Raw genomic sequence first — 288358 nt, 5'->3', positions numbered from 1 at the left:
AAATTGTGGCAAGGGAATGTGGAAACTGTTGTCGCTAGCTTTCTACCCTCCACCAAGAAGGTATGCCGAGAGAGGAGTGGAATGAACGCTGAATGAGCCATCCTGCAGCACCTTCCACGGAAGGCAAGCAGGACGGTGTTTCAGGAGGGAGTCAGCAGGTCGACAGTGTCCAGCCACACAGGGAGAGCAAGCACAGTGAAAAGTTCACCCATTCCTTCAACGCAGTGATCATGGGTTACCTAAACAAGACTGAACCAGTGCATTCACAGAACTGGAGCAGTGAAGAGGGAACGTAGAGGAAGGAATTGCAGCCAGCAAGTGTGATCAAGAATTTTGAGAAACTGGGGCACCTGGGTGGCTCAGTCAGTTACGCATCCAACTCTAGGTTTCCGCACAGGCCATGATCTCACGGTTCATGAGTTCGAGCCCCGCATCGGGCTCTGCACTGACTGTGCGGAGCCTGCTCGGGATTCTCTCTCTCTCTCTCTGTCTCTCTCTGCCCCTTTCCTGCTCACACTGTCTCTGTCTCTTTAAAAATTTTTTTTCTTTTTTTGAGAAATTGAGCCCAAAGAGGTGGGAAGAGATAGGGCGGCAGCAATTTCAGGGGCGGGGGGTTGGGAGGAAGGGAGGGGTTCCTTTTTTCCTTGCTGACTTGGATTGTTTTGGTTTGGAAATTGAAGTACCTCCACTAATGAGCCCTTTGGGAAGGAGGATTGAATATAAAAGATAAAAGGGATAATGCAAAGAAGACAGAAGAGTGGCCCAGGGTGGGAGGTCTCTGAGAAGGCAGGAGGCCTTGGGGGGGGGGGGGCAGGGAGGGTGGCAGGCAGCATCCAGAACACAGGAGGGCCAGCACCGTGGCTGGGAGGAAGGCTGGTTTCTTTCTGGAGAAAGATTGGAACAGCAACGTTTAAAGGAGGTTTGCGGAGATGATGGCAGAAAGACAGGGCATCTCCATCTGGCGGCTTCTATTTTCTCTGCACAGTGGGATGCTCAGTCATCTGCTGAACAGGAGGAGGAGGAGTGGGCGTCCAGGACCGAGGAGAGGTGATACTTGAATCGATCATCTGGAGAGTGAGAGAGTGAGCGGCCAGGGAGACAGGAAGGAGCACGGGGCAGCGCCACGGGACATGGTGTTCCCATCGGGGGACCAAGGGGTCTGGTGTGTAATCCCTCCAGAGCAGAGAAAAAGTGTATAAATACTTTCGTCTTACCTCTGATTAGGGTTTTTACCAGATGGGTTCAACAAAAAGTAAAAAGAGAGCTAGGGAGTGTGTTCTGTGAAAGCCCAGCTGGTCAGAGGGCAAGTAAAGCAAGCTGGGCCAAAGACCTGGGAGCAGAGGGGCCACTGTGTGAGGAGGCCAGGGGAGCCCACGCAGCCCTTGCCCTCGTGGTAGGGCAGGTGAGCAAGCAAACTGCCAGAGAAGTCATGCCCAGATGGTTCTGCTGATTTGGTGATGTACAATATTTTTGAACGACTACCATTTTGAATGACTACCATGACTAAGGGTCTGAGAAGGGTCCATGACAATTATTGGTTATTTTGCAATTCTGCATAAGTTTCGGGGCTCACAAAACTTTGATCCACCTCTGGGCCCCTCCCAAGGCCTTGGAAGAGGCCACGCAAATGAGGTACCCCAAAGGTGAAGCGCCCTTCGCATCAGCATAACTCCATCCCTTCATATCAGCCAACTATCATGCAATAAACGAATGTGGCCTAGGGTCAAGAATGCCTTTTAGGTTCAATCAGAGCAAGGTTAGAATTCTGGCATCTGCCTCTTGCTAGTTAGGATATTACCTGAGCTGGCTGAGTTTGAGCTTCTACATCTGTGTGCAGATTGACCTTGAAGTGACTACCATGACCCCTGTGAGTTTCTCCTAACCAACAGAATGCAACAAAGGTGGTGAGATGTCACTCCCACGACTGTTAACGTTACATAAGATTCCGTCTTGTCAGATTTGCTCTAGAGGCTGGCTCTCTGTGAAAGGTTTGAAGAAACAAGCTATCATGAGATCTAGATCCACCAGGAAATGAATCCTTCCAACACCCTACGTGTGCTTGGAAGCAGACCCTTCTCCATTCAAGCCTCCAGATGGGAACCCAGCCCTCGTCAAGACCCTGATCACAGTTTTGCTGAAGACCCAACTAAGCTGTACCGGGACTCCTGACCCACAGAAATGGAGACAATGAATGAGCGCTGCGTTAAGCCACTGAGTTTACGGCAATTTGTTACACAGCATAAAAACAAATACAATGTGTAGACCTAAGGATTATAGCATTTGCTTTGCTGGGTTGATGTAAAGATAACACAAGTTGTATGCGAGTGGCCAACACAATTCCAGGCATGAGTTGACACTTCCCCTGCTGTCTTTCCCAGGAATCTTACAGCCCTTAAGAAGTGACTCATTCCTGGGGTGCCTGGGTGGCTCAGTCAGTTAATCGTCTGACTCTTGATTTCAGCTCAGGTCCTGATCTCACGGCTCGTGGGATCGAGCCCTGCGTCGGGCTTTGCACTGAGTGTCGAGACTGCTTAAAATTCTCTCTCCCCCTCTGCTCTACCACCACACACATGCTCTCTCCCTCTCTCTCTCAAAAATAAGTTTAAAAAAAAAAATGACTCATTCCAACTCAGGGATCAGGAGAGCAAGAGAGTAGTATTTCACGTGGGTCCTGAAGAGTTAGCAAGGTATTGCTTTGTGGAGAATGAAAGGAAAAGGAACACTAGAGAAGAAGGGATAGCAAAGCAAAGCAAAGAGTCATAAAGCGAAAAACACGGGCAGTGACTCCAAGTAAGATCTTGTGGCCTGAGTGCAAATGTGGGACAAAGAGTTTGGGACTTAGTATAGGGCCCTTTGAACATTAAGCTAAGGAAATGTTAACATTTTAAATTAATCACATGCACATTTATTTTTTTTTCCAAATTGAATTTGAAACTAGGAGATTTCATCAGATTTAACTTCCAACTTAGCAATCGCAGAGTACATTATCGTAAAAACAAACCTTATGCTTTCACTCAGTTAAAATTGACATTTAAATGACCATAAGAAATCAAAAGGAAAGCTTTCTTACCTGTCTATCCATCGTGAGCCTGCGTGTGTATGGCAGCTGTAGGAAGCGTGTCTCATCTACCTGGAGTGTAATGAAGGACCCAGGGGCTTGGCTCTGAAATGCATTACTGAGTTTGCACGAAGGCCTTCATTTTGAAGATCTGCTGCCTGCCCATGATGTGGTGCAGCAGGATAATAAGGCAGGCCCTTCCGGGGAGTCTGATGGGAACCTCCTTGAGAACTTCAAAGCAGTCTGGAAGCTCCCATCTAGACTTCCTTCCCTTCTTCCTTCCTTCACTGTGCTGCCATCTGGCTGTTGTCCCCCTGCCCGTCCCCATTTTCTCTTGCAGCCCTGCCCACTAACAAATTTCTTGCACAATGAATCCTGTCAGGCATCTGCTGCTTGGAGGACCCAGAATAACACAAGTGGGGTCAGGAGTGGTCTGAGAAAACAGACAGTTCGACGGGGACATGGAACCAGGCTCCACACCTCCCAGCAGGCGAAGAGCTTGCCCTTCTCGTTGGCAGATGGGGCACTGAGAGCCTCTGGTGTAAGGAATTGGGTCAGTTGCTCAAGATTTCACCAATGGTGACCCGGAGAATGTTCTGGTGGAGGAAATGCTGTAACAGGTGTCTCGATGCAGGCATTTAAAAACACAGGTGGCCTATGTCTGCAGAAACAGCAGCAAGGGCTGGATGCCCCTCAGCTAGCTGCTTTGATGTCCAGCAGAAGAATGAGTGACTGAGGCCCGTTAACATAGGGTCTCTGTGAGAACTTACAAAGGGGCCTTTATCTCCTGTGCAGGAATGACAGACACAACCGAGACGCAGGCTGAAGACCTTATTGTGAGCATCTTGGATCTCACGGAGCATCGCTCATAGAGCGTCCCCATGCTCAGCCAACGCAGCTCTATTATGCAAAGGCCAGGGCCTCGGAGGGGAAAACCCAGGAGTTTGAAAAGTGGGAGAGAGACATCTAGAATGATGGCCTGAGGATGTGGATTCGACGGTGGCCCCAGGACCCTCCCTTTCCTAGTGAGGTCCAGCACTTTTGCTGTGCTGGCACATTCTACAGAGGCCTCTCCCCATAAGACAACAAGTACCCCCCTGAGGGGATGCCCCACCTTATCTCCCAGATTTGGGCAGGATGTGTATTAGCTGATGGAAAAGAAGATGGAGAAATGGGGAATGAAAGCGAGAACTGCCCCTGGGTTCAACAGTACTGGAAGCAAGCAAAAAGATCTTTATACTTGTTCTATGAAATGCTCCTCCTGGAAGAGAAAACTGAACCAATTCGGGTAGCTTGCATATCAAAACTAACAACTTGCTCGTCAAGATTTACCTCAAGACCCCCGCTTCCCATGCTCACCAATTCAAAGCTATGATGTCTTAAACTGCCCAATCTGATTCTGTTCCTTGCCTTGCAAAACACACCTTAAAGTCACTCAGTCCAGACTGTAATACCCAACCTATGCTTTCCCCCAATTTCTCTGTGTCAGGGCACTCTAAAACTGGCAATGTGATATTCTCCCACCCTGCTATAGATCTAATATGATCAGCTTCGCCTGATCAACGAGTGCTTCTGGTAGACCACCATCTACACAAAATAGACATGGCTAATAGTAATACAGAATAAATTCAACACATTCAACTCTTCTCACTTCAGCGCTGGCCTGTTTTCTTCTTTTTCTTTAAACTGTATTCACTTATGAGGTGTCGACCTGCATTAGTTCCAATGCACCCCTCCTCTCAACAGAGAAAACGTAGGGAACATTTAAGAAGCGAATCAGGAAATATATCAATGAGTACACTCCATATTTGGCATTCAAGAGAACACTTGTGGCCTCACCTGAGGGAGGAAAATAACCACTGTTATCAATGACTTTCTTACTCTTGTCAGAGTTCCTTGATGACCCTACCCTCTTTATTTTACTTAGAAAGTTACATACTTTGTCTGTATGTACTCTGTTGAAGAAGATTTATCTTGGTTAGTTAATGGTTAACTTTTGGCTGGCCTTTCCAAGTTCTGAAATAGTTGCCAAGGCTATAATGTGTGCACTGAAGATATGAAGAACAGTATCTAGTACACGTAGGCTATTTGGGCCTTTAGAGGAAAGATCAACTTTTGATAGGAATGGCCCTTTTAATGGATTCAGACTTTGGCCTCTTAAAAGGGGCCTTCATTGTCCAAGTTGGTCATCTGAGGACCACTGTGATTACTTCAGCAAATAAAGGAGGTAAACCTATCAGAAGATTTATGTATTTGTGGTTGCTATTCATGATCATATTTTTAAAATTTTTATGGGTTTAAAAATGTATTCATAATATAATGGGTGTTAAAAGAAACACACGTAACTTTTCACACAGATTGCTTATGGGTCAAATACAAGTTCTGCACAAACTCTATTCCCTGAGCAACAGATCCTCCCTTAAGGTTGAGTACAAATCAAGAGTTCACGAATGTGGTTCTTTTCCCATTGGTTTCCATTATAATTTCCTGTCTCATCATCGTTTCTAATAAGAAACATGTCCTGAGCAGTAACTGTGCACTATTCACTGATGCTTCCCGTGAATTTGTGATCTAGTTACCTGGTCATAGCTCAGCACACAAGGAATGGTAATTACAGTTCCAAACAGTAGGTGATCAATGCCAAATGAGAGGTCCATCGTAAGGTCGTAGCGGTGATTGCTAACCCTCTAGTTTTGAATATCTGCCTCATCCCTGCTGAACCAAGATTTTCTGCCAAGTTAATCTGCAAATAAATTCCTAAATATAATCAGGGTTTTCCTACTCTTAAAGCATTATTTTGATTGTATCACTCCCCTGATCGAAACGTTTCGCTGCCTACTGATAAAAGTGCAGAGTCCTCAGGCTGAAGTTTCAGGTTTTCTAAAATCAGATCCCTTTTAATTCTTCCAGCTTTATGTTCTACTATCCTCTTCCACCACCCAGAATCCTCAGTCAAACTGACCTAGTCACCATTCCCTGCATATCCAACATTTTTCTGCCCTCAGGCCTTTGCTCATTTCTTTCACCATTTCAGGAGCCCAGAAGTTCAGCCAAGGGACAATGTTTAGGAGGAACCAACCGGAAGTGAGGTCATCTTAGGGAAGGGGTGGGATAATTAACATAAAAAGGCATCACACTTGAGACCTCTTTGTCTGTTTGTCTCACCCTTCTACTTTCTTACTCTTTCTGTAAACATCTTTTTTTAACTTTTACTTATTTTATTTTATTTTATTTTATTTTATTTTATTTTATTTATTTCCTTTTGAAGGAGAGAAAGAGACAGAGCATGAGTGGGGGAGGAGCAGACAGAGAGGGAGACACAGAATTCAAAGCAGGCTCCAGGCTCTAAGCTGTCAGCACAGTGCCCGATGCGGGGCTCGAACTCACAAACTTTGAGATCATGACCTGAGCCAAAGTCGAATGGTTAACCAACTGAGCCACCCAGGCGCCCCTACTTTTTTTATTTTAGAGAGAGAGTACGCACACGCACATGAATGGAGGAGAGGAGTAGAGGGAGAGAGAGAGAGAGAAAATCTCTTTTTTTTAAGTGCAGTTTGAAAGAGAGAGAGAGAGTGTGTGTGTACGAATGCACACACGTGAGGGAGGGGCAGAGAGAGAGAATCCCAAGCAGGCTCAGTGCTGTCAGCACAGAGCCTGACTTGGGGCTCAAAGTCACGAATATTTATATGATGATTTTAACAGTAATCATTTCTTTCTTTTTTTTAAATTTTTATTTTAATGTTTATTCACTTATTGAGAGAGACAGAGTGAGAGATAGAGCACAAATGGGGGGAGGGGCAGAGAGAGAGGGAGACACAGAATCTGAAACAGGCTCCAGGCTCCGAGCTGTCAGCATAGAGCCCGACGCGGGGCTCGAACTCACAAACCACGAGATCATGACCTGAGCCGAAGTCGGATACTTAACTGACTGAGCCACCCAGGTGCCCCAACAGTGATCATTTAAACATGCCTTAAAAGCTGTTTAAATGTGCTCAGGGAGAATTGACTGATCCTCATGTTTCCCAACTCCGAACATCGCATGGTTGTTTAGTCTGCTCTATCTCTGTCCATCACTAGCTTCCCTCCTTCAGTCCCAGCTCCTCCCCTCTCACCACTGGATTCCGGTGGGCTTTCTTTGTAACCAGTAATAGGGTAATATAGTCCTTCACACACACACACACACACACACACACACACACACACACAGATTCAATAGGTATTCAGGTTCCTTCCTCATCTACTGTTTGAGCGCTGGAATTCTGCCTCCTAGGACTCTGTGCCCACACCTGCTGACAGAGAGCTTTGCCTATAGTCCATCGCATCGTGAATCAGTCAAAGAAAACTGACAAAAGAGCAAACTCCTTTTGCCATTCGAGGGGCACATTTGTAATGAGAAGCGTCATTCACAGTTGTCTCAGTCTCTGTTGAAGCAGAGCCACACGTGTGCCTCATCACCGTGCACTCCTGTCTGCTCACACCCTCCGTTAATTCTTGCCTGAAGTTGGAAGAAGGCAAGCACCCCCTTTGGTCCCATCTCGTCCGGGTTGTCCCATGACAACATTAAATGGTTTATTTGTTTCCTGCACCTGTTTTCGTTACTTTCCAAGTCCCCGGAGAACCAAAGGCAACCTGTCTGCTGCTCTGAAAAATTATTCTGTCTAGAATATTTGATCACATACCGGAACAGGTGCCAAATGGAAAATAATATGCCAGATGTCCACCCAGGCAGCAGGAAGTTAGCCAGAACAGGGCATCTCCTAATTTAAAAGACCCAAAAGTTCACATTAATCCTGAACTGGTCTTCTCAGCACTCCCAGTGTTCACAGATCCTAGAATCCCAAGGGGGCTGAGCCAACTTAGAAACCCTACAGTTCATGACACTCATTTTTCAGGCTGAGATTCAGACTGCCTGAGACTCAGACAGGTTAAATGATACCCACGTCAATTAATCGCTAACTAGTGGCAGATCCAGTTCTAGAAGGAACCCAGGTGACCCAGGGTCACCTGCAAATTAACAAGCAAAAGCGATCCTTATTCATTTTAATCCTCTGATCATTTCAGAACCTAGGATGAAGACATTTCATCCTGGAAACCGTGACCCACTCCCAACTGATTTCAACAGATAACATGCCGAAGACTTGGACTAGTGAAATCAATCATACAGAAGGATAAACACACGAAAGGTGAGGGTTGGAACACTCATCGAGTCAGACTCCAAATTTTTCACCCCAAGAAGCCGGTTAAGGATAGTCATATTTTGACAGTCCTCCATCCCAGAACTATTAAAGTAACACTTTAAGCCTCCTTGGCTGTTTTTAAGGGGATTAATTATATGAGCAGGTCTCCACGATCCGTTGTTTCTTTGTTTTTTCCCTAGTGCATTTGTAAGCAAGCAACTCGGAGCTCGGTGTGCCTTTTGCCAGAGGAGAAGTATCGACTGCAGAAGGGAGATCTCTGAGCTGGTCATCAAGGCCTGTTTGACTACAAGATCAGAGAACTCTGGTCCTTCCAGGCCTGACCTGAGCCCTGCCAGACACCAGAAGGTCACCACTGCAGGAGTGAGGGAGAGGTCAGTGACCGGAAGGAAAGTGGCATCAGGGAAAGAGCACGGAGCTTTCAATTCCTCCTCTGGCCCTTTGAACAAATTCCTTCCCATCTTTGAACCTTAGTTGCTTTCCATTAAAGTGGTGATAACAACTAACCCACAGGGCTGTTGGGAGGATAAAATGAGCTGAATGTATGAGAAGCTTCCAGATGTGTGGCCCTGAACAGGTACTCAACAAACTATTCTCCCTAACCTCCCCACCGTCTGACATATCGTCACCCCCAAAGGTCTGAACACCACGTCTTTCCCTGGATTAGAGTGTTTCTTCCCCCAAGCCCCCATTTTACTGGTGGTGCCCCAAGCCCTTCACCCCAATTAGCCCTGCTACCCCTGACCCTCAGTAAAATCCATCTCCCCGGGTTCAGCTAGATCTTAGAAAGGAAAAATTATCTGATCGAATGGGTTCACAATCAAAAGCCATCAGCTTCACAATCCTCTGGGCAGTAGGTGTAGTTTTGAAAGCAGCTGCTCAATAACCAAAGTGAATCTCAAATCCACTGAGTATCAGGCATGATATCAAAATCAAAAGAAGTTCTGAGACAATATTCAGAGGAGCCATCAGGACTGGCAGATACAGCCCTGCCTCAGAGCCTACTATAAATTATCGGTGAGGATATTCATGCTTTTCACATCTTTTTTTTCCCTTTTTTTAAATGTTCATTTATTATTGAGAGACACAGAGCATGAGCGGGGGTAAGTGGGGGGGGGGGGGGGCGGGGCAGAGGGAGAGGGAGACACAGAATCCAAAGCAGGCTCCAAGCTCTGAGCTGTCAGCACAGAGCCCAACGCGGGACTCGAACTCACAAACACGAGGTCATGACCTGAGCTGAAGTCGCACGCTTAACCGACTGAGCCACCCAGGCGCCCCCTTTTCACATCTTCTACCGTTCTTGTGAACACGACGTCTTGCTCCCAGTTTTGGTTGCCAGGGCCCAGGAGTACGCTCTGGAAGAGATAGCGAGAAGGTGGTTGGCTACTAAGACCTTATGGTCGGGGTCATTTGTAACTCCTGCATTTGTATGTCAGGTGCTGCCAGAACTGCCCTTCCTCTAGGCGATCCTTCTCCATCTTTTAAGAAAGAGATATTCCAAATGATGCCACCGTTTAAGTGTGGGTGGCCAAAGTCTCAAACCTCACCTTTCCCAGCCTGAGACAAGACGTCTCCTAATTTTGAAGGCAAGCGTACTTAATATGTGCCTACATCCCCCACCAGGGCCTAGCATTGCATTTAGTACAGCCTCATTAGATGAATGAATGAGTGAGTGAATGAGTGAAGGAAATTCTAAAATCTGATAGATATTACTAGTACTCATTTCCAAGTCTCCTCTCCCTCAGGCACATGACAGATCAAACCTCCCTGCCGTCAAATGGGACCGTGTGACTACAAGTACAAGGGATGTATGTCACTTCTGATCTGAACCACACATGTGTGCTCTCCAGGCAGGATCTCTCTCCTACACCACCAGCCACATTATAGATGGCAAAGGCTCTGTGAGACTGAGTTCCTGGGTCGCCATGTGAAGCAGATCACCCCCTGCCCCTGCTGACCTGTGTTGGATATATTACACGAACAAGAGATATACCTTTGTTGAAGGATTTTTGTTCTGCAGCATAACCTAGCCTATCCTGACTAATACAGCCAATGACCACTTAAAGGTGAAGGCAAAGAGGCTGCATATGTTGTCAAGTTCATAAATGCTCCTAAGGAGATTTTCTTACCCCGAGTTTGGCTGCTGTTATGACATCAGTCTGATTTGTCAGGCAGGACCTAAAGGTTAAACGCCACTGGAGGAAAGCTACTCAATCTGCAGTTTCACTGGTTTGAGAGCAGAAAGGCGTGATGCCCTTCAGTTACAGTGAATTGGTTCCCCTGCTGCACTGCAGGTCAGAACAAGGCACATTACCAGGGGGATACGCAAGACACAGCGTGAAAACAATTTCACGCACCAAACTCACATCCTTGGAACCATATTCTCGATTGATCTGTGCATAAATGTTTAAAATGCACTTTATTTCATTTTTAGGTTTTGAGATGAGGAGGTGACATTTGTAAGAATGAGCACCATATGTGCCTTGTCAAGCCTGCGGTATGCTCAGTGGGGCAAACCCAGCCCTGCCGCATGGCATCATCTACTTAGCAACCTCCTGGGATACCTTGTTTTTCATCCACGGACAGCATTTGGCCAGAGACGACAGGCAGTAGGGACAGGGACAGGACACTTTTTGGCAGTGTCTTCAAATTTACCTCACCAAAAATTCCTATTGTTTCTGGTTCCTGTGCTGGCAGTGAATTTCTCTAGGATGGGTACCATATGTTCTAGCATTTCTAAAACCATCTCTCTTCTGAATATTCTCCTTGTCTTCACAATCCATCAAAATGCCCCAGAAATCCCAATATTTTAGTATACAAACTACATGCATCAGACAACTTCCTGGACTAGGACACAATACAAAAATTAATTTCAAGAGCCTGTGCCTCAGTTTGGGGTTGAAACTAATTCACTTACTTCACCTTCATACACCAACAAACTGTAGGAGGATGAGGTTTATTTCTTCCCGGGGGCAGAAATTTGATATATCTCAAATTGCCTTAATCTGGAATGTTCATTTCAGAACGTGACCTCCCTGAGAGAATGGGGATGGGCCAAGGCAGACGGTGTTCTAAGAAGAGTGTAACAGGGGCGCCTGGGTGGCACAGTCGGTTAAGCGTCCGACTTCAGCCAGGTCACGATCTCGCGGTCCGTGAGTTCGAGCCCCGTGTCAGGCTCTGGGCTGATGGCTCGGAGCCTGGAGCCTGTTTCCGATTCTGTGTCTCCCTCTCTCTCTGCCCCTCCCCCGTTCATGCTCTGTCTCTCTCTGTCCCAAAAATAAATTAAAAAAAAAAAAAAAAAACGTTGAGAAAAAAAAAATTAAAAAAAAAAAGAAGAGTGTAACAGAAGGACAGACTTTGCCTGGTGCAGAGGAAGAACCCAACTGAAGAAGGTGTGGCCATGAAATGCAAAGGATTAATGGGGTTGATTTTTGCTGAGCCTTTGTTCTATGCCAGGCACTATACAAAACGTTCTCTGTGTGTTTGATTCCCTCATTGATCCTGAGCAGTAAAGCATATGCTCAGTTCACAGATGGGGAAAACACCAGTCAAGGTGGTTGATGATTTCCCCAGGATCACACAGCTGGGTTGTGACAAAGCCATGACATGAACCTCAGTCTCCTTCTAAAGGACTTACTGTCCCACTCTCTAAATTGGCCCGGGCCTCAAAACCAATTATTTTAAAATAATAGACATTCGTTTTTTATAGTTCCAGAGGCTAAGAAATCCAGGATTAAAGTGCCAGCTGAGTCAGTGTCTGGTGAGGACCCTCTTCCTCGATGAGAGACAAAAGTCAATTCTTTTCTTTTCTTTAAAAAATTTTTTTTTATTTATTTTTGAGAGTGAGAGACCGAGTGCAAGTGCGGGAGGGTCAGAGAGAGAGAGAGAGAGAGGGAGAGAGACAGAATCCGAAGCAGGCTCCAGGCTCTGAGCTGCCAGCACAGAGCCCGATGCAGTCGAACCCACGAACTGTGAGATCATGACCTGAGCTGAAGTCAGATGCTTAACCTACTGAGTCACCCAGGCGCCCCCCAAAATCAATTCTAAGAGCAACCTAAGAACCCGATGACCAAACCTTGTTGGTCCAGGCTCTGAAATGGTAGACTTCAAAATTAGGAGACAGGAAAACAGTCTGGCAATTTCTCAAAAAAGTAAACATAGCATATCTTATGATCCAGTAAGTCTATTTCTAGATATATACCTAAAAGAATTGAAAGCAAAGACTCAGACAGATGTTTGAGTACACCAATGTTCATATCAGGATTATTCACAATGGCCAAAAGTACAAACAAACCCAAGTGCCCTTTAAAGGATGAACGGAAGGGCGCCTGTGTGGCTTGGTCAGTTGAGCGTCCGGCTCTTGATTTCGGTTCAGGTTGTGATCCTAGGGTCGTGGGATCAAGTCCTGTTGCAAGCTCCTCACTGAGCACGGAGCCTGCTTGAGAGTCTCTCTCTCTCTCTCTCTCTCTCTCTCTCTCTCTCTCTCTCCAAAAGAAAGAAAGAAAGAAGGAAAGAAAGAAAGAAAGAACAAAGAAAATTGCTACATCTGTACAATGGAATATCATTCAGCCTTTAAAAAAGGAAATTCTGACACATGGGTGAACCTCAAGGCTCTTATGCTAAGTGAAATAGCCCAGTCAAAAAAGGACAAAAAGGACAAATACCGTATGATTCCACTTACTTGAGGTACTTTGAGTAGTTAAATGCATAGAGGCAGAAAGTAAAATGGTGGCCACCAGGGGCTGTGGGGAGGAGAGAATGGGGAGTTATTTAATGGTTACCAAGTTTCAGTTTGGGATGGTGACAAAGTTCCGTGGATGGAAGGTGGTGATGGTTGCATGGCATTGTGAATATGCTTAATGCCACTGTGCTTTGCGCTTAAAGATGGTTAAAACGGAACCTTCTATGGTATATATATTCTGCCACAATTTTCGAAAACCTCACAAGGACGGCAACGTAGACTTGTACCTTAAATATCCTCTTTGATTCATGAGCTCAAAGCACTTGCCCTACATTCTGCTATGTGGTCACGAATTCACAATGTCAGCTGGTAAAAGAAGCCAGTCCGAAGAAGTAAATATAGTTTCTGATGGTGGAACCAGGCAGTTTTAGCCATTAGGGAAATCAACTGGTCTTACCAACTAGTTTCGCAGAAGGGGAAACTGAATGCTGAAGCAACTTGCCTGAGGCCGCACAACAAGGGAAGTCAGCCTTCCGGTGGCCCAGGGCACCTAAAGCCTTAGCTGTCCCACCGGGCTCTATCCTCTAGAGCAAACTGAAGAAACGGAGAGAAAGAAACAGATGGAATGGCGTGCCCATGTGCACATTCACTGGTCCGAAGGTAAAAGCATGGAAACGGCTGAGACGTGAGATTCTAGTACAACTAAATGCTTTAAACCAGTTTATTTTTCTGAAAGATTCTAGAACCAGACGTTTATTTCTTCCCACAATTACTACACATTGACCTTTTTCATCCCTGTGTGTGCACAAGAAATGAGCCCATGTCCTAGCTGTAAAGCGTCAAAACAAATTCCTGCTAAACAAGGGAAACAAAAATTCAATGGAAATAAAACTCACTCTGTTTTTCATGCAGCAAATATTTGTTGGGCACCTAGTTGATGCCAGAGACTATGTTATCCCAGGGAATACAGCTGAGGACAAGCCATGCTGAGTCCCCACCCTCGTGAAGTGCTGCTCTCAAACAAATACATGGGATGTCACACTAAGGAAAGCTTGAATAGTTAAGTGATTGCTTGGGAAATTACACAAAATTACTGCCGAGCGTCGTAAAGGCTATGATCAGAAGTCTGGATAGCTGAGGAGCTGTTAGGATGGTCTGTCAGGGTTCAGAGAGGCAGAGCCGCTAAGAAACAAAGACACGGGTGGTGTTATGGGCTGAATATCCGTGTCCCCTCTAAATTCATACACTGAAACCTAACCCCCGTGTGATGATATCAGGAGATGGGAGCTTTGCGGTCATGAGATGGAGCCTTCATGAATGGGACTAGTGCCCTTATACAAGAGACCCGAGATCACTCCCTCTCCTATCCGCCCGGTGAGGACACCATGAGAAGATGGTCATCACTGAGGAACAGGGCTCTCAGCAGACACCAAATCTGCCAGAGCCTTGGTCTTGGACTTCCCAGTCTCCAGAACCATGAGAATAAGTTTCTCTGTCCTCATGCAGCTGGAGAGGGACCTGAAGCGGGGGAGATAAAGAAGGCTCGTTGGTGCCCCTGTCCTCGGTGTAGGAGTCAGGCACAAGCCAACCCCCTTTATCATGGACAAAAACATGCATCTGGCCCAGGAGTGGGAGAAGCTGAGAGGGACTCAGGCCAGCCCCTGCCTCCGGTCGAAGAGGTGGAGCTGGCAGGCGTGAGACCATGTGTGTCGGCCCCAGAAGGGCTGTGGTTTCGTCTCCACCCTCCTCACCTCCTACAAGAGCCTCTTCTGTGGCTCATCATGACTGGACACTTACAGGGAAGGGAGTTCCGGGAGACGCAGTGCCTCTTGTCAAGCTGACAGATTTGAAAGCCACGACAGATGGCGACCTCCCTCGGACTGGGGGCTGGGGGAGGCTTCCAGGAGGAAATGACATTGAACAATGAGGCCCTGGGGATGGTGCACGGTGGCCACACGGAGTGAGGAGAAAGTTCCACGAAGTGTCAGAACCACAGGAAGAAACAGACACTGTCTGAGAAAGCTTGCATTTTTAAAAGGAAATGGGAACCAAAGGGCACAAGATGTGTTCCCAAAGGATGAACTTGTTCTAAACCAAGAATGTAGCACTTTATCAAGCGTCTGTAATAGTGAATCGAAGTCAATAAAATGGTGGACAAGCGACTTTCCCAACCTGTGGGGTGATTCACAACTTCCTCCTCATCCCTCCCGGCCATCCTTCCTACTCCCAGTCCTCCTCACTGCCTGGGAAATCGCAGGGTGGGGTCCCAATCACACAGATACCTTCACTTGTCTTTGCAGACCTTACCCAGGAGTGAGGGCAGTCATGGGATAGAAATCCCACAGACTGGAGTCACAGGTTCCCACATCATGTTGGTACGGGTGACCAAAATGCCAGTGGTGTATAAGAGCCTCTGAATCCTCTCTGTATGCAGTCAGAGCCCAGTGTCCCATCCCAGCAAGGCTACACCATGTGGGAGACCCTGGGTCAGCATCTAACTAACTAACTAACTTTCAAACTATGTGTCCTCCAGATTAGTCCATTTCCTTAAGGGAAACCCAATGTCCTGGGGAAAAAAGCAGGCTTCCTGTCTTTCCAACCCAGTACAGCATCTTTCGCAAAGATGATCATTCTTAGGAAAACCACCCTAACAGGGCTGATCTCAAGACTTGCTGCTTCCAGCCTGACCTGGGGACGCTGGTGGTGACCTGGGCCTGGGGTGGGGGATGAGGGGGAGGCTGCAAAAAGGATGCACACGGTTCCAAGCAGAAAGGCAGCATCCCAGGTGCCAGGTCTTCCCCCCCCCCCCCCGCCCATCATGAGATAGCAGGTCCTTGGTTCCCTACTATGTCAGGGGTCCCCAAGACCACCCCTGAGGGTGATTCAATGGAAGGATTCAAAGAAATCAGAAAAGTTCGTCTACTCATGGTTATGTCTTATTATAGTGAAAGGATACAGGTGACAGTCAGCAAAGGAAAAAGCCTCAGTGGCCCAGGAGAGTTCCAGGAGTAAGGTTCTCACTGTCTGTCCCCAGTAGAGCCCTACAGACAGGATTTTATTCTTCCAGGAACAAGATGTAATAATATATACCAAATACTGTCAATCAGGGACATTTACATGAGACTTGGGGTCCAGGGATTTTGTTGGGGTTGGTCATATAGGCATGGGGTACCCTCATGACTGACCTTAGCTATTCAGATTCCAGCCTTTCCAAGCTGATGCAGCATGGCCAAGGCCCCCACCATAAATCACACTGTGGGCACAGACAACCCAGGGGAATAAACCCTGACGCTCGTCAGGCAGGATAGTCCATGGGCTTAGAGTTATCTCTCAGGAACCAGTCAAGGGCTAGACCTTTCTCTGGAACATGCAGAGTTTAGACAACCCAAGGCTACTGGGTCAACCTCGTACTGTTCATCCACGCATTTTGTTCTGAGAGGAAAGTACCATGGTCTGGCGTGGGCAACACTAGTCAGGAGGCTTCATGTCGCTAACTCGTTGGCGACCTCAGGTTAAGACCTATGGAGTCTCAATGCCTTTGTTTCCCCACCTGTGAGGTGATAGTAATGCCCACTCTGAATTTCCTGAAAGGTGCTACCAGAATCAAATGACACAGTGGATAAGATCGTTACTGAGCCTCAGGTACTTGCTAATGTCAGGGTTAACAAGGTGTAGGAGTCAATTAGTACTCTAGGGATTTCCGCCTATTTAACAGCCATTTTATCTTCCCCTAACAACTACAAAATGCTTACCATGTGCCAGGTACAATATCAAGCGCTTATGTGGATTATCAGATTTAATCCTCAAATAATTCTCTGAGGATGGCACTATTATGGTCCTCATCTGGGAGGACTGAGGTTCAGTAAGGTTACCTAAGGTCGCCTCTCTTCTTAAATAGCAGAGACAGCTTTTAAACTGAACAAAGATAACCAGAGCCAGAAAAACAAAGCTAAGTGCGTTGCTTGCCAGACAGGGGAAAGCTGCTTGGCTCACCCAAAGGTGTGTTCAGTGACTCCCTCTAAGTTAAAAGGGAAAGCCTGGACAAGGGTACAAAGAAAAGGCTTTGGCGCTGAGGAGGTGGGATTCTGAAGGGTGTCATTTGATTGTCAGAGGAGAAAATCGTGAAACATTTGGAACTGTTCATCGCTCTGGTTTTGAGAACAAAAGTGCTGTTGTCCAACAGGTCCAAATGGGTTGTGCAATTAAGACTGAGCAGGGTCAGGTCGCGGCCGGTGAGTTTGTAGGCACCTGAGAATTGGGGACATCCTTCTCTACAGAACTGAGGTGTCTGTCTCCAGACATCCCCATATCTGACCACCTTTGTTCAGTATCAGCTGCCTTCCCGCCAGCTCCCAGCCGCTCCCAGCTAAACATGTCAGAGAATTTGGACTGCGTTTAGAATGCACAATTTGGGGGCGCCCGGGTGGCTCAGTCGGTTGAGTGTCCGACTTCGGCTCGGGTCATGATCTCGCGGTCCATGAGTTCGAGCCCCGTGTCGGGCTCTGTGCTGACAGCTCGGAGCCTGGAGCCTGTTTCGGATTCTGTGTCTCCCTCTCTCTCTGGCCCTCCCCCATTCATGCTCTGTCTCTCTCTGTCTCAAAAATAAATAAATGTTAAAAAAAAATTAAAAAAAAAAGAATGCACAATTTGTCAGTTTTTAACAGTATCATTGTTTTTTGTGGGTTCTTTTTTAATGTTTATTTATTTATTTTGAGAGGAGAGACAGAGTGCACGTGAGCAGGGAGGATCAGAGAGGGAGGAGAAAGAGAGAGAATCCCAAGCAGGCTCCAAGCTGTCAGCACAGAGCCTGACGCGGGGCTCGATCGTGACCTGAGCGGAAATAAAGAGTCAGACGCTCAATCGACTCAGCCACCCAGGCTCCCTAACAGTATCATCGTTTTTAAGGAAAACCTCATTTTTATTAAAAAAAAAAAACCACATACACACAGAAGTAAGTACACTTGATCTCTTCTTCTACTCATCTGCTGTTTCCTGTCCTCCAAGATAAATCTAGAAGAGGAGACAACTGTTCGGTTGCTACAAATCATAGGAACACCGTGGTGCAAAATAGCTCCATAAAAGACTTCAGACATGATCTATGTCTTAAGGCAGAATTTAGAGGAAAGGAAAAAAACAATCTTGGCAAGAAGCAGCAGAAGGCTTTTACACAGAGGCACATCTGAAGCTCTGAAAAGAAAGAGTGAGAGGAAAGGATACCCACCATTGGGAGCAAGGCAGGCATCCAGTGTCGCCCTGTGCTGACACGGACAGGGTCCTGCAGACTGGAAGGTCAGGAGCCAGGCCTCTAAAAGGAGCCACGACCACAGAATCCACACACCCAGGAGTATTTGGAAGGCGTCCAGGAGGTGGAGATCGCTATCAGGAAAAGAATCTGCTTTTGAGATGAGAGGGCTTAGAATGGCCCCAAATGTCCAGGGAAAATAAGGATGGTTCAAAACAGTCCATTTGCAATAAGCCACTTTGGGGATTACCTGGAATGTTTAATAGTGGTAGTAGTAGTTTAATTCCAGAAAGAATTAATGTGTCCTCAGAATAAGTAAGGATTGCTTACAAAAAATTGGGATAGGATTCTTTTTTTTTTTTCTTAAGTTTATTTATCTATTTTTGAGAGAGAGAGAGCACAAGCAGGGGAGGGGCAAAGACAAAGGGAGACACAGAATCGAAAGCAGTTTTCAGGTTCTGAGCTGTCAGCACAGAGCCTGACCCGGGGCTCAAACTCATGAACCATGAGATGAACCTGAGCCGAAGTCGGATGCTCTACTGACCGAGACACCCAGGCGCCCCTGGTATAGGATTCTAAATCTATTGTTCCTCACCCCTTCTCTGCCCCCATAGCCCCGCCTCCATTCATGGAAATGTTCACAAAGAGACCCTCTTTCATAGTCCAAAGAAGACGTACGTGCTGAGGAATTTGATTTCTGACTGAACGTAGCCTATTTTTCTTGCCGCCGTGACCTAGAACCTGGCCTTCTGGGAGGCGTTTCATCTTCTGTGACAGACGATGCCTGATCCAAGGGTAACAGCGCGCAGCCCTGCAATTCATTCCTGCCACTAACTGTCCCGAGTTAGCACAGACCCCAAAGGTAAAGGGCACAGTCTCCATCAACGTTGCCCTCACTTCAGACACCAGCTGCTAGTTTGGGGGTCCCAGGCCACTTGCACTTCTGACCAAGTGGCTATGAATTTGGGGTTCCCATGACCTCTAATAATTCACTAGAATGATTCTAGAGCTCAGAAAGTGCTATATTTATGATTATAGTTCTACTGTAAAAGATACAAATCAGGAATGGCCCCATGAAGAGACCCATAGGGGGAGGTTTGGAAGGGTCCTGAACCAGGAGTTCCATGCCCTCTCCCTGGGGAATCAAGACTCATCACCCTCCTAGTATATCAGTAATGCTCATCAACCTTGGGACAGCTTTGGGTATCCGGCGTTTGGGGGGGGGGGGGGGAGCGGATTTTATTACATAGGCAGGATTGAATCATTGCCCAGGTGAGTGAACTCAAACTTTAGTCCCCCACCCCAGAGGTGGGAAGGTCAGGCTGATACCACAACAGGCCCCATCCTGAGTAAGCTCATTAGCATTAACTCAGGTGTGGTCCTTGGGTCCCACCATGAATAACAAAGATGCTCCTAGCATTCAGAAAATTCCAAGTTCAGAACCTGAGACAAAGAGCAGAAAAATGCTTTATTATACAGCACAATGACAACAACTGACATTAAATGAGGGTTTTCTAGGTGCTAGGCTCTGCGCTGAGTACTTTCTATACATCTCCTTTGATCCTTAAAACAATCGTATGTGCTCGATTTATTACTATCCCCATTTTACAGATGACAAACTAAGGCACGGAGATGGGAAGTAACTTGCTTAACTTTGCATAGCTAGTAAGCGGCAGAGCAGGGGTTTGGACTCATACTTGTCATCTGGGCTACTATGTCCCTCGAGAGCTGATTATAAAAAGGGAGAAGCCAAGAGAGTGGCCATCATCACCAGAGAAGAATTTGGATATAATGCAAAGACCCAGACTGACTTTGGATTCTTGGAGGAAAAATAATCTAGGCTTCGCACTTGAAAGAATTCAGTCTTGGGGTACCTGGGTGGCTCGCTTGAGTGTCCGACTCTTAATTTTGGCTCAGGTCATGCTCTCACAGTTTTCAAGATCAAGGTGACGGCACGGAGCCTGCTTGGGATTCTCTTTCCCTCTCTCTCTGCCCCTCCCCCACTGGCGCGTGTGCACTCTCACTGTCTCTCAAAATAAATAAATAAACTTAAAAAAAAAAAAAAGAATGAATTCAGTCTTCAGAGTCAGAAAAGCTGCTTTAAATTCCAGCTCCACCAACTACCAGTTGAGAAAGAAGCATTAAAATCTGATCTGAAACCTTCATCAATTAAATGGAGAGTCTAATAACGTTTACCTTACAAGTTTGGTCCGAGGAATAAAGGAGGCCATTTATTTGAAAGTGAAGACCCGTGGAAGGCTTTCTTTTTTCTTTTCCACTCAGTCTGTTCCTGGTCATTCACCCACAGAATTTATCTTCTCTCCACCCGATCTATTTATTCCTTGTGCCTCACATGATACCCTCCAGCCTCTCTGATTGCCTTGGATTACATTTTTGTTCCCTTAGCTCAATTATTTTTATACTGTTCACATGGACTATTACTTCAGCTGCAGAGAACAGCAGCTTTAAAAACATTTATTAAGCACATAATCATACATGGCGTCGTCCTTGAAACAGTCCAGGCCCGGGTGGCACGGTGGGAAAAGTCAGGGGCACGTAATCAGAAGACTTGGGTCTGGTCCCACTTGCTTCCGAGTAGCTTGTCACCTTAGAAAAAAACACTTAGCCTCTCTGAGTGTCAAACTACTCATTTATAAAGTATCACCAATAGTTGTGCCCTTCTTGCCAACCTCACTGGTGGTGGGGGTAGGGGCTTGTATGAGAAAAGGTATGTGGAGTGTTTTGTTTTTGTTTTGTTTTTTAAATTTTTTTAATGTTTATTTATTTTTGACAGAGAGAGAGACAGAGCATGAGTGGGGGAGGGGCAGAGAGAGAGGGAGACACAGAATATGAAGCAGGCTCTAGGCTCTGAGCCATCAGCCCAGAGCCCGACGCGGGGCTCGAACCCACAGACTGCAAGATCATGACCTGAGCCAAAGTCTGACGCTCAACCGACTGAGCCACCCAGGCGCCCCAGTGTGGAGTCTTTTGAAACCAACAAACCTTTGTATGAATCAAGAGAATAATTATGTAAGACAGCAACTGAAGCAGACATTGAATCCCACATAAAAGGATGTACAAAAATCCTAGGACAATCCCATATAAGGAGCATACAGAAAAACGGCACAAGACATGCACGCAAATAAACACATGTTCAAACCAAAGTCGGGTTCGTTTTTGGAAGGCAGTTGGCAGGGAGGGCTGGAGAAGAGGTAGATGAAAGCCACATACATGGCTTACTTCACCTCCTTAAAATTTCCAAACACCGTTTCCTCACAGGACATAAAAGAGATGAATTGAGTATCTATACATATATGTATATGTATATGTATATGTATATGTATATGTATATGTATATGTATTTAGAGATTTTATTTATATTTTTATTTTTTAGAGAGAGAGAGTATGAGTAGAGGAGAGGGGCAGAGGGAGGGAGAGAGAGAATCTTAAGCAATCTTGCTTGCTCAGTCCGGAGCCCGACTCAGGGCTCAATCCCACGATCCAGGGATCATAACCTGCGCTGAAATCAAGAGTCAGATGCTCAACTAACTGAGCCACCGAGGGGTCCCAAGAGTCTATATTAAAAAAAAAAAAAAAAGAGCTTTCGGTGACTCCTAAGTTGGTGCTAAAGTTGGGGTGAAATACCTCATAAGAAACCTTGCTTTGGGGCGACTGGGTGGCTCAGTCACTTGAGCGTCCGACTTCGGCTCAGGTCATGATCTCGCAGTTCGTGGGTTTGAGCCCCACGTCGGGCTCTGTGCTGACAGCTCGGAGCCTGGAGCCTACTTCGGATTCTGTGTCTCCCCCTCTCTGACCCTTCCCCGCTCATGCTCTGTCTCTCAAAGATGAATAAACATTTAAAAAAAATTTTTTTAAAGGAAATCTTGCTTTGACTACTTTTGCTTATTCATTTAAACAATGTTTATTCAGTGTCCTTGGGTGGCAGGCACTTTTCTATACCATTAAGATATGCCAGCAAATGTAACTGACAAAACTCCCTGCATTCGTAGGGCAGGTGCACTTTCACTGGGGGCTGGGGAAGAGGCAGGGAGACAGACCATATGCAGTAGACCCAGTGGACAAAGAAGCTGTGGAAAAAATGAGGACTTGGTCAATGCCACAGAGAAAAGGAAAGCACAACTTGAAGGGGATTAGAAGGGCAGGGTGGGGCAGCTGCCATGTCCAATCCTAGGGCCATCTAGAGCATGTGACTTAACCTCAACGGGTCCCCCCTGCCTTTTCCGTGACTTAGAACGAACACCTGCCCCACAAGGTCACAGCCATGGTGGAATGCGGTCGTGCTGTTCACATACTCAGGACACAGGAACACCCACAGAGTTGTCATGGGCACCATTGAGAAACCCACCTGCACAGGAAGAGAAAGTTAGTAAACAGGTGATTTATGGAGTTTCTGTTGTCTCTCCCACTGGTACCACTGAGCCTAATCTACTTTAAGTGGGAGCAAAGGACATTTTGATCTACGGTAATAGAAAAGGGTTTGAAAGAAGATCCCCTTGAGATGGAAAACATAGAGACTGACTCCCGTTCTTGGACTCCTATGCTATGGAGGAGAGGAAATGAGGAGGGGAAAAGAGCACAGGAGCCCAGAGGGCAAGAGGCAGAGGAGAATACCCATAGCAGATGGAAGTGTGGAAGGCATTGGCCCAGAGTATTAGCTGGTTTCCCGACTTTCTTTCAAATGCTCTGACCAAAGAGATGCTCAGCAATGGTTTGTTCAATGAAATGCCTCACACAGACCAAGTTTATGCCGCAGAATTGAGACTTCCAGTCACAGGGAAGGACTGAGAGAGCCTCGGTGAAGATCAAGGGCCCTGTTCAGTCTCGTGGACATTATGGGGAGGAGGAGAACCCGCTTACGTTGGAGAAATGAGAGGGGGCTACAGCCTGGGAGAAATAACGCAGAATTAATCATTCGTGTTTGGTCTGCGATGATCGAAAACAGAAACAACCTACCGGGCAGGCCAGTGTATACGTCACAACACCCCATCTGCCGTAGGCTACGTTGGTTTTCATTCCACAGCCTTTTAGGCTTAATGCTAACATGCTGGGTTTCTTTTTTTCAATTCTCTGTTTACTTCTCACAGATATCATGGGGAACTCATCAATTGAACATTGGCACAGAAATACATTTCTATTTATTTGTATAACAAATTTTATACGTGCACTTCAATTGCGTCTCTAAAAACTAGGCTTTTATGGCTTCCCTTGGTAACTTCCAGGCCTGCGAGGGGGATCAGATGTATCAGACGCCCTGGGAGGCACCGATTCCGTGGGTCTGCAGCTGCTAAGGAACTACTGGGTGTAAATGCAAGCTCGTCCTAACTGCAGGTTACTGGTGGCGGTGTGGTGGCTTCCCAGACGGCAATCCACTGGGTCAGGGGAGCCTCTCCAACTCGATCTGTAAGGCAATGGCTCCCCATCTTTTCAAGCATGGGACCCAACCCCGCCAGGCCTTCCTGCCTTTTCCAGAAAATACAAAAGACTTGTCATCACATCAAAAAAACTTTGTGGCTCTCACAAATAGTACTTGCATCATTTATTTTCAAATACCTATGGGCAAGAAGCTATGAGAAATTTGGTAATAGTTTAAAGTTAATACGTGTTTTGTAGATTACAGCAGGAGCCTCTTACACTGTGTATAGTTTAGCCTACAGACAGTGCTTGGTGGGCCTAGTGACCATGTGATGAACTGTACAGATGTTTCAGACACAAGCTTTGTGGAAAACAACATGGGGATTATTTTAAAAGAACTAATGGCGGGGGGAGGTGGGGGTGCCTGGGTGGCTCAGTCAGTTAAGCATCCGACTTCAGCTCAGGTCATGATCTCCCGGTTCGTGGGTTCGAGCCCCGCGTTGGACTCTGTGCTGACAGCTCAGAGCCTGAAGCCTGCTTCGGATTCTGTATCTCTCTCTCTCTGCCCCTCCCCCGCTCGCTCTCTTGCGCTCTCTCTCTCTCTCTCAAAAATAGATAAACATTAAAAAAAAAAATTAAAGAACTAACAGAATACCATTTGCCAATAACCCAAAGCAGGGGAAAACCCTGGGACATATGGAAAACTCTGAAAATATCCAGCTGCAGTCAGATTCTGGCATTAACCCTGTCCTGGTGCCGATCCTGAGCTACAGTTTTCTGGTTGGGCTCTTTCCTTTGTGCCCCCAACCTGACCTGTCTCTCTACTTGGCCTGCAGAGACATTCATGCTGATGTGTTCACTGCAGAGGACACTCAGTTGCCTTGCATTTCTCAGTGTGCAGTTCTGAAAGTGTAGGTTTGCCATCCAACTTAGCAGAACAAGATGATCTCAACCGTCCTCACTCTGGCTTCCTCTCTGTTCCTGCACATCCAGATCCACAAACCCAGGACTCGCAGGCAACGCCCACGGGGACAGGCCCTGGCGGCAAGAGGGAGAGGTTTATAAACCGCAGGGCTTTAGACTTTGCGCTGCCTGGAAGATTCTCCTCCATCTTCAGTGGCCTCAGGGCTCATTTCCTGTTCTCACTACGAATATGGGCTGCGCGTCGAAGCACCTGTCCCTGCTCATGAGCTTAACCCAGCCACGGAGTCAGAGTTTGGTCACCTCCTGCAGGCCGCCCTCCTTATAGGTAGGTGGCTGGCTCAGCCCTGGGGAGAGAGGGTCATTCTTGAGAAATGCGGGTACCATCATCAGGATCCGGGCCGCTGGCCACGTCTGACCGAGTTTCTGAGACGTCTACCGAGGAAAAAAGGAGAATTCCACTGAGAAGGGACCTACAAAGTCAGGGGAAACCTTTCAGGGCCTAATTGGGAAAGCAGCTGGGTGGCAGCAGTGTGGCCACGAGGACCCTTCCACAGGCTTCAGCATCACACGCTGGACGAAGGAAGGGGCTGCCGGTAGAAGGGAAAGAGGAATATATCAAGGGATCTCAGGAGCAAGAAGACCGCTTTCCTCCTCCCTCACTTTCTGTGCTGTCAGTCCTGGGATCCACGCCCGAGCATCATCCCAGATCCAGGGATGGGGATGAAGTGGGGGAGCATTCTTGACTTCTCCGACTAAGTTCATTATTATTATTTGGCCAAACCAGCTTCTGGTAAGTGGTCTAATTAAAAGCAGAAAGAAGTTCAAAGTGGCAACCAGTACAAATCCCAGCTCCATCACCTACTAGCTGTTTGGCCCCGCAAGCCCCTGGACCTTTTCTCTCTTTTCTCACGAATTTAAGACATAGAGTTTTATGAAGCTATCTCTGTTTTTGTTTTGAAGTATAATTAATATACCATGGTATGTCAGTTTCAGGTTTACAACACAGTGATGCAACAGTTCTATTCAACACTCAGTGCTGCCCGTTGGTACGTGTTGCCACCACCGACAGAATGGGACAACCATCCAACGTTATTATAATATTATTGACTGCATTCCTTACGCTATACTTTTCCTCTCCGTGACTTATTTATTGCATAACTAGAAGTCTGTACCTCTTAACCCCCTGTGTCCGTTTTACCCCTCCCCCCACCCCCCTTCTCTCTGGCAACCACCCCCAGGACCTCTTCATTTCCCAATATCTTCACCTATAAAATGATAATCACAGCAGCACCTCCTTATAGGGTCTTGACGGCAAATAGGTTTACAAGGAACTTGAGGTATAATTTTAGTGTAACTTGGGGCTACGGGTTAATAAATTTGATTCCAAATATAGCACATATTAGGCCCCTCAGTAAATATTATTTCAATGAATTAAGATCAATACCAAATTCTTCAGGAGAGAGAGCTGGAAATGAATGTTCACGACTGATAAATTACGTGCGGGGTGAAGTTTTACAAGGGAATGCTGAGTTGAAATGGTACTGTGTCTTAAATAGAGGGAGATCTTCAGAAAAGAAAAAAAATACATGATTCTGTGGGAATGACCTTGGCATCAACATACCTGAATTCTATTCCTGATTCTATTAATTGACTCTATTAAGTGTCAATTCTATTAATTGTCAATTCTATTAATTAATTATAAATCAATTAATTCTATTAATTGACTCTGTGGCATTGAAAAAAAAAAACCTACTTCATACGCACGGTGTTTTTGTAAACCGAAGAAGCTGGACCAGATCATGTCTAAGGTTCATGTCTACTCAGCAGATGATTCAGTCTCTGGTACTTCTGCAAGGAAAGAAATTTGCAAAAATAAATAAGTAAATAAGTAAATTAATTAATTGAAAAATTAAAAATTTAGAAAGAAAGAAAGAAGGAAAGAAAGAAAGAAAGAAAAAGAAAGAAAGAAAGAAAAAGAAAGAAAGAAAGAAAGAAAGAAAGAAAGAAAAGAAAAGAAAAGCTAATTTGCTGAAGTGAAGCAAGTCAAACGTGGTTTTAAGGAGCGGGGGGATAGCTGTGTTTTTATGGAGAAATATGCCAAGTTCTCACCAGGATAAAAGTCATCATCATTGTGGGTCATGATTATCATTATCATCATCATTATCGCTATCACGTAATTTACTGCTGGCCAGATGCTGCACTAGGTACAGGTTATACACATCATTTATTCAACCCTCTCAGTATTTCTTAGCATCTCACCAGATCCATTCAAGAAAGAGAAATTTATGTTCCCTAAAAAAAAGAATGGGATAATCTCCAATTATGTGACTAAAACCTATCATTCATTAGTGGTCTCCCACACGCCAGATGCTTCACATACCTCTTCTCTAATCCCCACAACAACTCTGTAAAGTAGGTGATGCAAGTTCTGGGTTATTGTTCCGCTCCCGGTAACAAGTCACCACAAACTTAGAGGCTTCAATAGACACATTTCCGCAGATAAAGAGTCCAGCGTGGCTTAGCGCGTCCTCTGCCCGGGGCCTCACAAGGCTGCAGTCACGATGTCAGCTGGGCTGTGATCTCATCTCCTCTAAAGTTCCCTCTGGTGGTTACACTAGGTCCCTACCGTTTTGCTGACCTTCCATGAGGGCCGCTCTCTGGTATGCGGTCTGCTCCACAACAAGGCAGTCTGCTTCTTCAAGGCCATGAGGAAAATTCTCCTGACTTCTGTCTCTGACCTCTAGACCCTCTTTTCAAGAGTGTGCCTGATTAAGTCAGGCCCACCCAGGATAATCTCCCTTTTATTAACTCAACATTGACTGACTTGGTACCTTGATTGCTTCAGCAAAATCCCCTCACCTTTGCCATACAATGTAAGCTAATCAGGGGCCGGTATCCCACCATACTGAAAGACCCCACCACACTTGGGGGAGGGGATTATCCGGGATGTGCATCCCAGGGACAGGAATTTGGGGGGCCATCCTGGAACCCTGCAGCAAGTTCTGTCTTAGAAGTCATCAGGTGCATATCTAATGATGCATGAGTAATAAGATGCAAAATTGGTCTCATAGTCAAGTGTAAGAGTCCTGAACCCGAGCCCCTTCTTACACATCACACCCCTGTTCTAACAGCAAACTTCACATCCCCAGAATAAACATGTTATTGAGGTCATCCGGGGTAGCTGCAGTTCATAAAAATACTTTATGACATGTAAAATTCACCATGATCAAATCAAGTTCATGATTCTCGCGGGAGCCCCTCTCAGCACACATGTCAATCAATTCCAGGCTAAGCCATCAAACTCAATTACCCGGAAACCAGCTGACACAAACTATTAGGAAAGCCATGTGAAGCAAGAGAACAGACAGCCTCACTTTGAGGCTCTTCTCCCTCTCTGTCTCTTCTCCTCACCGCCTTTGCTCAGGTGTCACATCATTGCTCATGAAGCTTCTGCACTTGGCCAGACTCCCACCTCGTCTTGTCCTGATCTTCCCTTTTTTGACCCCCTGCCCACACAGATGGAGCCCTCAAGACACGTCCGTTGGACTAAACTCTTCTTCTCGCCTCCTAATAAACATACTTCAGACTCTCTCGATTTTCTCCCCTACAATTTCAAGTGTTTCGGGGCATTGGAATTAACTGATGTTACCTGGGTGTGTCCGTATAGACAAGTGCCTTTCGTGCAATGGCCTTGTCCGCAGCCAAGCACGTGGAATTTGTGGCTCCACGTTGGCTCCACGCTTCCCTCCTTTCCCTTCCTCCTAGAGAGCAGAGGCTGAGGAGCTAACACCTATTGAACACCTACTGAATACCGCATACAGCATTCGTGCAGTTATTTATTACCTTTTAGAGCTGTCGATGCCCAGGCTCAGAAAGGTTGAATAACTTGTCTGAGGTCATGCCGCTGACCATGGTGCAGCTCAGAGCTGAACCCAGGCCGTGTGATGGTGAAGCCATACTCTTTCCATACTTCACTGCTGAGCTGGGGCTTGCCTCCTCAAGCTGAGCATAGTCTCCCAAACTTTGAACGGTGTTTAGACAGGTCTGAATTTTAAAGGGGCCTCCAAGTGTTCAAATAAAACCTCATCTAGGGGCGCCTGGGTGGCTCAGTCGGTTAAGCGTCCGACTTCGGCTCAGGTCATGATCTCACAGTTCGTGGGTTCGAGCCCCACGTCGGGCTCTGTGCTGACAGCTCGGAGCCCGGAGCCCGCTTCAGATTCTGTGTCTCCCTCTCTCTTTGCCTCTCCCCTGCTCGCCCTCCGTCTCTCTGTCTCTCAAAAATGAATAAACATGCTTAAAAATTAAAAACAAAAAACCTCATCTTAACAGATACGCGTTTCTCAAACGCATAGGTGGCAACCTAACCGATTGATGCCGTGTGTGAAGACTCAGTATTTCTATAGAGTTTACCGTACGTTTCTGCTCCTTAGCACCTACGCAGGCCTGAGACCTATTAGTCCATCAGGAAATGTTTGGAGACAAAAGGCAGGAAGGGACGAGGAGATGGGCACTTGGGGTGTTTGGTGGGGTGGTGGATGAATGCTGCAGGCGAGCAGAGCTCGGCCCAGGACCAGCCTGTCAGCGGCCCGGCTAACGCGGGACGCGAACGTTCTCACTGCTTTTGCGTGCTTCTACCGCCCCCTAGCCGCCGTGGGGAGAAAGACCCGTCAAAGGGGAAACTCCGTCATTCCTCCAGCGCAGCCCTGGTGAATTACTCCCAGTCCCCTGAGTTGACGGTCTTCGCTGCAGTGTACTCCTGTGTGTTTTGCTTTTTCATTAGCAGCTTCCTGTAGTAGCTAATATTTAAAAACGGTATCACCAAGGATTGGCATCGCTTGTCTTCTCCGCCCCGAAGAATGCGATTTGTCAGTTCTTTCAAAGCCCTTTGCCAGTGGGAACTGTGCCTTGTTTGTCTCTGAGTCCCCAACTCCACCAGGAAGGCTCCTGGGCGTATGTCCGTACACGCCTTGGCTTTAGGGCCAGGTCAGATGCTGTCTCCCCCACGAAGCTCACACAGCAACAGCTTCTGCTAATTCCCCATTCACTATGTGCCCGAGGCCTTATGAGCATTATTTCATGTATTCTCGTGATGGCCCTATGAGGTAGTAGGATTACCCTTGTCTCACAGTCGGGGAAACGGAGGTAGGATGAGGGCACCCAGTTAGTCCTCAACAGAGCTGAGATTCAAACCCAGGTGGCCTCCTCCCCAGGCCTAGGACGTCCTCTCAACACGTGCCCTTGGAGTCCCCCAGCCAAAGTGGTATCTCCATCCTCTGTCACCACCCCTGCCTGTCTCCTACGTGTCATTTTTACCTCCCCTCCCTGTACGTTGTATTTCTTCTTTCTCTAAACCAGAAACTCAAACCCCACGAGGGACACTGTCCCCCACCCCATGTCATCGTCATGCACACAGACTCTCATGTGTGATACTCAGGAAAGGCGTGTGTTCATCCACATAACTTATGAAAGTGCAGCTCCTTCAGTTACTACCAGGTTGTTAGTTCTAAACTTTATTTATTTATTTTGAGAGAGAGATAGCACAAGCAGAGGAAGGGGCAGAGAGAGAGAGAGAGACAGAGAGAGAGAGAATCCCAAGCAGGCCCTGTACTGTCAGCATGGAGCTCGAACCCCTGAACCACAAAATCATGACCTGAGCCAAAACCAAGAGTTGGGCGCTTAACCGACAGCCTCTCAGGTGCCCCACAGTTGTTAGTTCTGAGTTCAGGTTTCCCAAGGAGAGACCTGAGAATGTGTGGCTTCAGAATAACTCACAGACCTTTAGTCGGTTATCCGAATGCACATAGGCTCTTGGGAGGGAGTGTGACGAATAAGGTGTTGCAAAGCGGGATTTATAATTGAGAGGCAACAGAGGGGAAGGGAGAGCTGCAGACGGTCAGAAAGCAGGTCCATCTGGGAACAGTGAGGCTTGGTTTACATTTTTTAGTAAACTAATCAGCAGAGGGGAGAACAAAGAGGTCAGGCTGGGAGCCCTATGCTTCTAGAAGCATCCAAGAAAGCAATTCTCAAAACTCTTGGGAGTTGGACTGCAGTAAGTGACAGGCTGGCTGTGTGACATGTCCAGAGTCCTCCCCCACCTCCCCCCCTGCTTGCTTCCCTGATCAGATTCCTCTACAGGGAGGTGAGCACTGTCCAATCATCACTTGCCAGGACTGAACCAGATGGAAGGCGGGCCATTCTTCAGCACAGGAAAGCAGCACAGGGTTCTGGAAGAAAGGAGCCTGACCCATAGGTTATTTGAGGGAGTGTAGAATAAGGGGGTTTGGGGGCGCCTGCATGGCTCAATCAGTTAAGTGTCTGACTTTGGCTCAGGTCATGATCTCACAGTCTGTGGGTTCGAGCCCCTCATCGGACTCTGTGCTGACAGCTCAGAGCCTGGAGCCTGCTTCGGATTCTGTGTCTCCCTCATTCGCTGCCCCTCACCCCCTTCTTTCTCTCTCTCTCTCTCTCTCTCTCTCTCTCTTTCTCTCAGAAATAAATAAAACATAAAAAAAAGAGTAAGAGGGTTGGTCGAAAGCAGAATTTGGAGTAATGGGTAGCAAATTAAGAGTCGATGGGAGAAAGAAAAAAAAAAAACAGGTGCACACAGAGGTTGAGTTCACATTGAACAACCATGTGGGGGTGGATACGGGCCAATCTGCAGATGATGCTGCAGTCTCGAAGGCCATGCCATGCCAGGCACGAGCCCTTCACCCCTCGGACTCTGAGGAGGACCAGGGAGCCCTGGAGAGGTACCCGATGGGAAGTGGGCACTTTGGGGCTCGGGCATTGGCTGCTGACCAGTACAAGGAAATGCAGTCTTTTATCAACCACTGCTCTCATCATCTCATTGAATACCTGCACTGAGAATAGGGAAGAGGAAGAGAATTTGAATATCTGGGATCGTTAACGGACCCAGAAGCCAATGAAAAGGGAAATTGGCGGGTGCCTGGTGGAGCTGCCCTTCAGGTCAGATCAGGCTCCCTGTGGCCCCATCATGGTGGGTCTGGCAGCCCCTGTGGTCTTAGCTGTTGACCCTCCCCACCCCAGGGAGGTGGCCCTGGCAGGAGCCCCGGCCAGCTGGCTGAGTGGCAGCCCCATTCGCCAAGGCAGGGAAACCAGCTGGTCAGTTGGGCCAAAGCCCAGAGTGATGCTGATCTTGGCAGTCTCTCGTGCCCTCTCACCGCTGCCCACGGCCCACAGGTGGCTCTTCTCCACGTGCCAGAGTCAAAAACAAAATCCCTGCCAGCTGAGAAGCAACAACAGAGCCATTTGCCTCTGGGCTTCTCGAAATGTGCAATTCAGATCACACCCCCCCTCCCTAGAATTTTTGTTTAGAAGATCCGGAATTTCTGACTTTCCAAGAAGGAGCCCAGCACCCACGCCTTTGTGGAAAATAACGAATAAACGTCCTCAGAGCCAGTCCCTCAATGTCTACAGGTTCCAAGAAGTTGCAAGACCATCATCACCGCCCTCCACGTTTGGCAACTGTTCCCACAGCATCCTGAGTACATTTTCGTGGCTGTTTCTAATTACTCCCTGCACTTGGGGAGTTCATTTGCATCACAGTTTTGCTTTGGGCCATCGAAAGCTATTTCCGTCTTCCCATATGTGTTTGGCTACCACTAATTGGGGAAAGTTATTTTTAGTATTTCCTTGTCTTTCCATCTTTGCAGATCTGCCCTATTTAGGGGGAAAAAAATCTAGAAAAGAGTAATTTTTCCCCCCTAAGGAATACCAGAGATGCTTTTAAAGTTCTACAAGTAACCTTTTCATGTTCAGTGTAGAAGTCAGTAAAGGGGAACAAGAATCCAAAATCCTGGATTTTATCCTCTACTATCTGTGCTGCCATAGAAAGAAAATGAAGGATTCTTTTCCTCCTTCAAGACCCAGGTTGGTGTCACCACCTCTGGTAGGTCCTATAGCTCCCCCATCCCACTCCTGCTTCAGGTCGACCCATGGTCCCCAGAATTCCACAACCCCACTAGAACTATACCTTGCTAGGCTTTTGTGCATTTCAGACACTACTTTGCACCCCCGAAGACTTCTGTCAAATTAACATATCTTTTAAAAAACTAAACATGAAGGATTTAAAACTACTTCTACCTAATCTATACCAAAAGCACCTTCTTTTTATTAACTAGCAATTTGAAAAGCAGCTTCAGAATGATTTTAGCACTTGAATTTAAAACAATCTCAGCACACAAATATTTGTTTATCGATACCAAAATTAAATGGTATTTTCTTATCCTTCGGTTTGGTATTTTGTTTCTAACTGTCATTTATCAAAAATAATAAAAAAAGCAGCTCTTGAAGCAATAGAAACATAAATCTTTGACTTATTTTGGTCAAGGTAGACCTGGTAGTGTTACTCAGAAACCGATTATATTGAAACAGTTTAATTTTTTCTGTTCTTCGTTACTCAGAGACTCATAATTAGGACTTCTTTCAAATTTGTGAGCAGAGAGCTTCATTTAAAAAAAAAAAAAAAACGAATTTGAAAGTAATTAACTTACCACACACCTATTAGAATGGCTCAAGATCCAGGACACTGACAACGCCAGATGCTGGCAGAGATGTGGAGCAACAGGAACTCTCGTTCATTGCTGGTGGGAATGCAAAATGGCACGGCCGCTTTGGAAAACGGTTTGGGATTTCTTACAAAACTAAACAGACTCTTACCATAGGATTCAGCAATAGCACTCCTTGGTGTTTACTCGAGGAGTTGAAAACGTATGTCCACACACAAACCTGCAGATGGATGTTTATAGCAACAGCGTTCATAATTATCAAACTTAGTCACTTTTTGCCCATTATCATGTTGCAAATACCTCTCCCAGTTTGCCTGCAAGTATATAGATACCTTTGTGTGGTGGGCATAGAGATGCAGTGCCTGTAACCCTTTCAAGGGAGGGCTTGTACCAGCTGTCAGAAGAGAATCCCCAGCCTCTTCTTGCCTCAGTTGCCAAGAGCTGACTTGCCCAAGAACATGCTCTTCCTGGCGGACCCATATCTGTTGACCTGTTGTGGTAGGAGACAAAGGTCCAGCTATTTCAGCCCGACATGGGACCACTCTGACAGGCCATTTCTGTTCCAGAGCCCTCCAGAGGATTCCCATTGTTGGCCTGCATTGTAAATTGATCTTTCCCTTGAAGAAACCCCTCTTCCTTCACCGCCTTCCTGCAGATCTTAATCTCCAAAAAATACCATGCACGTCAAACTCCATCTTGGCATCTGTTTCTAGAAAACCCAACCTATGACATCTTGGAAGTTAACTGTGTAATTAACAGCTGACAAGGTCACCTGGGTGGCTCATCAGTTAAGCATCTGACTCTTGATCTCAGCTCAGGTCTTAGTTCTCAGGGTCGTGAATTCAAGCCCCATGTTGGGCTCCACGCTGGATGTGAAGCCTACTTTTTAAAATGTTTTAAAAATTAAAAAAATTAAGAGTTGATATAATATACACCTTTACATATAAATACACTATCCTGGAAAATAGTGTGTTTTTTTAATCATAGAAGAAACTGGTTCTTTTATAGAATGATTGTTGGAATGAAAGATTCAAAAGTTGAGCACCATACCTGAAACGAATATAACACAGTATGTTAACTATACTGGAATTTTTTTTTTAAAGATCTTAATTAGCTGACATGAGAAAACTAGACTGATACAGTTAGGACAGTGATTATATTGCTTTTCAAACATTGGCCCTTGTCAAGAAATCAGAATAGCATTTCATTTTTTAGTTTTAATGATCTCAAATAGGATAATAATATACATTATAACTTGATTTGTAAGCCTACTTTTGGAAGGATATATAAAGTATCTTTGTGGACTTGTGTAGGACCAAAATGTAATAAATGATGTAAGTCAATCTGGAAAACAAAATAGGTTGAGTACCAAAAACAAAACCAAAAAACACTTGAGTATCAAAAAACACAGCATTTTCCTAACAGCCATTATGCAAATCTATTATCAACATTACGTTCCTCCAAATAAAAGCTATCCCTTTATTTGGGGTTATAGTCCTTATTATTCGCTGCCCCCTTTATCTTGCTTTATTTTTCATTATAGCATTTTATTTGAATATCATTAATATCTATATCTATCTCCCCAGCACCTGGAATGGAACATAACATTCAATAAATATTGGCTGGAAAGGTAATTGGACAGATGAATAAATGAATTAGTGACTTAGGGCCAAAAGCAGATGAAACATATCTAGACCAATAATATATTTGGCCTCCCTCTTTAGGAAAATGAAGCATACAGGGTATTATCTTCCTTTATATAAAATTGCCCCAAATATTCATTGCACATGTGCAGATGTTTCCACTCTTGAAACCATTTTTCTTTGCTCCCTTCTTTCTCCCAGCCTCACCCCTTTGATGCAGGCTGCCCGATTGTATAGCTTCAGGGGAGCTCACAAGAAGATTGTATTCAGGGGATCAGGAATGGTAACAGATGGCTGGATGCCCTCATTTTGCAGATGCCTCTGTATCTGTGCTGCTTAAAAGCATTTTAACTAGCATAGGGTGAGACATGTATTATCTTTGGTTGCAGCCCAAGTTTCTAGAATCCCAGATTAGTGCCCAGTGCCCTAAACCTCATAGCTGCTAATCCTCTGTGACAGCTCTTGTGCACCTGTTGACGTCAAAGGCTTTCAGACTTCTGTGAATTCTGCTTCATTATATCTTTTTTTAAATTTTTTAATGTTTATTTATTATTGAGACAGAGAGACACAGAGCATGAGCAGGGAAGGGTCAGAGAAAGAGGGAGACACAGAATCCAAAGCAGGCTCCAGGCTCTGAGTTGTCAGCAGAGAGCCCGATGCAGGGCTCAAACTCACAAACCGTAGGATCATGACCTGAGCCAAAGTCGGACGCTTAACCGACTGAGCCACCCAGGCACCCCCCCCCCCCAAACCATCTGTTTCATTATATCTTGTATGGGATTGGCTTTTCCCCAACATTAGCTCTTTGGCTAATGAGTTGGCTCGTATTTTTGTTAGACTATTTAAAGACAAGTGAATAAACTTGGAGAGGGTAAGGAAAGGTGATACAGGAGACCTGAGATTGAGCCAGGACTTTTGCCATCCACCCTAGTCATCAAAAACACTCATTAGCCTTCTTATTGTTCTGTGACAGGATGATGGAGACACACAGGTGGATTTAGAGATTCGGTCCAGGGGGAACAGTGGACTCTCCAATTCTTTTGAGGAAAGAGCTGACTGAAGAATATAAGAGAAGTGCACAGAACCTTATAAAAGCACAGTCTGTATTCATATTCAAGTTCACCTACAGCATTTTTCTGACTTCTGGCTATGATTAGAAGGACTTTAAGGCCATAATTTTCCGACAGCTTTCCATGAAAGGAATGGATGTTTGTTATGCTAAGTCTGTAAGCAGTAGAATCTTTCTTAGTTTCTGAAAGAACCTTTTCCAGTTTAAGTAATTTTCACAGGAGGAAATGTTGTCTTTTCCTTTTTTTTTTTTTCTCCGAAGGAACTGATCAGAAAGAACAAACAGAGGAGACCCCAGATGTTGAAATCAACAGAACGTTAGGTTGCGTGGAATCAGATTTCTTAAAACATAGTCCTACCTGGGTTGCTAAACATGGGAGCTGGGAAATCCATTAGCTCTTGGCCTTTTTCCTATTTTTGTAATTATTGTTATCTCTTCCTCTATTGTGAAGTGTCTATTATGTAAATCCCATTGGGAGTGGCTTTTCCATCATGATCAGCTCCTGGCTGCTGTCAGTACTGAGTCCCCTGGAGACTTCACTGAGAGTCTACCCAGAAAAGAAAGGAAATGTGAGTTGGAGGTTTGTTAGCATGTGCAGTCTCATTGTAGCTATGCTTTGCCAAAACATTTCGGGATGCTTTTGACCTATGAAATCACCTCAGAGAAAATATGCAAGGTTTGGTGTATATTCCTTCCTTTTTTATGGAAACGTGGCGGTCACGTTTTTATGGCCACAGAGGGAAGAAAGACTTTCTTCTGGTGGCAATTATTTTTGTTGGGTTTGTAATTTTAAGGTCATTGATGGGGGCGTGGGGGGGATATCCATTTGCCCAAAGAAGGCGAGTAGAGAGAAGAACCTGATAGATCTTCTCAAAAAGAAGAATTAGATAGAACGTAAAATTATAATCATGAAAAATGTGACCATTCATCCACTGATAATCTTTTATAAGCTCAGATTTAAAATGTGTCAATTAGGAAACAGGGAAGTAGTACGGTATAAAATAGCGTAAGCTTTGAAATTAAAGGATTGTTACTGGCCATTAAAGGGAACTAGTGAAGAAGGGCCTTCCAGAATTATGATTTTGGTCAATATAATGGACTAAGTGAATGTGGAAGAGATTTACTGACCTCTCCCACCATCTTTCTCTAAAAATATGTAATCTCCTGGAGAATAGACTTAAATGGGTAGCCCACCCTACATGATTTAGGGAACTGGTCCAAAACTGGTCCAATATATAAAGGAAACCAAAGCCAGAGTGGTAATTAAGAGCAGAAGCAGCATGGCCTGGGGGTATCAGACCCACATGAATGTCTTATCAACTGGAAGTTGAGGTTTTAACACATTTACTGGGACAGGAGAGTTTGTTCCAGGACCATGGGGAAAGAACAGTCTTGGATAATGTCAGGAATCTCAAATTTTCATTTCTTTCATGAACTTATGAGTAGAAAAACTCCTCCTACTTGCTTTAAGAAGAAACAAGATTGCCACCTACTCTGGTCCTTGGGCCAAAAGAGCCGCCCACAATGTATGAAAATAGACGTGTGAGGTCTGAATTTATAATCTGGATATGGTAAGACAACCCTCATGCTAAGAAATTAATCTAAAAATTCTGAAGTGGGTGAAACCACTAGAAACACATAGAAGGGCCCTGTAAACCTGTTCTATAGAGACATTTCTTTACCCCTTGTGATGAACTGAAATATGCCCCCCACAATTCATATGCAGAAGCTCTAGCCCCTGGTGCGGTTGAAACTAAAGCCAGGGCCTTTAAAGAGTAATTAAGGTTCATGGGGCGCCTGGGTGGCTCAGTTGGTTAAGCATCTGACTGTTGGCCTTGGCTTAGGTCATGATCTCATGGTTCATGAGTTCGAGCCGTGCATCGGGCTCCATGCCGATGGCACAGACCTTGCTTGGGATTCGCTCTCTCCCTCTCTCTCTGCCCCTCCCCTACTTGCATTCTCTCTCTCTCTCAAAATAAATAAATAAACATTTTTTTAAAAATCTGTAACATTGGATGAAAATAGAAAAGAGAGGCTAAAATACATAAAGGACAAAATGAAAAATCCCAAAATATCTCTGGTAAAAACTACAAAAGAAATCAACAGAAAAAAATAGAGGGGTTGGAGGTATTTGAAAAGTTAAAGGCTGAAAACTCCCTGAATTAAAAAAGGAATCTGTCTTTGGATTAGAGGAACATATCAGGGGTTGCCTATGTGGCTCATTTGGTTGAGCTGCTGACTCTTGACGTCGGCTCAGGTCATGATTGCAGGGTCGTGGAATCAAGCTGCATCGTGGAGCTCCGCATTCAGCATGGAGCCTCCTTAAGATTCTCTCCCTCCCTCTGCCCCTTCCCCTGCTCGCACTTTCTCTCTCTCTTTCAAAAAAAAAAAAAATAGTAATAACAATAATAAAAAATAAATAAAAGAACATATCAGGACACAAACAGGAAAAATAAAAACATAATCCCAACTAAACATATTGTAACGAAATAGCAAATCATCAAAAACAAAGAAAAAAAAGTCTTGGGAACCACCAGATTATTCATCAAAGAATGACAATCATACTGGAGAAGACATAACAACAGAAGTCAAATGACGATAGATCAATATTTCAAAGTTCTGAGGGGGGGAAAAAAAGCGTCTCCCTAGAATTCTATCCCAGTGACGCCATCACTCGAGATGGAGAGCAAAATAAAAATGTTTTCCGACAAGCAGGTTTACTACTTACAGACTTCCCTGAAATAACTGGTTAAAATGCACTATAGGAAGAATGGATTTTAGTGGTGTGCAAGAAGCATATGGCAAATACATTGGTAATTTTAATCAGCATTTACTGTAAATAATAATGAGGCAATAAGACTGACTAATGAGGTAGAGGTCAAGGGGAGGGGAGAGAGCACAGTAAATGGAAAATACAGACAAAGATGATAGAAAAAAATCCAATGTATCAGTACACTACATAAATGTAAATAGATCACATTCGTCTATTAGACTCTGACTCTATTTACAAAATCCAGCTGGATGTTGCTCTGCTCTTTGTGGCTTGCATTTTTACTAATGAGTAGTTATCCTGCTGTCATTCTCGTCTTTGTCACTGTGTAATGTATCCTTTTTCTATGCCTGCTTATAAGATTTTTTTAATTGTTGGTTTTAAGCAATTTGATTACTAAATTATAGGGCACTGATCCCCAAATTGACCTATAGATTCAACACATCATAACAAACTTTCTTTAGGAATTTTTTTGGGTACAGATTGATAAGCTTATTATAAAATGTATATGAATATGAAAAGGACCTAAAACAGCCAAAATAACTTTTTAAAAAAGGTTGGAAGATTTATAGTACCTGATCTACACTGCTTGATTTCAAAGCTTGTTATAAATCGGTAATAATCAAGACAGTATAATCAAGAGAAATGGATCAGTGGAACAGAACAGAATCCAGAGAGAAAGCCACATATATACAACAGGAGATTGATTTTTTTAATATAATTTATTGTCAAATTGGCTTACATACAACACCAGTGTTCATCCCAACAAGGAAATTGATTTTTGACCAAAGCGCAAAGGCAATTCAGTAGAGAAAAACAAGTCTTTTCAACAAATGGTGCTGAAACACCACAGACATGAATTAAATGGATCAGAGACCCAAATGAAAGAACTAAAACTATAAAACCTCTAGGAGGAAATATAGGAAAAAATCATAGTGGCCTTTAGTTTGGCAAAGATTTCTTAAATAAGACACAGCAGCACAAACCATAAAAGCAACCCCTCCCCCCCCCACCCCCCCACTCTACATCCCTCTACCTGTTTCAGACAACCACTGAGCTGCTTTCTGTCTATGGGAGAGTTTGATTGTTTTAGAAATTTCATGTAAGGAGCACCTGGGTGGCTCAGTTAAGCGTCCAACTCTTGGTTTCAGCTTAGGTCATGATCTCACCGTTTGTGAGTACGAGCCCTGCTTCAGGCCCTGTGCTGGCAGCGTGGAGCCCACTTGGGATCCTCTCTCTCCCTCTCTCTCTGACCCTCCCCTGCTTGAGCTCTCTCTCTTTCTCTCAAAATAAATAAACTTAAAAAAAAAACCAGAAATTTCATTTAATGGAAACATACACAGTCTTTTGTGTCTAGCGTCTTTCACTTAGTAGAATGTTTCTGAGCTTCATCCTTGTTGCATGTATAGCGATTTTTGTTTAATTGCTAAGGACTAGTCCATTGTCTAGATGTATCCCACATTCTGTTTAACCATTCCTGAGCTGAGGGGCTTCCGGTTTACTTCCACTGTGGGGCCATTATGAATAATGCTACGATGAAGAGTCCCAAAAGGAGTACAAGTCTTTGTAGGGACATAGGTTTGCATTATTCTTGGAGTTTTTCATTTTCCTAGGAGTGGAATCGCCAGATCGTATGGTAAGCGTATCTGTAATCAATTTCCAAAATGATTTCCAGAGTGACTCCTATTAATTTACATTTGACCCGAATATAATAGGGTCTCAGTTCCTCCATGTCCTCATTACACTTGTTATTGTTTGTTTAAGTGATACTATGTACCCATTTCAGTGGGTACATAGTAGTATCTTACTTTTTTCGTAATTTCATTTCCCTAAGGATGTTGAGTATCTTTTCATGTATTTATTAATCATTCATATATCATTTTTGTTGACTAGTCAAATATTTCATTCTTTTTAAAAAATTTGGTTTCTTGTAGTAGTGTTGACATAAAAGTTCTTTATATATTCTGGACACACTTTCTGCCAGACATATAATCCACAAAAACTATCTCCTAGTCTTTGGCTTGTCTTTGTCATTTTGAAGGTGTCTTTTTTATCTTGGTGAATTTTTGTGTACCAATTTTTTTCTTTAATATATTGTATTTTCGGTATCATACGTAATACCTCTCTATCTTTTCTAAGAAGACTCTGCATAATTTCCCCTATATTTCTTTCTAGAAGTTTCCTAGCTTTAGTTCTTTCATTTAGATCTGGGATACATTTTGAAATATTTTTTGTATTTTATAAAGAGAAAGAGAGGAGAGACTCTTTTTATATACAAGGCAGATTGAATAGTCATATATAAACATAATTATCATCTGGAAGATTTTATACTATCTCAGGACCTTTTGTAAGAAAGGAGAACCTTTTTTTTTTTTTTTTTTTTTGTTCCCAGCTCACGTTGGTCAAAGGTATGCCCTTCAGGCACTGAATCCTCATGCTGTCAGGTTGCAGCATGACACTGAACATTTCTGAGTTCTACACCAAAGGGTCAACAGGGAAGCCCCAGGACAGTAAGCAAGAGACTATACAGCCTGCGTCTGAGACAAGATGCTTGCAGGCGGCACCCACATGAAACTAGTTGGAGCCATGAGAACTGGTCACAGTGGCTGGAACGAGGGTCAGGTAAACCAAGGGACCTTGCAGTGACGCACAAGAAGTGTCCAGTACAATGTCTTATCTCCATCTCCAAAAAGAGGATCTGTGGTTGCAGGAATATTTTTCTGGACCACAAAGTGACAACACAAAGACAGTATCATTGAAATCCGATTACACAACAACACTAGCGTGAAGCAAATTCTCTGTGTCACAGCAAGGGAGACAGCTGCGTTAGCTGTGGGAAGTAGGAGATTAACCTCAGCAAGGGAGACTAGGGGGGGATTAGGGGCAAGACCAAAGGGCAGTATCAGCAGCAGTGACGCTTCTGAGCTCCCTGGCATAATCAATGTCTGACCAAGGCTCCCTGGGGAGTGCTGTGGGAACCAACAACAGTTGTACTGAGTACAGAGCAGGAAGGTCACCGGGAAAGAAGGTGTCAAGATCGCCACTCTCAAGGCCACTGTGGACTAAGGAATGTCTGGGAGCTTCACTACTTAAACACATCAGGCAGGCAGTATCTCTCATCTAAAGTGCTGCAGGGATGAGAATGACCCCCATTTGTAGAAAAGTGCCTTGGGTAGGAGATCACAGTGGAAGCAGGAACAGTGCTTCCTGGCACTGGGAAACTGGGCAGTGTTTCTCTATCAGACCTGGATGAATCAGAGAGATCTGAATTCTCGAAGGGAAGAACCTGAGGTTGTGGGATGATAATGTGTGGGACAATGATCGTCTGATCCAAGCATTATACTCAAAATACTTAACCACAGGGGTGGCATGGGCATTCATTAGTAAGAACTGATGCTAGCTGTAAATAATCAGTGGGTCATACCAGGCACACTGATGAACACTGGCCCTGACCCAGGTCTTGTCTTGCGTCAGCTAATGCGGCTTACAGCAAGGGTAACATTAGGTGACGGATTTCCTGTTGCATGCCAACCTTGATCTATTCATAGCTACCGCCTACAGTGCCCTGTCGAGACAAAGACTAGAGGTTATGTCCCAGGGTAGTGGGAAAGATCATTGTGATCAGTGATCAACTAGTGATGTCTGTTATGGTCACAGAGCTGAGAATGTCAGCTGTGTTACAGACTAACTGACCCTGGGTTAAATGTTTACATTCAATTCGTTTTACAAACATTTATTGGTCTTGTGCTGCGTGTTGGCTCCTTGTTAAATACTAAGTTGATACAAGCATGAAAAGGCACAATTCCTATGCTAAGGAGGATCTCCTTAGTTAGGAAGATAGATATGTAAATAGCTAATTTTAGCACAAATGATAATTACATCAATAGACATATACACAAGGTATAATTATAAAAACATAAAGGAACACAGGGTTAATAGAATTTTCCAGGTATATTAATTTAGACAGGGTCATAAATGATTAAAATCATAGAGTTCATAAAAAGAAAAGAGAAGAATCAGGGCAGAATATAACCACTTTATAAACTTCCCTGCATCAAATACAGAAGGCATGGGCAAATAAGCATCTTTGCGGCACCTGGGTGGCTCAGTCGGTTAAGTGTCCAACTTCAGCTCAGGTCATGATCTCACAGTTCGTAAGTTTGAGCCCCACATTGGGCTCTGTGCTGACAGCCCAGCAGAGCTTGGAGCTTGCTTCGGATTCTGTGTCTCCCTCTCTCTCAGCCCCTCCCCCACTCGCACTCTATCTCTCTCTCAAAAATAAATAAACATTAAAAAAATTTTTTTAAAAAGAAAAGAAACATCTTCTGTCTCTCTTTTTTTTAAGCTTATTTATTTATTTTTTAAGTAGGCTCCATGCCTGATGGGGGGCTTGAACTCATGATCCAGAGATCGAGAGTCACATACTTTACTGGCTGAGCCAGCCAGGCGCCCCTATCACCATCTTCATCATCCAAGCCTGTCTACATTTTTGGGGTATTTGTAAGCTTGGGTCTAGGGCAAACTGGTGGCCAGTTAGTAGGCTTCCAGTTCTCACACAAGTCCATTTTCTGTAAATTGGTGCATACATTTCAAAGGTTTTGTGGATTCTGGGGCAGGTGGTGCTGGCGTCACATTGGTGTGCACACCTCCAGCGTGGGCTGCTTGTCAGGTGGGCAGTGGAGGAGAGAGAGCTGGGGAGCAGAGGAATGGGCTTAAGAGAACTTCTTTAATTCTCGACTCCCTTACAAAGAGAAATACAGAGATGGAAAGAAATCGCTAAATCTACTTACGCCTTAAGCGAATGCCTTGAAAAGTGGCACTTTTTTTTTTGTTTAAGCACATGAGCTTAGACCCAAGCACAGTAAATCGCACCACGTGGATGGAGAAACAATGCATGTTCTTCTCTTCAGTAAGACCAAATGTGACTACGTTCAGTTATCCCTGTTTTCCCACTCTGGGTATGGAGAGGAGCCAGGGGTTCTGACTCTGCTTTCCCTGGTACATCCCAGCTGAACAATGGGCCCCATGAACCAACTACACCAACCTTCACCTTGAGCTGAAGGCAGAAGCGCGAAGAAACTGAAGCCCAGAGAGGTCAAATGACTCGCCCCAAACCATTGATTCATTCATTTCACAGACATTTGTTGAGCACCACTCTGTGCTAGGTTCTGTACAAATCCCTGCAGGACCACACTACAGAGGCAAACTCCAGAGAGGAGTCTACAATCTTAGCTGCCAGATTAGGGTTTTTTCTACCACCCTACTCCACCCTGGCAGTCCTCTCTGTGGGCATTGAAGGCACAGGAGGATTTGATTCCAGGAGACCTGGGCTTCCAGGGTGGCAGGGCAGAGATAAGCAGCAGAGTCTAGGTCCCAGATGAGGGAGAGGCTCTGACATCGCTTGGATACTGAAGAGGACAGAAGTGAGCATAGCTTGGAAGAAGATTCTCCTAGTTTTTGGAAGAAGTGAAGAGTGAGCCCAGGAGGAGAGGGATCTCCTGTATTTCAGAATCCCACATGGGGGCAGAACCTGAGGGGAATGGCTTACCTGACATCAGGAGGGGGTGTGTGCCAGGGGTCCCAGGGTCCCAGCGCCAGCAAGGCTGTCCCGGGCTGGCTGGTCACAGAAGTCATGGCTTCACCCAGCCTTTAAGGGCTGTAAGAGCCCTAGACCTAAGAACAGCAGGTCCTCCCCAATGCTGGTCTGCGTGAGACTGCAGGACCTTTGCAGGACCCTGACAGGGTCGGGGGAAAGAACCACAATGATGACCAAGATTAAATTTTTAACAGTCTCTAGAGAATGGGAGCTTGGGAGTTTACTTTTAAAAAATGAAATAATCCTGGGCACCTGAGTAGCTCAGTAGGTTAAGCATCTGACTTTTGCTCAGGTCATGATCTCACAGTTCGTGGGTTCGAGCCCTACATCGGGCTCTGTGCTGACAGCTAGGAGCCTGGAGCCTGCTTCCGATTCTGTGTCTCCCTCTCTCTCTGCCCCCCCCCCCCCTTCGCACTCTCTCTCTGTCTCTCAGAAATGAATAAACGTTGAAAAAAAAAAAAAACCTCCAAAAATGAAATAATCCATTGTCTCTTGTTCCAAGGGCTAAAAACCCACACACACTGTACATTTTTATAGAACCAAGCTATTCGTTTAGATCAGTATTTTTCAAGCTGTACGGTGAGGCCCACTAATAGATCATGAAATCAATTTAGTGAGTCTTGACCAGCCATTTCTCATTAAGTGTAATAGAAAGGAAAAGAAAATATCCAAGTGCTGGGTCAGGACTTTTTTTTCAGTTACAGATCAGTATACACATAGAGGGTAGCAGTGCAAATGTATTTTATATTCTGGGTCATGGTTGAAAGGATTGAGAGGCATTAAATCAGACCACATCACTATAAATGATGTCAACCAGCCACTAATATTCTCTCTCCTGTTTCTACAGGAGGAAATATATAGGCTAACACTTCTCAGATCCTTATATACTGGGGACATTACGAGCTATTTGCAGTAATCATAAGCACCACTTATTAAGCATATCCGGGATAAGGGGCATCCACAAAACATCATCTCCATTTTCTAATTAAGGTCACTCATACGTATCTATTAAGTTCAAGAGCTGGATTTTAAATCCACATCCTTCTGACTCCAAAACAATGAATGCCTTTTCCAATATACTACTCTGCACTCCCCACCCTTTGAACATTCATAAAGTTTATTGAAAATAATAGCAGAGCTTACAATAAGGCTGCCCAGCCCAAACAGAACAGGTTTGAGAAAATTTTCTAATGTTGGCTGGTTCGTGTAAAAAGTCAAGTAATAAAGGACATGTGTGAAATACTCTATAAATCATATAGCAAAATAAAAAGAGCAGGTGGTATGGAGGTCAGGCAAGACTGTTCTGGTGTCTTTTCCTGAGATCTCTCAGTCATTCCACCACCACAAAAGGCCGCTTAGGATTGGCCTAATCGTGCCTGATCATGGTGGCTTCTTTCTGGAAATTTCCATGGGCACGGGAGCCTCTGTTTTGCCATTTCCTGCTTCTTTCTGTCCTTGCTGCGGCTCCCTCCACTGGCTTTCTCCTCCTGCATCAAAGCCCCTTCTTTTTCCCCTCTTACTCTAGACCCAGGCTTGTCGATTCATCAGGTTTCTTTCTTCTGGCAGGAAAAGAAGAACCAAGAGTCAAATGTATGGCCCATCAGGGTGCATTTTTAAATTAACCTCAGGCTCTGTTTCACATTTTGCCCTTGTTTTTATTTTTATTTTTGCTCTCCTACTTTAGTGTTACGTCTTCTGGCTGTAGTCTTTGTATCTCTGCAAATCACCTTAAGTCCTTTTGGGAACAAGAGAGGGATAGAAATGAAATTTTAAAACCTACAAGCAGGGGTAGTTTCATGTGCCAGTTTTTCCAAGTCAGTACTGACTTTCTTCCTGTGTTTCATATAGGCTCAGTGGAGCAGGTCTCCAGCATGGAAAATTACTGAGTCACCTCGTCTGTCTACAGATCTGCATAGATCCATTAGGAGTCTGTTCTATTTCAACAGCTTTGCATCTTTTTTCCTCTGGACCCAGAACAGTTATGCCCAGAATTGTCCAAAAATTGACCAGACACTCTCAGCTTGAGAGCTAACGTTCTCACCTGGTTGATTTCAAGAACAATCTCATCCTCAGGTTTGGTTCTTGTTTATTTTTTTAGTAATGTACCTTTGAAAGTATACCAGCGAGATTCACCATAGTATTTTTGTCCTCAGCTTCAAGCCAGAGGATGTTTTTTAAAGGAAGAAGGAAATTTACAGCATGATTAAAAAGGAGGAGGCCCCCAGAGTACATACAGCTCCTTAGAGTCTAGGGACTACAGACTCACACTACACTCAGTGGGGGGTGGGGGGTGGGGGGATGGGGGGGGAATCTAGCCTCCTGTATGTGTGTCTTCCACGCAAACTACTCAGAGATACCCCACTGTGTTGCTGTTTTGCTCACACAGCCCTGAGCCATCTAGTAAGAAGCCAATGTTTACTGAGTTCCTGCTACATGCTAGAAAAATGGTATTTACATTTATATTTCTAAGCAGGGGAGTCTTTTTTAAAAATGAAACATTACACTTAATTTCAATATACAAAGTAGAGCTTGTTGGAGTGAAGTGAAGGAGATGATGGGGGTAGATGGTGGGAAAGAGAAAGCATTTCTGGGGGTTATTCCATTCATTCACTCACTCACTCATTCATTGACATTTATTCTCCCACTTGGAGAGTCTCCTTCCAGAATCCTTCAGCAAACCTGTCTTCAGTGTCAACAAATCAATGTTCCTGTGTAATGTGAAAGGACTTTATAAAGGTCTTCCCATGCCAAACAGCTCTTGACCTGGGCCCATGAGGCCAACTCAAGGCCATGAACAATTACACATGTTGTATACTGCACAAGCACTTTTCATGGTTTTATTTATCATGACAGTCTTCTGGCAGGTGGAAACACAGATCCTTCACTAACAAAATTAAACATATCATGACAATTTTCCCAACAAATAGAAACACAATTGCTTGAGGAAGATGTACATTTTCCCATTAGCATAAAGGTACTGCACCAGTCCCAGCTGGTACGCCTCCCCAGATTTGCTTGTTCTGACCCCTGGGCCTCGGCTACTTGCTCTAGGAACAGCCACAGTTGCCTCGCCGTTGCCCAGCATTGCTGTTTGTCTTGCCTCTCCTGGCCAGCGGAGGCTGGGCCCCAGCATGGTCACCATAACATCCACTGTGGGGGAGGCCACAACCCCAGCACTCCAGTGTGAGCCAAACAGACCTCAGAGGCTCTAACTGCCCTGGTGGCTATCCAGAGGGGCTAGGTAACACATTCACAAACACAGGGAATCACTGCCCCAGGGGATGCACTTCGGCAATGAGAGTTGGGAGACAGAAGGAGCTGACAGATAAATTCCTCGCTCATGTTCCCACCCCAATGGCTGTCCCAAGAGCACTGATTCCATACAGCCTCTACAGAATGTCCTGGGTGCAGCTGCTCTCTTCCTTGTGAGGCTGGGGCTGACTCTGAATTACACCACCTTTTATTTGTCTTCCCTCCTTCCCCGCCTCGGGGTCCTTTCCCTGCACACCCAAGCCCTGGGATTGCCCGCCTGCCACCCATACAGTATGGCGACACTGTTGTCTGGGGAACCCGGGCGGAGGCTGGCACCACTGGTCTAGTAGCCTCCCTGGGCCAGTCTGCTCTCAAAAATATACACAGAGGGTCTCCTGGGTGGCTCAGTTGGTTAAGCATCCGACTTTTGATTTCAGCTCAGGTCATGATCTCATGGTTCGTGAGATGGAACCCCACACTGGGCTCTGTGCTGACAACACAGAGCACGCTTGGGATTCTCTAACCCCAACCCCCCCCCCCCATCTCTGTCCCTCCCCCATTCTCTCTCTCTCAAAAATAAATAAGCAAGTCAAGTCCTGATACAGAACCTTATAAAGGAAGGCTTCTCCTTAGGAGGGTAACAGCAGGCTTTGATTGATAAGAATTATAATCCAGGTTTAAATCACTATTACCGCTTTTGTTGTTATTATCCATCCACCCCTTCTTACCCCATTCGACCTTGAGACCAGTGGCATGTGTTGGAAAGAGGGCCGTAAGGTCTAAGGGAGCAGCAGGTGGTGGTGACACAGCGCACACCCAGCTGGCGCGCACAAGGAGCGAATCAAGGCAGACCTAGTGCTCCCGGCCGTCCAGCCCCTGAGCCCAAGGGGTCCTGTTCCCTGGATTTAATGTGGATTTAAAATCCCTCTCAGCCCAGGGCTCATCACCTGCACACAGGGATGTCTGGTCTGCCCCACCCCCACCTCCACGGGTCCCCCAAAGCACAGAGAGGAAGGAAGTGACTGGAGCAACACGTGGATGCGACGCCGTGTCCCCGCCCGGATGACACACGCGGCCAGGAAGCGGCCAGCTCCAGTCACGCTGAGCTGGCTGTGACTCAGCCGGAGGCAGCGCGCCCCTTGCTGAAACTCTTTAAGTCGGCACCTTGGCTGATTTGTGACCCAGCAGAGGATGTGCCCTGCTTGTTATCTGCGGAAAACAGGGCAGTATCCTGCTAGACTGCCCCTTTTAAACAATAAGCAGTCTTCCTCCTCCAAGCGCAGCTTCCTTCTGATGCGAGCAAAGATAGAAGCAAAACAGGCTCTGCTGCCCAGAGGAGGGGGCGCAAAGCTCGGCTCCGTTAAAGGACGAGCCGGGAAGGGAGAAAAAATCTTCCAGCCCACATGCTGCCAGCACAGCAGCGCGGGCCACGAAATGGGCACTCTTGTGTTTTTTCCCAACTGCCTTCTCTCGCAGGTTCCCTCAGAAATGAAACTGAGCCCCTGAGCGGGGCTCACTCCAGCATAGTTTGGACCACGTTGCCTTGGCAGGTGGTCCTCAGTGGAAGTTTCCTCTTCTTGGGTTGATGAGTCAGGGCTGGCTCACACACAGGCACCAAGCAGTGGCCCCAGGACAGGGGGAGCCACCCCTACTCCTTCCCAGCTCTGTGGGGCCCACAATTCCCGAAACCTGGGCCAGTGCACTTGGTTTCCTAGTGAGAGAGAAGGCTTTAAATGCAAACTGTCTAGAAGAGGTGAGCGCACAAGAAAAGACCAAGAGCTGGCTGCCACTTGTCCTAAAACCCATGAGACAAGAGACAGCCATGCCCACGCAGAATAGGGCCCCAGGCTGGGCCAGAACTATCTCTGTCATCACACTGCCTCTGCCGTATCACTAGAAAGACTTAACCAGAGACACACTTCACCTCTTGCTGTATGTGGAATGTATGGCTCACTGCACGTAAGCAGTGAACTCATACCATGCTGACCTGACAGAGTCCATTCAGCCACTTTAGAAGAATTATGCCGTTATCTCCATAAAGTCCCAGAATTTGCAAACACCTAGGTACCTAGCAGGGGATACCTGAAAATCGGCAGGCCCTACCTTTTAAAGAGTTAATTATTGGGGGGGCTTGGGGGGCTCAGTTGGATAAGCGTCTGATTCTTGATTATGGCTCAGGTCATGATCTCATAGTTCTGCTGTCAACACAGAGCCTGCTTGGGATTCTCTCTCCCTCTTTCTGTCTGACCCTCCCCGACTCGTGCTCGCGCTCTCTCTCTCTCCCCCCCGCCCAATAAATAAATAATAAACATTTTAAAGAATAGTTATTATTAATTTTATTTTGGACAGATAATACATTCATGTATTCCAATATCAAATTCACACGAAACAATGCACGTTAAGGTTTCTTCCACGCTGTCTGCATTCCTCACTGCGTCCAGGAGTAACCATGTTTATGACTTTCTTATATATCCGTTCAGTGTTTGTTTATGTGAATACAAACAAAAATAAATATATTCACATGGTGGTCGGATTAATGGCTCCCAAAGATGTCTTGGAACCTCTGGAACCTGTTGACCCTGCACTTTTCATGGCAAAAGGGGCTTTGCAGGTGTGATTAAGTGAAGGATCTTCAGACTCAGGATTATCCAGATGGGCCCAATGTCATCTTGCAGGATTGGAGGCAGAAGGGCCAGAGAGGAGAAAAGGCAGCAGAGAGATTGGAAGGTTGGGAAGTCCTGCACTGAGCTGGCTATGGACCTGGGAACCCAGGATGCCAGCAGCCTCCAGAAGCTAGAAGAGGCAAGGAAATGGATTCTTCCCTGGAGCCTCCAGAAAGAATGCAGCCCTGCCGATCCATCTTAGACTTCCGACCTTCAGAACCAACAGAAAATAGATCTGTGTCGTTTTACAACACTAAGTTTGTGGTGATCTGCTACAGAAACAACAGGAAACGGACACACTTATCTTCACCCTTTTTCTTTTTTTTTTTATGTTTATTTATTATTTTTGAGAGAGAGACAGAGTGTGAGCAGGGGAGGGGCAGAGAGAGAGAGGGAGACCAAATCTGAAGCAGGCTCCAGGCTCTGAGCTGTCAGCACAAAGCCCGATGCGGGGCTTGAACTCACAAACTGTGAGATCATGACCTGAGTCAAAGTCAGACGCTTAACTGACTGAGCCAACCAGGCACCCCATCTTCACCCTTTTTCTAAATTTATTTTTGATATAGAGCGAGCACAGCAGGGGAGGGACAGAGAAAGAGGGAGAGAGAATCCCAAGCAGACTCCACACTGACGCAAGGCTTAGGCTCGTGAAACATGAGTTCATGACCTGAGCCAAAATCAAGAGTCAGACGTTCAACTGACAGAGCCACCAGGCACCCCTTCACCCTCTTCTTAAATTTTTTTTAATGTTTATTGATTTTTGAGAGAGAGCACAAACAGGGGAGGGGCAGAGAGAGGGAGACACGGAATCCGAAGCAAGCTCCAGGCTCTGAGCTGTCAGCACAGAGCCCAACGTGGGACTCGAACTCACGGACTGGGAGATCATGACCTGAGGTGAAGTCAGACGCTCAACCAACTGAGCCACCCAGGCGCCCTTCATCCTCTTCATAAACAAAAGTTAGCATACCCTGGATGGGCCATTCCAAAGTCTGAGTAGTTTTAGGCTTTCGTAACCTCAGAAGTACAAATGCTATAAATTTACAAACAACATCATTTGAAAGTTTTTTTATTTGACTCTCTTTTACACTTGTTTAGCTATGTGAATTTTATATAATACATACCATTTAAATTTTGTTTCAGTACCTCTGAAGAAACAAACACTGACTGAAACAAAAGCATTCACGTTAACATTTATTATTCCAAGTTCACAAGACTAAGTGAATTAGAAATGTATACAATTAAGTTTTCAGGTCATATTTTTTTTTAAGTTTACAGCATTTATACTTCTGACACTATTAAGGTTTAAAACTGCACTAGGATTTTTTGGGACACAGTGTACATTCTTAAGCATTTTGTTTTTGTCACTCAGCAATATATCCTACAGGTCTTTCTGGGTCAAACATAAGAGTTTTCCAATTCCGGGGCACCCGGGGGGGCTCCAGTGGTTAAGCGTCCGTCTTTGGCTCAGGTCATGATCTCACGGTTCATGCCCCATGTTGCACTCTGTGCTGATAGTTCAGAGCCTGGAGTCTGCTTTGGATTCTGTGTCTCCCTGTCTCTCTACTGCTCCCCTGCTCACACTCTGTCTCTCTCTATCTCTCAAAAATAAATAAACATTAAAAAATTAAAAAAAAATGAGTTTCCTAATTCCTCTTAGAGCTGCACAGTGTCTTGTCATGTGGTGTACCAGTCCCTTGTTAACAGATAGTTGGGTTGTTTCCAACCACAAAGGGTGCTAGTGTAAATAATCTTGTACATATATCATGTATATGGGTGGCAGATCTGTAGGGCACATTATCAGAAGTGGGAATATGGGGTAAAACCCTACTTTCTCATAAGAGGAAGGGTTGGCAGACTGTTGGCAAAGATGCTTACAGTAATCCCGCCCATCTCTATGTACACACCCTTTTGCAATGTAACTTTGCTGCTCCTGTCATCAAAAAGTAGAGTTTATTTCCCCACCCCTGAAATCTAAGCTGGCTTGGGACTTGCTTTGGCCAACAGAATGTGGAAAAAGTGATATTGTAAGACTTCCAAGCCTAAGCCTGCAGCTACTTCTCTCTCACTCTCTCTCAGAACTGTGAGTCCTGCATGTGAAGAAACCTGGGCTACCCTCCATGAAGCAGAGATATCAGTGGGAAGAGGCACAGCCAACTTCCAGCAAGTGTGAGAAGAGCCCCCAGTGGTGCCAATGGATTATTGCAGACACATGAAGTGACTCCAGGAGAGAAGGAATGCCAAGCTAAGCCAGCCCAATCACCAGCCCAAAGACCTGCTGTTGTATAAAGCTACTCATTTTTAAGGTGATTGGTTATGCAACAAAGGACAACTGATGCCTCAGGAAAGTAGTTTTTCTTAACAAGGCTTATTTTGAAAGGATGTACAATATGTTAGCCACAGAAGCCAATAACCAAATTTTTAGAGCAATCTGCAGACTCTCAGAAGTTTTCTAAGCAAGTCTTATTCAGCTAGTCTTGTATTTAGTTGCAGACATTGTAACTATTCAAATACACTCCAACCCTGAGCATGCCAAAAAAAACTGGCTGGCCCACCAAACCATCTCACTTCCAGAGATAATAAAAGGTTTAGTGTATGTCAGAGCAGAGGCTAGATTAAGGGAGCCATTACATTTCACAGTTGGGCAATTTCTATTGTTAAAGGAAAACAACTCTACACCAACATCATCCCTTCTGGCACACACTAAGTCTTTTCTCAGTTCGAGAAAGGAAAATGAAGAGCCTGAGAGTTCCCTAGTTAGCTTAATCTGGCGTGAGGGAAATAGTACATTTGATTTCAGTTTATGAACTAGCATACCGGTGTTTTCCAAGGTCAAGAAAATCAATTTAATGTGTTACAACCAGCATTTTTAAAAATTATATCTGAATACCCATGTTCATAGTAGCGTTATTCATAATAACCAAAATGCTGAAGCAACTCAAATGTCCATCAACAGGTGAATAGATATGAACAGATAAACAAGATTCTATGCATACAATGGAATATTGTTGAGTCTTGAAAAGGAAAGAAATGCTACACATGCCACAATATGGATGAATTTTTAGGACATTCTGCCAAGTGACATAAACCAATCACAAAAGAACAAAAGCTGTATGATTCCATTTATATGAAGTACCTAGAGAAATCAAATTCATAGATACAAAGAAGTAGATATGAAAAGTACTTGCCAAAGGCTGGTGGGAGACAGGGAATGGGAGATTATTGTTTAATGGGCACCAAGTTTCATTTTGGGATAGTGAAAAATGTCTAAAGATGGACGGTGGTGATGGGTATACAACAGTGTGAATGGACTTAATGCCACAGAACTGTATGCTTAAAAATTGTGAAAATGGTAAATTGCATATTATGCATATTTTATTATGATAAAAAATGATTATGTGGCGCCTGGGTAGCTCAGTCTGTTAAGTGACCAACTCTCGATTTCAACTTAAGTCATGATCTCACAGTCATGAGACCGAGCCTCACATGTGGCTCCACTCTGGGCAGGGAGCCTGCTTGGGATTCTCTCTCTCCCTCTCCCTCTGCCCCTCCCCTGCTCACATGTGTGTGCTCTCTATCTCTCTCTAAAAAAAAATTATTATTATTATAATAAAATGAAATAGAATAAAAATATAGGTTACTTAGATGTGTTCACCGTGTAAAAATTCATCAAGCTCCTCACTTACCATTATGTACATTTCTATGTATTTGTATTTGTATTGGCTATACAATGAAGGAATTATTAAAAACTAGAATAGAATTAAAAATTCAGAGTACATTGCCCATAATAAGGGTAAGTGTTGTTTTGTGCAACTTTTGTTATAGCTGGGTGTGTGTGTTTACTGAATCATGATGTAAAACGTATTTCTGATTGTGGTTTTTAAAATTTTGGAAAAGCATTGTGCTGGGGGCTATTCTCCATTTCCCATTGTTGAGGTTCCTTCCTTTTTGAACTTGATGTGCTTTTCCCAATAGAAGTGATTTAATTTTATTTACTCAAGCAGAAAAATCCTTTCCCGAGGGTGTTCTCTTCATCATAATCATTTTTCTCCATCTGACTGCTCATGGTAACTAGATTTCATATGCTCGATTAGACCGCAAAGTCATGTAAAGACATTCTATCATCTTGCTCCATGAACTGTTCACAAAAGCATTAGCATACATTGCAGTGGGGGATTTCGACATGGGCTTTATGCTTCAATTCAGAAAAACAAAAGTTTCCTCAAGTCATAGGGTGTTTGAACTTAAAAAGTCATTGGTGGTTATGGCTTCTAAACCCCTTCCACTCATAGGCATCCTTTCTGTAACATCCAAAACAATGAGTTGTTCATCTTATGTCTGAACACTTCCAATTATAGCAAGGCACCTCAGTTCACTGCAGAGTAGCTTCCATTGTAAAAAGTGTGTAAGAGCAGTTTCCAGGCAGAATAGGGTGGCAAATCACTCTGGTGTCTATAGAGACATCTCCAATCGTCTAACAAACAGGTTCTTGGATATATTTAGTACCTACATTTCAAAGGCATCTTTCATGAGGAGGTGTACTGGCTTATGAGTGCACTTTATTACTTTGCTATGGCTGTACAGTTACCCCAACGTCATTTATTGAAAAGACCATCTTTTTCCCCTTATATATTCTTGCCTATCTTTTTATAAGTCAATTTACCACACATGCATGGGTTTGTTTCTGGGCTCTCTATTCTGTTTCATTGATCTCTGTGTCTGTTTTTATGCCAGTTCCAAATTATTTTGATTCACTATAGCTTTGTAATATAATTTGAAATCAGGAAATAGAATGCCTCCAGCCTTGCTCTTCCTTCTCAAGATTCTGCTTCATGCTCCCACTCCTGCCCAAAAATTATGTACAAAGAGCACTAATAATACCCCAACTCTCAAATCTACTGATCATGGTCCAGATATGTAATATCTGACTGCCCAAAATTCTTCTCCTTGAACATTTTTAATCTCTTGATGGGGACCATGTTTTAAGCATATTTCCATATAATTGCCTAGAATAGAGCCCATTATGGTGAATGGATACTACATTGCCAGTTTTGGATGTCTGGGTTAAAATGCCAACTCTAGGGGCGCCTGGGTGGCTCAGTAGGTTAAGTGTCTGACTTTGGCTCAGGTCATGATCTCACAGTCTATGGGTTCGAGCCCCACGTTGGGCTTTGTGCTGACAGCTCAGAGCCTGGAGTCTGCTTCAGATTCTGTGTCTCCCTCTCTCTCTGCCTCTCCCACGCTTGCGCTGTCTCTGTCTCTCAATAATAAACATTAAAAATTAAAAACAAACAAACAACAACAACAACAAAAACACCAGCTCTCAACAAAAAAGTGATGACTGCTGAACCAGTACCAGATTGCTGTTTTTACGAAGTCAACAAACTTAGGAAATTCTGGGAAATTTTCATTTATTTTTCTAATTCTTCAGGAACCAAGGACTGTTCCTTAAGTACTTAGAACTCTGCTAAAGGAGAACTGTGCTAGATCATGGCCATTTCCCATTCTTTAAAAATTAGTACTTTCTGTTTCCTTGTAACATATTAATTTTTAATGAAGTGATTAATGAAATTATTTCTCATGTGGGGCACATAGTAGTCACAGCTATATTAGGTATAATTAAAGGATTAATTTGTCTTGCATAAATGAAAATCCCCATAACTCCCTGTTATAGACACTAGATTTTTTTGTAAGTAGGCTCCATGCCCAACATGGGGCTTGAACTCCCAGTCCTGAGATTAAGAATCACATGCTCTATTGGCTGAGCCAGCCAGGCTCCCCTAGACACTAGATTTTAAAACATATGTCTACTAATCATTCAGCTGTGTGAGTCCTAAGTGCTCTAAGTACACTGAAATACCTTGGAAAAGTGGAGACTTTGGAGCAGTGGACCTACTGTCTTTGTCCCCCATTTTCAGGATAGCAAAAGAGAGCGTCAACCTATGAAACAGGACACAAAGCAAGAGTAGGTATGGATCCTTTAAAAGAGTGTGAAAAGACAATAGTGGAAGCTTTCCTTTGGCCTTCACAAGGGATCACAGGAAATTAGAACTGAAGGAAGCTAGTCTGGCCAGGAGGAGCAGTAGGGAATGATGGGGACCACTTGGCACTTTGGCAGTTGATTCTAATGTACAGGCTGAGAGGCTGATGGTGAGGCTGGACCTGAGAAATGGGTGGAAACAGAAGATGAAAGTGTCATGTTGTACTCCCCATCACTAGAAGAGTCTCGACAAAGATCGGATTACCCAATATGGGCCCCCAGGTGGCCTGGACATTATTTTGGTGCCCCTTGCCCCTATTTCAGTCATAGACAGTTTTCACTGAATTGGAAACCACGTTGCTTGAGCCTGGAGGTGAGTTTCAATAGTAAAATTGGAGACTTTACAACTTGACACAAACATGGACATCTTTGACTTATCTCTGTAGTTGTATCATGAACTCTGAGGGAGATGAGTCTTCATCAAAAAGAAGGCATGATAGAGAGGCATCAGGAATATTTATGTAATCATAATACAGAAAATGAATAAAGAAACCATGAGACAAAATATTGACCTCCAACATATAAAGACAAAATTGATTTTTAGCGATGCTCTATAATATACTTAACAAGATTTGTTAGAAGACAATGCACGCCAACCATAGATACTGCCATTGGCCAGTATTTCACTGGAGTTTAGGTTTACCAAATTCTGAGAAATTGAAACACTTGAACGTGGATGTAGTGAAAGAAATTCAAGACCATTATGAGACAGAAGTTAGGTCAAATTTGGGATTATTCGCCTATCACTGGGAATGTAAAATGTGGACAGGAAGAAAACGTAATGACTGCCATACATCTCAAATGTTCATCCCTATAAGTGAATCCATGGGACTGCTACCACCTGAAATTCCTGTTAGGGAGACAATGTTTAGCATTACTCTTACGGCCCAAATTTCAGTTTGCTGCTCCTACAATTTGCGCAGATAACACACATTTGTTATACATCCAACTTGATGTGCTATTAAGCTGACCTTTGGCAATGTTAATGGCAGAGATACCCTGGCATGGTGTTATCCACCAGAAAGATGACAGCTTCTGCTACAATACTGTGTGTGGTAGCTTTAATTCCATCCTTGTTCTCTACTTCATTGTTTCATAAAGGAAGGAAAATTGAATTGTGAAAAACTTGTTATAGGAAAGATATATGGCCGGGAACAGTCTTTATAGATACAAAGGATTTTACCTCTTCTAACTTAGGCTTCACATCTATGTATCTCAGACACCTGGGGTTAGGAAGTAGACCAAATATTAAAAGTAGAAGAGACAGGTGAAGAGACACAAAGTAGGAAAACACATAGGTCCTAGTGCCTGTTGAAAAAATTTGTCTTCAAATGTACAACATCATTTTAGTTCATCGGTTTACTCACCTCAGTTTTGGTCACTGGAATTCTGGGAGTGAACTCTTGTCTTCATGAAGTGCCACAACCATGTACTATACTTTCTACTTTTCAGTAAAAGGATAAGTCACTGGGCAGCTTTGGTGGATGACTTGAATCTCCAGCTAAACTATCACTTTATCACTTCAGAACAAGACTTTTAAGTTCATGAGCTTCCAAGTGAAAATAATTGCTCAGCACATCTGCCCTATTGGCAAAGTTCAGACTCAAGCTCTCATGCTCCTTCTGTTAGATACACAATTTTCTTTCCATCTTATCGACTTTTTTTTCAAGGAATGTGAAGCTGATCCTAAAAGTCTACATGTTATTTATTTTCCATTTTGGAAAATAGTATTTCCCTGCATTTTCCTGGGGAAAGCCCTGGGAGACACAAGCCCACCATTATTAGACAGAGGACAAAGCACTTCGCATGGGTCCATTCTTCTGATCTCTGTAACCCAACAGAGACAAACCCCAGAATTCTGCTTTTATGTCTCTGGATTTCTTTTTCTATTTTGTAGTCAGTCTGAAAAGATCCCTAGGTTGGGATACAGGTTTTATTTTACTGAACAAATTTATAAAAATTTACATTTGTCTTTGGAACACAGAGGTTATGATGGTGGTTTGAAGCATAAGCTGCTCTGCCTTGAAAATGTGAGGAAATAATAGTGAAAAACTGAAACGTTTTCCTCCATAAGATTAGGAACAAGGTAGGGATACCTGCTTTTACTACTTCTTTTCAACATTCAACATATATTGGAAATGACAGTCAGTGTAATAAGACAAGAAACAGAGATAAAAGGTGTCCAGATTGGTAAGGAAGAAGCAAGCCTATCATACAACCAAGCCTCTTTGCTCTACACAAATATTTGCTGCCATAGATTATAACACATCTTAGCATATTCTATTCTGCTTCAGGTTGTACTGAGTTATAACTTACTCAACTTTATTTTTTAAAATACAATTGTCTTTTTTTTTTAATGTTTATTTTTGAGAGAGACAGCATAAGTGGGGAGGAGTAGAGAGACTGGGGAACAGAGAATCCAAAGCAGGTCTGTGTTGACAGCAGAGAGCTTGACACGGACTCAAACTTATGAACAGTGAGATCATGACCTGAGCTGAAGTCGGACGCTCCACCAACTGAGCCACCAGGTGCCCCAGAAATTTCTCAGCTTTAAAAACATTATTGCTATAGACATTTAATGCAGAATATTCGAGAGCTAATTCTTCAGTCACCTTACTGTTTTTTTTTTTTTTTTTAATTTTTAATTTTTTAAAAAAAAATTTAAGTAGGCTCTATGCCAAACATGGGGCTCAAACTCATAACTCAAGAGTAAGTGTCATCTAACTGAGCCAGCCAGGCACCCCGTTACAGTCAATTTAAAATTGACCTTACCTTCTCAAACAAGCAACAGAAACTGAACATTTTCAGTCCCATCTGTCATCAAGGAAAACCACTTGGAATCATTTTCCTTTTTTAAAAAATTGATGTTGCTGTCAATATCCTCTGCTCTTTAAGCAAGTGTTCTCACAAAAGTATTATAATCCTAAACAAGTTTCTTTTTTCTGTTCTCATTTTGGCTGCTACAATCAAACATGATTTAATTAACTCACCATCAGTCAATGGCTTTCCTTGCTTGGTTAACAAATGAGTCATTCAGAAACTTACTTCGGTTACAGCCTCATTTCCATTTTTATTTTTGTGAAGAAATACATCTGTGACGAGGTGTCCCATTTAAAGTTTTCTCATTCTTCTGACTGTTGTTTTCCTGTCAGTTGGGACTGTTGTGATGAGTGCTTATTTTGGTGATGTTGCTGTATATTGTATTTTTTGAGCAGAGGCTACAGTCTCATTGTATAATAAACGTGAACTTACCTATCATCAGTTCCATGAAATTTTTCCAGAAATAGATTAATATCCTGACTTGCACTACTATAAGCAGTTTGATGATTTAGATGTGGTAAGATTTTATTGCAATTTTTCGAGCTCGGGACTTATACTGATATTTTTCTGAACCAGAAGAACTACTTTCAGCCACTATTATCAAGCAATGAATGGTTTTAGAGATTAGCTTTTGCCGCAGATTTTTCCACATTATGGAAATGTGTCCTCCGTCTTGTTATGTAAGTATCATACAATATACTCAGTTTTTCCTCTTGGCCTGCAACACCTAAAATACTTACTACCTGGCCCTTTACAAAAAATCTCTTGATCCCTGATTTAAGACATTAGAATAAAAAAATTCTGCGCATTTTTACTGAGCATTTATTTCACATTTCACATTTAATTAACAATGTTTTAATGATTTTTTTTTAAAGAGTGCTTCATCTTAAGTAGGAAGTCAGTGGAGTTAGTTTATAATCTTGAATTTCACATTTTTTTGGACCAGATCATTTATTTACTGTGGTGATTTGTAAAAATAAATACATCAACTGAAAACCTTAAAGAAGGCATGTGGGCAGCGAGATTATGTATAGTAAAAATGGTAACAAATAGGTACTTTAAAATGTTCAATGTATCACTTTATAGTGTTTTACTTACCCTACTAGAGTTCCAGGAATTTTTCATATTTCTTTTTAGAAATTTTGCAGTATTTTATATGATAGACTGCCCAAAGTAAATGAGAAGATACAGTTGTCATTAAATTGTAATTATAGACAGTTAAGGGATATAATTATCCCTTTAAAAAAATTGTTTATTTATTTATGTTGAGAGAGAGAGAGAGAGCAAAGGAGGGCCAGAGAGAGAGAATCCCAGGCAGGCTCCGCACTGTCAGCACAGAGCCCATTGTGGGGCTGGAATTCACAAACACCCAACCAACTGAGCCACCCAAGCACCCTTCCCTTTTTAATGTTAGGAAGTGACAAAAATTCATTGCTTTGTAATATGTGGAAGGATTAGCAAATAACTTCATAAATATATTACTGCTTAAAAAGCTAGTCTCCCTGAAAACCTGTATAAAAATTTAATTTTATATAAGCCCGGGTGGCTCAGTCGGTTGGGTGTCTGACTCTTGGTTTCAGCTCAGGTCATGATCTTGAGGGTTGTGGGTTCGAGCCCCACATCGGGCTCCGCGCTGTCAGCAAGGAGCCTGCTTGGGATTCACTCTCTCACCTTCTCTCTCTGCCCCTCCTCCGCTAGCTCTCTCTCAAAATAAATCAACGAACTTAAAAAGATTAATTTGGGGGAGCACCCGGGTGGCTCAGTACGTTAAGCGTCCAGCTTCAGCTCAGGTCATGGTTTCAGGGTTCATGCATTGGGCTGCACTACCAATGCAGAGTCTGTTTTGGATCCTCTGTCTCCTTCTCTCTGCCCCTCCCCCCGCCTCTGTCTCTCTCTAACACACAGGCACACTCTCTCTCCAAAATAAATAAATATTTTTTAAAAATTTAATTTCTGCACCCCCCCAAAAATACTTTGGGTTTAGGTCTTGCTCATGTGCTTTATTTTGGGTTAATGTATAAAATCACACTCCACTTTAGCTTCTTTATCTTACAGAATGGTCTGTTATTTTGTGCTTTAGAGGCCTAGGGACCAAAGTAACACTTCTCACAGATTCTTTAAAAAAATTTTTTTAATGTTTATTTATTTTTGAGAGAGACAGAGACAGAATGGGAGTGGGGTAGGGGCAGAGAGAGAGGGAGACACAGAATCCAAAATAGGCTTCTGGCTCCGAGCTGTCAGCACAGAGCCCAACATGGGGCTCAAACTCATGAGCTGTGAGATCACGATGGGAGCTGAAGTTGGATGCTCAACCCACTGAGCCACCCAGGTGCCCCCTCACAGATTCTTAAAACTGCAATAGAAAGACTTAATTGTCTTTAACTTAACTCTTTTGATAAGAAGTGTCTCTAACAGTCCTGACCTTTATCTGACAAAAGCAATAAGATCTGTTTAATAACTTTAAAATATTGAAAGAGACATTAGAGATTGTGTAGTTCAAATCTATCATTTCACAAATGAGGACATTTCTTCTTTATCCCATAAGTAAATATCATTTTAAATATTTTTTAAATATTTAAAAAATCCCACCTTTTTAATTTTAAGATTGAAGCCCACTTTCCAGAACAAATAGAATGTAGAAACTTCCAGTACATAGTATATAGTCTAACATATATTGCCATGTTCATGGAACAGATTAGTCACTATTATTAAGATGCCAATTCTCCCCTCAATTAGTCTACATATTCAATATAAGTTCAATCAAAATCCCAGCAGTTATGAAATTGATAAGCTGACTCTAGAATTTGTGAGCTGGGCACCTGGGTGGCTCAGTCGGTTAACTATCCAACTTGAGCTCAGGTCATGATCTCATGGTTTATGAGTTCGAGCCCACATCGGGCTCTGTGCTGACAGCAGCCTGGAGCCTGCTTCAGATTCTGTGTTTCTCTCTCTCTCTGCCCCTCCTCCACTCACGCTCCGTCTCTCTCCCTCTCAAAAATAAACATTAAAAAATGTTTTTAATTAAAAAGAATTTATAAGGAAATGCATATTATCTATAATAACCAGAAGATTTAAAAAATAAAATACAAATGTAGAGGACTTACTTTCCCTAGTTTCAAAACTTGAAACTATAGTAATTAAGACAGTGTGGTATTATTATCACAGGACAGAAATAGAAATCAATGAACAGACATTGAGATCAATGGAAGAGAATATACAGTCCAGAAATGGATGCACATATATGTGATCAATCGGTTTTTTAAAAAAGGTATCAAGGCGATCCAAAGGGGCAAAAGATAAATTTTCAACAAATTTTGCTGGATATCCACTTAGAGAAAATTTAACCTTGACCCTCACCTCATACCATACATTAAAGTGGACTCAAAATGGATGATAGACTTAAATCTAAAAGTTAAAACTATAAAACCTCTGGAAAAAAAAAAATATCTTGAGTAGGAAGAGATTTCTTAAGACACCAAAAACATAGGCTATTAAAGAAAAAGGTGATAAATTGGCCTTCACCAAAACTGAAAATTTCTGCTCTTCAAAAAACACAAATAAGAAAACACAAGCAACAGACTAAGAGGAAATATTTACAGAATCTGACAAAGGACTCATACTCAGAATATATAATTTTTACAGCTCAATAATAAGGTAAATAATCCAATTTAAAATGGGTAAGGGACTTAGGGGCACCTGGGTGGCTCAGTCGGTTGAGCATCTGACTCTTGATTTGGCTCAGGTTATGATCTCAGCTCAGGTCATGATCTCAGAGTTTTGTGAGCCTGAGCCCCATGCAGAGCCTGCTTAGGATTCTCTCTCACCCTCTCTCTCTGCACCTCCCCCGCTCATGCTCTGTCTCTCTCAAAATAAATAAACTTTAATAAAACAAAATAAAATAAAATGGGTAAGGGATTTAAATGAACACTTCATCAGAGAAGACACACAGATGTCAAGTGAACACAGGAAGTGGTATTCAACATCTTTAGTCCTCAGGGATGCGAATTGAAACCACAGGGGATATCTCTCCACACCCACAGGTACGTCCTAATTAGAAGCTTGAAAACACTAAGTGTTGGGGAGGGTATGAGGCAGCTAAAACATTGCTGGTGAATATGTAAAATAGTATAATCTTTGGAAAACACCTTGGCAGCTCTTTATACAGTCAAACATACCCTTACCATATCACCCGGCTTTTCCACTTCTAAGCATTTTCTCCAAGAGAAATGAAAACTTATGTCCAAAGACCTGTACCGTAATATTCACACCCACTGTACCAATAATAGCCCCAAACGGAATCCAGATCAAATGTTCACCAACAGCTGAATAGACAAACAAATTGTGTCTATCCGTGCAATAGAATATAAATCAGTAACAAAAAGATCCGAATTCCTGATGCACAAATGAATCTTAAAAATATGCTATGCCAAAGATTCCACCAAAAAAAGTACATGCTGCATAATTCTTTTCACATAAAACCCTAGAAGAGACAAGTCTATTCTTCAGTGCCAGAAGGCAGATAGGGCAGAAGAGGACTTTTTGGAGTGATGGCAATGTTGTATTATCTTGGTCACGTGACAGTTATGTGGCTACATACAATTTTCAAGACACATTGAATGGTACACTTATAGTGGGTGCAGTGTAGTGTATTTAAAGGAGACTTCCAGGGGTACCTGAGTGTCACAGTCAGTTAAGCAACCAACTCTTGATTTCGACTCAGGTCATGATGTCACAGTTGTGAGATCGAGCCCCGAAAGCTCCAAGACCAAGCTCTCTCTCTCTCACTCCGCCCCTTTCCCCTGCTCGCTCACTCTGTGTGTGTGTGTGTGTGTCTCTCTGTCTCTCAAAAAAATACTTCAATAAAGTTTATTTAAAGAAATTAAAGAGACAGAGAAGTCTCTTCTCAAATCAATTTAGTTTTCTCCCTTACTCCTGTCTCCCCTTATATCCCACTCCTTTTTGAGGAATATTATGTTTGTTCCCTTCCAACATGAATTGATTTTGACAGCCCTCAGCAACACCACCTTTTCCAAGCTCCACCCTTTCTCTGATCTGTGCAACCGAAACAGAAGGGCTGAAAACTAGATATTTATAAGTTGGTATTTTTTGTCAGCTACATTCGAATAAGTTGCCCAATGGCAGGGATAAAGTCAAAACTACAACCCAAATTTCCCATATTTACCCAGATGAGTGTCCTTCCACTGCACATATGAACTGCCTCAGTCAAGACAAATCACATGGCTGCCAGAGAAGGAATATGGCAGAACAGAGAAATTGCAAGGGTAAAATAGAAGGGCATTTTCTGGTAGAATAAACATGTTTCTTATGCCAGCTGCAGCTTAGCATGCAAAATCCCCTTCATGTGTTCTAGTTGAACTCACAATGTTCCAATAAACATCAGGTAAATCCCATGTTTTCTCCAGCAGTAGAAGATGGGGAGGTTGGAGGATAGTATTTGTAATCATGGAAGATGTCATGTCACCCAGGCACACTGCTTTGCAGAGAAACATAGGTAATTATCACAGACAGAGGGCACACAAATCAAACAGCATTCGAGCTGAAGTTATCTGACTTAGGAATTTGGTAATGTCGCTTGTTTGTTTGTTGTTTTGATACATAATTTGTTGTTAGCTGACATACAGTGTTTAGAGTGTGCTCTTGACTTCCGGAGCAGCTTCCCGTGATACATCACTTATATACAACACCCAGTGCTCATCCCAGCAAGTACCCTACTCAATGTCCATCACCCAATTTCCCTGCCCCCCTCCGGTGCCCCTCCACCCCCATCAACCCTCAGTTTGTTCTCTATATTTAAGAGTCTCTTATGGTTTGCCTCCCTCTCTGTTTGTTAACTATTTTCTTCCCTTCCCCCATGGTCTTCTGTTAAGTTTCTCAAATTCCACATCCGAGTGAAAACATGATATCTGTCTTTCTCTGACTGACTTATTTCACTTAGCATAATATGCTCCTGTTCCATCCACACTGTTGCAAATTTCATTCTTTTTCATTGACAAGTAGTATTCCATTGTGTGTGTGTGTGTGTGTGTGTGTGTACATACATATCTATCTATCTATATATATATATATATATATATATATATATATATATATATATATATACACCACAGCTTTATCCATTCATCAGTTGATGGAAATTTGGGCTCTTTGCATACTTAGGCTATTGTTGATGGCACTGCTATAAACTTGGGGGCACATGTGCCCCTATGAATCAGCACTCCTGTATCCTTTGGATAAATTCCTAGTAATGTTACTGCTGGGTCATAGGGTAATTTTATTTTTAATTTTTTGAGGAACCTCCATACTGTTTTCCAGAAGGGCTGCACCAGTTTCCATTCCACCAATAGTGAAAGAGGGTTCCCTTTTCTCCACATCCTCACCAACATCTGTTGTTTCTTGAGTTGTTAATTTTAGCCACTCTGACCGGTGTGAGGTGGTACCTCAGTGTGGTTTTGATCTGTATTTCCCTGATGAGGAGTGACGTTGAGCATCTTTTCATGTGCCTGTTGGCCATCTGGATGTCTTCTTTGCAAAAATGTCTATCCATGTCTTCTGCCCATTGCTTCACTGGATTATTTGTTTTTGGGAGTTGAGTTTGGCAAGTTCTTTATAGGTTTTGGATACTAATCCTTTATCTAATATGTCATTTGTAAATATCTTCTCCAATTCTGTTGGTTGCCTTTTAGTTTTGTTGATTGTTTCCTTCTCTGTGCAGAAGATTTTTTATCTTGATGAGGTCCCAATGGTTCATTTTTGCTTTTATTTCCCTTGCCTTCAGAGATATGTCAAGTAAGAAGCTACTGTAGCCAAGGCCAAAGAGGTTGTTGCCTGTTTTCTCCTCAAGAATTTTGATCGTTTCCTGTCTCACATTTATGTCTTTCATCCATTTTGAATTTATTTTTGTGTATGGTGTAAGAAAGTATTCCAGTTTCATTCTTCTGCATGTTGCTGTCCAGTTCTCCCAGCACCATTTGCTAAAGAGACTGTCTTTTTTTCCATTGGATACTCTTTCCTGCTTCATCAAAGATTAGTTGGCCATACATTTGCGGGTCCAATTCTGGGTTCTCTATTCTATTCCATTGGTCTATGTGTCTGTTTTTGTGCCAGTACCACACTGTCTTGATGATTACAGCTTTGTAATACAGCTTAAAATCCGGGATTGTAATGCCTCCAGCTTTTTCAACATTACCTTGTCTATTCGGGGTCTTTTGTGGCTCCATGCAAATTTAATTTGTTTGTTCTAGCTCTGAGAAGAATGCTGGTGCTATTTTGATTGGGATTGCATTGAATGTGTAAATTGCTTTGGGTGGTATCGACATTTTAACAATATTTGTCCTTCCAATCCATGAGCATGGAATGTTTTCCATTTCTTTGTGTCTTCTTCAATCTCTTTCTTAAGCTTTCTATAGTTTTCAGTGTACAGATCTTTTACCTCTTTGGTTGGGTTTATTCCTAGGTATTTTATGGTTCTTGGTGCAATTGTAAATGAGATCAATTCCTTGATATCTGTTTCTGTTGCTTCATTATTGGTGTATAGAACTGCAACCAATTTCTATACTTTGATTTTGTATCCTGTGACTTTGCTGAATTCATGTATCAGTTCTAGCAGTTTTATGGTGGAGTCTTTTGGGTTTTCCGTGTAGAGTATCATGTCATCTGAGAAAAGTGAAAGTTATACTTCTTCTTTGCCAATTTGGATGCCTTTTATTTCCTTTTGTTGTCTGATCGCTGAGGCTAAGACTTCCAACACTATGTTAAACAAGAGTGGTAAGAGTGGACATCCCTGTTGTGTTTCTGATCTCAGGGGGAAAGCTCTCAATTTTTCCCCATTGAGCATGATATTAGCTGTGGGCCTTTCATATATAGCTTTTATGACGTTAAGGTATGTACCTTCTATCCTGACTTTCATGAGGGTTTTTATTAAGAAAGATGCTGTATTTTGTCAAATGCTTTTGCTGCATCTATTGACAGCATCATATGGTTCTTATCGTTTCTTCTATAAATGTGATGTATCACGTTGATTGATTTACAAATATTGAACCAACCCTGCAGCCCAGGAATGAACCCACTTGTTCATGGTGAACAATTCTTTTAATGTACTGTTGAATTTGATTTCCTAGTATCTTGTTGAGAATTTTCACATCCATGTTCATCAGGGATATTGGCCTGTAATTCTCCTTTTTAGTGGCATCTTTGGCTTGGGAATCAAGGTGATGCTGGCTTTAGACAATGAGTCGGAAGCTTTCCTTCTGTTTCTATTTTTTGGAACAGCTTGAGAAGAATAGGTGTTAACTCTGCTTTAAAGGTCTGGTAGAATTCCCCTGGGAAGCCATCTGGCCCAGGACTTCCATCTTTGTTGGGAGATTTTTTATAACGAATTCAATTTCTTTGCAGGTTATGGGTCTGTTCAAATTTTCTATTTCTTCCCATTTGAGTTTTGGTAGTGTGTGGGTATCTAGGAATTCGTCCATGTCTTCCAGATTGTCCAGTTTGTTGGCATATAATTTTTCATAGTATTCTCTAATAATTGTTTGTATTTCTGTGGTGTTGGTTGTGATCTCTCCTTGTTCATTAGTTATTTATCTAGTTGGGTCCTCTCTTTCTTTTTGAGAAGTCTGGCTGGGGAGTTATCAATTTTGTTTATTCTTTTAAAAAAACCAGCTCTTAGATTCATTGATTGGTTTTACTGGTTTTGGGGCGGGGGGATTCTATATTCTTTATTTCTGCTGTAATCTTTATTATTTCTCTTCTTCTGCTGGCTTTGGGGTTTCTTTGCAGCTCTGTTTCTAGTTCCTTTAGGTGTGAGGTTAGACTCTGTATTTAGGATTTTTCTTGCTTCTTGAGATAAGCCTCGATTGCAAAGTATTTTCCTCTTAGGACTGCCTTTGCTGCATCCCAAAGGGTTTTGACTGTCATATTTTCATTTTCATTTGCTTCCATATGTTTTTTAATTTCTTCTTTAATTTCCTGGTTGACCCATTCATCCTTTAGTAGGATGTTCTTTGACCTCCAAGTATTTGGAGGCTTTCCAAATTTTTTCTTGTGGTTGATTTCAAGTTTCATGATATTGTGATCTGAAAATATACATGGTATGATCTCAATCCTTTTATTTTGGTTGAGGGATGTTTTGTGACCCAGTATGTGATCTATTTTGGAGAATGTTCCATGTGCACTAGAGAAGAATGTGTATTTTACTGCTTTTGGATGAAAAATTCTGAATATAGCTGTTAACTCCATCTGGTCCAATGTGTCATTCAGAGCTGTTGTTTCCTTACTGATTTTCTGCTCAGATGATCTGTCCATTGCTATAAGTGGAGTATTAAAATCCCCTATAATCATGGTATTATTACCTATACATTTATTTATGTTAGTGATAAACTGATTGATATATTTCGGTGTTCTATGTTAGGGGCATAAACATTTACACTGTTAGCTCTTTTTGATAGACAAACCCCTTAATTATGATATAATGCCCTTCTTCATCTCTTGTTACGATCTTTGTTTTAAAATCTAGTTTGTCTGATATAAGTATGGCTGCTCTGACTTTCTTTTGACATCCTGTAGCATGATAGATGGTTCTCCATACCCTCACTTTCAATCTACAGGTGTCCTCAGGTCTAAAATGGGTCTCTTGTAAGCAGCATATAGATGGGTCTTATTTTTTTTATACATTCTGATAACCTATGTCTTTTGATTGGGGCATTTAGTTCATTTATATTCCAAGTGATTATTGAAAGATTGTTGAAAGATTGAAAGATTGAAAAGATTGTTGAAAGATTGAAAGATTCTAAGATAATTGAAAGATTATGGATTTAATGCCATTGTGTTATCTGTAGGTTTCATGCTTGTGGTGATGTCTCTGGCCTTTGTAGTCTTTGCTGTTTTCCACTAACAGAGTTCCCCTTAGCATCTCCTGCAGGGCTGGTTTAGTGGTCTTGAACTCCTTCAGTTTTTGTTTGTCTGGGAAAGACTTTATCTCTCCTTCTGTTCCAAATGACAGCCTTGCTGGATAAAGAATTCTTGGCTGCATCTTTTTCCTATTCAGGGCTTTGAATATTTCCTGCCCCTCCCTTCTGGCCTGCCAAGTTTCAGCGGACAGGTCTGCTACTACCCTTATGTGTCTACCCTTGTAGGTTAGGACCCATTTGATGCTAGATGTTTTCAGAATTCTTTTTATCTTTGTGTTTTACCAGTTTCACTATGATATATCATGGTGACGGTCTGGTTTTTTTTGTTTTTTTTTGAAGGGAGTTCCCTGTGCCTCTGGAACTTGGATGCCTCTTTCCTTCCCCAGATTAGGGAAGTTCTCAGCTAAAATTTGTTCAAATAAACCTTCTGTAGCTTTCTGTCTCTCTTCCTCTTCTGGAACTCCTATGATATGAATATTATTTCATTTCACTGAATCACTTAGGTCTCTAATTCTCCCCTTGTCATCTAGTAATTTCCTTTCTCTCCTTTTCTCAGCTTCATCATTTTCCATAATTTTATCTTCTATTTCACCTATTCTCTCTTCTGCTTCTCCTCATCCTTGCTGTTACTGCATCTAGTTTATTTTGCATCTCATTTACAACATTTCTTAATTCAACATGACTATTTCTTAGGTCCTTGGTCTCTACAGCAATAGATTCTCTGCTGTCTTTTATGCTTTATTTCAAGCCCACCTATTAGTCTTACGACTATTATTCTAAATTCTTGATCAGATATATTGTTTATATCTGTTTTGAACAATTCTCTGGCTGTCATTTCTTCCTGGAATTTATTCTGAGGAGAATTCTTCCATTTCATCATTTTGGCTAGGTTTCTATCCTTTATGTGACTTAACAGCTTTTTATGTGTCCTGCACCTGCAAGTACCACTATATTAAAAAGGTGTCATACACTGTCCAGAACCTGGCACTTCAGGAAGTGTATTTGGAGTGTGTTATGTGCACTCTGTTGTGTCTTGGGCTGCTTTATGTCACTACATGTAGTGCTGGATTGGACTGTCCACCTGGCATGCCTTGATTTGCTCAATGAAGTAACCCTGGAAAAGAGGAGAAGAAGGTGGGGGAAAAGAAACCTTATCCCAAACAAAGAGAGAAGTGACAGGGGTGGAAAAAAAGACCAGGCAAAGAATCAAAGAAACTGTAGGGCTTAATCCAGAAAGAGAGGAAAATAAAGAAGGAGATACAGAAAATGTGTAAAAAGAATAGAGTAAAAATGCCTGATTAAACAAACAGAATAAAGAAAAGAGGAGAAGAGAAGAGAAGAGAAAAGAAAAGAAAAAAAGAAAAGAAAAAAAGAAAAGAAAAGAAAAGAAAAGAAAAGAAAAGAAAAGAAAAGAAAAGAAAAGAAAAGAAATATATATAAGCATTGACCAAAAATCAAATCAGAAACTATAGGGCTGATTCCAAAGGGTGAAGAAAAAGAAGAGAGTATAAAGATAAAGGAGGGAAAAGAGAAGAGAAGGCAAGAAAATAAAAATAAAAAAAATAATAGTAATAATAATAATTTAAAAAGAAAAAAGCAGACAAACATACAAAACTGCAGGACAGTTGCCTGTTGGTGCCTTGGAACCGGTGACTGTGCTGGTCTGGAGGAGAGGCCATCTGGTTCAGTCATTGTCAATCACACTCCACTAGATAAGTAGTTACCACGCATGGAGGGATGAGATTTGGTGTAAGTGGGGCCGCCTCCACTGGGGGCTGATGTTGGATTCCCTGAAGCCTCACCATGCTGGTGATGGGGAGGAAAATGGCAACAGCCCAATCTCTCCTCCTTGGTCAGGTGTCTCAAACCACACTGTTCAGGGAGCCCTGAAAGAGCTGCACAGGTGCAGGCCAGCCGGCTTGCCCTACCCCACAGACTCCCTTGCTTCCCAGGTTTTCAAATCAGATTCAAAACCCCATGTCTTAAAGGATCCCACTCTGTGCTGACTAGCTCTGGAATAGCGCCACTCTGCCCAGTCTACAAAGGGCGTTTGGCTGGCTCCTGCAGGGTCTTTTGTCCTTGGGCGGGGGGCAATAAACCCTCTTCCCACAGTACTCCAGGGAGGGGACAGCCTTCTCTCAGTGCACCCCGAGATCCTACCAAGCCTGGGGTTGGCTCTCCTCCCCACCAGGCACACACACCGGCATCGGTTCCAGTCCAGAGATAGGCACACAACCCTGAAATCTCTGATCTTCACTCCTAAGGCTGTTTGCAAAGAAGAAACTGGCTCTCTTCCTATTCTTCGTTTTCTGGACTGTGGTCTGGAGAGGTTTTTCTCTTCTCCAAATACAATCCCACACTTCCACAGCCTCTCTTCCTCTTCATTTTGTTTCTCCACCAAAGGGGTCTCCCCACCTCCTCCAAGCCTACACTGCCCATTTTATCTCTCCCAATTCGAAGACATGGACCTCTGTCCCACCAAGCTCTGTGATGTTGTTTGTTATCACCGCTGCTTTTTTGTTTTGTTAAAAAAATAGCAACCAAATGCACAAATTTAAGATACTTTAATCACAAGTTTTCTGAGGGGGAGTTTACTTCTAGTCTTTCTAGTATTGCAAGCTACGTTCATTCCTCTCTTACATCCTGTCCCCATGGCAACAGTACTCAGGTGCCATTTTTGCAGTTTTTTACTTAGTAAATTTCAGCATTAATATAATTTTTGCATTGTTGCTATTGTTGTTTATACCAAATTAGAAAGGTTAACAACAAAATGTTATAGACAGAAAACAGAGTAGCATACGCTTCAAAGCACTCAGAAGCAAAATTTATATCCATCCAAGTGTTCTTGGCTTTTTGTTCCAAACTACATGGGAAAAACCCCAGTACCAAATTTTGAGTAGGAAAACATTCAGAATAAAATATGTATAATTCCACTCAGGAGCTAAATCTGATAGGACAGCTACTGGTGAGAGTAATAAAACTGGATAGTGCATTTTCATAAATATTTTTCCAATAGGTATTTTTTTCCCTTTTAATCTTAGCAGAATTGAGGACACATTATCCTAAAATATGACATCTTGGCATATTGAATATCTCAAGCTGAAGGGATTTGAGAAACAGCAGGTACAGGAAGGACTTTCTGATTTTCCCCTGAAAATGGTCTAAGGCTCCTAAAATCACCCTCATGGAGAAGTGCCTTTCCTGTTCCCGGAGGAAAGGAGCATTCTTACCTCCAAAGACAGAGGGACTCAGAAGAATATGAAGGAAGACCTTGCTAGGTTTCCCCCAGTTTACTACCTTTAGCTCAGATCCTTTGCCCTATCATATTTTCCAATGACTTCCCCCACTTCATCAAACCTAGCATAAAGACATTCAAGTGTAAACGGTTTCCTTGAAGTCTTCATTTCCTTATGAAGACTTCTGGGTCACATAAACATATAGTAAATAAATCTGCAGGCTTTTCACTTATTAATCTGTCTTTTGTTACAGAGACCCAGCTGAAAACTTAAGCTGGGAAGAGGAAAGATATCTTTCCTCCTCTATGCCACCAACTACGTTAGATTTTGGACTCCGAAGTTTGGATATTGGGTAATTGTTTCACTGACTGGAGGCTTTGTGTTCAGATATTCTGTTTAATTTAAGAATTACTCTAGGGGTGCCTGGGTGGCTCAGTCGGTTAAGTGGCCAACTTCAGCTCAGGTCATGATCTCCTGGTTCACGAATTCAAGCCCCACATCATGCTCTGTGCTGATAGTTCAAAGCCTGGAACCTGCTTCAGATTCTGTGTCTCCGTCTCTCTCTTCCCCTACCCCGCTCACACTCTGTCTCTCTGTCTCTCTCTAAAATAAATAAATAAATAAATAAGAATTATTCTAAAGATCAGGCTTAATGAACAGATTCTAACAACCTCTCCACAGCCCTTCTGAGTTCTTCCAGGTACAAGTTTCAAGAAGAAAACAACTCAGGCTTAATTGTCTCTGAAAATAGGACTAGAGAACTTTTTTTTAATCAAATGCTACTAATCCACAAGAAAAGAAAAGAAAATCAGTGATAAGCCACCTAGTTTTGTTTTTCTGCCTTTTTAAAAGTAATTTTATTTTTAAGAAAGATATAAAATCTCCTACTTATGTGCTTTGTATGTGAATAACAAGAACTATAAAGCTTACGTATGAGCTAAAATACATTTTGTTTTTCTATTAAGCCAGTTGTAGCAGAGAAACAACAGCAGGGGAGAAAAGTAAGACTCACACATCTTTGTCAAGTGACCATGCAGAGAGAAAACAAGACCCAGAACACAACAGGGAGTTTGGATTCTCATGCAGCAATAGTCCTTTTCCCCCCATGGCCGCCCCCCATCTGATATTTCCCCCATGATTTCCAAAATCTTTGTTTTAGTACAGACCTCAACATAAATATCAATTTCACCAGGATCCAAACACACTTGGGTGTGAACATGGGTCTGCTCACTGGAGCTATGAAATTTCAATCTATAAAACTGCTCACTCCATCTGCCCAACTATCTTTAAACCTTGCCTTTTGGGATTTGGTAAATCAGGAAATCCAAAAGCAGCCAAGACTCCAGATCAAGTCCTAGGCAACACTGTAGGCGGGACCAAGTAAGTCTCGGGTCCTTTCCTCTGAGCATTTGACACATGGCTAGGAGCAATGGAGGGCCCAACACTTCTACCGCTAGTTACACAACCAAGAAAAATTAGAATAAATATCTGTTACATGAGTGTTTATGACAGCATTATTCATTATATAACAAGGGCGCCTGGTTGGCTCAGTCAGTGGAGTGTCTGACTCTTGATTTCAGCTCAGGTCATGATCCCAGGGTCATAGGATCAAGCCACCCTCAGCGTGGCGCTGGCTTAAAAATTCTCTCTCTTTCTCTCTCTCTCTCTCTCCCTCCCTCTGCTTCTTTCCCCCGATCACACACACACACACACACACACACACACTCTCTCTCTCTCTCTCTCTCTCTCTCTCAAAATAAATCTTTCAAAAAAAAAAAAGATGCAAACAATCCAAAAAAACCTGAAAGCATGGACTAAACAAAGGTGGTATATGCATACTATTTATATAAAATAAATAAAGTTATAAAAAGGAATGAAGCACTGATATGTGTACAACATGGACAAACCTTGAAAACATCATGCTAACTGAAGGAAGCCAGTCAGAAAAGACCACTTACTATATAATTCCATTGACATGGAATGTCCAGGTCAGGCAAATCTATGGAGACACAAAGTAGATTTATGGTTGCTTCCCAGCTGGGGGTCGATGGGTCAAAAGGAAGGTGAGAGCTAAGCGGTATGAGATTTCTTTTTAAGGTGATAAAAATGCTCAACATTGATGGTGGGGATGGCTGCCGCATCAGTGAATATGCTAAAAATCACTCAATTGTACCCTTTAAGTGGACGCATTGTATAGTGTGTGAATAATAGTTCAATAAAATTGTTAAAAAATTTAAAAAGGCATAAAGAGGGCCTTGAAGATTCAGAGCAAGACACCCAGAGCTCCACCTCAAGATTTGGTTGTATCACCAATGCCTCATGCATTGTGGGTGCTGCATAAATGCTGAATCGCATTAACTTCAAATGAGCATCTGGCATACCTATGTTCAAAGAAAAAGCATTAACATGAATCCTGTGAAACACATTCTTTGTCGTCAAAAATCTGTTGCTTAAAATGTCACACCTCGGTAGGTTACCTCCTCACCAGAGAATCCGAACCAAAACTTGCAGCTTTAATAGCAAAGTAGGTAGGTATTGTATCACATAAACATTTTACATCACCCCAGCAAAGACAGGATATATGCCAGATTTGCATCTATAAAGTGAGGACTTAACACCTATCTCATAAAGTTAACTTGAGAATTAAATAAAATTACATATGAAAGTGCTTAGCGAAGTACGTGAAGCGGAATAAATCCTCAGTAAGCGGCAGTGAGAACTACCGTACAAGAAAACTCTTAAAAACCATCCTTACTTATGAATCTGAGTATCCAAATAAGAACCAGGTATCGAATTGTACTGATTTATAATCATTTCAATTTCTTCCACTTCCTGACTTGAAGTGATTTATTTAAGCAAAGTAGTTAACAAAAAAAGTCACTTACTTAAAACTGGCTCATGATAAAGGGAGACATAAGACATGTACCACTTTAATAAACAAATTACTTTCCTTGAATTGAAGTGCAAAGAGAAATCCAATTCTACAACAGCTAAGGAGCTGTTCAGTATTTGTGACATGGTCATGTCCACCTCATTGTGTGGCCACAGCTGCATAAAACCCTCTTTTTAAAATTCAACACAAATCGCAAGTATTAAAGTGTTGGTTTTATATGTGTAGAAAGGATCCAAGAGAGAAAGAGCTTTGCCTTACTGCACACCAAAGGAAGGTCACCAGCCCTGAATATTTTGCTTCAAAAGCATATTTCAAAATATTGGGGGAAAAAGAAAGAATGAAAGTCAGAGGAGTATTTTTCCCGTGGAGTCTGCAGGAGAGGATTACTATTGCTGTCATAGCAACCAGCTCACTAGATGGTTTTGCAAAGGAAGTGTCTCCCCAGACCAGCTGCCTCTGCGACGGATAGCAAGTGCGCCGTTCCTCTGTTCTCTTTGCATCCTCCCCACTAAAGTTTCTAGAACACTGATTTCAATTTCTTGGAGACTGTGTCAGGACCCCCTCCCTGTTCCTCTCTATCCCACAGCCAACTCCCTTCCTCAACAAAATTCAAAACTTAGCTCAGTTCTCCCCCTCCCCACCCTGCCCTGTAGAAGGTAGTGATTGATCATGTGATAAACCAACGTCTGCCATTGAACATGGAGCCCTTTCTTTAAATTTTATTTATTTATTTATTTATTTATTTATTTATTTATTTATTAAGTTTATTTATTTATTTTGAGTAAGAGAGAGAGAGAGGCAGAGGGAGAGACAGAGAGAGAATCCCAAGCAGGCTCCACACTGTCAGCCCAAAGCCCAAGATGGGGCTCGAACTCACGAACCACAAGATGATGATTCGAGCCGAAATCAAGAGTCAGGCACCTAACTGACTGAACCACGCAGGAGCCCCAAGTTTATGTATTTATTTTGAGAGAGATAGAGAGGTGGGGACAGAGAGAAGGAGAATCCCAAGCAGGCTTCGCACTGTCAGCGTGGAGCCCACAAACCATGAGATCATGGCGTGAGCCAAAACCAAGAGTTGCCATTTGATCATGACCTGAGCAGAAACCAAGAGTCAGACACTTAACCAACTGAGCCACTCAGGCCAGGAGGCAGACCTTTGTACCTTAAAATACAATCCTGGGCTGAGACCCATTCAAGATTGTAGTTTTGAGGCAGTTTTCCCAATTATTGAAACTAAAGCCTGCTCTTGGAGAATGGAAGTAGTGAAGAATATAGTAGTTAGGGGCATAGACACTGCCGTTATTTACACTTGATGCCAAAGGTCAAGTGTCTCCTGCCCCACTTCTCATGCCTACCCTCCAATGAAAAACAGGGGAAGAGATTTTTATGCAGGTTTTTACTGGGAAATACCATGTGTAAGAGGACAGGGGAAGCGGGATGGGACAGAGGGAGAAGTTCAATTGCAATTCATTTGCAATAGAGGCCTCGACTGACCCTGCAGGGAGCAATGGAGCCGTTATGGCCCTTGAAGGCCCACCTCCCTTTGCCTCTCTTTGCCAGAAATTTGAATTGGCAAGAACAGAGACTTGGAGCTCAAAGGAGGTCATTTGGATTGTAGGACCTCGGAGGTCCCCAGGTTTCCTAGCACCTGTAAAACAAACTCTACCTGGTGGATGCAGGTATTGCTGACTTAGGTGAATGTGCAGTAACACTGAAAATCATCAATCTCAGACACTGTCCAAGTGTTCCGTTTCTCAACAAGGACATCTTCTCTCCCTGAAAGTAGCTCCAGAAGTAATTCCAGACTTTTGTCAAACTCTTCAGAGCTTAATGCTAAAGCTGTAAAAAATGACTTAAAGGTATTCTTCCAGAGAATGAACCCCCATAGCCTGGATCTCCCTGTGCCTACTACATGATTGAGAATTTTAATTAATAATCAATAAAGATGTGATTTTTATGTGCTGCTCACATTGGTCTTTTTAATGCTGCTTCCTTGGGTTGGGATTTTATTTTTGCCAAAACGGGTATAATTTTCCCTAAATACAGGTATGCGAAAAGAAAGGATGTTGCTTGCATGCTGACTCAAATTGTTCTCTATACAAATACTGTTGAAAAATACAGCGAAGTTATCCTAGTCTTTTTATTAAATTTTAAGCCAAATCCTTTATGAAGACCATAGCAGTGAAAAACAGTGCACTTTCTAAAAAATGCTGCATTAGGGGCGCCTGGGTGGCTCAGTCGGTTAAGCGGCCGACTTCAGCTCAGGTCATGATCTCGCGGTCCGTGAGTTCAAGCCCCGCGTCGGGCTCTGTGCTGACAGCTCAGAGCCTGGAGCCTGTTTCGGATTCTGTGTCTCCCTCTCTCTGACCCTCCCCCGTTCATGCTCTGTCTCTCTCTGTCTCAAAAATAAATAAACGTTAAAAAAAAAAATTAAAAAATAAAATAAAATAAAATAAAATAAAAAATGCTGCATTAAAAAGGTGCTGCATATAAAATGTTTGAGAAATTTAATTTTATTTCACATGTGCAGACACAAAATTTGGGTGAACACAATAATCAGAGCTGATTTTTGCAGATACCCATTGTACTTCTTTACTCTGTTTTAATGCCAGTGTGTATTCGACAAAAGAAAATGGTTTCACAAATTAATTAACTTAAAAGTAAGTGCCAATGTTTTTATTTCAAGAATTGATTTTAGATAATGAAATATTTTTTTTTAAGTTGCTGGATAGCTTCTAATGCAGCTAGTTGCTCTGGGGCCCCTTGAGAGATGTTGGTTTTGGGTTCATTTTCCACTGCTGTGAAACAAATTACTACCAACTCAGTGGCTTAAAACAACACCCATTCATTAGCTCACCATTCTGTAGATCAGAAGGTTGGGTGAGCTTGGCTAAGTCCTCTGCTTGGTGTCTCACATGGCTGAATTCAAGAGGACAATCAGGCTAGGCTCTTATCTGGAGTTTGTTCACTTGGAGGACAGAGATCCTCATTTCCTGGCTGTTGGCCAGAAGGTCACTCTCAGTCCTAGGAGCCAATCTTCAACCCTCGTACATTGCCCTCTCCATCTTAAAAGCCAACCAATGGCGTCAAATCTTCCCCTGCCTCTTCTCTTTCTAACTCCCTCTTCTGTTATTAACTGACGAAAACTCAGGGCTTTAAAGGGCTCATGGGAGGTTAGATCCACCCAGATAATCTCCCTAGGCTAAGTTCAAGTGGTTATTAACCTTAATTACATCTGCAAAATCTTTGCCAGGTAACATAACATAAGCGTGGGAATAAAACCAGAAGAAGGTCATGGGCCATCTTAGAACTCTGCCTGCCACGGCCATGTAAAGGACCAAACAGACTGTCAAGGTACTGACATGTACTGTCTGCAACACACTGGCCTCCTTTTTTTGGTGAGCAGAACGTTGTTGAGGTTTATCAGACACCCCTGCAGACAGAGGTGTGATAACCCAGAAGTCTGGGTCACTGAGACTGAGACCTCTGACTTGTCACAACAAGATAGCTCTCCTTAGTGAACATCAGAGGGTAGAGGCCCTTGTACTGAATCCTGACTCACTCATTGATGATGGCAGGGAATTTTGCCTCACCAGCACTTCTTCCCCAATGGTTCATCCAGATCAAGAAGGCCCCCTACGGCATTTATGAGATAGGGAAGTACAAGTATATAGCACACCAGTTCCTCCTATATATTCAGATGGACATACAAGAACCACGTGCTGACAAGGTGTGCACCAAAGGCCCCACCCACAAGTTCATGTTAGCCTCTTTTTCCTGGTGAGATCCCTCCCCAGATCCCATCAGCTCAACCCGAGCTTCTCCCTGACGATGTGATGGTCACGTGGCTGCCTGTATTCAACAGAGCCATAAGAGTTTAAGGTCCTCTTCACCCCAACACCGAACTTCTCCAAAATACTTAGATGGCTGCGTTCTCCTTGGGCACAGGGAGACCTAGCCCTGCCTGTAGTCCCTTTTTTCCTTAAAGCACCTGAAAGCCAGGGAGAGGAAGATAAAGAGATGAGAGGATTCAAGGGGAGAGAGCTGCTCTGGCTAGTAAGCAAGGCACCTTTCTTTTCATTTTTCAGTGGCTGCCTGCTCAAGTTCACCTAAACAACTCTTGATTTTTGGCCCACCCAAAATTCTATATCCTCATTGCTGACACCATTTATTTTAGTGCTGGGGATCCTTTGACTCAGCAGCCAAGCCACATTGCCTTTCAGCTGGGATTACAGGATATGATACTCTCCATTCCCCAACCTTACACCTGTTAGGGTGGCTATTACCAAAAGAAAAAAGAGACAATAGGTTTTGGTGAGGATGGAGGGAAACAGAGAGCCTTGTGTGCTGTTGGTGGCAACGCTCCTATGGAAAATAATAGGGAGTTCCTCAATGTAGAAGTGTAGAAATGTAGAAGTACCATCTGATCTAGCGATCCTATTTCTGGATATGTGTTTACAGGAATCAACATCAGGATCCTGAAGAGACATTAACACTCCTATGTTCACTGAAGCACTATTCACAACAGTCAAGATGTATAAACAACTTAAATATCCAACCACAGATGACTGGACACAGAAAATGCAGTATATTCATACAATGGAGCATTATTCAGCCTTAAAAAAAAAAAGAAAGAAATTCTAGGGTGCCTGGGTGGCTCAGTCGGTTAAGCATCTGACTTCGGCTCAGGTCATTATTTCATGGTTCATGGGTTCGAGCCCCACATCGGGCTCTGTGCTGACAGCTCAGAGCCTGGAGACTGTTTCGGATTCTGTGTCTCCCTCTCTCTCTCTGCCCCTCCCCAACTCACACTCTGTCTCTCTTTCTCTCTCTCAAAAATAAATAAACATTTAAAAAAATTTTTTAAATAAAAAAATTCTGTAGTATGTGACAACTCAATGAACCTTGAGGACAGTATGCTAAGTGCAATAAGCCAGTCACAGAAGGACAAATACTGCATGATTCCACTTATATGAGGGACCTAAAATTGTCAAATTCATAGAATCATTCAAAGAGTAAAATGGTGGTTTCCAGGGGCTAGGGGAAAGGAGAAATGGGGAGCTGTTAATCAATGGGCATAAAGGTTTTTTTGTTTGTTTGTTTGTTTGTTTATATTGAGGGAGACAGAGACAGCATGAGTGGGGAAAGGGGCAGAGAGAGAGGGAGAGGGAGAATCCCAAGCAGGCTCTGTACTGCCAGTGCAGAACCCAATCCAGGGCTTGAATTCATGAATTGTGAGGTCATGATCTGAGCCAAAACCGTGTTGGCTGCTTAACCAACTGGGCCACCCAGGCACCCCCACAAAGTTTTAATTAATCAAGATGAGTAAGTTCTAGAGATTTTCCATACAACACTGTACTTATCAATATTGTATCGTACAATTAAAATTTTGTTAAGAGGGTAGGTCTTGTGTTAAGTGTTCTTGCCACAATAAAATAATTTTTTTTAGGCACCAAATTTTTTATTTACCCACCTTCCTGCTCACTTTAACATCATAAACATTAATTAAGCATTATAAGCCAAATTAATCTTTTTGATCCAGGATTGTGGTAGGAACCATCAAGTTACAAAGAGGTGACAGATCTAAGCCCCTCTCAACCTCTGGCTGTCACTTCTCTTGTCCTTTTTTGGTTCTCCCTTAATAGTAGATTTGAAGCTCTGTAAAATGGGAACTGAAAGTACTGACCTAACTATTCTGAGAAACCTCTTAAACAACAAAATGCCCAGCACTAAGCCAGGCTCTCAGGAACAAACTCCCAATAGTTCCTCCCTGCCCCTTGATACAGTTCATACTCATCTGTCACGGCTGAGGAACTAGTGAACCAGTAAACTAAGAACATGGGTATAAAGTCCATAGGCCAAGGGAGGGCCTAGATGGTAAAGTGCATGGGCTTTGTGACCACCATTGCTGACTTCCAACCTAAGTAAGGACTGACTGAGTGAGCGGTTCCAAACCCCCTGAGCTCATGGCTCCCCATGGGTATTTCCTGTGTACCTCTGTCATGACCAGGGCTTGAGGAAGGGCTTCTCAATTCCCCCTGCCACACTTGGAGCAGCATGAGGGATGTAGCAGAGGCTAAAGACTGAGTGACCAGCCCCAGAGAGTCAATGGGGGACATTAACAAGCTTATCTCAAAGTTGGTGCCATTTGGGGCGCCTGGGTGGCTCAGTCGGTTAAGCGTCCGACTTCGGCTCAGGTCATGATCTCACAGTTGGTGGGTTCGAGCCCCGCATCGGGCTCTGTGCTGACAGCTCAGAGCCTGGAGCCTGCTTCAGATTCTGGGTCTCCCTCTCTCTCTGTTCCTCCCCTGCTCATGCTCTGTCTCTCTCTCTCCTTCAAACATAAATAAAAACATTTTTAAAAAATTAAAAAAAAAAAAGTTGGTGCCATTTGCTCTTGGGGAAGTGAAGTGGGACCCCAGTGAGGCCAGCAGCTATAAGGCAAACAACAGGCCTGGTTCTCAGTGGCAGTAATGATCAGCCTTGAAGGGGCCATCACGGGACAAGCCCCGGTACGGGGCCTGCTTATCAGTCAGCTTGGTCAGCTTCACATTCAGCTTATGCAGATGAGCTTCAGACACTGCTTCATTCCACTTCTTGGGCAGGAAGTGGACCCCAACAGGGTGCTTGTCTGGGTGGCTCCACAACTCTATCTGTGCCAGCACCTGGTTGGGGAGTGAGGTGCTCATCACAAAGCTGGGGTTGCCCATGGTGCAGCCCAGGTTGGCCAGCTGGCCCTCAGTCAACAGGATGTTACAGAGCCCATTTTTCAGTCCATTCTCAGTACACCTGGAGGTGGACATTCGCCTTCTCCACAGCATTTTCATCCAGCCACTTGACATCAATCTCTACGTCGAAGTGTCCAGTGTTACACACAATGGCATCGTCTTTCATCTGCTCAAAGTGCTGGCCGAGGATGATGTCAGTACAGCCCGTGGTGGTGACAAGTATGTTGCCTTCCTGATAGGCCTCCATGGCAGCCTGAGGGGCATTAATGGGGTCGATCCCTGTGATGATGATGCAGGCCCCGAAACCCCGCAGGGCCTGGGCACAACGTTTGCCCACATGGCCACAACCTGCTACCGCTGCCACCTTACCTGCAATCATCACATCTGTGGCCCACTTGATGCCATGTATAAGAGGCTCCTGGCAGCCACACGGGTTGTAAAACTTGCCCTTGGTGACAGAGTCATTGACGTTGATGGCAAGCACCTTCAGCTTCCCATTCGTTGTCATCCCATTGTGGTCTGTTCAGAAATGCCTCGGATGCCTGACAGGAGCTACGGGTACCTTGTGTGAATGAGGTTTGCGAGGTCACTTCCATCGTCCAGAATCATGTTGAGGGGCTCATCCTCGAAGTACGGGGTCTGCTCAGTGCCCCAGAGATACTCCTCAGCCATGTCACCCTTCCAGCCATACACTGGAATGCCAGCCTTGGCAGTGACAGCCGCTGCATGGTCCTGGGTAGAGAAGATGTTGCAGCTGGACCATCGCACCTCAGCACCCACGGCTACGAGGGTCTCAATGAGGACGGCAATCTCCATGGTCATGTGTAGGCAGCCACCGATGCGGGTGCCCTTTAGCAGCTTGGAGGCTGAGTACATCTCCCTCGTGGGCATGAGGCCCAGCATCTCATTCTCTGCAACGTCCAGGGCCTTGTGTCCCCAGGAGGCCAGGCTGATACCAGCGACTTTGTAGGGCAGTTTGTCTGACATGCTGGCAGTGCTTCTGCACAGAGTGATGCACATCGGTGAAGGGGGCTGGCCCTAGGGCTACAGACTTGCACAGGGAGGGTGGCACTGGGCAGGCTAAAATAAAACTTTTCTCAAAGAACAGAAGAAAAGGAGGAGGAGGAGGAGGAGAAAGAGAAAGGAGTAAGAGAAGAAGACTCCCTTACAAGACACTTACCCTCTTCTTTTTTATCAGGGTAAATAGAGATGTGGAGTCGCACAGACTCTAGAGACACTTTTTAAATTCTAAGCTTTCCACCTTGTTACCTGCGTGGCCTTGGACGAGTTATTCAACAGCTCTGTAACTCCATTTCTCCAGCTGCAAGATGGGGATGATAGCATCTTGTTGTAGGGGTGCTATGAGTTAAAGGAGTCAATCCATGCAGACATTTAGCAGAGCCCCGGCCCTCAATACACGTTACAACTGAAGGAGTTGCTGAATGAATGATTTAAACAATAATTCCTATGGAATATGGAAATCAATTAAGTATTTGTTCCCAAAGGAACAGAACACTTGCACACGTATAGTTCTGTTATGTATTCTCTTTTACTGACCAAACAACAATAATGGTGGATATAAGTGTATGTTTTCTTAATAGGAAGGAAGAAGGCGTAGGTTAACTGACTACTGGTCAGGAGAGCTATTTCCGCGTATACTGATTGTTTCACCTTATTCTCACAACCGGCCTGCAAACTGGGTATTTTATCATCATTTTTCCTTAGGATGAAACTTGCCCAAAGTTGAGTAACTTATTCCCGATCACAGTGCCGAGCAAGGTCTGGATGTAAATTCAGGTCTGACTACCACACGCAATCTATCGACACAGATGTCCCCAAATCTTTTTTGTATGTAGCCAACTGACTTCATCAATGAATAGGATGAACTGAAATCATTCTTTTTGGAGGCATTCAGCTCCAGTAAGAGTTAAATTACTTACTGACTGTGCCAGACTGTATGGCTTCCTATTTAAGCAGGGTATGGGTCTAGGTATACTACTCTGGATGATCAAATCTTTGGTCTAATTGTCAAGTGACATAACTTACAAGAAAGTAAAGTTATAAAAGAAAAAAAAAATCACTTGGATTCAAAGGATAAATTGATGCCTAAGAAAAGATGGGATGGGGTTAATGGGGCAGTAATTTGGGGAAATATAATAACCAACAAATTGCCGAATTTTATTTTAGTCAGTATTCTCTTGGCACATACAGACATGAACTACCAGCCACCAGTCAAGTATCATGGAGGTTTTCTGGAGGCCGTGTTTTAAATGTTCAGAAATAGAAGCAACCAGAAAAGTGAATCAAGCAAATAAAAGAAAATGTCTTATATTCTTTTTGCCACGGAATTGCCCTTAGCAAATTATCAGTGCTATACTGAAGAGGCTCCAGATATATTTTACTTATTTGCTTATGTAACTTTTACTCACTATTTTCACTTTGTGATGAGTAAAGGAAAATATGGAAGAACAAGATGACCTTTCCATTTTGTCCTACCACAGAAAACAGGAAGAGTGAGCACTGCCATCTTTTGGTTACACAATATAATAATTGAAATCATCACACTTAACAGCCAGAAGAATGCTGTTAGTCATCGCGGAATGAACAGGAACACTTAGTTACCCAGCATGAGTCAGTTCTTTAGACTAGTTCCTCATAACATCTTTCTTCTGGAAAGTAATCACAAAGTTTCCAAAATCTAAATTTTCTTTTAACAGTAGACGCAGAGAGAACATGCTGGTGGGTTGTCTAGATTCCCTGGAAGACGGTGGACAGTGCTAATTATATATGATAGTTCTAAAGCATTCGGAGCAGACAAAGAGAAGTAGAGAACTGTTTTTGCGTAATCGTTAAGGCCAATCTCGCAACTGTCCCAGGGGCCAAGAACTTGAACAAAAGGTTGGACTTCCTTAGATGAGAAAATGCCATGGCAGAGGCCACCAGATACCGCTGCCGGGTCATTGACCCCAAGCAAGAGAAAAGGTATAGGAAGTCTGGACAGGCACGGGCACATTCCAGAAACTTTTTTTAAGAGCTCCAGGAACTTTTTACGTTGTAAGGAAACACTGTGTTCCTACCTGAGGAAAGCTCTGAGGAGTTTACCAGAAGGTGCTATCTGAGGCCAGCCTCTCAGTTCGCTGCCTTGGCAACAGAGAATCCACAAGACACGACTGATGGCGTGACATATGTTTTACTAACAGCAGTCCTGGAGAAAAGACTTGGAGCAGACAAAGGGTGTATATTTTGAAGAGGAAACTTCCGAATTTGAAGAAAGAGAGGAATCTAAAAAGGAAATATAACCCCCTCATACCACGTATGGATCCAGGGAGGAAGATATCAAAATAAGTTTTTTAAAAGGTTCATCAGGGTGGGACACCTAAGTGGCTCAGGTCGTAATCTCATGGTTGGTGGCTTCGAGCCACACACCGGGCTCTGCGCTGACTGCGCTGAGTCTGCTTCGAGTCCTCTGTCTTCCTTTCTCTCTCTGTCCCTTCCATGCATGTTCTCTCTCTCTCTCCCCCCCCTCAAAAATAAATAAACATTAAAGAAAAAAAAGCCTCATCACGGTGCCAGAATATAGAATATAAAATCCAAACGAGGATTTTAGGACTATCTGGGGTAAAAAGGGAAATATGGAAATGTCATACCCGTTGAATGAAAGGAAGAGAACTGAATTTGACCTTTTTTTTTAAGATAGCCTCAAGTCTATCCTGATATACTCTCCTTTTGCTGTAGAGACGTATCACTTTTCCATGTATACTGACACATTTGTGGGAATAATTCACCTCTTCTTGTTAACAAAACAAAACAAAACATTTCCATAGGGTACCAGAGAACAGACTGGGTAGGGGAAGCTAGGTTTCCAGTCTTACGTCTCCACTAAGCACCCTGAAGTCACTTAGTCTCCTGAGCCTTACTTTCCTGAAGCTATAACATAAGTTTCTTCGATTCTATCATTGCTTCTCAAGCTGGGGTCTGCAGTTACAGATTACTTCCAAATTTCCCAAGGTTCTTTAGTTTAAGATATATCAGACTAGATCATTTCTAATGGACTTAGCTCTAAAATTCTAAGAGAAAAAAATTCTTTTCCTTCACTAAATTCCTCAGGACCTAAAGGGGGAAGAAAAGTCAACTTGTTTTTTTTTTTTTTTTCCCCTCTGTGTTCCTTCTCCCTTTCTTACAGTTATTCTATTCTTCTGAGTTTCTAGAGCAGTGCCTTCCAAAAGAAATACATGTAACTTCAAATTTTATGGTGGTCACATCTTTAAAAGTAAAAAGAAACAGGTGATGTTAATGTTAATATTATAGTTTATCTAATCCATTATATCCACAATATTATCACTTTGACATCTCAGCATTGTAAAACTTAATAAGATGGTTCAGTCTTTTTTCACACTATGTCTTCAGAATCTGATGTGTATTTTACATTTATAACACATCTCAATTCAAACTGGCCACGTTGAGAGTGCTCAATAGTCACGTGTGGCTGATTTTGGAAGATCCTATGTTTATGTTCTAGGAGTGGACAGCATGTGAATAGAGCCCTCTTGATGGAAAGCTAATAATCCACTGTCCATGTTTTCTGAAAAATAGCCCTGCTGGCTTACCCAACCCCTGAACCTGGAGAAAGTCTAGAATTCACAGAAAAGGCTCAGAATCTGAAAGAACTCCTTTCTACCCAAAAACGCCCCAGTACAAATGCTTCCTTCCTCAAGGTCATCAGTCCATCCTTCCCAGAACACTTGAAATGCTATGTCTTTCCTTTCTTACCCTAGTGCTGCTTCTGCACAACAAAACTGAAAGTGTTTTTCTTAACAGACCGTTCCCCCGGGAAGCAAGTAATTATCTCTCTGTCTTTGGATTCAAGCAGATAGTGATTACCCACAAAATCCCTGCTGTAGACACAATAAGCATTTGTATTAGTGTTCCTCGTTTTTTTAAATGATGCGGAAACTTCCATTAATTCACCAATTCTATTGCAGGAGACCTGATTCAGAGACTGTTCGCAATTAATGCATTTTTTTTGTTATATGACATGATGGCAAAAGAGAATAGAAATGACTAGAATCTAATCTGGACATCAGCGATCTGGATTTCAGCGTGAGACATAATGCCTGTCCTTTTATATGAAGACCTGGAATACTGAGTAAAGGAAGTAAACAAGAAATTTTGCAAATTGAGATGAAGTAGACTATTTTGCACGGGAGAAGATAAAGGTTTTTTGTTTTTTGTTTTTTTGTTTTTTTTCCATTTAGCCAACACACTAAGTAAAACAAAAGTACCATATGTGTATAAAAGTCAGAGCTTCCTAGGATGCCTAGGTTGCTCAGTTGGTTAAGTGTCTGACTCTTGATTTTGGCTCAGGTCATGATCTCATGGTTCATGAGTTCAAGCCCTGCGTTGGGCTCCGTGCTGACAGTGCAGAGACTGCTTGGGATTCTCTCTCTCTCTCTCTCTCTCTCTCTCTCTTTCTGCCCTTCTCCTACTCATGCACACATATCATTTCTCTCTCTCTCTCAAAATAAATAAATAAACATTAAAAAAAAGAAGTCAGAACTTCTTACCTCTTATCAAAGTGGTTTCTGACATCTCTAAATTCCATCACTTTCCCACATTCTCATCTATTTGGGTTGGCAGCATAGTTCAGAAGGATAAAGACAAGCAATGGATTCAAGCATTTCTTACTTTTTTAGGGCAAAAAAACGTGAGCTCATTAAAAAAAAATGTTTATTTATGTATCCTTTGTCACAGGGTGCCATTCTAATCCTCTCCTTCAACCCTCTAAGCACAGATTTTGGCCAGCCAGAAGGGCTGGAGTGGCTAAAGGGGAATATAGGATAAACCACTGAGGAAATCACTGGTGGGAAAATGAATTTCACTATACCTCAGTCAAACCTACTGTACAATATCGATTCATCTGTGTGTTCTTTGTGTTGATGGCTCCAGACAAGCCCCATTATTATTTCCCTCCCCTTTCATCACTGATATCAACTCTCAAAAGATGACCCCCAGTAGAAGGAAGAGGGATTACATGGCACACAGTATAAAAGTTAGATTTGCAAAAGTCTACATAAAGTCAATACATTACTAAGTTAGTACTGTATATTTCTGAAAGGCTGACACTTACTGAAATTATGCCTCCCTCTGCTACTCCTTTAGACTGTCAGTGACTCTTCTAGATCTTTGTACCTGCCTCCCACCCCTAACCCTAGCACAGCAAGGGCAGTTCCAACAAGGGAGGGAGGTGGTCTTAAGGGCAATGAATGTGAAGATTCAGCACTCCAGGGGCTTAGGCAGTTTGAGTTTCTTAAAAATAAATGCAAATGGATTCTGTTTGTAAAAATAAAGGTGGTGCATTTTTGTGGCCTGACTACCTATCCATCCCTGGGCAAAAGTGGACTGGGATTTCCTTTATTTTCAGCAGCCATGATCTTCTGCCTTTACCCTGAAAATGACCTTTCTACCTGTCTCCATCCTTTACTCAAACCTAAGGAATTGTAGGAAGGATTCCCATTTCCTATGTGGTGAGTAAAACAATATAAACAAATTGAAAATTAACCTATGCCCTTCAGCTCCATGTAATCAGTTTTCTTTATTTTTGCCCCATCAAGTAATTTATCCAGAAGCACAGTCCACAAGAGGAAACAGAGTCCTTCTCTGCTGGGCCTGATCCTCTTTCTATTTTACCCAGACTACCTCTCCACCCAGGCATGAGCTTCAGACAACTCCTTTGAGGAAGATGAGACTGGTCAAGAAATGTAAAGGGTCTGAAATTTTACCCCCCTCACACACTAACAAGTTACTGTGTTCCTGTTTCATGGATGCTGGCAGAAGGCACGGACTCCTGGGTCAGAGACAAAGGACTTGATTACTAACAACAGAGCAAACAACATGAGCACCTTTGCTTCAAAAGTTCCATTGTAACACAGGGATTATGCCATGGTCCCAAATGACACCTGCATACACAGTGGATTGCCATGCAGGAGAGGAACACAGGGTCAAGGCCCCAGCCCTTGAGCAGGCAAGAGACAAGCCATTCTCCCTCTGCTGTGACCTACTTAATGTGACTAACTAGAGAAACTGCTCTGTATCAGGAGATGCACGGACCTAACAATCAGGTGCACTCAGCAAGAGCACACAGGGACATTCAGGGCCCATGGCAGACTGCCTCTCCAAAGAGAGCCCCACACACATTTTAGAATTTCAAACTTCCCTTCAGAATTACCTTAATCCAAAAACCCACAACACTGAGCACTAATAGCCTTGGGCTGGCTGTTGAAGAGTGCCTCAAATGTCATATTCCTTGCTGAAGAACCATGGGTTTGTGGGTATAAATCTGTCTCCTTGTAGGCTTTTTTGTTTGTTTTGCTTTGTGTTAAGTAAACTCTATGCCACACATGGGACTTGAACTCACCACTTCAGGATCAAGAGTTGCATGCTCTTCTGACTGGACTAGCCAGGCACCCCTATCTCCTTATGGTTAAACAAAAACACTCAAGCCTTCCCCTCCCCCCGCCATGGTTTCAGTTCCTGCCAGACTGTTACAAAAACTTTCAGTTCCTGATAGACTGTAATACTGAAAAAGAAACACCACTAACTCTCCAATTTGGATGAAGAATTCAACATTAAAAAAAAAAAAAAAAAAGATGTATCTAATAAGGAACTCAAATTTCATACGTCCAAAACCAAACTCTTGGGCTTCTCTGCACAGGGCACCTGTTCCCCTTATGCACTCGAGAAAGCAACTCCACGCTCCAGTCAGGCAGGCCAAAGGCCTTGGGGTCGTGCTCACCTTCTCTGACTCTCCCATTTCACAACCTGCTCAGTGAATCCAGAGCCTGACCTGCTTACTCCCTCCAAAGTGAAGCCACCACACTTTCTTGCCTGGAGTACTTGCCTGGAGGCACAACAGTGCCGGCTCATTGTCTTTGCTTTCTCATGCTGATTCTCAGTCTGGCAGCCAGAGGGAACCTTTCAACTTGAAAAGCCAGATCATTTATTTCACTCGTCTGCTCAAAATCCCCCACGGACTCCCAACTTCTTACAGTCACTACCAGCTTCTACCCAATCTACAAGCCCTGTTTACCTCTCTGAGGGCTCTTCTGTTCTAACTGTCTCACTCCAATCGTTCTGCACCCCGCCCCCCACTCCCAACCCTCAACCCCCACCCCCACCCCCGGCTCCTGGAACATGCCCAACCCTCCCAGGCACTTGTTCTGCTATTCCCTCTGCCCAGTGCTCCTCCCCAAGATTCAAAGGGCTTGCCCCTGCTCCTCCTTCAGATCTGCGCTCTAAGTCAACAAGTATTTATGATCTGCCTTTTCGGTTTGCCATCCAAGGGGGAGAGAAACAAATCAACAGGTGCTTAAAATACAGTGGGTTTCATGCCACATCTGAAGAATCATGGGGCCCTACAGGGTCTTAAAGGAGGACTAGACTGGGGAGAGCCAGATGGAAATCTTTTAAAAATAAGGACCCTGTGGGGTGCCTGGGTGGCTCAGTCGGTTAAGCGGCCAACTTCGGCTCAGGTCATGGTCTCAAGTTCAAGCCCCGCATCAGGCTCTGTGCTGACAGCTGGGAGCCTGGGGCCTGCTTCAGATTCTGTGTCTCCCTCTCCCTCTGCCTCTCCCCTACTTGTACTCTGTCTCTCTCTGTCTCTCAAAAATGAATAAACGTTAAAAAAAATTGTTTAAATAAATAAATAAGGACCCTGTGACGCATGTCCCATGGTGGTATCCCCAGCGCCCTATCCTATCCAAGGAGTTCTCGTGTTTTTGATTTAATAGTGATAATATAGAGATGTGTCTGACACTGTCTTGAAAGGTCACAGCAAAATGAGGGAGCACTTAGTTATCAAAAGTGATAGCCTAGGAATCAACTGAAACAATGCCAAATTAATCAAAACAACGTTAAAGTAATTTTAAATTATCTTATAGTGCTTCGTTAACTTTTCATACTGAATTTAAGTATCTTTAGAGCTTTACCAGACAATATATTCAAATTATGGCAAATTGTCTTCTAATTATTGTCAACGTGAATATAATGTTTCACAAAATTGTGACTGGGTGTACCTACAAACTTTTTAAAATCTGCCCCTTTTCATGGACTATCCCTTCATGAGCATATCTCTCCATCACATGGACTGTGTGGGTTTCTCACAAGCCTTTATTCACCCTATTTATTTTTTGTTTTTCTCTGCTGAGTTTTCTTTCTTCAAGCAGCATTGGTCCAAATAAGCCATCACATGGAAGCTTTCCCTATAGGCTCAGGGTAGCAAATCAGCATTTCTCATCATTTTCCCTGGGTATCTTCCTCCTCCTCCTTCTTTCTTCTCTTGTCTTCCGTTCCTAGAGGTTTGTGTGTTTTTGTTGTTTGTGGGGGTTTTGTAGCCTTTTTTTTTTTTTTTTTTTTTGACCAGGAATATAAATGACACGAGCAAACTGTAAGTTTCCCAAAGATCGTTGACCTTTGCCTGTGTGCCTCTTGCCCTGGCCTCACTCACTCTTTGATTCACTTCTCTCTCCGGTCAGACCCACAGGAAGCAGGAATCCAAAAACAACCTCCACGCCCCACCCCCACGACCCACTCCCCCCGTCAGATTCATAAAAAACATTAGCTAACAGCGAATACGTATTAAGTCCTGACAATGTGCCAAACATTTTGCATATACTCTGTCACGTGGTCTTCCTAACATCACAGGCACAAGTGGGAAAACACCAGACTCAGGGCGAATAAGCATCATGTGTATGGTGACTTGGGTATTGAGTGGTGGAGCAAATTTTTTTTTCCTTTCAAGGATAAACATTTTATTTTTGAGGAACTTTATAATGCACGTTTTCTTTCTTTCTGTTTTCTTTTTAATGTTTATTTATTTTTGAGAGACAGACAGAGTGTGAGCAGGGGAAGAACAGAGACAGAGGGAGACACAGAATCGGAAGCAGGCTCCAGGTTCTGAGCTGTCAGCACAGAGCCTGATGCGGGGTTCCAACTCATGAACCTTGAGATCATGACCTGAGCTGAAGTCGGACGCTTACCAACTGAGCCACCCAGGTGCCCCGCTCTTTTTTTTAAGTAGGCCTCATGCCCAGTGTGGAACCCAATGCGGGGTGGAACTCACAACCCTGAGATCAGGACCCTAACAGAGATCAAGAATCTGAGGCTCGACTGACTGAGCCACCAATATATTGCACGTTTTCAAAGAAAGTCATGTAAGAAAACAAAAATGCTATCCTATTTCATCCTAGAAATAAACAAGAAGGGCATAAAATTTCCTTTTAAATCCTAACACTTGGAAGTTTAACACCAGCATCCAAAATAACAGAAATGGGGGAGAAAAACTTTTATTATACGTTTCAGATTTCTTTAGTTGGGATTCTCCCCATGTGTTATTGATATTTCTTCTTTCAACTCATATTACCCAAACAGTAAAAAAACAAAACACAAAAGCCTCGTGGCTGCTCAGGGAGGCTGCTCTCTTGTCTCTGTACAGTCATTCTCGGGATCTCGACTTGCTGAAAAAAAAACCTCTGCTGACATTTTCCTTCTCTAGTTGTTTGTTTCCTAAGGAATAATAGTAAACATTCAAATGCCCACATCTTGGTTAGTCTTCCACTTTATCACCTGGATGTTTCTTCGGTGCTGGTAAGGCCATTGCCTGCTGTTTACTTTGTTGCATTTTTTGAATGCTTAATTTTTTAGGTTACCCGTTGATGGTGAAGGTGCCTGGAAGCCTGATGTTAGTTACTAAAACCAAATTCCAACACCCCAACCCAAAACCTCTAGGACGGTCATAAGAGGCAGTCATAAGAGGAAAGTATACAGCAATCCAAGCCTTTCTAAAGAAGGAAGAAAGATCTCAGACACGCAACCTAACCTTATGCCTTAAAGAGCTGGAAAAAGAACAGCAAATAAAACCCAAAACCAGCAGAAGACAGGAAATAAAACCAAATTCCAACCACCATGCAACGCTGGTCAGGGAAGCTGACAGGGGCGTAACAAAGTGGTGAGCAAAATTGCAGCCATCACACACACACACACACACACACACACACACACACACACACAATCATTAGGAATGGTTGATTTGCAGAATACTGGCGATATCTGATCCTTGTCTTTGAGGAAGGGAATAGGGTTGCTTTCAGAATGGCTCCTTTTCCAGTTCCCTTGGTTTTGCTATAGGGTGAGCCCCACCCACTCTGGTTTGAGTAGCACACTGGATGAAGTTCCTTAGAGTTAGGTCTCAGGATGATTCAAGTCACTGATGAGCACTGTAGTGAGATTCTTGGCAACATAAAGGAACTGCCTCCTTCTGCCTGCTCTCTTCCCACCCCCATCATCTCCCTGACTCGGACTGCTTTATTTTGTCTCAGCAGGCACCTGAACATAGCAGATACTACAGGATTCTCCCCTGGTCCTGGGCTTTCTACCTAAGAAAGGCTGTTCTCTATCTGGTCCCAAAAGTTCCTCTCCTCAAAGTCAAGCTAACTTTGTCCTGAATTGCCCGGGATTTATCCTCCTTCCCCTACACCAACCCCACCACTGAAGTTGCTTTGGCTCTGGTTTCTAGAAAACCAGAAGCTGCCCTTGCCTCCTCCTTCTATCCTTTTCAGTTTGTTCAAAATATCCATCACCGAGGCATTCTGGTTGGTTTGCCCTTCATTGAGTCTCAGTGCCTTTTTGCTACATTATGCAGTTGGCATCTGGGTGACCACAATGGCAGGTGCCACTAATGGGGAATCCATCTGTCTCGCATAGGATCTTCCAACAGCAGCTGCTACTTCCTGTTTGAAAGCTCAAACCCCAAGTAGACCCACAAGTAAGTCAGAGTTTCCAGACAGAGGGACTTTTCTAGTGCTCAGCTCATTTGCACAAGGGAGATGACACTAAACCCAGGGGGCACCGGGGCCCCTCCCAGCCCAGGCAACCAGCTCTGCCAATCCCACTCATCTACCCTGGCTTTCTCCGATGATTCAACTGTGGGCTACACTCCTTCCCCGTAAGAGGATTTTCCTCCACTCTAGACTCCACCAGGACATTCTCCTGTATTGAATAGTGTTTTTCACACGTCAGTTGGTTCATATACTGTACTCAGAATTTTTGTCATGGTTTAGTATCACCTATACTATTAGTTTTCTTTGATGAACTCAGCTTTTATCTTTAAATTTAATTTACTTCCCTGTTGTCCTAAATAATATTATTTTCACGATTAGCAGTTTGAAGCACCAATTATATATTATCAAATACACATTAACGAAACACGTAATTATGAGAACTGAGTCCATCTGTGTCAACAGAACACAACCATTTGTTCCAAGAAATCCTTGCCCAGGAAAATAAGACCGTACACCAATAAATACCTTTGCTGTTTGCTTCAGGAAATTTCTGCAAATGACTTTATTCAGGAAAACAGTGTGCCCACCTGAGAAAACATCAGATAGCAGTTTACTCCTGCAGATCCTCACCTTGCTGTGTCCTCCCATCCCAAACCCGGCCCCCGTCCATTCTCTGCCTTGAGAGACCGACCTTCAACCACTTGAGCCCAGACCTCAAAACCTGTAAGTTTTCTTCTTTGAGCTCTGCCTCCTGGAACATAACTAAAACTGTCAGAGGAGTGAGTGCTCTCCTCTTTTGGAATAAGTCTAATAAACAGCTTTGCTTGCTCAGGCTTATTCTGATGATCTTCTCATTAGCAAGAATGAAACTTAAAAAAACGTTCACCTGGGGGCACCTGCATGGCTCAGTTGGTTAAGCGGCTGACTTCAGCTCAGGTCATGATCTCGTGGTCCATGAGTTCAAGCCCCGCATCGGGCTCTGTGCTGGCAGCTCAGAGCCTGGAGCCTGTTTCAGATTCTGTGTCTCCCTCTCTCTCTGACCCTCCCCCGTTCATGCTCTGTCTCTCTCTGTCTCAAAAATAATTAAATGTTTAAAAAAAAAAAAAAAGTTCACCTGTGTACCACCTAAAATCATCTCATTCACTATGAAAGGTGCACATCATATGAATTGACCAAGATTCCATCTAAAAATGATAATAGGGGGCTCAGTTGGTTAAGCCTCTGACTCTTGAATTTGGCTCGGGTCATGATCTCACAGTTTGTGAGTTCAAGCCTCGCATTGGGCTCTGTGCTGACAGGGTGGAACCTGCTTGGGATTCTCTCTCCCTCTCTCTCTCTCTGCCCCTTTCTGCTCATTCTCTCTGTCTCTCTCTCAAAATAAATAAATAAACTTAAAAAAGAAAAACCACCTTAAAAACGATAGTAAGAGAGTGGTTCCTCTAGCAATTTGTGCTCAGCCACTCCCTTCTCTTCTCTTCCCCTCCTTATTTCCACCCCCTTACCTGATCCTCACTACCAAGGCCCTTTTTGTGCCTCAGCTCCCTGTCTTCTATGTCTCTGAAGGCAGGACACAAACGAGGGGCAAAGGCGATAACCCACAGATGAGCAGATCATATAGTAGTGAGAGATACGAAGTAATAACCAGCCTCTGTGGTTTGAAAAGAGTGTTAACTTAAAACACAATAATCTGCCATTCATGGAGTCAGTTATCACATGGGCCTCTCTATACTGTAGCAAAATTTCAAGTAAATTGCAAAGTCTCCAATACAGAGCAGTATCATGCCCAGGTGGTTGCCCACATGGGATGATTTCAGAGTTTCAGGAAGGCTCCTCTGCCCCAAATGTCTTGCCTTTTCCCCCCATTTTCCCCACAACTCATAGATGTTATGAAACTTTAACTTTTAACTTTTTAACTTTAAGGACTACCTTTCTGGTCCATCAAGGACAAAAATATCTGGGGAGATATGACAATAACAACCACTGATATTTATTGATCATTGTCTTAGTCAGTTCCAGCTGCTATAACAAGAGTACCATAGGCTGGGGGCTTCAACAACAACCATTGGTCCTCACAATTCTGGAGACCAGAAGTCCAAGATCAAGGTTCTACAGATCTGTGTCTGGTGGGGACTCTCTTCTTGATTTGCAGATGGCCGCCTTCTCTGGGTGTCCTCACCTGGTGAGGAGAGAGAGAGGGCAATCTCATGTCTCTTCTCGTAAGGGCACTAACCCCATTCATAAGTGCTCCACCATTATGACTTAATCACCTCCCCAAAGCCCCACCTCCCAATTCCATCACACTGGGGATTAGACTTCAGTGTATGAATTTCAGGGAACATAAACATTCAGTCCATAACAATCATTTACTATGGCTAAGATCTTTTCCCATGTGTCTAAGTGCTCTATATGTTCTGATTCTTAAAGAGCCCTGTGGATGGGAGGGACTGTTTTCCACAATTTAGAGATGAGAAAACTGAGGTTTCAAAAGGTTTGACAACTTGACCAAGGCCACTCAGCTGGCAAATGGCAGACCCAGGCACCCTCTGGGTTAATGCTTCACCAACATTACCAAGAATATCCATTCATTCATCATAATGCAAAAACATCTGATGTTGGTATAACCCTCATTGTTCTTACAGCTTGCATATTCATTTTCTTATTTCCTCACCAGGACACCCACTTGAGGAGGCATGATAGGTTCTATTGTTAGCCACAGTTTGTCAATTCCGTTTCCTCTGGGATAAGGAAACTTGCTACAGCAGGTTAGGGAAGAAAGGAAGGAGCAGAAAGAGACTGGGGAGAGACTGAGCTGAAGGGAAAGGGCACAAAATAGAGCTGAATTCATTATCAACAATAGGCAAACTATGGAGAAAGCCCAAATGTCCATCGACTGATGAACGGATAAAGAAGTGGTACATACATACAATGGAATATTACTCAGCCATCAAAAAGAATGAAATCTTGCCATTTGCAATGACATGGTTGGAGTTAGAATGTATTATGCTAAGTGAAATAAATCTATCAGAGAGAGACAAATGCCATATGAATTCACTCATATGTGGAATCTAAGAAACAAAATAGATGAACATATGGGAGGAGCAAGGAAGAGACGAGAGGGAAACAAACCACAAGAGACTCTTAAGGATAGAGAACAAACTGAGGGTTGATTGAGGGAAGTGGGTGGGAGATGGGCTAGACGGGTGATAGATATTAAGGAGAGCACCTGTTGTGATGAGTCCAGGGTGTTGTATGTAAGTGATGAACCACTGAATTCTACTCCTGAAACCAATATTGCACTATATGTTAACTAAAATTTAAATTAAAAAAAAAATTTTTTTAAATAGAGCTGGACTCACAGATACAGAGAACAGATTGGTGGTTGCCAGGGGCAGGAGGGGTAGACAAAATGAGTGAAGGAGTTCAAAAGGTACAAAATCCCAATTATGAAGTAAGTCAGTAAGTCCTAGTGATGTAATGTACAGCATGGTGACTGTGGCTGACAATACTGGATTGTAGGTTTGAAAGTTGCTAAGAGAATAAATCTTAAAAATTCTCATCACAAGGAAAAAATGTAACTATCTATGGGGATGGATATTGACTAGAATTGTTGTGGTGATCACCTTGCAGTATATACAACTATTGAATCATGTTATACACTGAAACTAATATAATGTTATATGTTGATTTCTCAGTAAAAGGAATGGAGCTGGGTCCTCTCTCTTCCTCCAGCACCTGCTCTGCTCACACAAAACACTGTCGTTATGTTTGGGTAACAAGTCCCCAAGGATGGTGTCCCACTTTAAGAAGGAAATCGGTAAAATAAAAAGCCACTGCAGAAACGAGAAATACACTCCCACTGAGATTCACAATGAATTAAACATAATCATAAGCAGAATAAGAGAGTATAGTGTTAAGGCTTTCACTGGACCTCCCTGAAGAGGAAGAAAAAACTCTTACTGGAGTTCCAGCTCGATTGTAGGTTTTAAGTTGATTAAGGGATGGGGCATCTGGATGGCTCCACCAGTTAAGCAGTTAAGCAGCATCCAACTTCGGCTCGGTTCATGATATCACGATTTGTGAGATCAAGCCCCACATTGGGCTCTGCTTCAGATTCTCTGTCTCTGTCTCCATCTCTCTCAAAAATAAATAAACATTTAAAAATAAACAAATACTGGGGCGCCTAGGTGGCTCAGTCAGTTGGGTGTCCAACTTCAGCTCAGGTCGTGATCTCGCAGTCCGTGAATTTGAGCCCCACGTGGGCTCAGAGCCTGTGTTGACAGCTCAGAGCCTGGAGCCTGCTTCGGATTCTGTGTCTCCCTCTCTGCCCCTCCCCTGCTCATGCTCTGTCTCCCTCTCTCTCTCTCTCTCTCTCAAAAATAAAGATTAAAAATAATAAATAGGGGCGCCTGGGTGGCTCAGTCGGTTAAGCATCCGACTTCGGCTCAGGTCATGATCTCACGGTCTGTGAGTTCGAGCCTCGCGTCAGGCTCTGTGCTGACAGCTCAGAGCCTGGAGCCTGTTTCGGATTCTGTGTCTCCCTCTCTCTCTGACCCTCCCCTGTTCATGCTCTGTCTCTCTCTGTCTCAAAAATAAATAAATGTTAAAAAAATTAAAAATAAATAAAAATAAATAAATAAAAATAGTAAATAAATAAATAAATAAATAAATTGATTTAGAGAAATTTGCAATTCTAAGATATAGAAATCTAGGGCAATAAAGGAAGACAAGAACTATTTCAAATGTTATCAGCAAATTGGTGACTCATTGTCTACATTACCATCAGTTTCTCACAACAGCTTTACGAAGGAAGAATTATCAGCTTCATTTTCAGACCAGGATGCTGACATTCACAAAGTCTAACATATAGCTAGAAGTTTCTGTTATCAGAATTCGACACCAGGTTTGTCCTGCTTCAAAGGCTGTGCTCAGTATAATGAAGCTCCCAGATCAGTCCTACCTTATTTTTACATAGAAGAGAAAGCATAGACTGAGTCCACAATTCATGTGTCTCTAAGTTACCCCATGTGCTGCCTCAAGGATCTTAAACTGCCTTGTTCAGGGATAGAGAAGCACGTCTACATACAAGGAAACCAAATTCCCTCGAAACACAATATCAGTTTTAGCTTTAGTCTGAATTTTTTTTTTCTGAGAGTACAACAGTGGCTTTTGAACTTCTTTGAACTCGACCCACAGAATGAAAAGCCCTTTACGTTACACCCTAGTACCCACAAACACACGTGTGTGTATGTAACAGAAGGTTCACAGAATAATACTTACACACGTGAGAAGCACTCTGACATTTTCGATTCTAGTCTTTCTTTTCTTTCACTGTTTTCTTTTGTTCACGGTCTTCCTCATGATTCTTTTTTCAAAACAATGTGGTAAAAACATTTAACATGAGATCTACCCTCTAAACCAATTAAGTGCACAATACAGTGTTAACTCTAGACAGTGTTGTTCAGACGTCTAGAATGCATTCGTCTTGTGTAACTGAAGCTTTCACGAGCCGTGAGATCATGACCTGAGCCGAAGTCGGACGCTCAACCTTCTGAGCCACCCAGGCGCCCCGAAACAGACATTTTAAAGTCCAAAGGAAACCAAAACTCAAAGGTTAGTTCATCTTCTGTGTCTCAAATGATATTCATCAGCTCGCTTGCTAAAACTAGGGCAAGTCTACCTCAGAAGCAAACGCACCGAAAGAGCATGGGTATCACTATCCGCTAGATGGCGATATAGAACAGGCGTAGCCCCTACCTTAGCCTTGTTTACGCTGACCTGTGGGTTGATGGATGCTGCAAAAGAATTTAGAAACCCACGGTCGCCCAGCAATTCACTTGAATTCAGCCTGAAAGTTTACTCAGTGCTCCTGTTGTGTTTCTGCCTTTTCTTGCAACCTCCCAGATTTTAGCATCCTTCTTGATGATGACAGGCTAGCATTTACAATTAGCAATATCCAAATTAATTAATTAAATGAAATTAAATTAGTAATATCCGTGGCTACTTCCTTGTGGCTGTACAGATGAACTGCTGCTGTATGAAATCAAAGCCATCATAATGTCTGTACTTATTAACGATCTGCAAAGGTAGCATATGCCATTAAGCTTGCATTCCTTGCCTCTTCCATGTGACATTTAAGAAATACCATGGGTCCTCACATTACTTTCCTTGCTGACAATTTCTATATCTCTTAGTTGTTCTACATATGGTAAAGTCATTGGAAATATTTAGTGGATATTTTCGTTCTTACTGTCCAACTGAAAAGGATGGTCTTCTCAAATATACATCGGCAAGCCATTTTCCCTGAAAGAACTAATAGCCAGTAAGTTGAAAAATGTATCATAAACAAAAATGTGTGCTTTTTGCAAGGTAGAAGTAGTCTTTTGAAATAACCCCATGTATGAGAGATTTTTAAAATTCTCATCAAGTGCTGCCTGTGTAAATGACTTGTTTATATTTACTTGGTGGTCTTACTTATTTTTATAGTCTTTTCGATGTAAGTAAAGAGAAGATATTTATAAATGATTTTCTCTTGCTACTTATTATATTTATATATCATTTGCATTTTTATGAATGCATTTTATTTTCACAACTGGGGAAATAAAGATGTTTTTGTCATTAAAATAATAGGCAACTATGAGGAAAAACATAGATTTTAGTACAGCATCACCCAGAAAGCTATTACCAATAGATGGGTTGGATGCTCGCACAATTTAAGCGCTTCATAGGTTAATCCCGACCGTGGATTGCTGATTTAGGAAATGATATTTCTGAATTTAGGTCATGTCCACCATGTTCCCACCTACAATTAAGTATTGAAAGTGGAAAGAATATCAAGTTGTTCATTATTCTAATTGTAAAACATTTAGTAAGAGACTGGTAGCAGAGCAGTCAAAAACAGCAAAATCAGTGTCTCTACTATTTTATTGTCTTTCAAGCTGCAGAGTAAGCCCTATGCTTGTGATAGTCTACAGGCAGAGATGGGAGAAACACTTTCATTTACATTAACCCATTAACTAATAGCTGTATGACATAGGTGGGGCATATCAAGTTTCTAAGATATAAATTCTCCATACAAGGTCCTATATCTAATAAGCGACAGAGCCAGGAACAGCCAACCATGTGCTTCTGAGTTCAAGTTACTTGCCTTTCATTTTTGTGGGCTTGAAGACTATGCCCACAAACGCTTCCCACATGAGGAAGAGGAAGAGGAAGAGGAAGTCTTTTTAGCAGGCACTTAAAGCATTGCTCTTTCTTGCTTTTCCTTTACCCGCATGCAGGGAGTGAGTCAGGAGGCAAGACAGGAATGACTCAGAACAGACTGTGTGTTCCAGTCATCCTCATGCCCTGCGTTGAATGGGTTCTTGGTGACGCCTGTGGGGAGGGCTGCACACGTCCTAATGATGCTGAATCCTGATGCCCCGTTGATTTATGCCATTATACACGACTGTTCAAACTGTAACTCTGTGAGGCACACCTGTGTGTTCACTGAACTGATAAGTGGGTGTTGCTCACCTCCCCAGTGCCCAGGACTCATGATAGGGCCGGGGACACAGAGATGAGCACAGCAGACACGGTCCCTGCCCACACAGAGTTTGAAGTCTAGCAGGGGAGACAGACATCAGCAAATAAGTACACACACAAACATATAATCACTAATTCTACTGTGAGACAAAAAGTGAAAGCTTTATGACAGACAACAAGAGAATAAGGCATAATTTAGATGGGAGGGGGGGGATGTGTCAGGAAGTTTCTCTCAAAGAGCATTATTTCAGCTAAGACCTAAACAATGAGTAGGGATTTACCAGGAAAGATTGTAGGAAACATTCCAAGAAGAGGGAGTGCCCTCTACAAAGGCCATGGGGTAGGAAAATACTCAGCTTACTAGAGGACCCAAAGCTCATGTGACCCCAGTCGACTGAGCCAAGGGGAGGTGATGGGAGACAAGACAGAGAGGCAGGCAGAGGCCCCAACATTGGGACCTTGTTGTCCATATGAGGAATTGTGTATTTTAGCCTAACAGCAGTGGTAAGCCATTAATGAGGTTTTTTAAGTAGAGAAGAGACATAATCAGATTTGTGTTTTTAAGAGATGACATTGGTGGCTTTGATCCAATGAGAATGGAGTGAGGGTCTTGGACCAGCTGGCAGGGCAGATGACGGTCACTGCAGTGGGCAGGGCGGAAGGGGGATGCGCAGGAAGGTCAAGAGAAAGAGAAACACTGTAGCTGAGGATTGAATAGTGTGGAAAGGATGTGCATTTAAAAAAAATTTTTTTTAAATGTTTATTCATTTTTGAGAGAGACAGCATGCAAGCAGGGGAGGGGCAGAGAGAGGGGGAGATACAGAATCCAAAGCAGGCTCCAGGCTCTGAGCTGTCAGCGCAGAGCCCAACATGGGGCCCGAACCCACGAACTGTGAGATCACAGCCTGAGCTGAAGTCGGATGCTTAACCGACTGAGCCACTCAGTCACCCCAAGGGTGTGCATTTTTTAGAGGTGAGTTCATGGGGACATTCAAGTGGAGATATCAAGGAGGCAACTGGCTTTAAGAGTCCCTTGTTGAAAAGAGAAGATTAGTCTGGAGTTACGGCTTTGGTAGATGTCATCTCTGAGAGGGTACCAAAACCCAGAGAGACCCTCTTGGGAGAAAGACTGCAAGGAAAAGAAAGGAAGGCCCAGAACTCACCCCAAAGAAACACCTATGTTAAAAAGTAGTTAAAGGAGCCTGTGAAGGAGCCAGCAGAGAAGTGGGAGAGAAACCAGGAGGGTGTTTTGAGGAGGAAGTGGCCAGTGATGCCAAATGCCGTGGAGAGGCCATCAAGGTAAGGACCATAACCTGTGTCTTGAGAACGCACCCAATGGCAGTTCACAGAGAAGCGCAGTACATAGTAGAAATGCAATTTCAACTACAAGGAGCTGGTATCCTTCTATATTTTCAAGGAGGGCCTTTCCCCCACATAGCTCTAAAACTAGCCTAACCGGAATATTTTATTTCTGAGCATCCATATTTCTGGACTTTTCTGTAGCATCCAAAATTGGTATGAACTGTCAGCTCCACTTTTTTCCCCCTAACATTTAATTATGAAAAATTACAACCACACAGAGAAGTTGAAAGAATTATACAATGAACACTCGTGTATCTATCAGCTAGATTCTACAGTTAACATTGTGTTCTACCTGCTTTACCACATATCTGTCCACTGAATCATCCCTCTATCCACCCACCAATCCATCTTATTTTTTGGATGCATTTCAAAGTGAGTTTTAGACATCAGAACATGTCATGGCCAAACAGTCTAGCCTGTATGTCATTAATAAGAGTTCGATATCTGTTTAGGGCTCTATTTCTTTTGATGTGTTAAAAGAATGAAAGGTTTAAACCTTATTTTTAAAGTAGGCTTCATGCCCAGCGCAGGGTTCAGACTCACGACACTGATCAAGGCCCTGAGATCAAGACGTGACCCAAGATCAAGAGTTGGACACTCAACGGACTGAGCCACCTAGGGGCCCTTGAAAGGTTTAAATCTTAAATGTGCCAGTGGATGCCTTTTGACAAACGCATTCCCTTGTGTATCCATGCTGTTAAGTTATAGAATGTTACATCACTCCAGAAAGTTTGTCCCTGCTGCCTTATCTTTCAGAAAAGTGCAGACAATATAGGTAAGGAATCCTAACGCGGGGCTCATGGTAAGAACACAGCAAGAGTGAATGCCCTTCTCCCTCTGCGAGGGGGCTCTGTAGCACTCCTATACATTCACCCACATTTTCACCAAGACAGAAATAGACACTGAACTCTTCCTAAAAGTGCTTTTGTAAACATTTCACAATAAACCTTTTGTAGAAAAGGACAATGGTGTCCAGTGAACCAAGCCCAACCCTGGAAATCATAATTCCTCACTCAGAAGCCTGCTCGGCTGGTGCTGAGCAAGCTTATGTCACAGTCCTCCTATTTGTAAAACAGGAACAATAACCATCCATATCATACAAGTGTGAAAATTACCTTGGTATTTTAATACAGTGGCTAATATAGCCCTGGGAAAACAGGTCAAAAGACTCTAAATCCAGGTTGTAAATATTATGACTAACCTGCCACATTTTCACAGTTTGCCCCATTGGTGTCCTGTCCTCACTGCATGGCTAGAGTGAGAATAGGCTGAATCAGGGACGTTCTGGGTGCAGGGTTACCTCTGCTTAGAGTTGGGACCAGAATCAGGACTGGAGTTGCGAACCAGGACTGGAGTTGCTAACTTTGTCTTACCAGTTCAAATACCTGTTGTTAACAGCCCCTGAAAGAGACCATGGGGTGACTTTATTTGTTGATCTTCTTTATAACTCTGGGCTTCAGGAAGGTCATGCATGAGACTGATTTGTTGGAATGAGTAGAGGGTTTCTCAATCGCTCACCTTATGCTGGTTTTAAGGAACCCAGAGATAGAAGTTGAGGTGGCAACAGTTTTTAAGATTTTTAAAAAACTTTTTTAATGTTTTTGAGAGAAAGAGAGAGACAGAGCATGAACAGGAGAGGGGCAGAGAGAGAGATGGAGACACAGAATCTGAAGTAGGCTCTAGGCTCTGAGCTGTCAGCAAAGAGCCCAATGCAGGGCTCAAGCCACAAGCCGTGAGATCATGACCAACTCAAGTCCAACACTTAACCAACTGAGCCACCTAGGCACCCCAACAGTTTTTAAGGTTTAACCAAAATTTTCTAGGGACTCCTGGGTGGCTCAGTCGGTCAAGCATCCAACTCTTGATCTCAGCTCGGGTCATGATCTCATGGGTTCATGGGTTTGAACCCGTGCATTGGGGTCTGCGTGCATGGCACAGAGCCTGCTTGGGAATCTATCTCTCCCTCCCTCTCTGCCCCTCCCCCACTCATTCTCTTTCTTCCTCTCTCTCTTTCTCTCTCTCTCTGAAAATAAATAAATAAACTTAAAATTTTTTTGCTTGAGCTTTCCTCCCAAGCTCTATGAAAAGTCTAATGATCACCTCAGATTTATTCATTAATTATTGAGATTGCACAGGCTTGTGTTGACTTCTAGTTCCAAAGTCCTGTTTCAGCTGAACTCACATCTCTCTAGGGGTCCACTTCTTTTTTCCTGCTCTGGGCCAACCCCGACAAGGAATTCAGCCTCTTTTCTTTAATTTCCCCTATGACGACCTTCCTAAGCAAAGCCCTGTGGAGTCCCATCTCTCTTCAATCTCTCCCTTGTACTCTCTCAACTCCCAAATTCCTCTTGATGATTAGATTCAGATTGGTTTAGCTGTGACTTTATTTCCATATATTCTTCTATCTGTAGCCCCAGGGCCTTACTTTCCAACCATAAGTGGATAATCACGGTATTTTTCCAAACAAAGGTGGTTCTCTAAGAGGATCTCAGTGCAAATTCTTTAATGGACATACAGCTGACCCTGGCACAACACAGGGGATAGGTGCGCCCACTCCCTGGCACAGTCAAAAGTCTGTATAGCTCTTGACTCCCCTAGAACTTAACTACCAGTAGTCTACTGCTGACCAGAAGCCTTACCAAATACATAAACAGTTGATTAACACATATTTTGTGTGTTGTATATTGTATGTACTGTATTCATACAATGAAGCAAGCTAGGGAAAAGAAAGTGTTTCTTCTTTTGAAAAATCATAAGCAAGAGAAAATACATTTACAGTACTGTACTGTCTTTATCAGAAAAGATCTGTGTATAAGTGGACTCGTGGTTCACACTGGTGGTGTTCAAGGGGCAACTGTATACATGCACACAAACACACACACATACTTGTCTCATATATGTTTATATGTAAGTCATACACACGTAGATAACATACAACCGATAGAAATACATAATTACATGAATGCGTGAAACTAAAAACATAATACCTATCACATGTACATCCATGCAAACACCTGATTATACCCTATGACATCCATCCACATAGGTCTAAACCACCTTCACTGTGGAATTGTTGAACACTTCAGCTCCTGCCACATGCCCTTGGATTCTCATCTCATTTCTGCCTTGCCACAGATCCTCCTCTAGGACTGAAATGGCTCCTATCCAGTTTGCCCAGTTTAGTTGAGAAAATGAGAGACAGGAAGTATCTGTTCAGTCACTCATTTGTTCAATCACACATTCACTCCACGTATGATGATTGAGCACCTACAATAGAATACCATATGGGATCCTCTAGAAGAGATGAGATGAGCAAAGAAAGGAGGGGTCCATGCCTTCAGAAACTTAAAATCCAGCTGGGTGTGCAACACGTCGCACACATGAAACAAAACATCCTGAAACGCACAATTCTCATCAGAAGAACAGCAAATTAGAGCAGAAAGCTGAAGCCTTGCAATGTACCCCAACGCTGCTGTTTCAGCAGAATGAGCAGGAGGAAAAAAAACCACCGTGGTCAAAAGAAACTGCTGGCTTATGGATTTTTTTTTTTTTAATTACAATTTGCATGCTCTTCTAACAGTGTTAGTTCTGCTTAGATGGCAGAGTGGCTTTCATGAAAGTATGAGCTCAGCCTTGTCTTACGCCTGTTGAAAAAAAAGAGGTCAGGTAAAATGACTGTAGTAACAGCACCAAGCTAGCTGAAAACCACAGTGTCTTTCAGATGAGATCAGAAGAAGAAAAAAAGAAAAAAAAAAAACCTGCACACTGGAAATTTTTTTGCTTGCTAAAAACCCCTTGAAGTTGTCTCAGAAACACGCACATAGGCAATTTCCTCTTTTCTTCTTAGGAGTGTCCTCAAGGAAAACAGCTTTCGAAATTCAAAGCATTGGAGCAGTAGAGCAGTTTGGCAGCCTGGGATGGAGCAGGAAGCACGTGGGCAGGAAGAACTTGGAGCTGGTCAGTGTCTGGATAAATCACACATGCTTGAAAAGAAGTCGTTCTGATTCACCCAGGTCTGCACACACTCAGAAATCACAAATACCGGGAATCCAGTCCTGGGCTAACACACTAGCTATACTTTGGCTTGTTGCTTTCTTTTCTGACAATTTGGTTTTAGAATGTGGCAAAAGAGAAAGCTGTAGAATGGAGACGAGGTAAAGTTAGAACAGATGTATCTACATGGCTATATTTGGGAAGAGGGACTTAATCCTTATGTAGCTCTTCCAAATCTCTTCATATAGTACTGCAATTTATAACTGAACTCTACACTGCATATTCTTATCACTTAAAACATTTCAAATCCCTTTGGAACAGAAATGAGTAATGTCTGAATACGTTTTCAAAAACCCATGCCATATATACCAGAGGATGCCTACATAAAAACTGAATAACTTCTGGGCGCCTGGGTGGCTCGGTCGGTTAAGTGTCCGACTTCGGCTCGGGTCGTGATCTCGCGGTCTGTGAGTTCGAGCCCCGCGTCGGGCTCTGTGCTGACAGCTCAGAGCCTGGAGCCTGTTTCGGATTCTCTGTCTCCCTCTCTCTCTGCCCCTCCCCTGTTCACGCTCTGTCTCTCTCTGTCTCAAAAATAAATAAACGTTAAAAAAAAATAATAAAAAAAAAAAACTAAATAACTTCATCAGTGTTCATTAGACATCAATGTGGGCACAAGGTCAAAAAACAGACTCTCATCCTACATGCTGATAGACATGGCCTATACGTGGTTCTGATTATTTTTAATTAAAACATCAAATGTATTTTTAATGTGTGCCTCAAAGAATTTACTTACACATTTTGTGAAGAATAGAAAATATTAAGATACTGAAGGGTGATATTTGTGTATGCAGAGGAAGGATACGGTCGTCTATTTCTTGGTGGTACTGAAATATGATAAATAACTTTTCATTGTCAACCAAAAAAAAAAAAAAAAGAGGCAGAGCTAAAATAGAACAAAACATTTCTTTGGGGTCTCACAACTGCAATTTGGGGAACACAGATTTGGGCAGCAAGCCAAATAGCATCCTGCCGGAGAACAAAAGTCAAGTGTTTTTAAAGAGGAAAGGGAATGTTTGTATAAGTTGTTTACAAAGAATTTTGATTGGCGTCGGTTGTAGAACATGAATCGAGGCTGAACAGAATTGGTTGCTAAGACTACCACTAAGCAAAAGTCTGTTACTGCAGCAGGTTGTAGGTTTTCCAGCTGGGTCCTCAGAATATTTGCAGTTTGGCCTAGCTCAAAAGTTCATGGCTCCACCGGTGAGGATGAAGACGTGCACAAGGCCCACCTCCTTTATGGCCTCCTGGCTCCATTTTAAACCCTTTGACACAAGGTACTCCATTTCATTTCACCTTTTACACCCTAGAGCTTCCAAGATGGACTGATGCAGATTTTCGCATTCTATCCAAGTTAGACAGTGCTTTTCTAGGAACTGGCTCTGTTTTTCCTTGTCTACTTCTGTGACAACATTTAAGATAAATTATTTATTAGAAGAAGTACTAATGGTCTTAATTTGAAAATATTTAGCAAGATGAACCTTGCATACTGGGCATGATACTAAGAAAAATTATGCTTTTGCTTCATAAATTTGTAGTCTTTATTCTCATACGTCCTCAAACCATAGAAGAGCTGGTTGTCACTGGAAAATTCTTACTTTTCATGTGCTACTCCTACTTATTCTGTTTACTTATTTACGCTGCTTAATGAAATCAGGCAATCATGTGATATACTCTAACTTGAAAACCCTTTACACGGATACTTCAAATTCTACAAATTATATCCAGATCTAGTGTTAATTCTCTAAGTTTGCCTGAATCCTAGAAAAGACCTCTTTCTGTATGACTGAGGTGGTACCATAAACAAGTGGAGGAGAGGACAGACTGTTGATTAAAGATGTTGAAAATATCAATGATGACTATCTTAGGGCAACAGGCTCTCAGGTGACTTTTAATGTATTTCTTCATATGTCAAATAATTATTTGAATTTTCACAGTGATCATGAGTTGTTTATGTAATCAGAAAGCCATTTCCATTGTAAAAAAAAGACAGTAGTGGAAAAATTGGCTTCTAGATACAAATAAGTAAAATTAGATTTTTATTACCTAACACCCTATGCACAGATAAGTTATAGAAAGAATAAAGATCGAAATATGTGGAGCACAACTTTTATACTATTAGAATGAAATATATAGATAATTGCTATGACCTTGAGTTAAGCAGAATTTCTCTTTTTTTTAATTTAAAGTTTTTTTAATGCTTATTTTTTGATATAGGGAGACAGAGTGTGAGCGGGGGAGGGGCAGAGAGAGAGAGGGAGACACAAAATCTGAAGTAGGCTCCAGACTCCGAGCTGTCAGCACAGAGCCCAATGCGGGGCTTGAGCTCACGAACTGCAAGATCACGACCTGCGCGAGCTGAAGTCAGATGCTTAACCCACTGAGCCACCCAGGTGACCCTAAGCAGAATTTCTTAAAACAAGGTAGAAAACACATGAATCATAAAAAAAAATTTTTTTAAATTATAAATTTGCTTGTAATTTTTAAATGATGCCAAAATTAAAGCTTAATTTTTAAAATCTGGTTAAAAACAAGCCATAGACTTGGAGAAGATATTCATACTATGTATTACAAAGTATTTAAGATATACAAGGAATTAAGATTAATAAGAAAACAAAACCCCAATTTTTGAAAATGGGCAAAAAATATGCACAGGAAACAGAAAAGGAAAACAAAACCAGCAAAATTTACAAAAATATGGTCCTCCTCTCTATACTGAGAGAAATACAAATTAATTAGATCCCACTTCATATCCCTCTGATTGCCTACAAATTGTTTGATCTGACGATATGAGATGTTGGAAAGATGAAAAATAGGAACTTACAAAATCTACTAGTGGAAGTGAAAATAAATACAACTATTTTGACATCAGATTAACAACATCCAGTAAAAGGGTGCCTGGCTAGCTCAGTCAGTGGAATGCGCGACTCCTGAGGTACAACTCACAGGGTCGTGAGGTCAATCCCCAAGTTGGGCATAGAGCTTATTTAAAAAATAAAAAATAAACTAAAATGTCATTGTTAAAAACACACACACACACAAATTGAAAAACCTCCAACATACAGCAAAGCTAAAAATTATATTCCTTGTGCCCTAGAAAAGTCCTCCTGTAGAGAAACTTGCAAATATGTGCATAGGAAACAGCTATAAGAAGCTGGGAACAATCTGAAACCCATCAGAGGGGTTTGAAATGAAAAATAAAGTTTGCATTCCCAAGAACATTGGAATAGCAGATTAAAAAGTGAACTAGGTGTCCATGTATTCATGTTGTAAGTAGATCACAAAAATATACCACTGAGAGGGAATAAACCAGGTTGCAAAAATATCTAAACATATGATACAAATTATTTTAAAATTAAAAAGAAAAAAAAACACTGTATAGATTGATGATGGACACACACATACATGCACTGGAGACACTACCAGGGGAGGATCTGGGGAGGAAAATGAAGAAAGGTAATTGAGGAGGGGGGCAAAATGGATCTGAATTTTATCTGAATATCATATTACTTTTACTAAAGTATTTATAAAGCATACTGCAAGACATAAAAGCAATGAGCTTAGCCTCTCGCTGCTTGTCACAGACCCTGACCAGATGAGCAGAATCACAGTGTCTGGGCTGTAGGAAGACAAACTTTAGGGTCCTTGCTATAGCAGTAAGGGCCCTGAGCAGTGTTCAGCCTCAACTTCTGTTTACAATCATGACTTCTGTTTACATTCAGTAGTGCTCTTACTGAATGCCCAGCATGAATCTAGATGATGCCACTCAAAGAAGACCCACTGTGAAGAGCCATCTCAATCACAGATACCACAAGATACTCATAGAGTTTCTGAAATACACACCAATACCATTGGGGGGGGAGGGCAAAACAGCTCTCAGCCTGAAGATTACATTGAAAGAGGAAATCGAAAGCATTTTGAAGAAAAACTCAGATCAGACATGGGGCTGGTCAAGTCGGTCTGAAAAATCCCCCTCCCCTCCAAAAGACGGTCTCTAAACATGGAAAGCACACGGCTTCTCTCAGCATGAGGAAGAAACACACGTGTTTTGAAGAAAGGGCGGCATTTTCTCAGCAAAATTTCTAAAGGTTTTTCTTCCGTCTCTGATACTCTCTCACGTCTGCTGGCCAGTGGATGCGGACCTTTGTCAGAAGATGTCCGATAACCTCTGTCAGCACCTTTTGATGAACACTTGGGATCTGACTTGGCTCATAAAGTGGAGGTTGTCTGTTAAAGACTGTACTTAACTAGGCTATTTATTCTTGGAGAAGCAGGAACTTGAACACCAAGCGGCAAATGCAAACTCCACAATAGAGGTTCATACGCTAAAATGTGTTTGCTTCCACATATAATGACTGAAACTTCCAATTGTGACTCACTTAAGTAACAGTTATTTGTTAGTTTTCTGTCTGAGACAACTGTCCAATCTGTTTCAGACCTTTCCTCACTGTAGTTGTTGTATTTAACCGTATCCTTTGTGCTGAACTTTTTTTTTGGGGGGGGGGGGGGTGCTCTTTGATTCCGTGTTAATCTGTGTGTACAATAAAAAACAGGAAATAGAAAAACACATACATCTTTGCCAAATCCTTCAGAGATTAGTGTGTTTGCGGATGGTTTAAAACCGAACTTTATAAAAGCTTTTGATTAAACCAGAAGAAAAGGAATTTATTTAAAAATAAACATCCGGGGGCGCCTGGGTGGCTCAGTTGGTTAAGTGGCCGACTTCGGCTCAGGTCATGATCTCACGGTCTGTGAGTTCGAGCCCCGCGTCGGGCTCTGTGCTGACAGCTCAGAGCCTGGAGCCTGTTTCAGATTCTGCGTCTCCCTCTCTCTGACCCTCCCCTGTTCATGCTCTGTCTCTCCCTGTCTCAAAAATAAATAAAATGTTAAAAAAAAATTTAAAAAATAAAATAAAATAAAATAAAATAAAATAAAATAAAATAAAATAAAATAAAATAAACATCTGTACTTCTCCAGTGCTACTGGGGACCTTCAGGACTTGGTTTGGGTGATTATAACTGGAGCCAGGTGCAGCAATGGAAGTGACCCCATTTTTGGCTTTTGCCATTCAACAGCTGGAAGGGCTTAGGATGTCAAGAGGCCAAAGCAAGAGCATAACCAGTTCTGGGACCTTTCTTGACCTTGCTTGGGGCAGAGCTGGGGCTTGATGAGTTGACTTAGACATTCTCCCAGCTTTGCTGAAAGAAACCAAGCTCTGGGCTGATTGATAGCTATCAGTGACTTTTTTATTTTTTTATTTTTAAGTGGCTTCATGCCCAGCATGGAGTCCAACAAAGGCTTGAACTTGTACAACCCTGAGATCAACACCTGAGCTGAGAGCAAGAGTCAGATGCTTAACCGACTGAGCCACCCAGGCACCCCTCTTAGTGACTATTTCATTTGTCAATATTCTAAAATTTATTGAAAGTCTGTATCATTAAAAAAAAAAATTATCTCTCAACTCAGTCCCCAGTGTTCACTCCAACCCCATGAGCAAGTCAGCTTCCAAGTACTGCCCTCCCCACCCAGGCTTCCCATTGGATCACACTTCACTAAAGTTAGGTCTAGTTCTTTCCTGAGATGTTTGAGCAAGACAGCTTCAGCAGGATTAATTCAACAAGATTCAAACTTAAGCATCCTATTTTAGTTTATCTGTTCATCACGTTTCCTCAGAAACCAACTTTGAGACAAAGATTTGAGTCCGAGCAGTTTATTTTGGAGTGACCCAAGAAAGTGCTATTGAGTAGGTTACCCCTGTGAATGCCTGGGAGTCAGTGCCACTGGGGGGCTATGGGTGACAGCATAGAACACACCTCAGAGTCGTCCCATCAAAACAGGGCAAAGAAGATTGGGGATTTTTCCTCCCATTCAAATGTCAGCAGCTGAAGGTTGCATCTGCACTTCCGGCCGAAGCCTGCAAATGGAAAGTTGCAGGAGGGTGCTCTGGAATACACTGTGATGGCCAGTACCTACGGGTTATAGGCAGAGCACAGGCAGCATCTGCTGTTGTCAATAAAAATAACCTTCAGGGCTCTTGTTTTAGTGATTCTGGAAAGCTTCTGGAGGAAGTATATAGTGTCATGGTGAATATCACCTGTGGAAGTCTTCTAAGGCTTCTTCTGTTTGGCTCATGAACTGTGCATCAGAGCCCTGTATACGACTGCTTTGGCAGCTCCCCACCCCATCCTATTTCCAGTACATGTGCCAGAATTCTCAGGTCTTTCAGGAAATGAATGCATAAGTCTTCCACGTGTTTTTTGGTCTTTTCCTAATTGTGAGAATATAGTTCATCATTCATATTTGGTGAACTCTCCCCTTTTATGAAAGGGCATGTGAAAAAGCACTAAGTATAAAATACTCGTCCTACCCTCAAGGGCTGTGTAGTTCAGTTGGTCAATTACAGTATCATTATTCTTTTCAGGTGGAATACAGGGTAAAAACTAAAGGGACAGAATTGCTCGAGAGCTTTTCCAGCTGGAAAACCTATAAAAACAGAAATCAAGTTAACTTGAGATTAGAACTGAAATGCCAGAATCACAGCATTCAGTCCTTGATTTAAACCTTTGCCAAGTTACTGAAGATGGCACTACTTTAAAAATTGGGCTATAGTGTTTTGTCTGACTTCAGCTATACTGTCAACTCCTCGAGCATGAGGATAATTTCCATGTTAGTTATCTCCTGCTGCATAGCAAATTATCCCTAAACTTAAAACAAGATGGATTTATTATCTTACAGTTTCTGTGATCAAGAATCTGGGCACATTTTACCTGGGTCTTCTTTCTCAGGGTCTTTCAACAAGGGTCATGTCTCATTTGAAGGCCCAAATGGGGAAGGATCTGCTTCCAAGCTCACGTGGTTGTTGGCAGGATTAAGTTCTTCACAGACTGGTAAACTAGGGACCTTGCTTGGAGGCCACCCTCAGTTCCTTCACAGGTAGGCCTCTCCAATCTGGCAGTTTATTTCACCAAAATGTGCAAACCAAGAAAGCAACAGTGACTGAAGTCACAGTCTTTTCTAACCTAATTATAGAAGTGACATCCCATCACTTTTGCCATATTCTATTGGTGAGAAGCAGGTCATTCAGCCCAGCCCATACTTAACAGAAGGAGATTACATAAGACCATTGAATACAAGGAAGCAGGGACCACTGGGGCCATCTTATGAGTCTGCCTGCCTTACCACTTGGTATAGTAGGTGCTCCATGATGTTTATTATTTTGAATGTTTATTGTTCCTAAAACAACAGGACAAGTTGCAAAACTGCATCACAGCAAAAGCACATTAGATTTCAGAGGGAGCAGAGAGAGTTTGGAGTTGTACATTCTCTTCAGTGGACAAATCCACCTAAGAACTCAATCATGTACTCATATCAAGACTGTGAGCTCCTTGGAGTGGGTCGGACTGTGTCCTTTATCTTGACATCTTCAACACTTACTGCCCTTTCCCTGACCCATGAAAGGAACTTGGCAAACATTGAATGGATCGAGGAATGGTTTAGTGAATGACAAGTTTTGTTCCTCTTAGTATTTTTCCCCCCAGGTTACACATTTAACAAAATGTTATGCCAATTTAGCAAGCAGTCATGGGGCCATGGGGAAGTTTACTATTGCAGAAATACTAAACAAATATTTGATTAAATGAATGTCAACAAGGCATTCCCTATGTTGGCTCTGATTATCTTTTTTTTTAACGATACCTTTCAAAATACTAATCTGGGAAAACCTATAATGTGGACAAATAGAGACTGTCTCCAGTAAAAGCTCCACTTGCTAATATGTCAGACTGAATCTCTGTAGCACAGGCATTGTAAAGGTAGAATTCAGAATTTAGTTTCATTTAGAGGTTGACTAGCAAGGATTTGAGTGCTGGATGTATTCTGGGGAGTAGCGTCTCACAGAGATTTCAAGTTGGAGTTCAGCAGAAGAATGAATCCATGTAAAAATGAGTGCAAACCTTTCTCTACACAAGGTCAGCTACAAATTTTTTGTACGCCCTTAGAAGTCTAGGATTGCAGTGGTTTTTAAGAATGTGTCAGATGAAATGCTGGTTACAAAAGGAAGTGCTTTTATTCAGAGAAATTAATCCTTGGTCTCAGAACTGACGTACATGCTCTCATTCTTTCCTCTCTCTCTCTCACTCTCACTCTGTCTCTCTCTCTCTCTCTGTCTCTCCCCTCTTCCTCTTCTTCCTCCTCCCTGCCACCCCCACCCCTGCCATGTCTATATCTCTATCTCTATCATTTCCTCTATCTCAAGGAAGAGTGATTTCCTGAGTCTATACACATAAGATATTTATGGAAAGTCACAAACACTACTAGCCAATTCAGCCTTCTTATTCTGTTTTGGGTGATTTAAACCATACATATTAATACTAACATTCCTTGGATGTTGATAGATGAGTAAGAATCAGATTGTGTACTTCATAAGAACGACGGGGGGGTTCCCAAGAGCTACAAATTCTGCAAAACAAATCCCTTAAGTAAATAATGGAAAATGATAGTTTATTTTAAGCCCTTTGAAAAGTTGAAAAATGATGTAAAAGGAAAGGGCTCATCTGTTCCTAGTCAGCTTTTGACCTTTGACTATATAAACACAAGACACACTTGAGCTAAAGCTCGGAAAACAGACCATTATTTCTCTGCTATTCAGATGGATGGAATGAGTCTTCCCATTAAGTTTTACAGAGATATACTCCAGCACTATTACACTGAACATTACATTTAATAATTTATTTTTAAAGAAGGCAATTAAGATCTTTGGCAATCTCAGTAACTTTTTAAAAATCTGTACAGTGAGGTGATTGGACCAGATCTTTTCCAGTCTTTCCTGCTCTAAAATGCTAATACAAGGACCCACTGAATCAGGCTATCTCTGAATCCATGCATTAATTCCTGTCCTTCTACCACCTTAATACCACAACCTCTTCTAATTCTATCACCTGCCATCTTCTAATATTTATTTATTTTTGAGAGACAGAGAGAGAGAGAGAGAGAGAGAGAGAGAGAGAGATTGGGCATGAGCAGGGGAGGTGTAGAGAGAGGGAGACACAGAATCAGAAGCAGACTCCAGACTCTGAGCTGTCAGCACAGAGCCCAATGTGGGGCTCGAACCCATGAGCCGTTGAGATCATGACCTGAGCCGAAGTCAGGTGCTTAACTGGCTGTGCCACCCTGGTGCCCCTATCACATGGCATCTTGACATTAACACGCAACCACTAACACACAGTAGCGTGCAAGTCCCTGCCAAAAGCATCTCGCTTCTAGAAAGGACAATGAAGACCCCAGCACCAACATCAAGTGTCTTTGTTACTATGAACTGAAATTACCTGGTAGGAAGTGGGCTCCCGAAGAAGCAGGGAAATGTCTCCTCTAAGCTTTTTTATTAGCAGGATCAGTTTACAAGTTTAGTTATTTGCCACTTTGATCTTTCAGCTTCTTTCTAACAATACATATCTTTCACTTCCTTCAGGTGAAAACTTATCCCCAAGAAACTCTATTTATGGCAATTCCTATGTAGCCTTCCAGTCTCTGCCTGGCATGAACTGCCCCAGGAAGACTTTGGCACTCCTTCCTCCAAGTTCCCATTTCATCTTGCACACATACTCTGTATTATAATCATTTCCTTGCAGTGTGTTAGGTCTTCCCAAGAAGGGACTACAGTCTTCCATCTATGTATCTTCAGTGCTGAAGATAATTGGGGCTGAAAATATATTTGTACAGCACATGAATGAATGAAAGACTTTTCTAACCAATTTCACCCTGCTCGGATTACTCTTTCATTACACACCTCAGGCTGTTTATACCATACCACACAAGTACATGAAGCAAATGAACTACTTAGCTGCAATATAATATTTCTTAGTCAAGGAATATTTTATATGAGCAAGGAGAATTGGCTATTTAAAGAAATTTTATATGAATCTTTTTGTGACTGGTCAAGGAAGAAATGAGTTCAGATTTGCACAGGAATTTTAAGGAACAGCTTTGTGGGAAAGAGTCCAGAGCTGTTTCTTCTGACTAAAATTAAAACTGCCCAAAGATCCTAAGAACTGGCTCATTTCCCTCTTCCCAGTCCACACTCACTGATGCCCTAAATTAAAACTTGAATTAATAGCAGTATAAGGAATTCTACTCTGAAGAGTAGACCAACTCACTAAAAAGAAGTGAGTATAAAAGAGAGTTATCAATTTTTTCACTTTTATATTTCCTTTATTACCCTGTTTCTAAAAATGAACACGGCTTTATTTTCTTGCAATAAAAATAACACATGTTAATTGAAATAAATTGGTAATACAAAAGATCTAAAAAATTAAAATTACCTTATATTTCAACACCCAGAGAGAACTCTTATTAACATTTTTTTTTGTTTATTTATTTTTGAGAGAAAGGAGAGAGAGAAAGGACAAGTGGGGGGAGGGGCTGAGAAGGGCAGGGGATAGAGGATTCTAAGGAGGCTCAGCAGAAAGCCTGACAGGGGCTCCAACCCTCGAACTGTGAGATCTTGACCTGAGCCAAAGTTGGATGGTCAAGCAACTGAGCCACCTAGGAGCCCCTATTAACTTTTTTTTTTTTTTTTTTTTAAGCAGGCTTCACGCCCAGTACAGAGCCCAGCACGGGGCTTGAACTCATGACACCAAGATCCAGATCTGAGCTAAGATTAAGAGTTGGACACTTAACTGACTGAGCCACCCAGGTGCCCCCTCTTGTTACCATTTTGATATGTAACTTTCCCATATTTTTTTCTATGCACATACAAAAAGTGTGGTCATGTTACACAAGATGTTTTGTAAAATTTAAAAAATTTAAAAAATTAAACTTAACACATCATGGGCATCTTTCCTTTAAAATAAATACTGATCTTTGTTATTACTTTTAAATTTGTAAAGCGACATCCCATTGTATAGTTGTACTGTAATTTGTTTAATCAATTCTCTGTTGATGATCATTTACATGGCTTCCAAGATTTCAGTATTATGAATAACGCTGTGATGAACATATCTGTTTGTACAACTTTGTAGATTTTCTCAGTTATTTCCTTAGGATAAATTTCCTTAGTAACAAGCGACTTGAATCTGGTAATGGCTTAGGTGACTTTCTGCTTATTATTTTTTTAGACAGTCTATTCTTGAGGTTTGTATAGTTAAGTTAGTGGCTGTTTTGATTTTCATTTTCCCTTTTGGTCCCACATATCCCAGATTAACTTGAGAAGAATTTGGAAAGATCATGAAGAAGTTATTCATTATTCTAACATCCCCCCTCACCTCAGAGTGCAACACCATGAAGCAGGTCTAACACTTCAGTGTACGAATGTGACTATATCACACTTCTTTGCACCCTCAAATGTCCTACTTGAAGGACCTTTATTCCTGTCTCTCTTGAAAACTCTTTCTTATTCATCCAGCAATAGCCTTATCTCTTTTTCCTCCTTCGAGTTTTGACTCAGTCCCTCTTCTTCCCTCAAAACAAGACTGGACCTACGCTTCACGTTATGTTAGAAAACCTGAGGCCAGTCAATATGGTTAGAGTAGGCCATGTGGGAGGCAGAACATATTATAAAGTGCCTGAGGCTGCTTTAATAAGTATGTGACCTAGGAGAATGATTTAATGTTCTAATTATACTTGAAGAAATTGAAGACCAAAGCTTCGCAGAATCTAGTAAGAGATGAAGTCAGAATTGCAATCCTAAGTCCCTCTGACTACAAAGCTCATGGTTTTCATTATACCATGCCCTCACTATAGCCTGTTTATGTTGGTTTAAATGGAGAAGAAATCATAGAAATGGCAGAGCACAAGTTCCCACTTTTGGTCATTCCCCTCAACTTTATCCCAGTTCTCCTAGCTCCCAGTCCCTCATTTCCCCTTACCCACCACCCCTCCACCCCAAACCCACACACATTCTTTACTCAAATGGTTGATCACTATAGTTAGGGCCAACTTCCCTGGGCTTAAGGTAGTAGCACTAACTTAGAATCATGGGATATGTCTAACCAGGCAGCCATAATATTCATTACAGTATGTAATCAAGCCAATTTCAATCAAGCCTATGGGGTTAGGTAACTAACATTTAACATCACTGGCATCCATGTTGGTCTGTGCCTAGAAACGATGCCTTTGAGAGTAGGGATTTTTCAAAGAGCCCCCACAATTCTATCCTAAAGACTCTGGGAAGAATAGTTGTGCATTAGATTACTTTATGAGTGGGGTGGCTCTAGAAATGAACTCACATTACCAGGTGTGAAGAAGATTAATCCTAATGTTTTCACTTGAGAATTATTTGGGTTAAGGATAAGCCAAAATCATGCTGGACATTAACAGACTTTTTGGACGGTTGAACAAAGCGGTATTATACTTACTGGCAGTGGAATGACTGTTGAAAGCATTTACTTTCTGTATCATCTTCAAGGAAGTGTTAACAGGCTAGACTAACTCCTTTAGCTCTGATCCCTAATGTTTTAAACATTACTCTTTGCACTCTTGGCCCATAGGTAACAGAAATCAGGGATATCTGTTAAGTCCTTGCTGGGACTATTAGACACCAATGAGATATGTACCTTCTCTGTGAACTGTGAACTCCACAGATGTTATTCTATTACGGAAGACATCCAAGCTAACATTTACTGAGTGCTTACTCCATGCTCAGTAATTTAAAAAGAATTTTATAGTTATTAACTCATTTTATTCCCATAATAAAGCAATGAGGACGGTACTATTACTAAATAGAACACTAGAGAGACTAACTTGCCCAAAGTCACACAGCTAGAAAGCAGTAGAGATAGGGTCTGAACCAGCAGTCTCATTCTAGAGCCTGTTCTCTTAACTACCATGATGGGTATGCCAATGAGATAAAGAAGTCTGCTGGAGGAACATCTGAGACCCCTGAAAGGAAAGAGTTCTTTTTCTTCCTGGGAAGGTTGTAATCTGCACATGATACTTGGAACTGCTACAGCCACCTTGTGACCATAACAGGAGTCACAGCTCCTGTATGGTTGAGTAGAAAGATGGGAAGCCTCTCAAGTTTTTAAGGACATCCTTGAGTAACTGAATTACCTAATCTTGGAACCGTTCTACCTTTGGAATTATTTTCATGGGACATAATGAACTCATTACTGTTTAATTTCCTTCAGTTAGGTTTCCTGTTACTCGTATCCAAAAGCGCTCTCACAGATACACATGTTTATAAAAGCATAATCCAACCAGAGACATACAACCCCTTCAGAGTCCAAATATTTGTACTATGTGCAACATTTTCATTCAGTTTCCAAGTATTGAATGCCTTCCATATATCAGTGAAAGCTGTCGAATCAAACAAGTTGGGAAGGGCAGGTTTCTACATCTATGGAGGTTATAATCTGGTGGTAAATGTGATAATGAAAATGGAGGCAGGCATTTATAAGGAAGGTATCATGGAGACTCAACCTAGGGTCAGAGAAGGCCCTAATGGAATCAAGAGAAAGCATGTATACCAGATTCAGACTCCATGTCTTACTAGTATCATCCATTTGTAATAAGTTTGTTATGTATTTAATTTGTGATATATTTTGGTTTTAGTTGTATGAGGCCTACAAGAACAGCTTATGTGCATAGTAGTGTTATGTACATATATATAGGTAAATTTATAATACCATAATTTAATTTTTTAAACAAATTTTTTATTTTTAAGTTTATTTTTTAGTAATCCCTACATCTACTATGGGGCCCAAACGCATGATCAAGAGTCACGTGCTCCCCTGATTGAACCAGCAAAGTGTCCCTGTGATACAATAATTTAAATCCACATGGAGATCCAGAATATTTTTCCTTTTGAGAGGTAAATACTGAACCAGTTTAGGAGAAGCAAGCTAATATAAAAGGTAAGCAATGAAATGGGAACCAAAGCACTTCTAGCTCACTGGCTGTCAGCCTTCTGGTGACTTACATTTCATAATTTGTACAATATGACTCATAAGTGGTTATAATGCAATATTTTATTTAAAAAAATTTTTAATGTTTATTTATTTGGAGAGAGAGAGAGAGACAGAGTGTGAGCAGGAAAGGGGCAGAAAGAGAGGGGGACACAGAATCTGAAGCAGGCTCCAGGCTCTGACCTGTCAGCACAGAGTTCCTCCTGGTGCTCAAACTGGGAACCCAGAGATCTTGACCTGAGTCAAAGTCAGGGCCTTAACCAACTGAGCCACGCAGGCGCCCTTAGAGTTTCCACATGAAGAATAAATATTTAAAATCCTTATACTGCTGTGAAAGTTCCAGAAATCATTCACAAGTTTAGCAGGGAAAATGGGCAAAATGAAGGGGTCTACAGGACATGACACGCAAGAAAAGAAGGCAGTGAAGGGAAAAATCAAGAGGCAGTAAAGTGCCTGGTAAACGTTACACAGCAGGAAATTGCGCTGTGCATATTACGGCTGTTGCTGAATAAAAATACCTGGAATTTCCAAAGATGACCAAACAAACATCAAAAAGGAAGTGGCCTTTTTTTTTTTTTTAAGTTTTATTATTATGGAAGATTTCTAACATGTACAAAAGTACCGAGAATAGCCATGAGAACTACCACAGCTTCAACAGTCATTATTCATGGCCAATACTGTTTCATTTCTATGTCCATTATTCTGAATCTCCTTTGTTCTGAAGCAAATTCCGGATTTATCATTTCACCCTTAAATATGTCGGCACACATCTCTAAATCAAAAGAATGGGAAACAAGGCATTTGGTGTCTAGCTCACTGGGGAGCAGTCTTTTCCATCTTCAATCCTTTAACTTGTAAAATATGATTTATGGGGGGGGGGGTGCAACGGAATTTTTTTTTAAGTAACTACAATAAAAAAAGGAGGTGGTAATTCCCATAAAGCTCTCCAGGAGGTAAGCTCACCCCATAAATCCAGATCGGCGTTTCATTCCCTAGAGGCCCAAGGTACAGCTCACTGACGCTTCCTTTCAAGGTCGGGACCCCACCGCCGGCCTGCAGCACCCAGCCTTTTACGGGCCTGGCTGGTCTTCGCCGGGCCCCGCCGCGAGGAAGTCTCCGCCCACTGGGCCCCAGCAGCCCACGCGCACCTCCGCGCGCCCCCGCCGCCTCCTAGCAGGGAGGGGCGCGCCGCCCTGGACTCGCAAGGCCTCGGCTCGGGAGCGCGCACGCCGTGCGTCCCAGGCTCGCTCGGGATTCTCGCCTGGTGCCGCAGGGAAAGGCCAACTGTTTGGTCCGCCATGTTCTTCTCCGCGGCGCTCCGGGCCAAGGCGGCAGGCCTCATCGCCCAGTGGGTAAGGAGGTTCGGAATGAGCCCCGGCACTGCCGCCACTCTCCCCTATTTTTCGGTGTCTCCTTTTGTGGTGGGCACACGAGAACCCTGGGCTCTGGACGACCTGCAGGCGGCGGCAAGGACACTGCGGCCTTCGTCCTCTCTCAGGGAGGCCGCTGCAGCTCCACCGCCGGCGAGGAGCTCCGAGGGAGGGTCGCAGACGTAGCTGCTGCGGGTGCGTGGCCTCCCCCACAGGACTGGGAAGTTTACGCCTAGTGTGGTCAAGGAGAGGAAGAAGGAGGGGCCGCCGGTGGTCTGTTGCTGTTTCGCCCCAGCGCGGAACGTAGGCCTGGCCTCGTCGGCCAGATGGGTTTCTAAGATCCCCCGCCCACGAAGGAGGCACCTTACCTTGCATATCAAGCCTGGTGACCTTGTTGCCGGCCTGTAGTAGCGCACTGGAAAGGATTCCGAAATTGTAGGCTCTGGCTTGCTGGTTGAAAGCTTAAAGAGCGTTTCCTTAGGGCAAGGTGTTTGATTTACTGCAGTTGTGTTTTGCATATCGGAAAAGTTCGATAAATAATCGTATCACATTAACCCTATGAAAGAACACCATCGGAAAAACTGCACCCAGAAGGATTTAGAACTTGAATGGGCTTCTGAGATCCAAGTACATGCTCTTATTTTAGGCAAGGACGTTGAATCGAAACACGCATTCAAGTTAACTTAATAATGGTGATTCCAGGAATGGCGATTTTTACAGCATTTACTGGAAGGAAGCCTTTTTTTCCCCTAGCAGTAAAATAGAGAGGTTGAGTCAGTTTTTAGCAGAAGAGTGGGAGATAGTGCATAGTAGAATTGAATAGGGCTTTAGAATTGGACCTGAGTTTAGATAGTGGCTTCACCGCCTTTTCTAGCTTTGTGACATTGGGCTGTGATTTCTTGCACTTAGTTTTCTTGGTCGTAAAACGGGAGGAATATTCCAATTTGCAGAGTTTAGTCGTTCAATAAACATTTGAGGTTCGACTTCACTGCTGGGCTGCAGGTAACAACGTGGATAATAGTGATAAGTAACATTTGGTGATTACTTTTCATGTGCCAAGCACTGTTAAACGTTCACATTCTAAATCTCATAGTTGGTACTATTTCGCTATATTACAGATAAACAGACTTAGTCCCTGTTCTTGCGGAGTTGAAACTTCAAGGTAAATATCGTACAGTGTTAAGAGATATGAATAAAGTCAATTTGGTTTGAAGGTGGTATAAGATTTTTTCTAGAGGCAATACTAACATTGGTGAGGAGATATTCTAGATGGAAAGGGCAACATGAGAAAAAACTATTGATAGTTGGCAAGAAAAAACTTGGTGCCTATAGGAAGCCTCAAGCAGTGTTGCTGGACTCCATTGTTAGGAAGTAAGGTGAATCCAGAGATGAAATAAAAGAGGTGGATAGGGCCCAGGTGTTGGAGCTCCTTGCATGCCGTGCCATAGAATTTGGCTTTATGTTAGAAGCAGTGTGGAGTCAGTGAAGGATTTTAGAGAAGCAGAGGGTCATGGCCAGGTTTCCCCGTATTGGATAGATGACTGGATGGAGTGAGGGAATACATTTGCCAGGAGCCAGAGGCAGGGACATGAAATAGATAAACAGGCTCTTGCAGAACCCTAGGTGAGAGGTGATGAAGTAGACCTTGTCTAGCAGTAGAAAGGCTAGAATTAAGAGTACAGATAGATTTTCTTCAGGTTTTGAGGGAAAGGGCTATAGGTAAAAATTGAAGAATATCTTCAGGTAGTGGAAGAAATTTCAATCAAATTTTATGTTTCTGCAACAGTTTTTTATTTGTACAGATATTACCCGGCATGTAGTATGTGCACAATAAATATTTGTTGACTTGATGAATCAGTAAGTTTTTCTTTTTTTCCCCAGTTTTACTGAGCAATAATTGACACATCTCTGTGTAAGTTTAAGGTGTATAGCCTGATGATTTGATTTATGTTTGATTTCATTACACAAGTAATACATTGTAGGGAAAACATGATTTTGGGAACAGCAAACAGAATAAGCTCAAAAAATAAAAATTACCCATAGTCTCATCAACCTGGAAATAACCAAAATGTGAACATTTTTGTGTCTAGAATTGAGAGACCTTACAGTAAAAATTGATGGTATTGTTCACATTATTATGTAGCCTGTTTTTTTCCCATAAAAACATTGTTGATCCACTTTCCTTACCAGTAGACATTTCTATACTGTCATTTTTTTTTTTAACATTTGTTTATTTTTGAGACAGAGAGAGAGAGAGAGAGAGCATGAACAGGGGAGGAGCAGAGAGAGAGGGAGACACAGAATCCAAAACAGGCTCCAGGCTCCGAGCTGTCAGCACAGAGCCCGACGCGGGGCTCGAACTCACGGACCGTGAGATCCTGACCTGAGCCGAAGTCGGACGCTTAACCGACCAAGCCACCCAGGCGCCCCTATACTGTCATTTTTAATGCTGCATAGCATCCCATTGTGAGGATGTTCTATAACTTATATAACCAGGTCCTTTTCCAAATAGTGTAATATCAGAATGACCTAGGAAATGTGTGAGTAAAGAGGTGCCTTTTAATAAAGTTTGTTTCTTAAAAAAGAAACCATTAAGGAAACCCTTTACATTTTCAAAGAAATTGTTTATTCTGTTACAATTTCTGCTGCATTAATTTCTTCAGCCACAGACTTGAGTTTATCATTGATTTAAAAATACCCATAACTTAGTACTGCCTAGAAGTGCCTACAAGACCATAGTTGTGTGACCATGAACCATGTTTCTTAATCTCTTGAAGTCTTCTGTAAAAAATACAGTAACACTTTGATTATCAAGAATTGCCTAAAAAGTATGAATTATGGAGTAGTAAATAGTCAGAATAGGCTTATTCTCTTAAGTAATTTTCCATGACTTTTGAGTTGTTGACACCACTTTGCAGCTCATCGCTGCTTCATTTCCAAGCCACCACTTCAGTAGGAGTGAGTGGCATTTTCAAGGATTGTATTTTCAGTTTTAGAAATTTTTTTCAATTTCAGAATTTTCATTTGGTTCTTTTTTATAGTGTCTATTCGATTTTTTTGTTCATTGAAGTGTTTTTTTTTCAAACATGGGTGTAGCAGTTTTGAAATTGTTGTGTGGTAATCTCCATTTACTGTCTTCTCTTTTAAAAATGGGCTGTTGAGTAATTTTGAATTGTATCCTGGACATTGTGAACAATGAATCATAGAGACTCTCAATTTTTCTAATTTCTCCATAAGTGTTTGTTGTGGCAGGCTGTTAACTCAGTTGAACTTGAACTATAATCCAGCTCCCTTGTAGGCAGCACCTCAAATACCGGTTGAGTTCTTTTAGCTGGGCTGCCTGGAGTTGGCCCCATGTGCATGCAGGCCTTGGGGTCAGCCACGGAATTTGGGGCTTCTCTCTGGCTTACTTTTCTGGGATTTCGCACTTTCCCATGCCTGTTGTCCCATACTGTTCTGTGGTTCTTCAAGCCATTAAGACTGCAGGTTTTCTCTTTTGGTTTTAGTTGCCCAGCACAGGCCTGTGGGCCTGCTTTTAGGCTAAAAGATATAGAGTGTAAAGCAAAAAAACCTTCATTGGCTTCTTCTAAGTATAGACTCCCTTTGGTGTCTTCCTGCATTTGGTTGTTTTCCAATGCCTTCAGAAAGTGTTTTGGTTTTTTAAAAATAATTTGCCCAGTGTTTATAGTTGTTAGTGGTTTGGCCTGATAATATCTACTCAGCCACTCTAGAAGTAGAACCTCCTGTAGTGGCATTTTTCTTTCTAAACTTTAAGTTTTGTAGAATGGACTGTTTTCTCATTTCATTAGAGATCATTTTAAACCTGATTTTGCAGTGTCCCAGGGTATCTCCATTTTGACTCAAGGACTCTAAAGGAGTTCTTTAACAACAACAACGAAAAAGGCATTTGTATTAGTGTTTTTATTGCTACTATTACAAATTACCATAAACTTAGTGACATAACACAGATTTATTGTCTTATGATTGTGTAAATTAAAAGTTTGACATGGATCTCACTGGGCTAAAATCAAGGTGTTGGCAGAGCTATTGGAATACTGTAGGGGACAAGCCATTATTTTGACTTTTCTAGCTCCTAGAAAAAGCTGCCCTTATTTGTTGGCTCATGGCTCCTTTCTTCCATCTTGAAAGCCAGCAAAGGCAGGTTAAGCTGTTGCATCACTGACCCTGCGTCCATCATTTGTGACATATCCTTCTCTAACTTTGTTCCCTCTTTCACATTTAAAGGGCCCTGATAATCCAGAATAGGAATCTCCCTATTTTAAGGTCAACTAATTAGTAATCTTAATTCCATCTGCAACCATATTTCTCTCTTGCTATGCATACTAATACATTCACAGCTTTCCAGCATTAGGAAATGGGTATTTGGGGGGCACTATTACTCTGCCTGCCATGGCCTTAAACACTTCAGGGGAAAGAGAAAATAGGCAAAATTTTTGTTTATTCAGTGAGGTTTAATAGACTGCTACTGCATACTACAAATTCATATCTTTTATATTGGAGATGTAAACTCAGTCTCCATTTCAAAGATATAAATAGCTGTACTTCCCTTCTCTTTGCATACTGTTTAATAACAGCTCAGTACATTGGGTAATAAATAATAGGTTCGTTGACCATGTCAGTCTGGTTTTCCATTGAGAAACCTTGACTCACCCACTACTTTTTGAGTCAGATCAGGAAACCTGTTATAAATTGGTTGCAGGAGATTTTTTTCATTCAACAAGCACTAAAGATTTAACGTTTAAACACACTTTTTCTTTGCCTTGTTGGTGGAGAGGGAAAATGCCTTATACGTGGGATACTTTTCTGGGTGTTATCCCATTTTGTACATGAGACAGCTGATGATTCCCAGACAAATATGCCCCAAATTACACAGTAGTAGGAGCCTGAACTGGGTTTGTTTGCAAGTCCTATTTTTTGTTTCTTCTTTTTAATTTATTTTTCTTAAGTTGCTCAAATTTACCGAGGGAAGTTGGCATGTTTGGTGAAGATTTAAGTTTTATAGATGCTATAATAGTAGAATAGTTTGTCAGTGTGATCAGAAACCAGGGAAGTGATTTCACTGTACTTAAAGGAAGAGAGCAGAGGGGATAAGAAGAAGAGGTTAACTTTGGTCATGATGGGTGCAATTTTGTTCCTAAGGAGATACCATGATAGTTCCTTGTCATCACTGACTAAAATATTCCTTAATATCCCTCAGTACTTCCAGAGATTCTGGGTTGGAAAAGATAGCCTAGCATTTCTTGTTCTTGGCATCCTTAAATTTTGAAGACCATTCAGAAAATCCATCATCTGCATGTTAGGATATAGATGCCATACACTCTAAAGCAGTAAATCCCAAACTTGATTAAAAGAATCGTCTCTATGCTCTGTCTCTCTCTGTCTCAAAAATAAATAAACGTTAAAAAAATTTAAAAAAAAATCGTCTATGATGCTTTAAAAATACACATACTTGTGGCACCTGCATGCTCAGTCAGTTAAGCGTCCAACTTGATTTCGGCTCAGGTCATGATCTCAAGGTTCAAGAATTGGAGCCCCATATTGGGCTCTGTGCTGACAGTGTGCAGCCTGCTTGAGATTCTCTCTCCCTCTCTGTCTCTCTCTGCTCTTCTGCTTGCTCTCAATCTCTTTCTCTAAAATAAATAAATACACCTACTTTGGGGGCACCTGGGTAGCTCAGTTGGTTGAGTATCCGTCATTGGTTCAGGTCAAGATCTCATGGTCATGAGATGGAGCCCTGTGTGGAGTCTGCTTGGGACTCTGTCTGCCTCTCTCTCTGCCCCTCCACTGCTCTCATGCATGCACTTGCTCTCTCAAAATAAATAAATAAAAGTTTAAAAAAAAAAAATACACATACTTGAGCTCCACCCGGTCATAGGTTTACTAAATTTTAAACAATATATGCTTGTCTGAGTATTAGTCCCTAAGACTAGAAAGTAAGGCAACTTATATTTACAGAGCATTTGTTAATGTTTATTTGATTTTCAAATTAAACAAAAAAAAATTGTGCTTAGGTTTTACCAATTCTTTTTTTTTAATGTTTATTTATTTATTTTGAGAGAGAGAAGGAGAGAGGGCAGAGAGAGGGGGAGAGAGAGAATCCCAAGCAGGTCTGAGCTGTCCGCACAAAGCTGGACAGGGGCCCCTAACTCGCGAACCATTGAGATCATGACCTGAGCCGAAATCAAGAGTTGTGCGCTTAACCGACTGAGCCACCTAGGCACCCCTTACCAGTTAATTCTTTAGGCCGGAAGCTCTTCAAATCACTTAACCTTTTGAAAATGAATGTTTGCTCCTACAGTCAACTTGTAATTATTTAGGGTCTTACTTGTTTTTGTGATTATTGAGGCCTATAGCTTGGCTATTTTATTTCCTTCATTTTAATGGAGCACACGAAGAAAAGATAACAGGAAATTGGGAGTGTTACTGTTTAATTAAAGTTCCAGTAATAATAATAATGATAATAATGATAGTGGCCAGTACACGAGTACTTATAATGATACTTTGCTAAATATTTCATCTCATTTCATCTTTAACAGTTTAAGATAGGTATTGCTGTGATTTTATAGGTAAGCATACTTAGGTATGGAGAGGTAGAGTGACTTGCCCAAGGTTACCATACTAGAATTGGCAAAGGTGTGACTGAACCTAGGTCTGCTGGCTAAAATGATACTTGGACATTTCATTTCTAGGAAGTATCCCTATCGTTAGAATATTTGAGTGTTGCTTATATCCGTATTGGATTTTACATGTTTAAAGAGTGCTTTGTTTAATTTATGGTCAGGATAGACAGTATTGTTGCTGTTGATATGGTTATCTTAATCTGTAATGCTCCTGTAATACCTGGGCTTTTTGGGTAGCTTTTCTGTTACATAATTTGGCCAAATTTTGCTTGTTAATTCTCTTATACAGTGCTAGAAAAATCCGATTTCTTTAATCTGAATTAACATTTTTAAATTATTGATGGAATTTTATTTGGAAGACATTTGTAAGAGCCCTCCCATGTATAGTTGAAAATATTAACAAAACTTAATTTCTGTAGTCAGGAAAACTTATGTTTGGCTTTTCATTTATTTAGCTGTGTGATCTAGGAAAAGTTTTTTCTTTTGTTCTTTGCACCTTAGTTTCCACATTTGTAAAACTGGGGATGATAATAATACCTATATGGTAGGGGTTGCTGGGAGAAGTAAATGAGTTACAGCATTTGTAAAGTTTGTAGCACGTATTTGATGCAGAGTTAGCACTTGTATTTATTATCACTATCCTTGAAATAGATCTCACAGTTACTATTAGCTCATCCATCATCTACTTTATTAAACCCAAATGGATTGAAAACTTAAAAATGTAGGGAATACCTACTCTGAGTATATTATACATAAAGCTCTTGGGAGCTTTTTGTTTTCTCTGCATGTCTTTGCTCTAGACAGCTGAAAGAAATGGCTTTTGCTTAAGCTGGCAGTGAGGGAGGCTGTAGGTAATAGGTGAGTAGATAATTGGTGAACAATGGGAAGAAAGTACATTGGGAGCCAATATCACTTTCCCTTTACCAGATGTTTCACATGTGAGTTGTGACACCCCCCCCCCCCCCGCTGGTGCACACATATATTGTGGATTTAATCTAAATATTCAGGGTAGTGTGAAACGTATATTCCTTGCCTGAATTGGTTGCTAATAAAGGAAAACATTTTTTCTGTTGCCTGACCTTAGTCCTGTCTTTCTAACTAATTAGGTTACTGATTCTGTCAGTTTTGTCTTGCAGCTTCCTTGTCCTTTATTAAGTTCCTCTGGCTGGATGTGGCCTTTTAAAGTGCAAATGTCTGATAGAACTGAAAAGTGAACAGAGTGGATACTGTTAATGTTTGAGCAACAGGAGAAACTAAAAAGACAAATGTAGGGCCCATGAAAGATTCTGTTCTTGGGGAGTGGGTGGAAGAGTGTCAAATTTAAATTATCGTCATTTTGAGCTACCGGTATTGGTAATACAAATAGTGATTAAAAAGGGAAGGGCTAATCAAGCTGAGGACTTAAATCCAAAAGGCTTGGGCTCAGACTCCATCTCTGTCACTAATTGTGTAGTATAAGGCAGGTTACGGTTTCTGAGCCTAAGTTTCTTTAAAAGTAAAATGGAAATAATAATAACTAACCATAGATTTTTGAGGAGTCAGTGAAAAAAGGTGTGTTGAAGTATACTTAACACAAAGCCACTTGAGTTGAATTCAAAGAAAACACTGCCACTATTTGCTGTAAATCCTCTCTGTTCCTTCTTTAGAAGTGTTTCAACACTCTGAAAAAAGAATAAGCTAGAGTCGAAGCCCACTATTAATTCTGAGCTATATGTCAAATTATGTTCTTGTCTATTTTAAAAAAAGTTACTTGAATTTTCAACTGGTGTTCACTGTATTCAAATGGAATCCATTGAAGCATAGATACTTCAGAGTTCAGTGAGAAGCCAGACTCTAGTCTGGTGAAAAGAGTAGACTCTAAGGGGGGAATCTCTGCTTACTCTTCAAATCAGTCCAGCCTAGTCTAGTTTTAAGACCGATAATGGGTCCTGGAATACCTCTTCATTCCAAGGTGAAACTAAAATCAAATGGTTTATTAACTAGTGCAAAGATGTTAATTCAGACTTTTCATATCTTTATTCCTTTATTGCAAGTGTCTGATGTGGATGTTATAACGAATATAAAACAGATGAAGCTTTTAAACATCTCAAAAAACAGGTTAGCTTTGAAAATGGCCACTTGCTAACTTGATAAGGGCTAATATTTATCAGTTTACCCTATTTCACTTGGTTTATTTTATAAACAAATTATCTGAGCCTTTTTTCTACTACCTTGAAGTTGGCTTCAGACATCGAAATTAAGTTGCTCAAATGCTATGCTAATACACACACACACACACACACACACACACACACACACACACATATTTAGGTTTTTTATAGGAACAGAAGAGTGGCATTTACTGTTTTTTTTTCAAAAAAGGCTTTTAAAAAAACAGTAAATAGCTTGTTTTAAATAAAGGACATACATATATCCCTCAGTCTCTAAATGGGAACGTGGTGAGCCAATGGAGGAGGCAGGTCTTTTCATTTCTAATCTGTCTCCCTGTGTATGGATGCATTCCTGGTTTTCTTAAGCTCTTTGATTTCCTAGATTTACTCTGTTCTTCTAGAGCTCTGATTTCATCAAATAGTTCCATTCAAGTGGCTGATAATAAGGCCATAACCTTGTAGGCATTAGACCTAAGATTTAATGCTCGTTCTACCAATAATTAGTTATGAGAAGTTTTCATAACTCATTTAAATCTGTATTTTCTTGAAGTAATACCCATCTTGCATGAAAGTTGTAAGAATTAAATGTGTAAAAAAGCTTAGTGCCTGACATATAGTACTACTATAAAAATAGCTAATGATAGGTAACACTAATATAGTACTTACTATGTGTAGGCAGCATATTAAGCACTTTACATGGATTATCTCTTTTAATCATTACAATAATCCTATGAAGTATGTACTGTTATTCCCTTTTTACAGAAGAGGAAAGTGGCTGTGGAGTTGGGCTTTTAACCAGTTGGCTATTGTCTCTCTGTATGTGGTATATTTATAGAATATTAAGTACCAGTGATGATCCCAATTCCTGAGATGTTAGAATGTGGAAAATGTGGCTTTTAGAAACAATGGAATTGATACTTCCTGTTTGTATTTGTCCTTTTTTCATATCCTGACCACCATAAGGAAGTGGTATTTTAACGATTAGTTTGATGACATTAAGCAGGTTGATTAGGGGAAGAGTCAGCTAGAAAGCTATTAGAGTAATGCACAGACCTGAAATAATGTCTGAAATAGAGTGGTGAAAGTAAGAGAGAAAAAAGGACTAAAGACTTTATTCATTTTTAAAAGTTGAAATGTATATGAAAATATGAAAAATATGAAATATATACATGGCAAAAAATTCAAATGGTATGCAAGGATATATATATTATAGTAAGTATAAAATATATATTAAAGAATAGAGGTACAGGGATATACATTGTGAATGTATAAAATACCTTGTGTATATCAAAGGGTAAATTTCCTTCCCTACTCCACATCCTTGATCCCCCTCTTCAGAGACAGCCACTGTTACTGGTTTCTTTTGTAATACCACTGTATTCATTCTCTCTTTTATAATATTTTCTATATTTTGAAAAATTAGTGGGACATGCAGACTGGCATATTTGTATATTTTGATTTTTCTTGTCAAGAACTGTGAAGGCTCTTGAGATTTTACCGTATTTTCTAGCTAACAAGTTAACCTGCCTCAGTTTAATGGATCTGACTGAGACTCTTGGGTCAGAGACAGAGGACTTTAATACTCGGCATAGCAGCCAGCATAAGCTTCGTGTTAGAATTGGTTTTCCTTCACCCTCACATCCCATGGGAGTGACATGGAGCAGCCTGGGCGAATGCTGTACCTCACAACTGAGGAACCCAACCCCAGTTACAAGAGCACTTGCCCAACCTTTGCCCAAGAGGGAGATATTCTCTACAAAAATCCTTGAAAAGATAGCGTGGAACGAAAGCTGTTAATGGCTCGTGCCTCTGCTCATGTGCAGAGATGTGCAGAAACCCACACCCGTGAAAAATTGTCTACCAGTACTACTGCTTCTTCCTCCTTCCACTTAGGAAAAAAAAAAAGATTTATATATTAATTTCAGTCATGAGGGAGGAGATAGTATTTTTCAAGCATTTATATTTTCACTAGAAAAATTGGTAGTCTTATGTGGCTATAAATAATAAAAATAATTATGTGGATATTCAGGAAGCTCTCAGTAATCTGTCCTTTTGTGACAGTGCCTCTAGAGTTAGAGTCAGCTAACCAAGTGCGATTTTAAAATCTGTTTAGTTCTTAAAATGCAGTTGTATTTAAATCTTCCATTCTTCACTTATTAAATGTTTTATCCCCATATCAGCTAAGCAGATGTGATAATGCTTTAAGAGGTTATATGGTGCTTTCAGAGAAACTATTATTTGAACCTCAAAACATTCCTGTTTTATATAGGTGCAGAAATGGAGGCTTAAAAATATTAAGCGATTTGTGTAAAGTCACATGTTAGTAAGTGGCAGAGTGGTGATTTAAACCCAAATTTAAAAAAATTTTTTTAAATGTTTTTTAATCTTTATTTATTTTTGAGAGAGAGAGAGAGAGAGAGCGAGAGCGCGAGTGGGAGAGGAACAGAGAGAGAGGGAGACACAGAATCTGAAGCAGGCTCCAGGCTCCGAGCTGTCAGCACAGAGCCCGACACGGGGCTTGAACTCATGAACCATGAGATCATGACCTGAGCCAAAGTCAGACGCTTAACCAACTGAGCCACCCAGGCGCCCCTAAAAAAAATTTCTTTTTAATCTGAAACTCCAGTGGTTTTTTTCTTTAAAGTAGCTCCTTTTTTCCTGACCTCAATCAGTAGTCTGCTTTCAATGATTTGGACTTTAAAACACGTAATTTTGGGTAGAAGTGTCTGTGTGTGTGTGTTTGTGTATAAACTCATGTGCAAATCCAGAATTACAGGTCAGCCAGACAGTGCCTCAAAATAGATTTTCCAATATATAGCTACATAGCCCCAGATTTTCCAGTATGTAGCTACATAGCCCCAGAGACCAGACAGATTTTCAAGATTATCTCTGCATTTTTCTTTTCTTTTTTTTCCCCCCAGTATTATTCATTTTAAGTAAAGTTGTGTGGCAGGTCCTGGAATAATGAGGAAGGGATCAAATATTGACCCCAAACTGAAGCTATTTTAACTTAGAGATTGGTGGTGGTTAATTTGGTAATATATAGGGAAGTTGGAAAGATAAATAGGATTAACGGTAGAGGTGTTAAGTTTCATTTTGTACTTGATGAATGTTTTGTTTTTAGTAAGATATTTTGTTTGTCAATCCATACTGAATAGGAAGTATGGAAAATGGAGAAAAATATAAAAAATAGAATATGAAAGTAAGAGTTTCTTATAATCTTGTTATAATAATGACAGATAAGCACTTTAAATTGTTATGGCCTTCCAGTCTTTTAGTGTCTATATTGAATATAATTGGGATGGTAGTTTATGCTTTTTTATTTCATTTAACTCTGATGTTTTCTAGTTATGATTGTGGCACAAATACATCTTTCAGTGTCATTATTTTTAGGAAATATGATTTTTGGTAGCAACATAATATGATTTTGGGGGGGCACCTGGGTGGCTTAGTAGGTTGAGTGTCTTGATTTGGCTCAGGTCATGATACCCCCTCCTCCCCCCGCCACCCAGCGTTGGCCTCTGTGCTGAGCATGGAGCCTGCCTGGGATATTCTCTCTCTGTCTCTGTCTCTGTCTCTCTCTCTGACCCTCTCCCCTGCTCATGCTCACGTGTGCATTCTCTCTCAAATAGGAAACAAATTTTTTTAAATAATATTTTTGTTGGAATTATTAATATTTATTTAAAAGATCTCTATGTTGGCCTTTTTGGCGTTTGTATTTTCCTGTAACAATACAGAGAATGTATTTCTCTATAAACTTTTATCCTCATTTTATACTATTTTTTAGGATAAAATTCTAAAAGTAGAATTACTAAGTTAAAAGATGGAAACTTTCTTTAGTCTGTCCATATACTATGTCAATTTGTTCTCCTAAAAGACTGTTACCAATTTTTACCTAATGTATAAGCATGCCCATTTCTCCATGTGCTCGACAGAGTTGTTATCTTTGAAAAAAAATCATTGCTAATTTGATAGCTGCAAATATTCTCTCATTTAAAAATGCATGTTTTAGATTACTAGTTCATTAAAATTATGTTGACATTTTTGTTCATGTATACTCATTTTTCTCATTGGTTTATGTGTTCATGATCTCTTCAGGCTGTTAATTTTTTGTCGAGAATGATTCAAGAATCATCAGCATGGAGTTCATAGATGAGAATAAATAAGCTCTTCAGGGGCAAAAGATCTATGGAGAACAGAACCTAGGACAGAGCTGAGCCCTGAGGACAACCTACCCTGAGGGAGTGGGTAAAGAGACAGTAAAATAGTTCGGAAGTTAGGAAAAGAGGGGACTGGATGCTTTCCGTTCTCTTAAGCATTTTTTAAATTTTTTTAAATTTATTTATTTTTTTTTTGAGAGAGAACACAAGTGGGGGAAGGACAGGAGGAGAGAGGGAGAGAATCTTAAGCAGGCTGCACACCCAGCTCAGAGCCTGCTCCATTTCAGAACCCTCAGGACTGTGAGATCATGACCTGAGCTGAAATCAAGAGTCAAGAGTTGGTGGCTTAACTAACTGAGCCACCCAGGTGCCCCTCCATTCTCTTAATCCTTCCTTACTTTATTATGAAATCCTTTGTTTTCCCTCCAAATTTAGTTAAGTAATTCACTAATGTTACTCTGTAAAAATTGTTCTTTGATTTAAAAAAAATCTCAGCTAAAGTGACGGCAGGTTCTATTTCCTAAACTTTAGTTTCAGTTAATTTTTTAAAGCCTTATGTTGATGTTGTTTTTAATGGTATTGCTTGGGAATGTGACCTTGGTTTTATGTTTATCTGTCTATCTCACTTTTATGGACAGGCAAATTAGGGATATAAGCATAACCTTGTGTGTAATTCACAGGTTGACCCTGGAGCAGTTGAGGATAATTTGAATAAAAGTATAAGAACCTAAACTATCTCCTTGATTTTTTTTTTCAAGTTGTATGTGTTTAAGACACAAAAAAGAATAAACACTGTGTATCCATTTACTGCCTAAGAAAGAAAACAAAAACAAGAGTTGAAGCCCCCTTGTGTACCATTTAGCCAATCAAATTCTCCCCTTCTTCTCCCATTACCCTGAAACTGGTATTTACTCCTGTATTTTATACCTATGTCTCACATTCTGTGCTTGGATCTTTTGTTAATTAAACAAGTGTTTACATAAATATTTCTTCAACTTCAATATTTGGACCTAGGATAGTTTAAATACATGATTGTGTTATACATCACTGCTTTTACTTCTTTTGTATTTGCTTTCTTTGAATTGTTCCAACTCTTTGCTAGTTCCATGCTTGATTTAATCCAGTGTTCTACTATCTTTGTGATAAGTAGAACTCAGAAATCAGAGGATTCCTGAATAGTTGTTGAATTGCTTTTGGTGCCTGTGGGGAGGGTAGGGGTGTTGTGGGGAGCAATAGGGCAAAGAGAAATGAAATGCAACAGAAAGTAATCAAATGGATTTCTTCTAAAACAATTGACTATGGTCACTGCATAGCATCATAAGCAGCTCTCTGAAACTTTATGGCTAGAGTTTGTAAACTAATTCAGCAAAGAATCGAAAAAGGGGGACACACTTGACTCATTTGTGCATAGTATATGACTCATTTGTACAGAATGAAAACATGTTTATGAAAGCTCACAGTAAATGAAAGCTGGCACCCAACTTGATTCAGACAAAAGTGAAAGGCTGTAAGTTAATGGAACACTAACTTTCTCAGTGCATGCCAAAAAGAGTCCAGTAGAAAGGATACATGACTCCAAGAGATACGGGTTGTGGACCTAGTTCTTCCATGGACGCATGTGTGACCTTAGGCAAGTTAATAACCTTTCCTTGGATCTCCGTTTCCTTGTACTTCTGAGATAGAGATAGGCAGGGTGTAGCACAGTAGGCCATATCTCCTAAGATCTTTTACTTATATAAGTTGATTCTATTGTTTTTAATTATGGATCTTAAAGTATTTACTCCTGAAAATTTATTAAGGCTTATGACTTACGAAACTTTCTTGAAATTTTAGGGAAGACATATAAGGAATTTACATAAGACAGCTGTGCAAAATGGAGCTGGAGGAGCCTTATTTGTTGTAAGTAATTACTCTGATTTCTTCAGAATGGAAAGACTTTTGGAAATTTGGGTAAATCTATTGTGATAATCAGAAGGATCTTAAACACCAGTGTCTTTGGTATATGCTGGCCAAGGTGGTGATTTAAATATAGCTAATTGAATTCATTACATCTCAAAAGTTGTGTGATTGCAGTTGAACCTCTCAAGTTTAAATTGACACCAGGGCAACTCTGGGAATAAGAATGTAGATTATTTTTTGGTGAAATTACTATGAGCCCTAACAAGATTTCTAGTCTCACTTTGGGTTCTTAAAAATCAGTCATATTGGCTGAATAAAGATTGTATGGCTGCAACTTGGGGAATCCCAAAGTGGTTCCAGTTTGAAACTCATGGACTTTAGTAATACAGTGAATACATTAGTGGTTGCCTTTATATTTTTGCTTTACAGGGTTTAACTCCAGGTGGAGGCCAGTGAACTCCCCAGCTTAGTTGTACAAGTAAAAGAGAGATGTTTCTCCTTTCTGTGACAAGGCATGGTTTTCAGGGATTAAGTTTGTGTTGTTTAAAGGCAATTTGGTGGATTTGTAGGATGATTTTGAGTTAGTGGTACAGTTTTATTAACTGAGTTATTTCCAGGCTGAATCCTAGCAAGTGAGTTAGCCATACCATTGAGTTGATTCCTGCTTTATATTTTGTTTGTCTAAAAACATAAAATTTGCCACATATTTGAGATAATTGTCCAAAGTTTCCATTTTCTTTCTTCTTTTATATCCTTAAAAAAGCAGAACTTTGAGAGTTAGCATAAGGGATACAGTTCTTTGTTCACTGTACATACTAAACATTAATTGATGTAAGGGTTAATCTCAGTGTGACTCATTTGATTTCCTGTTGACATGCCATTTCTTGTCAGTTTTTGAAGAGGTCCTGCTCTTTTTACGGAGAAGAAATAAAGCTGCTTGCCATTGGCTAGTTTCTGTTATGTGGGGAAGAGATGGTGCTTTTGTACCTTCCCTGAAGTAGTGGGTCCTTTTGATAATCTGATAAATTCTTTTGGAACAATGCAAGTTATGTTCACACTAAGAATTTTGTGTCTTAATTTTATAAGTGTTCCAGCACTTTGTTTGTTTTGGTAATTACATTAGAAGATTCTATTCTCTGGTTGCCTAGGTGGCTCAGTCAGTTGAATGCACAACTCTTGGTTTCAGCTCTGGTCATGATCTCATAGTTCGTGAGTTCAAGCCCCACGTTGGGCTCTGCACTGACAGTGTGGAGCCTGCGTGGGATTCATTCTCTCTCTCTTTCTCAAAATAAATAAGTCAACTTAAAAAGATTCTATTCTCTAATCAAGTTGGATAACACTTGTTTTGTTTTTTTTTTGGTTTTGATTCTAAAGGTAGTTCTCTTAAATTCTGTTAGCATTACTTTTGTTAATCATACTCCTCAAATGTGTATTTAATAATTAGCCATTCTTTTTGATGCAAGGATAGATTGATATATGTTATAGTGGAATTAAAGCAAAGAGATTAAAGGTTTTTTTGTTGTTGTTTTTTTGTTTTGTTTTGGTTTTTTTGTTTTTGTTTTTGAGATTGTGAGCATCAGGGAGGGGCAGAGAGAGAGAATCCCAAGCAGGCTCTGCACAGTCAGTGCAAAGCCCAATGCGGGGCTTGAACGCATGAGCTGTGAGATCATGACCTGAGCCGAAATCAAGAGTCAGACACTTAACTGACTGACCAACCCAGATGCCACTAAAGTGAAGAGATTAAATGATCAGTAGTAGTATAGTAATAAAGCTGTTAACACTTTTGAGGTAATTTTGGCAATTTTGAAAAACTTTTTTTTCCTTTGTATAGCACAGAGATACTCCTGAGAATAACCCGGATACTCCATTTGATTTCACACCAGAAAACTATAAGGTATGACAAAATTAACATTACGATTAATTTACAAAATATTTAGTATCTTCCAAATGTATGAAAGCAGGTGCTTTTTCTTTGATACAGAGGATAGAGGCAATTGTAGGAAACTATCCAGAAGGACATAAAGCAGCAGCTGTGCTTCCAGTCCTGGATTTAGCCCAAAGACAGAATGGATGGCTGCCCATCTCTGCCATGAACAAGGTACCGAATTCATTTTTGCCTTAGTTTGAAAAGAGAAGAGACTGTGTAAGAATTTCTTCCTTATGTAGAAATTCCTCTGATGATTCTTAGTGTCAGAATCTAGGAGTTTGAAGCCTTTTTAATCATTTGTTTCCTCAAATTTGTGGGTTTGTTGGTTCTCTTAATAACATGGAGAGCTTTTTATCCTTGCAAGAAATAGTAGAGGCATTATAGTCACAGTAACTTTCTCTTTTTTCTCTTTTTGAGAGAAATGACCGTAATAAAGATAAAAAGATCCCACATGTGTATAATTTGCTCTCAAGGTATTCTGAAAATTAATGTATTAAACACTAAAATTATAGAGAAAAAGATCTGATCTTTCATACCTAATATGAATCTTTTTATTTTTATCTTTGGCTGTAGGCTTTAATAAAGATTTATATCAGTATTTATGACACTTGATGGCACCCTATGCTTAATAATCAGCAACTTACAAAAATGCTATGGGTGACCCATTTAAAGGAAGTTAATCTGTTCATACATATTTTAAGATTAATTTTTTTCTGATGAGTTGTTTCAACAGTTATCCACATTTTACACTTACATTGTATTAATTAAGTTTTTGTGGTATTATGCTACAGTGTATAGTTTATGAAGTACCATACAAAATCATATATTATTTGATTCTTATGAGAATCTCACAAATAATAAGCCAGTGTAATATAATGGAAAGTATATTTGACTTCGAGCTAAGAGATCTGACTTTTCTGTAGACTTACTTCCTTATGTACAGTGAAGATTTTGAACTAGGGTAGATCTCTTTAAATTATTATGTTATGATTCCTAAGTGATAGAGTTGGGACTGAACATTTCCAGTTCATTGCATTTTCTGCTTGACTGAGTATTGGCAGAGATTCTGCTATACTTCATTCCTCTTTTCACCTTCTAAATTTTATTTGGTCTATTAGAATAGACCATTATCATCTTTCTTAGAGAACAGGAATGTCTTCAGTGATTTGTTGGAATCCCATATACAAATTTTAGATTCAGTTCATATCACTTATTTGCTTTGTACAGTACTCTAACATGGTTATGGACCTTTAGTTTTATATTTTTTTGGTTTTTTTGACTATGAAAAATGTTACAAAGCAAGTTTGGTTGGTACTGTACTTGGTAAAATATAGTCAGGTGGGTTTTTTTCCCCAATAAATCACATGCCTCTTTGGGTATTTTCTAAATTACTTAACACTGTTTTGTATTATAGCCAACATTCTAAATAATGATTTAGGTGTGTTCCTAACCATAGATGATGCTTTTTTTTTTTTTTGCAAAAATTCACATTGTTAAAGATTATGTTTTTTTAAGTAATCTCTACATCACTGTGGGGCTTAAACTTAACCACCCTGAGATCAAGACTTGCATGTTCTACCAACTGAGCCTTCCAGGCACCCCCAAAATTCACATTTTTAATAATAGGAATTGTGTTGGAAGTCTTGCTGAATGGCAAGCTTAGCAGAGTAAAATAAATGAGAACTAATGTGAGAACATCTCACAAATATTGTCCTGTTCTATTTAGAATTGAATGTGTACGTGTGAGAGGCAGGAAAGTGTACAGAGGATAGAAACAAATTCCATTTTACATTTGAGACTTTTAATATTGTTGTTTCTTTACTCTCTTACCCCCTAGCCCCCAAAGAAAAAGCCCAATCTTACAACCAAAACAAAATCCAGAAGCTCACATGTTAGTTCTGTAACCATCACTAGAGTGTAGGGAGATGCACAGCAGTCTTCCCAGGGGAGCTCTTTCAAGTTAGCATCAGTGGTAGGGTTCCAGGAACACTGTGTATTTTCAGGCTCTAGCATGTGTGTTTTGAGAGAGCTCCCAGTTTCAGAGGTACATACCTGGTTTAGTATCCCCAAATTAAATTTAGCACAGCTACTTATCTTTCACTAGTGAGCCATGATTATATGTCTTTTGAGAATACATATCCTTTAGATTTTCTAATATGAGAAAGTTCAACATATTTGTCATCTGAAATGCTATTTAAGAAACTCATCTTTCATGTCAAAACATGGATATATGCATAATTTTTTTAAGAATGCCAGGTAGCAAATCTTAAGACCTGATAGATTAAATGATATTAGATCACCTGGAAAGTTGTAACCAGGATGGTAGTCATGACAGACTGTATGTAGACTATCCCTAGCAAACAACTAAAACAACCTTGTTTTCATTAACAGACTTGCTCTGACCAAGAGAGTTGTGCTTAGACAATGAATCCCTTGGTCCTGAACCTCACTGTGTCAATACATATTTGCTAAATACCTTGATGTGAAGAGTTGGGAAGTACTAGTCCATAAGATTTTTGTAAAGAGTGTCTTGATTAGAAGTAGAAGCTGTGTTTTAGATTTTCTGGAGACTTACGTATGTGTATGTATGTGAGCTTTGTGTGTATATAAGCATGTAGATATATAAATCAAGATAGGCTAATAGGTGAGCTTTGATTCTTGCCCTTTTTTGTGTTGCCATACCATTTGCATGCATTGTACATCACCAGTAACATCAAGACTTTTTGAAAAAATTGGTGAAGGGTTGAAAAAATATAATTAATTTATTGGGATTTGACCAACAAATTTTTTGACATTTAGAAATTTAAAATTATAAAATATGAGGGTTGAAATGATCAAAGTAGAAATTCCTGATAGTGAAAAACTTAGAAACATTTAGAGAAAAGAAGATCCTTTGGCAGAGATGGGGCATGGGGTAAGTGGAGGAGGTGCTGTAACCATTAGCTTCTGGGCTTTGTGTGGTTTAAGTGTAAAGGCTGCAACAACTAAGGGACTTGCACCTCACAAATATCAAATACAAGTGTATTTTCTGCCTCAGAAGAACTTTTGTGTTTTTAGCAAATTGAAGCAATATTGACTTTATGTGCTTTACAACATACCTAAGGTTTAATTCATAAACACTGTAATTATACCATCTTAAAATTTCCTAATATTTTAGGTTGCGGAAGTTTTACAAGTACCTCCAATGAGAGTATATGAAGTAGCAACTTTTTATACGATGTATAATCGAAAGCCAGTTGGAAAGTATCACATTCAGGTCTGCACTACTACACCTTGCATGCTTCGAAACTCTGACAGCATACTGGAGGCCATTCAGAAAAAGCTTGGTATGGGACACATAACTTTAATGAAAAACAGAATTGTCTTTCTAGATTTGACCCATTTCTACTTAAGTTTTCCAGTGTTTGCCATTGTATTGGATGTGTACTTTTCATCAGTAAATTTTTGTCTTACTGTGGTTGCCCACCTTTATTTATTCTTATTTTATATTTTTCCTTAGTTCTCGGCCTCAAAGTTGAGTTTTCTTCTTTTCCTGTAATCATTAAGCATGTTGGAAGCTTGTGGGGGGTTTAAAGTTTTCATTGTTAAAAATTAAATTTCACTCCTTGTGTAATAATAGCATGTGGTACATAAAAAAGTGACTGCATTGTCCTTGTATTCTTCCAAATGAGTCTTGGAACAAATAAGATAAGAAAATAGTAAGAATGTGTTGGGAAGGGAAATTTGAAGTATTTTCTGCTTGAAGTACTTGAAGTATTAATTATGATAGCATTTACAAAATTAAAAGGGCATTTTTCCATACAAAACTGCCATTGCTGCATTAATAACTGAAAATCAAAGGAAGTAAAAGGAGGTATACTTTTATCTTGTTACTGAAGATAAAGTAACAGTTTAGTTACTTTAGTTCGGTTGTATTGAAGTATGTAACACAGAAAGCTGAAGTCTGCTCAAAATCCCACCCTCTAATGTACAAATTCTAATGTACAAATTCTTTTTTTTTTTTTAATTTTTTTTTTTTTTTCAACGTTTTTTTTTTATTTTTGGGACAGAGAGAGACAGAGCATGAACGGGGGAGGGGCAGAGAGAGAGGGAGACACAGAATCTGAAACAGGCTCCAGGCTCCGAGCCATCAGCCCAGAGCCTGACGCGGGGCTCGAACTCACGGACCGCGAGATCGTGACCTGGCTGAAGTCGGACGCTTAACCGACTGCGCCACCCAGGCGCCCCTTTTTTTTTTTTTTTTTTTTAACGTTTATTTATTTTTTTGAGACAGAGAGAGACAGAGCAAGGACTGGGGAGGGGCAGAGAGAGAGGGAGACACAGAATCTGAAACAGGCTCCAGGCTCTGAGCTGTCAGCACAGAGCCCGACGTGGGGCTCGAACTCACAGACCGTGAGATCATGACCTGAGCCGAAGTCGGCCACTTAACCAACTGAGCCACCCAGGTGCCCCTCTAATGTACAAATTCTGATAATAGTTGTGTATATTAGTTTTAGATTTTGTTTTACTTATTTTCATTATTAAAAACATAGATATGTCCTTATTTTTTGTACTTTATTTTGGCTATAACATATGTATGTCTGCCTCATTTCTCTATTATAAGTTATTCTGCAATTACTTTCATGCATACATATCTTTGCATACTTGTCCTATTATATATACTGAGGTTGTTTACAAGAAGTAGAATTGCTGGGTCAGATTTTACTATATTTTGCCAAAATGCCTTCCCTAAAGATATGAGAGTACCTGTTTTCCTTTTAGGTTTTTTTTGTTTTTGTTTTTTGAGACAGAGAGAGACAGAGCATGAGTGGGGAGGGGCAGAGAGAGAGGGAGACACAGAATCTGAAGCAGGCTCCAGGCTCTGAGCTGTCAGCACAAAGCCCGATGCAGGGCTCAAACTCACGAACTGTGAGATCATGACTTGAGCCGAAGTCGGATGCTCAACCAGCTGAGCCACCCAGGTGCCCCTCCTTTTAGTTTTAATGGTCTTTGACATTAGCAATTTTCTGAGTCTTTGCCAATCTGACCGTGTAACTGATTTTGGTAGGTTAATTATCACAATCAAAATGAAAATAATATGTTCTGATACTCTGCTGTATAACAACAGACACTAGAGATGAGTTCCCTGAAATTTGATTGTTTTTAAAGGAACAAGTCCATTTAAATCCTTGAATGTTCTGGGGCGCTTGCGTGGCCCTGTCAGTTAAGCATCCAATATTCGCTCAGGTCATGATCTCCTGGTTCATGAGTTTGAGCCCTCTTGTATCAGGCTCTGTGGTAACAGCTCACTGGAAGCCTGTAGCCTGCTTCCTGCTTCAGATTCTATGTCTCCCTCTCTTTCTTCACTTCCCCCAATCATACTCTGTCTGTCTCAAAAATACACATTATAAAAAAGATAAAAAAAAAAAAAAAAAGAAATCCTTGCATATTCTAGTATAATTATATAGAGTTGTTTTAAGAAACTTAATGTTCTTAAATACTTTTTGTTTGCCTCTGTAATTTGTTGTTGTTGTTTTATTAAGCTATATTGCTATTAAAGTGTAACCTGGTCCTTAACAGCAATCATTTATATTTTTAGGAATAAAGGTTGGGGAGACGACACCTGATAAACTTTTCACTCTTATAGAGGTGGAATGTTTAGGGGCCTGTGTAAATGCACCAATGGTTCAAATAAATGACAACTACTATGTAAGTATTCCATTTAATATAAATTAACATTGTATGACACCATATTTTAAATTTTAAGTATTTGATTTCCTATCCTGTGGATATTATTTTCTGAATTATCCATTTAGAAGAAACTGGTGGCATAATTATCCAGAAGGGTTTTTTTTTTTTTCTCCTTTTTTTCCAAGTTTATTAAAAAGCAAAGAATAGAGGAGGCGCCTGGGTGGCTCAGTCAGTTAAGTGTCTAACTCGATTTCGGCTCAGGTAATGAGTCTCACACCAGGCAGAGCTTGGGATTCTCTCTTTCCCTTTCTTTCTGCCCCTCACCCGCTCACACACTCTCTCTCGAAATAAATAAACATGAAAAAAAACACATCTTAAAAAAAAAGCAAAGACTAGAAAAACTTTGCACAAAATATGTCAGTTTTAACTTCCACATTGTTGTCTACTAGAAGGTTCTTAAAAATTATTATTTTTAAACATTTTTGCATTTAGCTCTAGGAGAGAATGCCAAATTTTAAAAAATTATAAATTATGAAAAATAATTTACATAGAAATACAGAAAATAACCACCAAAACATAACATAATATTTTACCACTCTAATATTAGGTACTATTATTTTTATCCTCATCATTATTATTTGTAGAAATAAGTTCCAGATGCAGATAAGCCACTCCTAAGCCCCCCAAATCCTATATTCCCTTTCATTCTGAGGTAACCAGTATCATAAATTGTGTATATTTTTCCTGCACATGTTTTTAAACTGTTTGAGTAATGTATCCAGCCATACTAATGTATAATACTATATTGCTTTTTTTTTTTTTTAATTTTTAAAAATGTTTTATTTATTTTTGAAAGAGAAAGAGTGAGCGAGCAAGCAGGTGAGGGGCAGAGAGAGGGAGACACAGAATCCGAAGCAGGCTCCAGGCTCTGAGCTGTCAGCACAAAGCCCAGCGTGGGGCTCAAGCTCACAAACTGTGAGATCATGACCTGTGCCGAAGTTGGACACTTAACCGACTGAGCCACCCAGGCGGCCCAATATTATATTGCTTTTTAAAAATTTTACAGAAATGGTATCAGACCTCTAAGTACTGCTTTAGCTGGATCTCACAAGTTTTGATAAGTAATATTTTTATTATTTAGTTCTAAATATTTTAAAATATATGTTCTGATTTCTTCTTTGGCCTGTGTCTTTTAGAAGTACAGTATTAATCTCCAAGTATGTGGAATTTTCTAGTTACCTTTTTAAAAGATTGCTTGCTATTTAATTATATTTAATGGTTTTCATACATAATATTTTGTTAGTTCCTACTTCTTAGAAACTTGTTAATGGGAATTCTTTTAGTCCTGCACTGAGTATGGATTCTTCAAGAAGGTATTTGCCTTGGTTTTCTCTTGCTCCTAGAAATTCTACTATTGCAAAAGAAAGCTCCTTTGTATACCCTCCACTATTACCCAAAGTGTAAGGTTCTAGACTAGGAGTTCTTCTTGAGAGACAGTTTAATTTCTAGTTTACCCTTGAGGGAATAGCTTTTTAGGGTCTTAACTTTGTGTGGTTGACATGTCTCTTGTGGCTTGGGGCTTTGTCTCTTGCCCCTCTGGACTGTGAAACCCTGAAGCCAAGTTTGCTTGGTGTTCCACTTGGCTGCCTGGGTTTTCACTGAGTTTTTGGCTCTGGGTATTTCTTTCTTGTCAGCATATTCATGACATTTACAATTTTTTGTTTTTTTAATTTTATCTAGCATTTTTAGTTGTTACAGTTGGGGGGGGCGGGTCATTCAGGATAGCTAATCTGCTATAGTCCCTGCAATAGAAATCTACAATTTTATTTTTTAATGGAGATAAAATTTGTTTAGATTTCTAGAGTGGTCTCATTCTCTATCGTGATTTTCTTCATTTTAATGATCAGAGATTCAAATTTCTTACCTTCTTTATTCCCTATACTTAAAAAAAAGTCATAGGAGTGCCTGGCTGGCTCAGTCAGAAGAGTGTGTGACTCTGGCTCTCAAAGTCGTGCGTTTGAGCCCCACATGGGGTGTGGAGATTATTTAAATAAATAAAACTTAAAGTCCTTTAAAAATATGGCAACAGTTTTTCCTTCTCCCACATTTCTGTAATTTACTTATAATAAAGAAGATCTTGATTTGCAGGAATCAGTCAAGGCTTTGTGTGAAGCACTCTAAGTTTAAATATAATAGCCTGTGGGTTTATCCAAAAGATAAAGATTCTTTCACTTAGTAGTGGTATGGTCTTTGGCAAGATAAATTCTTTTTTTTTTTTTTCTTTTTTTTCAAATTTTAAGTAGACTACATACCTGACGTGGGGCTTGAAGTCATGACCCTGAGATCAAGAGCTGCATGCTTTGGGTAGCTATGTTGGTTAAGTGTCTGACTCTTGGTTTCGGCTAAGGTCATGATCTTACCATTGGTGGGTTCAAGCTGATAGCATGGAGACTGCTTGGTATTCTCTCTCTCCCTCTCTTCCTGCCCTTCCCCCACTCTTTCTCTCTTTCTCTCAAAAATAAATAAACAAAATAAAACAAAAAAAGAACTGTAGGCTCTACCAACTGAGCCAGTCAGGTGCCCCCAGGGCAGTTAACTTTTCTGGAACTCATTTGACTGGTGGATAAAATGAAATAGTCACATAAACTTTGATTGGCTCCTGCTTAGGAAAAAAAACAGCTGTGAAGTACATTTTGAGGATAGTTGGGTAGATTTTCAATATGGACTTGACATTTGATTAAAGAATTATTGTCAGTTAGGTGTGGTGACATTGTGTTATTTAGAAGATGTTCTTATTCTTAGATGTCTGCTGAAGTATCAAGAGTGAAATGCCATGATGTGTGCAATTGCTTTCAAAATGGTGCAGCGCAAGGGTGCCTGGGTGGCTCAGTCAGTTAAGCATCAGACTCTTGGTGTTCGCTTAGGTCATTATCTCACAGTTTGTAGGTTCGAGCCCCTCTTCAGGCTCTATGCTGACAGCTTGGAGCCTGGAGTCTGCTTGGGATTCTGTTTTTCCCTCTCTCTCTTTCTCTCTTCTTTCTCTCTCTCTCTCTCTCTCTCTCTCTCTCTCTCTCTCTCTCTGCCTCTCCCCCCACTTGCTCACACTTGCAAGCTCTCTCTCAAACATTAAAAAAAAAATTTTTTAGCCATCTTTAAAAAAAACCAAACACCTCAAAATGGTGCAACTCACAGCAGGCGGGGCGGGGGGGGGCAGGTTATGTGCATTAAAATGCAAATATGACAAATTAAAAATTGTTGAATATAGGTGGTAAGAATATGGGTATTCATGTATAGTTTTCAAATTTTCATAATAAATAGTTGGGGGACATAAAATCATTAGATGAGTTAAAGATTCCTTCTGGCTTTGAAGTTTTGAACATTTGTTGAACCCTAAGCAATTTGAAAGCAGTGTTTTATTTTTATAAAAGTTTAATCATTGAACAAATATTAAAGAACTTCGATGTGGCTGGGCACTAGAGATGCAGTACTGAATCATGATTTCTCCAGCACAGTGTCAGAGTCCTATAAAACATTTTCCTAAGTAATTAAACAGTTTTCCGGGGGGGGGGGGGGGGGTGGGGGTGGGAATGGGAGTATAGTTTAGGCATTTCTCTTTAATCTTTCCCATTCTGTTTTGAGCGTCTTTTGGTTAAACCTAGGGTATAGCTAGGCACATGGGCATATGTGTCTATGTGTTTTAATTGTATTTGTTATTTTATTATTTAAAATTTACACAGATTTCAGTAGTAGGAAATAATTTTAATATGACTTTTATTTATTTTTTTTTTTAGGAGGATCTGACACCTAAGGATATTGAAGAAATTATTGATGAGCTCAAAGCTGGCAAAATTCCAAAACCTGGGCCAAGGTATGCTCTTATTTCTATAAAATAAATTTTAATGGCTTAACCTAATGTAAACTTCATTTTAAAATTTTATTCCATGTGTTCATGGGAGTTGTCAGGTGCTTTGGATAGTATCAAAACCAACTTGTCATCTAAAACAAGTCCCCCCCCCCCCCAAAACCCTATCAGATAATCCTCTGGTATCTACTTGAATATTTAGAGAGAAGGGAAATTTACTAACAAATAGAAATCTATTCCATTGTATCAGAAAACAAACTTTTCTTTTCCTTCCTCAAGTTAATTTCTTGCATATATAGTATAATGAAAGAGACTGCAGTGATAGTAATAACCAAAATATAGTTATTCTTTAAATTGACCAAAGCTGGCTAGTTCTTTTTTTATTAGTATTTTTATAATAAAGCTCTCTGCTCAGATACATAACACAGGTGCTCATTGTGAGTCATTGAGTAACCAGAACAATTAAACTGGTTCAACAGTACCTGATTTTGGAGTACCATTACCAGGTCTGCCCTAGCCAAAATCAATAAAAGATTCAGGTCTATAAGTGGTTTGGAACTGCTTTTTTATATTTTTAGTAAATGATCGCTAGAAAGGAAATATTAAACTGATGGTAAGACAATACTTTATTTTGACATTTAGTTAAATTTTTGTGCTAAGATTGTTATTTTCATTTTTCTTAAAAATTTTTTTAATGTTTATTCATTTTTGAGAGAAAGAGAGTGTGAGAGTCGGGGAGGGGCAGAGAGAGAGGGAGACATAGGATCTGAAGCAGGCTCCAGGCTCTGAGCTGTCAGCATAGAGCCCAACGCAGGGCTTGCACCCACAAACTGCGAGATCATGACCTGAGATGAGGTCGGATGCCACCCACGTGCTCTGTTATTTTCATTTTTCTTTAAGTACTGAAAATAACTTCTAAACCTGCTCTCAATTATTAATTACTAATTAAGATGGGGTGCCAGGTGGCTCAATTGATTAAGCATTCGACTTCGGTTCAGGTCATGGTCTCACAGTCTATGAGTTCAAGCCCTGCATTGGGCTCTGTGCAGACAGCTCAAGAGACGAACCTGCTCCAGATCCTGTGTCTCCCCCTCTCTCTCTGCCCCTCCTCCACTTGCACTCTGTTTCTCTCTCTATCAAAAATAAATAAAAAATTTTTAAAAATAGAAAAAAAATTACTAATTAAGAGATAGAAGTTGTTTTTTGGTATGGGTTAGCTAAAATTAATTTTAAATCCAGGGCGCCTGGGTGGCTCAGTCGGTTAAGCATCCGACTTCAGTTCAGGTTATGATCTCGCAGTTCGTGAGTTCGAACCCCGCATCGATCGGGCTCTGTGCTGACAGCTTGGAGCCTGGAACCTACTTCAGATTCCGTGTCTCCCTCTTTCTCTGGCCCTTCCCCTCTTGAGCTCTGTCTGTCTGTCTGTCTCTCTCTCTCAAAAATAAATAAACATTAAAAAGAATTTTTAATAAAACTAATTTTAAGTCCAATTTGAATTCTTTATAGTTTTCTAAAGATATCTTAAAATTTGCAGAATTCTATGGGATGCAGATATTATGAGATGTAAAAATACATAGGTAGGCTACAATGCATATATAAAAAAGCATAGGTCATTGCTGATGGATAACTAGACTGTAAAGTCATTTTTGTTGTTTAAAAAAATTTTTTTAATGTTTTTATTTATTTTTGAGACAGAAAGAGACAGAGCATGAGTGGGGAGGGGCAGAGAGAGAGGGAGACACAGAATCCGAAGCAGGCTCCAGGTTCTGAGCTGTCAGCACAGAGCCTGACATGGGGCCTGAACTCACGGACTGTGAGATCATGACCTGAGCTGAAGTTGGACGCTTAACTGAGCCACCCAGGCGCCCCCATTTTTGTTGTTTTATACCAAAAGTAGTGGGCATTGGTGGAAATATCTCAGCATTATTAAAAAGATAAGCATTAAACTTTCATTAAGTACCTTTTCTTTAAAAAGTACCTTTTTAAAAAAAAATGTTTATTTTTGAGAGAGAGAGCACAAGCTGGGGAGGGGCAGAGAGAAAGGGAGACAGAGGATCCAAAGCAGGTCCCAGGCTGACAGCAGAGCCTGATGTGGGGCTCAAACCCACAACTTGAGGTGAAGTCGGACACTAAAGCAGCTGAGCCATCCAGGAGCCCCTAAAAAGTACTTTTAAGCCATAAACAATGTACAGAAAGGTCAGGTTTTCTAGAAGATAAATGAGTTTAAAATGATGAATTACAAATCGTGTTGGGATGGCTGAAAAACCAGATTTACCTTTTAAGTTGTAATGAGAACAAAGTAATTAATAGATGGCATTTTAAGTATAATGCATAAAGCAAATGTTTTTTATGAAGTGAAAGCCCTAGTGTAAATCGTGAATGGAAGGGCTAGATTGCTGCCTGTCTGGTGTTCTGAGGCATATTTACAGATAAAATGAGGGGAGAGATGAGATTAGTAGATTAAAGACAATTTGTGGGCTTTACCAGAGGCTGTAACAGCCTTTATAGCGTTTTTTTTTGTGCATTTTGTGAAGGGTGAGGGAAGGAGAAAGTTGGCAGGTATAACAGACCATTGAAACCTTTTCTCCCCCTTAAGTATGTCATAGGACTGTAATTTATGGAACAACTAGGAAAATGGACCAGATTACTCTTGACATTACTTTCTTATATAAAAATCCATAATTTCTTGAAGAGTTCAGACAGTGTGCATGATTAATTCTCTCATTTATTGTTCTCAAAAACCTCAGTTTTTATAATTTTCCTAATTGGTCCTTTGTGTTGGTAAAGAAGGTAGATGAGCTTAAACCGTAGAGGGGACTTAGCAAAGGGAAGAAAGTTTTCCAGAATAATTATTTCATTGGCAGTTAAAGAGCAGCAGGTATACCTGTGTTACTAGTTAACGTAAAAAATTTACAAAGCCAAATACTGTTTTTTATTAAAGTTTGATCTCATTTTGCCACTTACCCTACATTAGTTTTAGGTTCTGTCAGTTCACAGTGACGTTTTGTTTTTATGTTTATTTATTTATTTTGAGAGAGAGGCACGAGTAGGGGAAGGGCAGAGGGAGAGGGAGAGAGAGAATCCCAAGCTGGTTCTGTGCACTGTCAGCAGAGAGACCAACATGGGGCCCGATCTCATGAACTGTGAGATTATGACCTGAGCCTAAATCAAGAATTGAACACTTAACTGACTGAGCCACTCACACGACCCAATAGTGACTGCTTTTTTATCTCATTTTCACAGTGAACTTGTAATGCAAATAATACCTAATTTCTGACTTTGTAGGCACTCTTCATTACAATATACTACTTAGTTACTTGCATTGTGTAATGTAATATCTTAAAAGATCATAACATTATTAACGTGGTACCATTGTCCTATCCCCTGAACAAAAAATAATTTCCTGTGGCTGTAAAAAGACCCTTGTAAGATTGATGACAGAATTTAAAGGGCAAAGCAAGGAGTAAAAAGATATAAATTGAACAGTTCTTTAGCTAAAATTATGGCAGGAACAAGGTAAATTAACAAAGCTAGGGAATAGGAAGGGTGAAATAGGAGGAGGTGCTGAGCTGGGCTCTAGCAATGGAGGTCAGACAGGGGCAGAGTTGAGTGATTACTTGGGAAAGTATGTGTGGGGGTGAAAAAAAGACAGGTTCTTCTACCTCTGTGCTGCATTAAGGACCTGTTCTTGTTTTCTTTGTGGCTGTGGTAGCCACCCTAGTCTGGAACCTGTTTTTGAAAAGTTACTACTACTGATAGAGCTTTTAAAAACATGAATAGAAATATACTTTGTTTTCACTGCCCCTAAAGGATACCCTCCTAAATCTTCAGATTCCCATTTCCTTCCAATTCCTCTGTTGACTTCCAAACATATGTATAAATTTGTTTTCCCTTCTGTTCACTATGGTAGATCTCAATTTAAAATAAAATTCAGTTTAAATAAAATTCAAATATAAAAAGAATAAAATGTCCTCTGGGTTTGTTATGTTGCAGTTCTTAGCTCTGATCCTTGGGCAGATGCTGATCTCCTCTAAGCCTTGGTTTCTATATCTGTAAAATAAGGCCAGTATCATTTGACTCATGGCATTGTTGTAAAGATTAAATGAGCTAATAATATATGTACGCTCTTCAATAAATGGGAACTACTAGTAACGTGTTACTTTTATATCTTTCATATTTATGGTGAGTTTTGGATACGTCAATTTTCATACTTAAGTTTAGAAAATCTTGCAGCAGTTGAAATGTTTGAATTAAATAATCCATGCTAATTCTTGGGTGAAAAATAGTTACCTAACTGGGCTTTGTAAGGTAACAGTTATTTTCTTAAGTAAAGATTTATAAATGGTAGTTATTAATAGTCAACTTAATGTTACTTTTCTTTTCAGGAGTGGACGCTTCTCTTGTGAGCCCGCTGGAGGTCTTACCTCTTTGACTGAACCACCCAAAGGACCTGGCTTTGGTGTGCAAGCAGGACTTTAATATTCAACTGTAAATATGTTCCAGGAGGAATAAAACATGAATCTTCTATCTACATAAACTTTTTATATTATTTGTTCATTTCATGGTGTATACCTAGCAACTTGCTGCTATGAGTGTCATGTTAATACTTAGTACCATTTTAAAGTCTTTTGCTATCTATGGCTAACTCTGAAGACAGTATCTCATAATCTAGTTAACAGTCATTCCAGTATTTCCATTTTCAAATGCCTGGTCACTTTTATCAATAATATTAGGTTATTGTGAGTTTCACATATATTTTGCTTTTCCATCTTTAGCTATAGCCAAGTTTTAACATGATTGTTCTACAGAAAACATTTTTATATTTACAGCATACAGTTTTTACTGTATTTCCAACTGGTAAGTGACACCTCAAGCAGACTGTAGGTGTAAGGAGGATAAAGTAGTTGTCTCTAGAAGTACTGTTTATCATTTTTATAAAAGGAAGGTAGAAAATACTTTGATATTATTGTATACTGCACATACAGTCTGAGTTGGAAAGAGCAGTCAATAAACAAAATAGACTCTGGTTGAATGCATATTTCAACGTAGAACAAAGGATAAAACCTTTTGTGTATTATTATATCCAGTTCAAGAAACTAGCTATTGTACATTAGTTGCGAGTTGAAAAAAAATGTTTATAGCTTGTTTCAGAATTGCTCAAAGTCATTGTTTGGCTGCTCTTATGACAGATTAATCAGTCACTAATAGTAATTATGATGCTTAAAAATATTATTTTCAAGAAGATCTTTAAAAATTTGTTTTTATTTTTACCTGAGAGGGTAAACAATAACAGTAGTTACACAAGTGGCATAGAAAGGTAACACAATGAAAATACCTCTCTTCTATCCTCTTGATTTTCTACTGACTTTTGTAAAAATGCCTTCTATGTTGACATTTTTTGTTTTGTTTTGTTTTTACTTGGAAAAAAGTTAGGAGTAGGGAAGCTTCAGATACTGGGTGAAAAAACAAAGGCATATTAAGGATATGCACTGATTATCAATTTTTATGTAATATTTTAGAACTAGAAAATTAACTTTCAGTCATAATTACAGACATAATATACCATTATCAAAACATATTCTGTAGTTCTTACATCATCAGTTACATTGTATTGTATCAGTATATATTAGGATTTTGAGTCTTGCTTAATCTTTTTGCCTATTTCTCTTAAAAATTGTATCAATTTTAATATAAGAATACCCGTTTAAATGATAGTTTCCTGATTAGCTTTTGTAAACACCTGCCAGGTAAAATTTTATTACAGTAATCCAACATGGTTTCAAAATGTATATGAACACACTGATTAAAATTTCCTTGCCAGTTTTCAGAGATGACTGCTATATCCTGGCCTATTTCTCAAACCTGTAGGGAGAGTTAGGCATCATTTGTGTGTTTACTATCACTTGCTCCCTCATTTCCTCTTCTTAGTTCCTAGCTCTGCTTTCTTTAAGAAAGGGTATTTGAGGAGGAAATCTTACTATTGTTTAATAATAAAATCAATGTATCATTCTCCCTAGTGACAAAGGATCTAATACCAGTTTTTTTGTAGCAACTACTGAAAGTTGGTAGTGAAAGCTACTGATTGCTCAGAATTACTTGCTGTAACTGGATGGGGTCACTGCTCCAGAAAATCCTACAGCACATAATAACAGTTATGTAAGAGTTTTCACTGCAAAGGTATTACATATAGACTAAGTCATATGATAAGCTATGATCTGAGATTATACTTTTAATTTATTACATTCATCTTCCTGAAATATGGCAGGAGTTTTTGAATGATCTGATATATCTGGATGTAATGTAGCAAAACATAAAGATAGTTGATTCTAAAGTTGGTGGGAAGGTAAATTTTGCAGAATGGCTTCTGATACAGATACCAAATACAGTTGACTCTTGAAGTGCGAGGGAGTGGAAGGAAGTTGGAGCACCAACCCACCTCTCTCCAAATTGAAAATCCTCATGTAACTTTTGACTCCCCAAAACTTAATAGCCTACTGTTGAGTGGTAACATAGTTGATTAACACATATTTTCTATGTTATATGTATTATATATACTGTATTATAATAAAGTTACAGAAAAGGTTAAAAATAAAATACATTTTAATACGGAACTTCTCAAAAAAAGTTCTATATGAGTAGACCCATGCAGTTCAAACCCATGTTGTTGGAGAGTCAACTGTGGAGAGCCTGGGTGGCTCAGTGGGTTAAGCATCTGACTCTTGGTTCATGATCTCACGATTTGGTTTGGTGAGTTGGGCCCCCAGCAGGCTCCGTGTTGACAGTCCCTCTGCCCCTTCCCCACGCGTGGTGTGTCTCTCTCTCTCTGTCAAATAAACTTAAAAAGAAAAAAGTCAATTGTATGCACACTTTAAGTGCCTGCTTAACTTTGGCTAAGACTGAGGTTTAATGCTTGCAGTCCTTGACTGTTTGGTCCTATTCTGAAAATAGGTATTTTACCCATTTGCTGAAGATGGATTCCAGGACTTGAGCCAAGAAAAGACAGGGATATACAATTAAAAGTCTTAATTAGCAGCTTACTAACCTACTAGCTTGTAGATACGGTTTTCTTCAGACTTTTTTTGAGACCATTATCCGTAATATCTATAATGATTATGTCTTGATTTATATTTCTAGTTTCACATTGAAAAGGAAAATAAGTTATAGCTAATATGTCATTTACCACGTATAAATAGGGGTTTCATTAAGAAATGTTTTTGCAGCTGAATTCTACAATGAGCTCTTCTACAGGTAGTGTCCTATCGAGTGTAGCCAATGCCTTATGAATCTTGCATATATTCAGTGATTTTAATGAGGTTGTACGTGTAGTTGCCACAAATTATGGTTAATTTGCTTGAGCAAATTTAAGATTAGTTAGCTACGTTTCAATTCTGAAGTGAGGCACTATAGAAACTGCTATAGAAATAGCAATTGCCATTACCATCAATACTAATGGACTTTCTTTGACAGTAAAATGAAAACTCAATGACTTGAAGAGATGGCAGAGTTGGTGAAATTTTTAGTGGATCTCTATTTCATGCCGTAAATAACGCATATGAAAGGTAACAGTATTCCACCTATAGCCATAAAGTGCTCTTTTACTATTCATATTGAACCTAATGTTTTATAGGTGGGAGAAATCAGGAACCTAGGAAGGGAAAAGTGCAAGTTTATGCTTTATATAATTTGTTGAGATTTAATGTGTCAAGTCTGAAGTGTCAAAACTGTGATTAGTGACATAAACCTGTAACTCCATTAAGTCACAAATACGTGCTGTAGTTGTAAATGACAGCTTACTATGGCAAGGCCAATATTAACAATGAGGAAGGTGGTTTCCGTCCAATGCGTAAACCCCCTTTAGTGGTTAAAGGCATTCCTAAACTGTCGCAGATTAGCCTCGATGTAAATAAAAAGCGTCCAGAAGTTTAGTCAATAAAATGGTTTCCCTCTGATTATGTAACCCCCTTGGTGGTTAAATAGAGGCATGTACGAACCGTCGCAGACTAACCTCGATGTAAATAAAAAGCATCCGAAGTAAGTTCCCGCTGCTGGTAAGCCAAGACCGTAAATTTTCCTCACGTAGTTCCCTCTCAAATACTATCTCGGCTATGGAGAAAGGTACTTGTTTCTCTAAAATGGTTACTCGAAAGTGTGAATGGGAGAGAGTAGTATATCCTGGGGTTCGCCATATCCCCGCTGCAGGTGCACATTAAGGTGCTTTCAAAACTGGCACTGGGGCTCCAGCTGGCGCAGGTGAGGGCGGGCCTGTCGCTGCCCGGCCGAACTCCGGCTAGCGTCCCCATCCCGCGGGCTCAGACGCAGGTGCTGCCCAGCCGGCGCGCAAGCGCACTGCGGCGTGGACGTGGGCGCCCAGCCGCGCCCCGCGTCTCCGAACACGTTGGGGCTGGCCGTTCGCAGCTAGGAGTTTAGGGGGCTGACTCCCAGCCTCTGCCTTTAGACCTATCTTCCCGGGTTCGACCTCACAAACTCTCCCACCCGATCTGCAAAAATAACAGAGTATGTGAATACTCCATGTCCAGCCTCTTCGCCGCCGCCGCCATTTCCAGAAGTTTCCAGTCACATCCACTGCCATGGTCGCCACAAAAAGCGACCGCAGAACCCGTCGTCCTGGCAGCGTCAGCGGAGCCTATTCTGCTTTCTAGCTCACCCCCAAATTTTCCCCTCTCTTTTCGGGCCAGTGACGGCGGAGGAAGACGGTAACACCTGGGTGAGGTGGAAGGAAGTACGAGCACGTAGAGGAGTTCCGGCCTACACCCCCGCCGCCTCCCACTTGGTACCTTCCGACTGCCCCCGCCCCGCGGCTCGGGAAGCTTCTCCGTAGAACTGAAAGAGCGGCGGGGTAGCGGGGAGGGGCTGGCGGAAGGGGCGGGCGGGCGCCGGGGGCGGGGCGGTCACGCCGCCCGTCCCGTGCCCGTGGAGTCACGTGCCTACGTCGCAGCCAATCGCCGGGCGGCGCTGTCCTGGGAGCGAGGAGGCTGTGGTGAGAGACGGACGGAGACCGGAGATGTTTTCAAGCCCGGCCTCCGCGGCGTTCGTGGCGGTTGCAGCGGCGACGAAGACAACGACAGCGACGGCAACACCGAGGCACTCGTTCAGGGGGTAAACCCTCCTGCGCCGTTAGTGCCTTGGGTCCGTGAGGGTGAGGGGGGCGTGGCGACAGGCGAGGAGGAAGGAGGGGCGCGGTTTCGAGCCCCGTACCCGGCGCCTGGGAGGAGACCCCTCAGTTCTGCGCTGCTCCCGTCTCCCCTCATCAGAGCAAGGTAGGGGACGCGCCCTGCCCACCCTGTCTCGTGCCGCCAGGCCAGGCCAGGCCCAGCCCAAGGCGCCGCCGGCCTGACAGTGACAGGCCGTTAGTGGCCCCGGCGCGGGTCCGCTCCGCCCGCCGCCGCCTCTCCAGGAGTCCTGAGTAGCTGCGGCGCGGCCGGGAGCCGCCAGCAGGGCGGTGGTGCGGGGGGATTCGGCGGGGCACCCACCCCCCCCCACCCCCCCGCCCCCCCCCCCCGCCGCCGCTCCCGGGGCTGGGCTGCCGCCGCCTCCCGGAACATGGCGGGGCCGGGAGGAGCGTGTGCGTGCGAGTGTGCGAGTGTGCGCGGCCCGAGAGGGCGCCGCCGGCGTGCTGCGGCCGGACCCGGCGGGGCGGGGCTGGGCGGGGGTGGGGGCGCGCCCGGCCCGTCGCGCGCGCCCGCCGGCCCGCCGTGAGCCAGGGTGCGGGCGCGGCCGCGGGAGATCGCTGCTGCCCCTCCTGGAGAGAGCATCGGAGGTACCGGGGTCAAGGGGAGAGGAAGATGAAAGGGAGAAGGGAAATTGCCGCTTTGATAGTCTCAAGGGAACGGAGAGCGGCACGCTGCAGTTCTGTCTTAAATGCCAGTGTACTCTGTCCTTGCCGCATTGGGCAATCGGTTCTCTTCATCGTTCTGCAAGTGCCCATTCGAATGGTGTTCGTAGACCCTTGGAGCACGTCAGATTCTTAGATCTCATTTTGAGGGGTAATATGGTGTGACGCATCCTCAGGGATCCCAAAGCGTTGAATAAACGGTTGTACAAAGAGGTTACCGAAGCCCAGCTGACAGCTGTTTTAATAATAACAGTAAGAAACAGTTTGGGATGGGAAGTTAACACTATTGCACCAGTTGAAACCGTAGGAAACATTTTAAGCTGTGTACTCTTTGACATTGTAATTTCCACCGGACACCCGCGGGTGAAATGGGTTGCAGATTCAGTGATGTGTAAAGCCTTGGAATTATCTGTAATCCCGAAGTTGAAATGAACCTGTGTTCTTAGTCATGTGCTCCTTTTTAATTTTAAAATTGGTTTACGTAAATTATGAAGGAAGGTGAACTGGTAAAATAGCTATTCTAAAATAAATTGACTGTTTATTAAAAACATATGCTCAAGTAGGCTGTTCAAAATCTCGGGCACTGATCTGTTTCAGTTTCTTCAATCATTGTACAAAGGCTTTCCTGGAGATTAGCTCAGAACTGGCAGAACATATGCTCTATTGGTGCCAAGTGGCTTAAAAACAAAATGAGATAGTGTTGACTGTATAAGATCAAGTCATTATATTTGAGCTAAACGCAAAAAATAAAGATTCATGTCTCTCCAGGAGATGATAGGCAAGAGGAAAAGGTTTTACTTCTTGAAGATCTTTTATAGTTAACACAAGTACCAATTAAATGTCTTTTAAAGGAAGGTCTGCAGCCACCTTGACTAAAGTCAAGCTATTCAGGGATGTGTTCTATTTTAGGGGCATGCAAGGTGTTAAAGTGAACTAAAATCTGAGTATTAAGGGGTATTCATGGAAGGTAAGGAGTTAAAAAAAAAAGAAACAGGGTGCCTTTAATGTTTTTTGTCTCTGTGATTTCCATAGTTGTTTAGTATGGTTTAATGAGCAAGCAGAGCTGGGAAAGTGAAAATCTTGGGGTGTGTATTCCATGAGGAGTATTTGAGATAGAAGAGAGAACTAAAATATTCTGATGAGGAAAGAACTTAGGTAGGTGAAAAAATATGTTCAGTTTCTGGTTTTAGTTCTTGAATATCAAGGGAAGGGGAAAACAGTTGAATTTTGTTTGGAGACAAGTGCCTACTCAGTGGAATGAATTTAAAAGGAAGATGTTTTTATCAAGGTGTTTATATGTGTGTGTGTGTGTGTGTGTGTGTGTGTATAATCCTATAGAAGTTTTTGGAAAGTGTGATATTCTTTTGAGGTAGATTGTAGAAAATGGTAGTCAGTGGGCTATTTGAAAAACACTTTGTTGGAAAAGAGGTTTTTATTCTAAGGAATAAGAAGAATAATAGTAAAAATGTTCAATTTGTTGGTATTGACTGGTAGTTAAATTTTTTCATTCTCCTGTTTTAAGAGCATTATTTCAGTCTAAAAAGAGAATGATTTATGAGATTGCTTCCATCATAGTCCATAAGAGGTTTAGACTGTTTTCTGTATATAAACTTGATACTGAAGCAACATTTATCAGAAAGGCATGAAGAATTTGTTTAATAATTGCAATAGTTTGTTTAAGAGCAGTTCACACACTACTTTGTTACTTGGAGTTTCTAAAATTAACATCAAAATGTATTTGTAAGATGTATTGTGCAAAGGGTAGAGTCATGGTGATTTGTCCTTAGAACTGGAAGGGACTTCAGATTTTCTCATTTTACGGATGAGAAAATAAAGTCCTACTAAAGTGAAGTAACTTACATAAGTCAGTACAACCTAGTTCAAAAAGTCTGTGGTTTGGGCCTAGAGATTCCTTTCTGTGAAAATGCTAATTTGCTCCTTTACGAAGTAGTTTTTTGGAGTACTGGAAAGAATATTGAAATATAAGCAAGAAAGCCTCAGTTAAAATTTTTGATTTAAAAGTAAAAATTCTTGATTTATTACTTCCTAACTGTGGTTTTTGACAAATCGCATTAACTTTCAGGACCTTCTTAATCTACAAAAAGTCATTTTCCTACATAATTTACAGGGATGGAATAAATGTGATTACATATGAAAAGCACATGGTATATTGTAAACTTTTATACATATAAAAAGTGGTGATATTTTAAAATATCTGTGTAACAAGGTGTCTAGATCCCTAGGTTTTTGCTTAGCCTTAGCTTTATTGTTTCCAGCACCTGCTGTTTTACAGATTATAACTCCCTGTAGATACATTTTCTGATCCCCACTTAGATCTAATCTTAGTAAAGCCTCTTATGAACATTTTAAATATTGCAGTTGTTAGAGCCTGACTTCCTCTGGAGAATATGAAGTTTCTCCATATAGCATTTGAAAATATTCTCATTTACACTCATGCATGCATAATCTGTTTCTTTAACAGTGGCTTTTTAAAAGTAATAGTGAAAGTGTCTTAGTTGCAATGTTAATTTGTCTGTTGCTAGTTTCCACATATGGCAATAACAGGAGATAATTTCCTTTGTAAACTCAGCTTTGAATGGTTGGTGTTAAGGTTATCTTGTAGATCTAAATATGTAGAAATGTTAATGTGTGAGTTTTTGTTTGTTGCCTTTTGCTGTTATGTTTAAAGATCTTGCTTCTAGTGCTTTGAATTGATAATACTGGAAACCAATATGGTAATATTGTTTATTGTAGTATTACATATTTTATCTGTAATCTTGAGTTTGAAGATTATGATAAATATTTCTTAAGCACTTAGAATGTTCAAAGTTCTAACTGAAATATTTAAGATAATTTTCAAAATAATCTTGTTAAACAGATACTACTATTATTCTAACATATGGCCAGGAAAATAAGGCTTTGAACTATTATGCGATGTGTATATATTCATAGACCTGAAAAAAGTGACAGACCGTATTGTTCCCATTCTTAATCATTTGTTTGTGCTCTGCCTCTAATTAAGAGTGTTTAACTGATTTTGAAAAGTTTTGAGGCAGAGTTTCTTTAATTTCAGATTTTGTGAAAATACCTGGAAGCCAGCTATTCTACCTTCTACTGTGTTGGTCAAAAAAACAAAAAGAAAGTAAATACCTTATGAGATTCTTGGAAGGTAGGCAGAAAGCCTTTTTGTGAGATGCTGAGGTAACTGTTGGGTTTTTTTTTTTATGTTGTCAGAAGCAAATTAATCTCCCCAGCTACAGAAGGACTACAGTTTTTAACGTTACAAGAGGTGATTTTAACAAACTCCACCTTGATATTGATGCCATTTTTCTAAAGAAACATTTTAATCATAGTTACTATAGGAAAAAGATCACCAACCAAACTCATTTAGGACTTTTGTAAAGGAATAGATCCAGCAATAGAAAATTTGTGCAGGTTAGAAAATAGCATCCAATAGGTTTTCCGATTAGTGAGAGCCTCCAAAATTCTAAGAAGTTCAGACTCTCAAGTTCTTAGAAAATTAAGTTAAACACAGAAATGCTTCCAAATTGAGATAAGTAGAAGAGATAAATTATGGAGCTGCAAGTTAGAGAGTGGAAGTAATTTCTTTTTCTTTGGCATTTAAAAAATTGTCTCTTTGGCCGTTGACTTTATGTTTGCTATTGCACTAAAATTGTTTCAAATATGTAATAGTCTACTCTTCTGGTTTTCGGTTTGTATTTGGGCCATAATTGGGGGAAATACCAGAAATGTTAGTGATATCATATTTTCCCCATTTTTAAAGCTTTATTTTTATTTTTGAGTAATATCTGAACCCAGTGTGGGGCTGGAACTTAGAACCCTGAGATCAAGAGTCGCATGCTGTACCAACTGAGCCAGCCAGACTCCCTGAATATCGTATTTTTAAACTACTTTGTTGCTTGAAAGAGGTGTGTGAGAGAATCTTGTAGCTTCTCAGATTTCAAATTGTTCTTCTCCTACATGGGAGTTTTGTCTGCCTCCTGAATTCTAATGGAGAACAGAAACCACGTATGTGTGGTTCTCTCTCCCTAGAAGTATCTATTTTGACTCAGGATACACTAGTACGTAAGAATTACGATGCTTTGTAGTTCATGAAATACTTTTTATGTGAGATCCTTTGAATTTCACAACTACTCTGAGATCAGCAAAACATTAGGTAAGCTGATGATGTTGAACCATGGATAGGATCCAGGTTAAAATTCCCTGGCAAAATGCTAGACTTTTGAAATTCACTCACTAAAGAGAAGCATTAGTACATCTAAAGGAAGGGAGGAGAAACACACCTACCGTACTTTTTATTTTCTTTTCCACCAAAGGCACATCGTATACAGCTTTCTTTCTGTTTTGTTATACCTCTTCTGAAACTTAAGCAGGGTAGAAGTAAATACTAAAACATTCTTTATACCACTTTACTAACTTGTGGTGATAGTTAATGATGTTAAAGACAAATGAGAAAATTAAAATTTTACAAAATGTTTCCTACCTTAATTTTAACAAAAGTATTACAATTAGGAAGAAAGCCTTGTTACATTCTCTTGTTCTAAATGCTAAATTGTTCTAAATACTAAGTCTTGCAACCTCTGAGTTAAAGTCCTTTTTTATCAGAGTTTGAGTATTTGAAAGTTATTTGGTGATGAAGGAAAAGAACTTTCATTGAGCTTCTGTACTTGAGGCACTGTTAGATACTTGAATATGTTATTTTAATCAATGATGAGAGGAGATACTATCTACTTATGAAAATACTTCAAAAAGTGGTCATTAGAGTATCTCTACCTTTAGATATTTAGATATCTTGAGTACTAGACTCAAGAACTAACTTGAAATTTATAAGTGCTGTATAAATGTAAGTTTGTTACTTAGAGAAGAATTTTCTTATGATCAACCTAATTCATAGATTTATAATGAGGCGGATCATCCTGTGGTGGTTATTCAACCTTCAGAAGTTAACCCTGTCTTCCACATTTCATTAAAACATCCCAAGAATGGGGCGCCTGGGTGGCTCAGTCGGTTAAGGGTCCGACTTCAGCTCAGGTCATGATCTCACGGTCCGTGAGTTCGAGCCCCGCATCGGGCTCTGGGCTGATGGCTCAGAGCCTGGAGCCTGCTTCCAATTCTGTGTCTCCCTCTCTCTCTGCCCCTCCCCCGTTCATGCTCTGTCTCTCTCTGTCTCAAAAATAAATAAACATTAAAAAAAAAAAAAAAATCCCAAGAATAATGATGAGTGTTCTCTTTAAGCTGAATTTGAACAGGACAAAAAATACCTTTTTACTGAGTTTCTGTTTGTCCTCTTACCATTGAAAGTAAACAGGAATGTTTGACAGCAGATTGGCTTACTCATTCTTCCTTTCTTTTGTCCTTTTTCCTCCTTCGTGGCTCCTCCTTCCCCTTCATACACTGATGTTCCCCTGCTTTTGCAAACACCCAGTGAAGAAAACAATACCTATCTATTGTTGATTGACAATTTAAATTTGTGTTAGTTGATTTAAGTATACCACTTCAATTTCAAGGCTTTGTCTTTAATTATGGTATGAATATTGATTTTAGCTACAGGAATTTGGATCATTAGCTAATACATCATTTGCATTTTCCCTTGTGTGAATTAACACTTCACATCCTTGGCCATTTTTCTCTTTGTTCCTTCTTACTGAAAACTTCGAGAAATGGCAATCAAGAATTTAAACAATTTTTATTTTTTTAATTTATTTTTTATTTTTTTAAACAATTTTTTTTTAATGTTTATTTTTGACAGAGAAAGAGAGACAGAGCATGAGTGGGGGAGGGGCAGAGAGAGAGGGAGACACAGAATCTGAAGCAGGCTCCAAGCTCTGAGCTGTCAGCACAGAGCCCGACGTGGGGCTCGAACTCACAAACCGTGAGATCATGACCTGGGCCAAGGTCGGACGCTCAACCAACTGAGCCATACAGGCACCCCATTTAAACAATTTTTAAAACACTTTCATTAGTGTTTTTAAATTACAGAATTAACATATGCTTATTATTAAAGTAAAAAACCTACAATAAAAGAGTTAACGATTCTCTAATCTCTCTTTATGGATATTTGTATATTAGAGATTATTAATCTATATGTTACAAATATTTTTTCTAATTTATCATTTGAATGAAAACTTGCATTTTACATCCTTTTGGCAAACCCCAGAAGAAACCGACTCTCTCCATACTATTAATTTTAAGTTTGGTATTTGAAAGTTATTCAGATGATAACTTATTGAGATGATAACTCTCTGGGCTCTTTAATTATTTCTAATCCAAGAATTTCTTCTGCCTATAGCTTTTGTGAACTCAGTAGTTAGGGAGGAAGCACCAGAAAACAGTGAGAATTCTTGGAGCATAGGGGAAAACTAGAGTCTCACATTTAAATCCTAATTCATTATGAAGTACCATTTGACTGATACAGGCATAATTACAAGTGTTTTACAGTTGATAATAGGCTCTCCACTTAACTTTTCATTCACTCCTTACAGTAACCTTGTGAAGTTTATCACATTCCGATTTTTATTTAAAAAAATTTTTTTTAATGTTTATTTTTGAGAGAGAGAGCCAGAGCCAGAGCATGAGCGGGGGAGGGACAGAGAAGGAGACACAGTATCTGAAGCAGGTTCCAGGCTATGAGCTGTCAGCACAGAGCCAGATGCAGGGCTCAAACCCACGAGTTGTGATTGTGAGATCATGACCTGAGCCGAGGACGCTCAACTGACTGAGCCACCCAGGTGCCCCTAATTTTTTTATTTTTAAGTAATCTTTACACCCAACATGGGACTCATGCTCTACAGACTAAGCCAGCTAGGTGCCCCATATCTTACTCCTGTTTTAGAGATGAGATTTGATTTAAATCTGTGATTGTGTTGCTTCCTCACAGAACTACACCTTCAAAAAATTTGGTGATGTTAAGAGAAAAAAGGATAAAATAATAAGTAAATTTTTAGCGTTTTGGTAAAAAATAATTATTTTGCATTACAGACTATGGATTTTTACGAGGAATGAAAGGTCTTGAATGATCCAGTCTGAAGTGTGATAGTTTATCTCTGGATATTGAATTTGAAAATAACTGGAATTTTTATCTTTTTACTTCTCAATTTTCAAGTTGAACAAAGAAGGTTTTAAACTTTTCATAGTTAATACGTTTTATTTTTTTATTAAAAGTTTTTTTTTTTTTAATGTTTTTATTTATTTTTGAGACAGAACATGAGCAGGGGAGGGGCAGAGACGGGGGAGACACAGAATCCGAAGCGGGCACCAGGCTCTGAGCTGTCAGCATAGAGCCCGACGCGGGGCTCAAACTCACAGAATGTGAGATCCTGATCTGAGCTGAAGTCCGACACTCAACCGACTGAGCCACCCAGGCGCCCCACAGTTAATACATTTTAAATAAATGTTTCTGTGAACAGCATTGCATTTGTCATTGTTGAGGCAGATGTTTGGGAAAATATAAACAAAGACAGTATTATAGTCTTTGTCTTTTTTAAGGGTTTACACTGAATGAGCAGAACATAAATGTGTGAAATAGGAAGACGTTATTCTTAAACATCCAGATTGCTTTCTGGTTGTTATGAAAGGGAATATACCAAACTCTGCAAGGACGTATATCGTGTCTGTCTTGTTCAGTGTTGTACACCCAAATTTCATCACACTGTAGAGTCATCACATATTTATGGAATGACCAAGAATCACCCCAAAGCCAGTGACAGGAGAATGGTCTGATTAGTATAAGAGGACTCAGGGAGAAGGGTAGTGCAGGAGTTTACTAGGATGAGGGGCTTAATAAAAATGAATTTGCGGGACACCTGGGTAGCTCAGTCAGTTAAGCGTCCAGCTCTTGGTTTTGGCTCTGGTCATGGTCTCACGGTTAACGAAATTGAGCACCAAATTGGGCTCTACATTGACAGCAGGAGCCTGCTTGGGATTCTCTCTTTCTTTCTCTTTCTGCCCCTCCCCCATGGGTGTTCTCTTTCTCTAAAAGGAAATAAACTTAGAAAAATGAATTTGCAAGATGGGAAACAATGTAATGCAAATTTTCTTAGAAAACAATTATAGCAAAATTACATGAAATTCAGTAAGAGACAAGAAGATCATTGATAAGGTTGTTAAGTTTTAAGGTTTTAGGTCCTTGTGCTCTAAGCACATACCCGAAGAAGACATTATCTTATCTGCTTGTGTGGAACTTAAAATTTAGCATGAAGAGATAGTTACTTAAAGCAAGGATCCATAATTAGGGAGAGGTCCTGTAAACATTTTGAAATTATATTGTGAATCCTTTTTTTTTTTTAATGTTTCTTTTTGAGAGAGAAAGCGTGAGCGCACATGCACGCGTGCGCGTGCACACACACACACACACACATATATATATATGCAAAGGGGGGAGGGGCAGAGAGAGATGGAGACACAGAATCCAAACAGGCTCCAGGCTTTGAGCTGGCAGCATAGAGTCAGATGCAGGGTGCGAACTCACGAACCATAAGATCATGACCTGAGCTGAAGGCAGACACTTAACTGACTAAGCCACCTGGGTGCCCCTATTTTAAATTCTAGTGAATATGCTTTCAGGGTCTGAAATAGGTCTGTCCAGAAAATACTATGAATACTGTGACTTGGGAATTAAGTTCAGGTTTGAGGTAGAATTATTATATTCTTAAATAGTCCTAAACTTGTATATTTTGGCATTATTTTTATAGTATATTTTTTTTCTGATAAAACTGTTTAATATTGATACAGTCAGTGGAATTTGCCTCTTTTTTTTCCACTTTATAACATTTGTGTGATTATATATCTAGGAGTTTTTATAATGTTTTTTTAAAAATTTTTTAATGTTTATTTTTGAGAGAGACAGAGTGTGAGTGAGGGAGGGGTAGAGAGAGAGACACAGAATCCGAAGCAGGCTCCAAGCTCTGTGAGCTGTCAGCACAGAACCTGATGCGGGGCCCAAACCCACCAACCATGAGATCGTGACCTGAGATGAAGTTGGAAGCTTAACCGACTGAGACACTGAGGCGCCCCTAATGTTTATTTTTGAGGGAGAGAGAGGGAGACAACAGGAGTGGGGGAGGGGCGGGGAGAGAGTGGGAGACAGATCCTAAGCAAACCTTGCGCTGTCAGTGCAAAGCCCAACGTGGGGCTCGAACCCTTTGAACCCTGAAATCGTAGCCTGAGCTTAAGTCAAACACTCAACCAACTGAGCCACCCAGGTGTCCCTAGTAATGTTTTCTTTTAAAAGTAAAGCAAAATATGCATGTATTCTTTCCCATTGGGGTTGGAGTTTTCATAGTACCATGCTTTTCTTACTGTCTTACAGTTATTAGAATACATTGAATTTGCTTTGGTCCCCCCATTATCTCTCTCCTTATCATTCTTTTCAGTATACCTTGGTAGAGAACCAGTTTATATTTCTAAGTTTCTCTGGCTAAAAAAGCTACCAGTAATACACACTACTACCCTAAGCAGGTTTAGAGCATATTTTCTTTTAAATGCCCTGAAATATGTAGTTACCTGAATTCTTGTGTGTGGTATAGTAAGTCGGTTAATGTTGGAGAGTGTGCAGGATATAGAAAAAGTGAGGTAGTAGATCAGGACTGAAATAAAGCCCAAACAATTCAACCCTGGTGTGAAATCATATGGAAGCTATAAATTTTGGCTCTAGCCTGAAGCAGTGTTACAACTCACTGTAGTTGGGTCAGGGTGGGAAAAGTGTGATATGCAAATTAGAAATAATTTAATTCTTCCATTAGCGTTGCTCTCATAAAGTACTAATTCTAGCTACCTTTAACTGCATAAAGTGGGCATACATAAAGATTTCAGGATCAATGATTCTCGTAAACTATTCTGGTTTGTTTTTTGTTTTTGTTTTTTTTATTACCATGACCTTTATCCTGAATCTCTCATATACTTATGTACTGCTGTTAAAACTGCACTGAATTATCTAAACAATTAAAAGTCCTACCGTTTAAAGGTAAAGTATGTGCCCTGTCATTTTTAAAGAAAGCAGTAAACGTGAGTTAGGCCATTACTTGGAATTAAACTGTGAGTAGTATTTAGAATGGTACCAGATTTGGGGCACCTGGGTGGCTCAGTCGGTTAAGCATCTGACTTCGGCTCAGGTCATGATCCCACCGCTCATGGGTTTGAGCCCCACATCGGGCTCTGTGCTGACAGCTCAGAGCCTGGAGCCTGTTTTGGATCCTGTGTCTCCCTCTCTCTCTGCCCCTCCCTCTCTCTCTCTCAAAAGTAAAAAAAAAAAAAAAATTAAAATTAAGAAAAAAAACATTTTAAAAAAGAATGGCACCAGATTTATGTTGCAAAGATCAGCTCATGTCTTTTGAGGGGCAGGAGAGGGTGCAAAGTTAAAATACCAAAACTTTTTTCTTTTGAAATACTAGATAGTAAAAAAGTACAGAAAACAGCATAATGAACTCCTGGGTACCTATCACCAGCTTAAGAATTAACCATTACAAATTCAGTGGAAGCCCCCTAATACACTTTTCCTGGATCTATTTCCTCACTCCCTCAGGGGAATTCTTATCTCCCTTTTTTGTTCTTGGCACGAATTTCCTAACAGTGACTTTTCCCTTTTTCTAGACCTATGTAATTTTGTTTTTTTCTTCAAAGTTCACTTCAGGGTCCCTTTCCATGTTTATTGCATATTGTATATTGAGAGTGGTCTGACAAGGGGAGATGAAAATAAGATTGTCTATGTGAGGTAAAAATCTGCCTTAAAATCTAGGCAAAGGAAAGTTAGATTTCAACACTGTACTATTTTGCAGAACAAAATTGATAAAGTAGATGTAAGAGTAACCTAACAACAAAATTGTTTTAGGAAGGTTAGTCTGGAAGGAAGTGGTGATTTGCTAACTCCTTTGACTGACTTTTTTTCCTAATTACTGTATGTCAGTGAGATTTTACTTGGCCTCCAACACTTGACCATTTTGACAGAAGAGAAAGGAGCTGGTGACAAAATGTTTAATTACAAAGGTTTCTAGAAAGCTTCCAGGATTTGGGGAATTACTCCTGACCCCTTTTAGAATCTGTTGACAGTGAAGAGAGTACATAGCGCCTATTAGATTCCTGCGTTAGGCATTGGTAATTTTTTCAGTTCCCAGTGCCAGAGATGCAAGGGAGGCTGCCTAACCATTTTCTCTGAGCTGTTGCAGCCCTCTACTGGTCTATGGAAGTTGCACAATTTAGAACCCTATAGGGCTAGAAAGAGGTCGGTAACTCCGCAGCTCATTTTTAGCATCCTTGACCTTTAAAAGTTATTTATGCCAACTCTCTCAAGTGCAGATGAGTGTCTTATATACACATCTTAACAATTTTGGAAATAAATGTATATATAGATATATGCGATACCTAGGGCAAATAGATCGTTGTAAACACAACTGCCTGTATTATTTTCTTTAAAAAGTCTAAATATATTGTTAGAATGTGGTCTGTTACGGTCTCATGGTTGGCAGTGTCAAAAAGCCTCTTTTTATCGCTAATCTGGTTTTGTAATTACTGTCTAATAAAGTAATGAGAATTTTGCTTTTTAAAAATTTGTGATATTGTTTAGTTGCTATTATTAGAGTAAATACAACAGAAAAATGCTAATTGCTTCTTTTAAGTTAAGTTACTTTCAGCAACTTCCTACTGCTAAAGCCAGAAACGTGGGTGTCATTCTAACCTCTTTGTTCTTATTTGCTGTTCTTCCCTACTTCACAGTCTGGTCATTCATTATACTTTAAGTGGTCTCTTTGTTTCTCATCTAATTTCTGTTTAGTCTGTTTTCCATTGTTTCACCAGCAACGCCTTTCTAAATTACTTGAGTTGTCACTGCCTTTTTAAAAATCTTAAATTGCTTTTTGCCATCATTAAGATCAAACAACACAATCACAAGGTACTTTGTGATGTGATTCCTCCCACTTATTTAGCTTCATTTTCTACCCACTGTGCTTCGGTTTTTGCTATCCTTTCAATGTAGCCTGCTTTGTTGGGTGGGAATGGGTGTCCATACCTGTGCACATGCTTATCCTCCCTCTGCAGCCCTGTCCGTATCTACCTGCCTGCTGGTCATCCTCAGGATTCTATCTTAGTGTTACCTCTTCTTGAAATTCCCTATCCATGCCTCTATATACATGCACCTGGGTTGGGTGATCTCTTTGTGCTAGTGCTCTCATATTTTTGTAAGGTATATTCTTCCAAGTGGTAATTAACCTGTCTTTTTGCCACTTAAAAACCATAAATTTCCTTTAGGCTAGAATTGTGTCTTGTTTATGTTCAGTTCCATTACTTAGCATACAGATGCTTAGTAAATGCTAAGTGATTGAAAATTGCATGAGCAAACTGGGGTAGGATAGCTAAAGGAAATAGCCATAGTTTGACATCGCATACTAATTCATTTTTTGAAGTTAGGAGAATCAGTTCTAGACCAATGCTTGTTGGATATACTTTACACCATGTATCTATATTGAGGACAGAGTCGGAGGAGACAAAGAATAGAATTTTAGAGTTGGAATGGACCTCACTTTAAAATGAGAAAACTGGCGTGCCTGGGTGGCTCAGTCCGTTAAGCTTCAACTTGAGCTCAGGTCATGATCTCATGGCCTGTGAGTTCGAGCCCTTGTCAGGCTCTGTGCTGACAGCTCAGAACCTGGAGCCTGCTTTGGATTCTGTGTCTCCCTCTCTGCCACTTCCTCAGCTTACGCTCTGTCTTGCGCTGTCTCTCAAAAATAAGTAAACATTAAAAAAAATTAAATAAATAATAATATGAGAAAACTGATGGGGCATCTGGGTGGCTCCATCTGTTAAGTGTCCGACTTCGGCTCAGGTCATGATCTCTCACTTTGTGAGTTCGAGCCCCATGTTGGGCTCTGTGCTGACATCTCGGAGCCTGGAGCCTGCTTCAGATTCTGTGTCTCCCTCTCTGTCTGCACCGCCATGCCCCACTCATGCTCTGTCTTGCTGTCTCTCAAAAAATGAAAAAACGTTAAAAAAAAATTAAAAATATGGGGTACCTGGGTGGCTTAGTTGGTTAAACATCCAACTTCAGCTCAAGTCATCATCTCACAGTTTGCGAGTTTGAGCTCCGTGTCGGGCTCTGTGCGACAGCTCAGAGTCTGAAACCTGCTTCAAGTTCTGTTTCTCCCTCTCTCTGCCCAACCCTTGCTTGCTTGCTTGCTCTCTGTCTCTCTCTAAAATAAATAAATGTTAAAAAAATTTTTTTTAAATGAACATAAAACCTTAAAAAAATTTAAAATGAAATAAAAAATAGAGAAAACTGAAACCCAAAGAGTTTGTTTACAGTTGCAATGAGAACTAAGGTCTTCTAGTACTTTTCTTGTTTTGTTAAATTTCTCCTAGTATGTTTTGCTTGACTTGGCTGGGATTAGTGGATATTGGTTGTTTATATTTCAAGCATTGGGCTCTCTACATACTACTCTGTTTTATACCATAAGTTTACTTTTGTGGGATTTTGAAGGTAATACAAATATATAGCTAAACCATATTGACCATTTATCTTGTATTTATTTTGAATGTTCTTCTGAATTACCTGCCATGCTCAGATTTCTGAAAGATAAGATATTTAGCAGCACCAACCCAAAAGTGCAGCCTATATTTACTGGATTGAGCTTCTGTCCGAATCTTTTGCTTCCTTTCCTATTCTGGTGGGCGGGTTAGAAAATATAGAATACATAAAGGTACCTTTTATTTATTTTCCTCTACTTCTTGTTTGAAGCAGTCTCTCACCCATCATGTCATTATTCTTTCCACCACCACACTGTAGTTCTCCAGGGCAAACCAAGTGGATGTTGACCTACTTTATTATTTTTTTAATTTTCATTTGCAGATTATACAAGTAGTACATGATCACTATAAAAGGTAATATAGACCTGTATAAAATAGACTACAAATTTCCTTAAGGAGTTTTTTGTTTTTTTTTTTTAAGTTTATTTATTTTGAGAGAGAGAGACAGCACGAGCAGGAGAGGGGCAGAGAGAGGGGGGAGAGAGAGGATCCCAAGCAGGCCCTGCATTTCCAGTACAGAGCCCGATGTGGGGCTCGAGCTCAGGAACCATGAGATCATGACCTGAGCTGAAACCAAGAGTCAGATGCTTAACCGACTGAGCCACTCAGGCACCCGATCCTTAAGGAGTTTTTAAAATTTTTTAGGGATGCCTGGGTAGCTCAGTCGGTTAAGCATCCAGCTTCAGCTCAGGTCAGGATCTCAAGGTTCTTGAGTTCAAGCCCCAAATGGGGCTCTGTGCTGTCAGCACAGAGGCCACTATGGATTCTCTGTCCTTCCCTCTCTCTGCCCCTTCCCCCGGCATGCATGCATTCTTTCTCTCTGTCAAAAATAAATAAGTAAAAAAATTTTTAAATGTTCATTTATTTTTGAGAGTGAGAGAGCACCCAAGCAGGAGGAGCAAATAAGGATGTCATAATGTTTTAATAACTTAATAACTTTAATAACTTAAGCTGTCATTTTTGCATTCATAGAAAAATAGAATTTGGAGTTATTCTATTATTAGAAATTATATTCTATATATTAGAAATTATTCTAATTGTCTTACTCTCTTATACTCTGGAATCAGAATTTTGGAAGGATAGGAGGTCTTTATTGTCACATAGCTTAGTTTTACTTTTAAGAAGAAACAAATATTGAGACATGATGAAGGTCAACTAAAAAGTCAGTGGTAGGTCTCAGAATAGTGTTTTGGATTTTAGGTTTCAAGATGAAATCATAGAGAAATCACTTTTCTAACTGAATGACTCTTAAGGATCATTGCTGTAATTTGGTCCTTTACTAGTTACCTTTTTTTTCCCCCCCTCACAACAATTTTGGAGGAAGCATTTTTACCCCCAGAGCAGTTGCAATCCAGTGAAAGCTGAAACCGGAAAAATGGAATTTTCATTCCATGCTTATGATTCTGCCTTTCTTTAGGTAGAATGTAAAATTAGTGGTAAGTATAGAGGGCAGTATTTGGATATTTTATATGTACCAAGGACTGTGCTAAGATACTGTTTTATTACTTTTTGTAACTTTATCAATTGAGCTTTATCATTTTATAATATAGATGAAGAATTTAGGTAACTTGGATTTTGTTTTCAGTTCTTTTTAATCTAAAGTGGATGTTCCGGGGACTTCTGGACAAATTGCTAGACTGGAAAAGTTATCTTCCTTTTAACTATATGGAAATGCTAATAAAAATAAAACATAAAAAATACACAGCTGAGTTTGAAAGGTAGAAAGGAGAATTTGCAGGTGCCCGATACGGAAAAAGGACTCCAAGTCAAAATAGGAAACAAAGTGAAGACCTTTCCTATAAAGGAAACAGATACTCCTTAGCCTGTGAGTTTTAATGCAGTGGTGGAGTCAACAGGCCCAGGAATGTCACGGAACTGAGCCCAGACCAGGAAAGGTCTGAATTATTCATGAATGGGGTAAACAAACAAAGTTTGACTACTTGCCTCGGTTTATATTTCCTGATATATTTTTTAACTGTCCTTTTATTTTCAATCTTTTTAGTATCTTTTGTGGTTTCTTTTACAAAGCATATTGCTGAATCTTATTTTTATCTAGCTTCAAGAGACTGTATCTTTTAATTAATGAGTTTAATCCATTTTCATTTATTATAATAACGCATTGGAAATTATTTACATTCTGTTCAGTAACCTGCTAGTTATTTTCCACAGTTTTTAAATGTCTCTCACACACACATATATGAAGTATATATAACGTATATATAACATATATATCTTCCTCCAAATAAGACGAGCACTTCAGTTGCTTTCTCACTTTCCTCTGGTCTCCTCCACTTCATCTACCACCCTCGGTTTCCCAGTAGCCATGTTGATGTTCTGTTGAATTTTAGTTCTGGATTGTTAGGGGTATTCTTTAAGCATCCAACTGTCCTTTTTCTTACTTTTTATATAAGAGGTACTTTATTAGGTTATTTAGTTACTCTTACTCCCACATATCACATAACCTCCTCATAGATTTATTTCAGTTCTTATTTGAGTGCCTATGTAAAAGTAGTTTCAACAGGGTGTTTGTATGTAAACATTCTAAGGTCTTTTTTTGCCTAAAAATATCTTTAGTTAACTCTCACTTTTAAATGATAGATTAATTTGATTACAGATTTTTGATTCAAAATTCTTTTCCTTTAACATTTTGAAAGTAATACTACATTATTTTTTTTGCCTCTGATGTTGCTTTTTGGAAGACCTGATATCAATCTGATTTCTTCTGCTGTCTACATGACCTGTAGTTCCTCTCTAGAAGATTTTGAAATTTTTTGTGTGTCTTTTCCAGTTTATAATGTGTCTGGGTGTAGTTGCTTTTCTGTCTTATTTGGCACTTGGATTCATATTGATTCATTCATGCAACAAATACTTATTTATTGGAAATCTGTATGCCAGAATGTATTCCAAAATTTTTAATCTGAGGTATTTCATCTTTTCTTCAATTCTGGAAAATTATTGGTCATTTTTTCAAATATTTTCTCCATTTTTTTATTTCTTTTAAATAGGTCAGTCTGATTTTTGTTTTTTTGTTTTTTTGGTTTTTTTTTAGTATTTGTTTTTGTGAGAATGCAAGCAGGGGAGGGGCAGAGAGAGGGGGACAGAGAATCTGAAGCAGGCTCTGCCCTAACAGGCTGACAGCAGCAAGCCCTATGTGGGGCTTGAACTCATGAACTGTGAGGTCATGTCCTGAGCCAAAGTAGGACATTCAACCAACTGAGCCACCCAGGCACCCCTGCATTTTTTTCTTTCAGATAATTTTATTATATGGATTCTGCCACTTCTAACTTCCATATCTCTTAACTTTAATAATTTCCTTTTTTGTTTGTTTTTCAAATGTCTTCTTAATGCTTTCTGCAGCTGTCCTCTACCTGATCTTCTAGCTCTTTAATTCATTCTTTGGTTTATCCATTCTAACATTTATCTAATTTTTATAAATAATACTGTATGAGTGTTTATTTCAACTATTATACTTTTCTACTCTGTACTACTTCTTGGTTATGTTTAGTCTTACCGCATAGTCTTACTCTTCTCTCTTCAAGGATTTTGAATGCTTTAAAAAATTCTTCAAATGTCTGTAATGATTTTCAGCTTCTGTATCCCATTTTAGAAACTAGACCTCCATCTTAAAGATTTTTTTTCTAGTATTTCTGTGGTTTAATTTTTATGTTTATTACCTTGACCCAGATGTCAACATTTTTAATTTATCAAAATTATTCTAAAATTTGTTTGGTGAGAATTGGCAAGATAATTTAGAAAAAAATGATGAGGGACTAAAATTTATTACAAAGCTATACAAAAAAAGTATAGAAAATAAAATCCTCCAAAGCCAAAAACTAAAATAAAACAGTAGTGTATTGCTAGAAGAATGGAAAGACAGAGTATTGAAACAGACTAGAAAGCCCAGAGACAGCCCTGTTCATTGCAGCATTATTTACAACAGCCAAGATATGGAAACAGCTTAAGTGTCCATTGATAAATAAAGATGTGGTATATTACACGTACAATAAAATATTATTCAGCCATAAAAAGAATGAAATCTTGCCATTTGCAACAACATGGATGGCCCTTGAGTGCAGTAGGCTAAGTGAAATAGGTCAGACAAAGACAAATACCATATGATCTCACTTACATATGGAATCTAAAACAAAAACATGAAGCTCATTAGATACAGAGAACAGATTGCTGGTTGTCAGAGGTGATGAGTGGGGTCTAGGCGAAATGTGAAGGGGGTCAAAGGGTAAGTTGGCTTATAAACAGATGGCTTCACTGGTGAATTTTATCAAACATTCAGAGAAAATTACTACCAGTCCTTCTCAAACTCTTCCACAAAATGGAACAGGAGGAAACGCTTCCAAAATAATTTCATGGGGCCAGCATTTCCTGATTCCAAAACCAGACCATAAGAAAATGGCCAGTATCCCTGATGAATGTAAATGCAAAAATTCTCAACAAATATTAGCAAACCAGATTAGCAGTACATTGAAAGGATCATATATAGGATGATCAGATGGGACTTGTTCCGCGGATATGGGAATGGCTCAACACCCTCTTATCAGTGTGATGTAGCACATTGAAAAATGAAGAATAGGGGCGCCTGGGTGGCTCAGTCGGTTAAGCGTCCGACTTCAGCTCAGGTCATGATCTCGCGGTCCGTGAGTTCGAGCCCCGCGTCGGGCTCTGGGCTGATGGCTCAGAGCCTGGAGCCTGCTTCCGATTCTGTGTCTCCCCCTCTCTCTGCCCCTACCCCGTTCATGCTCTGTCTCTCTCTCTGTCTCAAAAATAAATAAACGTTTAAAAAAAAAAAAAGAAAAGAAAAATGAAGAATAAAAATCATATGATCATCTCAATACATGCAGAAAAAACATTTGATAAAGCTCATCCATTTGTTATAAAAATAAATAAATAAAAACACTTAACAAACCAGGTGTAAATGAAACGTACTTCAACATAATAAAGCCATATGTGACAAGGCCACAGCTAACATCAGATTCAAGAGTGTAAAGTTGAAAGCGTTTCCATTACCATCAGAAGCAAGACAAGGATTGCCTGTTTTAACTTCTTTTATTCAACACAGTATTGGTAGTCCTAGCCAGAGCAGTTAGGCAAGAAAAAGAAAAGACATCCAAATTGGGAAGGAGGAAGAAAAGTGGTCATTGTAGATGACATAATATTGTATATTGGAAACTCCACCAAAAAACTGTAAGAACTAGTAAATAAATTCAGTAAAGTAGTGGGATATAAAGTCAATATACAAAATCTGTTGCATTTCTGTAATAAGGAGGTATAAGAGAAATTGGGAAAACAGTCTCATTTACAATTGCATCAAGAAATAATAACCGAAAGGAATTTACCAAAGAAGTGAAGGCCCTGTATATTGAAAACCAGAAGACATTAATGAAAGCAGTTGAAGATAACACAAATGGAGAGAGATTTTGTGCTGATAGATTAGAGGAATCAGTATTGTTAAAATGTCCATATTATCCAAAGCAGGCTACAGATTCAGTGCAATCCTATCAAAATTCCAGTGCCATTTTTCACAGAAATAGAACAAATTATGAAATTTCTATGAAACCACAAAAGACCTTAATAGCCAAAGTAGTCTTCGGGAGGAACAAAGCTGGAGGCATTATGCTCCCTGATTTCAAACTATATTACAAAGCTGTAGTAATTAAAAACAGTATATTGTTGGCATACAAAGAGGCAGAGAGGTTACTGTAGCAGAATAGAGAACCCAGAAATAAACCCATACTTACATGGTCAGTTAATCTACAACAGAGGAAGCAACAATATACATGGAGAAAGGATAGTGTCTTCAATAAATGGTAATGGGAAAACTGGACTATCTCATGCACAAAAATCCAATCAAAATTAGTCATGAAACCATAAAACTATAAGAAAACATAGGTGTTAAGTTCCTTGACATAGGTCTTGGCAATGATTTTTTTCAATCTGACACCAAAAATGAAAGCAACAAAAGCAAAGAAATAATTGAGACTCCATCAAATTAAAAAGCTTCTGCACAGCAAAGGAAACCATCAACAAAGTGAAGAGGCAACCTACTGAATTGGAGAAAATATTTGTAAATCATTTATCTGATGGGGCTGATACCTAAAAAATCTAAAGAACTCCTACAACTCTAGCAAAAAAGAAAGGCATCCAATTTAAAAATGGTAAGAAGAGGGGCACCTGGGTGGCTCAATCTGTTGAGCAACCAACTCTTGATTTCATCTCAGGTCATGATCCCAGGATTGTGGGATTGAGCCCTGCTTAAGATTCTCTCTTGCCCTCTGCCCCTCACCCTGCTTGCGCATGTGCTCTTTCTCTAAAATAAAAAAATAATGGGAAGAAGATCTTGGGGTGCATGGGTGGCTTAGTTGGTTGAGCATCTGACTTCAGCTCAGGTCATGATCTCATGGTTCATGAGCTTGAGCCCTACATCGAGCACTGCTGTCAGTGCAGAGCCCACTTCAGATCCTCTGTCCCCCTCTCTCTCTGCCCCTCCCCCCACTGACGCTATCTTGAAAATAAATAAACATAAAAAAATTGAAAAATGATAAGATCTGTATACACATTTTTCCAAAGAAGACTTACAGGTTGTCAGCAGTACATGAAAGGATGTTCAACATCATTAATCATTAGGGAAATACAAATGAAATCCATAATGAGATACCTGTTCACACCTGTTAAGATGGCTGTTACCAGAAAGATGAGAAATAAGTATTGGTGCGGATGTGGAGAACAGGGAACCTTTTTCATGCACTGTTGGTGGGACTATAAATTGGTACAATTGCTGTGGAAAATAGTATGAAGGTTCCTCAGGAAATTAAAAGAACTATTACATGATCAAACAGTTCTACTTTATGCAAAGAAAACAAAACACTTAGAAAGATATATGCACCTTCATGTTTGCTGTAGCATTATTTATAATAGCCAATATATGGAATGTTCATTGATGAATGGATAAAGAAATTATGGTATATACTGTAGAAAAGGAAAAATTCTTCCTTTACACCTAAGGTCTTGTAGCTGGAGTAAGAATTAAATTTACGTGAAACAGATTAACAGAAGAAAAAAACTAAAGTTTTATTACGTGCTCATGGGGGCCCCAAAATGAAATGAGATATAAGAAATGACCAAGTCAGGCAGTTTTTATACTTTTTAGACAAAGACAATAAATTTGTGAGGAATTGAGAGGGTGGAGAAAATACATTTGGGAGTTTTAATTAGGAATTCCAAGAGAAATTTGGGCTGAGGTAGGACATTAGTAAAAAGGAACAAGGTTTGTTTCTACAGCTGTCTCAGCATTAAATTCCCTGTCTCTGGTGATAAGGATGCCGTTTTGCTTCTTAGTACAACGGAAGGTGCTTTTTGTGTGAGAGATAAATTTCCTGTGCTCAGGGGGAGAAAAGAGTGTCTAAATGCCCTTGCATTGGCTGTTTTCCAGGTAACTTCAATTCAAAATAATTGATATGCCATTGTGGTAGATTTTGGGTGGCCTTACCTAAGCCCCTACGATACACACACACACGTGTGCACATGTACACACACAGTATCATTCAGCAATAAAAAAGAATGAAATCTTGTCATTTGCGACAACATGGGTACCCCATGAGGGCAGTTGTGTTAAGTGAAATAAGTCAGACAAAAAGTACCATATGATCTCTTTTATTTGAGATCTAAAAAACAACAGCAGCAGCAGCAACAACAAAACCAAGTTCACAGATACAGAGAACAGATTAGTGGTTGCTAGAGGTGGAGGGTAATCAGTGGGAGAGAGAGGTGAAGAGGGTCAAAAGATTAAAAAAAACACCCAGGAAATAAAAGTCAAAAAGATGTAATGTACGGCATAGTTAATACTGTATTGCATATTTGAAAGTCACTAAATAAATCTTAAAAGTTCTCATAAGGGGCGCCTGGATGGCTCAGTCAGTTAAGCATCCGGTTTTGGCTCAGGTCATGATCTCATGGTTCGTGGTTTGAGCCCGGCATCCAGCTCTATGCTGACAGCTCAGAGTCTGAGGCCTGTTTGGATTCTGTGTCTCCCTCTCTGCCTGCCTCTCCCCCACTCGCCCTCTGTCTCTCTCCCCCTCTCTCTCAAAAATAAAAGCATTAAAAAAAATTGTTTTTAAGTTCTCATTATGAGGTAAAAAATTTGTAATGTGCAGTGACAGATGTTAACTAGACTTATTGTGATCATTTCACAATATTTACAAATCTCAAATCATTACATTTTACACTTGAAACTAATGTAGTGTTACATGTCAGTTATACCTCAATAAAAGAATGGTTAAAGTAAGGTAAATTCTATATTAGGTATATTTAACTACAGGCTAAATTTTATATATAATTTAAATTATGTGTAATTATATATACATAATTATAATTATTATAATTAAACTACAGTTTAAATTACATATAATTGAATATATATACATAGGTGTACTTCATTTTATTTGTACTTTGCTTTATTGCGCTTTACAGACACTGATTTTTTTTTTTTTTTTTTTTTACAAATTAAATGTTGTGGCAATCCTGCATCAAGCAAGCCTGGCATTGCCATTTTTTCAACAGCATTTGTTCACTTTGTGTCTTTGTGTCACATTCTGGTAATTCTTGCCATATATCAGCCATTTGCATTATTATATTTGTCATAGTGATCTGTGATCACTGATTACAACACAAAGCTCAGAATATGGTTAGCAGTTTTTAGCAATAAAGTATTTTCTAGTTAAGGTATATCCATTTTTTTAAACTTAATAGGCCACAGTATAGTGTAAACATAACTTTCACGTGCACTGGAAAACCAAAAACTCATTTCATTATGATTTTCACTTTATTGCAGTAGTCTGGAACCAAACCCATAACATCTCTGAGATGTGTCTGTGTGTGTGTGTGTGTGTGTATATGTGTGTGTGTGTGTGTGCGCGCGCAACAAAAATGACAGCATCATTTTTCTTCTTTTACCAAACAATAGAAAAAATACCACAGTAGAAAAATTGCGAAGGATACTAACAAAATTCTGAAGAGAAAAAAATGGAGAAATAGTGGCTAAAGTGGGGTGAAAAAGTTTTTGATAGTGAGGAGTCCAAGATCTAAGGGATCAGAGTAGGAGATGGGGTATAGACATGAACTTTGAAGAAAACCATGATGGCGGAGGGATATGAGGTAAAGATTAAGGCTGTAAGTGATAAAACTCAATATGAGGTGAAGTGACTGGGAGGTATGTAGGTGCTTGCAGTGAAAAGGGTAGAGAGAATATTGTTTAATGACTCCCACACCGTTAAAATACCTGGGGAACTTTTTTTTTTTTTTAATACTTCAGAATAGTTTTAGATTTACAGTAAAATTACAAAGACAGCACAGGGTTCCTATATAATCTTGTGTATATACCTCACACCATTTTTCTCTATTATTAGTGTTTTACATTACCTACCATGGTAGAGTTGTCATAATTGATACACCAATAATGCTGTTATTGACATTAATAATTATTAACTAAAATCCATACTTTATTCACATTTCTATATATTTTTTTTACCTCATGTCATTTTTCTGTTCCAAGAATCCCATCCAGGATGCCACATTACATTTAAACATCATGTTGTCTTAAGCTCCTGTTGGCTGTGGTGGTCTCAGACTTCCCTTGTTTTCATGCTCTTGGCCATTTTAAGGAGTACTGGTCAGGCATTTTTGTAGGGTGCCCCACTATTAGAATTTGTCTTATGTTTTTCTTGTGATTAGACTAGGGTTATGTGTTTTTGGAAGGAAGATCACAGAGGTAAAATGCCATTTTCATTCTATCTCATCAAGGATACATACTATCAACATGACTTCTCACTGTTGATGCTAACTTTGATCACTTTGCTGAGATAGTATTTCATTTTTCAAGTTACTCTTTTTTCCCTCTTTTTGTACCATATTCTTTGGTAGGAAGTCACTCTGTGCGGCCCACACTTGAGAACAGAATATCTGTATAAACTACCTGGAATTCTTTGTGGCAAATTTGTGTGTTCTCTCCCATTTTTTAATTTGTTCAGTCACTTATATCAGGATGGACACAGATGTTTATACCTTGGGTTATAACCCAGGACTACTTTACTTATTTTTTCTGTTGCTGAAAGTGTTCTGACTTTGCCAGTTGGGACCTCTTTCAGTTGACACCTGTATCCTTTTGACACATTCCCATTGTTCAGTTTATGTATTTATGTACACTTTTTGCAATTGTGAGCACTTTTTCATAGCAATGTAAGAGTCTCCAAACTCATCTTGTATATTTACTATCTCAGCCTCAGAGTCAGCTTTTTTTCTAAGCCCTGGTTTCTTTTATTGGAGTAAGGTACTAGTAACCAAGCTCTTAGTGTTAGGTGTTCTCATTGCTACTGGAGTGTTTGTTGTTGCTTCTGGGCTTGCTAGCTGACATGAGAAGGAAATCTGTGTGTGTAAACTAATTCTCCATATGCATATCTATAAATACTACTGTAGGAAACCATCTGTGTCTACATTAAACTAAACATGAGTTCACATTCTCTCAAACAATAATTCATTACCACATTCCATTCTTCTCCTTACTTGCCTTTCTGCAATCTCCCACTCCAGCAGTGAGAACCATGGCTCCTACCATTCACTGTGCATTTACTCAAGTGTTCATTTCCAGAATACATCATCACTTGGCTCTTGAACAACATGCAGAGGCTAAGGGTGCTGACTCCATGCACAGTTGAAAATCCACACATCACTTTTAACTGCTTAAAAATGTAACAACTAATAGAACCGCGAGAGCATTTTTTACTGCAATGTGCAATTCATATATAGATGGTTAGTGTGACACAGCATTTTAAGTGGATACTTGCAGCATGAGCCCACTGTGGTAGCAACAGGATGTGGCTGTGAAATTATTACACTCGTAAAAGATATATGTGCTACAGTTCATTTTATGTAGGTATTAAATACTATATCTTTACATTTGTTTTCATTTTTCTTGACTGCAAATGGTAGTAAATGGTAAAATTTACTAGTATCTGCATATTTTATGCATATAGGAGATATCTAATACTATATATATATAGTGTGTGTATATATACATATATTTTTTTAAATCTGCATATAAGTGGACCTGCACAGTTCAAACCATGCACAGTTACTACCATTTATGGTAGTAAATGGTAAAATATATTAGTATCTACATATTTTATGCATACAGGAGATACCTAATGCTATATGTACTATATATATACTATACATCTATTGAAAACATCTGCATGTAAGTGGACCTGCGCAGTTCAAACCCATGTTGTTCGAGGCTCAACTGTATGGTGGCTTCAACTTATACCACCAGGGACCACATATAATTCACCATGTTAACCATTTTAAAGTGTACAATTCAATAGTTTTAGGTATATTCACAATGTTGTACAACCATCACGATTATCTAACTCTAGAGCATTTTTAATTACCCAAAAATAAACCATATACCAATTAAGCAGTCACTCCCTGTTTCCCTCTTTCCCTAGCCCCTTGCAGCCACTAAAGGAAGCTTTTTATAAAGTGGTATTTATCTCCCCTCTAAGATATTCTGATTCAGTAGTTCTAAAGATAAAGCTAGGCATCTGTATCTTTAAAAAAAAAAAAAAAAAAAGCATTCTGGTAGTCAGGCAAGTTTGAATTACCGGGTGGCATGAGCCTAAAAGAACAGCATATTTTGAGTAAATTGAAATGTTCTAGAAGCAGTAATGTGAATCAAAGAGCATCTCATCAAAGCTAAAAACAAATGCCAACACATTTGATTGTCTTTAATTTAAAAGTCATTTTAAGCAGGGTTGAAATGAGGGAAAGAAACCATTTTATAAAATGTCAGCTTGTTGCATCTGTGTTTAGATTTCAGTTAACTTTTAATCTGTGTAGTTTGTGTTCATCCATTACTAAGTTTTGGTTTCAGTACTTTGTTCTGTTTATTTTCTCTTGAGTGTTTTTTCCCCCTGACTTTTTTTTTTTCTTTTTAATACTTCTGCTTATCTTACCCCACTTAGAGGAATGCTTCCCTTCTTCCTGCCACCCATACCTTGGTAAAAGTGTACTCTTTAAGGATGAAAACTAATTGCCAAGTAGGTAATGGAGCTGTAGTAGTAAAATTAAGCATATCTGATAATTGGGAAAGATTTGCTGACAGACTTTGATACCCTCTGGTGTTTTATGAAACCCCTATGAAAGATTTTTAAGTCAGACTTCTAGTTGGAAGATACAGTTACTAGCAGAAAAAAAAAAAAATGTTTAAACCATTGATTTCAAGGGTCCAGTGCTCACTGAATGCTAAAAAACTATGAATTGATCTCAAAGTACAGAATTTTCTTTGATTCTTGAGTTCTTTGGAGGAACACTTCTGGAGATTTTCTTTTTTTTTTTTTTTTCTTCTTTTTTTTTTGCATTTTATTTTATTTATTTTTTTAAATATGAAATTTATTGTCACATTGGTTTCCATACAACACCCAGTGCTCATCCCAACTGTTGCCCTCCTCAATACCCATCACCCACCCCCCCCCAACCCTCAGTTTGTTCTCAGTTTTTAAGAGTCTCTTATGTTTTGGCTCCCTCCCTCTCTAACCTTTTTATTTTTTTCCTTCCCCTCCCCCATGGTCTTCTGTTAAGTTTCTCAGGATCCACATAAGAGTGAAACCATATGGTATCTGTCTTTCTCTGTATGACTTATTTCACTTAGCATAACACTCTCCAGTTCCATCCACGTTGCTACAAAAGGCCAGATTTCAGTCTTTCTCATTGCCAAGTAGTATTCCATTATATATATAAACCACAATTTCTTTATCCATTCATCAGTTGATGGACATTTAGGCTCTTTCCATAATTTGGCTATTGTTGAGAGTGCTGCTATAAACATTGGGGTACAAGTTCCCCTATGCATCAGCACTCCTGTATCCTTTGGGTAAATTGCTAGCAGTGCTATTGCTGGGTCATAGGGTAGATCTATTTTTAATTCTTTGAGGAACCTCCACACTGTTTTCCAGAGCAGCTGCACTCACACTTTATGTAATCTTTATGTCCATAGCATAACAACTTTACAAATTCTGTTATCTACTCCTGTCTCCAAAGTTCTCTTCTAGCCATACTGCCAACTGGAGGTGTTTTTTCCTCTTGTCCCTTTCTTGCATATAGTCTACCAGAGTCTTGTCTTCTTGAATTTTTTCCTTAACCCTCCCTTCTGTTGTCATGTTGAATAGCTTTTCCCTACAGATTGGTCCCAAGGTTTAGTTCCTTCTTGATTACTTTTTCAAAGCATTTTCTCCACAAAGTTTGGCCTCTTCCTATGAGCGATTTTGTATCCTGTGATAGGAAGATAAAGTTTTCTCCAAATTATTAGCCTTAGGATGAAGAGTAAGTCATAAAAAAGAGCAACTTACTAATATTTCCTGAAGAATCAGTTTTGTTATACTAAGACATCTGTCCAGCAAGACTTGGCATCACTGCAGTTACCTCCACTTTCAAGAAGGGTGGTTATCCATCTTAAATACAGAGAACAAACTGAAAGTTGCTGGAGGGGTCATTGGGTGGGGGGATAGACTAAATGGGTAATGGGCATTAAGCAGGGCACTTGTTGAGTGTTACATGTAAGTAATGAATCACTATATTCTCCTGAAACCATTATTACACTATATGTTAACTAGCTTGGATTTAAATTAAAAAAAAAAAAAAAAAAAAAGGAGAATGCTTGTATGTATCACTGTTCTTGTCTGGAGTTAGCTGTGTTGTTTCAATCTGCTGTTCTTGTTATTAAATTATAACTTAGCATTAGTTTACTCACGTTGCTACTTATTAAATTAGTTACAGTTGCTTGGTTAAACTTTACATTTTGGGTAGTGATACTCATTTTTGTCAGCAAGTTTTGAAAATTTCCAATAACTGGATGTTTTAGATATGTATGCATGTGTCCCCCCCAAAATGAATTGTGCATTGTGTCCCCAAAAATGAGTTGGTCAGATTCCTTTTGCTAAAGCAAATGCACATATAATCCAAGAAAGTTTGCTTATAGAATACTTTTTCTACTAGGAAGAAGGATTAGGTAAGGTGGATGGATGGTAGGATCTTTTTTTTATCACCTTACATATGTCAAGAGATTTAAAATACAATAGTTTTCTTCCAGTTATGTGATCCCTACTCCCACCCCAGCATCAAAAGCAGGTTTTAGAGATCCCAGTGAAGGAGGCTTTGAAAAATCCAGTTTGGAAAATACTGTTTAAAGTTCTACTTAAATGTAAAGGATTATGTAAAACTTAGGTCATTTCCTACTTATAATCTAAAAGAATATAAACTGTGGTTTGCAAGCTTCCATTACGACTATTTTAAACTGAAAAATCTAGGGGCACTTGGGTGGCTCAGTCAGTTAAGCTTCTGACTCTTGATTTTGGTTTAGGTCATGATTCCAGGGTTGTGCTTCGTGTGGAACCTACTTAAGGTTCTCCCTCTGCCCCTCTCTCCCATTCATGTGTACACATAGTTGCTCTCTTTAAAAAAAAAAAAAAAAATCTACAGAGGGCAGTAACTGACAAAGCAATAAATTTTCTATCTAGAATGGGAGAGAAAAGTAAACTTCCAGAGAAGCCAGTGTTAAAGATGAGAAGAAACTAATAGTTGCTGCCCATACTTCCCAGAAAAATGGAAACAGATCAAAGAAAAGAAAGCTATGGAGCATTTATGGCATAAGTAATAATCAGTAGAACAAAATACATATGATACCAGTGTTTGAATGCTCTTTAGGATCAATCTTGTAAGTTAAAATACTCTCATGAAGAGTTATCCTGTGAAAAAAGGAAATGACAGTTAAAATTTTGTAATGAGACTCTCAGGCTGCCTGATGTAGTGAATTTTTAAATGAAGATGGTACTTCACACATCTGCATGCATGCATGTCATGTATATATATGGTTTAATATGATTGAGAAATCTCCTGTCTTAAACGGAGCGAATCATTTTCTAATGAGATTTTTTTATAATATCAGTTCAAATACTAATTTAAGTTGGTTTTTTAACTTTCCTAATGATGAAGAACCACTGGGATACTTGTTAAAAGTACAAATTCCTGGCTCCATTTCAAACCTACTAAATCTGTATTTTGATAAGCACTCCAGGAGCTTTTTTGGTTTTTTTTTTAATCATCAAGTAGGACTACATCAAACTAAAAGCCTTTTGCACAGCAAAGGTAGCAATGAAAAGGCAGCCTGTAGAATGGGAGAAAATACATGCAAGCCATACATCTGGTAAGGGAATAATATCCAAAATATATAAGGAACTCCTACAACTCAGTAGCTAACAAACTCAATTTAAAAATGGGCAAAGGACCTGAACATTTTTCCAAAGAAGACCTACGAATGGCCAAGTATATGTAAAGGTGCTCAACATCACTAATCATTAGGGAACTGCACATCAAAGCCATGATGAGATCTCACCTCACACCTGTTAGGATGGCTGTTAACAAAAAAGCAAGAGATAGCAAGTGTTGGTGACAGTATGGTGGAAAAGGTCCCTTGTACACTCTTGGGAATGTAAATTGGTGCAGCCACTATGGAAAACAGCATGGAGGTTCCTCAGAAAATTAAAAATAGAACTGCTGTCTGATCCAGCAATCCCACTTTTAGGTATATATCTAAAGGAAATGAAATCAGTGTCTCAAAGTGGTATCTGTAGTCCGATGTGTGTGTTGCAGCATTAGTCACGATAGCCAAGTATAGAATCAACCTTAGTGTCTGTTGATGGATAAATGGGTAAAGAAGATGCAATCTTCATATTTACAATGGAATATTATTCAATCATTAAAAAAAGGAAATCCTCCCATTTGTGTCAACATGGATAAACTTAAAGGACATTATGCTAAGTGACATAAGCCAGACACGGATAGATATTGTATGATCTCACTTATATGTGTAATCTAAAAATGAACTCATGGAAACAGAGAGTAGAATGGTGGTTGCTAGGAGCTGAGGACTGGGGGAAATGGGGAGATGTATAGCATGGTGACTAGTTCATAATAATGTATACTTGAAATTTACCAAGAATACAGATCTTAAGTGTTCTTACAACACACACACAGATAAAATTAGGTGTCATGATAGATGTTTTAATTAGCTTGGTTGTGGTAATCATTTCACAGTATATATATCAAATTACCACATTGTACACCTTAAATATAGTTTTTGTCAGTTATATCTCAGTAAAGCCAGTGGGGGAAAGATAATGAGGTGTGATGAGAGCGCACATTCTTTCCTCCCTGTTGATCTTAGGAGACAAAGCATTCGAGTTCTGTTCTATTACTGGGAGTTGTTTGCCATTGATGAGTATGAAGTTTTATCGAATGCTTTTTCTATCTGTTGAGACTATCAGTTGGCTTTTAGTCTGTTAATACGGTGAATTGCACAGATTGATTCTCACACATTAAGCTGACTTTGAATTACTAGGATAAATCCCAGTTGGTCATGATGGATTGTCCTTTTTATATATAGTTGGGTTTAATTTGCTAGTATTTTTATTGAGGATTTTTTTTTGGCATATGATCATGAGATATTATATGGATCTGTAGTTTTCTTATAAAAGACTTACTCTGACTTTTGTACCAAGATATTGATGACCTGCCTTATAAAATATGTTCCTGCTTCTTTAATTCTTCAGGAGAGGGTATGTAGAATTAGCATTATTTCTTCTTTACATGTTCTGTGAAATTCACCACTGAAGTCACCTGGGCTTAGAGTCTTCTTTGTTTTTAAATATGAAATCAATTTCTTTAATAAATATTGAGCCACTGAGATTGCTTCCTTCAGTGAGCTGTGGTAGTTTGTGCCTTTCAAGAAGTTTGTTTCACTTAATTTGTTGAATTTATTTGTGTAAAGTTGTTGATAATATTCCCTTATTACCCCTTCATGTGTTTGTAGGATCTGTAGGGATGCTCTCCTTTTATTGCTGATTTTGGTAGGTCTTCTCTCTTATATCTAATTTGTCTTACCAGAGCTGGCAAATTTTTAAAATTTTTTTATGTATTTATTTTTAAAGAACCAGTTTTCAGTCTTACTGATTCTTCTTTATTTTTAAATTTGGATATATTCCTGTTATCTTTCTATATTTGATTCTGGTTTAATTTCTTCATAATGTGAAAACAACATTTATATGATTTTAATTACTTTAAATTTATTAATGTTTGTTTTTGACTCATGACATGGCCTGTCAGTAAAATTCCGTGTGCCCTTGAAAAGAATGTATATTCATACAAATGTCAGTTAGATCCAGTTGATTTGAATTGATGGCGTTTTTCAGTTCTTTTATATATGCTTGTTGATTTTCTGTCTTACTGAGAGTAGTTGAAGCCTACAACTATAATTATGAATTTGTCTATTTCTCCTGTCAGTTTTATCAATTTTTGCTACCTGTAGTTTGAAGGTCTGTTGTAATTGCATATACATTTAGTGAGCTGATCCTTTTATCAGTGTGTAATAAGTAAAGTTCTTTGAGAACTGTTTTGTCTGATATTAATGTAGTTACTCCCAGTGTTCCTTTGATTAGTGTTTGCATGGCATATCTTTTTCCATTCTTTTACTTTTTAACCTACCTATAGAATTACATATGAATGAATTTCTTGTTAACAGCTCATAGTATGGTCATTTTCCCCCTGTTTGATGGTCTGTTTTTTTCTTTTTCAGTTTTCCTATTTGTTTGTTTGTATCTTTATTTCCAGCATAGTTAACGCATGCAGTGTTACAGTAGTTTCAGGTATACAATCTGACAGTTTTTTTAAATTGGTGTGTTTAGTCCATCTGCATTTCATATCATTATTGGTATGTTTGGATTAGGTCTATCATTGTTTTGTTTGTGCCTTCTGTTTTTCATTCTTCAGTTTTTCTTTTACTGGTTCTATTGGGTTATTTTTATATTTTAAAATATTCCATTTTAATTTACCTAGTGTGATTTTGATTATCCTGTGTATAATTGTATTGGTTGATCTGGCTTTATATTATATATTGAGGTCACAGAACCATGTATTAAATGCTTAATATTAGTTGATTGAAGTAATATTTTTAGAATCTAATTTTGGTTTTTATTCTGAAGTTTTCCAAATAAGGTTATTGAAAGATAATGTAAGCTTTTCGTAACATATAGTCTATTAATATATTTTATTGCTGTGTATGGTTTTTTAAAATAGTTGTTTATTTTGAAGAGTGAGAAAGAGCAGGAGATGGGCAGAGAGGGAAAGAGACAATCCCAAGCAGACTCCATGCTGTCAGCGCAGAGCCCGACACAGGGCCCGATCCCATGAACTGTGAGATCATGACTTAAGCCAAAATAAAGAGTCAGATGCTTATTAACCAGCTGAGCCACTCAGGTGCCCTTCTATCTGAAATATTCTTAAAAAAATATTCATGACACTCCTTCATTCACCAATAATGTGCTTTGCTTGATCTACAAAGTGCTTTATCTTTATAAATCTCACCTAGACTAATGCCTGGTGATATTATGTAGATCCATTTTGCTTTTGAGTCAGAATTCTTCTGTTTATATATGACTCCTAATTTTAACTGTAAGCTTTACACAGGGCTAGTTTTGAGGACAGTGCTATGTTTAAGTGATTCTGTTTATATGGTATCAGTTGAAACAGTTGCATGATCCCAAGGTAAACTCTGCCTGGTGTGTAGTATCAAAAAAGTTTCCTTATTCAAGTTTATTTCCCCCTCTATAAAAGATTTGAACTATTTGAACTCTGGCAGTTTTTTTCTGTTGGAATGTAGTCTGATTTGGCTATGTTTGGATTAATTTAATCTAATTTTGATAATTTACAAGCTAACTCAGTTCATTTAGGTGACTTTGGGTTTTGTTTCTATTGAAATCAAATATTTTAAATCACCAATAGAACAATTCGAAGAACACAGAAGATCTTACTAATCCTCTGTTTAATAATTCACTTAGATGCTAGAATGTAGCTTTACTTAGACCTATAATATTCATCTGTAGGAAATTTAATAGCATGAAAACTAAAAATTACACTGGTCTGTTCTGTTTATTGTTGTGGTCCAAGTCTTGCTTCTGTTGGCCAGCAACCTCAGTTTAGCTCAGTAGTATACAGTAGAGCTCTCTGTGATAATAGGAATGTATCTGTATTGTACAGTAGTTACTTTAATTTTAGTTAATTTAACTTTCAGCAGCCACATGTAGCTCGTAGGTCATCAGATGGCAGTGCTGGTCTAGTCTCATGACTTCCCTTTTTTTTTTTTTTAATTTTTTCTAATCTTTATTTTTGAGAGACAGAGTCAGAGTATGAGCAGGGAGGGGCAGAGAGAGAGGGAGACACAGAATCCAAAGCAGGCTTTAGGCTCTGAGCTGTTAGCACAGAGCCTGATGCGGGGCTCGAACTCATGAACCGTGAGATCGTGACCTGAGCCGGAGTCGAACGCTTAACCAACTGAGCCACTCAGGTGCCATGACTTCCCTTTTTATATTTAAAACTCCCTGCTTGGAATTTTTTTGGAGGGGTCTAAAATGTAAGCTTAGGCTTCTATCAGGGTCCTTGACCTATTGCAGAGCAGGAGACAGAAAACTGAACGAGTTAGAAAGAAAGTGATATATGACATAATTACAGTATGGTAGGAATTCAGTCAATGAATAGATTGATAAAGTGACTGTCTAGAGATGTCTGGGAGTTCCGTGAAGGAAAATAAACATTTCCAAGAATTTTAACTTGGAACGGTTTCATACATTTAAGTTAATCTAAAATGGTAAAATTGCCAACCAGACCTATCCAATTCTTGGTTGGGTCTTCAGAAATAAATTCCAGACCAATACAGAACTACCAGAGAATCTGTTAGAACTTTCTACCTTTAGAGACAGGCTGAAATGACAAACCCTTTGCCACTGCTTTCACTACTGCTGCTTGTGGTTACCTGGAAAACTGGAGATTAGGTATTAGTCTAGAGAAGGTGGAAAAAAATATAAAAGTAGTTCTCTTTTCTTCTTTTCAGTGACAAATTGAATGGACTTAAACAAGAGAACTTTAGAAGCTCAAATTCTTAAATGAAACCTTACTTTAGGCTAGGACTTACAAAGACAGAGAATAACAAATTACATTAACTGTGGTGTATACCTTTAAGTAGGTTTTTACTGCAGATGTATACAAATAACCCTCCTATGTCCATTCTTTACAGATCCAGGATGAGAAGACTGACAAAAGAAGAAGCTAGCTGAACAGCTATAAGATGCCCAAATCTGGGTTCACAAAACCAGTTCAGAGTGAAAATTCTGACAGTGACAGCAATATGGTAGAAAAAACCATATGGAAGAAAGGTATATGATTATCTTAAAGATGGGTTGACTCTTTTGGAACTGGGAAAAACTCCCCATTGGTAATTTTAGTAATTACCCATAAAATAAAAACAGTTGGATGCCAGTTAAATCCAAACCATTTATCTAATTCCTTTAAAATTAAATTGGATTCCTGGGATAAGATTGTTTTTCATTCCCTGAGATAACACATTTACTAATATGGCATAGTTACTTACGAAATAATCATTGAGAGGGGGTGAAAAAAAAATCCAAGACATCACAGTCATTTGGCATTTCTTTCTCCACTTCCTGACCCCCAGTATCAAAACACATACACAGTAGCAGTTCCATTTTCCTTGTCTTTAGCCTTGGATAAATTTATATGACTTTTCTAGCCTCAGTGTATCTCTCTGTATTGGAAGACAAGACTACTTTATAGAATTGCTGTGACAATGAAATGGCATCAGTATGGTGCCTAATGCAATGCTTGTTACATAATATATGCTCAGTAAATGTTAATAGTTTTTGTTGTTTATTGTTAGTGATTGGCAACGACCTGTGATTGTCTTTTAACATCTATCCTTCTTCACTCCTATTTAATTTAGGCTCTCAGAACCTTCATTTAGACTTCTGCAATTGTCTCCTAACTGGTCTCACTGTTCTTAGTCTCTTCTGTAAATTTTACACAGTATCTCTTTTTTTAAGCTTATTTATTAATTTTGAGAGAGAGCACGTGTGCACATGCATCAGTAGGAGAGGAGCAGAGAGAGAATCCCAAGCCGGCTCTGCACTGTATTGCAGAGCCTGATGTGGGGCTTGATCTGACAAACCGTGAGATCATGACCTGAGCTGAAATCAAGAGTCGGACGCTTAACCGACTGAGCTACCCAGGCGCCCCATTACACATTATTTTTTAATTTTTCTTTTTGGTGTTTTGTTTTGTTTTGTTTTTCCTTTTTATGTCTTTTCTTCCCCCTTAGTCTTTTTTTGTTGTTGTTGAAGAACATCTGAAATGGTTCCAGTTTTTGGCAAACAAGAATAGAGCTGTGATGAACATTGTATACAAATACTGTTTTTAATAGCTTTATTGAGGTATAATTTATATACCCTAAATTTCACTCATTTAGTGTATGATCCAGTGATTTTTAGTAAATTTATAGAGTTGTGCAGCCATCATCACAATCCAGTTTACACCATTTACATCATTGCTAAAAGAGCGTCATGCCCATTGCATTCAGTCCCTATTCCCACACCATCCCCAGGCAACCCCAAATCTGCTTTCAAAATCAGGAATTTAAAGTTTCCAGACTTTATTCTTTTCAAAAACCATTTGACTGTTTAAGGTACTTTGCATTTCCATCTAAATTTTATGAAATTTTCTACAAAAAAGCCTGCTGGGATTTTTATGGGGATTTTATTGAGTAGATCCATTTGGATAGTATTGACATCCTAACAGTATGTCTTCCAGTTTATCACTAGAGAATATCTCTCTGTTTATTTAAATCTTCAGTTTCCATCAGCAATACTTTGTAGTTTTTAGTGTACAAATCTTGAGCTCTTCTTGCTAAATTATTAGTGTTTTATTCTTTGGGATGCTATTGTAGTTAATTTCATTTTGGATTTTTCATTGCTAGTATATATAAATATAAATGATTTGTATGTAGGGATTTTCTATTCCATGATCTTACTGAACTCATTTATTGGTTCTAAAAGTTTATGGATTCCTTAAGATTTTCTACATGTGGAATCATGTCAACTCCATATGAAGATAATTGTACTTCTTTTCCAGTATGGGTACTTTGATTTTTTTTTTTCGTACCTGATTGCCCTGGCAATCTTTGCCTTTTGATTAAAGTGATTACTCCATTTACATTTAACATAATTATTTATAGGGTTAGACTTATATCTTCCATTTTGTTCTGTGTTCTTATGTTTCATATTTTTTTTTGTTTTTCTCCCTTCTGTGCTCCCTTTTTAAGTTTTTTTTTAATATTTACTTTTGAGAGAGAAGGAGACAGAACTCAAGTGGGGGAGGGGCAGAGAGCAAGAGAGGGAGACACAGAATCTGAAGCAGGCTTTAGGCTCCGAGCTATCAGCACAGAGCTCGATGTGGGGCTCAAACCCACGAACCATGAGATCATAATATCAGCAGAAGTTGGACACTTAACCAACTGAGCCACCCAGGCACCCCTAATTTTAAATATTTTTTAATATACTATTTAAATTTATTATTTTTTAAACTGCGTTTCTTAAATTGTAATCTTAAGATGCTGATTTGTTGTTTATACTGTGCATCTAAGTATTATAAATTAATAGTGACTTAATTCAGTAAAATATAGCAACTTTGTTTCTGTATAGCTCCATTTCCTCCACTTTTTTCGTGTATCTATGTATCTATACATGGATTCATCAACATGTTACCAATCCAATAACAGACTATTATAATTTTATACAATTTTATCTTTGAAAAAAATAAGAGGAGAAATACATATTCATACAATTCTTTTTTACCTATAAATTTGCCAGTTTTGTCAGTCTTAATTTCTTCTTTTTATAGACTCAAGTTACTGTTTGGTTGTCATGTTCTTAACTAAGAATTTTAGCATTTACTGTAAGATCTTCAGCCATGATTCTTTAAGTCTTCATTGATCGAGGAATATCTTGATTCTCCATATTTTAAAAACAATATTGTTGAAATATAATTCACATACCGTATTTAAAGTGTATATAATTCAGTAGTTTTTAGTATATTTACAGAGTTGTGCAGTCATCTCCACTATTGATTTTAGAACATTTTCATTCAAAAGAGAAACATTATGTACCCATCAGTAGTCATTTCTCATTCTGTCCCCAACTCCCACAGCCCTAGGCAGCCACCAGTCCTTTCTGTCTCTATAGAATTGCCTATTCTGGATGTTTCATACAAATGGAATTATATAATATGTGGTTTTTGTTGACTGTTTGCTTGCTTTATTTTCAAAGGGCAGTGTTGTTGGATATAGATTTCTTGACTTTTTTTTCTTTTAGTAGATTGAATGTCACTCTACTACTTTCTTGCTTTAACTTTCTGATAAGAAGTCAGCTATTAATTGTTTTGTACCTTTGTCACAATGAATTTTTTTCACTGCTTCTCTCTCTTTGTCACGTGCTTAGGATTTTCCCTTGTGTTTATCCTTTTTGGAGTTTGTTGAGTTTCTTGGATCTGTAGATTTAAGGTTTTCATGAAATTTGTAATATTTAATTTACTGATTTTCTATATATATATATATGTGTGTGTGTGTGTGTGTGTGTGTATTTTTGCCATCTCACATCTGCTGTTGAACGTATCTAATATATTTGTAGTTATTTTGCCTTTCATTTTTTTTGTGAGCATGTGAGTGGGGGAGGGGGAGAGAGAGAGAACAAGACAGAGAATCTGAAGCAGGCTCCAGGCTCTGTGCTGTAAGCACAGAGCCCGAAGCAGGGTGTGAACTCCAAACCGAGAGATCATGACCTGAGCTGAAGTCGGGGACACTTAACTGACTGAGCCACCTAGGCGCCCTGTTACTTTGCTTTTCAAATCCATTATTTCCATTTGGCTCTTTCTGTGATTTTTCCTTACTGGTATTATTTGATAAGTCATTATTGTCATACTTAAAATTTTTAAACATTGTTTTATTTCTTTCTTTATAATAACTTTCAAATCTAGTATATGGGCTTACTCAGAGAAATTTCTCTTGAATACTTTTTCCTTGCTTTTTTGTATGTCTTAATTTTTATTGAAAACTGGACAATTTAGGTCATATACTGTAGCAGTTCTACAGTTGTGGGTGCTCATTATTTCCCACCGGAACCTTGTAATTGTTGCTAAGTTGGTTTTTTGTTTGTTTGGTTTGTTTTGTTTTTTGGGGTTTGTTTTTTTTTGTTTGTTTTTGGTTTTTTTTGAGGAAAATGTTAGGAGTTTGCAGTATTTGTCACAACCACTGGTATCCATTTTTTTTCTTTTTATATTTTAGTCTTGCTTCCACAGAGGTACCCCTGTGTCTGTATAAATTAGTCAGCAGCCATTGATTGGTCAGGAGTTGTACTCAAACACCATGAGCCAGTCAGATTTCCACCTTCTACAGGCAGACTTGCCTGTGTTGGGGAGTGCATTCAGTGTTAGGGCATTTTTGAAATCTGTCCTGGCATTTACTTTTTGTTGGGCTCACCTAGGTCTTGCTGTGCTTGTGTGCAGTCAACTAATGATATGTAGAGGATATGAACCCTCTCAGATTTCCTCTGCATGTACACACAATCTCCCTGTCAGTGAGAGATGCATGGAGAGCTTAGCCCTTCTCCGATCTTTCCCATTGATCTTCTCCTCTCAGCCAGGGATGTGTGTCAGTCTTATCTGGCACACCCTGTGGCTCTCTCATTTCTGTAATCTCCCTGTTAAATTTCTTGCTTATTCACCGGCTTGATGCTCTTCTGCAGCAGGATCACAACCTTAGGCTAATAAGATGTATGTTTTTTGCCCCCTCCAATCATTTCCTACCCTCTTTACTATTTTTAGAAACAGTGCATCTGGATAGGCTTTTTACACCTTCTTTGCCAATTCGAGTTGACACACTCTGGCAGCAGAGATGCTGCTTTTCTTGCCAGCCCCACCCTGGTAGCACTTCATGCAAACTAAGCATCAGCCAGGGAATGTGAGAGCATTCCCCAGGCAAAAATGCCAAAGACACTCAACTGTTCTTGTCCATAGTTCAGCAGTTTTTCTTGAGGGGAAAAAAAAATGCTTCTCAATTTGTTGTTTGCTTTTTTTCAGTTTTGGGAGCCTTAAGGTGGTTGTTTTGACAATTTTGTCTAGATTTATAGTTGTTTCTTGGGGAGGTAAGTTGCTAATACCTTTATTCCTCCATAGACGACTTTCCCCAAATGATATTTTAGTTTGCCAAATGTGACAAATCATAAGCAAAGTATTTTTACTATTCCTTTTATTTAACAAATCTTACATTGGATTCCTATTGTGTTATATATTCTTTTATGATACTTGGAATAAAACAGTGAGTGGTTAAGCCGTGATTTAAGTCTTCATGAAGACTCTAAACTCTAACACTCTTCCTGTTTGTCTGAATGTTTTGCTCTCAGGACCCCTTCAGTGTAACTAAAGATCCCAAAGAGCTTTTTTATATGTGGGTATATCTGTTGATATTTACAATATCAGAAATTGAAACTGAGAAAAACTTTAGATTTTTTTTTAACTGGTTTAAAAAATACATATGTGTATGTTTACCCACATAGTATATTTTTATGGAAAATAACTATATGTTCCAAGACAAAAACTATTAGTGAGAAGAGTGTCATTGGTTTTGCACATATCTTTAGTGTGTGACTTAACAGAAGACCACCAAATTCTCATCTGCATCTACATGCAGTGTATTTGGATATCACTTGTCATGTAGTGTCTAGAGAGCTGCAGTATATATTCTTGAGAGAATGAGAAAGGTGCAGGTGGCACCTTAGTGTTACTGTGAGCATATTTCTGGCCTTGCAGATCTTCTGAGATGGTCTCAGATACCATAATTTAAGAATTTCTTTATCACTGTAAGAAGCACTTTAATGAGAGTATTGAGTGTATAATGATGGGACAAAAAGGAGAGAAACAAACAATTCTAGAGGGGTCAGTAATGGTGTCACAGTAGAAAAGTTACTTAGTCTGGATTCTCAAGGATGACTAAGTATTTGGCCAGCAGGAAAGTAGGAACAGAGGACAGTCCAAGATGTAAAAAAGACCTAAATCTGTTACAGTAATAGATACATATAAAGTTAGGATGTGGCCTGTGGAGGATGGAGGGTGGGAGGTAAGCATTAGACAGCGGCCAGTTCATTATGGCCTGATGTGTTGCTAAGGAACTTGGAATTTATCCTGTAGCCATTGGGCCAAAAGGGTCATAGTAGAGACCAGTTAGAGTGTTTTTTAAAAAATCCAAGCAAAAGGCAGTGTGGGCAGTGGCTATGGGGATGGAAAGAGTTTGGCAGACATAAAAGATGTTGAATGAATTAAACTTGTGTATGTAGGAAAAGTAATCTGGATCCACCCTGAGTTTGATTGAACTATTCCTTGAGAAGGAATTCAGGAAATAGAAGAATTGTTTTCAGAAGAATGTTTGGTTTGTACTTGTTGAGTTGGCCATCAGAACATCCAACAAGAAGTATTGGTAGGCAGTTAGAGATAGATCAAAGTTCAGAACTCAAAACAGCTCATTGGAAATGAGGATTCATTGAAAAGGTTAACCTTATCATTATGGAGATAGAACCCAAAGAGAGTAGAGCAAGAAGGAAGGAGAATATGCCTAGGGAAATTCAAATACTTTCAGAATCATCGAGAGATGGGAAACAAGGACAGAGAGAACCAGGAGAGATTAAACAGAGGAGAGTAGCTAAGGGGGTCTATATGCCAAATGCCACAGAGATGAACAGGAAGAATGAGGCCACTGGATTTTGTCAGCTGGGATACCTTACAATGTCTTTGTGTGGTAAAAGTAATTTCAGTAGAATTGTAGGGACAGAATACAGTGCTAGATTTGAGGAGAGAATTAGAACTTTCATTTCTAAATGTTTGAATATAGTGAAGGTTGCATTTGTGAAATTATATTTGGGCTGCTTGATGTCAGCTTGTTAAAACTTCTTTCTTCCTGGATACTTCGTATGTATCTTTTGAAAGCTGCCAGTAAATATACAGTAGTGGCAGAGCATTGGCCTCATAAAAATGTAGAAACAACAGCAAAAAGCAGACATTTTTACTAACATTTCTATTAAAAACATTGCTTTGGTAAATTAAGAATACTTCTTAATCATTAGATTTATACAGGGGAGTCTGGGTGGTTCATTCGGTTAAGTGTCTGACTCTTGATTTCAGCTCAGGTCATGATCTCACGGTTCATGGGTTCGAGCCCCACATTGGGCTCTGTGCTGATAGCTCCAAGCCTGCTTGGGATTCTCTCTCTCTCCCTCTCTTTCTGCCCCTCGCACTCTCTCTCAAAGCTAGATAAACATTTTTAAAAAATCATTAGATTTATATCATAGGAAGAATAAATACAGAATATTATATATTTCCTTTATGAACTTTTGGCTTACCCAGAGTGATATATTTAACTGTTCTCAGTCTCTGTTCAATCATTCAGTACTTTTTCAAGATCACATACTTATTTTGTTTGGGTAAGGGTCAGAAACTCTTCTGAGGCAATGCACATGGTGCTTACTGCCATGTTTTACAGGATTTCTGAGCAACTTGACATTGAAAGCTGTTGTTAAAAGTAATTTTCTGGGGTGCCTAAGTGCCTCAGTCAGTTAAGCATCCGACTTCAGCTCAGGTCATGATCTCGTGTGGGTTGGATCCCCTCATGGGGTTCTGTGCTGACAGCTCAGAGCCTGGAGCCTGCTTCAGATTCTGTGTCTCCCTCTCTCTCTACCCCTCCCCCTCTCACTCTCTCTCTCTCAAAAATAAATAAACATTAAAAAAATTTTTAAAGTAATGTTATTCAGTTTTAAATAGATATTTGACTGCTTATTTGTACCTTAAGAAGAGGAAGGGCTATAATTTCCTGCTTATAGACCATGTTAACTGCTGCTGCTTACAACAAAATGAGGTTAGAAGGGAGGGTAGGAGAGGAAGCACAATCATATTAGTCAACTGTATATTTGCAAAGCGTATTCTTTTGTTTGTCTTTTCTTTAGTGAGTGAGTGGCCCTAAAGCCAGCCTCAAGCTTCTTCTGAGTTTTTTCTTCCATATAATTTAGAAATGAGTATACAGCTGTTCTAATAGAGACCTTGTTTACAGTTTAATAGGACACAAACTATTGCCATTATGAGATCCTAGATAAAATAACCTGAACCAAAATTTAATTTCTTAAATGTATTAAATAGAGCATAATTTTAAATAATAACATTCTCTAGCAATATACTTTTAATATAAAATGCTTTCATTATCTCATTAAATATATAATAGGGGTTCATCAAAAATGTCTACTCATAATTCTTCATATAGTTTATCCTTTCACTAATATGTGGGATTTTTTCCCATTGATTTTAGTTTTTAGAAATTTTTCTGTTTCAGCTATAAATTAGTATTTACGATTTGTAGATCAAAATCTTTGATAAAATCTTCTATGAAAATCTAAAATCTAGGTTAAATTCATGAAGTGTGTGGGAGTAGGTGTGAATCATTTAACTTTCTAAGTAGCTGTCTTATCCTTTCCATCAATATAATTCAGACTTTCATTATTCCATAGCCTAGTGATATAGAGAAATTTTTATTTTACCATTCAAGTAATGTAATACATGTTGGTTATAGAAAAATTAGAAAATACATAGAAGACTAATGAAAACAAATTGCCTTATAAAAAACCATCAACAATCTGAGATTGTACCCTACCCTACCTGCAAGCTAATCTGTTTCATGGATGCTGGCAGCAGATGTGAAACTCTTGAGTGGAATAGAAAGGAAAGTTTATTTCTCATAGGCAATAGTAGTAGTGATCTGTCAGCATTTGTGCCTGTAACCTGAGCCCTATTTCTCACAAGGGGATACAAAGAGAGCCAGGTGACAGCTACACATAAGAGGGGGTTGCAGTACGGGAGAAGAACCCCAAATATTTTGTAATGGACAGTAAGTCTATCAGAACTTTGCCCCAAAGGGAGAAACTGTTTATTATATGGAATAGTAAACGGATCTGCTCTTTGCTCCAGGAGGAGATCATATCTTCCAATGCCGTTCTCCATATAGATATTCTTGAAAAGATAGTCCCAAAAAAGGGAGTTAGTGCTTCTGCGTGTAAGAGGTGCAGATATGCAAGAGACCCATGGGGAACTGTCTCCCCACACATTAGTAGTGCTGTTACCCACAGATAGCTATCAACATTTTGGGTTATATCCTTCAAGAATTTTCTATGTACATATTTTTTTCTGAGTAAATTTTTACCTTTTCTTTTTTCTATCTTAACTGATTTGGTAAAGGCTACCAGTACATTGTCTAGCAGTAGCAGTGATAGAAAGTCATTCTTGTTTTGCCATTGATGTTTTGCTGTTACTGATTTATTGATGTATAGTAGACCCCAAATGATACATTGATATTTTTATTACTGTGTATGGTAGCTGTTGTAGGTTATTGAAAGAATAACAGTAATATAAATGAAAAAGATTTAAAATATTTTGAAATAATCTAACAGAGTCCTAGACTTTTCTATGTCATGGATATGGGAGAAGAATGTGCCAGTGATTTGTTCCTGGATTGATACTGTATTTATATCATTTGGTAATACAGAAATTTCAGGACAATTGGATATAACTATTTTGAAAGTTACTTTCCCTAGATCTGAAAATAATTTTTAAAGTGTTGAAGAATCTCACAAAAACGCTTTGTTCAGGTAACACTTCCAAGGACAATTTTATTTTACAACGAACAGAACTAGTTGGTAGCAGTTGCAAATGTGCACCCTGATCACCCTGTTGCAGAGGAGAGTATGATCAATATGTTCTAGGGAACATTTTCCACTCAACGTGTTATCAAATTATTTTTTTTAACTTGTTTTATGGCACAGTACAGTATCTTTACTTACACAGGTGCAAGGGAAAAGGGACATCTTCGTGTTTTTCTTAGATTCTTTTATTAATAATAAAGACTTAATATTTCTAAGGCAAGTCTCTAGAATTTTGTTGGTTAACTTTTGTATTAATCATGCCTTTTTATTTCTGATGCTTTGACATTGGGGCCTGCTGATATTGGGGAGACTGCCGTTCCCATGGCTGGCCAATTCCCAGAGATCTTAACTCACTTGTGACCATATATTTCATATGCAAACCAATCCAGAGTCCAAACCCAACCACCAACTGTATCCAACTCTCACATTCTGGGCCACTGTCCCTGCCCTAATAAATTACATGAGAGCCATGTACCAGACAATAAGAGAAACAGTGCCCATACCCCAGAAACTGCTGCAAGCCAGGCCTTGCCTTTTCTTTCCTGAGGAAACCACAATAAAAGCTTTTGCCCACATTTCCCTTCTCTCCCCATGCCTCCTGACCCACCGTGGTGCTACCCTTTGTGGCCCTATGTGGTGTATAGCATGCCCTCCCTTGGGAACTGTGAGTAACAAACTGCCTTTTCAGTGACAGTAGTCACCTGATTTGTTGGCTTCACCATACCTTAATAATAATAAAACTACGTTTTTAAAACAACCTCATAAACAAAATACATGCCTGTGAAGCTTGATTTCATTGGCAGAAGTGGAAAAACAGCTCAAGAGAATTTAACTTTACAACTGAGAAGTAAATAATATAAGGCTGTTATTCTTCAGCAATCTTTATCAGTTAAGATATAAGGAAATCACATTCTCTTCCTGATTTGTTAATATATTTATCAAAAATGACTGTAGACTCTGTTGAGATGTTACTTTTGTCACCTGTTAAGATCATCATATGGTTTTTCTTTAATTTTTTGATATGGTGAGTTGTCTTAAAGAGATTTCTAATAATTATTATTGTTTTCTTTGGGTGAGCCTGCTTGATTCTAAGTTTTAAGACACTAAATTTGATTTGACAGTTTATTTAAGATAAGTTACTTTTGCATTTATTTCATAAGGAATTTAGCTTATAACTTCTATCTTTTGGTATGTTTTAGACTTAAAGATTGATTGGTAGCTTCTAATCATACCTTTATGCTGTAGTATTATTTACATGAAATGGGAAATATCTGTTCCTTGAACTTGTTTTAAATCTCTTGTAAAATCTTCTGGGCTCTAGTACCTTTTTGTAAACTTAAAATCTTTGGGTATGGATTTATTGTCTTCTATGATCATTGGTCTATTCAGGTTTTTTGTTTCTCTCATGAGTCAACTTTTAGTAATGTGTGTTTTCTAAGAAAATAATCTTAAAATTTTAGTGATATAAAAATGAATACAGTATTTTTTGTATTTTTTTTTTTTGTAACATTTCCATAACCCCTTTGGAATTGCATGTAGGTCTCAATCCCAATCTTTATTATTTCTCTTTTTCATTTTCATGATTGGACTCACTGAAGTCTTATTCTATTGCTCATTTAAAATCACCTTTTGATTTTATTGATAAATTCCACTCTAAAAACACTATTTTATTTACTATCTTCTTTCCCCTTTTCCTTCCTTTATTTTCTTTTCTTGGGTTGAAAGCTGGTATCTTCTGCAATCTGAGTCTACTTCTAACTTGCTTCTGAGAATCTCTACAAGTATCATCTCTCATTTATTATCATAGATAGTTTGGGAATTGTTCTTTTAAGGTGATGTGGCTTATTAGTTCTTAGTGTCTGGCATGTTTTTCACAAAGGAGTTCTTATAGCCCAGTTTAGATGGACAGTACCAATTCAGATATTAAAATTATAATAAGTGTGAACTTGATAATGGCTGTAGACCATGAAGGTAGGATATTCACCTGGAGTGGGTACAGGATATTAACAAAACACAATATATTTTATTGTATCCAGAATCACTTTTTCGGATTTATATATTTGTTCATTGATGGTGACACGTGTATTATGCTTACAGAGTTTTATTCAAGATTTTTTGTTTTACTGTTATTTTAAAATTATATTGTTAAGTAAAAGTAGTAGAATATGTGACAAGTTAGAAAAAATGTTACAGTTGTTGAAACTGGCTCTTGAATACATTAAAGATAGTGGTTTGTAATATCTCTCTACTTTTGAATATATTTGAAAATTTTCTTCATAAATTTCTTAAATACTGTCTTGCTTAGCTAATATTGTTATAACTGTATTCATATTTGATTTTTAACAGAGTAAAGACAAGATTGCATCATACAGTAAAACTCCAAAAATTGACCGAAGTGATGTGGGCAAGGAGATGAAAGAGAAATCGTCCATGAAACGTAAACTTCCTTTTACCATTAGCCCATCAAGAAATGAAGAACGAGATTCAGACACAGGTAGAATAATTTGTTCTCTGATAAAATCTTAATCATTCTTTTACTATGATTTGCTTCATATCATTCCTCTTGCACCCCATTTTTATAGAGAAATATTTGTATTTTGGTATTTCAGATATATCATTTTGGGGCAGAAATTCATTGTTTCTCACTCAAACACGATTTCTAATCAGATAAAAACAATTTGCTTCTTTCCTTACTCTAAGGTTTATTACAAATATCTTACCATTTTCAGAACTTAATTTCTTGGATAGCATTTCAATGATGAAAATTTACTCTGATATACAGCATAGGATATGTTACAGTTGAGAAAAATGTGAGTTTTTGTGGACACAGTAGTGAACCCAACAAAGAAAACATTTAGGCATTTTAGATTCAGAAATGAATCAGAAATATGCCCTCCCCCACCCTGAAAAAAAAAAAAGATTGAGGTTTATTGCCTAAGCCCATTCATGGTACTTTTTTTCTTCAAAACTCTTATACGTCAGAAATGGTCCTTGACATCTGTCAGTCCCGGTTGTTCATAATAGATCAGAAGTAACTTGTTACCACAATCTAATAAACTATTAGATTTTGTTAGCTCTGAACTGATCATTTCTTGAAACTAATATAAACTTGACTGTTAATGTGTTTATCATAATTATTTTATCCCTTGCATGAAATATTAATAATGAACTGTTCTTAACGTTTCAGCTTCACTCACAGAGTTACTGTCCCATTCTGAGTTTATGTAATATCTTTCTGGCCATCTTAATCATCACTTTAGAAATAATCTTGACTGTGGAATCTGAACATACTTGAAATGCCCTGTGCTAAGATAGCTTTAGAAAGTACTTAAATTTTTTCTTATGTTTTTAGTAGGTAGGTCTCGTTTTGTGTATTTATTTTGCTGTCTGTCTTAGCTTGAATTAGAAGTTGTTCTTAAACATGACATTTTTAAGCCTTGAAAATTGTGGGGTGTTTTTTTGCAGTGATGAAGAAATTTTGTGCTTTGTTCATGTTCTTAAATTTTTAAAAAATATTTATTTATTTTGAGAGAGAGAGCAAGTGCATGAGCAGGGGAAGGGCAGAGAGAAAGGGTGAGAGCGAATCCCAAGCAAGCCCCGCACTAATGGAGCCTCTGCCTCTCTCTCCAAATAAATAAACATTAAAAAAATTTTTTAATAAAAAATATCAATAGTAATCAAAGAAATACAATATAGAACAGTTGACAAAATCGTTGGCCTAAATTGTACCAGGTGGTCACTGGCCAGAAATAGGAACTTGCTTTAGTTGGTCTAAATTAAAAGAATATATTGTTGGAGGTAAATATGAAAACATTTATCCAAAACCAAAAGGTTGTTAACATTTGACTTATTCTTTAATTTGGAATTTATATAAGTAATTATTGATGATAGTGAAAATTATCTTAAGGTATGTGTATCTCTACTTAACTTAGAAGAGCAAAAATAACCCCAGGAAAATGTTAAGTTGTAGAGAATTTGTTCAATTTTGGTAAATCCAATGAAGCAATATGATTTTTACTCTTAAAAATAACATTGTGGAAGAATACATGAAGTAAAAAGATGCTCATAGCATTCAAATTTTAAAAATAGGTTATGAAATAATATGTACTGTTTGCATTAAAAGCCACATTGTGTATATTTATATTTGTATGTATGTGCACACAGGGCATATATTAACACACGTTTTGAAAGATAAAATTGTTTAAATATAAAAGACTGTTTAGTTGTAGAACTAAGCCAAACCTAGCTACTGTATTATGGGCCCAGAACAGAAATGTAAATATTTTAACCCTGACTTAGGTTAAATAAAAGAGTGGGGATAATAATAAAAGATTGGGAATAAGGACAGAATGTTAATAATGTTACTTAGCTCATCTCTTAATGCAAAGGAATAACTGATATTGTCTACAACTGAAATACATAGTTTTTAAAAATATTTACTTCAACTTTTTAATCTTTATTTAAAATCCTTTCATATATGTTTACATATAATGTATTTATATTTTAGTGTATGATCTCTCTTGTAGAAAAGAAGCAATTCCTTGAGTTTTTCCTCTTCTTCTTCTTCTTCTTTTTTTTTTTTTTTCTTTAAGCTCTGAACCCAGTGTGGCGCTTGAACTCATGACCCTGAGGTCAAGAGTAGCCAGCCAGGAACCCTAGTTCCTCTTCTTTTTATGTTGGATTAAAATAAAATCTTTCAGCTTTTTATTTTAAAATAGTAACGTATATGTGATATTTTTGTTTGTATGTAAATTAACACACACACATACACCCCAGTTCCTTTCTCTTTATATATATTTAGAGAGATGCTTGGAATGATGGCTACTAAATGTTAACATTCTGTTTCCAAGATTTTGAATGACTTTTTACTTTCTTTGTTTTTTGTAGGACTTGAATTTTTAAAATAATGAGCATAATTATTTCTGTAAAACAGTTTCTTAAAAATTTTTTTTTAAGTTTATTTATTTTGAGACTTCTGCGCATGCATGTGTATGCACATGCGAGCGAGTGGAAGAAGGGAGAGAGAATTCCAAGCAGGCTCTGCAGGTCAGTGCAGAGCTCAAAGTGGGGCTCGAGCTCATGAACCATGAGATCATGACCTGACCCAAAGTCAGACGCTTAACCAAGTAAGCCACCCAGGCACCCCAATTACTTTTTTAAATAGATATTCATACTTTTCAAGGAAGACTCAGTGATCTGCCAAATCAGAGATACTGCTATCAACTGGATGAATCATTCTTAGTCTTCATTTTGAGATACCCTAGTGTGTCTTAAGCTTTATAACTCTGAATTATTTAATATTTATTAATTTTTTAAAAGATAACACTTTTAAAAAGTAATTGCTTAACTAGACAAAATTTGGGGGAACGTTACAGCGTAATTTGAAGTCATGCTAGTGGGTCCTTACAGATGTGTCATAATACTATTTATTTCAGCAAATTTCCAGTATATCTGCTTATATCATTTCAGTATCCCACATTGTCCTATCCTATTAGAGAATTCCCATAAATTTTGTCTCATGAAATGTTAGGAGATGAATATATAGAGTGACAAGAAGACAAATTATTCCTTATACCTATAGCTTGCTTTGTCACTTATTTTTAGCTTTTATTTTCAGTCTCTCCTTGTCTAGAATCCTGGCAGGATAAGTTAATTGTAGTTACAGTAGAGGTAAATCATAGCATAGTGTTTATTATCAGAGGCTTTGGAGTCTGACATATCAGTGTTGTGTCCCTACTCAGCTCCCTACTTGTCCTGGCCAAAAAAAATTTGAGGCCTTTATAACTCCCAATTTTCTCATCTGTAAAAAAGTACATGTAATGCCAGCTTCAGAGAATTGTAATCTTTCATTGACATAGTGTGTAAAATCAGTTTATGTATGTTAATTAAAACAAAACCGACAAACACTGGCTTAAAATAGATTGAGATTTTTTTTCATCTACTGTAATAAGTCCAGGAGGTATCAGTAGTCTAGGGTTGTTACAGTAGTTCAGTAACGCCATCAGGGACTGGGATGTTTTCATCATTCTGTGCTCACCCTTAAGTCATACGTGGGCTTTGTCCTTAAGCATTTTGTTGTAAACTCACAGAATATCTTCTGCCTCCTCCTGGCAGAAAGTACGAGAGGGAGGACCCAACGACAAAGTATCTTTTTTCCAGTGAGTCTTTGCCTTTTTATTGATGAAACAATCTCCCTAGAAACTTCTGCCTGCATCTCATTGGTTAGTCTGCCTTAGTTACAAGGGAGTCTGGAAAGTTAACTACTTTCAGTTGGCTGTATTGTCACCCTAATCAAAACTGGTGTCCTTTTGTTAAGAAGGGGAAAATGAATATTGGGTAGGCATCTTTCAACACTGACACTGTATATAGGTTTTAGTATAGTAATTAATAACTAAAAACTGTTATCTCAAATAGTTATTTTTTGTACCTAAGTGAACTTTATTAGTTTATTAGTGACTGCACTATCAGTCAAAAAATCATACTTCTTTGTTTTCCTAGTCTAATGGCATCCAAGGGAAAGCCACAATCCCTTGACATGAAAATACTAATAAACAGCTGTCTTGAGAGTACACATGAGAGGTCTCTTGTTGGCCTTCAAACTAAACATGCAGTTATTTTGTTACGATTAATGTCACCATGAGCATCTTTGCATATTGTATTTTTATTATACCCTGAATTCTTTCTTACACATTCCCAGGAGTAGGGTTACAGGATTAAGGATTAAATACTTCTGTGATGTTTCTCCTAAATAATTATACCTAGTTACAAAGCCACCAGCAGTATATGAATGTTCTTTAACCTCAAATAACATTGGGGTACGTTTTTCTTTAGGTTTGATAAATCTAATGTCCTATAGAAGTAAATCAGTGGTACTACATTATATTTAGTTTGTATGTTTAAATAAGTAGAAAGATACCGTGTCCTTCACTTTTTAAAAATCTTTGTTTTCATTATTTATTTACTAATTTTTTTCTTTTGGCATATGTAGATAATGCAGCATGAGAAAATCCAAAGAGACACAGTATGACCTCTTCCCAAAGTCCATGGTGGCAGTTGTGAAGCATGTTCAGATGTTTTAAACTAAATCTTCTCTGCCAGCCAGCCTTAGAAGTTCTATTTTCCTGATGCCGTTGAAGGATTTACCCTGTTTAATATGACTCAAGCAAATTTGGAGAGAGGAACTTTTTAAAAAAGAAAACAAAAAGAATTTTTCTGGTAACAACGTTAGAGTAGCTGATAAAATCAGTGCTTTGCCTAATAAGGATGATCACCTTTTGATGATTTTCATGGATATTATTTATTACAGATTTTCTTTTGTCCCTCCCCCATCTTTGAAACTTTTACTTTAAAAATTTTCAAATATATAGTGCAAACCTTTTTAGTCATTCTTGGTTTTTTCTCTTATTCTCTTGCAACCCGAAACAGAATATTAACTAAAAAGATGGCTTTTAAAATACAACTATTGTTTGTCTTACCTTGCTTACAGAGAACATATCAGGGAGGGATAATTACTCTGCTTGGCACTCAGTGTTCTACAGAAACCTCCTAGGTAACCCTAGTCTCAGTATAGCACAGAAGTGGGTGAGTCAAGGGACAAGATATGGAAGCTCTTAAAAATTCAGCTCCTGAATTAAATCCTTATAGAATACACATTTAGATGCACCAAATATAAACATACTTATTTGAGTAAAAGCCAAAGGGTGTGTGGAGTCAGGGTGGATTAATTTATTGCCAAAGGTAGATTTCAGTAAACTTCTGCCACTTCCTTATATTAATGAATATAATTGAAATTTTAGTTTATTCACTATGCTTTAATCTGTTGCAAAAATATGATCTGCTTTTAGTAATTCATTTAATTCAACTTGTTGGCACAACTTATCGGTTCCTGCTTTTTCTTTTCTTTGCAGTATATGGAGCCCATTTTTGCTTGTCTTTAAATGGCATGTCAGATATTATTCATGGAATTTTTCTAGTTGCTAACTTTATATGTTCAGTTTAGAAATATAAGTCTTCATTAAAAACTTGTCATTGAATCCATTTACCCACTTAGTTTAGAATTGGTCTAAATGTTATTTTATCAGTTATTTTCCTTTCAGTTGAGTGAGCCTTCCTCAACACTAAACTTTTTGGCTTATCTTTAAAAGTTTCAAATACTATGTTTTACTTGTTCTCTAAATTGGTTTCTTTTTTTTTTTTTTTACCCCAACACTTGCTTCTTTATACCTAACTGAACTCATGAATAATAATAATGATTCTGGAAAGAAAAGTGTATGTCAATAAATTGAGTATATGAAGATCAAAATAATATTGTGAGTTAAAATGGCATGTTGTTTATAAGTAAAAATATCTGCTCTGGCCATATTGCCAAAAGTCAGTTGGTGATATTTTTACTTGTCATGAATTGCTAGGCCGAATTCCATATTCTTATCTTAGCTGATAAACTTTGTTTTGATTTTAGGCTGCTTTCTTTCTAAGACGTCTTATATAGTGGGCAGTGTAGTAATTCATACCATTTGAAATGCGTATAATTTATAGAAAAGTCTGTGGTCTAGAATGATACTGCAGTCCATAGTGTTCCATTGTTTTCTGAGTAGTTTGGCATTCATAGAACAAAAAGGATTATTGAGGTCCTTTATTCAAGTTTTCTAAAGACAAATTCTAAACAGAAAGACAGTGATAGAGGACTGCCTCTTTTATCATTATTCAGAGATTGGAAAAAATAAAGCTTCAAAGGAGATCTCTTTTAATAAATAGCATCAGTAGTATCTATTACTGCAAACTGCATGGTTGTCTTTCTCAGCTTTAAGAGTCCAATTGAAAAAAACTGAAGTCTTGGCCAAATTGAAATCTTCAGCCAAACCTGTGTTTTAAATGTGCTTTTGGCTTTACCTTAAAAATAATCTTTTGGAAAAACAGTGATAGATCATTGACTAAACTAGTGGTCTTTTGAAAAATGTTGGTTTGTTGAATTCTGCATTTCCCTTCGTGTGCTTTTTTTCTTTTCTTCTGTCTCTTCTTATTCTGTAGATTCAGATCCAGGACATACAAGTGAAAATTGGGGGGAGAGACTTATATCTTCTTACAGGACATACTCAGGTAATTAGATTATCAGGGGCACCTGTTTAGCCAGTGGTTTCTGTCACATTTACAAGTAATTGTTGTACTATAAATAACTTCCTTTCAAACCAGTATATAAGTATCGTTGGTTGAAAAGTGAACTACATGAGTGACACTGAATTTTCCAGTTTTTGTTTGAGGTGTCTGGTGCATCATATCCAACATGTGCTATTTATGAACATTTTAAGCAGGACTACTATGTACCACTACTCAGTAGTTGCACAGCACAACATGGGGCTACCGTTCACATAGAAACCAGTATAAAATTCAGCCCCTTGGAGTTGTGCAGTGCAGCAATTCCTATGGGAAGATGCTCAAGGTCCTTGGTCTCTTTTGCTCTATACTCTTTATAAGATATACACCATATGTACTGGTTTTGATAGTGTCATCTTACTATTTAATCATGCATTGTTTTTTAAAAAAAAATTTTTTTTTTAGTTTTTGGTTGAACTGTCTTTAGCCTATTGACTTTGCTGCCCATGTTGAATTTAACAGTGGATTAAAACAACAGCTTTCCTGGAGAAATGCCATTACCATGAACTGTGTTGGAACTGCTTTATTTGGCTATGGCACCAGGTTAGGCTTCATAATTGCTCCAGATAGAAGAATAGAGGAGAATGTATAAGTGCTATCTTATGTGAAAACTAACTAGTTAAGTGTTTTGATTGTCCTTTTTTTTTTTAATGGGCTTATATTTTTATCTCTTAATTTTTTTATAATATAAAATATTGTTTAGTCCCTGGGTGTCCAAGTGTCCAGTTTTCAGCATATGACATTTAGCTAATAAAAGCTGAAATAAACCTTCTGTTTCTGGTATATTTTATATTTTATAAATTTGTGAGGGAGGTGTAGAGCCAAATATTACTCTTAAAATTATCCTGAAGGGTACTAACTGAGCTGATAAGTTAGTACTTGATTATCAAAATTCGGGGGTAAAGGACATGTTTACAATCAGCATTAAATTTAAAAAGCCCACGCTTGCTGTGGAGTTGGGTATACATTTCTAAAACAGGACTCCTCAGGGCCTGGGTATACCTGAAAGAGGTATATGGGATGAAACTATCCATGATCTGAGTAGTATTGCTGGAAATCAAAAGATAATAAGCACCTACATTTTAGAAATTCTTGTAGATGCTTTAGAACCAGAGAGCAATGGCAACATTTTTTTCTCAGACTTGAAGTGCATTCCAAATGTGATTGATTTAGTTATATTCATCTGAATTAATGGAGTTGCAGCTCCATTGCTCCATTCCTTCCCCAGTGACTGCTTTGTGGGGAAGTATCATATTCTTTAGTTTTTGAGAGGCTGGTTGGTTTATGAGCCAGTTCCCCAAGAAAGAAATTTGTTTCTTCTTCTTGATATACCCTACACTTAATTGGGATGTGACTGTATTGAGCTTTTTGTTTATTCTGACAAGTCCTGAAAAGAAAGCATTCATTTTTGAGATTATAAGACTGAGACATCTCTGTATTTCTAAAGATCTTCTGAACCTTGAAATAAAGAATGTTGGATTGTGGGTAATCTATTTCTCTGTTTTTCTTTAGTCTTAAGTAAATCACTTGGATTTTTTTTTAAAAATCTCTAGAGTGGTCGAGTGGAATTTCAGTTCTAGAGGAGACTGTGCTAAATGAGCACGTGTCAGTATTCCTCTGTGTAAATTTTAAAATTCTGACCCATTTTTTGGACAAATAGTTCAGTTGTCAAACTTGAGAAGTACCTAACTTTCTCAAATACACGTGATCATTTTTTACTTATGACCGGTCAGGAAATAAGTTCTTCACAGTATAGATCCCACATAGTCAAAAGTTTTGTTGAATGCTTTACACTTGAGAAAGCACACTTTGGGACATACTAATCTAACACAATTTTGAAGAATGGTATTAATCTAGCTATCTTACACCCAGCATCTGTTTACTTACCTTCTTTTCCTATCTTATGTAAAGCATGAACTCAGACAAATGACTAAGGTAAACTCAATTAAAGAAAAACAGAGTTCAGATTGGATGCTAGTATTTAATTTGAATTTTTGCTTAATGTATCGCTTGAGAGCATATTCTTTTTAAAACATTGCATGAAATGTAATGAGAAGCAGAAAATTCATTGTTTTGTAAATGAGAAAGTACGAAAATTTCCCCAAAATTTAAGAAAATATTTTAAAGAAAGATTCTCTGTACATTTTCTTCATTTTGTTTCCTCCAATTACTAGATGTCACTTCTTTTTAAAAAAAACTTTTCTCCTTTTTATAAAATTTTACAGTATTAAATATTTTAATTTTAGAAAAGTACATTCGTTATATTTAAAGATTTGTTATTTAGGCAGAAAATCATTAAAACAATAATTATGGTTCCTCATTAAATATGAGAGAACAGAAGCATACAGAATATTATTAGAAGAAAGTATATGTTTTGGAAAAAAAATGGGCTTCTCTTAAAAACCTGTAAGGGCTTTATAATAAATTTAGTAAGTTAGATGAGACACTGTGCTGAAACTGGATTTATACTAAAGTGGACCATTAATAATAAAATAAGAAACAGGAAAATAAACAATATTTAGAACTATTAATAAAGGCTGACTTAAGTAAATCTTGAAGTTTTTTGTTTTTGTTATGTAAAATTAAGTATCAACACGATGGACATTTTAGGAGCTATTGAATTTTGAGTGATTTCTGGGCAGCAGAGTTTAAATGTTCTGATCTCTTAATTTTTCTAGGCCATTAGGATGCCAACCATTGTATCCTAATTAAATAAGTGGCTCGCTGCAAGAATTACTACTTTTAAGTTCTTATGCCTTAAATGATTATATATTTAACAATATTTAAATAATATCAAATTATAACTAGTTTCTTGAAACTTGCTAGATTAATAAATGCTTATCACCTGGAATAGTCTATCTGTTGGCCACATCTGCCTAGGGAAAAAAAAATGCAATATTTACTACTAAACCTTCCCTTCTTCCATTTTTGCTGTGTTCTATGTTTATTTTTGAAATTTACTTATTTATCTTTGTTAGTCCACCTTTGCAGGGACCCTCAATCCCCGATCAATAATTCTCAGATAATTTGTATAGGATTTCCCAAGAAATAAGATGCCTAGACACTTAATAAGCAGACATTAACTCACACCTGAATTATCTCCCAGAGAAGTCCTAGAACAGCTATCTGTATCTCTCGGACTTACAGAATCCAGTTCCACCTGAAGTTCCTGGCACTTGATGGGGAATGCTGGCTGCATTGCCAAAGGATTTCCCAAGTAGCTCAACCTGAGAACTGGCTTTATGATGGATCAAATCTCTTTGAAAAAAATGCTTAGACATTTTGGATCTTTGCACAATCTCTGTTAACCACCCCCACATACCCACACACATGCAGAATCTTTAATTTGTTCATTTTTAACTTTGATCAGGATCATTCCATGTTCAGCTATCCTGTGTCTGGGATAAGGTGATCTGATGCTGTTTTTCAATAATTACTTCGTGTGATGAGACTTGTCTTAAATACTTATCTCATTAGATTATGCAAATCATCAGTGGAATTAGGGAAGTAATTTGAAGGAACATTGCTAATAAGGACAGCAGTAATTAAGAAGAATAAAACTATAATGAATGAAGAGAAGCTTCAAAGATGTGATACTAAGGAATGTTTGAAGTGTTGTTGAGGAAGTTTAATTTTAAAAGAACAAATTGTTAAAATACAAATTATACTAGGAATAAATTTCCAAATCTTAATTTTCAGAAAACAGAATTAATATATATTTTTTCAAAGCATTCAGGAGGAAAATTGCTCATATAATACAATAAAAGTCTAGTGTTCTTTTGTTAGCCTATTACTAGTTTATGTTTCTCAAATACATGTATAGCATCTGTTTTTTAAAAGTTTTCTTATGTTTTGCTTTTCAGTACTTGCATTTGTTTCAGATTCTTACATATTTGTTAATAATTCCAGAGAAAGAAGGTCCAGAAAAGAAGAAAACAAAAAAGGAAGCTGGAAATAAGAAGTCCACGCCAGTTAGCATTCTTTTTGGTTATCCACTCTCTGAGCGGAAGCAGATGGCACTCCTTATGCAGATGACAGCAAGAGACAACAGTCCAGGTGACACCATCATTGAGTACATGTGTATTCTTAGTTTGCCTCAGATTCCACCCGTGTCTTAACAATTACTTTAAATTTTTATTTTTCTTGTATTTAATAAAAATTTCTTATAAGTTTGGGGGCACCTGGGTGGCTCCGTTGGTTAAGCGTCTGACTCCAGCTTGGGTCATGGTCTCCCGGTTTGGGAGTTTGAGCTCTGCGTCGGGCTCCATGCTGACAACTCAGAGCCTGGAGCCTGCTTCAGATTCTGTGTCTCCCTCTCTCTCCGCCCCTCCCCCTCACACATGTGTACACGCTTGCTTTCAAAAATATTTTTAAAATTTAAAAACTTCTTGTAAGTGTAATTTTACGTTTATTTGGGTGATAATTGTTTATTGTCTGTATCCTCCACCAGATGAGAATCTATACAGGAGCGGGGGATCTTTGCACTTAGTGGATATTCAGTAAATATTTGTCAGCTAAATTGGGTAATTTAGAAATGGTCATTCCAAAAAAAAAAAAGAGTCCATTGCTGCACTGTGTGCTTTCACCTTACTGAAGCATCTTTACTCTAGTTTCTATAAAGCTGCTTCTAGGTTTATAGTTTACTTTTCAGTTGCAAGCACCCTGCCGATAAACTGGTAATCTTATCACATTAGTACTTTTGTTTATTTATTTATTTTTTTAATATGAAATTTATTGTCAGATTGGTTTCCATACAACACCCAGTGCTCATCCCAACAGGTGCCCTCCTCAGTACCCATCACCAGTACTTTTAGAAGCCATAATGTAATCCATGCTTTATTGTTTGAGATCTAAATTATTTTAAAAGGGAAAATATTTGTGATATGCTATGTAAATTTATTTCGTATTTCATTTCACACTTCTGATTAATGTGTTGTACTACGTGTATGTGTGTGGGTGGGGAAGAGTTGTTTCTATACTGTGCCCTCCAAAAATAATTAGGATGGGTTACCAACAGAACCAGAACAAGGGAACTACCCAACTCACTAATTTTTTAAAAGCTATAAAAATCTAGGTAAAATCCAGATAGCTGGGCAGAGATGATAATTACTATTGACCATTGAATGCATTCTGGCAACCAACGACACAAAATTTTAAGTTGTATAGTTCTTATTGACTAATAAAGTAAATCAGTTTTGTCTAGAGAAAAAAAATTTCTTTGGGCTCTGAATTCAAGGCATCTTTATATAAGATTTGGGGTAACTTAACAGACACTGTTGAAATGCATTGAAAAGGATAGTTTTCTCTGGTGAAGCTTTCCCGTATTGGCTTTTTAAAAAAACTATGACAACATGGTAAAATTTTTAAGAGCTTCTATGTATTGTAGTTTCCATCAAATCATTGGTATATCTAATCTTTTTTTTTTTTTAATTTTTTTTTTTTTCAACGTTTTTTATTTATTTTTGGGACAGAGAGAGACAGAGCATGAACGGGGGAGGGGCAGAGAGAGAGGGAGACACAGAATCGGAAACAGGCTCCAGGCTCCGAGCCATCAGCCCAGAGCCTGACGCGGGGCTCGAACTCACGGACCGCGAGATCGTGACCTGGCTGAAGTCGGACGCTTAACCGACTGCGCCACCCAGGCGCCCCTGGTATATCTGATCTTAAACTAATGAACACATTAGGGCTTCCTGCTTTTTTAAGTAGAGCGTGTTGTTTTTGGTTATTCTCCTGCCTCCCCCCCCCCCCCCCGCCCCCAGTTTTTGCATGACTGTAGCCAAATTAAAGATCCTATGCATTGTTGGGGCGCCTGGGTGGCTCAGTCGGTTAAGCGTCCGACTTCGGCTCAGGTCATGATCTCATGGTCCGTGGGTTCGAGCCCCGCGTCGGACTCTGTGCTGACAGCTCAGAGCCTGGAGCCTGTTTCAGATTCTGTGTCTCCCTCTTTCTCTGACCCTCCCCCATTCATTCTCTCTCTCTCTCTCTCTCTCTCTCTCTCTCTGTCTCAAAAATAAATAAATGTTAAAAAAAATTTTTTTTTAAAAAAAGATGCTATCTATGCATTGTTAAAACTTCAAATGTTTCTGTAAAATGTTGACCTTGTGTCAGATATAATAGTTAGATGAGAAGACTTTTATTTTTAAGAACTCATTTTGTTATACCATGAATTTCTATCCTTAGAATAAATTAGGAGGCAAAAAGTTAATCTTGCCACGTCTCCAGTGTTCCTTCTAGAAGTTTTCTAGGTATAAACATACAGATACATGTTTCATTGTAGGGTTTTTGTTTTTTTTAAGGCAAATTCTATCCCTGACGTGGGACTTGAATTCACAACCCCGCGATCAAGAGTCACATGCTCCACTGTCTTGAGCCAGCCAGGCTCTCTATGTAATTTGTGTTTTAAAATTTAAATAAGATCATACTATAATGCAGTTGATTCTTTTCATATAAGGATTTTTAGTCAACTTTATTAATATATGTAGAACTAGAGTGGAAAACTTTCAAAATATGAAGCTGTTTGCCAGCATATAAGCATACGCGTAGTTTAGGATTCATTACTTTATCCATTATGTAATTAATTTCTCCTGTTTCTGTTATGTTTACCCTGGTTGCCATTATGGATAGTACTATTTTTATTTTATGTATATGAATATTATTTTGAAATGGCTAACAAAATTTTGTATGAATTAATTCCTTGCAAGTTGCTTGGATTAAAAAATATGTCCTTTTGTTTTTAAGAAACTGAACAGCTAATTTTAATAAATAATTTGACTATAAAGATTATAGTAAAATTCATTTATTCATTCAACAAGTATTGCATGAGTACCACCGTGTGCCAAAAAGTCTTCTAAACAGTTGAGATACAGTAACGAATAAGATAGACACTAAGACTGTGTCTGTGCTCTTATGGAGTGTACTTCCAGAAGTCCAGATAAGAAACTGTTACTGACACAATGCACTTTAAAATCCAAAATGTAAATTTTAAGCTTTTTTTCTTATTGGGGACAGAATGATGTTACTTGAGTGCCCTAATCATGTCAATTTGCAAGAAAATTTCTATATGATGCTAGAAAATTATTTTCCATAGACTTTCCTCTTAGAACGTTTGTTTCTTTTAAATAATTGTAAATTTTCAGAATTAATTATTAGCACTGTACATATGTCTGGAATCCTTAACTGATTAAGAAACCTTTTGTTTTGTTTTGTTTTTGTCCCAGTAGTTCTAAAATGGGGACAAGAGGGAGAACTTTGGGTATTATCTTGTTTAACATTCTTATTTTTGGTATAGAGACTGGAACAAAAATCAAAAGATGGGACTCAAAGCAATTTTTTTTCTGATTAGCCCACTTTTTAAAGGCCTTCCCAGACGTCCTTATTTCTTGTAGATCTTAAGCTTCATTTTAATGCTAAAATCATCCATGACCTCAATTTGAACTTAATATCCGAATAGAACTCTAACACTTTGTCTGAGTTCCAAAGTGTGAACTCTAGCCTTCAGTGTCATTTCATCTAGGTGTTAGAATAAGAGTAACATGCCATGAAAAATACATATTTTTTTTTCAAAAAAATTTTTTAATGTTTATTTATTTTTGAGAGAGAGCATGAGCAGAGGAAGGCAGAGAGAGAGGGAGACACAGAATCCTAAGCAGGATCCAGGCTCTGAGCTGTCAGCACAGAGCCTGACATGGGGCTTGAACTCACAAACTGTGAGATCATGACCTGAGCCAATTTCGGACGCCCAGCCAACTGAGCCACCCCGGTGCCCCGAGAAATACGTATTTTTTGCAGTTTATCAAATTATTCATTTAGCAGACACTTTTACAGTACATACTGGATACTTTGTTACCAATTTAAGGCAATTTTATGAATTGATAAAACATTTTTTCTGTATTTGTTCATGCAATATTTGATAACCCTACAGGAAGATCTACTCAGTGTATTTTGGGTTAAATTATTAATATATCATCCAAGCCAAGTTTTGGATTGTTAGGGTGAGAAGATACTCCCCCATTCCAGGAAATTGCACATTACAAAGCTTTCCATGAACATTCAAAATATTCAGTCTAGAACTTTCGTTAACTTTCTTTTTTCTTACAGATTCCACACCAAATCATCCATCACAAACGACACCAGCCCAGAAGAAAACTCCCAGTTCCTCATCTCGACAAAAAGACAAAGTTAATAAAAGAAATGAACGTGGTGAAACTCCTTTACACATGGCAGCTATTCGAGGAGATGTGAAACAAGTCAAAGAATTAATAAGTTTAGGGGCAAATGTGAATGTGAAAGATTTTGCAGGTAAGACTAGTAATTAAAAACTAATTCTCAGGACCTAAAATTGATCATTGAAACAGATTCTGATTACATTTTAATCTGTATTCTGTCTTCCTCTTGCTAATACAAAAGAGTTCTAAAAGTGTAGTATATTATAAAATTCTTTTGGAGTATGCACATAAACCCTGATCCTCTGCTATAATTCCATGTCAAGAACTACTCAAATTTTTAAATATTAAATGAGTATTTTAGTTGATATATTACCACAAAATTCTTTATCTAATTTAGGTTCTATTGTAGATAAATTAGATTTACATAATGTTTTCCAAGTGTTAATTCTTTCATAAGTCTTTCAAGAATGTTTATTAACTTGAACATGAGAACTTTAAGAGCACTGGTGGTGTTTTCATTTTAATTACTCAAATACCATACCAGTACATTCTTACTGTAAAGAATTCAAACAGTAAAAGCATGCAGGGAACAATACAGAGATTCCCATACTTCACATACTACAATACAGATTCTTTCTTTGCCACAAAACTATTGTTAACAATTTGAAGGTTATCCTTTCTGTACATTTTTATTACCATCTGCATAAAATGAGCCTTTATAGGCTTTTTAAAAAATTAAATCATCCCATCTGTATCTATTGGTCTGTAGTTCTACAAACTGCCTTTTTTACTTAATGTGTTACAGATATTTCTGCCAGTACAGATAGGTGGTTCTATTTTATTCAACAGCTGCATTACTATTGCATAGTATAGATTCCATGGACAATAGTTTAGTGAACACTCCTATAGAAATGACTTGGTGTATAGCTATACTAGGATTTCAGAATTTCAGAATGGAAACTGTTAAAGGGGCTACGTATGCAAATGGCCATCCAAAAAAAAAAATTTCTCAATTTATACTACCATCAAGAATACATAGAAGAGCCCTTTTTCTCTTCACAAAAGTTAGATATTATCAATTTAATTATTAGCAATCTGACAAATGGAAAAAATTGCCAGATCTAGCCTTTTGCCCATTTGTCTAATGGTTTGGCAGTATTACTAATATGTAAGAGCCTCTTGTCTTTAGTATAGGTTTTAATTCTCTGTCAAATATGTAAAAGTTTTCACTGTGGCTGTGTTTGAATTTTTACTTCAGTGTTGTTTATTGTATTTAAAGTTTTAATTTTTTATGTAATCCTATCAGTTAATCTTTTTATTTATGGGTTCTTTCTGTTGTTTGTTTGTTGTAATAAGGGCTTCTCTGCTCCTACATACCCCTCTGTTTTCTCATTCCCATATTTTGTTTTTGTTTTTGTTCTGCTTTTAAATGTAATGTAGCCCTGTTAGAATACACGTGGAATTTATTTCTCTGGTGTGAGTGGGGAAGAGGGCAATGTACAGGGTCTCCTTTAAAGAATGAGACACAAAATGCACTTTGATCTAACAATTCCACTTCTAAAGACTTAACTTAAATATTTAGATATGGATATGCATGAAAATTTAGTTGTAAGAATATTTGTTACAGTATTGTTTTTAATATCTTAAAAACCAGGAGGCACCGGGGTGGCTCAGTCAGGTAAGTGTCCGACTTTGGTTCAGGTCATAATCTCACGGTTGGTGAGTTCAAGCCCTGTGTTGGACTCTGTGCTGACAGCTCAGAGCCTGGAGCCAGCTTCATATTCTGTGTCTTCTTCTTTGCCCCTCCCCTGCTTGTGTGCGTGCACGCTCTCTTTCTCTCTCTCTCTCAAAAATAAATAAACATTAAAAAATAAAAAAAAAATAAGAATAATCTAAATGCCCAAGAATAGGAGCTTATTTAAATAAGTTACAGTGTACCAACTAGTTCTATACTATTTGTATAAAAGTGTAATGACATGGGAGATTATTTTCACTTCAGTAAATAGAAGAGGGTTAAACAACCTTCCCAGCTTTACTTTAAAATTATATACCTGAGAGAGGTGCCTGGGTGGCCCAGTCAGTTGAGTGTCCAACTCTTGATTTTGGCTCAGCTCATGATCACAGGATCCTGGGGTCAAGCCCCACATTGGGCTGGACGCTAAGCATGGAACCTACTTAAGATTCTCTCTCTCCCTCTGTGCCTTTTCCTGCTCACGCTCTTTCTCTCTAAAATAAAAAATAAACTAAAAAAAAAGAGAGGCACCTGGGTAGCTCAGTTGAGTGCCTGACTCTTGATTTCAGCGCAGGTCATGGGTCTCATGATTCATGGGATTGATCCCCAAGTCAGCTGTGTGCTAGCACAGAGCCTGCTTAGGATTCTTTCTCCCTCTCTCTGTGCCCCTCCCCACTTGTGCTGCTTGCTCTCTCAAAATGAACTTTAAAAATTAAGTAATAGTAAAAATAGAAAGAAAAAAATTACAGATCAAAGAGAGAAAGAGGTTAGAATTAGCTAGATTATTCAAATTTTTATATCTGAGTGGTGGAATTATGGGTGATGCTTATTTTCTGTGTTGTATTTTTTGTTTTCTAATTTCTTTCATTAACACAACTTTTTTTTTCTATCACCAAAGTTATTGTAGTGATAAATTTATTTTAGTTAAAGTAGGTATTAAGTCTTGGAAAAATGAAAACTCTTAAAACATATAGAGGCTTTTGTTTGCTGAAATCCCCTAACAAGCTTATTAATTTTTTCCTTTTTCTATTCTTTTTCCATAGTTCAGATGATTATTATACATTACAGCAAGTTTGTATTTATTGGATAAGCTTAAAAATTTAATATTTTGGTAAAATATTTAGCCCCAGTGGAAATAATATTAACATAAATAAATCTTCTGTAAAATTGGTGGTATTCTTAGGTGTTTATTTCCAGTAGCTTGTTAATCATTCCTTTTTCCTTCAGTACTATGTGTATTAGAAGCCATATATCTCACTCACGCAGCTATGTATATAAAACATATTTTTTTAATTAGTGTAAATTAACCATATGTTAAATTAATATGCTAACTTTAGGTTGGACACCATTGCATGAAGCTTGCAACGTTGGATATTATGATGTTGCTAAGATACTTATAGCAGCTGGAGCAGATGTTAACACACAAGGATTAGATGATGACACTCCACTCCATGATTCTGCTAGTAGTGGGCACAGAGATGTAAGTATGATAGAAAAATCAATATACATTTTCAAAATATTAACTCAGCCCAGAGTAATTTAGTTCACTTCTTCGTCATACCATCTCATATTTCACCCATTGCTTGGTGAGCTCATCTGTATTTTATTTTCCCTTTTTCCTGCCTTCTAATTGCTAATTCATATTGTAGTCAAATTTAGTGTTTTATCTAAAACATAAGATTTATTCAACTTGATAGTTAATTAAACAGGTTGGCAAAATTTTATTGCAAGGCCATTCTCCTGTCAGATAGCTAGATGCAGCAGTTAAAACAGGTTTTACTTATAGTGAAAATTTTACCGTCTTGCCCTGCCTATCTATATTTTTCAGACTTATTAATATTTAATGGTCTCTCTCTCTACAACCTTCATTCCTGAATGTTAGCTGATATTATTTATTTAATATATTCAGATGGTTTATATGTATAGTAATAAAAACATAATCAAACATGATTATATATGCTTACAAATTAATGGCACCTTTGAACATCATGTTTAATTTGTTTTGATGTAATTTTATGAACCATTGTAGGTTTTAAATCCATTTGCATTTTCAGTCTTTGTCATGCTGATATCCAAGCTTAAGCCCATCTCTATTGTAATGAAGCTCATGTTTTAAGTGTCTTTAATGCTTAATTGCATTGTGGTAGTCTGCTTACAGTGAGAGCAAATCAGTCTGGGGCACTATTAGGAATGGTTCAAAAGCAGGATTTTGTGTTTCAAATAAAAGTAAAAACTATGTAAAGAGAAAACCTATTAAAGAATATTTGGATATAGTTTAGAAAGTTGAAAAGTACTTTATAGCTTCTAAAGATAACTGCAGGCTCCCCCCCCTTCCTCCCCACTTCTCAGTATTTTTAGCCAAAAGCAACTACTGTTTATTTTTTTTAATGTTTATTTATTTACTTTGAGAGTGAGAGAGAGAGAGAGACAGAGAGGAGGAGAGAGAATCCCAAGCAGGCTCCACGCTGTCAGCACTGAGCCCAACTCAGGGCTCACTCCCACAAACTACGAGATCATAACCTGAGCTGAAATCAAGAGTCGGCCACTTAATCGGCTGAACTACCCAGGCACCCTGCCAAAAACAACTAACATAGGTGTTTCTTCTGTATTTCTAGCAAGATGAAGCTGTCTTGCTTTTTAATTTTTAGTTTTTATTTTTTGACCTCCTGCAGAAGATTTTATTGCTATTCAGATATTCACAGAATCTATATTATGTAGTCTTTACTAGCCTTTATTATAATTGTATTCTCTTTTTTGGATTTTTTTTGTTTGTTTTATTATCTGGGTTAATATATTGCCTTTTCTTCTTTTGTTAATTTAGTTTTCTATGCATCTATATTTGTTCTTCTCTATTCTCTCTGATAAAACTCATTTAGCCTGTAAATAAGGTAAAGCACATTGATCAGTTTATTATTTTTGAGAAATACCTGTGGGATTTTTCATATCCCTGTATATAAGATATCTTGTATCCTGATCTCTTTGGGACTAGTTGCTCTCTAGATCTGAGGCATAGATGCCGTCCTGGAATATCACTTAACCATTAATCCCATGTGGGATTTTCAGTCTTTCCACGAGATTTCTAGTTTCCTGGTGCCCATCTTAACTTTCATTAATTAAATGGTTTGTTCTATTTCCTGCATGGTCATGGATTTCCCCAAGATCCTCATTGCTCTGATGTGGTGTATTTCTCACATTAGAGATCTTCCGTTAACTTCTGTTCATTCATATTTGACTGAAGCTCAAAAAAGCCTGACTGACAAGATGTGTAATGTACGGAGTCTGTTGGCTGGTGAGCTTTTCTGTAGTGTGTCTGGTGGAACAAGATGGCTGTTTTGTCAAAGTCTCCTAAATGTCAGTATTTATAGGTTCTTCTCTTGGTATAGATAGTTTCTCCAGAAAGCAATATTCTACTTTCCTGTCTGGATGACATAAGAATGTTTTTCTAGCTTCCTAGAAGCCAAGCAGAGGAGGAGTTTTTGTTCGACAGTGGTAAGAGGAGACTCTGAACTCATTCTGTCTTAGAGAAACTTACATTTAATTCTCCTGACTTACAGTAAGATACCATTAAACTGTCTTCCACTGCGCTATCTAAACCCAGAATCTTACTTTCATTTTGAGAAAAACTTCTCTTCTTCAGGGATGGAAAAGGTGCATTCATCTGACTGTGAAGGCTTGAGAATAGAAGCACCATCATTAAAATTAGTACTTCCCTGGTACATCTCAAAGGCCTGAAAGTTTGAACAATGACCACCATATGCCAGGATCTCATGGCAGCCAACGTGTAATTCAGTTCAAAAATCCTGTTTTAGAGTTTTTAGAGTTTGCTTCATAGGACCACTCTATGTACCATAGGTTGGGTGCTGGGATTCTGAGACAGAAATTTGCAGGTGCTTGCAGAGATAGGAGGAAAGAGGGATGTGATCTCAGGAGCAACACCTGTTAGGATATGACAGCAGCAGGATAGAACAAAGGAAGAAGCTGATAGAACAAAGGAAGAAGTTGTGCAGCTGCAACAAAAGCTTCAGCCAGTGTCACAGGGAGTCATTGATACGAAGATGCACTTCGGAGTTTGCTCTGATTTGAGGTAGGGGCTAGGTCTATGTGCGTGCACGTGGATCAGTCAGTGAATGCAAGCTGCTGATGGCAAGGAGGCATACCCCTTAAGTGGTGCCACTCCCAGCAGTTGGGGGTATAAGCATCTTGGTCCATTTAGAAGGTATCTGAGCAGTGCACACCATCCACTAGAACCTTCAGACGGAAGCTTCTGCCTGGCACTGCTGCCTGGCTCTGTGGATCCATTTGCAGCTGCCTCTCCACTTCAATGCACAGTACAGGTGGGACTCAGGGAAACATACCATTCCCTACCACTAGTGAGCCTGCAGATCTGTTTCCATGACTGCCTTCCCTCCCTGCTTATCAGCAGCAAATCCAGTCACCCATTCATTCTCAGGTTTCTCCAGGCAAGAGTCAAACACTGTGTGAACCCCAGACTCCGGACACTTGGGTAAAACTTTCTTTTCATGGTGACCTAATCCCAAGTGAACCTATAAAGTCAGGAAATTCCCTTTTAAAAAATGTCCTCACACATTGTTTTCCTATTGAGTAGACCAATGGTGGTGATTGAAGAAGAGAAGGAAAGGATTTGGTTATCTTTAGCAAGTCTGGGATTATAGTGAGCATTTCTTTTCAAGCTGGATGAACACTTAGTCTTCACTACCATCACGTTTAATACCTTGTTGTACTTTGAATTTCATGAAGTCAGCAGTTTCTTCTGCTTGAAACAGTGCCATGAGTAACATTTACTTTGAGGAATACTTGAACAGTGTGCATAGAAGTGGCACCGTTTCATTACAAATGAAGATGTAATTGCTTATTGATCTGAAAAACATTTGTAACTACTGAAATTTTTCATATTAAGGGAGACTTGGTAATGGAGTGTCACATAAATTATTTATCTGAGGTTCTTGTAACTGCATTTTTAGGTAGTTGCATTTATTTGTCTTCTTTGAGTCAATAGGCTTCAGTGAATATTTCCCAAAGTCAAATAATAGGAAAAATCAACTTGGTGACAAAAATGGAAATCAGATTTTACTAATTCCTCAGTAAGAAAAATCCTCGGTATTCACATGATAAAATGACTGGGGTATGAAGCTAAATATGAATAACTGGTCTGTTTTGATCTCTTATTTTGTGGTATTTTGTGAACTACATTACATTAATGTCTCATGGTAGTATTTGTATTTTCACTATGGGACAAGAAATGTTCTAAATGCTTTATACGTATTGGTTCTTTCAATCTTCACAATAAGCAAGCAAGCTTCTGATGTGTCTTAAGACTGTGTAGCCTGTTCCATTTCAATACCCTCAGCCTCTCCATGAGCGTGGCAGGGCATTGACATAAGAACTCCTGCTCTTCCCAAGTTTATTAAATTGATGTGACTCCAAATTAAGGGACCAAAAGAGAGGAATCTCCATGTCTTTTTAAGACAAAAACGATATGATGATTCAGTGATCTAGGAGAGTTGCTACTTAATGAGTCTCCACTCTAATAAGAAAGATAGGACATGCTTTATAATGTCCTAGATTGCATTTTGATATCCTCTCATACCTTTCTGCTAGAAAATCCCCTTTTGTTCTCTTAAGCAGCAAACATTCTCTGCCCTATTTTCTTTTTTGACATGCAGTAAAAATTTCAGTGTCAAGCTGCCTGTCTTAAAAGGCACATTTTACTCTATTTGACCAAAAAAGTGGAATTTGGAGTGAAGATAGATACGAATTCACTTGTGGCCTGGCCAATTTACTATCTGTGTGATTTTGAACAAGTGGCTTTTCTCCTCTGAATCTCCCATTTCCTCGTCTTTAAATTATATAACAAATAATACCTATCTAAAGGGGATATTTTGAAGGAAAAAAGACACTATGCATGTAAACACACCTTGAAATCTAAAATGGTATAGAAATGTCAGAGGTAGAAGATTAAAAGGCTACCTTTATGTTACTATTTTTCAAAAATACTCAAATATTTTAGAAACTAGAATTTGGAAACTAAAAATGCTATTTTTCACATTAACTTTTTTCTCTAAGGTATTTTTTATGATTCTCAGAGAAGTTCTAATTTTAAAGAAAAAATGCAGTGTATAAACATTGTTTTTCCTGAACTGGTTTTTGTTTACCATTGGACTAGTCTTTTCTGCTCCCTTGGCAATTGTATACACCTGTATATACCTATATAGCAATTCCAGCTTTTTTTTTTTTTTTTTTTTTTTTTTACTGATGTACTTGTGTGTTTCCTGTACCTCACTGTGAGTAGCATGCATACAGCCTTTTAAAAAAAATTTTTTTTTTAAATGTTTGTTTATTTTTGAGACAGAGACAGAGCATGAACAGGGGAGGGTCAGAGAGAGAGGGAGACACAGAATCTGAAACAGGCTCCGGGCTCCGAGCTGTCAGCACAGAGCCCGATGCGGGGCTCGAACCCACGGACTGCGAGATCATGACCTGGGCCGAAGTTGGAAGCTCAACCGACTGAGCCACCCAGGCGCCCCTGCATACAGCCTTTTTGTATGGATTTGTGTTAGTGGCCCCTGGAGCTTCTTGTTACATAAGACTTAACACATTACACTTACTGAGTTCTGCATGCATGCATGTGTGGTACATGGATGGATGAATACATAACTGAGGATAAAGCAGAAAGAAAAAGACTTAAATTTATAAGACCTGACAATATATAGGGTACATTTCTTTCTCACTGCATTTATCAGAAAGTGACTTATTTTCTGGCTCTGCTATTTAAATATTGTACTTTTTGCTCTTTTTTTTAAACGATATTCTTCTTGATAGCTTATCAAGGATGAATTGTTTTTCTTTAAAGTGATAAGATTTCCTAATTTCTAACTATAATGTTAAAGAATTATGCCTTGTTAGACATGTTTCTGTGAATACAAGTTTCTAAATGTGCACATAGCTGCAAATATTTCCAGAGGCTGACCTTTGAGCTCCTATACTTACAGGGACTCAAACACTATTTCCAGTCTCTTTCCAGAGGGAGACTGGCATGCTACTTTCAAGAGACCTTTGCTTTTCCTCCTACCAACATGCCTAGGATAGTAGGAGTCACAATTCAGAGCTATTGAGAGCTATTTTCTCCTTGTTCTTTTACTTGTGCCTAAGAAGGAAGAGGGAAATGAGAGTCACCAAACTCTCATTTGTGTATATTTGTACCATTTATTATGAATCTCTACCTAAGAATTAAATTTCTTTCACTCAGTAATACCTCTGACAACTGTAGCCATCCATAAAACATTTCCAGGGTGGGAGAAGCTGAAAGATAGCAGTTTTCTGTCCTGTTGTAAATTATTTAGACTAACATAGCTTACTAAGAATCTAATCTTTAGCTTACCTTTTGCAAGTGTATATAGTATTTCATGATACATACTTTTGTGATTGCCTTATTTCTAGTTCTATTTTAGATACCTGTCCACTCTTCATTTTTACTTATTTCAAATTTGTTGGCTCTTGTGCTTTAAGCAGCTTTGTTTTATTTTTGTGAGAGAGCATGAATGGGGGAGGGATAGAAAGAGAGGGAGACACAGAATCCAAAGAAGACTCCAGTTTCTGAGCTGTCAGCACAGAGCCCGACGCAGGGCTCAAACCCATGAACTGTGAGATCATGACCTAAGCTGAAGTCGGAGGCCTAACCAACTGAGTCACCCTGGGACCCTCTTTAAATCCTTCTGGAATAAATAATGATTTGTATATGCGGAAGTTCTGTAGAAGATTATTTGGGTTGGGGTTTTGTAACATGTTTAAATTAACCACCTGTCCCTGATTCATCATAGTCTTGCAATATGTATTTGCTGGTTATTTCCTAATGGGTGTAGAAAGTTTTCAGCAGTATCAAAATCCTACATTCTATTTTTTTTCTTTTTTTATCCTGTGGCTCTAGCCTAAGGAAATAAGCTTAAAAATGGAAATTTTTCAACTTATAAAGATGTACAGTACAGTATTATTCATATTAACTACAAGTTTTTACTTCAGTTACCTTCTCAAACCCCTAAAATGACAGTAAGAGGAGATTCTAGATGACAGATGTACAAGGACAAAAAAAGAAGAAACAAGAAAACCAACATTTTGGGAGAAGAGAATTAGAAGAATGAGTGGTTACTGATCTAGAACAGGATTTGGCAGACTTTTCTCTAAAGGGCCAGATAGTAAATATTTTAGATTTTGCTGGCCATGTGCTGCCTCCACCATCCTTTCTCTGTCTACCCTCTTTTTGCCCTCTCTTTTCCTCTGAACTAATTCTCCTATATAAATCCTTTTTAAAGTATTTTAAAAAAATATAAAAAACTACTTTTCATTGGCTAACTTCTGATTTATAGAAATCAAAGAAAATTGAAACCAAAGTCATTCAAATGCAGAATCCCAGAAAGACTAGACCTCAGGAATTGGTGGCGCTTGGTACTTCTGGAAGTGCCTATTAAGATAGGACTGAAAACAAGATAATTGTATCAAAGTCTTTTTGACCCTTCTATCCCCTTCCTAACCCTACATGGCCATATGATTACACCTCTCCCACCCCAGCAGATGATGGGAGGTTGATTTCCTGGCAAGTATAAACCATATATTCTGGACTGACATTCCACAAGAATAGTTGAGAGTAAGGATTAAGTGTAAGTTAACTAAGTGAAACATACCGAGTGTTAAGAACCCAGCCTCCTTTCAACAACCAAAATGTTGACAGTAAGGCTTAGAGTTTTAGGCATGAGTTGAAAGATTTCTCCACAGGAAATTGAACTAGCTGAGAGAGGAGTCTGATGAAATGGTCCTGTTACATCACACTAACATGAAGTCCATCTGTCAACAAGTCCTAACCATGCCAACAAAACTTTCAGTAAGTCTTTTTAGTGGCTTACTCTTAAGTGTGGACAGCCAGTGATCCACCTGCATTTGAGAAAAGTCTCTAATATAGATGATAAAGATCAAAACAAGCAAACAAAAATGTAGGAACTTGGAGGAGGAAATAATGCCATGAGGAAGTTCCCCCAAAGCCATCAACTTCCCCAAAGAGTTAAGAATTTATTGTAGCTATGAGGTAAGAGCTGAATGCATTAAACAAGGAACATTGAGTGAAGGAAAAAACCTCCTAGAAATTAATAATATGGTAAAAAATGAAAAATGGAGCACAGTTGCCCCTTGACCAATACAGGTTTCAACTGCATGGGTCCCCTTGCAGATTTTTTTCGATAAATATGGTATAGTATTATACATGTATTTTCTTTTCCTTGTGGGTTTTTTTTTTTTTAATGTTTAGTTATTTATTTTGACGGGGAGGGAGGGCACAGAGAGAGAGAATCCCAAACAGGCTCCACACCATCAGCACAGAGCCTTGACACGGGGCTTGATCTCACTAACTGTGAGCCAAAATCAAGAGTCAGATGCTCAACCAACTGAGCCACCCAGGCAATGTTTCTTAATGACATTGACTTTTCTCTAGCTTACTTTATTGTAAGAATAAAGCATATGATACATAAAAACCCACAAAATATGTGTTAATTGACAGTCTATGTAATTGCTAAGGCTTCCAGTCAGTAGTAGGCTATTATTAATTAAGCTCTTGGGAGTCAAAAATTAATATGTGGATTCTCAACTACACAGGAATCTGCACCCCTAACCCCCATGTTGCTCAAGGGTCAGTTGTTTGAGGATTAAAGATAAAGTTGAAGAAATCTCCCAGAAACTAGGAAGCAAAGAAACAAAAGTGAAGACACAGAAGTGAGAAAAAAGATTACTTTAAGAAACCTAGTATCTTAACAAGAGTTCTTCGAAAGCAGAACATTGAAAACAGAAAGGGTATTAAAACCAGAAATTTTCCTAGAACTGAAGGAACATGGGTCTTCAAATTATAAGCATTCAGTTGAATGCTCAGCACAATGGATGTAAAAAGACCAAGATCAAGATATATTATCCTTCGGACGCCGGGTGACTCCGTTGGTTTCGCATCCAATTCTTGGTTTCAGCTTGGGTCGTGATCTTGCGGTTCATGAGTTCAGGTCCCATATCGGGTCCTCTGACAGTGCGAAGCCTGCTTCAGATTCTCTCTCCCTCTCTCTCTCTGTTCCTACCCCCTTGTGTGCTCGCTCTCTCAAAATAAATAAACTTAAAAAAAAAAAAGATACATTATCCTGGAATTTTGGAACAACAGGGGCAAAGAATGTCCTGAAATTTACAGAGAGAAGAAACAAATCATTATATAATATAAGGTAAAAAAAAAAAAATCAGAATGGCATCAGACTTTTCATTAACAACCCTAGAAGCTAGAAGATAATGGAGTGATACCTTCAGAATTGGAGGGAAAATTGTTTTTTAATGCAGATAAAGGTATTTTCTGACATGTAAAAAAATCTCAAAATATTTACTTCTTCAGGAATTTTCTGGAGTTGGTGATTCAACAAAATAAAGGGAGTAAATCAAAAAAGAAGATAGGATTGGGGCACCTGGGTGGCTCAGTTAGTCAGGTGTCCGACTTGATTTCAGTTTGGGTCATGATCTCATGGTCATGAGATTGAGCCCAGAGTCAGGCTTCTCGATGAGCATGGAGCCTGCTTGAGATTCTCTCCCTCTCTCTGCCCCTCCCCCACTCACGCTTGTGTGTGCATGCGCGCTCTCTCTCTCTCTCTCTCTCTCTCTAAAAATAAACATTAAAAAAAAGTCTGTAAAGAACGCAACACAAAATTGAGGAAAGGGTATTTCTGGGGTTATAGGATGAAGGGAGCTGACAGCTGGGAAGCAAATCTTAGCAACCAGTCCATTTTAGAGCACATTAGAAGGCTTGGAGAAAGGAGTCTGTAACAAAAAATGACAATATACTGAATCGAAGAGGACTGTATTTGTAGCAGAATGGGGGATGAATTAAAGATGGTTATGTAGAAAACTAAGCAAATGAAAAATCAAGGCAGTTAACTCCACAGGGGAAAAATAAAGTTGTTTAAGAACAGAAATTTAGTCATAGAGCACTACTTGGCTCAACATTTTTATTAGGCCTAATGATGCACAAGAAATACATATGTAATTATGTTAGAATGCTAGGAAGAAGGGAAATGTATGTGTATGGCAGGGGAGAGGATGAGAGTTGGTGACAGACGGCTGAATCCACATCTTACATTGTAAGACGATAGGCAGTGCCTAAAACTGAAAAATATGGAAGAAGCAAACTTAAGTGTGTTACTTAACTATGTGGAGATACGTTTTGGAGACAGTCGTTCTTCACCAGTGGCCTTGAAAAGCTAGTTGATCTTTTAAAATCGTAAGCATGTGTAATTTGATAAAAATTAGCAAACAAAAGGGATAAAATATTAACAGTTGGAATCATGAGTTGTTTTTTTGATACATTCTTATCTTTCACATTTTCTAACTTGATAGTTTATTCTTTCATAGTCCAGAAAAAAATTTTCCATTATTCACTATGAGTCTTCATTTTTCTTACCTATTTTTCATTTGTTAGGAATTCCTAATTTACAACATCTTGTTTCATAAGGTTTCTTTAAAAAGGCATTTATTTCCTAAATACAAGAAAATACCATTGTTGTGTGTTGGGAATAAATACTTGATCTCACATGAAGTTTGTGGTCTAGAATAAGGGTAGAGAAATGTGTAAATTAATTATAGTATAGATTTGTATATATAGAACACACAATGGAAATAGAAGGTGAAAACAAGAAGAGACTGTAAGCAAGCAGGATTAATAATATTTGATGTAGACTACAGTGAAAAACAAGGGTCAGTGCTGACTCCCAGCTTTCTGGCTGCAGTGACTGGGTATATATATAGGTGCTAGTCACTAAGAATAGAAATAGATAAAAGATAAAGTAGATGTTTTAATGAGCTTTATTTGGGATCTGTTGGTTTCAACTATTGCATTGTAGTTGCATTATATTTATTACATACAATACATAGTTATTGTATTTGCATTGAAATACAAATATATTCATCGATATATCCAGGATATTTGTGTTTGGAGCTCAAGAGAGAGGGCTAAGAAAGAGCAAACAAGAGAATGAAAATAAATGAATGGATTACAAATTGTCAATCACATTCGAACAGAGTGGGTGAGATCTCCAAATAGATGGTGTAGACCAGAGCATGGGACTGTGAATCAAGGACAGAGCCCTAGGGAAACAATCATTGGCTTAGATCTTTACAGATCCCATTTCATGGGACTGATGAACATGGGAATGATGGGACATTGCAGGTAGAAGAATGAAGAGCCATAAAATTCAAGGTCGTAAGGGTGAACATCTTTTCAGAAGCTTGACTATGAAGGAAAAAAGATTTGACCAGAGGAGGGGAATATAGGTTTAAACAATTTCTTGTTTCATCCGTGTTTCATTTCTTTATTGCCATTTTTTTTTTTTAAGATGAAAGAGACTGACTTCTAAGAAAGCCAATCAAAAAGCGGTTTAAAAACATGGAAGAAGATAAGCAACAAACAAAAGAAATGAAATAACTAGCCAGGCACATCCTGGTTTTGTGGAGCCCAAAGTTTACTGTATGTGGTAGGAGACAAGAGAGCTTAAGAACTGTGTCAAAGTAATGAATACAAAATTAGATACAGGACACTGTAATGGGACCATGAAAGTGAGGGCCTTAAAGTCTAAGATTCATTAGAACTAGGGCACCTGGGTGGCTCAGTTGGTTAAGCATCTTAGCTCAGGTCTTCATCTCATGGTCGTGAGTTACAAGCCCCATATTAGGCTCTGCATTTAGGCATGAAGCCTATTTTATTATTTTTTTTAATTAAGTTTATTTATTTTGAGAAAGACCAAGACCATGTGAGTGGGGCAGGGGCAGAGAGAAGGAGAGAGGATCCCAAGCAGGCTCCGCCCTGCCAGTACAGAGCCCAACATGGGGCTTGAACTCACAAAACCTTAAGATCGTGACCTGACCTGAAACCAAGAGTCAGACAAATAACCGAGTGAGCCACCCAGGCACCCTGAAGCCTACTTTAAAAAAAAAGATTCATTAGTTCTGAATAAATCCATGTCTGTTCCTAACAGTTTAAATTCCTAGAAGTTGGGAAAAAAGATGATTAAGAGCATTAGTAGTGATATTAGCCTTAAACAAAAGGATAATACTTCTTTTGAGACTCCCTTTTGAATATACATTCTAAGAGGCCAAGAAGCTTGTTATTCTTCTTCGTGGATTTATCTACAAAAGTTGGAGCAGTGCTCATTAATAGATACTCAGTAAATATTTGTTGAATAGATGATGGAACAGGAAGAAAAATGATCTGATTTAGTGCTCAAATAACCCAGCTTAAATTTTGAGGAGGAAACATCTTTGTAGTAGATAAGATCAGATTGAGGGTAGATGGCAATGAAAATGGAACTTGAAGAAAGTAATCATGATTTAGAATAGACAGACACTGAGGAACAGAGGCAGAGTAGATGAGGCAGAAGGATATGTGTTTTCAAGAGAATGATTGAAATGACACGGACACTGAAGAGACTAAATCTTCCTACTGTTTAATATTGCAGATAGTCAAACTGTTACTTCGTCATGGTGGAAATCCATTTCAAGCTAATAAGCACGGGGAGCGCCCAGTGGATGTAGCAGAGACAGAGGAGTTGGAATTGCTGCTAAAAAGAGAGGTGCCTTTGTCTGATGATGATGAAAGTTATACAGGTTCGTTTCAGATAATCTACATTCAACTGTTTGTTTGACGTGGTGTTTAGTAAAACATTCTGATTCTGCTTTACAATACAGAAAATGTTTGAGTTCCTTAGAATAATGTTAGCCAGCTATTAAGAATGATGAATTTAGTAACCTAGGTATTTACTACATGTCTTCTGTGTAAGTGGAGACATAATGGCATTGCCCTATTTTCATGATTCCCTCCCCACCCCACCCCCACAAACTGCTATCACATTCAAGTCTACTGCAGAACCTTTCCCCATTAACAGCTGTTAGCACGCTACTCTGACTTCTTTCATTCTGTTATAAATTAGAGAGCTACTAACCAAACCCTTCCTGTTTTTCCTGGCATTAGTGAGTCATCTTTGCATTTTGACTTCTGTGATTTAGGTGGTTGAACTCTGCTCATTGTTGTAAGGTAGGGGCACAGTTTATAAACATCGTATTAAAAAGGAAAGATCTAAAAGAATAGTTCAGAAAAATTTTGATGTACTTGGTTTCCTTTTAAACATAAACAATTAAAGATGTAACAGAAGAAAACTTTACTGCATTAAAGAAAGTCTTTTACCTATAGTTTGAAAGGATTCATGTTTCAGGCAAAAATCCTCATTGAATTTATTCTTCAAGAATTTATTAAGAATCATAATGGCCATTTCCTCACAAAATTTTAAAGAATTTCTACAAGAAATTAGGTAATGCTGCTTCTTATAAATAAGGGAATAAAAATCAAACCATACTCATTTAATCTCAGCCATTTCCAGAAAGCAATAAAGCAACATTTATACTTTTGAAGCAGAAAGGTCTACCCTGTACTTTTTTTTTTTTTTTTTTTTTTTTTTGAGGTAGAAGTGACCTATAACGTTATGTTCCAAGTGTTCAACGTAATGATTTGGTGTTTGTATATATTGCAAAATGATCACTACAGTAAGGCTAGTTAACATCCATCATCCTACATAGTTAAAATATTTTTTCTTTTTTTTCTCGTGATAAGGAATTTTAAGATCTGTCTTAGCAACTTTCAAATACATAGTACAGTATTATCACCATGCTGTACCTTCCGTCCCCACGACTTACTTATTTTATACTAAAAGTTTGTACATTTTGACCCCTTTCATCCATTTCATCTAGTGCCCACCTCTGGCAGCCTATAATCTATTCTCTGTATCAGTGAGCTTGGGGTTTTTTGTTTTGTTTTTAGATTACACATATAAGTGAGATCATACAGTATTTGTCTTTCTCTGACTTACTTCACTTGGCATGATGACCTCAGGGTCCTTTGTAGCTGGCAAGATTTCATTCTTTCTTATGGTTGGGTAATTTATTAAGGCATATGCCACATCTTTTTTAACTATTCATCCATAGATGGACACTTGGGTTGCCTCCATATCTTGGCTATTGTAAATAATGCTGCAGTGAACATGGGGTGCATATATCTTTTTGAGTTAGTATTTTTGTTTCTTCAGATAAATACCCAGAAGTGGAATTGCTGGGAATTGTAATTCCATCTTTAATTTTTTGAGAAGCTTCCATACTATTTTCCATAGTGGCTGCACTAATTTACATTCCCACCAGCAGTGCAAAAGTCTGTTTTCTCCACGTCTTTGCTAACACTTTTTATTTCTTGTCTTTTTGGAACTAGCCATTCTCACAAGTGTGAGGAGATATCTCACTGCGGTTTGCAATTCCCTGATAATTAGTGATGTTGAGCATCTTTTCATATATTGTTGGCCATCTTTACATCTTTGGAAAAATGTCTATTCAGATCCTCTCCCCATTTTTAAATTGGATTGTTTGCTTTTGAGATGTATGAGTTCTCTATATATTTTAGATATTTTCAGATATTTTCTCCCATTCACTAGGTTGCCTTTTCATGTTGTTGATGATTTCCTTTGCTGTGCAGAAGTTAGAATCCCAGTGTTTTATTATGAACATGTTCAGCGGTGCCTGAGTGGCTCAGTTGCTTAAGTGTCCGACTCAGCTCAGGTCATGAACTCATGGTTCATGAGTTCGAGCCCCGTGCAGGGCTCTGTGTTGACAGCTCAGAGCCTGGAGCCTGCTTTGGATTCATATTCATTCATTCTTTCCCTCTCTCTCTTTCTCTCTTCCTCGTCTGCATTGCACACTTTCTCTCTCAAACATAAAGGTTTTAAAAAGTTAAAAAAAAATATTCAAACATACAGCAAAGCTCAAAGAATTATGTAGTGTACACTCTGTACCCACCAAGTACAATTTCTTAGCTATTAACTTTTTACTAGATTTTTTTTATTACATTATCACATATCCAATCTTCTTATTTTTTTGTTGCCTTTCAAAATAAATTGCAGACATTTCTAAATCCTTTAGCAGGCGTTTCATTAACTAGAGTTCTGTTTTCACGTATGATTATTTAAGATAATATTTACATTTGTGAAATTAATCTTCATTGAAGCAGTCTGAATTTTGAGAACTGCATAGACCTGTATAATCTAATCTTCTCAAGATACAGACTGTCTCTGTCATTCCAGAAAGTTCTTTACACCCTTTCCTAGTCAGTTCCCACCCCTACCTGATCATTTATATCTTTTATGGTAAAAATGATTAGGCAAGAATCACTAATGGCTGATAATCTACAGGGGACTTTTTGATGATGAGCAGAATATTTACATGGCCTTTTCACCAATACCACAACAGAGGAGAAGGAAAACAGTAATGATAGAGAAGAGAAATTTAGCAGCACTGAACTTTGTGGTCAAAATTAACATCATCAAGGGAGGGATGGATGCACATCATGTGCCTTCAGATGTGATACCGTGAGAAGGATATAATGTTACTTTTCTAGCATTCTGGCTGTGAATGCATAATCATGAGGAATGTTCTGGTTTTTTTCTTTTTAAGAGCCAGCACCATGAAAGATTAAGAAATGTCAATGTCATAAAGTGATAGAAATGTTCCATATTATGTAAAGAGATAACAGTTAAGGGCTATACCTGTTCCTTGTCTGGATCCTATCCTGGAGGGGGAGAATGACTATATAAAGAACATTATACCATACAAGGAATATGGACAGAAGATTAGCGTTTTATCAATGTAAATTTATGAAGTTGATAACTATACTGTGGTGATAGATAATATCCTTATGTTTTAGGAAATATTCACTGAAGTATGTAGAGGTAAAGAGCCATGATGTATATAATTTACCTTCATGCAGTTCAAAGGAAAAAATGTATATATACACACATGTATATATAGAGAGAATACAAGTTATAAAGCAAGAGAGTATAACAATAACAGGCATATCTGGATAAAGGATATATAGTATTTAGTATTTTTTCTAGATTTTTGTGAGTCTGAAATTATTTCCAAATGAAATTTGAAATAAATACTGGGGTACCGCGTGGCTCAGTTGGTTAAGCATCTGACTTCGGGTCAGGTCATATCTTGCAGTTCATGAGTTCGAGCCCTGCATTGGGCTCCACGCTGCCAGTGCGGAGCCTGCTTAGGATTCTGTCTTTCTCCTTCTCTCTTTCTACCCTTCCCTTATTTGCTGTCTCTCTCAAAATAAATAAACTTAAAAAAAAAAAGTATATATATATGTAAACATATCAGTATATAAGCTTTCCTTGCTTTATGTGTTGAAAAGATATAAAAGCAGTGACATTAAGACAGTATGCAATAATCAGTCATTCCTAGTGCCCAGATTATAATCTTGAAATATATTCTACTAAAAGTAAAAGAAAAGCAGGATGGGCCACCTGGGTGGCTTAGTCAGTTGAGCATCCAACTTCAGCTCCGGTCATGATCTCATGGTTCGTGAATTCAAGCCCTGTATTGGGTTCACTGATGTTAGCCTGGATCCCACTTCAGATCTTCTGACCCCTTCTCTCTTGGCTCCTCCCCCACTCACACTCTCTCAAATTAAAAAAGAAAAAAAAAAATGAAAAGAAAACTGGGAAAAAATAGGTGATTCTTTGAGGAAATCTAGATGGTAAACTTGGGACATTTTGTCATTACAGATTCTAAGGAAACTATCAAAGCCTTGTCAAAAAGCCTTAGGAAACAAGTTGGAGGAATACCCACTGGCCAAAGATGGGATAGTTTGTGCTTCAGTAACAGTATTAGTTGCATCTATGTTTAAATCCATGATTCCATAGTGATAAATTTTTAAATTAATTCATCATCAGAGAACTAATTTGTTATCTTAAAAATTAGGCAAAAATGGAAAGTAATCATTTATTTTGCCTTTCCTATATGAACTTTATCACTGGGTAACTTTATAGGTGAGAAGTATTTACTTTTAAGATTAATTCAGCCAAAAGAATGGGGGAAAAGGATTAACTGTTTTGCAACTCCCAGTTAATATATCTAAGCATTGCTAACATTAAATTAAAAAAAAAAAAAAAAAACTGCAATGCCCCCAATGAAAGAATACAATTCTCAGTCCTCAGGTTCCAGCTGCAACTTGGAGGAAATATCAGGGTTTGAGGGATATGCTGAACTTCATTAACCAAAATCTAGACTGTGGGAGACCCAGACAGCTTTGGTTCTTCAACATAGATTGCATGAAAATGAGAAAGGATAACCTGTAGGAAAAAGTTAAAATGTTTAAAAAGGAGAAAGACTAAAAAAACAAAGCATGTGTTTAATAGGTGAGTTATACTTTTCTGGGGTATTTTTGCATAAAACTCAGTCGAGATAGATGACACTTGTAAGTTCCAGGATATTAGGGTTTGTTTGTTTGTTTAAGTTTATTTATTTTGAGAGAGCAAGCACAATTTGGGGAGGGACGGGGAGAGAGAGAGAATCCCAAACAGGCTCCATGCTTTCAGCACAGAACCTAATGCAGGGCTTGAACTCACAAAACCTCAAGAACGTGACGTGAGCCAAAACCAAGAGTTGGACGTTTAACCGACTGAGCCACCCAGGAATCCCTGGGATATTAGATTTTTTTTTAATACTAAGAAATTCTTGGGGTGCCTGGGTGGCTCAGTTGGTTGAGCATCTGACTCTTGATTTCAGCTCAGGTCATGATCTCATGGTTTGTGGGAATGAGCTCCACATCGGGCTCTGTGCTGAGAGCATGGAGCCTGCTGGGGATTCTCTGTCTGCCTCTCCCTCCCCCTCTCCCTCCCTTACTCTCCCTTATCCTCCCTCCCTCTCTCTCTGTCTACATTTAAAGACGCTAAGAAATTCTTACCCCTCTCTCTCTCTCTCTCTCTCTCTCTCTCTCTCTCCCTCCATTTAAAAGATACTAAAAAATTATTAAGATGATATGTTGGGGAAAGCCTGATAAGCTTTCAGTAGTTTTGAGGGGGACCAGCAATAGTAATAGTTCCTTTATTTCACTAAGGAAATGATCGGCATTTTTACTTCACTTAGGAAGTGATCAGCACTATCACCTATCCAAAAGTAGGATTAATTATAAGAAGAGGAGACCGAGGGTGGGGGCTGTAAAGAAGGAAAGAAAAATACAATATTGGGTAAAGTGTTGATAGCAGTATTTGGTGTAGTAGTGGTAATGTTAATGAATGAAACTAAAACTATAGGCACAATTGTAAAGGGGGCAACATTCTTTCCAGCATCTGTTTTCACCTCTTAACCATCCAGTAGATCTCAGTTCCTTAAGTGGTACATAGACACTGCTTGGTAAATATTTGTTGAATTGCTGGGGAGGGTTTACTGGCCCTGAGGGATTATTCAGGACTTTTCAGCCTCCACAAATCCCAAGAATAGCTAAATCTGTAGGCTGAGTTCATCCATTACAGAGACTAGAAAAGTTTGAGGAGATCTAGAATCAAACAACAGAGAGCCTTCTCCTGGTACTTTAGCTGCTAACTGGCAGGCACAGGGGTGAAGGCCACTTTACCTTCCACCACTACCTCGGTCTACTCCCACCATTGGGTTACAGTGTGCTAACAAAGAAAGGCAACCCTTCAAGGTTGTCTAGAAATCTGAGAGAATGATCATTTTAAACAAACAAAATGTTAACCCAGCTAAATAAAACTACTAGAGGAAGCAGATTAACTTGGACAACAAAAATGAGCACTGAAGAAAATTCAAGTACAGCACAAAATGACTTTTTGGAACTAATAAAAAACATGATTATACAAGCAGAACTCCACTGAGGAATGATCATTGTTAGGGCTTTAAGTTGTCAGACTGGAAAATCATGTAAAATAAATCCTTACAACACAGCAAAAATACAAAGAGAAAGAATCGTAAAAGAAAAAAGACTTAGAGAATAGATCTAGGATATGTAAAAGCTCAAACATGTGAGTAATATCTACAGGAATTTGAAAGGGAAAAAAAGAAGCAGGTGAAAGATAGTCCATAATTAAACAAATAGAAAAAAATTGTCCTGAGCTGAAAAATTTTCTGATAGCCTGAGTCTATCAGTTATAAAGGTGAGTGAGTTCCAGATGGTTTAAGATTTTTTTTTAACATTTATTTGTTTTTGAAGGAGAGAGAGAGTGTGAGTGGCGAGGGGTAGAGAGAGAGGGAGACACAGAATCCGAAGCAGGCTCCAGGCTCTCAGCTGTCAACACGGAGCGGGGCTTGAACTCACAAGCCATGAGATCATGACCTGAACCGAAGTCAGACGCTCAACCAACTGAGCCACCCAGGCGCCCCCAGATGGTTTAATGAAAACATGTGTGCTCACACACACACACACACATATCCCCCCACATCCACCAGACATGTATTTGTCAGTTTCCTTAGTTCTGAATGTAACAAGTTATCTACCAGGAAATACTGTCACATTGGCATTGGACTTACAACTTTTTTTTTTAATGTTTATTTTTGAGAGTGAGAGAGCATGTTATATGTGGAGGAGGGGCAGAGAGCAAGGGAGACAGAGGATCTGGAGCAGGCTCTGTGCTAACCGTGGCAGCAGAAAGCCCCATGCAGGGCTCAAACTCATGAACAGTGAGATGATGACCTGAGCAGAAGTCGGATGCTTAACTGACTGAGCCACCCAGGCTCTCCTGGATGTAGAACTTGGAAGATAAACTGTTGAGAGAAAACTGCACTATAAAAATTCTGTACCTGACCAAGGTATTATTCATATGTCAGGGTAAAAGAAAGATAATAGCAGACATTTAAACATTTAAAAGATGTACTAATAAGTATATTTTCTTATATTTAAAAAAAGAAATTTTGGAAAAATAAACCAACAACTTACAAAAGTGGTTATTTAGTAGAGGAAGGGATATAAAAGGAAGTACATGAATTGTTACAACAGTCTTTGAAAAACAGTCTGGCAACATCTAACAGTACAAGAGCTCTTATCTTGTAGAGATATATACTAAAATATTTCTAGATGAAATGATATGAACAGGATGTGCCTCAAAGTGATATAGGGATAGGATAAATGGAGGTATGAATTGGCCAAGGATTGATGGCTATTGGAGCTGAGTGATGAGTACATGATGGGCTAGTGGTTTCCTGGTGGTATAGTATAACATTGCCTACTTTTGTGTAAGTTCAAAATTTATCATTGTAAACATTTTTTTTTAAATAGGTATGCTCCTTCATCTAGCAATTAAACTTCTGATAATATCTCATGTTTTTTATAGCACTGTTTTTAGTGGCAAAAGAAAAACTGTATGGTGATACAAGGGATTGGTTGCATAAATTGTGGTAGATAGTCACACAATGAACTATTTATTGTACAGCCGTGAGAAAGTAGGTCCTAATGCTATTACTTGGAGAGATTTTCATTAAGATATTTTTGAGTTCGAAAAATCAAGATAATCATAATATCTCAGTTTTAAAATGAATAATATTTGTTAAACCTCTAAGTTTGTAAATGTACATACATTTGTGTAAAATCTTACAAGTATGGAACAGAATTTGAAAGGATATATACCTAGCGAAATGTACTTTGTTGAATCTGTTTACTAACATCACACATGATCTCACTGCCAGATCCCTTAGCTATCTTTTTACTCTAACTGCCCTTAGCTATCTTTTTACTCTTCTGGCAGAATTTGACAATGTTGACGTTCTTTCTAAAATTTTCCTGTGTTGGTTGTTGGAATGTGATTCTCTCCCAGCTTTCATCTAGCTTCCTGGACTGTTTCTACTCAGTTTCCTTCTAGAATCTCATCTTCATTTCTTCCTCATTCCCTTCCCATACATTCCTGTGTCGGTTTTTCCAAAGATTTTACTTTCTGGACTGTCTTCTCATGACACATATTCTCATAGATAAATTTCACCCACACTCAGTTTTAACTACCATCAATATGGTGAGGTCTTCCAGATATGTATTCCATACTTTTCTCTTAAACCTCAAACCTGTATATTTAATTGCTCTCTGGATATTACCACTTAAAATTCCCACAGAAATCAGTAGACCTGAATAGAAGTTCTTTCTCTTCCATTTAGACTCCTTTTCTGTTTTTCCTGTCTCGATTGATGATAGCATCATTTATCTGTATATATGTCACTTGGTGGTCATCCTAATAAACTCCTCTGTCTCCTTTTCCTTCAGTTTTTCAGCACCTGTTCTTGAACATTGATTATGTGTCAGGTATTATTTAAGTACTAGGGATACAGCTGATTAAGAAAATGAAGACGCTAACGTAATCATCCACTAACCTCTGTCAGTTTCTACTTCTAAAATATTTGTAAATCCATCTACCAGTTATAAGCTGCAAGTCATTTGTGCTGTGTGAGACCAGGGCTATAACAGTTAAAATTACATTGACTTTCATAAGAAAGTAAGAAAATAAGATTTGAAAAAGAGAAAATTTGTATATGGTATGTTAATTTTCCTATTTATTATGGCTATGAACTCTGTAACTCTGGTCTCTTCAGAAAACAGTGGCTGTGAAGAGCAGCTTTTATTATAAAACTTGCCATTAGAAAACAGATTGCCTGTGGAAGAGGGGAGGGATCATATCTGAACTTAAATGTTTAATTAGAGTGAAACACATCTTCAAGAGCCTTTTTTGATTTTCACTGATATTGATTGTTTCATGTGTTCATCAACTATGTATTGATTTTTCAGAATATTTATTTTCCACATGGTGAATGTGCCAGAATTATTGCTTGATCAAAGTCCCTCAAGGAATGATGCAAAAATCATCAGTAAGTATCATACAGAAATTTTGGAGTTGCTGAAAAAGACTGATGAAAATACCCACTTTGTTTATTTTACATGAGGTCCTTGTTAGACTTAACTTTATCAAACTTCATCCAATCTAAATTTAGAATGTATTACTATCTAATCAAGAATAACTGCCCATAGATGTTTGTATGTATATAGCCTGATAGCATCATTACCCATCTGGTATATCACATCATCCATGTGACAGATACACTTTAAGAGTTGCAAAGTTAGATAATATAACCAAGACGCTGAATTTTAGAACTTAATAAATTTGGAGGAAATCGTGTTAAATATGTAACATTTAAAATATGGCTTATTCCATTAGGCATTGTGCTTTATGCCAGTGCTACTCAAGTCAAGGTTGCTGTTCCACAAACTGTTACTGGCCCTCAAGATAAGGAGCTTGTGCCAGAATGTAAATCAACACATTGCTTCCCGTTATCAGGAAGGATGAAAGGCTATGAGTAAATATCAGCTGAACTAAACAGTGTGCTAGTGACATAAAATTGATTTCCAGTTTTGGTGCAGGCTCCTTATTTCTCCACAGATTAGTAATAATTTGCAGACTAGCTTCAGTCCAGAGACTACACTGAGTAGCTCTCCTAAGTCATGCATATCAGACATTTATAATATTGCAGGAATACATGTCTTGGTTAGTATAGCTTATTTGTATACAAATGTGTGGCACTTTTAAATTTGCATAATTCTTTAGTCTTTTTCCCCCCTAATTTCTGCCCTTTCCCCACAGTCTTATTCCACATTACCTTCCTGCACAGAAATTCTATCTAATAATGGTGTTTGCTACAAGTAATTGCTTCTTGCTGCTCTGCTGAGGACTCAGTCATATTATTCAGAGTCATGTCACACTCATGAAACATAATTATGGTAATGGAGAAGTGGGTAACTCTGTGTCACACAGTGCCCCCCCCCCATACTTTCTGGCATTCATTAATTGCCAAAGTAGAAATTCTGTTACAGATTTACAGATACTAATTTTATTACTTAAACAGAGTGACCAGTGAACAAAGTTGCAAATGCCAGTCATTGTCAAAAAAGGCATTCACCTTTTTCTTATGTTACTTCAACCACCAGAAATCTGGCCTTGTTTATCGAGCAGCTGCTATAAACTTTCCTCACTTGCGTACTTCACCTTAAGCAAGGAGATACTCCATCATAATAAATAGATGAGCTACTCTTAGCATCTGCTGTAAAAACAGATCAGGAAACTTTTAAAAAGACAGTGATATATTGTTACCCACTGGTGTTTACTGAGTACATTTCTGTGTCATAAAATACACAAAATGACCAGTATTTTTAAAGAGCCTTATTTTCTTAATGTTAAAATATTAAATTGTAACTATTCTAAATATATTGTCATAATTTGTGAAACTCATTTCCTCAGTTTTATATTTCAGGAGCTATGAAAATATGACTGGTTGATACATGCACATACGGAATTATAACAGTTAACAAATCAATAGATCAAAAAAAACAATTATCTAAGTCCAGATATACCAGAAATTTTTATTAAATGGATCATGTGATGTTAACAGTTTAACCATAAGTAGGAAGAAGCATCACCTTAGGAAGTTTTAAAGCAAACCTTTTAACCTTAGAAGTATGAAGATATCTATAGGAAGAAATTACATAAGATGTTTTTAGAGTGTTAAAATATATTATCAGCATACTTGATCATTATAGGAGTTTAGACTTGATCAAGCATTTTGTAGGATAAAGGAATTTGCATGTTATATACCTAAAATTAAAGATTCTCCCGTTTAAGATGTAAAGAATATTTTATCTTCTTGCTTTTCAAATGGCATTTTTAAATCACTTCCAGAATATATGTTAGGAAGTGAGTTAGGCCAGGTGTGGAAAATTATAATCCATTTATAACCCAAGAACCTGATTTCGTTTAATTAGGACTGTTAGCAAACTCTCACATTAAATCCACTTCTGAACTGGTGGAGTGGCAGCAAGCACAGTGGTGGGTGTTCAGCGGTGGGTGTTCAGCACCCTTTCTGTCTCACCTATCCCTGTAGTACCAGTGCTGGGCAGAAATGAAAAGTCCAGTTAGGTAACCGTTATGTACAGAGGATTGAGAATACAGCATGATAGGCAGTGAGATATTCTTTGATTTCATGACCAACCAGACGAAATTCCATAGTGTTTTGCATAGTGTTTTTGCATGCTCTGCTTTTTCTCCTCTGCTTTGTGACATATATGGTACACTTGACACACAGAATTCTGAATTGTAATTTTTCAGACCTTCTTCTAAATATCACCAGCTGCTTCTATCTGAATCTCAAACAAAACCACTACAGTTCTCTTAGTTGAAAATCAATACAGATTTTACCATGTGTTTTTTTATGGATTAATTATATCAACCTAATACCAAAGCTTAAGAATATTTAATTCTACATGGAGTGTTTTTTAAAGAAAAATATGTATGTTAAAGTTTGTTAAGTGGAGAAAAAGGAAACAAAATTACTAAATTACCATTTACTATAGGTGTTCATTTTTAGCAGTGTTTATACAAATTACACACTTCTATATTTTTTGCTTGTTCATATATCAGAAAAATAAATGGAAAATTGTGGTTGCAGTTGAGACGTTCTTTGGATGTCTGCAAATGAATACATTATAAGTCTTTAAATTTTATGTTACATAAAATAGCCTATTAAATATCTCTCTTTGAAGTTTATATAACCAAGAAATTTTAATTATATATGCCCAAAATATGTAAGATTATTTTTTATAAATACCAAAATAGTAGGTTTCTTTGTTAATAATGTTAGTTTAATGGTTTTTATCACAAACTGAATTTCTACCAGTACCTAGCAACTTAAAGTGAGTCTGTCACATAACTATAATAGTTGAGATATTGCTGAATATGCAAGACTAAAACTCTCTGAAGGGTACATTTGGGCAGAACCCTTAAAGACCTTTGACTTTTAAAAATTATTATATATAAAAAATTATTATATATGCATACATTGAGTTCAGCCTTAGCTATATCATTCTGTCTGCAGAAAAATGTTTTATCTAGTCATGATTAAAAGGACCTCCATGTAATATATATATATGTATATATATATATTTGTTATGGAATTAGTGGAGACTGGGTGATTTTGTCAGTTTCCTTTAGTGACATCAAAATTTTTGTAGTGATACTAGTCCTATTTTCAGAGGGGAAATTTTTTTATTTATTTATACTTTATAGAATTAGTTTATCTGTTTTACTGACATTTTAGTAGAAAGACAATGTGTAACTATGACTAATTGAGGGAGTATACAGAATATTGTGGTACTTGATTTTACTTCCTATGTAGATTTTGCTTTTAGACTTAGTATTTTCAACTGTTGATTATATTCTCTTCCTTCCCCAGCTCACCCCTAAACTCTTGACTATAGTTCTCTTACCTACATCTAATATTATAGAAATACAGTGAAAATATGTCCTCGTATGGCATACTTACTTCCAAATAGATGTATGACTGCTTTTCTTCCAGAAAGCAGAATTTAAATACCTAAACTTAGGAGAACTGTGGCTTAGAAGTGGAGATTTAGAAGAGTCTATATAAAATTACCTGATGGGTTTTTTTTCCCCCCTGTCTCTGAGCTACATTTCTCAGTCAATTTAAGGATATGAAAGCTGTAATGATTTGTTTCCTAAAATGCAAGTAAATTTTTTTAGTGTTACTTCTTTGGCTAGGTAATATAAGTAAGTTCTATAATTAGTCCTTAAATATATTAGTTGTGAGTAGTGAACTATTACAGAGCAAAGGAACAACTCAGAATATACATAAGAGAGGCCTGCAGCATTTGTGAAGTACTCCTCCTCTCAAGCCCCAGAGAGTCTCTGAAACTACAATTAGTTTATTCAGGAAACAGTCTCAGCGGAAGACTGAGATTAGAGAGAGCCACAGATCAATGCAAAGGCCTCTCAGAGGAGAGGCCTGTTGTAGTGATTTACCACAAAACTGCTGAAGAAATGAGTTTTTCCTTTTATCAGTACAAAAAGAAATCCAGAGATTTAAGGAAAAGGAAAATCAAGTGAATGAAAGACAAGAAGGGCCAAGATGAACAAGCAGGACTATTGACCTTGGAGAATATAAATAATATAGAAAACAGAAGGATAAGTTGTTCTCAGTATTCTTGGAGATCCTTGGAAGGCAGTCTACTAAAAGACTGCTGTGAAAAAGTAGACCTGGAAAGTCCTCGGAATTCAAAATATTTATCATAACTGAAAGTAAATATTCTATACACTCTAAAAAACAGACTGGACCTTGCTGAAGATCTTGAGATCAAAGAGAAGAGCAACATATAAAACATTAAACAAAAGACATTGGAAATACGCGAAAAATGGCAAAAACAGACAAACAAAAAACATACCCAGGATAATACAGTAGTCATCTTACAAAAAAGAGCAAATGTTGAGAAGAAAATAACTTCAAGGATAAAATTCTTTTTAATTCTATAAGCTCCCAGTATCACAGGGAAACATGTTACCTACAAAGGAGAGACTGGCATCAGACTTCTCAAATATGTTTTAGAAGACAGGTGGAGCTGTCGTTACAGCATTCTGTGAAATATTATTTTGAACCTAGAATTCCATTCCCAACCAACTATGAACTCAAGTGTCAGGGCTTTCTTTCTCTGGAAAAGTTGCTCACATAATATATATTACTCTTCAGTGACACAAAACACAAGTCTAAAAGGAAGATATAAAAACTAACTCAGGATTTTGGTGAAAAATTCCAGAGTGACAACAATGAGCAGTTGGCATATGTTTTAACAAAATGTCAGCTTTATGAGGAATGTTATTAAGAAAAGAGAAAGAGTAGGTAACAATACGCATAATGTCTAAATTAGATGGAGAGCTTGCTGTGTCTGGTATTGATGTGAAGGCATATTGTCTGAACTGATGAATAAGAAAAAAGGTGAAAACTCCAGGAAAAATAAAACATATGAATAATTCATGGCCTAATTAAAAAGCAAGCTAAAATGTGACATGATTTTTGGGTTGCCCATGGAGCAAATGCATGCTTTCTGAAATGACAGTAGAAGGTCTCTCTTGGTCAGATAATTTAGAAGAGCCAAGAGAAAAGACCCGAAGTTCAGAAATTCTGTCACTTTATTATTTCTAAGTTAGTTAAATTCAGATAAGTCATATGTAATACTTTAAAGAAGTTATGAAGAATGATTCTCTTGGGTGGTGGGATTATTTTATTGGTAGTTTTTCTTTACCCAACTCTGTATTTCTCTGGCTTTCTGTCATGAACTGTTTTACTTTTATAATAAAAGAACAATAAAATGCTACTTGAAAATAAATGAAAACAATTTTTGTAAAAAAGATTACCAAAGTAGTATAGCTTAGGGGGCGTGCCTGGGTGACTCCGTCCGTTAAGCCTCTAACTCTTGATTTCAGCTCTGATCATGATCTCATGGTTTGTGGGATCAAGTCCTGCATTGGACTCCGTGCTGATGGCGCTGAGCCTATTTGGGATATTCTCTCTCTGTCTCTCTCAAACTAAATAACCTTAAAAAAAAAAAAAAAAAAAAAAAAAAAAAGTACAGCTTAGGACTTTTCTGCACTAACCCATCTCTGAATAAAAAATAACGTGTAAAAGCAAACACCATTCTAAATGTAAAGGGTTTTTTGTTTGTTTTTGTTGGTTTTTTTTTTTTTAAAGAAAGTATTCCTATGTCTAAAGAATACTTAGTTCTAGTTAAATATATTACACACATGCAGCTTTCAACATTGTAGAGATTTTGGTAATGGAAATCAAGTCATAAAACATTTTTTTCCACTCTTTTTGAAATGGCTGTTCAATAATAAAAGCTCAAATTTACTACTCCATACTATCTAGGTTTCATCCTTGAATCTCTAATTGTCAGCAAGTTTAGTTAACCTGGATGTACTGTTTTACATCTGTAAAATAAAGACTACAGCACAAAGGGTATGAAGATATGGTAAATAAAAGTTAAATAAATGAATATATGAGTGCGCATAGAATATCAACTGGCACAGAGTTAAGCACTTGATAAATACTAGCTTTGAAACTAGTGAAAATCTAAAATAAGGTTATCACATTACACGTGTCCAATTGTTTAAAATTAAGTATTGAGAACCATATTTATATAATATTGCAGCCTTGTAATCTTCAAATTGAAAATGTCATTTGTGAGGTGCCCAGTTGGTTCAGTCAGTAGAGCATGCAACTCTTGATCTCGGGGTTGTAAGTTCGAGCCCCATGTTTGATGTAGAGATCACTTAAAAATAAAATCTTCAGGAAAAATACAAAAGAACATTTAAAAAAATAAAATGTCGTTTGTATTTACCATTCTAAAGATGGGAAATCTAATCAAGTTCACAGATTTTGTCATTTAAGGTAGTCACAGCATGGCTGCTTTTCCTTTATTTTTTATGTCTAGCTTTGTTGAGATGAAATAGATGTATAACATTGTGTAAGTTTACGGTGTACCACGTAGTGATTTGATATATATGTATATTGCAGAATAATTACCACAGTAAGGTTAGATGGCACATCCGTGGCCTCACCTAGTTACAATTTTGTGTGTGTGGTGAGAACTTCTAAAATCTACTTTCAGCAACTTTCAAATACACAATACAGTATTCACTGTATTCACCATGCTATGAATTATATCCTCAGAACTTACTCATCTGATAACTGAAGTTTGTACCCTTTGACTATCTTCACCCATTTTCCCTATTCTCTGACTTTTTTTCCTTTATAAATTGGATTAATAGTCATGAATGAGGTATTTTTAATCTCTTATTTCATGTATTTATGGAATATATAAATCCAGATATTGCATATCTAAGATGTGAATATTTCAAACTCAGGCAAAGAATAGATAGCAAGTTCATGTATGAAATTCAACTTTAACCTCAGGTGGGTATGTTTAACAGCATTATGTTTTAATTCAAATCATTTTCCATATAAATTAACAATAAATCTCATTTAATATAATGTTTTATTGTAGAGCCTAGGGTTTTGTAGCAGAGTTGTTTTCTTGGTATACTTAATCGTGAAATCTAGAAGTAGAAGGTATTCATATGAATTCTTAGAGATTATGGCATGATTATACTGGGTTGTTTGTATAGTTCATCTTGACTATATTTAAAGTTTTTTATATACTCAGAAGTGACAGCATGGTGGTTGTGAGTACCAGTATTAAAGTCAGAGAAACTTGGGTTTGAAGACCTAGCACTGCCACTTATTAGCTGTAGGGTCATGGATAAATTTGTTATCAACATTATTATGTAGTATCCTAGACCCATAAGGTGGATACAGAAATGAGACATTTTATAGACTTGCATAAATATGGTATTCATTTTAAACTTTCTCCATGGATTATTTTCAACAAAAAGTTCTCATCTACTTATTAAGTTCTAGAAGAAACTTTTTTTTTTAATCAACCTGTAAGGGCATTAAATTGGATTAGCAAATGAAACAGTTTATATAATTGTGTCCACCCCTCCATCCCTGTTCCATTTTCCCCTTCTTTGGGGAATACCAAAAAATATTTTACATAAGGGGTTGTCAATTATGACTAGTACTTTTATGTTTAAAAATATGAATACCACCAGACGCTAATACAAGAAAGTTGTTTCTTGGTACCCTCTGTTTTTCTTCTTTCCCCTCACTGCCTCCACCTGCCCCTCCTCTTTTCCCCAGAAGTCTGTGTCTGCATATGTCCATTTTTTACCTGAAAAACTGGTGGTTTCCATTGCCCTCATTCTAACGGACCACATACCTCTGCTGTAACCCTGTAATAAGTGCAGTAAGTGCCTGGAGTCAGCTTGAATCTTTCTGTCTTCAGTTTTCTGATACTAAGTTAAACAAATATGAAAAGCTATGGGATTTAATTTTGGCTTTTCAAGTTAACGTGCAGTTTATTGAAGTTGGCATGTTAAGTGTACATTATTACTTAATTGCTTTTTAATTTAATGATACATTTTTCTCTCTTTAAGCAGTGAGTTAATATTTATCACATGTATGGTGTGTGCCAGGATATACCAGGCACATATGTAAATTTAATACAGTAGCCCTGTGAGTTAATCCCTGATAATAGATTACTGACCCATTAGGTGGCAGAGCAAAGGTCCAAACCTAGAGCTAAACACAGACCTCATGTACTTTTCCATTCTGTCATGCCGGTTGTCATTGGGTGTGAAAACTTCAGAGTCTGATGATCCTAATGTATTATATGCTGTAGCATAAAATCACAATATGAATTTAGTGTATGTTTACTTGACTTAATGGTAAGTGTTACAGAATGTGCTGTGGCCAGACTCAACGTTCGTTATGTTTGAGTGTGGCACCTTCTCTTGCCAAAAAGGGTTCTGAAAATGAAAATAGCTGGTGTTTTTTGGGTCTTGCTATAGAGTCTCCCATTCACTAATTAAAAATCTTTAATGAAAGTTTACATTTTCATATGTAACATTTTCCTGAAAATTTGCTTATGTGTTAACCTGATTTTGTACTCAAAAAAGTAAGAAAATTATTTTTTTTAATTCTTTAGTATATGTGTTTAGAGTTTTTTTGTCCTATATATTGCATAACATTTTTGTTTTAAAAAAACATTTTTAAATAGATTGTAATATAATTATAAACAAATTAGTGATTTTACCTTTATCATCAAACTTTTCATATATATGCAAGAGTAGAAAGAATACTATTATGAGCCCATAGATATTTATTACCCAGTTTTACTAATTACCACCTTCAGGCTAATCTTGTTTTTCTCTCTCCATTCTTCCATACTCCATCATTTTGAAGTCAATTCACTGGCAAGTGTTTTAGTAGGTATCTATAAAAGGGTAGGAATTTTTTTTTTTTTTTTTTTTTACTTTATACATAACCATAATATCATTGTCGTACCTAAGCTAACTAAATGTTTTTACTAGTAAATATACAGCTACTGTCCTAAGTTGTGATTGCCTCATAAAATCAAAAGATTTTTTCTTTAATTTTTTCAGTCAGAATCCAAACAGAGTCTATATATATTGCAAACAGAGTCCACATATTGCTAATTGGGTGATATGTCCAAGTATCTTTTAATTTTATAAATATCTTTTTTTTTTTAATGTTTGTTTATTTTTGAGAGAGAGACCGCCAGTGGTGGAGGGGCAGAGAAGGGAGACACAGAATCTGAAACAGGCTCCAGGCTCTGAGCTGTCAGCACAGAGCCCGATGCAGGGCTGGAATCCACGAACTACGAGATCATGACCTGAGCTCAAGTGGGATGCTTACCTGACTGAGCCACCCAGGCGCCCCTCTCTTTCATTCTTATGTTCTTACAATTTTTGGTTGAAATAACCTGATGATTTGCTGGTAAATTTTCCCATAGTCTGGATTTTGCTCATTGTATCTCCATGATCTCACTTAAGGAATTATTTTTCCAAGTTGTCATCTTCAAATTTTCTTAGTTTACCTTCAGTGAGTATAATGGTAAACTGACTTTAATGTTGAGAAGGAAAAGTTGCTTGTGGGTATTACAAAGAAATTTTGCTGAAGGTTGAGCAGATTATTTTAATGTTTCTGGTCAATTTTCTTAATTTTTGTCAAAACTGAAGTGAACATTCGGTTTCTTTTGAAACTAATTTCTAGAAGTATTGGCATAAACTCTTTATGTAAGTAATTATTAAAATATTTTACATGCTGATTTTGCCCGTAATTTTAAAATCTTATTTTCATCATTACTTTTCAAGATTTCAATACACTGTACGTATATGTAGTATTTCATATGGGTTCTCTAATGTTATTTTTCTTCACAGTTGAACAGTCTTCATTTCATTGAGCTTCTGAAGGAGGCTAAAGATTTTCTACTTTATTACATCTGTTCAGTTTCCATCTTAACTGTGTTATTACCAGTATCAGCAATTTTTCAGTTTGCATAAAATACAAACAATATGTAACTATATAAATTCTATATAAAAATGGTGCCATTGCTTAAAAATAAATTTCTGGCTGACTAAAAAAGTTCAGCAACTGATGTACAAGAACATGAGCTCAATATACGAAGATAGGCATGTTAGCACATAATGTGTGAAAGTGCAGGCTTTGTCAAAGTTCAAGGTGACTTGAAGCAAATTAAATAACAGAGCTGTGCTCCACATGGCAGGTGATGTGGGAACTAAATGGCATGTGGATGAGATATTTGCCACCTCTTCAAATAGCTGAATTTAAAGGGGACATCAGCAGTGAATTACCCACATAGTAGTCAGTGGCAACATCATTTGCCACCTGGATACCGTACAAACTTGTAGAGTGGATAAATTTGCAATGCATGTTTACATCCCTTTCTACAGTCTTCCTGTTCTACCATACGCACCCCCACTTGATTTATTGATGTCTTAATATGGTTCTAAAACATCCTATTTGTATTTATTCTACATTAACTAAGCGCCTACTATCTGCTAGTTATTACATAAGTCCCTGAGTATAAGTCATGGACTTATATTTGAAGTATCTGTTGAATAATCTGGAAAACCAGCAGAAAATTACAGCTCCCTCGCTTAAGGTTACCTTCCCACAGATGACTCTCAAATCCCATAAATTGGCCTTTTTTTTTTTTTCTTCAGTAAGCACACTACCTTCCCTACGGTACTCCATCCCACAAATTTAAAATACAAAAATTTTTCATTCTCTGGGTGCTATAGATTTAGGCAGGTGCTGTTAATAAAATCATATATTTTGAAGGTTTACAGGAAGCTGAATCGTATGTGTGCATGCATGCATGTATTTAAGCACTTACTCATCTAGAATAGTTGGACTGCATTGAAGATATTGTGGGAAACAGAGATTAAAAATCACACCTTTGGAAGTGAGTTCTCAAAGGATACATGAGAAGTTAAATTTATCTGCTTCCAAACCCCTTCAAGTAAAACATGTAATCTCCATAAATACCAACTCAAACAGTCTCAAAACAAGTCCCCTACCCAATACCCTCCCAGTAACAGATGACTACCCCAATCCCTTCCTATTTATAAATTCTCAAAGTGCTCCTCCCCCTGACTACTAATCTAAAATATCTTCTAGTTAAGTAGCTGGGAAATAATAAAGAGCAGCTGATTAGAATCCACGTAAATATGCATGTAAATTTGGGGAAGAGTGAATAGTATACTGATGTGGCTAATGTGAATAGCAAGAAGAAATGAGAGATGGGAGACAATGTAGAAATATGGTGAAGTCAGACAAAAGTATCCTGGGCTATATTCCTAAGAGTAAGATAACCTTGGACAAGCTACTTCCTGGCTCATGCTCTGTTCACACGTCTCTGAAATAGGAATAGTAAATCCTGTTAGAGATAAATAGTAGTGTTTTAGATTTTGAAAAGTTTCATACCATCATCTCTGGAATTTTTGTTTTATCCTAGAGTAGAGAACCCTCAGATGATCCGAGACCTAGTATGTTCTATAATGTTGGCCACATTGTGGTTTAAGGTGAGAAATGATCTAGGCAAAAAATGATGAGAATCTAAGCTGGGATGGTGGTAGTGGGAATAGAAGATAGATTTAAGAGATGTCTAGAGGGGCGCCTGGGTGGCGCAGTCGGTTAAGCGTCCGACTTCAGCCAGGTCACGATCTCGCGGTCCGTGAGTTCGAGCCCCGCGTCAGGCTCTGGGCTGATGGCTCGGAGCCTGGAGCCTGTTTCCGATTCTGTGTCTCCCTCTCTCTCTGCCCCTCCCCCGTTCATGCTCTGTCTCTCTCTGTCCCAAAAATAAATAAAAAAAAAAAAAAAAAAAAAAAAAAAAAAAAAAAAAAAAAAAAACGTTAAAAAAAGAGATGTCTAGAGATAGAAACTTTAAACAGTTATTTTGAAAGTTGAGGAATTGAGAGTGTTAAAAAAAAAACCTCTGAGGTTTCCAGTTGGAGTAAGTGGGTTGATTGGTATGCTCCAGAAGTGGGAAATAGTGGCTTAAAGCAGCAAGAGGAAACAGCTGTAAAAGAGAAGGTAATGAGTTGAATATCTTCAATTTTGAGTTAGGATGATTGAAAGGTGTCCAAGAAGGTCCAAGTTAGGCAGCTGAAGCTCAAGAAAAGTAGAGATCTGGACTTGACTATAAGTTCAAATTTAGGCTCATGGTGCATTTAGCTTCATGTCCTCATCATCCACTCCCAGAATATATGTGACATTAGAATAGTTATATTTCCTAAAAGTTAATATAATCATAATTAAAACCATTTTAAAAGCCCAGCCTCTACTGAATGCCCTTTTAGGCTTGTGAGCTGTAATTGGTTTGTGAAATGCACACGGGTGGTTTTGCAACAATTTTGAAAGAGGGGTTTGTTTACTTGGTAATATTATCATCTCCCTGCATTGGTCACATGTGCTCTGTTTGCTGCCCCTTTTGGATAGCATACAAGAAGAAATGGAAATAATATGGTAGTCTCAGTAGGGAAAAAGTCAAGCCTAAGGATAATAGTGACCTCAAATAACATTCAGCTATTTCTGTAAATGTCACTAGTATTTGTTACAAATATCTAAAAGTACCTTGAGAAGTATAAGAGCAAATTTCAAATGTATTTAAGTGTTTTTAATCAATTAAACTTCATTTAGCCTTTTTTTATGAATAAGAAAAATGCTATAGTGAAAAGCTTAATGTTTGAATAATTGCTTAACCTTTGTATTTCTCATTTGCCTTCCTAGTTTCCCCAATAAGATTGTTTGAGTTGATAAACATTACTTTTTTTTTTTTTTTTTTTTTTTTTTTTTTTTGGGGACAGAGAGAGACAGAGCATGAACGGGGGAGGGGCAGAGAGAGAGGGAGACACAGAATCGGAAACAGGCTCCAGGCTCCGAGCCATCAGCCCAGAGCCTGACGCGGGGCTCGAACTCACAGACCGGGAGATCGTGAGCTGGCTGAAGTCGGACGCTTAACCGACTGCGCCACCCAGGCGCCCCAACATTACATTTTTTTAAAGGAACTTTTGTCAGAAATAATTTGGTAAATGTTTTAAATACAAATCAAATTACTGATTAAATAGATAATTGAAGACTGAAAGATTGGAACAAAATGGAAAATAACAGTATAATGATAGCCATGGCCATTTTGACTACAAGAATTTGAAGATTTGGAGTCCAGATGATTATCTTCACTGTAAGCGTTCATCTCCTAAGAAAGGCAAAAAAAAAAAATTTTTTTTTAAGGTTACTACCGCACTATAATCACAAGACCAGCTTGCTCTATGTAAAGCAGAAGGTTTAGGGTTGCTTAGGGAAGAGAAGAGATTTCAGCCTAGTCTGCAAGTGAAATGATGTCATGGAGGTACAGTACCTTTGCTGAGATCAGACTCACCAGCTTCATGAGAGCGACACAGCGTTACTGCCACCGGCTGCTGAGAACCAACCACCATATAGTGGAGCAAGCCCAATGGCCACATGCAACTCAGCAACCAGAGCCAGGTTACGATCCTTCACTGGAGTAATTCCCACTCTCTCATCATGGGCATTAATTAGTGTTAAGATAACTGACTCACTTTAAAGTTTACATCATTTCCTTTTTTAAAAAAGTAGTCATCTTTGAAAAAGAACCATAGGAGAAAAGTAGCTGCATTGAGGAATGTTGCTTAATTACCTTTAGTTGATGAATCAGAAGCACAAATGATAAACCCAAGGTACACATGTATGTGTAATTCCCTTAAAGAATTTGCATTTAACCTTGGTAAAATGCAAATGGTAAGCACTATGAGATTATTATGTATAGTGCAATTTAAGTCCGGTATTAATATGCATAAAAAAAATCGGGAAAAAATAGGCTGAAGAAATTATAAAGTGACATTGCACAGGAGGAAATGCAAACACATGGCAAAATGAGCCACATCAGTAATTTTAAAAATAGTGATACTATTTTATATGTTAGTGAACTTCTAAAAAAAATTTTTTTCCAAAGAGAAAAGTAATACCTGTAATGCTAGGAATTGGGAAAACAAAAGCTTGAAGAAGAAAATAAAAATCATAATTCTTCTAGCACAAGTTTAGTAGAGATACTTTTTTGATGGATTTCTCTTGTTTTTTCATACACACAAAAATTGATACATTGCTGTTTTCAAGTAACAACGTATACAAAAAAAATTTTTCTATGTTATTAGGTATCTGTAATATCAAATAATTGGAAACAACTCAAATGTCCCCTCAGAAGAATCAGTTTAAATGGTTACAAATTAATTCAGTGCAATATGCAGTCTTTAAAAATAGTAATGAAGAAAATTAAGTTTCAGAAGAAAATGTGATCTGTTCAGTGGAAAAAAGCCATATATAAAATGGTATATATATGCTGTGATTGGATCTGCTTGTTTATGTTGTTTATGTCATAGTACTTTCCATGCCCTGAAATCCTACCTAAAATCCCTGTACATCTTTCATGCCTCAGCTTCGGGGCCACTTGTTTGAGAATCCTGCTTTCTTCCTTCTCTAGTTCTTCCAAGTACACCCTTTCACTCTAGTATCCATTGCCTTTTTAGCAGTTATCAAGTTGTGTAACTGTTAAAGAGGCAGGACTATCTTTTCATCTTGTCACCCCCTGGCACCTTGAACACTATGTGCCTGGTGGAACAGAATAAACATTTATTAGAGACTGATTCTTGGTGTGAAACTGAGGGTTTGTGGGATTTACAAAGGAAAAAATCCTAATTTCCAATTGATGAGAAATATAAATAGGATAGTTATATATACCCGACACGGGGCCGGAACTCACTAAGCTGTGGGATTGAGACCTGGGCTGAAATCAAGATGCTTGGCTAACTGAGCCACCCAGGCGCCCCCAATATTAGTTCTTAGATATATTTGAAATAATTCTGTAGTTAATAGATTATTTTATGTTCTGATTTTTCTCACATAAAAATAATGTTTTTATGTTGGTTTAAAAAAAGGATAGTTACATACAAACCATAACGAATTAAATCCATGAAAACTACACAGACTTAAGCCCTCAAGAACAAATTATAAAGCATTAACAATAGAAAATAACACCTGTTGTATAAGTACATATTCTTATAGTACCTTAAGACTAAAATAAACACTGCTCCCAAAATAGATGTTCCTTTTTGAAACAAAGTTCTGTAGTTTGGTACTATGTATTGCAATATTGGTGGCTGGAAATGGAAAGCATTTTCAACATCTATACAGCTAGTTAGAATTCTAAAAATGTTCTTTTTTATACCATGTGTCAGTATAACCGTTTCATTTAGAATATTCTCACCTCATCTCCAAAACTAAGATTATGATCTCTCCAGAGCTCCTATACAGTGCTTCTGGAATTTGAATTTTTATGAGAAGGACATTTGGGAACTAGATCACTTTTTATAGGAAGCTTAATGTATTAAATTCACAATTTTAATAAATATTTAGCAAAGGAAGTGTTTACAATTTTTAATCTTTTTTTTTTTTTTTAAGTTTATTTTGAGGGAATGCATGTGAGTGAGAGAGGGGCAGAGAGAGGGAGAGAAAATAGCAAGCAGGCTCATATGAACTGTGAGATCATGACCTGAGCTGAAATGAAGAGTCATCTGACTCTTAAACTGACTGAGTCAGCCAGGTGCCTAAGTGTTATCTGTCATTTTTTAGTAAGTTTGGTTTTCCCCCTTGGTTAGAGGCCACAGTTTTCTTTACTTTTAGTTAGGAGCCTCGGTTTTCTTTTCAGATAAAGGCCTATTGTATACAACATAACATTTCAGCTAAGAAAAGATGCCCACCTAGGAAGAAGAAAAAATCTTTTTCTTAAAAATGATACAATGAAATAGAATTTGGCAATGTTTTGGCTCTATTTATACAGCTTAGATTCAACTAAACTTTCATGTACTTAAAAATAATTGTAACGTTAAAAATAACATAGAAATTGGGGCGCCTGGGTGGCTCAGTCAGTTCAGCACGCATCCACCTGTTGATCTCAGCTCAGGTCTTGATCTCAGGGTTGTGCATTTGGGCTCTGCTGGCCGTGAGGCCTACTTAAAAAATATGTAGAAATTGAGCCCGTTATTACCCCCGTTGTACTAGAGTATATATTAGTAGTAAGTCTAAGTTACAGATAAGAAAACTAAGGGACATGGTATCTTTTTTCAAATTACATATGTATTCAATTTGTTATAATATTGATTATGTAATTGTGGAATATGTTTCCTTTTAAGATTTTCTTTAAACCAGATAGTCATGTATCTTGTATAGACAAAACCATTCATCTTTAGGTTACTATACTTTATGAAAATTACTTGATCCCTTATGACTTTACTCATAAAAATTCTGAAACATAAAACAGGTGTGATATTTACTTAACTAAACCCTTTAAGTTAGTGGTTCTTAATCTTTTTTGCATCAGATAATCTTACTTATTCTTTCTCTGAAAAAAAAAAAAGTACACATATTAAAATTTTACATAACATTAGTAGCCAATGTTTCCTCTGAATTCAGTCCCCTGGATTATAAATCTCTGTACTACACATTTTTATATTCTGTACCTTTGATATATGAATTGTGAGTTAATTGTATTGTTTGCTTTTAAAAGAATCAGGAGATCTCATTATGAAGCATATTATCTATAAAGGTTTTCCACAGTACTGTAGCAGAGTTCTTACATATTTTTATTGCATCATTCTCATATAATTCTGAAATTTTCTTTCTGAATTGAAATAGTTACTATATATGCTATATTTTTCTCACAGCTTTATTTTTCTGACAATTGTCTCTTGACCAACAATAGATTCTCTTTTCTTATTCTAGATTCTGAAGAGGCTCGGTCTGTAAATCCTTCCAGTGTTGATGAAAACATTGACTCTGAGACAGAGAAAGACTCTCTCATCTGTGAAAGTAAACAGATAATTCCCAGCAAAGCACCTCTTCCATCTGCTCTTGATGAATATGAGTTCAAAGATGATGATGATGAAGAAATAAATAAAATGATTGATGACAGGCATATTCTTAGAAAAGAGCTACGGAAAGAGAATGAAGGTGAAGTAGAAAAGAATAGCTTATTTGCAAAACAGGAGAAAGCTTTCTATCCTAAATCATTTAAAAGTAAAAAACAAAAGCCATCTAGAGTTTTGTATTCAAGTTCTGAAAGTTCAGATGAAGAAATTCTTCAGAATAAAAAGGTTTCTGCTCCATCTTCTGTCCCTGAAACATCAAATTCTGATACACAAACCAAAAAGGAATATGGAGTTTCAAATGAACACAAACAGAAAGGCAAAGTTAAAAGAAAATTAAAGAATCAGAACAAAAATAAAGAGAACCAAGAGCTGAAGCAAGAAAAAGAGGGAAAAGAAAATACCAGAGTAACAAACTTGACAGTTAATACTGCACTCGATTGTTCAGAAAAGACCAGAGAAGAGGGGAATTTTAGGAAATCTTTTAGCCCAAAAGATGATACTTCGTTACATTTATTTCATATTTCCACTGGTAAATCTCCTAAACATTCTTGTGGACTAAGTGAAAAGCAGTCAACACCACTAAAACAAGAACATACTAAAACATGTTTATCACCAGGAAGTTCTGAAATGTCATTACAGCCTGATCTTATCCGGTATGATAACACAGAATCTGAATTCTTGCCAGAAAGTTCAAGTGTAAAATCTTGTAAGCATAAGGAAAAAAATAAACATCAGAAAGATTTCCACTTAGAATTTGGTGAAAAGTCAAATGCCAAGGTAAAAGATGAAGATCATAGTCCAACATTTGAAAATTCAGACTGCACACTGAAAAAAATGGATAAAGAGGGTAAAACATTAAAAAAGCATAAATTGAAACACAAAGAAAGGGAAAAAGAAAAGCATAAAAAAGAAATTGAAAGTGAAAAGGAAAAATACAAAAATAGAGATAGTGCTAAAGAGCTGCAGCGGAGTGTAGAATTTGATAGAGAATTTTGGAAAGAGAATTTTTTTAAAAGTGATGAAACTGAAGATCTGTTTTTAAATATGGAACATGAGTCCCTAACATTGGAAAAAAAATCAAAGTTGGAAAAAAGCATAAAAGATGATAAATCAACCAAGGAAAAGCATGTTTCAAAAGAGAGGAATTTTAAAGAAGAACGAGAGAAGATTAAAAAGGAAAATGAAAAATCTTTTAGGGAGGAAAAAATAAAAGACTTAAAGGAAGAAAGAGAGACTGTACCCATAGATAAAGAAACAGAATTCAGTTCTTTAGGAACAAATGCCATTGAAGAATCTATAGGGTTACATTCAATGGAAAAGGAAATAGAGATTGAAAAACAAGAAAAGCATGTAAAAGAAAGGGAAAAATCAGAAAAGCGGTTTCAAACTAAAGAAAAGGATGTTGAAAGAAAAAATTCTGAAAAAGAGAAGAAGATCAAGCATGAGCATAAGTCAGAGAAAGATAAATTAGATCTTAGTGACTGTGTTGACAGAATAAAAGAAAAAGACAAGCTGTATTCACATCACATAGAGAAATGCCATAAAGAAGGTGAAAAGATAAAAAATATTACCACTATTAAAAAAGCTGACGATAGAGAGAAAAGTAGAGAAAAGATGGACAGAAAACATGACAAAGAAAAACCTGAAAAAGAGAGGCATCTAGCAGAAAGCAAAGAAAAGCACTTGATGGAAAAAAAAAACAAACAATCAGACAACAGTGACTATACTAAATCAGAAAAAAGCAAAAATAAAGAAAAAGACAGGGAGGTAGATAAAAAGGAAAAATCTAGAGATAAAGAAAGTGTAAATACAACTAACTCCAAACACTTCCAGGAAGAGAAGAAGTCAAGTATGGCAGACAGCAGTAAAGCACAACATGAGAAAACTTTATCCCTTAAAGAAAAAACAAAAGATGAGCCTTTGAAAACCCCTGATGGAAAAGAAAAAGATAAAAAAGATAAAGATATAGACAGATACAAAGAACGAGACAAGCACAAAGATAAAATTCAACTAAATAGTTTATTCAAACTAAAATCTGAAGCAGATAAACCTAAACTTAAGTCATCACCAGCATCAAAAGATACTCGACCTAAAGAAAAGAGGTTAGTGAATGATGATTTAATGCAGACAAGTTTTGAACGAATGCTAAGCCTTAAAGACCTAGAAATAGAGCAGTGGCACAAAAAACATAAGGAAAAAATTAAGCAGAAAGAAAAGGAGCGGTTGAGAAATCGGAATTGTTTAGAACTTAAAGTAAAAGATAAAGAAAAAACAAAGCATGTACTAGCTGAGTCTAAAAATAAAGAACTTACTAGGTCAAAGAGTTCAGAGTTGACTGATGCTTATACCAAGGAGAAACAGTCTAAAGATGCTGTAAGTAACAGATCACAATCTGTTGATGCCAAAAATATCATGAATTTAGGGAAGTCATCTTTTGTTTCAGATAATATCTTAAACAGATCTCCTAGATCAGAAAGTGAAAAACCAGGTCTCAGCTCTAGATCTGTATCCATGATTTCGGTTGCTAGCTCAGAAGATTCCTGCCATACTACAGTGACAACCCCCAGGCCTCCAATTGAGTATGACTCTGACTTTATGTTGGAGGGTTCCGATTCCCAAATGTCCTTTTCCCAGTCACCTTTTTTGCCAATTGCCAAATCTCCTGCCCTTCATGAAAGAGAATTAGATAGCTTGGCTGAACTGCCAGAGCGGATTAAGCCACCATTTACAAGCAGACTTCCGACATCCCATCTCCGATCATCTTCTGTAGAAGATGTCAAACTAGTGATAAATGAGGGGAGACCAGCTGTAGAAGTTCGAAGGTGTAGCATGCCATCAGTCATTTGTGAACATACAAAACAATTCCAAACAGTATCAGAAGAAAACAATCAAGGTGGCTTAGCTGTGCCAAGAGATATTTGTCCTTCTCCCAAACCTGAGGTGTCCTTAAATGTGCCTGAAAGAGAACTTTCAAATATGTCTAACATACATTCCAGTTTTGCAGCGTCTCCAACTAGATCTGTAAACAGCAAATATATTTCAGCTGATATAAATGTTATCAAGAGTACTGTTCCAGTGGGCACTTTAATGGACAGTCCTGTGCATTTAGAGCCATCTAATCAGGTTGGTGTGATCCAAAATAAATCATGGGAGGTACCTGTTGATAGTAGACTGGAATCCTTAAGCACCAGTGACTTTATCTGCCCAAATTCTGGTACACCTGATCAAGATTCTTCTGTTCAAGGCTTTTGTAATTCTGAAAACAAAATATTGAAAGAACAGAACACTGATTTTTTATCCCTGCACCAGACTGAACTGCCAGGAAACTCTTGTGCTCAGGATCCAGTGTCCTTTCTGCCTTCACAACAACCTTGCTCTTTCCACAGCCAATCACTTTCAGATGCTGAATCTATTTCTAAACATATGTCTATGTCATATGTTGCCAATCAAGAGCCGAGTATTTTGCAACAGAAAAACGCAGTTCAAATTATCAATTCTGTTTTAGATACTGACAATGAATCTACAAAAGAGGTGGAGAATACTTTTGTCTTAACAGATGTTCAAAAGACAGATGCCTTTGTCCCATTATACTCTGAAAGCAGTGTTCAAGAAGCAGCACCAAATTTTGAAAAGGCTAATACTTTACCTGTATTACCATCAGAAAAAGACTTTAGTGGAAACGATGCCTCTTCCCAGCTAAATACACATTATGCGTTTGGCAAATTAATGTATAAGTCTTCCAGTGGCCATGAGGTTGAGAGTAGCACTTCTGATATTCAGGTTATTTCACATGAGAAAGAAAACAAACTGGAGAGTTTGGTCTTAACTCATTTGAATGATAAGTGTGATTCTGATTTATGTGAAATAAGTGCCGCGATCCCAAAAGGGAACCTAAATGAACAAGATAATCCAAAACATTGTCCTGAAGGTGAAAAGTGTTTGCTTTCCATTGAAGATGAAGAATCACAACAAAGCACTTTATCAAGTCTGGAAAACCATTTGCAACAGTCCGCTCAACCAGAGATGCATAAATATGGTCAATTAGGTAAAGTAGAATTAGAAGAAAATGCTGAAGATGATAAGACCGAAAACCAAATCCCTCAAAGGATAACTAGAAACAAAGCAAATACAGTGGCAAATCAAAGCAAACAGATTCTTGCTAGCTGTACACTACTATCAGAAAAAGACAGTGACTCTTCATCTCCTAGAGGAAGAATAAGATTAACTGAAGAAGATGATCCTCAAATTCACCACCCACGGAAAAGGAAAGTATCCCGTGTACCTCAGCCTGTGCAAGTGAGTCCCTCTTTACTACAAGCGAAAGAGAAAACTCAGCAGTCTCTGGCAGCCATCGTAGATTCTCTGAAACTAGATGAGATTCAGCCATACAGTTCAGAGCGAGCAAATCCATATTTCGAATACTTGCATATAAGGAAAAAAATTGAAGAAAAGCGCAAATTGTTGTGTAGTGTTATTCCTCAAGCACCTCAGTATTATGATGAATATGTGACATTTAATGGCTCATACCTCCTGGATGGAAACCCCTTAAGCAAGATTTGCATTCCCACAGTAAGTAACATCACTAAATATGCATCTTCAGTGCTGTCAATAGAAATATAATGCAAGTCACTTCTGTAGTTTTAATTTTTCTAGTAGCCACATTTTAGAAGGGAAAAAGAAACAGGTAAAATTAATTTTAACATTTTATTTAACCTAGTATATTCAGAATACTATTTCAAAATATATCAGCATCTGGCTGGCTCACCTGGTGGAGCCAGATGAGTTTGAGCCCCACGTTGGGTATAGAGATTACTTAAATAAATCCTTAAACAAAAATATATAATGTAGAAAAAGTATTAATGAACAAGACATTCTGTATTTTTTTTGTACTAGGTTATTTGAAATCTGCTGTACTTTAGTACATCTCAGTTCAACCTAAATGGGGCTAACATTTCAGTAAGTGTTCAATAGCCATGTGTAGCTGTTGACTACCTTCATGATCAGCACTGGTCTACGGTATTTTCTTTTTCCTTACCTGCTTTTTCTTTGGTCCCAAAGGAGGTATGCTTCTCTGTCTTTGAAGGGTAATTCATTTCCATGTGCTCTTGATCCCATTCTCTCCAGGCCTCTCTGGAACTTTCCTCTATTGAGACACTATTTACTGGTGTAATTTTAATTACCTCTCTCCACTGGCCTTTATCCGCCCACTCCAAACATATTTGGGTCTCCTTCATGTTGGAGAAAAGAAAGTTATCCCATAACTATGCCAGTTTGTCAAGCTGTCCCTCTCTCTTTCACCACCTGATATTTTCTCTGTATCACTTCCTGTTCATCTCTTAAACCTTCTGTACTGTCACAGATCACCAGTGAGCTTATAATGCCAGATTTGTTGGCCTGTTTTTCTTTCTACTTGATCTTCGTCACATTTGACATTGTGACCATCTTGTTCATGAGATTTTCCTCTGCTTGTTTTTATGATGGTGCTCTCTTCTGGTTCCCTTGCTTCAGTCTTTCATGCTCTCCTTTAATGACTTTTCTACCCATCCTTAAGCATCAGAGTTCTCTAGGAATCAATTCTTCAGTCAACTTTCTGTCATTATGGTCTTACCTATTCCTGTTGTTTTCAGCAGTCTTCCATGTGCCAGTTAGCCCCCAAATTCTTACCTAGTCATGTCCTCTCTGTTGACCTCCAGAATCAGATGTAGGTGCCTCCAGGCAGCATACCTGTCATAGGTTCAATTCCACAGGAAGGAGACCCTAAACTATGCACAAGAGGCTTATTGGTGAGTGCTGCCAGGAAAAATGTGAGTACATGTGTGAAGGAACCAGAATTCGGCAGAGTGAGAAGTTGAACTGAAATGTAGCTGCAGCGCTCATTTCAGCTGAGCCCACAGAAGGTCTGGAATGGGGTGGCCCTTCTGACAGGTAGCTTGCACCCAGCGAGGGCACGAGGCCTAGCGCATGCCAACTGTCTTCCCTTCCAATGTTCCTGCTGCCAGTTCCTAGAGAGGAACTCCAGTGAGAGCTGCCAGCCTCCTACATTTCTAGGACTTGGAGGCTGAGTGCCTCATTCCTGAAAGAGGAGTCTAACTGTGTGCCAAGGATCTGTTCCAAACTCAGACTCCCCCAGACCAAAAGAAATGATTTCTCTCTCACGCTCAGAAACCACTTTTTTTTTTTTATTAGTGATGACACCAGAGTAGTATCCTATCAGTTACCAAATTCTAACCATTCTACTTTAGAACTCTCTAGAATCTGTCTCCTCTACCACTGCCTTGTTTTAGGGCCCTCATCATTATCTCTCACTTAGAACATTACAGCCACTCTTTCACTTCTTTTTTTCCCCTACTCTCTTTCTGCAGAAGCATTCTCTTTTGTTGTTAAACTTGTATCCTTTTAAAAACAATAAGGGGGTGCCTGGCTGGCCCAGTTGGAAGAGCATGCGACTCTTGATATCAGGGTCCTGAGTTTGAGCCCTACGTTGGGTGTAAAGATTACCTAAATAAGTAAAATTAAAAACAGCAACAACAGCAATAAAAAACTGTTTCCCTACTTAAATATCTTAGCTGTGATTAGCTGGCTTCCCATTGCCTACAGCTTAAAATCCACATATAGTCATGGCATAACCTTATTCATTTTGTAATCTGACCCCAGTCTACCCCTCCAGCTTCATTTTCTCACTGCTTCCAAACTCACCCAATAATTCAGCCATATTTAATTCACTCTTGAATGGAAATCTCTTGTTCATTACTTCTGCTTAGTACTGTTCCTTCTACCTGAAATAATTGTTCTCGCCAGGCCTCCTTTTCTATCCTCTTCCGTGCCTTTGTTCCGGCCGTGTTGTCACCTCTGTGCAAAATCTTGTCAAAGCAGAATTGTTTCTATCTTTCTCATACCTCCCACATGATACCATAGTTAACTGTTTACATGTCTGCCTGTAATCTGATTAAGGGCTAGGACACTATTTATCTTGTAGAATGAATCCCAAATTTATCTTCAGCTGTGAATACATAGTGATGTCCATAACTGTGTTTCTAGCTGCTTGTGAGCATCACCTGACTGTACCACAATATCCATAAAATCATTAGGTTCCACACTAAGCCCATTTATCTTACCGCAGAAGTGCTCTTTTTGTCCTCTCTGATTTACTTATTATCGTTACCTGCTCTCTCATTTCCCAGACTGGAAACCCAAAATTCAACCTCCACGTCAATCACTAAGTCACGTTGATTCATCTTACTTCCTTTCCCCTTCTGTTTCTTACTACTGCTGTGTAAGGACCACATTAGCTCCGTACACTGTTCACTCACATACGTGAATATTGCATAATTAAATATTCAGAATATTACATAATCAAGTAATTCATAACCAAATGCTAAGCATTGTGCTAACTAGGTCTCAGAAATCAAAATGGGCACCTGGGTGGCTCAGTCGGTTGAGCATCTGACTTGATTTCGGCTCAGGTCATGATCCCTGAGTTGTGGGATCAGGCCCCACATTGGGCTCCATCATGGAGCCTGCTTACTTTTCTGTCTCCCATTTGATCCTCTCCCCCACTCACGGTCGCGTGCGCGCTCGCTCTCTCTCTCTCTCTCTCTCTCTCTCAAAATAAAAAACATAAGGGTGCCTGGGTGGCTCGGTCAGTTGAACATCCAACTTCAGCTCAGGTCACAATCTCACCATTCATGGGTTCGAGCCCTGCATTGGGCTCTGTGCTGACAGCTGGAGCCTGGAGCCTGCTTCGGATTCTGTGTCTCCCTAATGGTCTGTAAACCAAAGTCCCCATCATTGTCTACAGGTCTTCCCATACCTTTCTAGGCTTTTCTAGGTAGTTATACCCTACTATACATGATGCTTCCCCAGGCTATTTTATACTGTTTCACATCATGCCTTTGCATGCCTTTGCATGGCTTTTCAAAGCCCAGTTCAGAGAAGAACAAAAAGTTAGAGACAAGGTGTTCTTTAGTCCCACATCCATAGAATTTACCTGATGCTAGTGCTCTTTAAATCTTGAAAGACAAGAGATTTTTATATTACTCTACTACTAATAAGCAGTAATAGTAGATTTAAAAAAAATAGAATTGTAAATTTGTCATTCTTTCAAATTTTCTCAGTAAAATAATTTGTTAATAACTCAATATAAAGCTAATCATTTTGTTTCCTTTGTTTCCCCTTAAAGAGTAAAAAATTTTAACTGAAGTATGTTGTATCATAGGCTTGAAACACAGGTAAAAACATAAAGAACCTATTTAAATTAAACTTTGTACAAACTGTTTCACGAAAAACAGTTCTAATCCATGTCAGGGTGCCTTTTCAGTGCTGCCTGTTGAGAGATATATATGTATATTTGTATATATATTATGTGTGCATTTGATTATGATCACCTTTTCTTACTCCTTCAAAGATGATGTAATACAAGTTTCTCTTGTAGCAGTACTGGGGATACAGCTTTGATTAAATCAAAATTTAGTTATAGCAAATGTTTCAAAAAGTACTAATAAATAGAGCTGAAAATTTTTTCTGAGTGTAGTAGGTAATTTTTGTTTGTTTTTAATGAGAGTTATTAAAGAAACAGCACGGTATAGTAGAAAGAGCAGGAGATTTCTAAGTACTGTACATAAGTTTGTCTGGGTTTTGCTACAAACCAGCTGTGTAATCTTGAATAATTCCTTCACTTCTCTGATTCTTAGTTTTCACATCTGTAAAACAATAATACCTACCCTACCTCAAAGCAGGTTGAAATAGTATATGCCATAACCCATTAAAAATTTTAAAACAGTATACAGATTTAAGAGGTTACCATTATTTTATCCATCTCAAAATAACTTTAAGGTTCATATTTACTAGAGTTAATATGCAAACCCCCCACCTCTTGTTCATAAAAAGCTACTTTTGAGTTTATTGGACTGAAACTCATTTGTTCAAAACTTAGTCCTAAAAAGTAAATACCAGAATAACAAAGATCACTTTTACATACATTATTTTTAGTAATTTCCAATATGATTTTATCCATTTGTTTCCTCTGTCAGCTAATTGCCATCTTATTGAATTAATCTCTACATTTATGTGATCTTTTTATAGAACCTGTTAGAAATGTAGTGAAACATCTCCAAAGTCAATTTAAGTGTTTGTTCTTCTATCAGGTATTTTTCTCATAATCTAACCGGAATGCTGCTGTTTCTCCAGAGGAAATAAAACGAAGAAAAGTGAAACCTTAGGTCAGGTTCCCAAAAGGCAAATGAACAGAGCGAGAATAAAAGAAAAAGACTTGTCACATCATGGTATCCACTGTGGTCACTAGTACCGACACAGAGTCCCTACAGCAGGGGCACAAAGAGCATCCCTGGGAAGCTATCAAGAGATTTTTTTATTCTAGAGACTCCTGGGACTCACAGATCTTAAAAGACAAAATCCCCAAGCATGATTTACTTAAAGATAGATGAGGGAAACAGCAAAGGGAAAGTTTCCTCAGAAAGTCTCCATATATTCCTTTGGTGATTTTACCATTTCTCTATATGTTGCTAGATGTTGGAAATTTCCAAATTTATGTGTTCTGCCCAAACCTCTCTCCTCAGCTGCTTTTTTGCTAACTGGCTAGCTCCACTTGGATGTCCGTGAGCTCCACAAACTTAACATGTCAGCACTGAATTTATCCAAAACCCTTATTTCTCTTTCCTCTTTTCTCCTCCTGGGGTATCTCCTACCAGCTATCTGGCCCCCTCATGCTGGAGGACCCACAAGTGGTCATTAGCTGCTCCCTGTTATCCTTAATCATTATTTTTAGACCCCCATCCCTTCCACTCCCTCCTTCTCACACCAGTGTCACAGTGATTTGCTTTCTTAATTTCTTGTCCTCCTAATATCTATTCTGCAGACACAGCAGTGAGCTGTAAGATCTTTCAATGATTCCCCACCACATACAAAATTTACACTGTGTTATACATACTGTCTGTTCCACAGCATGTTAATTAAAGACATGGCGGGGGTGGGGGGGGGCAGGCTGGGGCAAGGTAGGGAGAGCTCATGGTCAAATAAGTTTGGGAAATGGGGCACCTGGGTTGCTCAGTCGATTGAGTGCCCGACTTCAGCTCAGGTCATGATCTCACGGTTCGTGGGTTCCAGCCCCGCGTCACGCTCTGTGCTGACAGTTCAGAGCCTGGAGCCTGCTTCAGATTCTGGGTCTTCCTCTCTCTCTGCCCCTCCCCTGCTCACACTCTGTCAACCTCTCTCTCAAAAAATAAACATCAAAAAAAAATTTTTAATAAAAAAAATTAAAAAAATAAGTTTGGGAAATGAAGCACCATTAATCTAAAAATAAATAGGTTTCTTCATTTCTGAACTTCTCAGAACCATTAAATTTAACTTGATTGTGAGACACCTGAGTGAGTACATATGTACAATGTTTCTCAAACCCACTTGTTCTTAGAACCATTTCTCGCAAGTCATGTATGTGGGCTCCGTGTTCTGTGGAACACACTTTAAGAATAGCTGGTTAAAAAGAAAAAAAAACAAAGCTGGTTTACAAAATGCTAATGACTTTGCCCCTGCTGATCCTCATGTCCTACCATTCCTTCCCTCAAAGTTGATATCCCAGGAATTCAACTTGTAGTTGGCTCCTGACACCCTACTATCTCTTTGTTTCATGAACTTGATTATGCTATCTTTTCTTCTGGGAATTACCCTCCTCTCTTCTTTCTCTTCTTTTTTCCCCCACAACTCCTTTCTCTTAACTCTTGATTCTGGCTCTTCCTTTAAGATGCAGCCTCAGGCATTAAGCTTCTCCAAGAAGCTTTCTCTGACACCCCAGGCTCAAAGGAGTAGATACTCTTCCTCTGGGTGATATAAAGGAGGCCTTTATGGTTTTGGAAAACTTTAAAACCATAGCACTAAACTTTACTGTTACTCTTGTTAAATTTAAAGATGGTTAGAAGACACAGAAGTCAAACAGATGTATTATTGCAGTTAGAGGCATGAAAAATAATCCACTGCAATAAGTTATCTGTCCTATAGAATTTTCCACTACATTGATTCAACTGAGTGAATCCTTGTGATAGGATTTAACATTTTTTTGGTCCCCCATAATTCCTGTAAATTGTTCACTGAGATAGAGTCCCAGTTAGATACAAGTTTGATTCTTTGTCTAGAGCTTTCTGTATATGGTGTTATATAATTCCTTAAGCACCACATCAGGAAGCACATAGAATCTGTTTGTCCCACCTTCTGAAGAGTCAGAAGAGTCAACTAGGTTCCCACATGCTACCAAAACATACTGAGATACCTTACTTTGCCCCAATATGCTGACAGTAGTTAGAAGCTAGTCAGGGGTGGGAGGAGGAATATAGATATTCCAAAGGGTAGAGGGAGAATATTAAAAGGATCACAGATGTCTCATAACAGTAGAGCACATGCATAGATGGAGTTGGCTTCCTTAACTGCCAGCTTCTACCAGAAAGTGGTCCACTTTAATAGTCAAATTAGAGATGAACCAACCGGAGGATTTTTGAGTATGGATGGACAAAGTGGGTTTATCACATGCAAATGAAGAAGTTTGAAAACCACAAATCTATTAGAAGATAATTCCTTCTTTTTTTAAAAGTCTTAATTCAGTAAATGTAAAGCGCAGAACTTTAGCATTTGATTTTTACATGTCAACAAAGAGACTTACCATACTGAGACTCAGACTGCTGTAATGTTTACGACTATTTGCTTGGTGTTTTTCTGTTTTTGTGACCATCCGCGTGCGCCCCCCCCCCCCCCCCATATGTGAGCTGTCACTTATTAATGCTCTAAAATGTGTCTCTGTAGTCAGGAACTTCCTTAGTCCTTCTAATTTGCTCTTTGAAATTTGCTATTGCCTCTGAATTAAAACATCTGAATTTACCAGTATGTTCTGCTGTGTTTCAGACCATTGATTGGGAAGTAACAACCAGTTGGATAATCGTTACTGTATTATCTAATTCAGAGAACATCAAAACTTATGTTTTCATTAAGTGATACACTAAGAAGTTAATTTTATAAGAATAGCCCATTGTTGTAAACAAAACCTAATATTTTTAACTATATATTTTTTAAAAATTAGATTACACCACCACCTTCACTGTCAGATCCACTTAAAGAGCTTTTTCGGCAACAGGAAGTTGTAAGGATGAAACTACGTTTGCAACACAGTATTGAAAGGGTAAGAAATGTTTACATTTATGCTAAAAATAACATTTATATTAAAAATATTTTAACAATAGACTATAACGACCTATATTATATATATACATACATACACATACGCAAAACACACACACACACAATTTTCTTAGGAGATTTTCCTTATTTAGAACCATTTTGGGAAATGGTTTGATTTTGATGTCTTGTTCCTGTGCAGTTAGATGGAGAATTTTTAAACCTGTTTTAGGGTAGCTGCCCCTATGTTATGGTTCATGTTGAGTGTATTTTTGATGTATAAAAATCTCTTAATAATTTCTTGTTATCATTTGTTGAATTAAAGCAGTGAATTCCTAGTTAGTTGGATTTCCAAGTTTTGGAATTGTTGCTTGATACCAGCTCCTTTAGTGCAGAATACTTACAAAAGCTGTGTTTAGTGTTCCTTATACGTCTCCTTTCATATTCTAGTTTCTGGTGGTTAGTCTGGGCATGGAATGACATGAAAAAAGCTGCTTATTTAGAGAAATCATGAAAGTCATTTCACTTAGATTGACAAAAATATAATACCTTCTTAATCTTTTGGGAGGGTCAAGGATTCTGGAACTTAATATGAGCTGCGATCCTTCAAAGAGGTAAATACATACTCATCCAAACAAAAGTATGCAATTTCTTTAATTCATACATTGATTCCCTAGGGCTCAGGTTTTTAACTTTTTGTGTCCTGGGACCTCTGTAACAATCTGGTAAATATAAACCTTTTCTCAGAATTCTGTTTTTAAATTAATAAACTTACAGCATTACAAACAGAACAGTAAATGAAAGAAGCACTGATACAGATCTTACAACATTGTGCATGTCAATGAGTGGTTTGTTCTCAATAAGAAGTTAGGTCGTATAACATGTCAATAGCTATTTCAACCACCAGGCATGTTTCAAGCCAGTTGATAACATATTTTTATTTGTGCATCTATCCATGCTACAAAAGCCATGCTGCCTTACAGACAGTTAAGAATTCTCATTTGAACAGTGCAATTTTCCAAACTTTAACAAAGAGTAAAAATGACTCCCATCCGTTCATATGTTGACCAACAAACAATTTAGAATTGCAGAGTACTAGAAAGCAATTTAAGATGCCTGACCAACGTGACAGCAAACAGTGATACCATTTGGGGGCAATACCTGCAACAATTAAGAATTGAAAATCCTTGTGATTTCTGTGGATGGCAAAGTTGCAGATACTTCTGATATTACTGTGGTTTGTGGCCCATGTTCATAATTGAAAGAAATGCCAGTTGGCAGTTGGTAAAAACAAAGATCTGATTTTTCCCGTTCCATGTTCACTTTGAGACATACATAACCCATGCTCCGAAGACATTGAGAAGCTGTGTTCCAGAAGTTCAAGGACACAACATTAAGTGGACTGTTTAGGCTGTCATTCACACAGTATATCTCTGTGAAGTATTTTAGCAGAAGGAGTCTGACTTCAAATAATCTATTTCTTGGGGCACCTGGATGACTCAGTCGGTTAAGCATCTGACTTCGAGGCTCAGGTCATGATCTCATGGTTTGTGAGTTCAAGCCCCACATTGGGCTCTCTGTATCAGCACAGAGCCAACTTCGAATCCTCTGTCCCCTTTTCTCTCTGCCCACCCCCCCCCCCACTCATTCTCTTTCAAAATAAATAAACTTAAAAAAAATAATAATATATTTCCAGACAGTGTTAAGGGATTTTTGGTTATTGCTCTTAATCTCTATACAACTGCAACCAGTTTTTTAGAAAACTTTTCTTCTAGCTATTTTTTCTTAGTATCTGTTTTTTTTTTTTTTTTTGGATATTTTATCACTTAAAGTCCCACCTTAAACTTGTAGTTAAATTAATCCTAAGTGTTAGACTTACTTCTTCTCTTTTGTGTATCATTTGTCACATCAGAATTTAAAAGAGATTAAATAGGACTGTGTTTCTTTGTCTTTTCACTAAATTATAAATACAGCAAAACTGGACAGCAATACATATGTGGATATAAGGCCTGCATGCTCCAGTAGGGGAAGGATAAAGTTCTTGTCAAGTTGAGGGAGAATGGGGAACATGGTGGAGAGCAAGACCAGCCACACCCTGAATATTCTCTTAGCCCAGCCTGCCAGACAAAACCCACAAAATGATAGACATCTTCTAACTGGAGAATTCCTGGACTCATTACCTCTGTCTTTGAAGTTCCAGTCGTCCACAGTTCCCAGAGTTGTCCTCGTTGATGTTTAAGCCAGAAAAGACCGTTACCACCAGATGGCACAACTCTATAAACCAGTATCATGATGGGTTGAGATCTGTAGCTACACCCTAGGAATTCCCAGTCTGCTAAATGCAGAAGATCGCCCACATCATTTCATTAACTTTATGATAGGGTGACTCTGCATATTACATAATTGGAGGTTTTGCACCCCACTTAACACATTTGAAGGCAGGATTGCACTGTCATTGCTAGAGGTTTAAAATTAGCATCAAAGTACAGTGTTTGTTTCTGTGAAAATATTCATTATAAAACAAGCTGCTACCACAACGGCACACCACTTCACACCCATCAGAAAGGCTGTAATTAAAAGATAATAACGAGTGTTGGCAAGGATGTGAAAAATTGGAACCCTCACACACTGCTGGTGGAAATGTAAAATGATACAGCTGCTGTAAGAACAATTCGGCAGTTTCTGTCCAGGTTAAACATAGAACTGCCATAGGACCTAGTAGCTCCACTTGTTAATTACCTAAAGAAACAGAAATTATGCATCCAAACAAAAACTTGGAGGATGAATGTTCATGGCAGCGTTATTCATGACAGCACGAAGGTAGGAACAACCCAAAAGACCATCAGCTGATAAATAAAACGTGGTGTGTTTGTGTATGGGAATATTATTCGGCCATAAGAAGGGATGAAGTGCTGATGCTGCACACAGATGAACCTTGGAAACATGTGACACGAAAGAAGCCATTCATAAAATACCACATATTATATGGATCCGTTTGTAAGAAATGTTCAGAGTAGGTAAGTCCACAGCAACAACAACTAGCGTAGCGGTTGCCAGGGGAAGAGGAGGAATGGGCCACGACTAGTGATGGGTATGAAGTTTCTTTTGGGTGTCATGAAAATGTTTTGAAACTAGTGGTAATGGTCAAACATCTTGGTGAATATACAAAAAGCCACCATTGTACATCTTAAAAGATAATTTTTAAGAAGAGACTGCCACTTTTGGAAAGAGCATTTACTTAATACTTTTAGAACACTTGGAATTCTCAAATCTCAAGCTTTCTGTAAGAAAAAACTACTCTGAGATTCAGGTTCTGTGGTACGTTTTAAGTGATTTTATCTTATTTGAAAAGCAAGCAATTGAAGAATTGTTTTTTTTCCATTCTTGGTTCAACTAGGAAAAACTTATCGTATCCAATGAACAGGAAGTTCTGCGAGTTCATTACAGAGCTGCAAGAACATTGGCAAATCAAACACTGCCATTTAGCGCGTGCACTGTTTTACTGGATGCAGAAGTATACAGTGTCCCACTGGACGCTCAGGTAAAGTGCCAATGATACAGCTAAAATTTTCCTAAGTACAGTGTGTTTTTGTCATCTATTTCCATAAAAGAAACTTGAATTCAGCAATCAATAAAACTCAAAGGAGAAAAGCACCTCTTAGAGAATAAAGCACTGCCAGATCACCTGATCCTCTATTTTCCACAATCCTCTAAACATCAGTGTTATCTTATAAAAGCAGATATTTATAAAACCGATACACGTTTGGAATAGTCCCTTGAACATAACTTATAATTTGTTTCTAAAAAGCCTTTTTTTTTTTTTAACGTTTATTCATTTTTGAGACAGAGAGAGACAGAGCATGAATGGGGGAAGGTCAGAAAGAGAGGGAGACACAGAATCGGAAAACAGGCCCCAGGCTCCGAGCTGTCAGCACAGAGCCCGACACGGGGCTCAAACTCACGGACCGCGAGATCATGACCTGAGCCGAAGTCAGACGCCCAACCAACTGAGCCACTCAGGCGCCCCTGTAATTTGTTTCTAAAGTGGATGTTTACACCTTCAAGCAACTGGAAAACTACTACAGGCATATTAAATTTCTAGATGGCTAAAATAGGGCCAGGCTTTTTGTCTTGATCTTGGATATTGCTGGAATAAATATAGTTGTGAAGAAAACTGTAGCTATGTCTTGGATAAAGTTTAATGCCACATATAAATTATACGAATTTAGAACCAGACATTTCAGTGGTCAGAATTTTTGTGCCTCGCAAACCAGAATGAAATTCATAGGTCATAAGAGAGAATATAATGATGAAAATAGAGAGTGTAAGCACAGTCAGTGAAAGATTATCATAAAAAAATACTAGGAAATGCTGTTTTAGGTCAGACAGTCTAGAAATACAAATGATACAGGGTATATTCCAGAGAAAATTACCTAGTTCTCTCTGGGCTTTTTCTCATCTGTTTAAAAAAAAAAAAAAAAGATTAAACTAGATCAGTAGATTTCAGACTTTCTTAAAATCACCAACCATTTTTATCCAAATGAAAGTATTCAGATATTTGAAAAAGCTATTAAGAATTAATTGGATCTTGGGGCACCTGGGTGGCTCATTCGGTTGGGTATCTTGACTTCGGCTCAGGTCATGATCTCGCCCTCCGTGAGTTCTGGCCCTGCGTCGGGCTGTGTGCGGACAGCTCAGGGACTGGAGCCTGTTTCAGATTCTGTCCCCCTCTCTCTGCCCCTCCCCCGCTCACACTCTGTCTCTGAAAAATAAATAAACCTTAAAAAAAATTTAAGAAAAAAAAAAAGAATAATTGGATCTTAAGAAAGAACTATTTGACTCTGAGGAAATAAACACTGGAAATGCCACTGAGGGACTTTACATAATACAGCTTTAAAGAATTTAAACAGAAGAATGAGTGATTTTTAATAACTGAAATGAACAGTTTAATTGTGTTACTAAAGGCTGGACTAGACCATGTAATATTTTGAGGTCTTTTTTTTTTTTTAACCTTTATTTATTTTTGAGAGAGACAGAGACAGAATGCAAGCGGGTTAGGGGTAGAGAGAGAGGGAGACACAGAATCCGAAGCAGGTCTTGAGGTCTTTTAAAGTTGCGTGCAATTACAGAGTAATGAAATTAATTTTAGGACAATGTAAATCAAGCTACAAGGAAAGTCTTTAAGATTTCTAGTTCAGAATGGTTGAGTAAACATACCTGTTTATTTTTTATTTCTCCCAAAATTTATTGAAATAAAAGACATGTCAAAATAAAAACTAATCCATAGCACAACTGGAAATTGAGATGGAAGGCCACAGGATCAGAACACGATGACATTTCTTTTTTTTTTTTTTTTTAATTTTTTTTTAACGTTTATTTATTTTTGAGACAGAGAGAGACAGAGCATGAACAGGGGAGGGGCAGAGAGAGAGGGAGACACAGAATCTGAAACAGGCTCCAGGCTCTGAGCTGTCAGCACAGAGCCCGATGCGGGGCTCGAACTCACAGACCGCGAGATCGAGACCTGAGCCGAAGTGGGATGCTTAACTGACCGAGCCACCCAGGCGCCCCAAGAACACGATGACATTTCTGATAAATGACAGATGAGAGGGGCACCTGGTTGGCTCAGTCAGTTAAGCATCCAACTCTTGATTTCAGCTCAGGTCCTAATCTCGAGGTTCATGGAATTGAGCCCCATGTCAGGGCTCTGTGCTGACAGTGCAGAACCTGCCTGGGTTTCTCCCTCCCTCCCTCCCCCTCCCCCCCCCCCACACACACACTCTCTCTCTCTCTCTCTCTCTCTCTCTGCCCCTCCCCCACTCATGTACACTTTCAAAATGAGTAAACATTTTTTAAAATGTTTAAAAAAAGGTACTCCTTCCCGTTTTACAGAATAGAAAATTAAGAGTACGTAAATAGTTCAAGATCACACAGTAAGACACAAAGCTGACATTTGAATACAGCCTCTCTTAATTCCAAAACTAGTATTCTTAAGAGTTGATCCAGAATTTCTTTATGGTCGCTCCAAAATATTCGTCCTGGAAAAAATGTTGGCCTCAAAGTCCTGTCTCCCACCTTAACACTCTTTCTCCCTACATATGGTAAACATTAACATTAAAAGAAGATACGAAATCAAGTATACTTGAATAAGAATGTCATAGGTGTGGTACTTAATATAAGATGCCTTTTTTGAGAATCGTCTTTGACTCACAAGGCAATAGGATTCTATTTAACAACTAAGCTCAGCTTCCTAGAAATTCTGGTAATAATCTGTCTATTCAATATGGAACTAAAGGCTTTATCAAACTTTTTAAATATCCAAATTATATTATCCTTTTTCAAAATCTGTTTCGAAACATCATTCCATCACACCATAGAATGATAGGATGGCATATAGGTTTTAAAGTGGGTTATTGGGTAGTATTAACTACTTACATTCTTTTTCAGTCTGATGACAGTAAAACTTCTGTGAGGGATCGCTTTAACGCAAGACAGTTCATGTCTTGGTTGCAAGATGTGGATGATAAATTTGACAAATTAAAGGTACGTATGTTTAGAAATTCAGTTTAAATGGATGCTTCCCCCTTAAATAGAAATTGCAGCTCTGTTAGAGAGGAGTGACTAGGAAAGGAGATAGCAATTAGGCATCCTCATGCCAGCTACAGTCAGAAGGTAAAGGAAAATGAAGACCACAAGTCCCCTTTTCAGGACCAGTGTAGTAAAAAACGAAACTGTCACAGAAGCAGTTTCTAAGGGGCATCTTCATGCTTACTGTCCAAAATACAAGTCTGGTTGTAGTTGTGACGTGAAAGAATGGGAGAGCGATAATGGGATACGTCCTGCAAAGTAAATTCATAAAGAAAATTATTTGGTTTGAGATTTTGAATCCTTTCAAAAATCACGTCCTGGGTGTTCATGATTCTTTGATAATTTGAAATCTCGTTCATTGAAAGAGCAGTTTCAAGTTAAAGTCTGAGATTAGACACTTGGAAAGTTGCAGACCCAGAAATAGCATATAGATACAGACCAGGTAGAGCAGAAATGGATGTGTAATTCAGACGCTTACTCCTCAGAGAGTCTGTGGATGAGATTAATTTTTAAGCAAAGCAAATTTAATAGAGCAATCTCTTAACTCTTCTTTTCAATAGACCTGTCTTTTAATGAGGCAACAACATGAAGCTGCAGCTTTAAATGCCGTCCAGAGATTAGAATGGCAGCTCAAACTCCAGGAACTTGATCCTGCCACCTATAAATCTCTCAGCATTTATGAGATCCAGGAGTTTTATGTTCCCCTCGTTGATGTTAATGATGATTTTGAATTGACTCCTATATAGCAACCGTCACTTCCGGGGGTATCGTCTTAAACTGATGCGGCTCAAGAGTCTTAAACTGTGGAACACTGCCTTTGAGAAAAATACTGATATTCTGCCTTTACGGTTGTTGAGTAAAGTTTGACTGAAGTTGGTTATGTAGTAAACACTGTCATTTTGTAAACAACGAAAAGAGAATTATTTTGGATCCAAGATCCAAACAGTTTCTAACTGAAATCTATTATTTATATTGGTGAGAGGTAACTATTGCCTTAGAGCATGTTGGCCGACTGAGGGAGATACTTTAAAAGTTGAGAATCTGCTAACAGCACCGAAAGTTGTTAGCACTCCTAAGTAACAAGGTAACCACTAGTCTTCAAATCTCTTTCAAGTTTTATTAAAATCTGTCCGTAAACTAAAAGGTTCGGTTCCTACCAAATGGTTTCTAACGTGGAAGAAAAACGTGGCACAAAATTTCTTCAGTTTATTATATCTGTAAATTAACTGTACAGTTTTCTTTTCAAAAGTTTTAATATTGTCTTCCTTTTTAATAACTTATTTTATACATATTGTGCAGATGTAAATCTTGTAATTAATGGTCAGAATGTATACAAAGGGATTGGTAGTCAAAACATGTACAAAGAAATAATTGTAAAACTGTATTGTCTGATGTTTTATTGGACCAAAGTTGTAGTTTGTATGGAGTGTAGTGGTAGTGTGTTCACGTAGCAAAACTCTTAAATAAGGCATGCATGTGTTTGAGTTAGCTTGTTTTCATCACCATAACTGTAAAGGTTGTGACTTAGTTGTATTGCATGCTTCCTATAATTTAACTCTCTCCATAAGCGATGCCTAAAGTAGTGTAGGGTGTTTTCATGCCAGTCTCCTGGGATAGTACCTATGACTCACTATGTTGGACATATTATTTAGAATTAGTCATACAAAGAAACAGCTCTTTTTTCATCTCATGGTAGAACCTGTTCCCCTCTCCCAAAATGCCTTTGAATGAAAATTCTGAAATTGTAAATGTCTATTTTAATACTCAAGTATGAAAGAATCTGTGAATATATGTAAATATGTTTAATAAATTTTATTGGTCATGTTAAATCATTGTAAAACTTTTTTACATTGCTTAAATATAATGTTTTAAGCTTAATAACCTTTGCACTTTTAAAATAAAAACAGTACTCAAATCAAAAAAAAGAGCTACTTGGTAGTCCAAATAAATACAAGAAACAGGCATATTCCAATCAATCTCTGCAGTGTTTATGAAAAATTGATTAATATGTTGTATTTTTTCCTTGTATCAAGATGCAAAACGTAATTTTCAGAATTTTATAATTAAAATAAGATTTGGTATGCTGTTTTTAATAAAATAATTAGCAATATACTTAGAAAAAAGTCCAGTTTCTCCTATACAGTGAGATAGATTAAATATTCAGGAATATTTCAGATCTGAAATCTAAACTACTTAAACATTTTTGAAAGGAAAATTAGGTTATATGTAAAAGTGAACATAAGTATATGGGATAAAATCTACAGAACTTCCCACAGTACTTTCTTGAATTATAAACTAATACTGGATGTTTTTTATTCTGATAGAGAAAAGTAAAAAGCATATATATGAGGAATAAAGTGACTTAAACTCAGCATGCAAGTTGGAAATCCCAGCTAATGGGAGAGAATGTAAAAATTGAAGTTTTTGAGTGCAAAGGTATATATTAAGCTTAGGGGTTTTTGAATTTTTACGTCAATTTATATTTTAATTCATACTGTACTTGGCATGCGCAATAAAGCAGCACGTGTAAAAAGTACACAGTGCAAGGACTTTATTATAAAGGTTGGATGTAGTGTTCTTTAGAAATTTAGATGAAAGATTTGGGCCTTTTTTTATTGGACAAATGGGGCCAAGAAAGGCAGGGTAGATTTTGAAGCACTGGTTTTGTTGAAGTTAAGTTTATTAAGGCTGGGAACATGAAAAGCTAATTTATAAAAGCAATACTTTTTAATATGAAAAAATTAATGCAAATTTTGTTTATACTTTTGCCGAAAAATAAAAAACCAGATTATTGAGCATTGAAGTCATAGAAAATATGAGAGGGATAAATGTATACAGCATTTTGTTCTGACGGTCCAACTGGAAAAGGGGGAGAAAAATCACTGCTTGGCCAAACAGAACAAGCTGCAGAAGAGAAAAAGCAAGAAAGCAGGAATCTGGCATATTTTAGTTGTCCCAGCTTTTTAAGTACTAACTCCAGTTCTCGCCCTCTTCAGTGGTGCCTCAAGTTGCTGGAGCCTCTCTGCCATGATTCTGCTTCTGCAGATTTCCTTTGTAAAGTGACTCAAAGCTAATCGGATGGCTTAAAAGAAAAGCAAATGTCTTCTTGGTGGGAATCTATACTTAAGTAGTTAAGAGCTTTGATATTAAAGATTTTCTGAAGCTCTGAAATGCTAGGAAAAAACTTGGAATGGGGTATATATACCTAAAAAGATTTAGGATTCTGAAAGAGAAATAAAGGATGGTTAGTTTAATCAGTGATTTTTTTTTTTTAACTATTCAAATATCATGAACAAGATACTAAATTGTACCTAAGGATTTGTATTTCTTTAAATCTTGTTCTAAATCATATCTGTTTAATAAATGACTAGTTGATATTTGTGCATGTTATTTAATAAAGAGTTATATTTTTATAGAAAAAATAAGAGTGAAATGTGTGCTAAATGTTTTTTTACTTTCCACTTCCATGTGACTCGAAGCCAAACAGCAGTGGTGACCTGGGCAGTAGCAAAATTGCAGAAATACTCATCTTGGGGAAACAGCCTTGGAAGAATAGTTCGTGCCTATTCAGTAGTAATGTCTCAAAAATGAATTTTAAATGTTAGGTATGCTGCAAACTTCATAACCACAAAAATTTCAAGCAAAGCCCCAGGAGGCTCATTTTAATTGATTTAAGAAGTATCCATTTATTCTAGAAATTGAGTGCAGTGCTAAATTTGTATTCTTAGTTATCCACAAAGTTAGCAATATTTTTTATTCTATCTCTGACACAAAACTCCAAAGTTTTTTATATAGAGGAAATTGACTTCAAAACTCATGAGGCAGTCTTATCTTTTAGTATTTTTAAAGAGAATATTTTCATGATTTTTTTTAAAGTCCTCAAATATTTAAAGCAAATAGATTTTAAAAGTGATAGTCATCTTTGGAAATGCTTGTATGAAGTTTAACTGATTAAATATCTTGTAACTCATTTCCATGGTTGCTCCTTGACACTATAGTCTCCATTGTACCTGGAATGGAGTTGCAACACCTCCACAGTAGTACTTACCCAAAATATTTAGAGTCAGTAAAACCAAAGTTCATAGGACAAACTGAGGCAAATACAGTTTAAATAATTCCCTTAAAATAGCGAGGAAAAAAAAGTACCTAGAATTGTAAGTATTAGCATAAAAACTGAAAAGTACATCTAGAGAGACTGACTTTTTCCAGTGATTAAATGTTAAATGCTACACGGTATCTGCATATAATGTAAATTTTTTATACACGTGCATATCTCCAGAAGAGAAAATAACATACAAGATTATTTACCTAAAGGTAAACACAGTCTTCGTTGCAAGAGGACTCAGTTTTATTAGATGGATTAGTTGCACAGAATGTAAGATTATTTATGAAACACATTTAACTCTATTGATGACTTTTTCAATGCCTTTAGAAAAAAACTATATGCCATATCAAAATCTCTGAGTAGACCTAGAAAAAAGGCTTTTAGGTGGCTACCTTTTCCTCCACTTGTGAAGAAAATTCTCTTGTTAATACACAGAGTTAGGCATGTATAGTGTATGTTTACAGATTAAAGAGCATCCCTGTGTGCGCCCATCACTTAGTTTAAGAGATCATTATCAGTACGTTTCTTCTCAGTTTTTGTTTTTAAACTGACCTAAATCCAGGTTACAAAACAAAACTAAAACCCAGATCTTAAACAGGCAGTGTGTTGGGATAAGTCCTGACAAATGTATACATATATTAACTTTACCCAAATTGCGATTATTTCCAGCTTCTTAACCATCACCACAGAAAGTTCCCCTGTGCCCCTTTTCAGTCAGTGGCTCCCTACCCCAGAAGCAATCACTGTACTTCCCATCACCATATATTACTTATACCTGCTCTTGAACTTTTTATAAATGGAATCAAACAGTATATAGTACTTTCTTGTGTCTGCCTTCTTTCAACATAAGGTTTTGAAATTCATCCATGTTGGATATGCCAGTAATCTGTTCCATTTTCTTAATGAGTAGTAGTATATTGTACAAACTTGTTTATTCATTCTCTTGTTGGTAGACATTTGGATTGTTTCCAATATGGGGACTGTTGTGAATAAAACTGTGAACATGCAAATCTCTTTGTAGACATATTCTTTCATTCTTGGCTACATACCTTGGATTACTGGGTCATAGAGAATAGTTGTATGTTTAATTTTATTAGAAACAGTTCTCAAAAGTGGTTGTACTACTTTATACCCCTACCTATGAGAGACCCAGTTGTTCTGAATCTTCATCAATATTTGGCTGTCAGTCTTCAGTTTTAGCAATTTCAGTGGATGTGTAGTGGTACCTTGTGTCTTTAATTTGCATTTCAATGATGACCCATTGGTCATCATTACTTTTCACATGCCTTTTGACCTATACATATTTTGTGAAATGTCCTCAAGTGTTTTGCTCATTTTTTATTGGGTTGTCTTTATTACTAATTTATAGGAATTCTTTATATATTCTGCATATTAAGTCCTTTGGTCAGATACATTTGTCCTGTGGGGCACCTGGGTGGCTCAGTCCGTTGATTGACTCAATTTCATCTCAGGTCATGATCCCAGGGTCATGGGATTGAGCTCCCCATTGGGCTCTGTGCTGAGCATGGAGCCTGCTTGGGATTCTTTCCCTTTCTTTCCATCCCTCCCCCCATTTGTGTATGTGCTTTCTGTCTCAAAACTTTTTAAAAAAATAATAAAATCTTAAAATCAGACTGATTCCAGGTAACTCAATTGCATGACTGAACCTAATCTATCACTAAAGGAATACAACAAAATCCAGTAGCCAACAATGGAAAAATTACAATGTCTAGCATCCAACAAAAAATGATCAGTCATGTAAAGAAGCAGAAAATTATGACCCTTCACTAGAAAAAAAAAAAAAAAATAGAAACTGAACTAGAAATAAAAGCAATGATGGAACTAGTAGACAAGTTTGTTAATAAAACTATTATAGTCTATGTACAGAAAAGTAGAGGAAAACATAACCATAATAAGGAAAGAATGGGAGATAAAGTTTTAAAACCCCAAATCAAGATTCTCGAGAAAAGAAAAATATACTAGGTGCAATAAACTGATGAGACACTGCAGAAGTAAAGACTAGTAAATTTTAGAACATAGCAGTAAGAAATGACCCCAAATGAAAGATGGAAGAAATGAACAGAGCCTCTGTAAGCTGGGAGACCATATCAAGTGACCTAACAACATGTAATTGGAGACCCAGAGGGAGAGGAGAGGGAGGGGTAACAGAGAAAGAATTTTAAGAAATAATGGCTGGAACAAAAACCTATCAACCTAGAATTTGTATTTGCCAAAAATATCTTTGAAGAACAAGAGCAAAATAATTCTTTTACCAAAGCTGACAGAAATTTTGATACACCCAGAGGAATTAAAATATCCAAAATGGTAAAAATGTATTGTGGGGATTACAGCCTCTATAAAAGTAAAATGCATGACAATGGTACAAAATTGGTAGAGGGAATGAAGGTATGCTGTTGTAAGTCCTCATAAAATGCATGAAATGGTGTGATGTTAGTTGAAGGTAGATTGTGATACATTTTAAGAAGTACACTCTAGGGGCACCTGGGTGGCTCAGTCAGTTAAGTGTCTGACTTCGGCTCAGTTCACGATCTCATAGTTCTTGGGTTCAAGCCCTGCGTCAGGCTCTGCACTGACAGTGCAGAGCTTGCTTGGGATTCTCTCTCACTCCTCTCTCTCTCTCCTCCTTCCTGACTTGCACTTTCTCTCTCAAAATAAATTAAAAAAAAAAAAAATGAAAGATGTACACTGTAAACACTAAAGCAGCCACTAAAGGGAAAAAAGATCTACAACAAATAAGATAATAATTAAGATTAAAGGGAGTCATGAAAAGTATTTCATCAAAAAGAAGAGAAGGAGGAAAATGAAAAACAGGAGAAAATAGAAAAGAAATAGCAAGACTGTAGATTTAAACTCAACCCTATGGATGATCACATTGAATGTGAATTTATACTTTAAAACTGAGATTGTCGGAGTAAATAAAAAAGCAAGTCCCAACTGTATGTTGTGTATAAGAAACTCACTTTAAGTGTAATGACAGACAAGTTAAAAGGATGAAAATGAGATGTTACTACCCACCTATTAGAATGGTGAAAATCCAAAACATTGACGACAACAAATGCTGGTGACGATGTGGAAAAATAACTCCCGTTCATTGCTGGTGGGGATTCAAAAGGGTACAGCCACTTTGAAAGATGGTTAGTGGTTTCTTACAAAACTAAGCATATTCTTCCCATATCCAACAATCATTCTCCTTGGCATTTACCAAATGAGTTGAAAACTTAGGTCCACATAAAAACCTACATGTGATGTTTAGAGTAGCTTTATTCATGATTGCCAAAACTTAGAAGCAACCAAGATGTCCTTCAGTAGGTGAGTGAATAAGTAAGCTGTGTTACATTTAGACAATGGGACATTATTCAGAACGACAACAAAAAAGCTATCAACCATGGAGGAATCTATCAAGACATGGAGGACTCTTAAATGCATATTACCGAGAAGGAAGCCAGCCTGGAAAGCTATGGATTGCATGATTCTAATTATATGACATTCTGGAAAAGGCAAACTATAGAGACAGTAGATGAGTGGTTTCCAGGGACTTAGGGAAAGAGGGGGGAAGAATCGGGGAGCACAGAGAATTTTTAAGGCGGTGAAACTATTGTGTATGATACTATAATGGTGGACATATGTCATTATACATTTGTCAAAACCCATACAACACCCAGGGTAAACCCTGAGGTAAATAATGGCCTTTGGGTGATCTTGTCATGCGTCAATCAATGTGTTGATGTTGGTTCATGGATCGTAACAAATGTACCACTCTGGAGCAGGATGATGATGATGGGGAAGTCTAGGTGGGGGTGGCGGCACTGTATACAGAAGGATACAGAAGACGTGAACAAGGTCAACCAACTTTTCCTAATGACAGTGATAGAACATACCCAACAATAAAAGAATACACTTTTTTTTTTTAAGTATGCACAGAACACCTGATAAATTTGACCATATTCTGGGTCATAGAATAAGTCTCAGTAAATTTAAAAGGATGGAAACCATACAATGTATATTCTATGAGCGTGAGAGAATTTAAATAGAAATCAATAACGAGAGCCTCAAACCCTAACAGTTGAAAATTAAACAACACACTTCTAAATGATCCCTGTGTCAAAGATATCATGAAGGGAAATTAGAAAGTATTATGAACTGAATGAAAATGAAAACACAACATATCAAAATTTGTGGGCAGTTAAATATTTAAGGAAAATGTATATCATTAAACATTCTATTACAAAGGAAGGAAAAAAATAGAAAGGAAAGTACTCAAACCAATTATCTAGATTTCCACTGTAAGCAACTAGAAAAACAGAAGAGGGGAACCTGGGTGGCTCAGTGAGTAAAGCATCTGACTCTTGATTTCAGCTCAGGTCATGATCTCATGGTTCAGTTCGTGAGTTTGAGCTCAGTCTCTGCTTGGGATCTCTCTCTCTCTCTCTCCCTCAATAAATAAATATTTTTTTAAAAAAAGGAAACCAGAAAAACAGAAGAAAAGAAATAATGATAAAAGCCCAAATCAGTGAAAGTAGAAATCTGGAAAATAATAGAAAGAAAATCAATAAAATAAAAAACCTGATTTTTTCAAAAAGATTAATGAAATTGAGAAGCCTCTAGCCAGTGATCAGGAAAATAAGAAAAGATACAAATTAATCAATATTACAAATGAATGACCAGACATGACTACAGAATCCGCTGACATTGAAAGGCTAATAATGGACTATTATGAATTCTATGCCAATAATTCTACAATTTAAATGAAACGAACAAATTCTTTGAAAGACACAATCTGCAAAACCTCACTTAGGAAGAAATAGATAACCTGAAAAATCCTAGATCTATGTTTACGATTTATGATTGCATTCTAGCTAGCAAATCCAGAGCAGACAAGTCCAAAGGTAAGTTTTAAGTTGCCTCTGAGCTGAGTTAAACCAAAACAAATACAAAAGAAACTGTTAAAAGAATCTTGGGTTTGTGGGATCTGGTGGACCGTATTCTCCAAAAATGGCAACGACATCATCTCCCATCTTACGTGCCGTTCTTACGATGACATACCTTTCATCTAGGAGTGCTTGGAACACAGCACAGCTCTGTGACTTCCAAGGTCAGGTCATAAAAGGGGATGCAACTCCCATCTGGTTCTCCTGAAACACTCGTTTGGAAGCTTGAGCTGCCGTGTAAAGAAAGCAGTGCAACTGCCCTGAGGCCACCATGTTGTGAGGTAACTGGAACTAACTCACATTAGCCACCACCTGAGAGGATCTGCGACTCCGGGAAGCAAGCATAATGTCCAGCCCACGTCCAGAGGCCCCAGCTCCCCAGCTCCCCTCCCTTCTCCTGACCGCAGCCTCCATCTGTGGTACCAGCATGAGGGACTCCAAGATGGGAACCACCCAGCAGAGGCCTTCCTGAATTCCTGCCCCGTAAGACATATGACATAATAGAATGATTGTTGCTGAGCTTTGAGATGATGTGTTACGCAGCAATGGTAACCGAAACATGGGACATACGAGCAAGGAAATCTGAGATGCTTCTGAAAACCACAGCAAGATGGGGCTAGATTGTCCTTGACCAGAGATTGATTTACTAACTAAAATTAAAGCGCTAAAAGTTCTGTACTGGTACCAAGGTTTTTGTGTGTGTGTTTTCA

At 38.9% G+C, this 288358-nt stretch overlaps 2 protein-coding genes, 1 long non-coding RNA gene and 1 pseudogene across 4 annotated transcripts; 2 read left to right on the top strand and 2 right to left on the bottom strand.

Annotated features, from left to right (window-relative positions):
* Positions 1-81312: 81312 nt before the first annotated feature.
* LOC122204247 lies at positions 81313-82737 on the bottom strand (annotated as a pseudogene).
* Positions 82738-91825: 9088 nt separating this feature from the next.
* On the bottom strand, positions 91826-121328 carry LOC122204250. Of its 2 annotated transcripts, XR_006195574.1 has the most exons (4): positions 121266-121328; positions 95506-95647; positions 93997-94058; positions 91826-92148 (listed from the first exon to the last, which is right to left on the bottom strand). It is a non-coding gene; the product is annotated as an uncharacterized LOC122204250 (long non-coding RNA). The 2 variants fall into 2 exon arrangements; XR_006195573.1 differs by lacking the exons at positions 91826-92148; positions 93997-94058 and having other exon boundaries at positions 95443-95647.
* Positions 121329-121576: 248 nt separating this feature from the next.
* NDUFV2 (NADH:ubiquinone oxidoreductase core subunit V2) lies at positions 121577-152818 on the top strand. Its single transcript, XM_042911692.1, has 8 exons — positions 121577-121654; positions 136457-136522; positions 138354-138416; positions 138504-138620; positions 141607-141775; positions 144028-144137; positions 147911-147987; positions 152367-152818. The coding sequence occupies exons 1-8, from the start codon at positions 121601-121603 to the stop codon at positions 152458-152460; spliced, it is 750 nt and encodes a 249-aa protein (XP_042767626.1). The 5' UTR covers positions 121577-121600; the 3' UTR covers positions 152461-152818.
* Positions 152819-156946: 4128 nt separating this feature from the next.
* Positions 156947-284169, top strand: ANKRD12 (ankyrin repeat domain 12). The gene is given in 14 exon segments (XM_042910151.1): positions 156947-157259; positions 191547-191666; positions 191668-191685; positions 203455-203602; positions 210136-210204; positions 214168-214314; positions 218356-218556; positions 221493-221635; positions 233691-233838; positions 259687-264401; positions 271912-272010; positions 275404-275547; positions 278454-278549; positions 279155-284169. Coding segments are annotated over 13 exon segments (6183 nt in total). The 5' UTR covers positions 156947-157259; positions 191547-191597; the 3' UTR covers positions 279341-284169.
* The last annotated feature ends 4189 nt before the right edge of the window (positions 284170-288358 follow it).

Source organism: Panthera leo, chromosome D3, assembly GCF_018350215.1.
Source record: "Panthera leo isolate Ple1 chromosome D3, P.leo_Ple1_pat1.1, whole genome shotgun sequence".
Classification (NCBI taxonomy): Eukaryota; Metazoa; Chordata; class Mammalia; order Carnivora; family Felidae; genus Panthera; species Panthera leo.
Note: the sequence above shows the minus strand (reverse complement) of the source record. Positions and strands in the feature narration are given on the sequence as shown.

What these genes read in the sequence shown, in the direction of transcription:
- NDUFV2 (XM_042911692.1), top strand. Translation starts at nt 121,601, where the DNA reads ATGTTCTTCTCCGCGGCGCTCCGGGCCAAGGCGGCAGGCCTCATCGCC. An exon ending in CAGGCCTCATCGCCCAGTGG is followed by an intron (nt 121,655 to 136,456) that starts GTAAGGAGGTTC and finishes TTGAAATTTTAG; the next exon opens with GGAAGACATATAAGGAATTT. An exon ending in CCATCTCTGCCATGAACAAG is followed by an intron (nt 138,621 to 141,606) that starts GTACCGAATTCA and finishes CTAATATTTTAG; the next exon opens with GTTGCGGAAGTTTTACAAGT.